Source organism: Muntiacus reevesi, chromosome 19 (genome assembly GCF_963930625.1).
Source record: "Muntiacus reevesi chromosome 19, mMunRee1.1, whole genome shotgun sequence".
In the NCBI taxonomy this organism is placed as follows: domain Eukaryota; kingdom Metazoa; phylum Chordata; class Mammalia; order Artiodactyla; family Cervidae; genus Muntiacus; species Muntiacus reevesi.
This window is the reverse complement of record NC_089267.1, coordinates 41,181,385-41,469,742: the sequence shown is the minus strand read 5'-3', so window position 1 is coordinate 41,469,742 and position 288,358 is coordinate 41,181,385. Positions and strand designations below refer to the sequence as shown.

The window sequence follows — 288,358 nt, the reverse complement described above, 5'->3', positions numbered from 1 at the left end:
AATATTGTCTGTGGGTCATGATAGTGAGCAGTTGAAAGCAAATTGAATATCAAAGCATAAGGGTTTGGTTAAATAAATCAATATGTTCATGTAATGGAATACTAAAACAGTACAGAAACATATGCATTTGTACAGAAATGTGTTCACATTGTATCATTAAGTTAAAAACAATATGTATGTTTGTTTTTCCACTTTATTGAGGTATAATTGAAGCAAACCAAACTACTCATATTTAAAGTGTACAATTTGATGAGTTTTGAAATATCTGCAGATACCTGCAAATTCATCACCACACTCAATATAATAAATATTCTATCCATTCCCCTCAAAAAAAAGTTTCCTTGTGCCTCTTTGTAATCTTATTAATCTATTCCTCCTTCTACCCCTGTCCACAGGCAAACACTGATCTGCTTCCTATCACTATAAATTAGATAGCATATTCTAGAATTTTATGTAAATGGAATTATGCAGTACATGCTCATTTTTTTTGTCTTCTTTCACTTAGCATAATGGTTTTGATATTCACCCATATTGTTGTGTGTAGAAAAGAGTTCATTCCTTTATGTTGTTGAATAATACCCCATGGTCTGTTCATCTCATGGTGGTGGTGGTTCTACTTATAGCTCCCTAGTAGTTTTTCTTTGTTTCTTGGCCTTATGGAATCTCACTTGAAGGATTCTAAGCCCATTCAGTCAGAGACTCAAGGTGACCCACTTGCAGATTTGTTAAACTTTTCTTCTGCAGAGCTCCCTTCTGTTTGGTTCTTTGCCATACAAATGCCAATCACCTCTGCTGCCTCTTTCCTTGGTATTTGGCACCTCAGGTTAATGAGATGGCAGTAGTCTTCTTGGGGTCCTTTCATTTGCTGTATCTTGTAGATGCTCAGGCAGAAATCTGGGAGGTGGGAGGGCTCATCTTGTTAGTTTTGCATCTCTCAGAGATCCCAGTTCTATGTTGTCTATTCTATATCTCAAAACATTTCATATTTTTGTCCTGTGCTCAAATTGGCTTTAGTTGGAGAGCTGATTTAGAACTAATTAACTCAGTTGTAATTGTCAACGTTAAGTTCACATGTATTGTTATAGTGATATCTAACATTCAGTGTGAAGATTTGTTATTAATAATCTTAACAATTTTCCAAAAGGGGAAGGTGACTCTTAGTAGGTATTGTTATCTTCTTACTTCTCAGGGCAAGTAAACCACTTTATTAAGATCCGGTGGGAGTGCAGAAGCATTTGTAGTATAGTTCATACTCCTATGACAGGAAGAAATCTTTTTTCATTAGGAGCTTTCTTCATTGACTGCTACTGCTACAGCTGCTAAGTCACTTCAGTCGTGTCTGACTCTATGCGACCCCATAGACGTCAGCCCACCAGGCTCCCCCGTCCCTGGAATTCTCCAGGCAAGAACACTGGAGTGGGTTGCCATTTCCTTCAAAGCATGAAAGTGAAAAGAGAACATGCAGTCGCTCAGTCATGTCCGACTTTCAGAGACCCCATGGACCGCAGCCTACCAGGCTCCTCCATCCATGGGATTTTCCAGGCAAGAGTACTGGAATGGGGTGCCATTGTCTTCTCCGTCTTCATTGACTAGAGTAAATGAAAGCTAACACAGAACAATTAAACTATTTCAAATGCCCATTTACCAGATGAAACCCATGTAACTTGTATAGGCCAAGAAAGTTTGGTTTAGGATGTGTGTCAGTCAGTTCAGTTCAGTTCAGTTCAGTCGCTCAATGTGTCCAACTCTTTGTGACCCCCATGAATCACAGCACGCCAGGCCTCTCTGTCCATCACCAACTCCTGGAGTTTACTCAAACTCATGTCCATCGAGTCGGTGATGCCATTCAGCCATCTCATCCTCTGTCGTTCTCTTCTCCTCCTGCCCCCAATCCCTCCCAGCATCAGGGTCTTTTCCAATGAGTCAGCTCTTCACATGAGGTGGCCAAAGTATTGGAGTTTCAGCTTCAGCATCAGTCCTTCCAATGAGCACCCAGGACTGATCTCCTTTAGGATGGACTGGTTGGATCTCCTTGCAGTCCAAGGAACTCTCAAGAGTCTTCTCCAACACCATAGTTCAAAAGCATCAATTTTTCAGCTCTCAGCTTTCTTCACAGTCCAACTCTCACATCCATACATGACCATTGGAAAAACCATAGCCTTGACTAGACATGTAGTATCTGCTTAATAAAATAGACAGAGTCCAGGCTACAACTTTCTGTTTCCCTTCAAACACATTCCCTAGCTGACAGATGCTATTGATAAAAAACAACTTGCTTCAAAATCAGAGGAAAAAACGAACAGCCTTTATTTTTGATGTTTCAGTAATATGTGCTATTACCACTCAAAGATTTAAGTAAAGGTTACAAAAAGGAAAATGCAAATATAACTTATGGAATAGACACACAGCTGATAAAAACCCTTGCCCTTTATTCCTTCATTGCTTTGGGAATCTACCAGTGTTGTATCTGGCTTGATTTTTGACTAGAAACATCTAGAAATTTTCTCACGTAAGTCTCAGCAAACCCTCACCAATTACTTGACTAGAACAATTCCCAGAGTTTGGTTTATTTAGTTTATATTTGCTTTGTGACTGTTTTTGTATTGTGGCAAAATACATATAAGACTTACTGTCTTACCCATATTTTAGAGTATAGTTAAATGATATTAAGGACATTCATATTGTTTTCCAACCATCACTACCGTCTATCTCCAGACCTCTTTTCATCTTGCACAACTAAAACTCAGCATAATGTCCTTAAGGTTCATTCATGATATAGCATATGTCAGAATTCTCTTCCTTTTTAAGGCTAAATAATATTCTATTATATATATGTACAATATCTGGCTTATCCACTCATCAGTCAATGTACAACTGAGTTGTTTCCAGGTTTTATCTATGATAAATAATGCTGCTGTGAACAGGAGTGTACAATATCTTCTTTATATTCCACTTTCAGTTCTTTTAGGTATATACCCAGAAGTGGATTTTTTGAACTATAGTTTTATTTTTAATTCTTTAAGGAATCACCATACTGTTGTCCACAGTGGCTGCAACATTTTGCAATCTAACCAACAGTGCACAAAGATTCATTTCATCCATAAGTGCTCCAACAACACTTGTTATTTTCTGGGTTTTTGATAATAGCATATTCTCTCATCATGGTTTTGATTTGCATTTCCTTGTTGATTAGTGATGCTGAGCATCTTTGCATGTGTTTATTCACCATTATATGTCTTCTTTGTCTATTATGTCTTATATATTTGTCTTATATGTCTATTCAAATCCTTCACCTACTTTTAAAAAATTTTCTCATGTATCATGCTGGCTTCTTTGTTTCAATATTTATTTATTTTTGGCTATATTGGGTCTCTGTTGCTGCAAGGGCTTTTCTCTAGTTGTGGCGAGTGAGGGCTACTCTCTAGTTGCAGTGCTCGGGCTTCTCATTGCAGTGGCTTCTCTTACTGTGGAGCACGGGCGTCAGTCGTTGTGGCGCTTGGGGTCAGTAGTCGCAGTTCCTGGGCTCTAGAGTCTAGGCTCGGTAGTTTTGGCACACTGGCTTAGTTGCTCCGTGGCCTGTGGGCTCTTCCCAGATCAGGGGTCCAACCTACGTTCCCTGCACTGGCAGGCAGGTTCTTCACCACTGACACGAGAGAAGCCCCTTTGCCTGCTTTTGAATTAGAATTGTTTTTTGTTGTTTTTGAGTTTTAGGAGTTCTTTATGTATATTCTGAATATTAATGCCTTTATATATAATTTGCAAATATTTTCTTCCATTTCATTTGTTACTTTTCACTCTTAATAGTATCCTTTGATACCCAGATTTTAATTTTCATGGTCTAATTTGTCTTTATTCTCTTTGTCTTTTGAAAGTTTGATAATAATATGTCTCAGTGCAGATCTCTTTAAGTTCATCTTACTTGAAGTTCGTTGGGCTTCCTGGTTGTTCACACTCATGTCTTTCTTTAAATTTAAGAAAACTTTCACCATTATTTCTTCAAATATTCTTTCTTCCTCTTTCCCTCTTTTCCTTCTGGGACTCCCATGGTGGGTGTTGGTCTACTTGACTTCCAAAATAATTGCATCAGACAGATTTTTCCAGTGGGATTGTTATTTAGGTGGGAGATGGATTCCTGATACTTCTTACTCCACCATCTTCCCAGAATCTCCTCCAGCTGCCATTTTGAACACATATGTTGTATCCTTCTGCATGTATTTTCAGAAATCTAATTCAAGTTTGCATAAAATTTGTCAATCCTAATGACCGATTGCTAGAGGGGAGCAAATGAGGTGACATAAAAGTATGAGTTTTTAAAATATTTGTAAAATAAGTAAGGTATCTTCTTTCTTTCTCACACTCTTTTAAGAAGCCTGTGAATTTGGAAAATGCAGAAGTAGCTATGGTATTAGAGTCCTTTCGATTTCTTGTGGTCATCTCTACCTTTTCTACTTGTATTGTTGGGATGGGAGAGACTAAGAGATTTTGTCAAAGGATAAGGACATTTCTTACAAAAGAGACCAGTAAGGAGAACTTCTGTGATGTAAATTGTTAGTACATCAAGAATAGAAAATTACATTTGGTCTATGTATTTAGAGAAGTCTTCTTAGGTTTTTCTTAAGAAACAAATGAACCAATTCCTGTTACAGTTGTATAACACTGTAGAACATTAATTACAGAGGGAGGAATTATCCTCTATAGCTACTATTTTGGTTATTCATAAATGTTTCTGAAACATTATGCCAACTTATCAGACAAGTCTACATTCCTAAGCCAACTCATTTCAGGAAACAACCACAGCTTTCTTTCTTTTTTTTTCTTTTTACTTAGTTTTTATTTTGTAAGGATTGAAATATAAGCCACCTGGAATTTGCTCCCTTCCATCTCTCCTATATAAATTCAAGTATATAATATTACCCTGATGTGTTCAATGAAACATGATTAAAATGTTACTTAAAAAGTTAAAACAAGCTAATTTGTAAAACAATAGTACTAAATGGATTAGTCACATGTGTATTGTCATATAATATTAGAATTAAGTATTTCTTGCTGATATCCCTGCCTTAATCAGTTAGCTAGTCCATAGAGGCTTAGTGAGATTGTATTTAGCCTATTTCCCAAATGTCAATTAAGAAATGGTTTCATTTCCTAGTAAAGGTTCACCCGTGAAATCTCTCTGGCTTGTCCACCTCTGTGAATTATCTATGTCTCATTTCCTAGTAAAGGTTCACCTGTGAAATCTCTCTGGCTTGTCTACCTCTGTGAATTCTGTGTGTCCCTCCCTCCTGCTCCCCTCCCCACACCTCTCTAGAAACTCTCTTCCTTTTCTCATCCCTAAGACCAGGGCTTTCCAAACATTCCCTGTCTTTGTACAATGCACAGTGAGGAAGAAATGATTAAGCAATGACATGTTTGAAAGTCAGCTAAATGCAAGGATTATCATCTATTTAACTCTTTCTTATCTTGTTCTGGGAGGGGCTTAATGCTGGACCTATTGTTCTCCTTTTATTGACATTAATGAAGAAATCATAGCATCCAGCTGATTTCCAGAGTTGGCTCAAAGTGACCTGCTGAAATGATTCATTTTTTCCCCTCCTTACAACTAGACTGGAGTAATGGAGAGCATGGTATTAGTAGAATAAATACACATGTGCCTACGTGCTTGCATACATAATACAAGCACACCACCTCTGTCCACACTCAAACCAGTGTGTTTAGCCTCTAATAAAAGGATTGAAAGGGCTTGCAGATAGTCTGCTTAAGAGATATACTGCTAGTTTCTGTTCTACTTTCTCAGTGATTAGGAATCCCATCAGTAGCAGTCAGCAGCTTCTCTGTATAAAGCAGACTTTCCAGTTCTAACCTGTATCTTGTAGGCTCAGGTGTTGTCAGAATACATACCTGTCTATAGTAGGTCAGAAGTTTACCTATTTCTTATTTTTCATAGTTAGAAGAATTATTATTAACTTGCATTTTATGAATTAAAAATAAAAACTTCATTTTTAATGTTAACATCATGATGTGTGTCCTTTATTGCCTTCTTCCATAATCATATAATTATAGAGGAACATAAAGTTATACAATGTTTCCTGTCATTGTTTTTGAAAAATCAGGTTATATTGTGTATCTTGCTGTTCTCATTACATGCATGAGGAAAATCCTTCTAAACCTATTACAGATCCAACTTTTATTTAATTTATGCCTGGCATTCATTGATATGACTACATCAATGTATTCCTCATTCTCTGTTAAAGGGCATTCATTAATTTCCTATTTTTTCCCACTACAAACCACACAATCTTCTAGGAGAGGTAATAGTAATATAGATGCTGAAATTGAACTGCTTGGATTAGAATCCTGTTAACACCACTTACCAACTTTTTGATTTTAGGCAAGTTACTCAATCACTGTCTGCCTCATTTTCCTCCTCTCAAAATGCAAAGACTGAAAGCACTTACCTCCTATATCTCTTGCACAGCGAAGCTGAGCACTTGCCTAGCTGTAGGGCAAAAATTATTCAGTTCACCTATTCAGCTCTGTTTGGAAGAAGAGGTCAATGTAAACCTTCAGGCTGTGTCCTTCTTGGGGAGGTGGGCGGGGGCGGGGTGGGGAGGTAGGATGTGCTTTCCAAGGATCCTCTGGAGGCTAAGAACTCACAGTTGTGTATGTTTGGCATCAAGTGGGGATACCATCCAGATTTCACCCTGTCTTTCCATCCAAGTCTTAACCTCCACATCAGTTCAGTTCAGCTCAGTCATGTCCGACTCTTTGTAACCATGTGAACTGCAGCACGCCAGGCCTCCCTGTCCATCACCAACTCCTGGAGTTTACTCTAACTCATGTCCATTGAGTCTGTGATGCCATCCAACCATCTCATCCTCTGTAGTCCCCTTCTCCTCCCACCTTCAATCTTTCCCAGTATCAGGGTCTTTTCAAATGAGTTCTTCACATCAGGTGGCCAAAGTATTGGAGTTTCAGCTTCAACATCAATCCTTCCAATGAATATTCAGGACTGATTTCCTTTAAGATGGAGCGGTTGGATCTCCTTGCAGTCCAAGGGACTCTCAAGAGTCTTCTCTGACACCACAGTTCAAAAGCATCAATTCTTTAGCGGTCAGCTTTCTTTATAGTCCAACTCTCCCATCCATACATGACCACTGGAAAAACCATAGCCTTGACTAGACGGACCTTTGTTGGCAAAGTGATGCCTCTGCTTTAAACCTCCATATGGATGAGTTGAAAGCCACCCTTCCCCCGTCCAGTCCTGCCCACCCCCAGCAGTTGCTCCCACTTGGATTTGGCTTGAGCACTGCAAGCCATCATCTTCCTGAAATCCCATCCAGAAGAAAACTATCTACTTAGACTTAGCCTCATAGAAATATATTTTTCTGCTTAACGAATTCAAAATAAAGTATATACTTTCAGTGCTGGATAATTCAATCAGAATAGACCATAATAGTTATAAAGTTATGTGACTAATTCTTATAATATTGTGCAAGACCTAGGATTACTTGTACATGTGCTCATATCACTGGAATAAATTCTTAGTTAAACAAGAAAAAGAACAGTAATGTTTCCTGTGTTGAATTCTGTCTCTTCTGCTCACAGGTCTTTGAGCTGGCATCACTATTAATGTTACTATATGTCTCTGCTACTTTTCACTGATGTTCATTTGAGAGAGTCTTCTGGATGACAAAAAGCCTGCCCCTGGCCCTGTTCCCAGTGATGATATATTTTCACATTGCTAAAAACTTAGTATTTCTGGTCAGGAGCAGAATGAGTTAGTTGAGGAAGGTTCTAAAGTTTAAAAAATACATGAATCGTTTTAGTCTCTCAGACATGTCCGACTGCCTGCAACCCATAGACTACAGCCCACCAAGCTCCTCTGTTCATGGGACTCTCCAAGTAAGAATACTGGAGTGGGTCGCCATTCCCTTCTCCAGGGGATCTTCCTGACCCAGGAATATGAACCTGGGTCTGCCGCACTGCAGGCAGATTCTTTACCATCTGAGCCACCAGGGAAGCCCACATTAAGCATATTAATCTTCCATAATGGTTAAGAAAAAAAGTCATTGTTTAGACAATTATTGTTTACGGTGTTGTTCTTTTATTTCTACTACTTCAAATTATGTGGCTTTTCCCCCCTGAAAATTAAAGTGAAAGTGAAAGTCGCTTAGTCATGTCTGACTCTCTGCGACCCCATGGACTATCCAGTTCATGGAATTCTCCAGACCAGAATACTGGAGTGGGTAGCCATTCCCTTCTCCAGGGGATCTTCCCAACCCAGGGATCAAACCCAGGTCTCCTGCATTGCGGATGGATTCTTTACCAGCTGAGCCACAAGGGAAACCCCCAAAAATTAAAGTAATGCACACTAATTGTAGAGAGTTTGGAAGCTACAAAAAGGTATCACAATTAAGCCATCAGGTGTGGTTATAAAGGAATAGCACAAGGGGGTTTTTTGGCATGATGGACTTACCCTGTAATTGACTGTTACAGGAATCTATACATGTGTAAAGATTCATAGAAGTCACTTTACTGTATGATAATTGGAAAACAAAGTTAAACAAAAGTCAATCACCTCTCAGTGTAATTCCTCCATTTAACTTTAATCATTTTTAACGTTTGAGTGTAGTTCCTTCTACTATTTTTACTATTACAACTACAGATACATTTCTCTTTTACAAAATTGCTCTTTTATGTTTATGTATATACTGATTTTAAATATCTTGCACATTTTTTGGTATCATTAAATATCATTTTGAAGCATTTTTACATGGTTGGATAATATTCTATCATGAGATGTACCTAATTTATTTAACTGTTCTCTTATTGTAGTATATTTCCACAATTGAGTGTGCAACAAAAGTTGTTAATTTAAGAATAAATGGTTAACTTTTGCTCCTATTAGAATGATCCTCAGAAGAAAATCCTTTTCTCACCAGGAGCTGCAAAGATCTATTGCTTCTGCAGCCTCAACTCACGTCACTTACACAGCCACAGCTGTGGTCCTTCCACCCCCAGAACTCACTGAGGGCTTCCTGGCCTGGGAGTGCTGAGATGCTTCCCTTCTTTCCATCCAACCTGGCCTCCGCCCCTGTCCTCCTCCTCTCTTTGCCGTCTACAAGGCTGACACCTTTAAGCTAGGCTTCCCTGGTGATCCAGTGGTTAAGACTCTGCCTTCCAATGCAGGGGATGTGGGTTCGATTACTTGTCTGGGAAATAAGGTCCGACAGGCTGTGGAGTATGGCCAAAATTTCTTTGAAAGCTTCAGCTTAAGAGTTCCCTCATAGAACGTTCTTCCTTAAACACCCTGTTCCCCGCCATTCCTCTCTTCTTTCACACAGCACCCTCTCTTTTTTTCCTTTTCTCTCACTTCCCACACGTGGTGGTTATGTTTTTACACTTACTTGTTTCACGTCAGTCTCTCCCTTAATAATTAGCTTCATGAAGGGTAAGGACCACGTCCATTTTGCTGAATACTGGGCACCCAGGGCGTATTACAGTGCCTGCTGGCCAGCGCGGACTCAGTAAATCATGGCTGGCTGCCCGACAGGCTGAGTGAACGAGTGGAGGACTGTCATGGTCTAGTAAGACACAGACCTCATAATGACGAAAATACTGTGGAGAGCTTACATTCAGACTTTAGTTCATCGAATTAACAGTGAGTGGCATTAAGATTAGTAAGTGACTGTCAGTGAAGTTAGTTTAACAAAATGGGTTGAGATCCCGTTACTGTACACTGGAGTGACTGTTTTATTTTTTATTTGTTTATTTTTTTGTAGTGACTATTTTAAAACCCGAGGAAAGGCTTTTTCTCACTTGCAGTACTTTTCTGTGTTAATTTTATGCCCTACTCCCTACCCCTACTCTCTCTCTCCCCACCTCCCCACACACTTTTTTGTCAATGTATATCTATATTTTTTAAACTACCATTTTAAGTTCTCACTTTTTAAAGAAAAGCTTTACATTTTTTTCTCCCATCAACCACTTTCTCCCTTTTTGTTCTTCTTTTTGTTGTTACTTGAAAAAAAAAAAACCTCTTTCTCCACCCCTGCACACACCCCAAATTATGTCAAAATTCTTAACTTCTTTGCTCTCCCTTTGAACTGTTAGAAGATTTGAAAGTTGTAATTGAGTAATTAAATTGAATACTAGGTGAAATTTGGCACAGTAATGTAACTGTGTGTGGGTTTGCTTCTTTTGTTTTTGTTGTTGTCTGTTAGTTTAATAAATCATTTAGTATTTTTTGCCAGGGGAAGCCAGAAAGCTACCATCATTGAAAAGCATAAAATATATTCTACCCAGGGCAAACATTTGACTGTGGAGGGAGAGTATCCGACATTAAATCACGTAGCCTGTTTCTACCCTTCAGTTCCCTCAATCTTTTACTAATGCTTCCCAGAAAATCTTAATTGTCTAATCCAAAGTGGATCAAAAACCTTAAGTTAAAGGTTTGGATTCCTGCTACTTCCCAAGTAGGTGAATGGGCCGTTCTCATTCTTGTGATTGTAGAGCCCAGAATAACCTTGGTATTCATCAAAGTGAGTTAATCAGGTTTCTTCTCAAAGGACATCCTATCCACCTAGATAAGACCAAGGAAAGGAGAAAAGATCACTGTGATTTCCAGTGAGGATCAGAAGATAACGAAAAAGACTATGAACATCATTTCTACTGAGGATTTTTCCCCCTCAAAATGAGAGGGGGAAAAAAAGGAGACACCTTTAGACATTTCACTTTCACTTCAAAGTGACTAGGAAACCAAATGGCTAGAAATGTTAAATCCCAGTTAACCCTTAAAGATAAGATAATTGAATACACTGCAAATGAAAAATATGGCATTGGGATATTTTTCAGATAATCAAAAAAACTTTTATCTTTCTGGTATATCATTGTGGCTAGAAAATGCAGTTTCTCAGCTGTCTTATCAATGTTCTAACTGATTCAGGCTCTATCCCAATAAAACAGCATCCTAATTAACATAGCTCAGGTGGGTGTGAATAGCAGCTTTAATCCTCAGAGCAGTAGCTGTTGCACAAGGGGCAGTGGGGAGAGAGCCATGTCAACAGGATTCAAAACTTGGATTAAGGGTCGCAAGTCCACTCTTTTACTGCTTTCCTTAAGACACGTGATTAAAAAAAAAAAATTAGTTTCGTATTAGACTGTTTTTAAAAGCAAATAAACTTTCCTGAGTTTGGTAGCTTTTCTTCCTGGTGTCTGGAACTATGCCGTCATTTATTATGATTTATTCTGGTGGCTCAGTGGTAAAGAAGCTACCTGCCAATGTAGGAGATACAGGTTCAATCCCTGGGTCGGGAAGATCCTCTGGAGAAGAAAATGCAACCCATTCCAGTATTCTTGTCTGGGAAGTCTCATGGACAGAAGAAACCTGGTGGGCTGCGGTCTGGAGGGTTGCAAAAGAGTCGGACACAATTTAGCAACTAAACAACAACAATTCAAAATAGCATATATTAAAGCAGTAATTAAAGTATAGATGATCAGTAAAGCTAAACATACGTGCTGTGCTAAACTTTGTGTCGTGTTCTGAGAAATCAGTCCTGTTGTTCTCTCTTATTAGTGGTTGGAAGTAGTTTAGAAATATTTTCCTTAAAATCTGGTTGACACTGACGATATTATTCTAAGAAACAATGGAGGGACAGAGGATAAATCTCCTTTAGCTTCTGTGTGATTTTCATTGGTTCTGTCTGAAATGTGATGGATTAAATCACACAGAGATCCAAATCTATTTCTATGTGCTTCAGTCTGATGCGGGTATGGGGCAAAATTTAGAAGACCTTGGATTTTTAAAACTGAGACTAAATATAGTATTTACTAAGCGTAAGGTTAAGCAAAATCAATGTTTGCATTCTAGACAAATGTTCTAATTAACAATCCCTTCTCCCCACTCCAGATCTTCATGGCTGATTTTATTATAAAATACATTCTCACACCCATTGCCACCAAATGTCTGATTTTTTCCCTTGAGCAAGACTAAAAACCCCACCACTGTTAGAGCAGAAGAAAGTATTAGTCCTGATCCTAACAGAGCTACTTTACGGAGGAAAACACACAAATACACTCACATACACAAACCCTTGGTAGGATGCTAATCAGGCCTATTCAGAAAAGCCCTAATTAATGTAATTAAAATCTGTCAGTTCAAACTGATTAGCCTGATTCTCAAGCCAGAGTAGAGGGAGTAGAGTTCCTGGCGGGGTGTGGAGGGGAGGCAGGCACCGCCAAGGTGGGGTTAGTTTTCAGTAGAAGGGGGTGGTTGGCCTCCAAGGTGATCAAAGCAACTTGTCTTTCATTTCCATGGAATAAGGACAGTGGGCTCCTGGCCGCAGATCTAGTTTCCTGCGTCTCTAGTTCCTGGCATGTCCTGAGCCTTTCAGGTGGGAGAAGCAGATCCTTTCTGAGCTGTGATGGAAGGCAGTGGAAAAGGCTGTTTGTTTTCTCTCTTTGACAGCTAGAATACAAACATGTGAAGCATTTTTCATCTCCTGGCAATCCCCTGTTGCAGTCTTTGGCCATGACCACTGACACTCCAGCAGGAAGGAGACAAAGGCCATGTCATGTGATCATCCCGATAGGCCTGTTGACTCAGGCCTCTTTTGCAAAGAGAGCCACATTCTAGGGAGAGAGCCGCTCTGCACTGCTCTGCTCCAAGCATCTCCTTCCAGGTCCGCAGGAGTGTTCCAGGCTGATTGAGTGGAAAAGTGAGTATTTCATCAGAAACAGGAGAGAGGGTGATTGTAGCCAAATTAAATTAAAGAAGAATGAAGGACAAGTAAATAGAGGGTTAGGAAATTCTGAGCTTCTAATTGTTTCCTGAGAATATATTCTTTCCTCTGGAGGGAAAATGGCATTCTTCTTAATAAGAGTTTTTCTGAAGCTTCAAGTAAGATCATCATAGGTATTTTTCAATTTTTTATTGATTAAGGAGTTTGAAAAGCAAGACACATTGAAAGATTCATGATCACATAGGAAGTGACCTATATGATCTTTCCTGGTTTCTCAAACTAGTAAGTACAGAGGACCAGATGTCTTGGGTCTTCATAATTCTTTAAACACATTGCATCTATTTTCATTTCTCTGCTAATACCAGTATCAGAAATACTAGGAAAGGAAAGAAGAATAACTAGTGGAAGTGAGGGAAGAATTTGGAGTCTTTATTCGTTTCCTTTATCATAAGTACTACTTGTAGTATACACTTCGTTTTTAGTCACAATTTATGCAGTTTCTTTAGTTTTGAGGACAGTTAGAGAAGTAGTTACTTTGGGTTTTATTAGCATGATACATTTTAAAAATAGTCTTTCGCTTCCACCAAAGAAATAGGTCTTTGGATAGTGCATATCTTCTAGTCATTGTGTGTGGCGTAGCTGATCACACAAGAGTAGGATATAAAGAGGTAAATCTTTATTATGAGACTTTCATTTGGACTTCCCAAGGGGAAAATGTGTCTTAGGGTGGCCACTTCTTTCATCCTTATCTTCAGAGTTGTGTTTCACTAGAACTTCTCATAATAGTTGCACCAAAGGAATAAGAATTACATGGACTTTCACTAAAATTGCTAAGACTAATAAAACTATTTATAGTAATGGAGAGAGTAGGGGCCAGGAGTTGAGAACCTGTATAGTTGTCAGTTTTTGTCATTGACTAGCCAAGTATGAGCAAATCCCATTCCTCTCTGATCCTTGGCTTCCTTGGAGCTAAAACTAGGAGTTGGCTAGGAGAACTGCACAGTTCTAAAAGTCCAGGACGAATAGTAGTGGTGAGCGTGGGCACCTTTGTCTTGTTCCTGATTTTAGGGGAAATGCTTTCAATTTTTCACCATTGAGGATAAACAAACTCAGAGGGAGAGTCTTTCTTTTTTTAGCTGTAAAACTTCAGATTTGACACTTCTTTTTTTTTTTTTAAGTCTTTATTGAATTTGTTACAATATTGCTTCTGTTTCATGTTCTGATTTTTTGGCAGTAAGGCATGGGGAATCTAGGGGATTGAACCCTCACCCCCTGCACTGGAAGGCGAAGTCTTAACCACTGTGCCACCAGGGGAGTTCAGATTTGGCACTTCTTAAACAGCTTATACCAGAAATTCTAAAATGTAGTGGCAAATAATAAATGGGTATTATGCCTTTGTTTATATTTTGTTTGGTCTGAAAAACTAGAATTTGGAAAATGCCTCTCCCTCTTCCAGACTTCTGATGGCACCGGGCTCTGCATCTCTCAAAAACAACATCTCTGGAAGAAGCAATGCGTGAGTGGACATGGGCAGGACTAGGGCACTCAGAACTGACCACACTGTGTTATCCTGATGTCAGCAGCTTAGCTCTCTGTCCATAGCCGTACTGATCAGGCTAGGCCAAGCCTACGTCTGACTTAGCCCTTCTTCTCGAAATTTCACAATTTTATGGCTCTTCTGGTTGCACTGATATCCTTGAAAGACAGCTCAGTTAGTTAGTGAACCTGCAGTAAAGTGTGGCTGCCCGGTCAGCACAGGGTCTTATCAGGAGGGAAATGCGTTTTATGGAATACTGAAGGGCAGATAGGCAAGGGAATGCTTTTCTCTCCTACCTTGGTGTTACTTTTGTCTTGCTTCAGAGTTAACCTTTTCCATGCCTTAGTATATTAGAGTTTTGTGGGGTTTTCCCCCCAAAAAACGTGAGAGAAAAGCTTTCTCCAACTCTATATTAGCACTTTTGGAGGCAGGCAGCAGAGTACAAGGAATGGGAAGTGGGGGCAGGGGTGAGTTGTAAAGACACCGATTGTAGAAAGCAAACAGGTTGCAGCCCCCAAAGCCCATTATGCTACTACTGTTTCTACAGACAAGAACCTGGGAACGACTGTTGAAATCTATAACCTCCTTCTACCAACAACCATTAGGTGACTGACCCAATTTTATGCATCTAATTTCCAGATGGGTTATCTTCCATGTTTCTGTTAGTAAATAAACACTTCCTTTACCCCCCAGCCCCCGGCGTCTGAAGCCCTGGCCTTGACTTTGTCTCCTGGCTACCTCTCTTCTCCCTACTCCCTGCCCCTTCAAGTTTTGGCCAAAGTAACTTTCCAGACACACTTCCCGCAATTCTGTAGGAGGCCTTCCTTTCAGTCAGAGTAGATGGGAGAAAGGCTTGTGTTCTTCCCTTCCTTTCTACCTCTGCACTCCAGCCGCGGCTACTGGGAGTTCACCCTGGTGCCACCATTCCCCATGATGATTTTTGAGGCTCAGCTCAGATGACACCTTCCCCTGGACACCCACACTTGATTGCTCTTTCCCCTCTGCATTTCCTGCATCACTTTCGTGGCATCTGTCACATCCCGCTTAGGACTGTATGCAAGTGTGCTCACACGCATGCGCAGCACCATGCCAAACAGGAAACACGCCTGGCAACAAGGTCCTAATTTATTTGAGCATCTTTCTCAGTACCTGGTGCAATGTCTGCGATAACTGTCTGCTGAGCGAATGAATATAGGAAAGGATGATGATGATGATGATGATGGTGATGATGATGATGGTGATGGTGATGATGATGATGATGCCGCCGCCTTTACCTTGAATTCAGTTAGGTCCCTTCTTTTCCTGATTCTGTTTCTTGTCTTTTTGGCTTTGATAACGGAAATTGAGGTGATTAGGAATTTCAAACACATACTTCCCTACAACCCCACCTCTACCCCCACTAAATTTTATGCTGCTTCTTTAGTTCTCCAAGTGCAAAATAATAAATTATTTGCAATTCCAAACTGTTAAGATTTGGTGGAGAGGAAGGTAGTGAATAAGGAGCACGGGTACTAGCCTCAGCTCTGAGGCTGGTGTGATGTGAATTTGGAGAAGTCACCTCATCTTATTGGGCCTCTGTTTCTGCTTCTATAAAATGAGGGGACTGGACTGACACAAAGTGATTCTCTGACATGGGCCTTGGACCCTCAGGTTGCATCCCCAATCAGATTTCTGCCTTTATCTAGAAGAAATTTGCTCAGAGCACGGTATGATTTCAATAGGCTTAATAAAAGAAAAAAAGCTAATTAGTGGTAGCTCCACTACTGGAAAAAAAGAAGTTTGGATATTGTTACACTATACTACATTATCTATAAGGTTCCATGCATGTGTGCGAGCTCAGTTGCTTCAGCTGTTTCCAGCTGTTTGCAACTTGATGGCCTGTAGCCAGCCAGGCTCCTCTGTCCATGGGATTCTTCTTCAGGCAAGAGTACTGGAGTGGATTACCATTTCCTTCTCCAGGGGATCTTCCCCACTCAGGGAATGAACCTGCATCTCCTGCATTGCAGGCAGATTCTTAACCCACTGGGCCACCTGGGGCGCCCACAAGGTTCCATACAGAATTCTAAAATTGTGTGATTTTAAGAGAGCATGAGGAAAGTTTTACTAAAATTAAAATGAAAGCCTAAAAGAGAATTATTACACATAGGAATTTTTAAACCAGAATTATTTATGGTACTTTAGTATATAAAATGTTGCAGTTCTTTCTAAATTAAAAACAATTATCAATATTTTGCCAAAACAGATGAGATTTTTTGAAAATAATGAGTTGTCTTCTTTCCAGACTTGCTAGGTTTTCTCCCTTCATCCATTTCACCTACCAAGACAAAACTTCCCTCCCTACGGAAGGCTCAGTATGGAATTGCTCGTTTTGTGTGATAAATTTCTTACAGAGTTAGACTTTCTACAATATATGAGTCAGTTCTTAGGTGGATTTTGGTCATTCATCCTTTCTCTTTTCTTGAGGTGTATATAAAGCAAAGCAGTTTAACTCATACCTAAGCCACTGAGAGAAATGTTACTCCAAATTTACGAGTAGTGGAAAACATTTTAAAAAGACGTGTATTTAAGGAAAAAATTGTATACTTTTCATTCTTATAATCCAATGATAAATTGTACTTAGGAAAAAAAATATAAATATATAGTTGGAAAAGGACACTCATAAAATCTTTACATCTGTTTGAATGGTTTTGCTGCTATATCTATAGTGTTGTATCGGTTTTCTAAAACAAAACAAAACTTTTTTCTGGAAAATGCAGACTTCATCTGTCAAAAGACCACAATGTTAACCATTCAGTTTGTATATTTTTTGCCTTTAAAACCTTTAGGCCCAACTGAAAAGAAACTTAAGAAAGGTCAGAAAGCAAAAATGTCTCCTTGATTTTACCTAGGAGTAAAAAGCATGGCAACAAGAAAATGTGACATGTAATATGGCCCTTGTTAATCGTTAACTCTTTGAGTTGAACCTAGCTCCTTAAACAAACATAGCCAGGGTGGGATGGGTCCTCTTTCCCCTGTAGACCCAGGCTTAGGGACTAAGCCGGAGGAGTGAGGAGGCCTCTTCCCCAAACTTAGAGAGTAGTCTCTCGGCAGGAGGGCTTTCACTGTCTCTTCAAACAGGAAGGGAAGGAGTCATGTTTCTTCAACTGCTATTTTCACATAAAGAAGACAGAGAAGGGGGACTGGTTTTGTAAATGTCTTTCAGATCAGAGGGTAGCTGACCTGGCTTTCTCAGCTGTTATTCTGCTTGCTTAAATGACCCGTTGTCTGAACAGGTGTGTGGTACACAGCAAAGGGTTGCTTAGGATAGCTGGCATAACTTTCTTTTCCAGGCCAGAAGTAGACCACAACACGGCTTGTCCAGGAAGATTCTGGAGTCTGAACTCTTGAAGGGGGAAATGATGCTGAAACCTGAATTTTCTTTATAGAAGGCAAAAATTGTTTCTGAAGAGGTGAGTGGATGGTCTGTGATGGTTATACTGTATTTGGGGAATGATATTGCCTTTAAGTTTTCTTTCCATATATAAATTGGATAATTAAGATTTACATTTTTTAAAAAAAATTAACATTATGCTAAGTGAAATAATCAGACACAAAAGGACAAATGTATGATTCCAGTTACGTGAGTTACCTGAAATAGTTCGATTTTTAGAGACATTAAGTAGAATACAGGTTACAAAGGACTGGAGGTGGGGAGAAATGCAGAGTTGGTGCTTAGTGGGTTTGGAGATCATGAAAAAGTTCTGGAGATGGAGAACAGTGAAGGCTGCATACCAGCGTCAAAGTGCCTAATACCACGGTACACTTACGGATGGTTAAAGTGGTAAATATTATGCATCTTTTGCCCAATTTTTAAAAAATAGGCAGTCATAAGTATTGTTCAAAGACATTTTTATTATAAGACTTACCAAAGGGAGTCTGGAGAAGTTTGGTTCAGGTGACATGGAGATTAACATGACTAAGACATAAGTTTCTTGGTTTTGTTTTTTAAGTGAACTGAGTCTTTGGGTAATTTTTTTTTTTCTGTTTTGTGGAAGCTTTTCCACATCCTATGTGTTAAAGGCATGGTCGCCTTGAATTTCTAGTTAATAGATGCCTTTTTATCTCTTTTAGGCTTTCTGTGCTTTACATTTAATTAACAGTTCTAAAAATAATTATCATCTTGATGTTAATATTTACCTCATCAGACTGTCACAGTAAAATACCCACATGTTAAATTCAGTAGTTACTTTGGATCCTTCGTTGTCTCCTGGTCATTAGCCATTGATGATGATTTGGTGGGATGGCAGATTTACATCCAGACATCTTAACTAGGTGTGTTTAAATCATATAACATTAAAAATTCATGGTGATCATCCAGAAGTTATTAAAACTTAAAGACTAGAACATATTATTATTTTCTACAACTTTACTCCTTAATTTAAAGTTATTGTTTAGAGTGAAATTTTTTTTTCTTTTCTTTTTTTTTTTTTTTTATTAGTTGGAGGCTAATTACTTCACAACATTTCAGTGGGTTTTGTCATACATTGACATGAATCAGCCATAGAGTTACACGTATTCCCCATCCCAATCCCCCCTCCCACCTCCCTCTCCACCCGACTCCTCTGGGTCCTCCCAGTGCACCAGGCCCGAGCACTTGTCTCATGCATCCCACCTGGGCTGGTGATCTGTTTCACCATAGATAATATACATGCTGTTCTTTCAAAACATCCCACCCTCACCTTCTCCCACAGAGTTCAAAAGTCTGTTCTGTAGAGTGAAATTTTATTTTAATTAAACTTGAGTTTTAGAATAAATGTATTCCTTATTTTCTTCAATTTAGGCAAACTGGACCCAATTTCACTTCCTGCCTCCCCTGGTGATTTTATTTCCACCAGTTTTAAGAGCATGGAGGCTCCCTTCTTCTCTCCTCTCCCTCTCTCCCCAAGAAGAAAAGACTTTCTGCAGTCTAGGATCAAATAATCTAATTAAATTTGTAGTCAAAACATCTTTGAACCTGAAAGAAGTAAGATCTCTTACTAAACACTAGAACAATCGAAAATTAAGGCAGCCAAATGAGATGAAGCAGAAATGCTAAGTCATAAGTAATTTCTTTTGAGTAGCAGTCTCCTCTTTACACGTGTTTTTTTTCCCCTGCACTTCATTTACAATTAAAAAAAAAAAAGAAAACACTGTTGTAATCCAGATTATAAATATATATTCTCTTCTATTGTGTCCTGATTCCTTTTTATATATACCTTTTATTAGCACCGAAGGATGCTGACAAAACTTTAAAAGTGCTCTAAAATTTTGCTCTAAAGAGACTTGCTTGTTTTCACTGAGGCCTAGCTCTTGAGTAAAAGGGTTGAAGTTAAAATTGGGTTCCCTGAACTGAGAGAGGCTTCTTGAATAAAAGTGTCTTGGCTAATGTCCTTTTTTATGGTTTATTTTAGCAGTAGCACTGGGCCTCCCCCAAATGTTTACAGTCCCCTGTTTGGGTAGAAAGTTCAAGCCTCGGAGCATCCTTAGCCCCTGGTTTACAGAGTGGTGGGATAGTTTGAATGAGTGTCTAGAGTACAAAGGTTATGAACTACTTGTAACAACTTCCAGAATAAAAGCCCCTCTGGGGTTTCACTGCAGAGCTTGATCATTGGGTTTGTCTCTTTTTTTTCATGGAGACTAAACTCTTGGATCATAGGTCACCTGCTGGAAGCATCAGTCTGCCTACTGCTTGTTGAAGCAGCCGACCCCAAGACTGATAGTGTCTGAGGTGGCTGTCATTATTCAATTGAAGCAGACAAATAGAGAACAAGATCATCTAAAGTTTTTGCACAAACAATTATGTATAGAGAAAACTGAAGGAAGATACACACTCAGATATTTTACAGAGAAGGGTTTTAAAATGCTTTTCTGCTTCAAGTAAAGGAATGCCTCTTAATTCTTCTCATAAATATTTTAAAATCTTTTGTGTGTATGCCTGGTCATAGTTTTGCTCTAGATTGAACATCAAATTGCCACTTGTTCCTTTCTGTCTGTCTTACTGTCTCTCAGTTAAAACTAAGTCTGAATTGTGGGAACGGGAGGGGAGTGTGTCTTTGGTAATATTTGGTTTCCTTTCAAGATACTCTTCCAAGAACCTGTCAAGTATTTAAAAGACTGTTAGGTGGGTAATAAGAATAGCTCTTCAACTTCTGTGCTTTGCAAACCAATATATGAAAGACTTGTACATTTCAGCCTAAGAAGATCAGTGTCAGATAAATATATAAGCTTTAAGAAGATAAGGACTATGTGCATTTTAACTTTTTCAGATAGAGCTAAGAATAGCTGCATGTGGCTTAATCAGTTATTTTATGGTAATTGTAATGAATCATAGCTGTACTTTCTGAAGAGAAAAGAGAGAGAAGCTTAATTTAATGCTTTTCAAACTTTTCTATGCCAAGAAAAGGTGTACATTTCTTTTGTCTTCATGGGATGAATGTATATGTGTTCCTTCATAAGCAAAGACACACTACTTCCTGATCTTTTGACAGAGAGGACATATATTTTAAATTTGTAGTAAAGATAGGGTTTTGACCTTTCTATTCACACCATTTTACTTAAGATATCACTACCATAAATATTGGCACATAGTTTACACCCTTGGAACAAAATATGTTGAAATGATCCATACTGCTATTGGATTTGTGACCTGGGTTTCATCAACTAATCAGCACTTCTCAGTGTGATCTGTCCTGGATGATCTGAGCCAAGAAAGGAAACCATTCATACCCAGCAAGTCTCCGCCAGGGGCTTCCCAACAATTAATGTGTTAGGACTTGGTTCACCACACCCAAACTGCTCACCCTCCCTTCTGTGTGGGTAACGTTGCAGAAGGGGTTGTCGTGAAGGATGACTCTTTCCACTCAACACTTCTTGGTTCAAAACACACCATGGAGTTTGGACCCAAGACTGTTCAACAGTTATAAATCACTGCCAGTTGAATTTTCCTAGTACTTTGGCTGGTAGGAGACTGGGTGGACAGCCTTAAATATATATCCAGTAATACCCTACTCTGCAGTTTGCTGAAACAACAAGAAGACCTAGTTTCAGAAGAATATTTCTTTTTCTTTCATTTAGTTATACTTGTGTGAACAAAATGCTGTCATTGTATTGAGAAGATACATACATACCCTGCATTACTATATATATGAGACATATTACTAATCTGGTTAGCAGTCTGATTCATAATTATACCTAGTTGTCTGTACATCTCTTACATTTTATTTACATTGTATTTACTTGTAAGTAATATTTAAGTGGAAAATATTTGTCATTTGAATGTCTGAAACTTTTTTTTAAAAAAGAAATATGTATCCCTGTGAAAAGCCTGCAGGTTAGATTATCAGCACAGCTAATACTTCAGAGATCTGTGTCTCCCTCATTTGCCAATATCTATTTGTTGAGTGTTGCAAGAGTTTGCTAATTAAACAATTCACAAGGTGTTTTGAGCAGTGCTTGTGGACATTTTGCCAATTAGACAATTTATTGCTGCAGTTGAAAAAAGTTAGTTGGTGTTTATTAACTAACTTTCTTGCCATGTTTATGGAGAGGCCATGAGTGCAACTTCTGGCCCCTGACTCAATTTTTAAAGGGCTCATAGTCATTATTGACACTTTAGTTGCCAAGGTGCTTGTTATTATTCCAAGACACAGTCATCACTTTGCTGAATTTGCAAATTTAAGTTAAGTAGTAAGACTCTAGGCCTAATAAAATGAAAGCTGTATATATGTGAAGAGAATTGGGTGAGAGTTTCATTCTTAAAACAAGCATCGCATTTTTCACTCAAGGGAAAAAACTCATTGTTATAAAAAGGTAGAAATTGAGGTGTTTAAGATAAAAAGAAAACCTTTTCAAGTTAAGAATTTCCATATCATAATTCTTAACAGATGAAGCTACAAAACACTTATCTTTTATTAGCTAAGTGCAAACTTTCATCACCAGCTCTTTGTTGTCACAGCCCAGCAGAATTTAGGGTGCTGACATCCTACTCTGATGCGCATTGAGCACTCAGCAGAAAAGTGGAGGAAGCACAGGGCATATGAACTGGGACCCACAGACCCCTAGGTAGGTAAGGAAAGGCAAGTTCTGGTGTCTCCACCTTCCTGCCACCTCTCCTGGGCAGGTGACTGAACTCTTAACTAATTTGACCATTCCTAAAATGCAGTTAGTAAGAATATTAATCCAGCCTTGACAAAAGTGGAAAAATTGTCTCACTCGCCAGATACTGTATCTAACCTCTAAGGTGTATACACTTGCTTAGGCTTGAATCCCTTAGACCCAATAGCCTGTTTCATCAGCCGTACATGAACCGCTCAGAAGCAGCAAGAGAGGCTCCTGCGAGGAAGTGGGCTTGAGTCTCTTTACCCTTTGTTGTGGTCAGTAGAGGAACTACTTGTGCTTTTTAATTACAAGGGTGGGACCAGAGTCTCCTTAATTGCAATTTGAGCTATAATGTAAAGCATTTAAAAGAAGAATTAAAAAAAAAAAAGAAATTCATTTATGTTCTCTCCTTCTTGCAATCCGTGGCCTTTTCTTTGAATGACTTCTCATTTTACATGTTTTACTTAACCCCTCCACCAGAATATATTCAGCTTTCTCATCTCTGAATATGTTTCTGAAGCTGCAACACTGCTTGTGTTGCTTATTAACTTGAGAAGGTGCCGAAATCGTGCAAAGCCCTGGCTGGTGAGGATGCAGAAGCGCTGGGTGTGCCCTTTGTTTTTGGACTGGAGACTCAAAAGTGCACACAAAATATGAATTCAGCCGTGCACGTTTAGAATAGCCAGAAAGGGTTCATCAAAAATTGCAGACAGCTGCTTGTGCTAAGTAGGATTTATCCTTAGAACTAGACAAGGAAATTTGTATTTCCTGTTTTAATTAGAAGGGACTTTCACAACATAAGAATAAAAGGCATGGTTTGCCCCAGAGACACACATCTGCTTTATATAAAAATAAATGCATTATAAGTGTGAGAAATTGCTTGAAGATGGCCATAATATTGAGAATATGCTGTGTATTTACTTTATAGCCATCTGAGGTTTTCTTTTCCAGTAAGGTTAAGAACCTCAAGAATTTTTATGAGTGGTGTAGAGAAAAGCATGTTCAAGTACTCTTGTTAAAGTTATATTTGCACAGAAAGGTGAAAAGAAGCTTTTTACCTCATACACCTGCCAAATATATTCACATAAATGCAGCTTTTTCCTGTAGTCATGAGAGGAGGCAATGTTCCTCAATTTTTCACCACAGTTGTTGGTTTGAGGTGCATACTGAATAGAGTATAAGTTGATAAGAATGTATGTGTGTGTGTGTGTTCTGAATTTGTAGGATAATTTACTGGTTTACTGCACAATGTTGATTTTTCTTTATAATAAATCAGCTCTACATATATCTATGCCAAATTCACTGTGTGTCAAAGAAAAACATGTCAAAGAGCCATTTAAAATCACTTGGAGTGATAAGGTTCCTACCAGAACCATAAATCATCTTTTAAAATGAAACAATAATCATTCGACCCTTGGTTCTTGTTTTATATAAAACCCAGTTTTTGTTTCCATGCTTCTCTTGCTTTAAGAACATGTGACATTTCTTAATTTGGTTTCTTCTTAAATAGACAAATAAATATAAAGGAGATGTGAAGCGCAGAGGTTGCTGACGCCCAGGATGACCCCAGTTTGGTGCCTGGGCGGGTTCTCGCAGTCCTCTGCCAGCTCCATCCTTTGAGTGGTGCAGCTGTGGTCAGTGCACAGGGTTGCAGGTGGCAGGAGCACTTGCGGTAAGCTCCTCCCATAGTCACCCATCAGCCATGGGCCGGAGTCTTCTTTCATGTGAGTCTCTTCCCCTTTATCTTGCTGCAGTTTTACCCCAGCCCCAATTCAAAACCAAACATACAGTGAAATATAGTTAAGTCAGAAAATAAGGAGAATTCATAGTTCAGCTATTGCTGTTAAAAGTCGGTAGACCATGAGGCAAATGAGCCTGTGATCTTCCTCTCTTGCCCCATGCTAGTTCCTCTTTGGGCAACAGCACGTCTGAGTTGTATAGGTTTACGTTCTTAAACTGCCTTGTGACTTTTCCTCACCTTGGCCCCTCCTTACATGACATACCATCCTGCAGCAATGTCTGGCAAAAGTTCTTTTCCACTCTCAGATGCTTCTTGGAACGGCCGCAGGGCAAGCGGTCCTGACCTCTGCTTCTGCTTCAGCATTCTCACATGAGTAGCTGGCATCTCTCTCTAACTTCACCTTCATCATGGCTGTGGCCCTGGTCAAGAGATCACTGTGCTTAACGATCACTTAATGAACCAAATTTAAATGTATAGCATTCAATTTCTCCATCCATTCATTCAGTAATCTTTGTCCAACAAATATTTGTTGAGGACATACCAGTAGTACCAAGCTTAATTCTGAGTGCTAAGGACTATAGGTAAAAAAGACAAAAAATGAAAACAAAAAATATATTCTGTAATCTTTTTTTTTATATTCTGTAATCTTAATGGGGATTACATTCTAGTGGGAGAGACAGATAAATCAATAAGCAAGCAAATTAATTAATGCAATTTCAGGTTTTGATGAGCAATAGTGATCATGATAGTAGAATTAAAACAAGGTAAAGCCCCAGAGGATGATGGGTTATGGTGCTATTTTATATAAAGGTAGATAAGAAAGGTCTCTCTGAAGAGGTGGCATTTGAGTATAGACTGTAATGAAATGAGTGAGCAAATCCATGTAAGATCTGGTGGGAAAATAGTACAGAATCAAGGTGAGGATGATTTTGTTTGTTAGAGAAACAGCAAAAAGACAGTGTGGCTAGAGCCTGGAGAACCAATGGGAGCATGAAAGGAGATTCGATTTGAGAACTGGAACCTGGAAGGTCTTGAATACCATGGTAAGTAAGTAGTTTAATTTCATTCTAAGGATGATGGAAAGCTCTTGGCAGGTTTTATCTTTGGAATGATGTGGTCTGATTTATGCTTTAACCGGCACTCTGAATGTTGGGTAAAGAATGGATGGTGGAGGACAAGCCAGAGAGACTACCAGCTAGTAGACTCTTTCACAGTCTAGGCAAGATATGATAGTGTCTGGGGCTAGAATAGTTCTGCTAGAGATGATGAGATGTGGTTGGAGGATTTGGGATATATATAGAACGTAGAGCTAGTAAGACTTGATGATGGACAGGATGTAGGGGAAGAAACAGAGAGAAATAGGGAAGTATAAACAATTGATTATTCCTAAGTTTGAAAGCTGAGTGGAGGTACCTTTCACTGAGATTGGAAGACAGACAGAGGAGTAATCTTGGGAGGAGAAATTCTATTCTATTTTGGATTGTTAAGATGGAGATTTCCATAAAACATCCAGATAAAGACATCAAGTAGGTTGCTGGTTACAGAGATCTAAAATTGGGCATTCTCAGCATATAGATAATTATTTAAATCTAAGCATTAGATGCTTCAGCTGAACCCTAGTTCACTCTACCTCTTGAAGGAGGAAGATGAGAATTCAACAAAGAAGGCTAGAAGCAGTGGCCAGTGAGATAGAATGGAAACAAGAGTGTGTAGTGCTTATAAATTAAATGAAGGATTTTCTCAAGAAGGACTGCACGATTGTGTCAAGTGCTGCTCAGAGATAAATATGATGAGAATAGAGAATTGCTGACTCATTTGGCAAGATGGAAGCCATTAGTGAACATGGTGATTTCAAGTGCAAATTCTGGGAGTGAAACCTTGATTGCAGTGGATTGGAGAGAAATTAGGATGAAAGAAAGTAGAGTTGGAAGATATAGACACTTCTCTTGGGTCCTGGAGTTTGGGGTAAGCATGACAGAAATGGGACTATGTAATTGAAAACAATATGCAAGGGAGACTAGATCACAGACTCAAAGCTGAGTAACAAGGGAAGTCAGACAGGAGGTGAATATCAGACAGTGAAAAGTAGGGCATCTGTCATTGGACTAAAAGATCTGATGTGATCTGAGACACTTCCAGAGTCAGGATAGTAAAGTGAATGTGCTGGGGAGACCAGAGAAGAGGAGATTGAGACAGAGGCTTAGAGGAAGGATGTTGCATGACGCTTTATGATGCGATGTCATTAAGTGAACTGGGAATGGTTGATTGGGGTGGAGTGAAGAGGAGAAAAGATCAGGGGGTCAGTCAGGAGGGTCTATGAATGATGGCAGCAAGCAGAGGTGTGGCATATGCATGTGGTGTCCTTCAAAAGGAGGAACTGAGGGTGAGGAGAAATGACTAGAAGCAGTCACAAGATGCAAAGAAAACCTTAACCTCAATGCCAGGCAACCCGCCGCCCCACCCCATTCCTTTTTTATGTTTTTCAGCCATTGTCTAGAGATTTAGCCAGAATAGTTAACTAGTTCCACTAACTCGGACCAAACGCCTTCCAGCAATTCATATCCACCTGTCCTTTAACACCTGGCTCAAGTGTTACTACCCCAGCCAGATGTCTGAATTCATCTGCCTTGGTCATGATAATTGTGTCCCTCAGGTCAGTGTTATTTCAAATCTATTTCCTACTATGCAGTTAGATTCTGAGTTCCTCTACTTCATTTCAGCCATCTCTGGCAACAAGCACTGTGGTATAAAGATACAATATTTCTTGTTTGAGTTGAGGGTCTTTAATAAGGAAATTGAGACTCAGAGACATTGAGTGATGGGCTTGAAGCTTTCAGCTAATTAGGGGCAGAGGTCTTCATACATTTCAGAGGCATTGGGAGACTTTAATGCTTTCTAACAGGGAAATTCAGGCCTGGTCCATCCATGATCAGTTTCTAGGTTTTAGAGAATGGACTTAGAATATACATCTGTCGAGGAAGAAGTGACATGGACAGGTTTTAAAGCACATTTACAGCATGTAGTCCAGAGAGGATCTATCCTGATGACAACTAACCCATTCCATGTCATTTTGCTTATCTGACTGGCAAAGACGATTGCTGAAAAAATGCTAATATAGGTAAGGGCAAGGGAAAAATAATGATTGGTGAAGTTATAAATGCATTCATCAGTATTGTAGAGTAGGTGGGACATATATATTACAATAATAATAGTAAAAAAAAAAAACCTCTTGGCTCCATCTCTACATATCTTGTTTTATAACTCGGGATATTTATAAAGAGATTCTTGATCATTTCAAATTTGGACCTAGCTATAGCATCTTAAAAACACATTTTTTTGCTTCATCTATTGGAACACACCTCTGAAGTGCAGTGTTACATTTTATTCTTAAGATCTAAGTATTGGGTAATTTTCCATGTCTTTTTTCTTACAGCATTCATTTTCAATCTATTTTTCTTGTCATAGGAAAGGAAAACGTGTAACTCCTTCTTTCATGAGGTTAATCCATAACACAAACGTTTGAATCTTAAAAGTGATTTTTCCATGAATTTATACTGCAAAACAGTTTGAGATGTATTTCCAGTGCTCCATACATCACTGCCAACACGGTTACTGTTGGGAGTACAAAAAGCAGAATCTCAACAAAGTACTTGTAATGTGATGTGTACCAAAAAATGTTGGCTACACCTGGCCATTTCTAAGAGTGGATTAGCTTTTATATGGAAATGTTCTAACAGAAGTTATTCCTGACAGAAAAAAGTTAGGAAGAGCTTTTCAAACCTTTTATACCTCCCAACCCCCAACATACACATCTCCTCTAATTATGGGTTTTGACTAAGTTGTGACTTGCTGTGGTTAATAGGATGGCTGCTAATGTGTTGGGCCATGTTGATTCTTTCCCAGTTGCCCTACAAGGGTTTGGTGGGGGGCGCTGGATGGAAATGAATAATCACTGCTGGCTTCTGTTTTTCAAAGCCAAAGGAAATGGCAGGCCCGCTCCTTCCACCGCCCCCCTCCTAGAAAGCCTAATGAAGATGGATGGATTCCCTCCCTCCCAAAGGGCACAGAGGATGCCCTCCATCTGCAATAAGAACGGTGGGGTGATTCTTGGGTCCCCGCAAATGCAGGGCTGTTTTCCTGGGGTTTCCTGACTGTGGCTGCTGCTCAGCTCTTAAAACCTCTACCTCCAGGTCAGGCTGAGGTTAATGTAAACTAACTCAACACCTCCTTTCCAGATCATTCTTCAAATGGGAAAAAAAAAAAAAAAAATTCCAGGGGAAGTAAAGTGCTTGGATTCTCAAAAACTGCCGTGTACACCAAGGATTTCACCTCTTGGTTACAGAGCAGGTAGTCTTGGCACCAACTAGAATGACCTAAAGTTGGTAGTGTTTACCTGATCTTAATCTATATTCTGCCTATAAATGTCCTGCAACCCCACCCCTGAGAAATGAGCAGTTACAGTTTAAAACAAGGACATTAACTGCATCTAGTGTGAGTTTTCTCCTCATTTTGGGGTATTTAAGTATCAGGTTTGATTGCCTGCTTTGTGTGACATTTTTTCTGTAAAGTATAACATGCTGCATAAGGATAATGAATCAATTTAGTAATTCCTGGTTCCCTGAAAAATAATTTCTAAAAAATATGAAAAATTGGCAATATGATCAACCCCCCCCCCCCAAAATACTTTTTGGTCAGTTCTGGAAATTTCATTTTAAGTGTACTGCATGTTGAATCAAGTTCTTGATCAAATCATTTGTTAGCCTGAGATTTAAAAAAATGGAGTGAGGATAGTGGTTGAGAAGGGTAGAAGGCAGAAATATGTCAAGAAGCTTTTGTTGTTATGTTGGTTAATTTCCCCTTGTGTGCTAGTCTTATTTAAAGTAAATGATCTTCATTATTGCATCAAGAGTGTAGCTTGTAGGAATTTAGCCTATATTCTGTTGACTTTCACAGTTTAAAAGAGTTCAGTATAGAGGGTGTAGCTTTGAATTGACAACTGAGAAAATTCTAAGCTCACTCACTTTGCAAAGGGTAATAAATGCCATCATATTAAAATTTTACCCCAAATCTAGCATCTGGGAAGGACCTGAATGCAAGAGGATGTGTACATGTCTCAAAGATGAAAGGGAGAATTCACTGTCCTGTCTAAAAATAGCATTGTGTCTTCCACCAGTTACTATCAGTTGGAGGAAGGGTTAAACAGTAGTTGTCTAGGAGAAAAAGACAATAATTGAGTGTGACTGATTCTTCTGCAAGGCGGGCACAGGTGGTGAAAGTTAAGTATTGTCATTCAGATAAGGCTCAAAAAAGTTTGCCTCCACATCTCTTTGGCTCTTCTGCAAAATGTCCTCTCTGGGCGTTGAGCCGTAGACAGACACAATCCAGACCCATTCCCAGGGGTCCCATGGCAATTGATCGCTCTCCTGGGTTCTCGGTGAGGAGCTGAGCTAGAAGGGAACTGCGGGACTGTTAAAACACATAGGCAGATGCTTTTGTGATGGATCCAAGTCCAGAGACTCGAAGAGTATTTGCCAGGTGACTTAAATCTGATATTCTGAGGGACATCTGAGTCATTTGAATCCTGAGTGAAGCTGGAGCAAGGAAGCTGTGCAAGAACCAGGGACTTGGCTTCTGAGAGCAGACAGGCAATGTCCATTTATCCTGACCTCTGAGAGCAGGAAAATTCTCTCTAGTTTTTATGGCAGTGGAAGCTTCAGTTGGATCCTGATGTTTCAGAGGTTCCCAGAGCTGGTTCTCCTTAGTGAGAAAGAAAGAAAGCACATTTAGCCAGAGTTCTCACAGACGCGGGATTAAAGCTGGCACTGATCAGGGAACTTTCCGCGGGGGTGGGGTGAGAGGGCCAGCAGAGGGAACTGGGTGCCTCACAAGTTCCAGTGGGTTCTCACTCAGGCCATTCTCTGAATGGGTCTTTGAACTTAGGACAGTCGCTTCTTTGAGTCAGTGTTTCCTCACCTGTGGAAGGGAGATGATGCTTCCTGCTGTTGGCCTATCTGGTCCTCGGGAGGACATCAGCTAGCCACAGCTGCTGTTACTGTGACAGATCTTGCACAGACTGCAGGGATGGCTCAGGAGGCCCATTGACTTTATTCTCACTTCCACGTGCCTGGAGGATGTCTATGGTTTAAAGGTTTCTGTCGCTCTTGTCTCTTATTTATCCAACAAGTATTTCCTGAGTATCTATGGTGACTAGACCTGTCCCTACACAGATCAGTCCACACGAGCTAGACCCTAGAAGACAATACATTTTCAGAGAACATCCTATAACTCAGCTCCTTTAACAATGATTTGTGTTGTTAATAAGTGGAAATGAACAGTGGCTAAAATTCTCAAAGGAGGTTATGGTAACCAACAGTTCATTTCCTGTGTGTGTGCATCATCCATAATGTTCAGGTTACTGTAATTATATACAAAGAGGGCTACACTTCTGCCATGCAAATAGTTTCAAAAGTCTGTTTTTAATTACTGCACAAATGTCCATTTGTGATTAGGCTGCCTGCCCAACAGTATTGTGTCAGTATGTATGGTAGAAAATGACTCTAATGTCATCTGTAGTTTATCAGTTTATTTTAAACAAAAACTGGGTCAACAGACCTTCAGATAAGAGGTTAGGATAAAAGAAGATTGAGACTTCATTGCTTCTATAGATTGAGTCTATGACTTCCAAAATTGGGGGCTGCCCGGTAATCCTAATGGATTGACTTCCAAAATTCCTTGGATTTGCCCTGCCGGACTTGTCTCTCTGGGGCTTAGCCAGATCCCTGCAGATAGATATTATGGTTTATATACAGTAATTCCACTTAGTCCAGCTGTAAATTTAAGTCTATTTTATTACTACAGCATTGAACAGCAACCTTGTTCATGCCTGTCTTGTAGACATGTTGAACAGAAAATCAAGGATTTTCAATTAGTTGGTTGGGAGGCTGTTGGAGAAACAGCCATCCTGCCTCACCACACATTGGCTATGGTTTCTGCCTGCTCCTTCTAAATAGGGACAAATGAAGAGATTCTGTGCATGGTCATTAATAGGCAAGCTTTGGTGGGAGCTTTGTTCTTAAATGGGGGCTTTATTTTATCCCTGCTGGCTAAGCCCCTCCGCGCACTCCTCACCTGTCATATCTGTCATACATTTAATTCATCACGCTGAGGACAGGAGCTAGCTGATCATGTCAAAAGGCAGGCGGGAGCTTGAGGAGAGTGGCTTGGTCAAGTGCGTCTTAAAACTTTACCGTCAAAGATGATTAACAGATTTTAATACAAATTTGTAAATAGAATGTTAATCATAGACAGTTTTGTAAAGGAGAATTTTCTGCTTCGTGATTCTTCTTCAAAGGGGAATCTAGAATTTCTGAAGCTAGGACAGCAAAATCTGTTTAATTTTAGGAATCCAAATAAAAAATGTGGTGGGTATTCAAAAAACAGCTCTCCTATCCAGTATTTTTAACTTTTCCCCCTAAGTATAAAAGTAATACTCATTTTTAAAGATTTTTAAAATCTTGAAAAATGCAGGGAAAAACAAATTGTATTTCCACCACTTAGCTATAATTATCAATATTTTGTGTATATATTTCCAATTTTTTGGACATACATACACATTTCCACCCAAAATCATTATTGTAATGCCATCTATAAATCCAAGTATTTCCTCCATTTTTACACATCTTCTGCAAAAGTTATTTATTATAAAATTAGGGCAAGCTTATTGTAACCTAACCATACATATGGACATGTATTAAGCATATTGTATGTGCCAGGCTCTCTTCTAAATGTTCTATGCACATTAACTGGTTTAGTCTTTACAACTGCTCAGTAAATATAGTACAGTTATTACTTCCATGTTGCATATGAAGAATATGAGAAGTAGAGAAGGTCATTGATGTGACCAGAGTCAGACAGCATGTAGATAGCGGAGACAAGAGCTTAACCCGGGCGGGACGCCCTCATGGTCGATTCTCTTAGCCACTACCCTGAACAGCCTCATGGACTTGGTCGATTCTCTTAGCCACTACCCTGAACAGCCTCATGGACTTTGCTCTTATAAATAATACATTTAATCTATCCTATGTGACTTAATCATTTGGCTTGTTTCTGACTTTTCAATTTTATAAACAGTGCTATGTTCAATAACCTAGTAGCAAATTACCTGGGAGCATCACAATTACTTCCCTAGAATAAATTCCTACAATTATAATTTCTGTGCTAAAATATACATACATGAGTTTGCTTCTTCAAATAGCTAAACAGAATTGCCATATGACACAGCAATTCTTCTCCTAGATATATACCCAAAAGAATTGAAAACAGGGTCTCAGATACTTGTATGTTGATGTTCAGTGTTATTCACAATAGTCCAAAGACAGAAACAACAGGTGTCAATCAACAAATGAATAACCAAAATGGTATATACAGATGGATAAACAAAATGTGGTAATATCATACAAGAGAATATTACTCAGTCATGAACAGGAATGAAGTTCCAACAGACACTACACAAGGATAAACCCTGAAAACATTATGGCAAGTAAAATAGTGAAAGAAGCTAGACATAGAAGGGCAAATACTATTGCTTTTTACTTATATGGGAAATTAGAATAGGCAAATTCATAGAGACAGAAAGTAGGATAGAGGTTACCAGAGGCTGGGAAGGAGAAGAGTGGGATGGGGGGTGGGGATTGGGAGTTGTTGTCTAATAGATAAAGAGTTTCTGTTTCAGGTGATGAAAATTTTTGGAAATAGGTAGCGGTGATGGTTGTACAACTGTGTGACTGTAATCAATGTCACTAAATTATACACTTAAATAAATTGTTTTATATACTTCACTGTAGTTTAAAATATGTGTAAGTTTGTCAAATGGCCCTGAATCAAGATTTAGCATATCTTCAGCAACATTATTTTTAAATATAAAGCTATATATACATACATATACTATTTGATCTATTTTGCATGAGTAAATACAGCCCCATGGTTCAGAATTCAAAAGGTGCCAAACATGTACAATGAAAACTCTACAAACACAGTCAGCCACCCTGTTCTCCGCAGAGGTAGAGCCTCTTGTGTAGGCTTCCCTGTGTATGTCCGTGTGCAGCGTGTATATTCTTCTCCCTTCCTTTTCATGTAAATTGCATTTCATAAAGCATTCATTTAAATTTGTATTTATGGAAATCTCACCCACTTAATTTACTTTTTAAATCCTGATTAAGTTTCCTCACTCCCATCCATAGTCAAACAATTGAATATTGTTATTTCCCAGATATGTTGAGTTGGGGGTTTGGGTCAAGAGATGGACCCTCTTGTCTGGAAACATCATGCAGTCTTGGGATAATCTTTCCAGCTCTAGATGCAGTGATAGCCTCATAGCACCTCCTGCAAAGAAAAGATAAACAGCCATTTTCTTTCCCTACAAAAAGATGAACATTATGCTCTCTAGCTTGTTTCCTGATGAGAACAGACAGGTTCTTGAGGAACTGGTGCTCGACAAATGTTCTCTGTTTGAGAACTGTGGGATGTCCCCCACTTTTGACTATTATGATGTCAGCATGGACAGAGCCTTCTTCAACTGCAAGGGACTTCCCGTCACTCACCGATCTCTGTGCTGTGTGGCACGGGGTGCAAAGAGCGCAGAGCACCTGGGAATAAATACTTCCGATCTGGCACCAGCTCTGCTGCCAGCAGCCACCTGTGGCAGGTCACCCAGCCTTCCTCCTGCAATGAGGGGGATGACAGTAGACTCACTGCTGGCAGCTAGAGTCTACTAAATGTTGAGTTGCTTGGCATAGGATCCAACCAATTAAAAAAAACTTAAATCAGTAAGTTGATTATATATAACTCCCAATAATGTCTATATTTAAAAGAAATAAAATCACAGTTCCTCAGAATGTATATATGAAGGTGCTAAAATTGCCTTATGATGCAGAGCTTTTTCTGAAATCATGGTTATCAAAAATTGTTTATAGACTCATACAACTCTAAAGTGATGTTAAGAAGAAAGAAATGGAAGCACCTTTAGAATTTAGGAAACTATTACAGGGTTATTCTTAAATGGTGATAGATAGCTATCTATCACAATAATAAAAGGCTAGCCTTTTATTATTTTATCAGTCACGGCTAGAAAAGCAAACTGGAAGCAGAGTAAAGTGCTCCACTTATAAATTCAGATGACGCTTTATCTTACTCTGTAAGAGTGACATTACTCTTCCGATGGTTTGGCAGTCCTCTCTACTGCTTGGATGCCACAGAGAAAGAGCGACCAGCTTCTCAGATATTCCAAATGACGCGTGCCAAACACGTGGAAGGTAAATCCCCTAATTCAGTCCGTTCTTCCAGCATTCTCTGGCAGACAGCCAAGCTAAATATTTCTGCTGGATAAAAAATACACTCTTGTGAGCTACACTCTTAACTGGTTGCCTGACTTCACTGGAAAGAGCTGCCTTAGTGAGGAGAGTAGGAAATAAGAAATTGGCTTCCAATGCCTGTGTATGTTTTTTCACCTTAAAAAATTTCTCTAAGCTATTTATGGGCTGTGATTGGATTAACTTATGCTTGAAGGAAGGAGGAAAATTGGAAAACAGATTTAATGCAATTCTTCCTCTTTCCCTCCCTCCACCTCCCCCTCAATTTGCTTTTAACGATTATCTTTTCAGATTTCCTAGGTGGCTGTCATTTTGTGTCTGTTGCCTATTTTTTAGCTAAATCAATTTTCAAAGGCTGTTACATTTGGTTGACTAAGAGGCCCAACATATGGACCAGCGAGTGCGTGTCAGATGGGGATTATAGTTAATTGTAATTTATGACAACACTACTGACTTCATTAAGACTAATTAGAGGAATAGAATTGGAAATCAACTTTCATATATCCCCTTCTAATTGTTTAGATGTTTTTGTTTTACATAAAAGACAGGACACTTTTAGTAGTTGTAAAAAAGAATACAAATGGAATCATATCATAGTAGTTTTGTAGCCTCCTTTTTTCATCCATTGGTATATCATGAGTATTTTCTCATGCCACATTTATTTAAAATCTGTTTCAATGGCTGCATAACACTCATCACGTGGCCATATTATAACATATTTGGCAATTTCTATAAATATGACTATTCGGGCTGTTTTCACTTTGTCATAATTCTAAATAATATTGAAACTAATATGTTTACATGAATCTGACTCTTCAAATTATTTTCTTGTCAGTATATCTCCATAAATATAATCATTTGACCAAAAGTTATAAATCTTTAAAGCTCTTCATATATATTGCTAAATTTCATTCCAGAAAAGTTATACCATTGAAATATAGTTTGCAAATAATTGGACATTTAGATTCAACTTAAAATGTCAAGAATCTCCATATTTTTTAATCTATGTAAATATTGATGGCATTACTGATATTTGAAAATTTGCCCTATGGCATACATATTTATCATTTGTTCATTTCACAAACATATTGGACTCTGTCTATGTTCTAGGCACCAGGCATATCCCAAGGAGTAAGGTTGGCTACTTTCAAATATTTATTCTGAAAACAATTTTCCAGACTGTTTTTTTGAACAATTTACATTGATAGGTTTGAACCTTCTACATTAAGAAGGTATCTTGCTATGACCATATAGTCATCTTTTCATTCAGACTATGACCAGAATACAGTTTGATAAGAACAGTAATATAAAGATAAAAAAAATTAATACAAGATCACAGCACTGACCCACTTTCAGTAGAATGCAGAGTTCTGAGTTTATTTCTGGTATTGGGCATTGCGTTGGAATTTTCGCATCCAGACTCTTGATGGTACTTTCCTTTCCCAGCCACACTATTCCTCCATAACTGAAATTAGGGACACAGTCTGTGGCCACAGACCCAAGCCAGCCTCAAGGACCCCCGTGAGTACAGAACTCATGTCCTTGGCCTCATGGCCCCAGTTCTTTGCTAATCTTAGCAACAGATTGTCTATTACCCGTGATCACCCCAAGCCATACATTCAGATGCCATTCCTGTGAATGTTCCACAACCGTGGTACATTTCCTTTGCCAGAGGAGGGTTGAGGAAGACAAGATTTTAAATGCAGATTTAATCTAAAAGGTGGGCATCTGATTAAGTAAAGCATTTGGTCCCCAAACTTGGCAGCATATTGGAATCACCTGTATGTATGTGTGTATGTCTGTGTGTATGTATGTCTGTGTGAGCACACTCACTCACGTCTGACTCTTTGTGGCCCCATGGACTGTAGCCCGCTGGGCTCCTCTGTCCATGGAACTTTCTAGGCAAGAATACTGGAGCAAGTTGCCATTTCCTTCTCCAGGGGATCTTCCTGACCCAGGGATCAAACCTGCATATCTTGCCTCTTCTGCATTGGGAGGCCGGTTCTTTAACCAGCTGAGCCACCAGGGAAGCCCTAAGGATCTTTAAAAACTAGTGCCAGCTCCAGTGCCAGTATTCTGATTTAATTGGTGTGAGCTGTGACCTGGTCATCAGAATTTTTTATTGCTCTCAACACCATTCTATGATGTGGAAAACTTGGAGTACCACTGAGAGAAGGCTTTTGTGGGCATTTTTTTTTTGCAGAGGGGGGTTGCTCCAGGTCTTAATGCCAGCATGCAGGGTCTTTGATCTTTGTTGGGGCATGAAGGATCTTTAGTTGCAGCATGGGAACTCTTAGTTGCAGAATGTGGGGTCTAGTTCCCTGACAAGAGGTCAAACCTGGGGCCCCTGCATTGGGAGTTCAGAGTCTTAGTCACAGAACCACCAAGAAGTCCTTGTGGAGTGTATTTTAGTGACCTACTATCAGTATGTTCCATTCACTGATTTCCTTGCCTGGGCCTTTTGCCTTTATGTCCACACCAAGTCATAGACATCCATCTTCTTTACCTACCACAATTAAAAGCTCTCCATTATACTTCAGAGAAGGCAATGGCACCCCACTCCAGTACACTTGCCTGGAAAATCCCATGGAGGGAGGAGCCTGGTGGGCTGCAGTCCATGGGGTGGCTAAGAGTCAGACATGACTGAGCGACTTCACGTTTACTTTTCTCTTTCATGCATTGGAGAAGGAAATGGCAACCCACTCTAGAGTTCTTGCCTGGAGAATCCCAGGGACGGGGGAGCCTGGTGGTCTGCCACCTGTGGGGTCGCACAGAGTCGGACACAACTGAAGTGATTTAGCAGCAGCAGCAGCATTATACTTCTTAGTTATTTCTTTGGGTTCAGGAAAAGAGGAGAGAAGTGAGGAGTAAATTCATCATCTAAAAGGAAGCAAAATACTGCAGGCATATTTTGGAGATGAATATATGAGTCTAAAGCAAGGTTTCAGATTCTAAAGGAGGCAGTTCTGGGAACTGTGACCTTCTTGGCTCTCTCTAGACTCAAGTACAGCACACAATTGGGGGCCTCCTCTGCAACTAAGGCATTCATATTCCCCACGCACAACTCTCCTATGCTTTGTCGTAGAGTTTGGGTATTGCTCCAATGCAGAGGGGAAGTAGAGAGAAGGAACAGTTCCCTCTTCTGTCCCACAAAGTTAGTCCCACTGTGAATCTTTTCTCTGTAGCCCAGTTCTAATAAAACTCAAGACTGGATAACCAGATTTCAGAGTGTTCTGTTTGGAAGCCTTTACCCAGATGTGTGAGTAGCTTCTCCTGCCGTCTGCGGTGCCGTCTGCGTGGGGGACCTCCGGGACAACCTTCTAACCATTTGTGTCAGGAGCCCTGAGTAAATGAGAACAGAAACATGGTGGGGCGGATTTAGCCCTTCCCTGGAAAGGGGATGGTTTCAATACTCTCATCCCACACAGACTTCCAGGGGGTGCTTTGAAGGGAGCCTTATGCCAGCAGGCCTTTGAGCTTCCCCGGAAGACGAGGATTGTGTTGTGTGCAGATTTGATTCCAGTGGGCCGAGGAAGGGGAAGTGGAGATGACATGAGGGCGAGGAGGAAGGATGAGAACTGACTGCTAGCTGTTCTCTTCACCACAAAGTAGTCAGGAGCAGGCATCTTAACTCCCAGTGGTCAATGAATTTGTAGGCCCGTGTGCAATGTATCATTCTAAACCCACCATATCTCTCTTTGATTTGCATATATTAAGAGCAGTATTATATCCTAGCATATCAGGATCTTTTTCAATCTAGAAAAAAAAAAAAAGACAAAGCCATTTTATTGTCCCTGTCTTCAAATCAGTTGAGGAGTATTAAAGAAGTATTGTTTTCATTTATTGTTCTGCCTAGATAATGTGTGGCTAAGTATCTTACTGTTTAAAAATTATTTGTGACTTTTAAGTTTACATAAGAAGAGAAAGGATTCCAACTTTGTAACTGACTTCAACTAGTATCTTTGTTGAGCCATGGTCAGTCATTTTATTAATATACATCCATTTAGTCAAAGCTATGGTTTTTCCAGTAGTCATGTATGGATGTGAGAGTTGGACTATAAAGAAAGCTGAGTGCCAAAGAATTGATGCTTTTGAACTGTGGTTTTGGAGAAGACTCTTGAGAGTCCCTTGGACTGCAAGGAGATCCAACCAATCCATCCTAAATGAGATCAGCCCTGAATATTCATTGGAAGGACTGATGCTGAAGCTGAACCTCCAATATTTTGGCCACCTGATATGAAGAACTGACTCATTTGAAAAGATCCTGATGCTGGGAAAGATTGAAGGTGGGAGGAGAAGGGGACGACAGAGGATGAGATGGTTGGATGGCATCACCGACTCAATGGACATGAGTTTGGGTGAACTCCAGGAGTTGGTGATGGACAGGGAGGCCTGGCATGCTGCAGTCTATGGGGTCGCAAAGAGTCAGCACAACTGAGCGACTGAATTGACTAACTGACAGAGTCACAGGCCCAGGGACCAACTGAGGAAAGTGATCTGGCTCTGGAATTGACCCTGATGTAGGTCCCACCCCTTTGTCTGCATCCCTCAGGGCCAGATGTGATTTGGACTTTGGGACTTCCGAGAATTTAGAGGGGTAATATTGATGCATATTCACCCAGTGAATTGTTCTGATTCAAACATTAGTGTTTCTGCAGCAGAAAACATCATGACATTTCAGTAATGAGGCAGAAACAACAGACAGCCTTAGGTCTGCAGCAGTGCAAGGGTTTACGCCAGGGAAGGGCCACAGGAAGGCTGTGATTCAGAGCACTAATTCCAGCGGCAGTGATGTTGATAAAAATTCTAGTGAAACTAGAAATGGAGAAAGCAATTAGAAGACCATTGTAGTGTCTTGCTGATGAGAGTAGATACATGGTAATGGGAGTACAAAAGTGAAACAGCTTTCAATTTTCAGAGCTTTTTGGATTGAAGACTGGCAGATAAGATATTGTGGACCTGGCACCCGTAGCTAGGATCAAAAGAAAATTACTCTGTCTGTGTCAGCTTTTTTCCCCTATAAAATTAGTAAGTTAGATAAGATTTCTAGGGATTGTAACTTTCCATGAACTGAATGCTCCTGAACTTTAGACTCAACTTGCTAATTGCGCACAGCATTTGGTATAATAGTTTTAAAATATTGTAAGTTTGATGATTAATAAAGCATGGTATGATATACTTTATGCTCTACACTTTAGAATACTCTATCTCAGCTGGCTCAATAGAATATTCTAAAGTGCATATTCATGCCTTATTAATCTTTAAATTTATGTCATTAATGTATTTTTTAACTATTATAAGAATGCTATGAACAATTAGCAATTTGAATGTGAAATTCAGGATATTCCATGGACAGAGGTACAATCATGGTGTCGCAAAGAGTCAGACACAACTGGGTGACTGAGCATACATCCAAGGTGGCTCAGGGGTAAAGAATCTGCCTGCCAGTGCAGAAGATACAAGAGTCATGGGTTCGATCCCTGGGTCAGGATGATCCCCTGGAGGAGGAAATGGCAACCCACTCCAGTATTCTTGCCTGGAGAATCCCATGGACGGAGGAGACTGGTGGGCCACAGTCCAAAGGGTCACAAAGAGTCGGACACGCTGAGCAACTGTACATACACAGAGCAATTAAACATGAAACAGACATGGGAAAATGTTTCCAGTAATAGTTGAAAAAAAGTGGGTTATAAGACTGTTTACAATAGGCTGTCATTTAAAAATGATACTTGGATGGACTCAAGAATCTACAGAGTAATGGTTAACAGTGATCATTTTGTTGGTGTTACTTGGTAGCTAGGAATAATAAACCCACCTAAACTGTCTCAGGTATAAAGCCATCTGTTGAAGATTTACGAACGGGGCACACCAGATAATCTCATGGCCATCTATCTGAAGAGCAATGCAGCAAAGCTGCTGTGATATTGTAAGCAATATTCATTTCTTTTTAATTTAACCATGAGCACCGATTCCTTGTGTATTAAAAGTGTAATTTATTTTTAAGTTTTTTTTTTAAGTTTTTAAAAACTATTTCCTTTATCAGCATCACTGTTGATTCAGTTCTCAGCTAGCACTTTAAGAAACATCTTGCTTCTGCCTTGAGTTCTGCTAGTAACTATTTGTTGTTAAAGCCAATGAAGGCATCTCATAACTCTACCTCTGACAGTAGAAACAAGGACATAATTTTTGTGTGATAACTCTCTTAACTAAGCATAGGCTTTATAGTTTTGTATTATATATACTCTTGCTTTTTAGATCAGGGTGTTTATTTTATGGAGTCAATATTTCCAGTTTACTAGTTATTAAAAATCATTTTTCATAGTTGAGAAGAAATGTGGACAATATGAAAAAATGAATAATATTTTAAAACCACAGCATCTTCTTGGTTATACTTTACATTATCAGTTGCTTCAAAACAATTTATTATCCCAAGTGGGGTGATTTAGAAAAATTCAATTATTGACTGACCACCTAGAAATGTTGTTAACTAACCTCACTCAATCAGCTTGCTGTGTGTCTTCATATTCTTCTTGTCCTCTGTAAACACACTGACTTTTTTATTCAAGAATAAAAGTCCAAAGATGTTTATTGCATTGTTTATAATAACTCCAAATTAGAAACTCATTATTCATCAAAAGGAGACTGCTTGAATAAACCATGGTTTATCCATAGCATTCTTTTTTAGAAATTTTTATTGGAGTATAGTTGCTGTAAACACACATTTTACTCCCATGCTTCTCTATTTGACCCTTCTCTGATATTCCTTGAGACTTTCTGCTTTTTATTTTTTGATTTTATGCTTACCAAGAGATGTTTGTATGTGTTCCCAAAGTTGATGGTGCTAGTTGGAATCATGTAATTTAATTAAATATTATATAAACCAATGAAATATAAGTATTAAGACTTGGTTCCATTAAAACCAAGTAGAAAATTTTGGTAAGACTTGATAAATACTAGTTGGAAAAAAATCCTATAATTGAAATAGATGTGGGTGAAGCAATTAAAAAATATTGAGGAAAGTGTAAGTCTAGGAGGATTTTGCCTTCACCTTTCTTGGACTGAAAAGCACTGCAATATGGGAGGATGTATGCAGGAAAGACACTGGAAACTTCAGAAGGAAGAGGTTCACTCTGAGACAAGAGGAGTTGGCCCTGTATCAAAAACAGAAATTGTCATTCACTGACATATCATCAAATACAACGCATAAGGTTAGTATTTATTGTTTTTTTGTGAGTCTCTGATTTAACTCTTTATATAATTTAAAAAATTGGGGAGGGACAAGATGGGGTAGGAGGTTAAGAAGAACAAGCTACTATATATAAAATAAATAGGCTACAGAATATATTGTACAGCACAGGGAATATAGTCTGTGTCTTACAGTAACCATGAATGGAGTATAATCTTTAAAAATTGTGAATCACTATGTCGCACACCTGAAACCTGTATGATGCTGTCAATGAGCCTTGTCTGTGCTCCTGCTCAGCCGTGGCCCTCTTTGCAACCCTTTGGACTGCAGCCCACTAGACTCTTCAGTCCATGGGGTTTTCCAGGCAAGAATACTGGACTGAGCTGCCATTTCATCCTCCAGGGGATCTTCCTGACCCAGGGATTGAACCCACGTCTCCTCTGTCTCCTGCATTGCAGGCAGATTCTTTACCTGCTGAGCCACTGGGGAATATTGTAAATCAACCATACCTCGGTTAAAAAAATGTGTAGAAAAAAATTTGATCCCAGTTGCATTGAATATGAAAACATCAACTGTATTGACTCTCAACTAAATTGAGAAAAAAAAGTAATTTTGACCATAACAGAACTTGGTTTGCATTATCAATTTCTCTTAATATATCAACAGATCTCATTTTAATTTTTTTTATAAAACCAAAGTTTTACAAAGTGAGCCATATTTTAAAAGCAGGGAAAATCTGCTATTTAGAAGAATCCTTCAGTGACTTCATTTCTCAAGCAAACTAATTTACCAAAAAAAAAAAAAAAAAAAAAATCATGATTTCCTATACTAGATTTCTAGAAGCCAAAGTAATATTTTAGTTATTTTTTAATCTCTAGCTCTTCACCAATTCTATATAATTTGAGGCAATTGGATTTTTATTTCCAGTAATCTGTGTCATTCAGAATAAAGACCTGCTATTTAGCTACAGTGGCTTCTTGGGAAATCTAAGAGATAAAAAAGCTTTACATAGCCTTATATTAACTGTTAAATGTCCCTGATTCTGATAAGTCTCTTCCCTGGCCCTCAGAAGCTATTGTGTTTGTTTTCCTGTAGGGTTATTCGAATTTTAACACACTGAGAATTCTATTACTGTCAGATTCTCATCCAAACTTCTAGTGGAAAGGAGAGTGTACTTAAAATGTAGACTTTTCCTTTCAGGTGTAGTTGCAGAAAGCTTCCTTCATTGTTATGCTCTTATTCTATAAGTCAAGAGAGTTGGTATAAGACTGTCATAAAGATCACTGCTGGTAACATCCAATTAAAGTATAAAGAACTCCAAATGTATGCTTGAAATCTTATATGGCACTAGTATTGAATAATAGGCAAAATGTTGGAATTATGCCACACTTTTGGTGTACAGGGAAAAGATTTTACGATGATAATGACTGAAAAAAAATTAGACTTGAAATCATAGTATTTTGTGTAATTTGAAAGTAATATGGATAGGACCTGGTGAGGCTGAATAGTGATGGAATGAAAGGTCCTAGGTGATAGTGATGTTTAATGGACCTAGCTTGGGTGACTAGGTCAAAACAAAATCATAACCACACTTGAATAGTGTGATCCCCTTACTGATCCCTTTTAAATTAATATGGCACACAAATAAAGTATTTTGTGTAGAAGCATTCAGGGAATTGTATCATGTTTATAATCAATCTTCCATTTAAAAAACACAAGAGCTATTTACTTATTAGAAAATATGAGGCATTTGTCTCAGAATCATTTAAAACTCTGTAACACTGAAAAAAATAATTTGATCTGAATATTAATTGAAGAAGCCATAATGCTTAGTAAAATGTAGCTAAAATGTAGTGATAATTTTAGACTTCATATTTAAAATATGGAATTGTGTTTCCTATACACAATGGATTATATGCAAAATGGTTGCATAACTTATTTATCTTTGTTTTAAACTGCTTTGTACATCCTAAAACAATTTTGCAATCAGAATTATCAGTCCACTAAGCAGCAAGGAGTTTGTTTTGTTAATTGCTCTTGTTAAAATTAATTACCATGGGGTGGAGTGGCTATGAAGGGGAGGAATGCCCAAGGACCAGCAAGGGAAGATTTTAGGGAGAGGTCCAGTGTGGCATGAGTGGGCAAAAGCAGACCTCAGAAGACTCCTTAAATCACTTAGGCTTGGGAAACTGTTACATTTGTTTTTAGCCAGTGAAGTTATTTTCAAGTGCTGTTGTCAGAGGTAGGTTCCTCCCTTCTTCCATAAATATGCACATTTTTATGTCTGTGGCTTCTGTCCAGGAACATTTTTTAATGTTCCATGAACTAGGGCTGAGCAACTTTCTCTAGACAAAGAGCCTGTGGCAGTGCTTCATTCACAGGTGGGATCCGAGAACCATTTTTTATCCATTCATGAAATGCACATTAATCAGCCATATACGCCCAGCACTGTGCTGAGCGGTAGGTGTTCTAAGATGCCTGGAATTGCTTGCAGGGCAGGAGGTAGCAGATCTTAGAGACAGGTCCTCCCTCAGTTCATGGGTACAGCATGAACCAAAAAGTGGTACACGTGAAGAAATGGAGCCCAGGGACACAGCCTGGCCTGGAAGCCAGATGTCCTAGCCATGCCTGGCACTACCACCCTCCCGCATCTCTTCAGCAAGGAGTACACTTGAGTAACCCAATACCCTGTATGGACTGTCGTGTTAGTCTTAGCTGGTCGGGGATTCTGAAATTAAAAATGTTTTGAAGAATGCCTTGAATCATATGAATGAATGTGTATATTTCGTACTCATCACAATTTGAAGCATAATGTCTCACACTGTGTTTTTATTTCTATTTTGGAAAAACTCCCCTCCTAAGGAAGAGAGAGACATTATCATTGGAGAAAACGTGAATCTGGCAGAAACTTTTTATATTAGTGTAAAGTAGAGGTCAATAAGGAGATAAACCTTTGATTTGTTTAAATATATTCTTAGTAGGACATCAAGACGAATTGGTGTCACTTGTCTGATGAGTGAAAAGCTTTAGGAGAACATTGAACTAAGCAGTGAGGTAGTCTCGATTAGTTCTTTCTCACTGGGTAAATGTGTTTACGTTTTTCCACTGGTATTTATACTACTTAATGTGTTGTACCAGATAAATCTACTTCCTGAGTCCATCTCTCAGCTTCTTCTCCTCTCTTTAGAGCTGACAAATGATTTGACTTTGACACAGTTTATCAGTTGAGCCCCTGTGGGGTGCTGCCAGCCGCTGGCTCAGAAGAAAAAGTGAGTTTTCTGCAATATTTTGTTCCCAGTTCCTCTACCTAGAAGTGCATAACTCAGGGACTGATTTTGAGGGCTGCGAACTGTTTTACCTCCTGTCGCATATTTATGTATTCAGCCCAAGACACGCTCTTGATCATTGCCTGGTGGGGTCACCGTAAAACTGCATCCAATGAGGCACAACTTTCAGTTTTACCAAAAGGGTGAAATTAACCAGTTTGGTGACTGTTATACCTCTGATGCTAAAGGGCACTGAAGATGCCTTACACGTGCCAAACAATTAAAAATAAAAACTCGTCCCCCAGAACAACTGCAATCCCAGAGGCTGCATCTCTTGACAGGACCAGGAGGGCAAGCAGATGCTTTTTGCATTTTGTGTCAGTGTTTCTTAATGTGCATTCACATTAAGAGCAAAAGGCAATAAACTTGAGTTCAACACCATGGGTCAGTCAGGCAGAACTTTGAAAGTTTTATTTTTTAAGCTTTATATTATAACATTTTGTTTACAATACTAAAGAACATATTATAATGTACCCTTGTGACCCAGTTCAATTCAAGACCTGGGTGGTTTCACCTGTACCCCAGCATGAGGGGTTTTGAAGCAAATCCCAGGAAGCACGATTGCACACATCAGGATTTCGGTGTGTGTATCTGAAATACAAGGATTTCTTTCAAAAACAGCCAAAAAAATTATTGTACTTACAAAAGACAGATTACGGTATATCCTCTTTAGGATACTGAGTAAGGCAAGAATACATGGTTCCAATAAAGATTTTCAGCATTCAGAGTAGAACCTAAGGGCCAAAACTGTATTGCAAAGGTAACTTTGCTCCCTTCCTAAGATCCTGAAAGGAGAGCACGCACACGCCAGCGGGCACCAAACTGGCATTTAAAGCTCTGTTGCTGAGATAGAATTATATGCTTTGCAGTGCTGGGTGAGAACGAATGCTTTCCTCTAAGTAGTTGGTGGTGGCAGCGTAATTAGTGAGATGTCAGCCACAAATAGAATCACCCAGGCAGATACTCCGCACGCATGAGCGCGTGCGGATTTGGCAGCCAGCGGTGATCTAACAGTTGGATCCTCTGTGGCACGGGTGCCACTTTCGGAGTCTGATGCCAAATGCAGTTTACTCACTGGTGTGTCCGAAAGCAAGATTAGCTGTTACTGATTAATAAACTGTCTGAGGCCCCAGAGGTATTGATTTGGAGGGAGCCTTCTGTTCCGACACCCCGCTCCCCGCCAACACCCTTCCTTCTCATCTTCTTGAGCTATGAGGAAGAGAGGGGAAAGAGAAGAGAAAAAGAGGTCCAGATGGGAAGAAAAGAATGCTGGAAAGATCCTGTAGGAAGTAGGTCAGGTACTTTGGAGATTAGAGTAGCGTGCTTCATCCTGAATGCTGGAGCCGGGGACAAGTAGCATACAATTAGAAGGAATTAGAACAGCAACAAGTAGCTTGGGTTTATCAGCTTTAATTGTCTATTGTCAGGACAGAGCTCTCCTCCCGAGGATCACGGTGGCGGCTACATCCTAATACTTCTAATGGACCTCCATTGTGGGATTATCTCTCCTAAAGACCAGTGCCTGTTTTAAAAGGAGCCGTTGGGAAGCCAGCCTGAAAAAACGCGAAGCCCTGGCTCTCCCTGTGATTGGTCCCATTCTAGGGTAATGCTGGGCTGCCCTTCTGTCCCCAGGGGAGCACCTTAAGGGGGAAGATGCCTAGTGAACATTAACCCCTCAGCCCCTGCTTCCCCTGCGTATTTGCAGGAAACAATGGGCTGTAGATGGAGATCAGATAAGCCAGGACTGCCGGCTGCGATCTCCACACTGTCTTCTTGTTAAAAGGTTTCCTTAGTCAATAACGGAGAGTTTTTCAAAAGATAAGATGTCTGTTAAATTAGGTTTGTCATTGTATTGCCTTCCCTTTCCTCCATCACCTCTCAACCCCTCAGGTGAAGAAAGCATTGAAGGGAGGGGTTGCCAGTCTCCAAATCCAGGCACTGAATTAGGCGGGTTTACTTTTATTCCGTGACCACCAGTTCAGAATGTAAAAGGCTCTACAATAGGTGAGTCTCCTCCCTCCCCCTTTCCCAGCCCACCTGGACTTGGTGTGTTGGTCCCCCAGTCACGTTTGACTGCGATTGCATGGACCGTAGCCCACCAGGTTCCTCTGTCCTTGGAATTCTCCAGGCAGGAATACTGGAATGGGTCGCCATTCCCTTCTCCAGGGAATCTCAACCCAGGAATAGAAACCAGGTCTCCCACATTGCAGGCAGATTCTTTACCATCTGAGCCACCAGGGAAGCCCTGTACTTTGGGCCCCACAGGTGCTTAAGAATCCAAGGATTTGACACTAAATGGAGAGCCTAGATCTGGTTTTGCTCACTGTCTGAGCAGAGGCTTGTCTGCCGGCTGGCATGAGCCAGCTCCACAGCTTATGGTAGAGCCAAGTATGGAAGAAGAGCCAGGAGAGATGAGCTTTCTGCCTCCTGACCTCTGCCCCTCAGCTTCCTCCGCAGGAAAATAAAGTGTTGGGCTAGGTCCGGAGTCCTCAAGGCTGGAGGATTATGAAATCCCCTTTGGAGCAGAACAGGGGGTGGGGACATCTTTCTGTCTTTAAACAAATTACAAGGGTCCTACCTTCCCCACTCCCACACCCCCACTCTGTTTGGCAGGGTGTTCAAAAGATTTCACTGTTAATTCTGTCTCTTCCTAACTCACACTAGCACATAAAAATTAAGCCTCCACAACCTCGAATCCTCGCTTAGAAAGGATGAGAAGAAACGTCAATCCCGTTTTTAATTAGAAATCATTCTTCCCTGATCTTTTGTTGAACACTCCGGGGCTTCAGAGAAGTGGAGTGTGGCAGGCCCAGCCGTGGGCATATTTTTCCATTCCTTGGAGACGGCTCTTGCCTGCGCGGGCTCTCCTGGGCTCAGGGCTGTTCTTCCAGTTACTGTGCTTCTCTTCAGCCCACCTTTGTTTTTAAAACAACTTGCCCCTCTTTCATCTCACTCTGCTGAAACATCCCACTCTGCTGAAACATCCTCTCTGCAACCCTCCTTTGTATGTAAGTCCACCTGGGATCTCCATTCCCCACCTTCAGTGTGATTTCTCCTCCCACTGGAAGGTGCCAGAAGTAAGCTTCCGCCCCAGGTCTTCCTCCCGCTGTGTGACTACTGCTCTTCCTCTTCCGTAAATGAAGAGAAGAGCTAAGAGGAAGCTGAGTTTCAGGATGGACACCTTTCCTGTTGCGCTCTTACTCCCTTATTTACAGTTCCTATTTTGTCTTCTGTTTGTTTGTTTTATGTCTTTGTCCCATCAAATGCAAGACTAGGAAATGTTTTCCTGATTCAGAAATGATCTTCCTTCCTGTGTCTTTCCTGCAGCCTTTCCAGACATTTAAATCCCCCTCTTGTCTGACTATTAGATAAAATAGATACATAATTAGAAAGAAACACCAATATTGGAAACCCACCTTGGTTGCCCCATAAATCTCATAGAAATGATTATAATTGCTGTTGTTGTTTATTAAGTGGCCGGATGTCAAACTCATGAATAATTTAAACATATGTAAGAACACAACTATATGTCTGAAGGCTGAAAGGACACTTAGGCAGGATGAGACACAAGTGATTCTGTCCATCCTGAAACCTCAGACATTGTGTGGGTTTTATAAAGTCCTCTGGATGGCACTTACCAGTTCTTTATTCCTAAGAAGGGGAGGGACCTCAGCTTTGGTTCTTCAATTTACTTAATTTGTGTTTCCCCTATTTAAGAAGTCAAAACACTGATCTCATTTCAAAACACCCACAGTCCCCTCGGATCACCATCCCAAGGTTTAGGCCCTGAATAGGTTTGTCCAGAGTCTTGGAGTTGTGAGCTGTGTCACCAGAAGGAAGCCTGGTACTATTTTTAAACTGATGCAACCCATCACTGAAACATATCATACACATATCATACCAATGACACATACACTGCATTGTAACATAGCATGTGTCATACATACATTCTCTCTCACTCACACACATCCTTGCCCTTCTTGTCCGGCTTTAAAAAAGGAAGGCAGCCAACACGCCGAGCCCAGTGATTTGAGTTGAAAAGGCTGTTAACGTGTAAAAACCAAGTGCCCCTTAGTGCTCAGCTTGGCTTTGAGACATGTGGGAGGGCTTCAAAGCTGCGGTGCCCCTCTTTTAGAGCTCAGACTTGCAGTTGGTCCCCAAATGTTTACCAGCAGGAAGATGCCTGACTTACAGGAAGTGGGAAGTGGGTGTGGGGGGTAAGGGTGGGTGGGTGGGTAGGGAGTGGGGAGAGGAGGGTGGGGGGTGTTCTCTTGATGTGGTTAGTCTGTCATTGACCTTGTTTGGGTAGAGCAGGAGTTGAATTAGAAAATGAAAACACGTTTCATCTTAGGCACATTTCATCCCATTTTTTACTTTCCTTAGGAAAAAAAAAATAATTTTTTTTCCCCCAAGTGGAGTCAGGTCTCCAAATTTGGTACTGAGTTTCTTTTCATTCTACAAGAGTCTTCGCTCACACTCATCTGGCCGCCTACATTGCAACTCCCAGACCACCAAGGATGGGCCAGGCCCAGTAGCTGAGACCGAATAGCAGAGACTTGTCAAGCCGTTGTGATGACACCATCAAAGGGAATAGATAGGGGTTTCTGAGAGCCCAGCTGTTCGGATCATTTATGATTTTGCTGCCATTGTGAACACTCTTAAGGAGAGAACTCTGCCTGAGAAATGCTGATTAATAAAGGTAACTGAGGTTGGCTTTTTTTTTTTTTTTTTTGGTGTTCTAACAGGGCGGGAAATAATATAGTGACTAAAAATGCACCAAGGTATTACTTAGAAATGAACATTTTGAGACTTAATATTCCAGACAGTGGCAGCCTCTGATAGCTTTCTCTGCACAGCAGTACCAGTGCTGACATCTGCCTGCTTGTCAGCTTTCTAAATGCTATGCTCGGGCCTTCTAGAAGCGGCAGAGTGAAGTTCAGAAGGCCACCCCCTCTTCTTCTCCTCCAGCACTTTTGTGCTGGACATAGGTGTGACTATATGAACCTACTTTTTCTTATGAGGGGGCATGCTTCCTTCATCTTTTCTTCCTTTTATTTATTTATTTTTTTTTTTGCAGCTTTCATTTTAAATTATATTATGGCTGACCTTTGACTGCTATGATTACAATAAAAATGGTTAGGTTTGTGCTTTTGGTATTATTGGAAGGATTTTCTAGTTCAGCACTCTGTGTGTCTTTTTTCTTGAAAGCTCCAATCGTGCCTTCTCCAGCTCAGCTGGAGCACCTGGAACTAATTTTAGGGTTGCCTGGCTAAGCCCCACACTGGTATTTGAAGTTTGCGTCCTCCCTAGACTCAAGCCCATTTCACCACCTCTGAAGGTGAGTGCAGGCTGATATTAATTAACAGTGAGTTGATTCACTGGCATCTTCAAGTCATTAAAGTAAATATTTGGTTTAAAATAGCCTCTTCCCATCTCAACTATCCAACTTTTTGCCCCTTTCCTTCCTCCACTGTGGTTGACTCACCAGCCCTTAGAGGGTGTATGTGGCCTAAGAACAGTTTGATTCTAAAAGGGAAGTGAAATACCCTAACATCTGCAGGCGAGACTGACTGAACAGCAGGCCGGCCTTCAGTGTGACTACGTCGGGGTTTTTTGCCCATTGTGGCGCTGACTCAGCATCAGTTAATAAACCCTCTCGAGAAGGCTGGATTTCTCTTGTTTAATTATCATCTCGGAGCTTTCTGAGAACTCTTTTAACAAATTGTTCATTCAGTTTTACACCCCCTAGCACATCTGCCAATTCAAAGTCCTATTTCCTCTGGGTGCTAGCGTCCCCTCTGGCCTAACATATAATCACAGGTCATCAGGCAGTGATGGGGACTGTGTTACTTATGTCCCCTAGTGGGAATTTAATTGTTCTGTACTACAGAGATTGAGGAAGGATTTTAGACACAAATAACATTTCCTGCCAGATAATCTTTTACCTCCCCTCTACCCGCCCACCCCCCCAAAAAAATTCTAGAAACGTTTCCTAAAAGAGAGAAAAGAAATTTTAAAGATAAATATTTTTATGGTTGAGTTGGGCTTTGTTTGGCTTTGTTTCTTCCTGTAAACAAATACTCACATGTCCACTTCATTGTATGACTAAGTTGGTATCATTAGGTTGGGACTGGGTGTGTGTACGTGGGGGTGTGCATGTCTGTCGGGACGTGGGTGTGTATCACACGTGTATTTAAATGTTAGAAAAGACGCTGCAGCCTAAGGTTGAAGGAGAGATGATTTTAAAAATCACCACGTATAGAAGATAAGCAGGAATAGTGGGAAACTTGTGCTACAAAGATCTAAACAGTCCTTGTAATGGGGTGTCTGCTCTAAATGGACCCTTTGCATGATTGTTTCTCTGAATTAGAGGATTCCTTGCTGAAGGCACAAGACCATTGAAGGAAGTAAAGCATCTGGTTTGTTTTGTAATGAGAAGCAGGAATGCAAGGTCCACGCTCTTAATAATAAACAAACAGGACATTGTATGCCATCATCACAGGATGTCCTTCCTTCAACAGAGGACTGACTGGGGCTGGAGGAAAAGCCGGACAGGGCTCCCGACGACGAGCCCCACTAATTACTGCCTCCGTCTGCCTTCCACTCGCAGTGATCAGTTCCACATTCTCTTTAAGAAACAGATTAATGCTCTACATTTTGCAAACACACTCCTCTGCCTGTGGGTTTTGGGGATGGGAGAAAAGCCAAAGAAATTTTAATCTGTAGGATTATAACTTTTTCCTATTTCCCTATTTACTAAATAATTGAAAGAGGGAAGTCAGTTTCACTATGTATGAGCTTTAATAATCAGGAGAAATAGACGCTTACAAATTTGGGGGCGGGGGGGGCAGGGGGGAGGAAGGAGTCCTTTATTTCCCAAGCAATAGCTTGAGGACTAGACAACTACATCTTATTTCATAACATGCAAATTAATTGCTCTTTTTCACGTGCTCTTTTCAAGTAAGTTTTGTAAGTTCTCTAACTGAATCTGGGCCGAGGAACTCCACAAGTTTAGATCCTTTTTAGGTTTCCCTGAATTTAAGGAATGTGCGCCCCCTCACAAAGCCGCAGCAGGAAGGAGGGCGGTCTGGAGTCTTTAGAATACAATACAGTCCGAGTCTACGCGGAGGTTAAGTGCCTTCAAAGGGAAGTCACGATTCCAAGTAAATGTTGAAATTCAGATACGGAGAGAGGAAGCTCTGGGCGCTCGCGGGTTGGGGGGAAAGCCCTCGGCTGAGCTCGCCGAGGCTTGGCCAGGTGCGGCCACGCCCCCTCTTCAGGCGACTGGTAGGAGTGAATCACGAATGGGAAATCTGCAGGCTGGGAGGGGGTAAGGGCCGAGCCGCCGGCCGGGTTAACAGAGACGCTGAGCGCAGCCGTGACACTCGGCCCTCCAGTGTTGCGGAGAGGCAGAGCAGCGCGGCACCTGTCCGCGCCGGGAGCCGGGACGCGGGCGCGGGCGGCCGAGCAGAAGGCACCGCCGCGGTGCGCGCCAGCCTTCGGCCGGGAGGGGACGCGGAGCACTGCGGACTGTTTAGGCATGAGCGACGTTTATCTCAGATGTTGGATATTTGCTTGGAAAAACGTGTGGGTACGACCTTGGTAAGGAACTTGATCTTGTTTTTCATTCTGAAATTGATCTGAAAACTACCCCCCTCCCCTCCTCTTTCGGCTAACGTAGTCGCAGTATAAGCCAGAAATGCTTCTGCTTTAGGGCGCTTAGCACTGTCAAACATTTATAAGACTTTTTCCTTATGAATCATTAACCCTTTCAGTTCTAGGCATAATTGTCAGTTCATTGAAATTTCAATAGTGACTCCCGCCCACCCCCGTCCAACAAAGTAACTATTCCGCGCTGGCTTAACTTAAAATTTTGGTTTTATTTTAACACTTATGTGGCATCGTGACTGTACATGTCACAGCTACGTAGACTTAAGCACGTTTGTTTAAATCGTGACTGAGGGAAGGACTACTTCGCATCTGATTTATAAAAAGGGGGGGGGGTCATCATATTCAGAAAAGAAACAGAAGAATGGAAAAGCCACCCTGAAGGACTTGGACAGTGTTGTGTTTACATTCTAACGAGGACACGTTCTTACATGGAAATAATACCCTACTCCTTTTTAATACGTCCCTACTTTTCCCCCCAACACGTCTGCATGGGAAAACACTGCAGACGTTGTTTACCTTTTTACCCCCTCTCTCTCTTTGGAAAGCAGTTTTCCTGCGTGTGAGGGGGGGATTTGCGGGAATACCCTTATCAGTTTACAAGTGGAAGCAGAGCTTGTCTTCTGAGCTTTCTATATTTGTTATAACTTTAGTTACAGTAAACTGTAGCCCATCAGTGACTTCTGGGAATTCGTACACTTTCAGATTTAAATGGAAAGTGCTATTTGTAGCTGAGGGCTCCTAAAGGAATTCTTTTTAGGGAATTCTATTGAACAGTTTTATGTTTTGTTTTTGCTTTTTCAATCTGGCGTGAGAATACCCACAGTCAAAAGAAGCTGTGGGGAGTTTGCCCCCTGCCCCCCACCCCCATCTTTCCTCCTCTTTTCCTATGGTCCAGATGATTTCTGAAAAGCTGCAGCTCAGTGATGCTGGCAGGATGCAGTCCTTTTCAGTCTTCCATGTGAGAGGATGAAAGAGATCGTGCTGCAGAGGGGGTGTGGGGGGGCGAGTTGTTTTGAAAGTTGTTTTGAGTTGGGAGCTGGTGGGAAAGTTCAGTCTTCCCCATTTGGAAAAGGCAGGCTGGGTTCCGCTCCTGCACCACACGCGCTTTCCATTTTTAGCTTCATTCAGAGGCAGACAGAGCTCCTTCCTCTTCCTCTCCTTGTTTGTGACACTTTTCTGAGGCAGCTTTTCCAGCGCTGAGGGTCTGGCGGCCATGACCCCAGGCGTCCTGGGACAGAAGACTGGGCGCCCACAACATTTCTCTGCTGTGAGAGGTAAAACCAGGGATTGTTCGGAGGTGGTTCTTTTCTTTTTTAAACTTTGTCCCCCAATGAGGTTGCCACACTCTTTGTTGTTGTTGTTGTTAAAGGATAGCATTTAAAAACCTTGCTTCTCCAAGGCAATCTTTATACGGCTTTTTGGCTCTTACTCAACTGTACCAAGCACTCTGCATCTGCTTTTAAAGTCTCCAGACGACTGTATTAGTCATAGCCTCTCAGAGGAGCCACGGGACAATGGGGATTAAAGGCCTTTCCCTTCTCTTCCAGGCTGCCCCCAAGTGTAGCTCCAGTGCTGTGAAGGTTCCAGGGTTGGCAGAAGGGACCGAAGGGACCATGAAAATGGACATGGAGGACGCAGATATGACTCTGTGGACAGAGGCTGAGTTTGAGGAGAAGTGTACATACATTGTGAATGACCACCCCTGGGATTCTGGTGTGGAAGGAGGCACTTCGGTTCAGGCGGAGGCTTCCTTACCAAGAAATCTGCTTTTCAAATATGCCACAAACAGCAAAGAGGTAAGCCTCTGGTTTCTTGCTGAAGAAGATTGGCACCTGACGCCAAATCTCCCTATTTGCCCTTGAGGCCTTGTATATCTGTGAGAATCTGTAAGTATCAGTAAATAATTGATCACTTAATTCACTTCTTTCATTGCTTTCTCCTGCCCTAAGTCTGTCCCTGCTTATTTTCTCCTGCTGTTGACTATTCCATATTAATTAGTAAACAGTTAAATCTTTTGGCAAGTTGACATGTCTTAGAAAAGCCGAATTGCAGCGTGGGTTGGGTGAAATTGTCAGCAGCTTCGAGAAAGTTTCCTGACCCCTCTGGACTCACTGGCTCTCATCACCCAGTACAATTGCTTTGGAGGGAGAAAACTTTTTCTTTGAAAAAAATGTTTTTCATGTTTCTTTTGTCTCCTTTTGGTCATGAGATGGCTTTAGTCTCTTTTTAACGAGCCAGCTTTATTAGCTGGGTTTCTAAAATTATTCTCAAAACCTTGCCGTGTTTATGAACTGAAGTGATGGTGTAAAGTGAGAAGGGGTTTGTGTAAAAGTGTCCTCTGTCCGGGTGACTTCAGAGCTAACCACTGTTTATCTGCGGCAGCTCCTCTGCTCTGGCAGGGCTGGCAGGCCGATTCCTTCTTGGCCTCTGAAGTGGGTACACTCTTTGTTGTTTCAAAGGGGTTGAAAACCCAAACTTGGAATGAGCAAAGGATTTGTGTTTACCCTTTTATATAATGATTATAGCAAGGCGTGATGTTTAGCTATGAAAAAACTTGCAGAACCACCTCTTGAGAATTCAGCTACTGCAGTTGCTCTCGTGGGTCAATTCAGGGCTGAGTTGAAGGAATCGACCCCACCACAGACTTACCACCACCGTCCCCGTGGCTCGCTGTCAATCCTATCACTGCCTTCAGAAAGTCGTGAAAAAAGGGGTCTTTTGCTGTGGGAGTTCAGAATTCCATCCTGAGACTATTCATTACAACCATGTCAAATCACTTTCCTCCTTCCCTAAGGAACAGTATTTGAAGGCGTTGAGAGCTGATTTGGGAAATACTTGGTCTCTTTCATGTTTGTGTGTCTGAGTTCAGTGTTGGTAGTGAGGGGGTGACACAGCTGTCTAAAATTAAATAGAGCAGCTCTGCTTTGGGTTTCATTAAAACTCAACTTTCCCCCCACCGCATTTTTCCTACTGGGAGAGAGGAGGCTGATTTCATAAAAAGCAAAATTTAAATTCTATTAGTATGTGAACATTACCAAAAACTTGACCCCAGAAGTCAGCCTTAATTACATCTTTTTTTGTGAAAGTAACACCCTTTTCTATAGAAAGTCTGTTAGTTTGTGGCCCATGGAATCAGTATAGGATTTGTTTGGGTCTGTAAGGTCTGTCTGTGGCTTTAAAAAGTGTAGCATTTTTTCCCAGATCAAATTTGACCAAATACTGGTCAGTTCCTAGATTTTAATGTATGTTGTATTGCCCTTCCAGCCGCTTGGGATTAAAATCAAGACCTCCACTCTGGTTCATCCTTGCCTTTTAGTTTTGTAGTATTGTCCTCATTTCAGCTCTTAGCTTGTCTTTCAGTTTTCATCATTCTATGTAAAATAATAGCTAAATAGGAAAAATGCCCTTAGATCATTAGTCCAAAGTTCAAAAGACTAGGCTCGTACTTAAGGTGTATACTTGGAGCCAGAGCCAGACTAGGAGCAAAGTTCTTCAGACTTTCCAACTAATGCTTCTGCATTGTGCTACACTGGCCCCTCTTGGTGTCACTGTGGTTTTATTTATCGTCTTAACATCCTTCAGACCAATCCTTTATTAAGCTTGTTTGCTGTTTTTGCATTGCATGTGTAACTCCCTGTTTCATATGTTCAGCACTGAAAAAGCATAGTGCCTGTATTCCTAAGGAGGGTCCTTCGGAACAAACCTAGTAAGAGGTCAGGGTTCTCTTACTGTTTTCTCCTATTTGATTTTACCGAAATGCTTGAAGAGAACAGTGTGTCTTTAGTCCTTCGTCATAAAAGTAACCAGGAAACCAGCTTAAATGTAATACTGGCTTAAGCTCCCTCTGTAATGTGTATCTGCTTTTCTGTTTCTCCTTCCTTCCTTTTTGCACTTTGGAAAAGGACAGCTCCCTCAAGATGGTGAAAGAGAACTGTGAAATTGAGCCATTGAGAGTATGATAGCTGCAAACCAGTTCTAGGACAGAAACATTCAGAATGGATGAAATGTTTACATTATCATTATTCAGTTAGTTCTTTCAGTCCCACAAGCCGTGGAAAGAGGAAAAAAGCCTTTGTACAAGTAGTTTTTATCTGACTGATGTATCTTGCCTTTCTTTAAATGTTTTCATTTAAGTAGCAGAAGATGTTACATTATGTACTGATGTGCTGACATCCTGGGGATTTTTTTTTTAACAAGACCATTTTTCATTATGAATTTGTGCTATGTGTCAGCACCTTTTTTTTTTTTTTTTTGGGTTTAAAAACAAAACATACAAACCATATTTCTGATCTTGACCCTCATTTTTAGATTTAGTTTAGAATCATTTTGCACCTTTAATGAGGCTGTTCTTACTTCCTATTTCCAGAACCCAAACCAAATATAGACATTCTATTCAAAAAACTTTTAAAACTTTTCAAACTGCTGGGTTATTCTTTTAGGGGGATTTTCCCCTTGATCTCCTGAAATAATCTACTGTGAATACTTGAACACAGAAAGATCGATTTAAACACTTCTGTTCTAGAAGCCGTAGCCTGAACTGAGGTTGCTTGCATTGAATTCAGAGGCTCTGTGGCTCTGAGCCTGAACTCCAGAGTTGTGTGGCAATTAAACATCAGGCCAATGATGGGGATTCAGTGTCCATTTTGATTGAAGTCCATTATTACCTCAAGTTATCTGTAAAAAGTATCTCGCCATAATATGCAATTCCCTCTTCATACAGCCTTTTATTGGGAGACCATGTAACCATGCATTTCCTTTAATATAAAGGTAATTAAGGAAACTTTCCAAAAACATCTCTATCCACTCCACCCCCTTTTAAAAACAATGGAGTAAAGTGCAGGCTGAAGTCTTGGTTCACTTCAGAGCACTAGCCATCTCAATGCAAATATGCTTGTATTCAAAATAGAATTTTAATCTAATGAGTCATTTTTTTGAGGGGGAAGGGAAGAGGTAGCTAGTAATTAAAATGATTTTAATATAATTTGGGGTGAGGATACTTATACCATCATTAGACCTGAATGATATTTCTGCTTGAAACTCAATGAGATGCATATGTATTCATATATTCCTAAAGAGGGAATTCGCTTTTAAAAAAAATTGTTCTCCTTACTGTCACACTTTCATTCTGCACTCCCAGTCCACCCATACTGTTGTGACATCTTCATTTTGTAAAATGGAAAACAAGCCCTATTTTTTGTCTCAGGGTATGTTGTGTAACTGAGGCTGTTGATAGATGTGTAGGGGTCAGCCCAGCACAGAGCACACAGCTGGGAAGAGCAGGCAGGCGGGGAAGCGGGAAGGCCAGCATCCTCTCGCTGGTAGGTTTACGGGAGGCACACAGGAGTCCGGGCCCAGCAATGATGCGTTAGGACCCTGGTCAGTTCCAGTGAAGTTTCCTTCCTGAGCTTAGGTGAACACGTTCTTCATTAGTCCTTCGAGTTCTGGGAAATTCAAGGCACACACCAGGTTTCCCTACGTTATGCGCTGGCTCCAAGGATAGAACGTTGTTGGTTGTTGGCTAAGGCTCACATGCAGATCCTTCCAGGGCCAGAGGGAGAAGTATGACTTAGCCTCTTGCTTCCCATTAAAAACCACCCTGGTTCTGATTCCCACTCCAGTTACCTGGCTGAGCTCAGGAGTCTTAGAGCTGGAATCTTAGAGCTATAGCTCTATGTCCTCTTTGAATAACTTCTCAGATAAGGATGAGATGAAGGTGCGGATTGTGAGATAGGGTGCTAAACTGAGAATGGATAGAGATAGTATATGAGCTAAACGGTTCCTTCTAGCCTCAAAACTCTGTGATTTGGTGTCTCTGTGCATGTGTGACTATATAAGTCCCCAAAGCTCTGTGGATTGCAGAACTTAAAATATTAGTGTTCTGTCTCACTTGTAAAGATAATATAGTATTGAGGCTCTCTTGTTTGGGGCTTGAGGATTTCCCTAAACCTCCCTTTGCAGACAAATGATTCTCCTGTCTTGTCTGGTGAGCTGCATTTGTATGGCCGTTGATGGCAGGAGCTCTTTAATGCCGCCTCATATCTTCCCCAGTGACTTGCCTGTGGCTGTGCTCAAAGACGTTTGGTGGCTATGTCTTCTGCAAATTCTTCTGTAGGAACAAGTTGCTGGTTGACTTCTTTCGAACCATAAGAAAGTGTTGTGCATTTTCTTAGTGTAAGACTGATAGCTGAATACGAGGCCCATTGGCTAAAAGAATGGCAATTCAGGAGAAAAACCCTGACCTCGATGTCACACTACTTGTTGGTAATCAAGCTCTGACTCCCAAGACACTGTCTCCAAGAGACTAATTTAAAACAAAGTTGATAAACCAGTTGAGTACCTTTTTTAAAATTACTGCTTTAAAGTGGATATGTTGAAAATATCAACTGCTAATTATTGGCTTACCAGTGAATGACATTATTTGTTTTTCCTGTTTGTCATTTTAATATTATGGAATAATCATTCAGATATGAATGCCAAATGATTTGTGTCATAAAAGCCGATTCCATGAATTTTTCAAATTCATTTCAATAATATATAATAAACAATGATCCTCTGAATAAGTCTACCTAAGCTTTAGGATGTATTTTTAATTCAAGACTGTCATAAAGTGCTCCTCAGAGCTATACTGCCAGCATATACCAATAATGATGAACTGTTATTGAAACGGCAGATAGATGTAAATGAGGCAGAGGAGTAGAATGAAATGAACATCTGCTTTTTTCAGCTCTTGCCAGAAATTCATAACGGACCAAAAATAACACTCTAGCTCACCAACCTTGTTTCAACTTGTGTTGGGTATAGGAAATTTTCTTTTTTTCTGTCTTTCCAGTCTGGGTATGCTCCATTGGCTTGTATATTGAATATTAAATTTTTAAAATTAATTTTTAAGTCATGTATATGAGAAAGATTGGTCTGTCACAAGCGTGTAGGTGTGTTCTATATCCTTTTAAACAAAGATTTCAGTTGATGAGATTTAATGAAGTATCAGTGTATATAAAAACCAAAACCTTAGATTCCACTGCAGGTATTTATTGATTCATCTATAAAGGCCTACCATTTCAGGTGCACAATTATAAACGAGCCACCAGGAATAATAAAAACTGGAAATAAATATGTTTTACCTCTCCTTTTGGTCCATATCAGTAAGGCGTTCAGTAAGTGATTTGTAGGCTGTTTTGGGTGAAAAGAAAATCGAAATGGGAACATGAGGGAATAAAAAACAAAATGTACTGCAAAATGTTGTAAGGGACTGTTACAGTGTTCTTTTAAATAATGATGAATTGCTTCCTGATTCGTGGACTTTTTTATACCCCCCCCCCCAAGAAATTTACCATCAAGGAGGAACTGGTATAGCTAACATGTTTCTTTTTAGCAAGGCCCTCCAGAATCAAATGTGTGATCCATCCAGTCTGAGAAAGTCATTTCCTCAGATCTGAGAACTCACAGCTCTCCTAGATATAAATTCTATTTCAGAGGAAGACTTTTGACCACCGTTGAGCAGAAAATGCTAGAGAAGAGCAAAGTTACTTGAAAGAATTTCCTTCTACTAAAGAGAACTTACAAGTTATAAAGAAAGGAAAAAAAAAAAAACACCTCATCTGGAATGAAAAAAAATATATTGTGTTTTGTTTTTGGTTCCTTAGGCCTTTGTGGAGCAACCAAAGAACATTACTTTGGTTTCTGAGGTTAAAACTATTTTATTCCCCTTAAGCACACTGTGTTTATGGTTTGAGGGAGAAGGAGAAATAGGAAACTAGGAGAGGGCTAAAATGGTCTAACCTTGACTGTCTAATTCTGCAGTATCTGAAACTCATTCTAAAATGGAATAGTTTTACCCATTCTGTTCTTGTAGCATAAAAAGTATTAATAAGCAATATTGGACCCTCAGTCACCAGAGAACTAGACTATTATACTTGGCTGAATATTTGCTTATCATCTGTGAGTTTAACAGATAGTCTTCCCCAAAAGTCAAGCTCGTTGTTAATTACGTAGGCACCGTTAATGTCTGCTCTCTATAGCACAATTTTGTTATCATTGGTGGCATTACTATTTGATAGTTCAATTCATTGAAATGAAAAGATCGATTCATATTTTACTGTTGAACTCACTGTTTCATATGTTTTACCCTCTTTAGGTTACTGGAGTGGTGAGTAAAGAATACATACCAAAGGGAACACGTTTTGGACCTCTAATAGGTGAAATCTACACCAGTGATACAGTTCCCAAAAACGCCAACAGGAAATATTTTTGGCGGGTAAGTAGGGAAATTTTTCCCGACTCATTAAGTATTAGGGGAAAAAATGAAACTAAAATTGCTGGGTCACTTCCTTTTTCAACTGTCCTGGGGCTCCCCGCAATATTCAGGGTCCCCATGGACACAGGGAATTCTGAGCAATTGTGACGAAACTGGTTAAAAGTTCAGCCTGGGAAACACAGCTTGAAGGTAGTTGGGGTGAAGAGGTGGTCTGTGTGAGTCTTAATTTTTGCGATTCATTAGGGTTTTGTGATGAAAGGAAACAGTTTGCTGCTTGCTTCAAGGGTAAGTTCATTTGCATTTCTGTGCAAGGAAGTAGTAATGAGTCACCAGGCCTTAGATTTCACCCCTTCTTGATTTCTTGCTGACTTAACTTTAATTGAATGGACGAGTGATCACAAGTGAATTACCTTGAAAATAAAGGCCATTTAGGGAGGATGAATAGAAGATGGTACTGGAGGAATGGAGATGGACTACAAGACTCATCCTGTAAAATGTATCTGTACCATGAAACTACTGGATTTGACAGTACATAAGGTATTCCATAGTGTAAGGGAGATGCTTGCAATCATTCAAGATGATAAACTTTCCTTTAACATCCCATCTAGTCAGTCTAGTTTCCTTTGGAATATCACAGTTAGAAAGAACCTCACAGGTGAACTAATTAGATGGAATCTTTAGGTAAAAGACCCTGGATGAGAATGAACAGAAAAAAATGGACTGTTTTCCATTTTCCCATCCATCTTTCTGGATATTCAGTTTCCTCAATTAGAAAATAAGTTTAAAAGCAATTATATATATGTATGTATATAGACTTTCATAAAATGCACATGATTACTGGGAAACCTTTATTGAAATTCTTTCAAGAAACAGTTGCATGGTAGCACCAAAAACTGTTTTATACTTGTTTAGTCGCTAAGTTGTGTCCTGTTCTTTTGTGACCCCATGGCCTGTAGCCCACCAGGCTCCTCCGTCCATGGGATTTCCCAGGGAAGAATACGGGAGTGGGTTGCCGTTCCCTTCTACAGGGGATCTTCCCAACCCAGGGATTGAATCTGTGTCTCCTGCATTGGTAGGCGGATTCTTGACCACTGAGCCACCAGGGAAGCCCATATTATACTTATTCTAGTCGGATTTACCTAGAATGCTTATATTTTGGGGGCAAGTATTTTTATAAAAGACCTATATTTGTTGATCACCCAGAAGCTGTTCCTAAGAAACAAGCTTTTTTTTTTTTAAACCCAGGAAGTTTTGTGTTTTAAAAAATGTATTTTACTATTTTCCGAACAAAAGAGATCACTGAGAGTTTTCCGCTGTGAATTGCATGCTCACAAATTTATTACTCATGCTTAAAATACATTTAATACCTGACTAATAATGGGTAAAATGTGAGTGCATTTTTGCCTTCATTGCCAGTAAGGTCTTCTGAGAAGTGACCCATAGATATTTGTAATTCATGGAGTCTAAGGTCTGAATTAAAACAGTCCAGCATAAGTCTGGTTAATGCATGGTCCTTTCAAAGAAAATGACAAGAAATATTTAAGAACCTCCTATCTCTGTCTCAGTTCCCTAGTTTACTGAAGATTCACTCTAAGTAGCTGAAATGCTTTCCCTGAGAGGATTTATTTGAATTGGTCCTTCACATGCAAAGGATACTGTAGGAGATAACTCCCCACATGTTGTTAAAAGCATCCTGATTTTGCTGGCAGGAATATGAACATCTGTTGTGAGGAAAGAAAAAGTTTCATGCAAATTACACAGTCAAAGAAGAGAAGGGATGTTCAAGTTGAGAAACCAGTGACATTTCTTGTAACTGTGCTATGAGTCAGCACGTTTTTAATCTTCTTGATAATATATGGAAATAGAGTGAGGGTGATAGGCAGCAGTGTTCATCTGACGTATCATTATTTTATTTTCTTGTGGGTGTGTATGTGTGTGTGTGTGTGTGTGTGACTTCATGGCATCGACATTTCTGTTTTTAAACGAGGATACAGTAAATTGTAGTCTGTGGAAGGCTGACTGGAATCAACATACCCGTAGCTTTAGAAAGCAGTTTCCGCCCAGCGAAGAGTGCAAGAGCGATGGAACCCCGTGTTCCTGGAAGTTTGCACATCAGAGTAAACAAACTTGAAAACCCCTCTTGATAGCAGAATTCACCCAGCCTTGTTCCATTTTCTCTTAACAAAACACACCGCAAAAGCTCTCACAAGCTGCTTTGATGAAGCCACATGTATTTCCCCCTTCACAATTTACAGGAAGTTACTCTTAAAAGAAAGTGATTCTGGTGTTTACTGCCTGTGTTAAAGGGACAGAGTTCCTTTTTGTCTCTGATAACGTTTGAGCGAAATACAGAAACAATTTAGAGATTAACACAGTCAGTATGTGACTAAGAACAAAGCAATGACCTGCTGTCCGGTTAGAGCAAAACTTCTGCTGTGAATCATGGCCTATGACTTGGAGCCTCCAAGTTGCAGAAAACCAGGTATTGCTTGTATATGTGTAAGGATCTTTCTTAAGTCTGGAGATGAGATGGGTTCATCTTAAAAAAAAGGGAAAGAGAAACTTTCTGGGGAAGGTAAAGGGTCTGTTTATAAAGTTCAGTAAGACTTTACCTTTTTACCGAGTGGCCTGAGGATATCTGCTAACCAGAGTAGTATTACTCTAGGACGAACTTTGAATTCCTCATTTTCTGTTGCTTTTAAAGAACAACATGGTTTTTTCCTCTTCTTCCAAAAACACAAACCCTATGGCTCTATGAGTGGTGTCTTAGCCAACCTCCTCACAGATAAGAGGGTTCCCTCTCCCTTCCTCAGCCTTGGAAGAAAAGCGCAAGGCCGAACGCATTAATCAAGAGGAAAAGTGACTTCTCAGTAGACTGTCAGATGCTGGCTTCTGTCCCAGTGTTCACTTTGTTATGGCAGGTGAAGTTCACCTTGGCCCCACCCAGCGTTTCCACAAAAAGGCAAAGTTCCAAGTATTCATATGAACAAGTGTTACTGCTGGAATAGGAGGCTTGGGGGTGGAGGATGTTTGCAGAGTTTAAGCCTTGGGCGGGGGTGTAGGAAACGGCAAGTACAGAGGCCATAGAAAAAGCTGAGACTCGGTTTGACGTACTCGGTCGGGTTGGTCTAATACCTAGTGACTCAAAGCATTAAAAGCCAGAATGATCGGAACTCAAGCCAGTAGTGTTGCCTCTGTGCCATTCACTGCGCTAGCAGACAGAACTAGGTGCGGCAGCTCCTTAAACGAAATCTTGTGTTTCCTTCTTCTGTAGCTTTTCCCCAAACATGAAAAGACCCTAAAACTGAAATGGAAAAGGTAACTGACAAAGCGTGCCTCCCCTGTTTCCGCCCTTATTTCTGCTGATTCAACACAACTCTGGCTAAACTGATTTCCTTTTCTAACGAGGCAGTCAGGGACCAGAAATCATACTTGCTATGTTTATTCTCAGGGGTGCTGGCAAGCTTTCCGTTGCATTGGGGGCTTTCTTTTCCACGTCTGTCTTCTCTTTTGCGCAGATCTATTCCAGAGGGGAGCTTCACCACTTCATTGATGGCTTTAATGAGGAGAAGAGCAACTGGCTGCGCTACGTGAACCCAGCATACTCTCCCTGGGAGCAGAACCTGGCCGCCTGTCAGAACGGCATGAACATCTACTTCTACACCATTAAGCCCATCCCTGCCAACCAGGAGCTTCTTGTGTGGTACTGCCGGGACTTTGCGGAAAGGCTTCACTCCCCTTATCCCGGAGAGCTGACAATGATGAATCTCAGTAAGTGGATTACAGAAAAAAAAATTAAAAATGCCAGTAATGTCAGTTCTGCCCCTTTGCACTAATAACATGTCTAGTTACATGGCTTCATTTGATGGGCCAAGTAGGTGACTTAAACTCAGCACTGGGAAGAGAAAAACTATTTTTTTCAGTCTCTCTTCCCTATAATGAAACTTGATCATTTGAAAAATACTAAGAGCAACTCTGAATGTACAGGAAGAAATAAAGGTCCAATGCTATTCTGCCCAAAAAGGGGCAGGTAGGATTATATTGTAACAGAGATTAGTTCTGACATGCCATGGATGAAAGGTATAGTTCCTTGTTTGTGGTAATTTGTCAGTGCTTAAAATATGCTTTGAAATGTAGATGCGCATTTGGTTATCAAGTTATGGTCTGATGTGAAACATAAATTGTTTAGAAAATCTTGGAGCTATAATTTTTCAAATCTTATTCGAAATGGATAACCCTGAAGATTTTATATCTTCGCTTCCTTCCTTATGGTAAAAACCTAATTATCTGATCTCCTGATCAGTATTACAGTAACCACCTATCACTTCATCTTAACAAATTTTCAGTTCCTTAGGTTTATAAGCTTTTACTTTTCTATTGGTTAAAGTTGCTGTCATGACCTCTCTGCAAAGGGCTACTTTGTTTTAGTCATTCTCAAGTGATCTCTAGGAATGATGTAAGATTTACCATAAAATTCCAACCTGTTGTAACTATAGTTGTATATTCTCAGACTGCTTTTAAAGCAGATTTTTAAAATCAGCTCCTTTTGGTTTCAAAGTTTGGCATCTAAATGCTGAAATTTTTGTAACCTTTTGTTTTGATCTCATTTCCAACATAAGGAGAAGTTGGAAGAACAGTACAAAGAATTCCCAGAAACACTTTACCCAGATTCATCAATCATCCATATGCTGTCCCATTTGCTTTATCTGGAGTCTAAATTGTTTTAGTTCACATTTTGGCCTTTGAGACCTTTGGGATGAATGTTAATATTAACATAAATTAAAATTTGACTTAAATTTTTAGCCAATTAACAAACCAATTACTTATCCTAGTCAGGTATAATCCAACTCTACAGCTATTTGGTACTTATCCCACACTGTCTAGTTGACTGCTTTCCCAATGATCTCAAGACTATATTTGTAGTTTTCTGAAAAGCTGAGGCTATAAAGGCTTAAAGACCTCTACCATAATGTATTTAAATTTGTGTTTGTGGTGCTTATATACACACATATAGCGCTCCGTTGAGGTTTGGGAAAAAATCCCTGAAATGTTTGGAGACAGGTTGGCTTCCAGCTTGACCATAGTAGGTACAATCAGGTCCTGGCCAGTGGGCAGGTCTTTTCCCTCATCCCTCTTTAGCACTCCCAAGAGTCCCCATTATATCACTAGTACCAAGTATCCCAGGAGCCCTTCGCCCTTTTACCATCTGTAGGTGCCAGGCCCAGTGGTAAAAGGCATCTTACACTCCAGCAGGCCATCTCCCAGGAAAATGAGCTGCTTCTTCCTGACTTTCTCAGCACAGCTGCAGCTTCCTCTTGAGGGTCTCCTCACATTCCTTGAGCTTCATCATTCATGGATTCAGAAAAAAAGACTTTGATTTGTTATTTTCTTTGAACTGTGACTCCATTTTAAATGACCCACCTTGGTGACTTTGCAGTAACCACAAAGAAGTTTTTTCACATACATCCCTCACCTTCTTCCAGACAAAGAAAGGTCCTAAAGGCCTTGCATTTTTATTCCCCAACAAAAGGCCCAGCACAGAATTTTAAGGTTCAATTGCTTATTCTTTGAGCTCTGAAGGAACTGCCATGTTCTCTATGAAATGACACCTTTGTTCCCTCAAATATCTGTTGTTGTTTATGCAGAGTTTTTTCTAAATGGTGGTTGAACATTTTCAGGTACCCATTCACTGTCCAGTATTCGTAGTACAGAATGAAAGTTAACAATAACCAGTCACAGTAAGCCAAGACTCCTGCTGCCTGTTGTGCAACCAGTTGTCTTAGGTGTGGTAACTGATGACTGAGATGCTGATCAGGAAAATTTCCACTATTTCATCAGGCCTAAGAGGTGGATTGTGTCTTCAACTGAGTTGTGTTGGGTTCCATGTTTCATGCACAGTAGAGGCCTGTGTCAGAATCTCTGTGAGGGCTTTAAAATGGCAGTGATGGCTCAGTTGGTAGAGTTTTGAGAAGAGATTTGAAGAACACTGAGGTCAAGAAAAATCATAAATAGCCAGAAATCACAAATAGTTATTTAAAAAAAAAAAAAAAGAAAAGGAGTAGGAATTGTTAGGTTTAAGTCCTACCTTCCCAAGGTTTTTTTTTTTTTTTGGTATTTTTTTTTTCAGTCTATCTAACTAACCCATCTAGAAAACAGTTGACCAAATTATAGACTTCTAAATGTTAATCTGCTTTCTCAGTTTCAGTTGAAAACAGACTTTGTTTTGCCTACTGCAGAACTTCTAGGTTCTTTCTTATAGTCTTGGGGGTTCTTATTATAGATCGAAAATGTGAGTCGGCATAATTAAGCCATTCAGAGCCTTCAGAAGCAGTTCACTCTTGAAATGACTCCGTCCGCCTACAGCCATTAAAGAATTAAGAACAAAAACAGATCTTGATTTTCTTTTTCAAGTTAACTCAAGCTGCTGCTGAGTGGGAGAGTCAGAAATGACACCAGCTCCACTGATTACTCAGCTACTGAAGGATGGTTTTTTTTAATGTACCTTCATATAGACTCCATGAGGGCTTCCCAGGTGGCACCAGTGGTAAAGAACCCATTTGCCAATGCTGGTGGATAGAAGAGATGTGGGTTCGATCCCTGGATCAGGAAGATCCCCTGGAGGAGGGCACAGCAATCCATTCTAGTATTCTTGCCAGGAGAATCCCATGGACAGAGGAGCCTGGCAGGCTGCAGTCCATAGGGTCGCACAGAGTCAAACACGAGTGAAGTGACTTAGCACACACATGCATAGATTCCGTGATTGGCACATTAGAACACCTGAGCAGGGCTGACATTGTTCTCCGGATATTGTTTTTTTTCTAATAAGAAATAGATGTATTTTTATGAAGGTGTAAGAGATGCTGAACGTTTATCATGGAGCTACGATATGCTAGGCACACTCTGCTCAGTATTTTGCATAGAAAATAATAAATTCCAACTTTTCTTGTTGGCTCGATTGTTAGCTTTTTGACAGTTCAATAACTGGATTATGGAGGTGCTCAGCAATAACACCTGACTAAATAGGAGGGCAGTGCTATGGACAGAATAAAACTTTCTGCTTATAACTTTAATTTATTGAATTTTAGAACCCAGAGAGTGTTGAAGCTACTAGAAAAAATTAGGAGACTTAGATGTAATTTGCCACATAAAAATGGCGGAAAGTTGTGATGGTGAAGTTTCTGTGTTTTCTTTATTTTTAGGGTTATATCTTTCTTTTTTTTTTTAACCTGAGCCTATATGGTTACCTCCAAATCATTCTTTTTTTGCCTCAAAATCCCCTCCTGTGGCTGTGAGATGCCTTGCCTATCAGCTTTCCAACTCAGTTGCCTCTCTTCTTTTACCATTTCAGCTTTAAAAAACAAAAGTGACAATTTGAACTTCCTGCCTGCTGAGCCTCACTGAAAGACTGATATTGGCCTGATAAGGGGGTATTTATTTTGGTTTAGTGGCTTCAGAAATCCCTCTCCCTCAACAAGCTTTCCATCACTGCCCCCATCAGCATCTTCCCTGATAGTGTCTGGGCTGTGTTTATTCTGGGGCTTCAGGCTCAGCCGGGAGTAACTGATAACAGCTAGCAGAGATAACGTTCTGAGGGGGCTCTCAAACTGGAATCGAATCCCTCAAGCCTGTCAGCCTGGAGAATGGATTTGAAGAGTTCAGACTCTGGAGTCCACAGAGTTCATTTCTAGACCTATCAGGTATCAGCCTAGAGTTCTTCCTCCATTAAGTCAAGCAGGGACAACAAAATGATGCTTTTACGGAGGCTTCGCAAGGTCCCCCGAGCCAGTCCTCTTCTAAGGCTGAGACCAAGAGCTCTCCTACCTCTCATGGCATCTATACAAACCCACAGCTGATCCTGCATCTCTCCCTACGCTGAGGGCAAGTGTGCAGGCTGGAGTGCTTACCCGCCAACAACCAGAGCTCCAACCAAGCAGCTTGTATTTTACCTTTGGTTTCCAGGGAAGGCTGAGCAGGGAGTGGTCGGTTTTCCCAGCTCTGGCTGGTTGGTGTCTCGAAAGCATCTCTCGTTCTGCATGTTTGGAGGGAGCAACGCTGACCATGGCCTGGAGAACCTGTCGTAAACAGGCTCTGTTTAAGAGCATTGCTGCTGTTCCTAAACAGTCTATTTACAGAGTAGTAATATGCCATCTTTTGGAATACGTGTTTTCATCTTCACTGCCTGTTTTCTTTGGTGCTCTAAGTAATTGAACTGGCTTGGAAAGTGCCATTTGTGGTTTGGCAGAGATGACTATGTCATGCCTTGTGATTCCGGGGGGACAGCATTACTGGGAGCCTGGTGAAACCCAGAGCCTCAGTGAAATTCTGATGTTGTCAGCAAATCCAGAGGAAGGGGTCGCATCACCTTGCTAATCTGTTTGACAGAGGCAGTTTGAACAGGATTTTATCAAATTCGTATTAAACAAGAATGGAGGTGAAAATTGATGACTGCTTATTACTTGAAATGAGTCTTCATCTTTCACATCTAGTTCACAGGGTGTGCTGATTTCCTTTAGGTAAACTGTGACTTTTATTAACCTGTGACACCCCACACCCAGTATTTCGTGGATGCACGCTCCTATTCTCGGTTGAACCAGACTGTTCTATCGTGAGGTTTTTACCAGTGGAAACAGTCATCCGAACGATGTTACTCATTTGACTGATGCCACCAGTGACCCGGTTTTGCTGAGGAGCAACTGGAGTGGCATGAGCCTTCCAGAATGAGTGGGCGCTGAGAAGCCAGGTGGCCCTCTGGGGGCAGCTGGGGCTCAGGTTTGCTCAAGGAAAGGGCGGCCTGGGCAGTGTCGCTTCAATTTTCTGTCTCCTTCTGAGTAATAATCACCCTTCCTTTATTTCAGCACAAACCCAGAGCCGTCCAAAGCAGCTGAGCACTGAGAAACACGAACTGTGCCCAAAGAGTGTCCCGAAGAGAGAGTATAGCGTGAAAGAGATCCTCAAATTGGACTCCCACCCTTCCAAAGGGAAGGACATGTACCGAGCCAACATTTCACCCCTAACTTCAGAGAAGGACGCGGATGACTTCAGGAAAAACGGGAGCCCGGAGATGCCCTTCTACCCGCGCGTGGTGTACCCGATTCGGGCCCCGCTCCCGGAAGACTTTCTGAAAGCACCCCTGGGATGCTACGGGATGGAGCGGCCGCCCTACATCACTCACTCCCCCATCCCGTCCTCCACGACCCCCAGCCCCTCGGCGCGCAGCAGCCCGGACCGGAGCCTGCAGAGCTGCAGCCCTCACAGCAGCCCCGGGAACACGGTGTCGCCGCTGGCCCCCGGCCCCCAGGAGGCCCGCGACTCCTACGCCTACTTGAACGCCCCCTACGGGGCCGCCGCCGAGGGGCTGGGCTCCTTGGCCGGCTACGGGCCGCCCACCCACCTGCCGCCCGCCTTCATCCCCTCCTACAACGCACACTACCCCAAGTTCCTGCTGCCCTCTTACGGCGTGAGCTGCAACGGCCTGGGCGCCGCCGTGGGCAACATCAACGGCCTCGGCGGCCTCGGCCTCTTCCCCAGGCTGTACCCGCTGTACGGCGGCCTCTTGGGCGGGGGCGGCCTGCCTCCCCCGATGCTGGCGCCCGCCTCGCTCCCCAGCTCGCTGCCCTCGGAGGGGGCGCGCCGCCTGCTGCAGCCCGAGCACCCCCGGGAGGTGCTGGTGCCCGCGCCGCACAGTGCCTTCTCCCTCCCCGGGGCGGCCGCCAGCCTGAAGGACAAGGCCGGCACCCCCACCAGCGGCTCCCCGACGGCCGGGACCGCCGCCACGGCCGAGCACGTGGTGCAGCCCAAAGCTACCTCAGCGGCCGCTGCGGCCCCCGCAGGCGAGGAGGCGGTGAATCTCATCAAGAACAAAAGGAGCATGACTGGCTACAAGACGCTCCCCTACCCGCTGAAAAAGCAGAACGGCAAGATCAAGTACGAGTGCAACGTCTGCGCCAAGACTTTCGGGCAGCTCTCAAATCTGAAGGTAGGCCTGGCGTAGTCACCCCCGGCCCCCGACCCCGATGCGCGCGGTTTGTCCCCGGGAGGGCACACAGCGCGCCTGGCTCCTCAAACCTCCCGCAGGCTGTAGATTGCGGTTTCCCCCGTGAGACCCAGGTATGGCATCGGCGGCCACGCCGTTTGAGACCCGTTACTTCCCCTCCCCCGAGTGTCTTCTGATTAATAAACACCTGGGGTTTGCGCTCGAGGATCCATGTGGAGTCCCTGCTTAGCCTGTGACTTTTCTTTAGCTCAGACACAACAGAGTGTTCTGAAACCCACATGGGGGTTTGATTTGTTCTAAGACTTCACCTTGATGCTTGTCTTAAGAGGTTTGCATCCTAAATGCCCTGAGTCCTGGAGCCGGGACGTTCACTCTCACAGCCTGCTGTGGGAGCCAAGCTAAGGTGTCCTGGCTTCTTTGCAGGTCCACCTCAGAGTGCACAGTGGAGAACGACCTTTCAAATGCCAGACGTGCAACAAGGGCTTCACTCAGCTCGCCCACCTGCAGAAACACTACCTGGTACACACGGGAGAGAAGCCGCATGAATGCCAGGTGGGCAGTGTTTTCTGGGTAGAACTTGCGACCTTTGTAGACAGTGTCTTAGCAGTCACCCTCTTGGTGTCCTAAGCCAACACAAGAATTCTGCCTGCCCTAGGCTGCTGATGAGATGACACAGCCAGCTTCCACCGGGTGGCCAGTGGTCGGGGAGGGAAACTCCACCCTGAGGGAGCGTCCCCACATTGCCCTATTTGCCTAACGCTGCGGTGAGGGGCCGCAGGGAGTCTTCTCTGCCCTCCCAGGTTGTCCTGCGTGGGTGGGCAGCTGGCACCTCCCCTTGGCAGCTCTTAACCTTCTGGTCTCCACCCTCCCTTCCCTGCCTCCCTCCCCACACTGCAGGTCTGCCACAAGCGATTTAGCAGCACCAGCAATCTGAAGACCCACCTGCGACTCCACTCGGGAGAGAAACCTTACCAGTGCAAGGTGTGTCCCGCCAAGTTCACCCAGTTTGTGCACCTGAAACTCCACAAGCGCCTACACACCCGGGAGCGGCCCCACAAGTGCGCCCACTGCCACAAGAGCTACATCCATCTCTGCAGCCTCAAGATCCACCTGAAGGGCCACTGCCCCGTGGCCCCGGCCGCCGGGCTGCCCCTGGAGGACCTGACCAGAATCAACCAAGAAATTGAGAAGTTTGACATCAGCGACAACGCTGACCGGCTGGAGGACATGGAGGACAACATCGACATGACCTCTGTGGTGGAGAAGGAGATTCTGGCCGTGGTCAGAAAAGAGAAGGAAGAAACTGGCCTGAAAGTGTCTTTGCAAAGAAACATGGGAAGTGGACTGCTCTCAGGGTGTAGCCTCTATGAGTCAACAGAGTCGTCCCTCCTGAAGTTGCCTCACTGCGACCCACTACCTCTGGGACCTGTAAAGGTCAAACAAGAAACAGTGGAACCTATGGATCCTTAAGGTTTTCAGAAAACAAAAGGTGTTTTGTTTCTTAACTTATGACTTGGCATGTCAGGGTGCCTGTCACAAGTGCTTGTACATAATTCCAGTTCTGCAGAGCTCTCCCTGACGGCAGATGGTTTCTCTCACCTCTCTGGAATTAAAGAAGGAACCCCAAAGTTACTGAAATCTCAGGGCATAAATGAGGCAAAGACAATATATATACCTATTATATATACCTATTTACACCCCATCTATATATTTGAACCTGTTGTATTTTGAATATTTGTGTGAATATGTTTGCATAGCCTCCCCATTGCTAAGACTATTGCCTAGCCATAATTATTTTTTCAATGATAATCCTTCATAATTTATTATACAGTTTATCATTCAAAAAGCAATAATTAAAAAAGTTTACAATGACTGGAAGAATTCCTTGTAATTTGAGTTAAGTGTTATATTTTTGTCTGGTGGCCATTCTTTGTAGATAATTTCTGCACATCTGTTTTAAGTACCTAAGATTTAGTAAACAGATACATTACTTCAGTCAACCTCTGTCTATAATAATGGTTTGAAAGTGAGGTTTGAGTATTGCCAAAGTTAGGCAGTTGATGTGTTCGTTCATAGGAGTATATTATTTAAACAACCTTGTATCATTTGAACATAGTTTGGGGGTATGTTTGCAGAATTACCCAGTAATAGGCAGAAGAAATAAAAGTCTTGTATGTTTCTGTAGAGAGCAGCATTCCTGCCCCCAATCACCGATTTCCCAGAAAGGTGATAAGAAGGCTTTGCCAATCTGTCTCCCTCTTCAAAAAACAGGGTTGTCCCACCCCCAAAGTCATGTGACCATTTGGAGTGGCCATGAGACTTTAGCATCCCAATGTATTATCTGAAAATGTGAAGAAGACAAAATGCCATGTTTAAAACCACTGCAAAATATTTCCAAAGCACAGGTGGTTTTGTATTGGTGAGGTCTGGGGGCATGAGTCCAGGTGTTTTTGTTGTTGGTCTTTTTTGTTATTATGTCAAAATTGCACAAGCATGGTGCTCTACCAGGAAGGATTCGAGTTAGACAGGCTCAGGCCACACTTTAAAAACCAAAAACCAGAAAACGGGTATTCTCGTTGTCTTAGGGTCAAAGCGGGTAATGAACATTCCTGTCCCCAACACATCAGTTGTATTTGTTCTGTCTGTGCAACTCAGACTTTCCTCAGTATTTGTGTTTTTACATTTTATGGTTAATTTAATTGAAGAAGAAAGGGCATTGCAAAGTTGTTCAACAACAATTACCTCATTGAGTGTGTCCAGTAGTGCAGGAAGTGATAACATCTCTAATGATTTGCTACTCGAGAGGAGAGAGCACGCGTGCGCCAGAAAGATGGAATGCGTCCCCTTCTGCCTCGTCCTCTGCTAAGCCCAAAGATGACACGTTGGCATTCAAGGTGTAGCGGACAATGATGTATATTTATAAGTCTATTTATACCACTATACCAATGTATATATAATATATTTATAACCACTTAAAATTGTGAGCCAAAACATGTAAAAGATCCTTCTCTTCCTAATGGCAAAAAAAAAAAAAAAAATCAAACCCTTTTTGACTCTTTGCTTAATTAGCACTCGATGACCTCACAATTACATTGGTGAGCTTGGGCACCCCCTCGGTATTGTAAGAGATCCTAAAATATTTGTGCAAAGGTGGGGACCGCATAACAACCAGGGAGAGAGAGACAGACTTTTTTAACTATTAAGGACAATCTAAGATGGCTTTTTTTTTTTTTGTCACATTTTGATGTGGTCACACCCAAGTCCCAGAAATAGAAATCTCATCAACCACTGTAACTTTTCTCTCTCTTCCTCTCCTTCCTTCTTAAATAACTGATGGATCACTAATCAATTTGGTTTATATATTCAGCATTTTGGTCTGTGGCAACTAATGTCAGCCTACAGAAGAGAACAACGAATTTAGGATAATCCAGGGAAACCTAAGAGCCTTACTGATCTAATCCTTTAAATAATGAAACTGACAGTTGAGTATGAAATTTTTTTTTAACAGTGTTTGACAAACACAGTCCTTGATTATAGGTAAACCAAAGCATCACACTCTGACATTGACATCAAATACTTTCTATTCCCCATCACTCATTTGTTCTCTTTTTGCCCTCTCTTGCTTTCTCATTAGTGGAAATTTTTACTGAGACCTGCACAGTGGCTTGAGACTTCATAATTCTCTGTACCATCTGACTTTCTCTCTGAGGCCTCTTACATGTGAATGTTGAGCCCACAATCAACAGTGGTTTTTTTTTCTTTCTTCTACTCAAAAGTTAAAACTGACCAAAGTTATTGGCTTTTTACTTTGCTAGAACAAACTATCTTATGTTTACGTACTGGTTTACATTGTTATTTATGTGCAAATTGTCAAAATGTAAATTAAATATAAATGTTCATGCTTTACCAATGCTTGTCTAGTGTCTTGAGTGAAGGGTGAGGGAGCGACACCTTAACCGTACCGTAAGGGTGGCCTTAGAATGAATTCTGGACGTGACACAGTTTGCTTCCATCCTGCTCCTGTCCTCACCCCCATCCTCCGTCCCCCATAGAGATGACTCCCTAGTTTTCCCACCTCCATTGGTGACTGCCTTTGTCAGGGATCTGACAGGGTTGATCACTTGCCTCTCATAAATCAACAGTGTAAGATTTTTGTCTTTAATTATGGGCCATAAAAACGTCTTCTAAGAAAAGCATTTCAAGCATGAGCCAGCTATTGTTTGCTTTTGTTGGACTTTTTTGTTTGTTTTACTTAGTTGATGGGCAGTGGGGTGGTAGTGAGGTGAGGAAGACTTGGATTAAGTCCAGAAATGCCATCCTAGCCTTGATTCAGGATGTATGTGTGTGGACCCAGCCAGTTCATGGGTGAGGGGCTCTGGGGAGCCCTGGGAACCTGAGGAGCATCTTGCCCATTGGTGGCATTATTTTTGCTTCAGTAGTCAACACCGAACACTCCACAGGGAATCATAGGGAATACTTCAGCATCGTTTTCCTGCCTTATGTGCTACAGTATTTTTTTTCCCTTCAGATTTTAACTCAGGAAGTAGATTTGCCACTTGTGCAATTTAAAACAAATTTCAAGAAAACCGACAGGCCTCTGGGCATTTTATGAAGCCCAGGGATCACAGTAGCCTGGCCACGTGGTCCCAAGGGTCATGTGTTGGGAATGGATCTACTTGCTTGTCCACTGACACTCCAGACACTAACCTTTCTCCAGTCACAAACCAAAAGCAAAATTTGAGTTTCGCTCGGTAGACATGAATAGGAGAGATACTTAAGAAGAGTGTTAGTGCCCTCAATGAAAAAAAAAACCTAAAAGCCCTTCACAAATGGTTTTCATGTTCGCCACTTCATCCATTACCAAGTTCATGGTACCATGCATGATAAGAAAATAATGTTGCTTATATTTAGACACTCAAAACTGCCCAGTGTTTTTTTTTTTTTTTTTTAATGTTTCTTCTTTATATTCACTTAAACATCTGTGCCAAGAATTTGAAATGCTGCCAGCATTTAACTGTGGAGTTAAGAAAACCAGAACCCTATTGTCATAAATGTGCCAAATGGGGCTGGTTGCAGTACTAAATTCTACAAAACCATAGTGGTAATAAGTTTTCAAAACAAAGCCCAATCAGATCCGGGGTGTAACAGTTACTGCCATAAATCATTGTTCTTTACTTGGGAAAAGATACCTTTTTTTCTTGAGAGTTATGTATCTTGAGCACACTTGTGGACTTAGCTGTTTAATGAAACGTTACATGAGAAGATGATCTTCACTAGGAGCTCAAGTCTCCCCGGCCATCATCCACCCTGCTGAATGCAGACTTCAGGCAGCTGTTTGTACAGCACGGCAAAACCAAAGAAGCCACCTTTTAAGTCTTTCTTTAAAAGCCCTGTTCAGAAATGACATTCAGTTCTCTACCATGAGAAAATATATACAATATAGAGTTCCATGGGAGTTTATAACTGACACTTCTAAATTTTTTTCCCTTGGGGAACAGAAAACCAATTTAGGACCTTTAAATTTGTGTAAGTGAACTTATTCCTCTGTGTGTGTGTGTGTGTGTGTGTGTGTGTGTGTGTGTAGCTTTCTTTAAAAGAAGATAATGGGAAAAGGCCAGAGCAGAGAAATGAAAGTAATTAGAGGCACATGGTGGAGGATTTCTAATGTTTCTGGGATAATCTGGTCCACAAAGGAAGGCTGCACCACAGAGGGTGGCAGCTAAAAACATTAATGAATAGAAGAGAAGTTACATAGAATGGGATCATTGAACCAACTGAAAAGACACTTCTATTTCCTTTATGAGACCATAGAGTTCTTTGTCCATAACATGTCTGTTTCATTATCAGTGTCTGACCAGAAGAAATCAGACCATTCTGAGCACTTCTGGGTATCCAGCAGCTGCAAGAAATTTTTCAGTACACAGGAATAAGCCTCCCATCACATCCATTTCTAAGTTTCATGTCCTTAGGACTCCCAAGTCCGTTTGCTAAAGTGCTGCTGACAGCTGCTCCTTCAATAAGTGAGAAGTGATTTTAATCTCAATATAGCTTTAATCATGTAATTTAGGCCAAAAACACAGCAAGATTCCAACAAGTTATTTTTAAGCTGATTTACACAAATACTCCTCATGCTCAGTTTCACAGAATACTATAACAAACCCTCTCCTGGTTTTTTCGAATCCTTCCCGGTTTGATAAATTATGAACCAGAGTTAGTCATGTACACATTTCCTTCTCTGAATTTGAGATAGAAGCTTTTGTTTAGCATAAATGTGAACACAACCACCTTGTAGTTTTCTCCTAGCCTCATCAAGAAAGAAAGAGGAAGTGACAGGTAAATGCCAGTGGGTGGTTTTGGTAAGAAATTCTTCAGTGTGTTAACAGAAGGAAATTGTTCTCATGGAACTGTGGCACGACTTCCCATCTTTAGGTGACCTGAAGGATTCGTATGTGGGTTATGGCAAGCAATGTTCCTCCCTGGATGAGGGGCAGAGCAAAAGAAACAAAATTAAACCATTAATTAACAGGAGGGACTTTGGTTTATATAATAAAGGTGAACAGCCACCTTTAGGGATAGTAACACAGTGGGTCCTTTTTGGGGGAGGGAGGAAGTAGTCTCCTTCCTGGGATGGCCTAGAGAAGAAGAGCCAGCTTGTCTAAAAGCACAGGATAGGCAAGATGCCTGGCAAGCCCTTCCCAAGCTTATAATTCAAAGATTTCCATAACCATGTAAGTGATGGTGCACCTGGGGACAAGACAGAGCTAAGGCTCTGGTGGAGAACTTAAGTTTCCTTAATGTTCCTGAGGCCTCCAAGGAAACTGCTAGCCTGGATGTAAAATATCCACATCAATGGATATGCTAGCCTGGATGTAAAATTACATATCAATATGTAAAACTCTGTATAGAAGACTGATCTGGAGAGCTTGACTCATCCAGAGGAAGAGTCCATGATACCAAGAAATGAACTGTGCTGTAATGTTTTGTAAAATATTTGAAAATGTATTCCCCATGTGAGTCCCTCCCAGGGATTCTGAGAGGGGATGGAAAAGGAGACAAGTTACCACTATGACCTGACATCCGATGCTCTGCAGAGGAGCACCCAGGCTAGCAGCCTGTCAAGTGCAGTCCTGTCTTGGGCGGAGAGGGACTGTCTCCATCCTCCCTTCTTCCACAGCAAGGCGGCCCTGGACTACTATGTCCCATCCATGCAGGCAAAGGAAGTAGGATGAAGCCTCATCCCTTTCCATGGAACATTTTCTTGCCTCCTCAGTTTTAGAACGATTAACCTGACAGTGATCTGGAGTGAGACTCACCATCTAAAGATCACGAACTGGGTGATTCAAGTCCTTTTTCTGTGCTACCCAGGCCAGATAATGGGGTAAATATACCCCCAAGGCGGGAACTGAAATTATGAGCTCCTAGTCTTCTGAAAAGAGTGAAACAGGGATTTAGATTCCTAGTTCTAGTCCTGGTTCAGCCCCTAATACCTGGGTGCTCTCAAGAAAGCCCTAGAATTTCCCTGGACCTCAGTTTCCTGATCCATAAAATGAAAGTCATTCTTGGGCTTTCTTTGTGCTCTTTCAGAAGTATTACATCTCTTAATATGCTAAGATTCCATCATTGTCTCTTATTTCCTTTTGGTTTGTTTCCCTTGGAAGTCTGATTGTTGCTATAGGCAGATATTTGTAATTTAGAGAACAGATGTCAGAGGAAAATGGAAATGAGGGACAGGCTTGTATGGAAAAAACTATTGTGGCTTCTTTTGGCAAAACAGATTCGGCTTGCAAAGGTCCTGCTAATTTGTGAGAATCATGAACTTTCCCCAGGAATTAATATGCTCATCTGAAAGGAATCAAGATTCTTTTAATGGAAATAATGGCTTGTGCTTAAATCAACCCTCTGCTCAAGTGAAGTACCATGAATTCTAGGATGTTTAGTTTAGTGGCTTTTTGGTTTTTTCTTCCACATCTTTTTTTTTTTTTTTTTTTAATGCCAGGCCTTACTTGCATGAAGAGTAAGAAAGATTTAAGTTTGTTGCTGCAAAAAGGAAAGAAGATAAAAAATACAGGAGCTAAAGAAGAGAAGGCAAAGCCAACCAAGAGAATCCAAAAAGACGTTGAAAGGAAACATTCTGTTAGCAAAGCAATAGAGGCCTCGATACTGTTCTAACGGTTCAAGGTTTAAAAAAGGGAATAAAGACAAATGACGCAGTCAGAGGGAGGAGAGGGAAAGGTTAAGCCAAGACAGAAACTGTGAGTAGATAGATGTGAAAGGGGCTGAAAATAAGTGAAAAGTGAAAAATTGCTTTATGAATAAACCGTTAAAAAATAGTGAGTGAAAAAGCAATCGTGCTTCCAGTTATTACTGAATCACCCGCTGGCGGCAGCCAGAGGCTGACCTGAGCTGCGACTCCACGCTTAGCCTACAAGCAGCAGTTGGTGCTGGCTGCTCCTGTGGGCGGACACCGTTTTCTACTTGAGTGTCAGTTTCATTGTGATTACTTGCCGTCACAGACGCATGTGGCCCATTTTACCGCCTTGAACACCAAAAAACATGACTTGGTCATCTCTCCAACCTGCTGACATTACAAGGCAGGAGATAGAGCCTCTTGGTACATTCAGAACACCGGCAAGGCAAGGAGCGAGGACAGAGGGACGTTGAGGGCAAGCAGATCTTCTACGGGAAGTTGATGGGGCGTGAAGGCCCAGCCTGCTTCTGTGTTTTTCTGAAAATGAGGCCGTGAGTTTATACTCAGTGATCCTTGTCATTCCTGATGGTGTGTCTGTCAGGGCAAGGATACAGCAACCATCCCACAATCTCTTCTGTGCACCGAGTCCACAGAATACTCTGCTCCCGAGCACATTCAGGCCAGCAAACACAATGCCAATCATAGCAGACCCGCCCCGCCCCTGCCTACTTGGGGAAGCTCTGGAGCCCTAGGAAGTGAACCGGTTCCACCAGTTGACTCCGCCCTCCCAGCCTCCGGGAAGAGCGAGGACCGGAAGTGCTCGCGCCCACCGGAAGACTGGTCAAGCATCACAAGGAAGGGCTAGTGCAGATGGTACAGGCAATTTCCGAGGCTGCGGGGTCGCCCTCCTGCTCATTCCAAGTGGAGAGCACACTTCTCTTTCGGAGCTGCCTGCATGCACAGCTAACTTTAGATTCTCTGTTTCAACCGAAAGGAGGTGGGAGATGGGTGGGCACAAATTCGAAGATAATTTTGCATGCCAGGGCTTCACTGGTTGTCCCTGGTGGATTGCAGGGAGGCAGGTGACCCTCCGGGGTTCTAGGGCCCCGGGGAAGTCAGTCCTGGGGAACATTTGACCCATGTGACCCATGGAGCAGTGAGCCCATGCACACAGATGGCATGGCTGTGAAATCAAAAGAATGAGGCCCAATTTTAATGAATCTGTTTCATTTTTAAGAACCAGGATAAGACTGTAGTTCTGTACATCTGGCCAGTTGGGGCTAAGATTTCTTTAAGACTCACACAGTTCTTGGTATCTGTTCTTGCTGTCGCGGCAAGTACCACCTAGCATTGTACTGGTGGAAGGTTTAAGGTTTTCATCCTTGAGTTTTTTCATGGAGACTGGTAAGGATGGGCTTTGAGCATCTCCATCTTATAAATGGGACTGTCAAAGCATAGAAGGTCAGGAGAGAGGCTGAAGCCACCTGACAAGTCCCTGCTGGACCTGGAAGCCGAATCCCAGCTTCCTGACTCTACTTCCACTTCTCACTTCCCAAGTCAGCACTTGAGAAGACGCTGCTACTGCGCAGCAGGCAGGGCCCACAGGAGTCACTGATGCTGTTTGTATTTAGGGCGGACTTGCCAGAACGGCAGGGTTTCACAGCATTAAATGCAGTCTTTTGCCTTGCCGGGAACTTGACTCTTAACAAGTTCTGCAGACATTTCATAAAAGCAAGGTGGAGATGGCTAGCCTTGGAGAACCTTGGCCTGCTACGGCCCAGTATTATTCTGAATTCATCCCAGTTCAACACAATCATTTACATCTGTGAAACCAAGCTTCTTCTAGATGCCCCTTTACTGAAAGGCTTTCATCACTCTAGGGTGGCCAGTTCCCCTTCAAAGCGCCAGATTGAGCTGGCATTTCCGCGTGCATTCACAGAGGCAGGGTGTGTGTGCCAGGCTTCAGTGGTTCCGGGTCAGCCTCAGGTCAGCGGTGCTCCAAAGAGGAAACTGAGGCAGAGAGCTCCCAGCCCCCTATCAGGATATGCCTTGGGGGCCTGGCAGCTGTAGCTGAGGAGCACATTGATGCCCAGAGAGAAGGCACTGGGCACGTGCAGACATTCAGATGCTCTTTTGGATAAAGTGGGTAAGTTCATTCCACTTTAAAAGCATGGGGGCGGGGGGCGTGTGTTTTCTACAAAGGAGAGGAAACGCATAAATGGACATCTTTTCTGCTTCAAGTGCACATAAAATTTTTTTGTTGCTTCGAGTTTAAGGGGGTATGTTCTCTGTTTTAAATATTGCCCATTCATAGTTAACCAGCATACCTGGACACAGAGATGAAAGTTGAGAAAAAGCAGTCTGTTGTACCTTTTTGTTCCCAGGCAATGTAATCCCAAAAGGCATGATTCCTCTAAGAATTATCTGAAGACTTCCAGTTTACCCACCTGTTAGACAGCTTTTGCAACCAACAGAAACCTTACAGATTTATAGTCATATTGCTTCAAATTGGTAGTTTTTGTCTTCTCTAGTTCTGACCTGCACGTGGATTCCAGACTGAAAATTACATCTATCTGAAGCAAACCATTCAGCCCATCTTAGATAGGTTACAGCTGTTTCATCCATCCTTCCAACTTTAGTGTAATAACCTCATATATTACGGTTCATCTATAGCCTAAAGAATTATATGCTCTTAAGAGGCTTGGCTGGGGAAAAAAATAAGAAAGAAAAGGAAGGAAGAAGGGAACCTTTTAAGACTAGCTATATAACTCAGACATGAGAGAAGCATCTCTTAAATTCAGGTTCCAGTCTTGCTCCCATCAGAGTAAGGAGTTAGAATGTGATCAGGTGGAGATGAACACCGGCTGGCAGGGATGCTGAACCCCAGCTGTCCGTGAGTTCTGACTGAGGGCCACTGGGCAGCTGGTGGACTGCTCCAAAAGAGAGGCATGTATTTCTTATAAACCAAAAAAAGAGAGAGGCAGGGCAAAGTCTGTGCTGAAGGTGCACAGACTTCCTTCCTTCCGTACTTGGGTTTTTCTCCCTTCTAAGGGGTGTTTGAAAGTTTTTCCTGTGCTTCTAACTGAGCAGAAACCACATCACGTCTTTGTCACCGTCTCTGCTCACCACTGGAGACCCTGGTGGTTAGGGAGGGAAAGTCCCTTCCGATGGGGGTAGAAGGTGTTGGGGGCCTGGGGGGGGATGGTGGGGAGAGGGGAGAGGAGAGGTCACTAGGGTGTCCTCCTGGCCCAGACAGTGTGCCCACCCTGCCTGGACCCTCCAGTCCTCCGAGCAGCAAAGCATGTCCTTTAATGCCCCAAGCACCTTAGGGTGATGGAGGAAGAGATCGTTCAGTGCAGGAAAGAATATCCGCTTCCAGAGCTCCGTGGCTATGGGAAGTCAGAAGAGGGGCCACAGGGACCTATGTGTAGCCTGAGGATAGCTTCCACCTGACTCCTCAGCGCCGGTCTGGGAGGACAAGGAGGGACGCTGGGAGGCTGGGGCAGAACTGTATATTTGGTTTGAGCTGTTACAGGGCTGTCTTTGTAGTAACCGTTCTTCTCTCTTTTTATAAATCATGGTAAAAAAAAAAAAATACACACAACATGAAATTCATCACCTTCACCATTTTTAAGTGTACAACTCAGTGGTGTTCACTCTGCTCACATGCTTGTGCACAGATCTCTAAACATTTCATCTTGCAAAGCTGAAACTCTAGCCCACAAAACAACAGCTCTCTTTTGGTCTCTCTCCCCTAAGTCCCTGCACAACAACATTTCTTGATCATAAGTGCTTTTCTTGGGTTAAATCTATAAACTTGATTTCCGTACCAAAACCAGTGCCAAGTTCACGCACCAGCTACCCTGTCTGGGGAGCAGTTCAGATTCACTTGGCCATGAATATTCATCACTCGCTGGGGATCGGGTTCCCAAATGCCTGTCCTCAGCACTTTGACTGGGCTTTAGCAGCTTATAGAGTTGTTACTGGCACCACCAAACTGGTCGGGAATGAAAATAACAATCAACTCCTTAAATGTTTACAAGCCTGCTGGGCTGTTGCACATGTAATTTTGGGCTGCCATCTTGTCTCCTCGTGCTCAGTGGAATGGAATGTCTTCTCCAGCAGTCTGATGACTGCCGGACCGTGGGGGAGGACAGGACACTTGGCCCGATTTTCTGATGGAACCTGGGTGCAGCCCTCTCTGCTGGCAGGTGTTTGGGCTCTTGTTGCTGGGCACCGCTTCCTCATCCAAGTCACTTCTAAACAGGTCCTCCCAGTAGGCTGTCCTCCAAGCCGGAGCCGGAGGCAGGTGAGTACTCTCCCCCAATCAGCACAATCAATTTGTCATTCCCTGAAAATAGAGTCGTCTCTCCAGTCGGTCCAGTTTCCCGCCCCCAGCGCTTGGTGGTGCAGATGGGGAGGAGGCCATAGGGAGGAGGAGATGGGGAGGAGGGCTGGCCTTGGAGCAAAGCCACATTCCAGGGGGCAGGGCTCCTCCCAGCCACCACACTGGGCGGGCGTGTTGTGCCTTGTGCTTGCAGCCACCCTTGAAGTGTTGTTGTTACACAACAGTCATGAACTCTGGAATGTCTCTGGTCATTTACAGCATGACTATGTCACTCCATAAATGACATGGTCAAGCTTCAAGGACCAGAATGAGGTTGGCTTGTTTTTCAATAGATCATTTTCTCCCGCCCAGAACAAAGCTTCCAGGCTTTTACGATGTCCTTCTTACCCTGAGACTCCTGAGAGTGGAAATTCAGGGGAAAGAAAATACAGGAATAGATTACAAGTCACACGCCAATAGTTCTACGGATGTTTTAAAAACATACTGAACAATTTGACCATACTATCTGCAGATAAGAAGCTTTCTAGAAATTAGCTGGGCACTTCTTAGAGAAACTTTTCATCTTCTCTCACTCTTGCCTTGACTTTTTCCTTCTTTGGTTCATTTCCTTCATGAGATAAATGAAGATAGCAACAGATTAAGGTTCCAAAGAACATATGATTCATGAGTCATGTCTATTTTTTTCTCTACTGTATTCACTTTAAATGGCATTGGTCCAGTAGAAGAAACAGAAAGTAAAATTTTACTTTGGTGCTTCTGTAGTGCAATAATCATTATGAAAATAATGCCTCAATTTGATTTATACTGTATAAGTTACTGGGGTCTGTAGCTACCATTTTCTCATTTTATCTTTTGAGATGGGTTCTATTATACATACAAGGAAACAGAGGTCCAGAGAGATCAATTTGATATTGAGATATAAATTGGATAATGCTGGGAATAAAACCTGTTAACCCAGTGTGCATAGATAGTACTCTGAAACAGTAATTGTTCTTAAGTAAATTGCTTAATATCACCCGACTAATAACTATGATCAGAACCTCCTAAACCATGGCCACTAACTTCTCTCTCCACCTCAGCATAATAATCTTAGACCATAGACTACAAGAAATTTAGTTTTAAACATTTTCTAGAATCTCCACTTTGTTTATATAGAATTAGAGAGTTTGTTGAAGACTCACTAAATGTAATTCATACAGCCCTGTGGTTTTTGGACCCATTTCCCCCAAGAAAAAAAATTGGTTTTTAAAATCATTTTATCAGAATGATTGAGCTTTGGTTGGGGGGGAGGGGTTGTTTTAAACTGTGGGGCTTTCAACGCAATAATGAAAGGTAAATCCAGCATTTTGACCCATGCATTCAATCATTTGTTCATTCAACAATATTTATTGCCTGCCTATTATACTTTAAATATTGGGCCAGGCTAAAGCAGCGCAGCTGGCCAAACCAGGAATAAACCCAGGATCAGGTATGAATAAGACCAGACCCTGAGACCCCTCCAGAGACAGACAGGGCATGCGATGTACAATTTGGTTAATGCTGTTGACCTCTTTCAAATAAATTAGTTCTATTAATAACTGTTAAGAGGGATCAGATTGAATTAGAAACATGAATTCCTAGGTTTCCTTTGAGGCATTTAGTTTTATAGGTATTTTGGGTATCTTCTGCATATAATTCATCTTTGGCTCAAAAATGATACTTTAAGTAAGAACAGTATACATCCTGACTATATCTGGGTTTGGATGAATAACAGAGAATTCCATGTTCTACTCGTTATATTTGTACTAGCCTCCATGGGGCAATACCAGAACTGAATTTCAACAAAACACATCGTTAAACCTGGCTATGCCTGTAAGGAATTTTTTAATTTCAAAATTTTTGTTATAAATCAGTGATAATTTATGAGTAGGTGGTCATAGGACTACAGTATCATTTCTACATTAGATCTTCAGAAACATGAGTTTCTGGATGAGACCATAAACAAAAAGAGCTCTAAGTTATTTGTTTGTAATATTATATAAAACACACTATGCTGAGATGTCCTAGGTTTAACTTTTAAATATCCAAGCACCTCATAAGGATTCATAAAATTATGTCAGGTCATTATTTCCTTTCAAAAAGATGTATTCCCATTATAGCAATAATGATGGGAGGTCTTGAAACAAAATGAGCACTATGGGGTGGGGGAGGGAGTTGTGGGAGGTGGGGCAGGTCATCAAGAGACCTGGGTTTATTCCTGGTGTGGCCAGCTGGGCCACTTTCACGAGAGGTATAGCCTCTCCAAGTCTGTTTCTCCATCTGTAAAACGCAGTAGTAAAGCCTCTAAGTCCGTTTCTACAATTCAGTGGATGTAAAAGCTCGGTGCTCATTTTCATAAAGCTGTATTAACGTTAATAGTTCTCGGGGACACCTCAGCGGGTGGCCTCCGTTCTACTCACTCTGTGTTCAGCCAACACAGTGTTTTGGTCGGGCGGCAAAGGGAAACAGGGTGGCGCTGCCCTGCAGCTCTTGGCTCGGAGCCTGGGGAAGCATTGATGATTCAGCGCATGGCGCTCTGCCCTGTGGGCAGCGCTGCAGGTGCCCAGGCGGGCCTCGTCAGGGGGAAGCTGCCGGCACTTTGGGGTGAGGCAGGCGCTTGAAATGGGGACCATTTATAAGCATTCAGATTCCAGGACACTTGACTCAAGCTTAGAAGTGTCAGCCTCCATCCCTTCATCAAACTGCCACCTTGGATAATTATGCTCCTCAAATTACCCTTGCATCTCAGGGCCATGCGGCATCCATACTTACTATTCCCTATTGTGCAGTTTTCTTGTTGTCATCAAATCCATAAACCTGATGACAGGGCTTTTACATTGCTCGAGGGTGGGAATAAGGGTGAATTGGGATGATCTTCCTAGACCCAAAGACTCTGCTCTTTCAGGTCACTAAAGAGAAAAGAGAGGAAGAGCAAAGAAAATAAGCAACCCAACACTTCTCAATCTGAGGGCAAAGGAAACTTACCTCAAAAACATTGGTGTCAATACCAGAGTCACCCTTGGCAGGCAGGGGTCTTGGAAATCCTAGAAACGCTTTGTAATAAAGAATACAACACTTTATTTGTATGGAAAACTTTTTTTAAGGGGGTAATAAGTTGTGAAACTACAAGGCTGTATATATAATCTTTAAGCTATGAGATGTCGACATAATTGTTTTGAGATCAACCAATCAGACCACACATTTTGTGCTACGAGGTTATAATGAGTGTTCATTAAATACCATGATAACAACACCCTCCTTGTTTGCTAACAAAGGGGCATTCTCTTCATGTATCACTAATGACAGGTGATGTGGCACAATTAAAGTCATCTACTCACTCCCTTTTTTCCTGATTTCTTCCAGAGCTGTCAGGTGGTCAGAGAGCATTTCTTCTTCCTCCTGATTTTTCTCCTTCCTCTCCCCTTCCTTCTTTATTTTTTTTTTACACCTTCCTCTGGGCTGAACTAGAGCTCCTCATGTGAGGCAACATCTCCCTCCTGACCAGTCAGGCACTCTGGGAAATACTTGACTTTTCCAGGTCACTGGGACACCGTTGGGTGGACTGGAGCCAACATTTATGGAGTGAAATTCCAGCAGCTGGAGACACCTGCCCGCCTCCCAGGATGACCAGGGTTGCCAGAGGAGTTGTTTACTCCCCTTGTGGAGCTGGCCAATGGAGCCAACTCTTCCATGTGTGCATGTAAATCTGGAAAAATAGTCTACTTTTGGAACACATTTTAAATAGCTGCTTTTATTTGCATCTATTTTAATTTATTCATGTGTCCTGTGCCTGACTGGTTCTCTGTGATGTTAGGCAAGTCACTGAACCTTTGATTTACCATTTACTTATCTCTGAAGTATCGTTGGTACAAACAAGGAACTTTAATTCATTCTTCCAAAGTTTATGAAACCCAACTTTCTGCATGATGCTGCATTTTGAGTTTTCAGAGGCACAGGACAGCACAATCTCTGCTGTTCTTCCCTAGGATTTATGATCTAATTGAAAAGATGAATGTTTACACATAAAAACAGCACTAACCATATGTGATTATGTCCAGTAAGACAAATGTATGTACAAGGATATTCACTGCAGCACTGTTTACTATAAGAACATTTTGGGGATTGTCTAAATGTCCACTAATATAGAAGACTGGTTAAATGAAGTATGATCATCTATACAACAGAATACTATGCAGCTAGTAAAAAGAATGCGCTGGCTCTCCATGTACTAAACTGGAAGTGCTAGAAAATACAGCTTTAAGAGAAAAAAGGAAGTGTAATAGTGTGTCTTGTGCTATGATTTGTGAAAAGAAAAAAATAGGCATTTAATGCCAAGCGTTATGTATACATTGGATATCTTTGAATAGATATACAGGAATCTGAAAAAAGCAAATGACTTTTGGGAAGAGATGGGAGGTTAAGGAATGGGGAAGGCGGACAGTCCACCTCACCTTTAACATCCTCTTATCGCTTGTGAATTTCCCAACCAGGTACATATATTATCAAATTTTATACAATTTGTATAATATTATTAAATTAAAAATAATAATTAACATGAACAATATTATCAACTTGTCCAATTTGTACAATATTATCAAATTAAAAAATAATAATTAAAATGTGCTCTGGGACTTCCCTGGTGGTCCAGTGGTTGGAACTTTGCCAATCAATACAGGAGCTGCGGGCTCCCTCCCTAGTCAGGAGTTAAGATCCCACATGACTCATGGCCAAAAAACCAAAATGTAAAACAGAAACAACATAGTAATAAATTCAATAAAGACTTTAAAAATGGTCACATCAAATCTTTGGCTTCCCTGATGGCTGAGTGGTAAAAAATCTGCCTATAATGCAGGAGACACAGGAGATTCGGGTTCGATCCCTGGGTCAAGAAGATCCCCTGGAGGAGGAAATGGCAACCCACTCGTATTCTTGCCTGAAAAATCCCATGAAGAGAGGAGGCTGGTGGGCTACATCCCAAAGGATCGCAAGGAGTCAAACACGACTGACCATAGTACAGCAAATCTTAAAATAAAAATTGCCCTAGTCCCTCACTAGAAGATCTATTTCTCTGTCCTCTTCAAGTCAGTTCCCATCTGATACTTCTAACACGTAGAGTGGGCTTGAAGGGATTTCTATAACCTAATACTCCATGAAACATGGAGTTATAGGGAACTGACTCAACACGTGATGCAAAAGGATGTGGGCCAAGGTTGAGGGCAGAGATTTGGGGGATGCAAGAGAGCAAGCCGGGTGTGCCCTGAGGGGAAGGTTCCTTCTCTCTGAGAACGTCCGCTGACCCTGCCACACTCCTGGGTGTCCTTTGTCACACTTGTGGGTGACACCTCTTGTCAAGGAGGGAACTGGCAGCCTGACTTCTGTCATAATGGGGGTCACGTCTTCTTGCTTCTAAGTTCTCCCTGGCACATCCTGGAGGGTATGGCAGTTTATCAGGCCTTTGTTCCCATCGGCAATAACATCTAGACCAGCAGAATCTCAGCGTCAGGAGAGACTCTAGAAACTCTCCCCATCTCCCTTGACTTCCCATCCATGGGGAAGACTGACCCGCCCGTGGACACCTCAGGCCTCAGGGGCAGAGCTGGGACTCTGCTCTAGCTCCTCTGAGTCCAGTGCTCTTTTTATGACACTACATACAGTCACGGTCCCCTTGGGTGTTCAGTTAAGGCAAGTCTAGGCCCATGACAGATGTTCCTCCAAAAGCACTGAACACTAATCAGGGCAAATTCAGCAAGTCAAGTCAGAGCTTCTCTCTGGCCAGGCTGCTCAGGCAAGTTTCAGGGTGGGAGTAAGGGGACCAGGCGATTCCCTCTTGCTGCTGGAGAGAAGGTGGGTGATCACACAGACTCCCGACCAATAGCCACAGGTACTCTTCAGAATATATACCACCCCTCACCCCCCAGGACCAAGTCCAACCTGGAAGCTGCAGCATCAAAAATCTTCACTCCAAAATGTAACATATCAGTTTTTGTCAGTGATTGTGTATCTAACACCTCCCACAGTCTCAGATCTAAAATGCATACTACAGGAGCAAAACTAAGAAAAATAGACAAGTTTGTCCTTTTTCTTTTGTTTTCTATAGGAAAACAAAAAGAAAGTCTCTGTCCTTGGATAACTTTAAAAAAATCTAATAAGGGCTGTTTGATACCACTTCTATTTTTGCTATCTGTGTGAGTCCCCTCTGTCTACGGGATTGAGCTGAGTTTCTGGGCATCGGAGCCCACGGGGCTGGGTTGGCAAATGCCTCATCAGCCCTGGACACTGACCTCTAACCCCACTCAGAGCCTCACCTGTGCTGTTCTGATGCCTTTTACTTTCTATTTACTAAAATAAATTTCCTCCTTTATGATGACTTCAGAAAATGGACTCCAGACTTGAGTTTATAAGGACAAGAACCAGCTTATCTCTGTCCTGGCCATGAATCACTGCCTCTTCCCACCCATTTCCACAGACACCTGAGTTAATTTAGTCTCATCTAATTCCGCCTGCTGTTCTCAGAGGGATTTCCGCCACCTCGGCAGCATGAGTCAAAACGGATCATCCGACTGCTTAACGAATGGAGCTATTTGTTTGGAGCTGAATGTTTACAACGAAAACCACCAACCATCTTGTTTTTTTTCATGTTGTGACAGGCCCGGAAGCTGAGCCCTAGGGAAAGGGCCTCTCCTTTCCTGCTTAGAAGACGGGGTCTTCTGATTTCTTGGCTTGCTTGGCTTTCACTGAAGCTTGGAAAGTTCTACCCAACATCCAGTGTCCCAGGTCTTGATGAATAAAAACGTGTCAACACCTAAGCTAATCTTCAGTCTTCATTTCCAGCCACAGCTCAGGGGTTTTGGTGTCTGTCTTTGGATATGACTCAACTAACAGATTGTGGGGTAAGGGGGGTGGACTGCACCACTGATTAATTATGTTGCAACTTCAGGCTCTGTCCTTTCATTTACTGAATCGAATCGGTGTTGAACAACTGAAGACTGCACTTCCTTGAAGATGAGTTTGAGCTTCATGAGATCATAAAGTTAAAGAAAAGTCTGCCATGCTCATTGCTCACCAGTCCTTGACCGCGGTCTGATCCCAACCGCTTTCATTCCCGAGTCCTCCTCGGCACTTCCCAGTCTAAAGAGGAAAGTCTCCCAGAGGGGACAGTGGGCCACTCCAGAGTGACCTTCGGAGCACTGTCCTTGTCACTTCTGTCCCCGTGACTCTTCACTCTCCTGTTCCTTTGTCTTCTCTGCATTTTTATTTGCCAGATACTGGCGGATGGTTGGGCTGCCTTCAGTATTTACATACAGTTCTGTTTTAGCTACTGGTCATTTTACAAAGACATAGTTACAGAGTACGTCCATGGCTTCTCTCCTTGGCTTCCTTTTTTACCATCCCCTTTTCTCTCTCTCTTTTTTTTTTTCCTTTGCCTGAAACAAGAAGAATGTTGGGGTTGGGGGCAGAATTTACTCTTGTTCTGATCTAGAACCAGTCTTCAGCCTTGGCTCATTTTTCTCCCTGCCTAAAAATAAAAGCTCACGTTTACTAAATGCTTTACAAATACCTACTCACGTAACATCCAGCAACTGGGGGCTTGTCTCCATTTTACCACAGAGGTAGTCTGGCCCTTCACACTGTGCTGCCCAGTCACCTCTTGACCAATTACAGTTCACACACATACATACACACCCTTAAATTTAAAAAGGGTGTAAAATCTAATGTAACATGGACCCAAATTTCAGTAAGTTAACATCTTTGAGTTAGGGTGTTGTCTACAGAGATGAAGTCTGCAGTGGAAAACACATTTAAAATGTTGATAAAGGGGGGAAGGAAAGCAACATAATGCTCAAAATATGACAAATATATTTACCAAAACCATATAAATTATTTTGATGATAAGACCTCATACATTCAAATTACTGGCCTCAGATCCACCAAAAAAGGTTTCAAAAAAGTTCATGGCTAAAATCCAGCCCTTGGCTTATTAATTGAGCCCCCATTTAAAGTCTCTTAGATTCTTCTTACTCTTTCTACACAATTCTAAAGGGGCCAGTGATCTTTCCAATCTATAGTAAAAGACTAGAGACCACAAATCAAAAGACAAAACCAGAGAGAAAGATGCTGGGAACCTGCCTCCTAGAGTGAACAGGAGGAAGAGGAGCTTTACAAAGGAGCAAGGGTAAGATCATTTAGTATAAGAGATGATAGCCCCATCCACAGCTACTCTGACAATGAGAAACAGAGTAACTGTGTTCATCATCACATCTCTAAATCACCAAGACAAAGCAGACCATGACTGACTATAACATGGTAAAGTTCACAACTTTTTCAAGGAATTCATGTATGGATGTGAGAGTTGGACTATAAAGAAAGCTGAGCACCAAAGAATTGATGTTTTTGAACTGTGGTGTTGGAAAAGACTCATGAGAGTCCTTTGGACTGCAAGGAGATCCAACCAGTCCTGGGTGTTCATTGGAAGGACTGATGTTGAAGCTGAAACTCCAATACTTTGGCCACCTGATGCGAAGAACTGACTCATTGGAAAAGACCCTGATGCTGGGAAAGATTGAGGGCAGGAGGAAAAGGGGGCGACAGAGGATGAGATGGTTGGATGGCATCATTGACTCAGTGAATATGGGTTTGGGTGGACTCCGGGAGTTGGTGATAGACAGGGAGGCCTGGAGTGCTGCGGTTCATGGGGTCGCAAAGAGTCGGACATGACTGAGCAACTGAACTAAACTGAACTATACATAATGACTAGAGTTTTACTGCCTGAAGGATATCAGTAACACCAAGAGAGTAAAAATGACTCACTCCCCAAGATTTCTGGTTGCCCAAGTTTTACTTGGTGTGTTTACATGCACGTTATCCCAGAGATAAGCCACACTGTCACTCTTGAACTAGTTTCTGATGACCATAATTTTATATCATCCAGTGACAAGTTCTCAGATTATGAAACAATCATTAGCCTGAACACCATGAGTCTCTAAAGCAAGCCTGACTATTTCAAGAGACCCTGCATTTCTGCTAGTACAGGTTTCATGAATGATTCTGGAGTCAGCTCGGCACTGTGGTTATTTTGCATACGTGAAAAGTCAGGTCATTGCTTTGAAGGGCCTGGACTGTGTCCAAAGATCCCTTCCTTTTTGCATAATGGGGCTTTACTTCCTGGATTACAAAAATATTATTTTACTAAAGAGAACGGAACTGAACTTGTGGCGTATTTTTGTGCAATGATTTAACTTAATTCCCCATGTTCAAAACACCTGTCAGTTACGAAGCGACTAAATGAAATAATGCATTTCAAAATCAACAGAATTTTTTTGTTCACTCTTCCAACCTACACAGGGTCAAAAGCCCAATATCATTGCTACCCCAGTTTCTGGTTAAAGAGCATTCTAAGCCTTTCTATTATGGAAATTTTCAAGCATCTGTAGGAATAGAGACAAAAGTATAATGAACCTCCATGTATCCATCATCTAGTTTTAACTTTCGTCAGTCTTAAATAGTACACTTTAGTGGGCTGATGTGAAACTCCCTCTATTTTAATTTTCTAGCAGGCTGGAAAGATTTGGGGTTGGCCTCCAGTGAAGAAGAGCAGCTAGGCATCCAAGGACAAGGTGTGACTGGGAACGTGTCAAAGGCTCTTTACCCCCCACCTCCCATGACGGCTGCTATCACTGGCGCCAACCATTCCTCGTGCTAACCATTGTGTGCCCTCTCTCTCAAGTTCTGTTCTAAAATGCTCTCCTGCTAGGAAATTCCTAAAATCTTAATAATCAGTTTTTATCAAAATAAGTTGGGTTTTATCAAATGAGTTTTGTTTTTTTTTTTTTAAGAAGAGAAGACTTGGGAGAGATAGTCTATCATCTCTGTAGTCTGGAGATAGACAGGGCCCCGAAACAGAGAAAGGAAATAGAATGATGTGAGGTAAGGAAGACCAATTCACAGCACTGTACAAGATTAGTCCTGGTAGTATTTCCTTTAAGAGAATGCCCTGGAAAAATTCATAATCTAAACATTCATATGACCAATAATCAGGGTTTGGGAGTGGTAGAAAGGATAGTCCTTTTATCACTTTAAAAATACTTTGAATCCACACTATTTAAAAACACTTTTCAGTTAATGCGAAATGATATTAAAAAATTTCCAACCACCTCTATTGTGAGCAGCAGGAATGACTGGCCTGTTCCCTTAGCAAGAATCACTTCGGGGGTCCTTTTCGCTGATGTACAGTGAGAAACGGTTAGTAGGACTGTGTGTATATGTGTGCATGCACGCACGCGTGTGTCTTTACAAAAGTGGTCCCTCTTTAGAGACTCCCCGGCAGTCCAGTGGTTAGGACTCAGCCCTTGCACTGCTGAGGGCCTGGTTCGATCCCTGATTAGGGAACTAAGATCCCACAAGCCACGTGGGGTGGGCAAAGGAAAAGAAAATAGTGGTCCCCCTTTATACATGTTTTAGGACATCTCTGCAGCAGGGAGCGGACACACTGGCAGAATTGCCAGAGGAGAGAGACCAGGTTCTCGGCTGTTGATCTTTGGGGTTCAATATTGTAAGAACATTGCAAAAAAAAAAAAAGAACATTGCAGACGGACTGATGTAGCCCTGACTGAGGTCAGCTGGCGAAAAAGGAACGGGGCATCTGCCCTGTGTCCAGACTACTCCTGGGCATGAAAACTCAGCAGGTGAGGAGTCTGAACTGGTGATCCAGGCGTGGGTCTGTCCTGCTCAGGAGAAAGTGGGACTGGCAGCAGACACGTGTCCCCACAGCTCTGTATCCAGCAGCAACACCAGGAAGCCTCTTGGTTCTAAAAATTATCACAGGAAGAGACAGACTCACAGGCAAGAAGGGAAGAGTCATAGACAGGACAGGGGCTCAGGTCTATTCATTTTAAAGTTAAAAGAGTTGTGATTACTTTGTACTTAAACTGATAAAGCACAGCAGAGGTTTCCAGGGAAAAGATTCTAGGGAAGCTTATTCATGGGTGAATTATTGTATCTATAGTGTGAGTTTGTGGTACATTTTTGTTTTCCTTATTCTTTTTTGGTTCTTTTAAAACCCACTTTTCTTTCCGTAATAAAAAGGCATTGTTTTCTATTTGGGAAATATAGGGACAATAGAGTTTTAGTTTTTGACCCAATTCTCCTGCTGGAGTGTAACCCACCTCTCCTACCAGGACCCCGTCGGCTCCCTCCTCTCTCTCCGGGGTCTGTCACACCAAGAGCACGCTCCCCTTCCCCCAGCTCACCAGAGGCGGGCACCCCTGCAGCAAGCAGCTCTAGAAGGTTTCAGAGGGCAGCAGGACGGGCAGCTTTGATGGCCGACAGTAAAGCGCTGAGAAACAGGGAAAGCAGAGCACCACCTCGGGGCAGAGCAGGGGGCCGGACTGACACCCGGCCGGCGAGAGGCAGGGGTAGACTGGAGGGTTCGCGGACGCCCCCGGCCGCTCAGGCCGAGTGCAGATTTCTGGCCTCACCCCTGAGCTGGTTTGTGAAACTTGTGGCGAGGCCCCGGAATCCCCAGATGATTCTCTCTGTAAGAAGTGTGACAAGGCTGGATGAGTGCGTGAAGAGGAAAACGCAAGTTGGGATTTCGTAACACGACGTTCACTGTAACTCGGGAGCCGCCGCAGGCAGCAAGCAAGAAAAGCGCTCCTCGTTCTGGTTCCACAGAAACTGCCCCGTGCACTTGGGTGACGTGATGCGGCGATGACAAAGGTGTCACACTGGTTCCTGCTCTACACGCTCCTGCCTCGCTACCTGAGGGCCTGACGTGGTGACTTGGACAGGCCTCACCCACCAGACTGCCCTGGTGAGACGCTCACTTTCCCGACGCCTTCCAGGTGGGGCTTGACCACGCAAAGGGAAGGAGCCGCCACTTCCCCTTGGGTGATCATCACCTTTCCCTTGGCAGGGAGGCAGGGTATTGCTGGAAGATCTAAAGTATGTATTTTTTAAGTGGAGCATCTCAACGTGCTCTAGTGAGTACAATCACCTCCGCAGGACTGAGTGAACTCACAGGAGGGGTCCTGCCATTGATGCTTTGCAGAGCCTGGCAGGGGTCCCTGGACTCTCTCCTGCTGCTCTGCCAGGCGTTTCTGAATCCCGAACCACTGAGGACAGATGCAGAGAACCACCGGGTCCCTGACTGGAGAGATAAGCTCTGCCTGGAATTCCCGGAGCACTCACTCCCGCTCAGCCATGCGGCTGGGGGCGGGAGGGCGAGGTGTCCTTCTGGAGAGGTAACCAGGTGACCGTCCTCCAAGAGCAGTCCGCTGGAGGTGGCGAGCACAGGCTTAAGGAGAGCTGAGATGCATGCTTCGCTAGCCTTTGTACTTGACCTTCACAGTTTCCAGGAAAATCATGATTTGTGTAATTATTTCCTCCCTAGACAGTAGACTCCAGGGGGTATGAATGGAGTCTGTCTGTAACTTCAAAGCCTAGTTGAATGCAAGGTACATCCTTGCCTTCAGTCCTGGGCTGAGGAATGAACGAAATGACCCAGCAGCTGGCTGAACCCTCTGCAGAGTGCTGGGCAGGGAAGTGAGAGGCACAACCAGGGGCCAGAGGTGGGGACTTAAGAAGGCAGAAGCTCATGGAAAGTTTCTGAGCAAGGGGTCACATGGAGCCTTCCACCTTTCGGGAGATGAACATAGGGTGAGGCTTGATGAACAGCAGAAGGGAGGGTGTGCAGTGCAGGAGGCCACCCCAGGAGGAAAGCCTTGCCCCGGACCTCCTGCCTCCCCCTCCCCAGGAACCGTCACAGAGTCATGAGTCCCATAAGTGGGTTTCCAACCACTTCTGCATTAAAAGGGAAAACATCACAGGAGCAGTTTTTGATACACCAAAGAAATGGGGTTGTGTGACCGCATCTGTGGTGATTTTGATATCCGTACCAGTGTGCTCATGCCTGTCCACCCTGGAGTTAACGAACCGTGGCTTGATGGTTCCTTCCTTCACCATGAACTCTGTCAGAACTTAAAGACTTCAAGTATCCTTTAGTTCCTAGAAGAGCTCATTTTCCAAACACATGCTCTGTGCCCTGAGTTACTGGGTGCACTTCTCACTCTCGTGGAATATTTTACTCACTCTGGCTGAACAGATGATTATTATTGTTATTATTAATATTGAGCCTAATAACAGTCACAGTAATAAACATGTTTCTCAGGGGCCACTGCATGGATAGCAATTAGTCCCCAGGGACCCACAATACAAGCTAATCAGGCAGTTAAGGAGGATTTCTTTTCTTTTTTTACTTTCCCCCTTAATCCCATCTTCACTCTGTGGGTGGAAATCATCCCTTGAGGGATCTGCCTTAAGGCCACATTCTGGAGTTATTTCAAAAAGCCTAAGGAGGAAAGAAAGGGGGAAAGAAAAGGTTAAGGGGCGGCGTTGTGGGCCCAGGAGCCCCGTGAAGTAATGGCTGGTGCCTCACCCCAGATCAGTGCTGCCCAATAGAAATGCAGTGCGAGCCACAAGTGTTAATTTTAAATTTTCTAATAGTCACCTCAGAGAAGGTTAAAAAGAAACAGGCTAAGAGGTTTAGTATTTTCTTTAACCTAAAGTATCCAAAATATCATCTCAACATATAATCCATCCATTAATGATACTTGAGTTTTTCTGTTGTTGCTGTTGCTCGAAGTCTTAGAAGTCTGGTGTCTGTTTTACCCATATAGCATATTTCTCTTCAAAGCAGCCACACTGCCAGAGCAGCTACTGGCCACCGTGGTGAAGAGCGCAAACCAAGCCCCTCTGGGAAGATGCTGGTGTCACTCTGCTGGGGACACTGTGGGTAGCACACGAGGAGGCCCCTCCAGGGCATTAACCACGAGAATTCAGTCCTGGGCACCCAAGCCAGGGAAAGCACCCAGTGAGCGACCCGTCCAGCGCCAGCTGAGCAGAAAAAACACTCTTCTAGGAGAGAAGGGTCAGCGATGAAAGAAGTGTTGGGGCGTAGAGAGGTGAAAGCCTCTCTGAGAGTCTGAACTTCTGTGAATCCAAGTTGCGCTCCTAGGAGGCTGGGCATTCAGAGACAGGCCCAGGCAGCCCCAAGAAAAGAAGAGGAAATGAGGGCGGCGGGAGGGGATTTGCTCCACCAGAATCTGGCGGGGAGGGATTACCGACTTTGGGGCTTCCTTAGAGATGATCCCGTCTACCTTGGACTGGAGAGCTTGCCAGGGGAGGAAGGAGCCACCAACTGCACCAGAGAGACTTATCCTGAGGGACGAAAGGAATGTCACCCCACCACCAAGAGGAGGAGCGGACTCGTGGGCCTCCTTCAGCACAAAGACACGGCCTGGCCAAATGGACAGCGCCCTGTTTCGAGCCATGAGGCCTTGGGGGGCAGTGGGGGGTGGGGGGAGGGCGTGTCCACTCTCCCTTCCAGCTTTCTCCCTAAGTAGGATCTGAAGAAACATGCTGTAAAACGATCATCTGAATTATTATCAGATGATTCTAAGTCATTAAATGCAATGTGACAGAGAGGTGTGTAACAGGCAGTGGCCGCCAGGCTCCCCCACTGCCTGTATCACTGAAATGCATCAACCTGGAGACCTAGTAATGCAGGGCAGGGCTGCCCCATCGGGGCTGCTGCTTCCTAAAGAGAACTGGGATCTTCCCCAGATTCCACAGGGTTCAGCCCGGGGATCTTGTCACAGGTAGAAGCGCTACTTCATGCCCGGCAGCCACAGGACTTGCCTTCTGGGGCTTGGGATGAATTTTCCTGTCAAAGGCTACATGTGTGAAGTGATGCTTTCGAGTTAGGCTTTTTCAAAGTGGAGTTCTGGGGTCACGATGGACCACGGGGACAGACAGACACTGTGTGGGCCTGGCAGGGCGTGACCCGCTGGGTTCTTCCAGAGCCAGGGGTCCATTCGCACATTTGGACAGCTGGAATGTTTAGGCGGCGGTTGGGTTTCAAGGCGATTTCTAAAGAAATAATACATTTTTAGGGTTTGGGATTGGAAAATGACCACATGACTGACTTCCTGCAACCCCAAGGGAGACTGTGAAGTCTTGAAAGCGTGGGGGGTCCCACCCAGGGGTCCACCCTGGCCGTGCAAGCGATGCACCCATTCCAGGCCGGCTTGCTTGGAAACCACACATCTGACAAACAAGCAGGAAGAAAACGTATTTCTCCTGGGTCGGCCCCATTCTCTTCTCTCCCACAGAGGAAGTGGCCTGCTCCCGGAGTTCAAAGCATCAGCCTGCTTGGAAACTGAGACAATGTGTACTGACTTCCTGGGTTCCTTCTGCCCCATTCTGAAAGTCTGGACGCCAGGGGACAGGGAGCTGCTCGGTAATGGTGAAGAAGAAAGTCTGAACTGATAATGAAGGAGCCAGGCAGAGGAAGGCTAGCTCCAGGGAGCCTGGCCGACCCGGCAATTATTTTTTATGACATGGCAGATATTATGTTGATGGTTTCATTTCTGGTTATTACCTTCTATTAAAAAGCATCTTGAGGAAGATGATTATGGGGGCATCTTCTTCCCGCCTCAGGAATCTACTCTCAAATTTTCAGTGAACTGTTGTTTTTCCTGGACTTATTATTATGATTGTTCTTGTTATGGTTGTGATTATGCAAACTGCTAGTTGTCAAAGGGCTCTTTTTATTAGCCATTGCTCACAACCCTATTGCTTTGAGGTAAACAGAGGTGGAGTGATGTCCACACAGGGCACAGAGAGGTCAAGCACCCCCAGGAAGTCGTCTCCTGGTGAGGGCCTCCCTCCTAGAATGCCAGCATTTTGCCAGGGGCCAGGGATGCCAGAGGGCTCCCTCTCCTCCCCTCCTCAACCTCCCGGCCAGCAGCACCCTTGGGACCTGTGAACAAATGAAGAATATGCCCAGGGTGGTGTCAGCACTTCCCAGTTCTGAGTCCAGCCCTGGTCCCATCCACTGGGCCACGCCGGTGCTGGAGATCTGCCATGAATCTCCAGGGTTTTTGATTGGCTGCATCCCAAAACAAAGAGTCAGATCTTGGAACCACAGATGTCCCTGAATCCCGAATTGGAACTAAAATGCCACTGTCACATGGCTGTCCCAGCAGCAACTCAACAGGTCTATATCAGATGTATTATCTTACCCCCCCAAGCCAAAACTTAGCACCTACTGAATTCTGTCAGTGGCATCTCCCAGTTACCCAGGAAAAAAAAACTTAGATTTTTAAATAATCTAATTTTTAAAATTACACACTTATTGCAAAAAAATGCAGAAGTTTATAAAACAACTAAAAATATACCCCCCACCCCCAACTCTCCATCCCTTCCTTCCAATATTAGTGTGCATATTTCAAGACTTTGTTCTCTGCAACCAAGACCTGTTTTCTTTTGTTGTGGTTATTATCTTTGACCCTACCCTTGCCTGCCTTCTAACAGCCATTAGTCATCAACTCCCACTAATTTTTCCTTTATGTTTCTCACATCTGTCCAGTCTTTCCATCTAAATTCCTACTGCCTTATGTTCAGAATATCACTGTTCCACAGTGAAACAAGAGAGGGTGTTGGAACCGAATGACATAGGTCTTGGTTTTTTCACTTGAGCAAATGACGTCCCTTTTTTGAGTCTCAGTTTATCTCCTGAAAGGGAATAACCATATCTGCCTTTTTAGGTGACCAAAATGAATAAAGTTGTAAAATGCTAGGTACTTAATAAATGTCCACTATTAATAGTCTCTTTTAAGTGACCTCAAGAACACACTCCAAGTTAGAATGCATACAGTAGTTAGATTAATCTTTCTTAAAACACTCCTTTTATTTTGAAAGTCACTTGCTCATAACCTTTAAAAGGCTTCCTACTGTTTATAGGGCGGGTGGCAAACAGTCTTTAACTCACACCTCAGTTCTAATTGATTGGTAGCGTCTGCTTACGAGGTTGCCCCCGGCTTGGTGGGAGAGTGCTGGGCTAGATTAGCAATGTCTGCTCTGACAGCAGAGGTAGGGAGGAGCAGGCAGCCCTGCCCTACAGAATAAAGTCCTACATTACGTCACGTCCTCTACCCCTTGGAGAGTCCCCCCTTACAGGTGTCTTTCCTCCCTCTGGACTGGTCTCCTGATCTGCCATACATACCACAGATCCTCAGCCAACAGAAATCTCCCCCCAGATGTGGATGCAGCTGGCTGACTTCCCATCACCTGAGATCATGTCTATCTCCCTAAAGTGGACAAGCACTCTTTACGACACTGCCATTGGTTTTCTTCGGAGCACTTCATCTGTGTCTGAAGCAGTTCGGTTGATTCCTTTTCATGTTTATTGTCTGTCTCCCCCACAAGAATCTGAACACCTGAAGACAGGAACTTTCTCTTCTTCACTGTGTCCCAAAAGTCTAGACCTGGCCTGGCAGCAGCAGAAGCTCAGCATTGGACAACCATGGAAACCAGGGCTCCTTGGATGAACGAATCCTGTCTTCCCAAGCAGACTGTGACTTGAGCCCAAGGACTGGGTCTGACTTTTCTTGGTGCCCTCCACATGTACTCCAGCGAGGCATATTAACTTGCCCAATAAACCCTGGATTAGCTGATTGCTGTGGCCTTCAGGGGGGATTTTACTAAGGCATATTTGCCTCTGAATTGCATCAGATTCTACGCTCAAAAGCTGTAGGTCGCGCCTGGTCCAACCTGCCTTACACAGGCCACTTTGCACACCTGCTCATGATTTCTCTCTGGACTTTCTCCTTGGTAGTTTTCACAAAAATCACTTGCTGCTGAGTTTCCTGTTTCCCAGAGACACCTGATAATGTGCTGGTTACCTGTGCCATGTACATTTTGAATATTCTGGTTTTCTTCTGTCTTAACATCATGTGTCTACAGGAATCAAAGCATCTAAAGGGCTTAGAATATTAAAATCCATCCTGCAAAGAATAGCATGGCCCTTAGGGAATGCTGCAGAACAGAAATGATGCGTAATACGGAATGTGCAATCTTTTTTTTTTTTTTTTTTGCCAATGTGAGCAAACTTCCAAAGAACAGATGATGAAAGATTATTAAGTCCCCTGTGTTTAAATATATTTTCATTGGTCATTTTTCTACTCCCAGACATCTTGTTTTAATTGAAGTTTTTTCTTCAGTTTATTTATGTCTGAGATCACATAACATCAACACTGAAGAGCACATTATGGAGGAAAAATGTTTTCACATTCTACCACTCTAACAATTGTTTTTATTTTTTGTTTCCTCCCAATCTTTCTACATATGCATATTTTTTACATAGTTATAATCAGACAAGGGCTTCCCAGGTTGTGCTAGTGGTAAAGAACCCACCTGCCAATGCAGGAGACATAAGAGACATGGGTTCAATCTCTGGGTCAGGAAGATCCCCTGGAGAAGGAAATGGCAATCCATTCCAGTATTCTTGCCTGGGAAATCCCATGGACTGAGGAGCTTGGCAGGCTACAGTCTATAGGGTTGGAAAGAATTGGACATGACTGAAGTGACAGAGCATGCACGCAATCAGACATGTTTGAGAAAGATAAAATGTTTTCTGCTAAAGCCAATAATAATAAATGTAAGAAAGTACAAAATAGTTTTACTTTCTATAATAAAATGTTCATTTTCCCCCCAAAGTCTAGGTTTTTAATTGTTGACCTTGAGCAAAGTCCAGAGGTATAAAAGATCAAGGAAGAAAATGATGGAAATGCCTAGTAAAGGATGCCCATACCTATACAGAAAGATATTTTACTTGTTCCTGTCCTAGACACATTTCTTCAAGTTGCAAAAATAAAATGCTTCACTCTGCCTCAGTTACCATAGAATTGGCTTCCTTGAGTTTTAAATGCCTGGAAATGATGTAAGTCAACCCTTATTATTTACAGATTCTGTATATGCAAATTCATCCACTTCTTAATGTCTATTTGTAATCCCAGGATCAATGCTGGTGGTGCTTTTGTAGACATTTTCAGGGACACACATGTGCAGAGCAACAAAAATTTTGAGTCACCTGATATTTGTTTTTCAGCTGAAGTTGAACAAGGCAATGGTGTCCTCTCATTTTGGCTCTGAGGCTGTAAACAAGTGACTTTTTGCAGTCTATTTCATTACACATTATGTGCCTCTTTGTGCTTTTTGTTAGTAATTTCCCTGTTTAAAACGGCCCCAGACACAGTGCTGAAGAGCTGCCTCGTGTTTCTAAGTGCAAGAGGGGTGTGATGTTCCTTACAGAGGAAATATGTGTGTTAGAGAAGTTTTACTCAGGCATGAGTTATAGTGCTACTGGCTGTGAGTTCAGTTTTAAGGAATCAATTTCTATTAAGTTAGGTGTCTTTAAAAAGAACCACACATAACCCAAAGTTGTGTGTTGATCAGCTGATGAAAATGTGACCAGAGGCTGGCAGGATCCTAACAGTCGTGTCTGACACTTTGTGACCTTATGGACTGTAGTCCAGGGTTCTTTGTCCATGGGGATTCTCCAGGCAAGAATACCAGAGTGGGTTGCCATGCCCTCCTCCAGGGGATCTTTCCAACCCAGGGATCGAACCCAGGTATCCTGCATTACAGGCAGATTCTTTACCATCTGAGGGAAGCCTAGAAGAGAAATAATGCTGATCCTCTTGAAAAACCATGGGAGTGTTTTCAGATGACTGGATGGATCAGGCCTGGACGGTCCTGGCTGTCATTCTGGTCCATGTTAGTCCCAAGGGAAAGAAAATCCAGGGTGTTCTAGGCCAAGCAAAATCAGTCATGGTTCGTAGACTTGGAATGTGGAGGCACTCTGAACCAGTTAAGAATGGTATCTTTCAGTAACCCTATAGAAACAGTGCTCTCGTTTGTTCCTGTCATGTACAGGAGGTGTCCTCTTAGTAAAGAAAAACCAGTATATACAAGCTAAGAACATAACAACTGCTGTTCATCGAACATGTATTAGGAACTAGTATTGTTGCAGATAACTCTTCAAACCATCCCAGGAGGGAGGGCATGACTAGTCCCAATTAACAGATGAGAAAACTGAGGCTAAAGAGATCAGACCACTTACCCAGGTGACCCAGCTCTAGCGGGAGGTGAGGATGGGAATGGAGCTCAGCTCAGCAGGACTAAAATGCCCACATTCCTAACCCCTGCTCAGGAGGGTCATGACTTGCTTGCTCCGATCCTTTCCACCAAGTTCTGTAACCACGAGGAGCCCCAGTGTGCTGAAGGTGTGATCACTTTATTAACATCTGTTCTGATCACTTCTCAGAAGCCCATTAGCCATGGTGGAGAGAATTGTGACTCTGCACTCCAGAGCGATGAACTGTAACTCTGGTTCCTCTCATACTACATTGTGGTGGCAAATTCTAGGAGTTTCTAAAAATAGGTGGCAAATTCTAGGAGCTTCTAAAAATAGCATTGGGACTTGTGCTTTGCTAGAGAAGGGATTATTCTGACCTTTCGCCTAACAAGGCCCCCCTCCTGAGGGTGACAATTTCACTGCTTCGCATGACATTTGGTTTCCCTCACATGTGGCCTGTCGGATTATACTTACAGGAAGTCAGAGAGAACCTCTAACCCCCTCCTGCTCTATTTTTGCTTTTCATTCTCTTTCTCTTCTACTCCTCACCCTGCCTTTGGTTTCTTGACTCTTTGAGAATCTTCTTGAGACCCCCTCCCCCACCCCGCTCACAGCCACAGTGTGAGCTGCGGAACGTAATGTCCTGGGGAGGGAAGGTGGCCAAGTGACGAGGGCCTGGCTTCCACTCACTCTCTCTGTCTCTCACCCACTTCAGAGGCAGGACGGCCCCCAGCCCGCTCCCAGCTTCACCAGCGAGGTGCCGCCTGAAGAAAGTCCTTTAGCGAACGTCACCATGTGCCTCCTGGCCCCAGTCTATAAAAACTGGGTGGTCACACCCGCCGTCAAGCGCAGGTGTTGTGGGGATTAATTACTGTCTGCTGGTGCTTTGAGATGGTCGGATGAAAGCCTTTTCTGTAGGTGAGCCTTGTGCTTCTGAGACTCCCTGCTCTCCACGCTCCACCAACGTGACTCTTCCGTGGGGAGGAATCATGTTGATGAGGTACAGGTGAAGTAGAACCCGTGTTCAGGGCAGAGGCCCAAATTCCTAACAGGTTATGCACAGATGCCTTTTCTGGTGAGAGAACATGCCTGTTAAATATCGCTGGTGGCGGGATGGGGGAGTCAGCCAGGTCCAGCTGAACATGACACAACAGCCTGCACATAACCTTTTAAATATGTGGTGACATTTCAGAAATCCCCTTTCTCCAGCATCTGTGCCTTGATGCTTGTCAACACCAACTGATTAAAACAGAGGATTTTGATGGAAGTGGAAATGGTGTTCAAATCATGGGCAGCTAACACCATTCTCCAGGAGTCGTTCTCCGGGCTGAGCCAGCCTGGCTTGCCGTGGCCTGAGGACAGGGGCCCCACAGAGACACTCTGCTCCTCAGTAGTAAAGCTCCTCTCTGTACTTCCTCCTCTCACCAGGAGCACCACCCCTGGTAAGAAGCCCGCATCAGGCGACTCAACCAGCCCCGTGGCCTTTCTAGCATCTCTTGGGCAATTCTTTTAGACCAAGAGTTTCCCAAATATTTTCTACTTCCATTGAAACTTCAGACTGAGAGGGCTGCCTTAATTACAGAGGAGTTGATGAGATTGTGGTCTGTAAATACCAGAGATGAAAAGTCTGGGCTCTGGAGAGAGGATGACACAGTTCAAATCCCAGTTCTAGCACAGGCCATCTGTGCATCCTTGGGCAGGCCTCTTAACTTCTCTGTGCCTTAGCTTCCACATCTGTAAAAGTGTGCTCCTTGCTCAACGTGAGGGTTAAATGGAAGACTATACATAATCGTGCCTGACACACTATAAATGTGTGCCGAGAAGGGAAGAGAGGGATGGTGCTGGGTGATGATTCTGGTTTTCAGAAGCTCATTTTTCCTTTGTGTCACTTGGCCATGTGAATTATGCTACAGCTCATTCCAGAAAACTCCAAGGGGCAGGTTGATTTTTCTGGGATGTGCCTGCCTTACTTTAACCCTCAGCAGTGGGTCTGATGCCTCTTCCTGAGACAGACTCACCTCTGGCAGTTCTTCTCTGGATGCTGTCTCTCCTCTGCTTCTTCCAGATGCTCCCGAATTCTTTGGGATAAAGCATCTGCCCAGAAGTGCAAGAGGAGAATGGAATCTACCAGCGGTGCCCACATCACCCACCCCTGTGCCCAGGGCTGTGGGCCCGCTCGCGGGGCTGCTGTAAGTTGAGTTGGGGCAGAGAGTGTGGAACCTGAGGCTTTGCCGGCTTCTCTGCTTTCTAGCTCCACTCTAGGCCAGGCCTGCATTCTTCGTGCACGCCTGACCTTCGATGTATCTTGAAGCTGCAGTTTTTAAACATGGAGCTACGTAATAAACTTACTGAAAAAAAGAAATCCCACAGCACCTCAGGCCACAGTGCTAGGCCACAGATCTTGGTTAGAAGCATGCACAGCGTGTGGTGGTAGTTGGATCTCAGTCATCGAAGGGCCCTTCAAAGGCTTTCTGAGGCTGTCATCACAGCAGCAGTGGCCCTCTCTGGAGAGGCTGTGCCCCAGTTGTAGGTTCAGATCAACTGTCCCTCCCACCCCCAGGCCACATGGCCCCACCTTTGAGGGAGTAGACCTAGAAACAAGTACCAGGTCTGCTGAGATGCCTCCTTTGGCGAACTAAGCTGGGAGAAGACAGCTAGTGCCATGGTTTGAAGGTGTGTGTGCCCCCAAATTTGTATGTTGAAACCTTAATGCCCAGTGTGATTTGTTAGGTTTGGGAGGTGTGTAGGTTGTGAAGGTGGAGTCCTCATGAATGGGATTAGTGCTTTTTAAAAAGAGGCCTCCAAAACCAGAAATAAAAGAGACACATGTACCCCAATGTTCACCACAGCACTGTTTACAATAGCCAGGACATGGAACCAACCTAGATGTCCATCAGCAGACGAATGGATAAGGAAGCTGTGGTACATATACACCATGGAATATTACTCAGCTCTAAAGAAGAATGCATTTGAGTCAGTTCTAATGAGGTGGATGAAACTGGAGCCTAATATACAGAGTGAAGTAAGTCAGAAAGAGAAGCACCAATACAGTATATTAATGCATATATACGGAACTTAGAAAGACCGTAATGATGACCCTATATGCAAGACAGCAAGAGAAACACAGATGTTAAGAACAGACTTTTGGACTCTGTGGGAGAAGGTGAGGGTGGGATGATTTGAGAGAATAGCATTGAAACAGGTATATTACCATATATGAAACAGATGACCAGGACAAGTTCGATGCATGAAGCAGGGCACTCAAAGTCGGTGCTCTGGGACAACCCAGAGGGATGGTGTGGGGAGGGAGATGGGAGGGGGTTCAGGATGGGGGGACACATGTGAACCCGTGGCTGATTCATGTCGATGTATGGAAAAAAACCACCATAATATTGTAAAGTAATTATCCTCCAATTAAAATAAATACAATTTTTTTAAAAAGGGGAGCCTCCACAGCCCCCAGCCCTTCTACCATGAGGCCACAAGTCTGCAGACTGGAGGACAGCCCTCATCAGACCATGGGGGTACCCTGATTGCAGACTTCCAACCTACAGAACTGGGAGCTGTACATTCCTGGTGTTTATAAGCCACCTAGACTGTGGTGTTTCCTTATGACAGTTCAAAGCACTAAGAAAACCAGCAATGCCTGCCCCCTCTGAGCCTCCGCTGAAAGATCATCTATTCATCCAAGAAGAGTTCTGCGCTTGGGGAGAGGAAGGCAGTACTCCATACCCGTGGTTGTTCACTTAGAGCAATCATTTGCTTTCAGATTGTGTCTATTGTTTCAGAAGGAAAATATGGAAAACACAGAAAAGTACAAAGAATATGAAGCCACCTGAAGCCTCACCACTCTGAATTATAAATGGCTACTGAAGAAGGAAGAAGCCCAGCCAAAGGCTGGCCTCAAGCCTCACTCCTTCACTGGCACTGTCATCTTAGACCAGTAATTTGACTTCTGGGGACCTCAGTTTTGTCATCTTTGAAGGGAGGCCATTACATGGATGAATTCTAAGGTCTTGTGTTTTGGAGGCTCTTCACCGTCTCATGGAACATCCTGCCAGATGTCTGGGGTCTGTTGCTGGCAGAGGGCACTGCTGAGTGTGGGGTGCAAGAGAGCTGGGTGCACCTTGATCCCGTCATCAGGATCCAGAGGCCCCTGGCTCTTATGTCTATGAAATGGAGAAAGCATCACCTGCCTTCTCCAGCACACAGAGTTGTTCTGTCAAATGAGCACATGTCCTTAGGGGCATCTAGAGAAGAGTGCAGCCCTTAAAAACACGCAAACAAGAGAACGGTCAGATCATGTGAACAAGCGAGTCGGGCCGCTAACGCAAAGTAGGGCTTGACTCTGGTATCCATCCTGTGTGCACACAGAGATGCCCTAATCACCATAATCAAGAACTCAAACAGGTGAATGGGAAACAAGAGAGGCAGTTTCAGAGCCTGGCTTTCGGTAAATGTTAGCATGACAGCCGCAAAGCAGGCAGTGCTTCGAGAGCAGGTGGGAGACGAGGAGAGGTTTCCTGGCCCCTGCCCTTCACCTTGGTCACTGACTCAGTGTGAAACAGCGCCTGCGAGGAGGAGGAGGGTTCTCATCCTAGTTCACAGATCAGCCTGCGGCCACAGTGGGGGCAGTGAGTTGAGTTCAAGGCCAAGGATGACTAAACAGCCTCCTCAGCATTAATAACAATAATACTTGGCATTTATCTAGTTCTTTATGCTTTCAAAGTGCTTTATAATCATTAATTAGCTAACTAGCACTCACCAGTACCCCTGCTGTCTGCCTGCTGTGCTGAGCAGACAAAAGAGCTGGGCGGGACCTGCTGGTTCGAAGTAGGGATTGCAGAGGCAGGGAAAGTGAGGGCTGGGGCTTGTGGGGTGAATGGGGGCTGCTGGTATCAGCATCAAGAACTAAATCTGGAAGGAGACGGTTATGAATCAGTGTGAACAGATGTGGGCACGTTCCTTGACAAGGATGTCAAGCACACAGGCAGGGATGTGACCTGCATTTGGACAATGGGATTCAGTCCTCGGTAGGTTAAGCACGGTGCTTTACTGGGGGCTTAGGATTTCCCTAAAATCAGATTGTTCCAGCCCCTGCCGAGTGAGGTGATACCGGATATGGGATGCATCTGTGCCCTTCTGTTCTTCCAGGCACTCATGGATTGGGGCACTGTTGCCCCAATCGGTTCTAGGGTTCTGCACGTGGCCAAGATCCAAACCTGCTGGAACTGTTTATCCAACTTGCCCTGGATATGAGATTAGCCTTCCTGCAAAGGGTTAAAAGCAGGGTGCCTCCTGGAGGCTCAACAGTGATCCTGTTGCTGATGGGGATGGAAATGGCAGAAGGTGGGGTGAGGTGAGCTTTCTCTCCTTCACCCACATCCTGAACTTTAAATGGTGGCGGGGAAAATCACTACGAGGCATCCGGGACTAGATAAAGCAGCAGAACCCGGAGGTGTAGTCAAGGGAGCTGTATGTACCAATTGTCAGCTCCCTACTTACATGGAAATCTGATAACTGTTGTACTTAGAGAGTAGAAACCAAAGTCATAAGCCAAATAAGTGACCAGAAGAAAGCGATTAGTCATCTTTCTTCATGAGTGATCACAATACTTCTGAAGCTTCTCCACCTGTAACTTGCAATTTAGGGCCTTGTGTAATGACAGGGTAAGCATCTCTTATTGATCTCCAGACTCCTTAGTGAATTAAATGTCAGGTACACAAGGAGGTGAGGGACAGGAGTGTGGCAGCAGCCTCACAACACCTGCTCTGTTAGAACAATGTCCTGGTAAAGCCTGTGGGTCTCTGGGCTGCGCTGGAACCCCAGGACCGAAGCCTGTGGCTGGCAGAGCCTCCTGGGGCCAGTCCCTTGTGGTGAGATATGCATAAATCTGCCGATTAGCCTTGATTTATGGTCCTCCTCCCCGCCTGGGGCTGTACCTTGTCAGATCTCAGGAACTAAAAGCGAGGCAAGGGCTTGGCTTCAACTTGGCTGGAAGACCCAGAAATGATAATAATAATTAACACAGCCCAACTTCCACTTGCACAATAAACAGTAATTAATGCACACAGCAGCCCAGGGAGGTATCTAGATTTGGATTATGAGCCTTAGTTTTCAGACAGGGAAACTGAGGCCACGAGGTTAAATGGCTTTTTCAAGGCCACACGAGGACTCTCTATCATACCAGAAATAAAATTTGGGCTTCCCTGTCTCCTAGTCTGAGGCCTGGATCATACCTGTCTGTCAACAAAGGCTTAAGAAAATCAAACTTACACACACACACACACACACACACACACACACACACACACACTGCAAAAAAAGGCATTTTCCCAGAAGTTTAGGAAAAAATGATACATGAAGTGTGGCACTGACAATATCTAAGCCAGATGACTACTGGAGGTGCCGTGTTCACTCTGTGAGGAAAGGCAATATTTCCTATATTTAACTGCATTTGAATGCATTTGACTGCATTTAATGTAAAGTACCCTGGAGGAGGCCATGGCTACCCACCCCAGTATTCTTGCCTGGAGAATCCCATGGACAGAGGAGCCTGGCAGGCTACAGTCCATAGGGAATGCACAGAATCACAGACACAACTGAAGTGCCTTCGCACACACGCGCACACAGTTAGTCTGATATACTTCCTTTCTTTGTTGCAGTTTGAACTAAGGAGTTGATACTCTCAGGTGACTCAAATGCTCCCAGACACTGCCTCCCAAAGGCTCAAGCCTCTGGGTCTTCTCGATCAGTGTGTGTCCCCACTGTAGCGCCTGCATGCTCAGTCGTGTCCGACTCTTTGAGACCCCATGGACTGCAAGCCACTGGGTTCCTCTGTCCATGCGTGGGATTTCCCAGGCGAGAGTACTGGAGTGGGTTGCCATTTTCTCCTCCAGGGGATCTTCCCTGCCCAGGGATCAAACCTGCAGCTTCTGCATTGGCAGACAGTTTGTTTATCACTTAAACTATCTGGGAGTTGACAGGGATAGTTAATATAATTGTCATAAACTAAAGAACTGAATGTTTTCCCAATAATTTGGACACTGCATGGGAATCACCTTTCCTTATGTTTACCTTGCCCTATTGTTGCCTGAGTATAAAATTTATATGAACTTAAAAACCCCAAATGTCACTTGTACAATCATTCAAAATGGCCTCATTTGATCTCTTCTACTCATTATACCTAATAATTGATAAATTCAGCAAGGAATAAACAAAATACAACTACAAAGCCAGTGATTTTCTCAAGGAAGATATTTTTTAGTGCAGTTGTCAAAAGAATAACCTTATTCTAGCATCTTAGTTGTCAGTGATAGAAACTCCATTCAAACTGGTTTGGATGGAGAATTCCAGGGATGGCTTCAGGTACGGTGGGATTCCTATAAGCAGTGTCACTGGCACCTGAGTTTCTCCATCTCCCAGCCTGACACAGGGCTCCTCTGTGGGGGCGAAGGTGGGCACTTGGATTCAGGCTGACTTCTCCCGGTGGAGCAGTCCTACAGGTAAAGTCCCTTCTTTACTGATAACACAGGCAAAAAGCCTGGGACTGACCATGGCTGGACCACTGACCCGCCTGACCCTCTCTGACATCACTGTGATAGGAGGGCATGTCACTCTTGTCTAAGTTACACGCTCACTCAAAGAGCCAGGGCATAGGGGTGGCCCATCACATACCACTGGGGTCAAGGATGTGGGAGAAGTGGTTCCCCAAAAGAGAAGTGGGGCACTGTCTGCAGAAGAGGAAAGGATGTAAGGAAGTTGAAAGCAACAGGTCTCAGGAAGTCCCTGGCAGTCCAGTGGTTAGGACTCTGTTCTCACTGCCGAGGGCCCAAGTTCAGCACCTGGTGGGAGAACTAAGACCCACAAGCCATGCAGCGCAGCAACCCGCCCCACCCCCCACCAGCCCCCAAAAAGCAACAGATCTCTACTACCTCCAGTGTAGAAATTTAAAAGTCTACATTTTCCCATACACAGTAACAGAGTATTCTTCTAGATGCGATATCCATTCCCACTCATAAAACCCTGGCTGCGACCTCCAACACTATTGCTAAGGGACACCACCACCTGGAGGAACTTATAGGCAAAACACTCTCTGACATAAATCTCAGCAGGATCCTCTATGACCCACCTCCCAGAATATTGGAAATAAAAGCAAAACTAAACAAATGGGACCTAATGAAACTTAAAAGCTTTTGCACTACAAAGGAAACTATAAGTAAGGTGAAAAGACAGCCCTCAGATTGGGAGAAAATAATAGCAAATGAAGAAACAGACAAAGGATTAATATCAAAAATATACAAGCAACTCCTCAAGCTCAATTCCAGAAAAATAAATGACCCAATCAAAAAATGAGCCAAAGAACTAAACAGACATTTCTCCAAAGAAGACATACAGATGGCTAACAAACACACGAAAAGATGCTCAACATCACTCATTATTAGAGAAATGCAAATCAAAACCACAATGAGATACCATTACACGCCAGTCAGGATGGCTGCTATCCAAAAGTCTACAAGCAATAAATGCTGGAGAGGGTGTGGAGAAAAGGGAACCCTCTTACACTGTTGGTGGGAATGCAAACTAGTACAGCCACTATGGAAAACAGTGTGGAGATTTCTTAAAAAACTGGAAATAGAACTGCCATATGACCCAGCAATACCACTTCTGGGCATACACACCGAGGAAACCAGATCTGAAAAAGACACGTGCACCCCAATGTTCATCGCAGCACTGTTTATAATAGCCAGGACATGGAAGCAGCCTAGATGCCCATCCGCAGATGAATGGATAAGGAAGCTGTGGTACATATACACCATGGAATATTACTCAGCCGTTAAAAAGAATTCATTTGAATCAGTTCTAATGAGATGGACGAAACTGGAGCCCATTATACAGAGTGAAGTAAGCCAGAAAGATAAAGAACATTACAGCATACTAACACATATATACGGAATTTAGAAAGATGGTAACGATAACCCTATATGCAAAACAGAAAAAGAAACACAGAAGTACAGAACAGACTTTTGAACTCCGTGGGAGAAGGTGAGGGTGGGATGTTTCAAAAGAACAGCATGTATATTATCTATGGTGAATCAGATCACTAGCCCAGGTGGGATGCAGGAGACGAGTGCTCGGGCCTGGTGCACTGGGAGGACCCAGAGGAGTCGGGTGGAGAGGGAGGTGGGAGGGGGGATCGGGATGGGGAATACGTGTAACTCAATGGCTGATTCGTGTCAATGTATGACAAAACCCACTGAAATGTTGTGAAGTAATTGGCCTCCAACTAATAAAATAAAATTAAAAAAAAAAAAAAAGCAAACGGGATTCTTCTGCTAGTTCAAGTGTCTGCTCACATCCTGTTCATTCAGGATGCTTAAGGTCATGGCCTTCAGGACCACACTCCAGAGTTGGGACAGGGAGCCAGTGCTGACAAGAAGGCAGAGAGCCTGCCAAGCCAACAGGCGCCTCCTTGCCAAAGAGAGCTGGCAGATAACATAGGCCTGGTGCATCTTGATTTTAATATAACATTGGATAAAATATTTTCCAGTTGGCTTCTGGATCATTTGGATTTTCATGAGGAATACAGATAACTTTTGTGATCAAAAAGAAACCCCCCAAATCTACAGAACATAAAGATGAAGGGAAGTGGGTAGGATGAGAACAAGACAGCTAGAGTGGTGTGGGGCTAGTTGAATCCTGCAGGTGTGAGTCTCCACCCAGAGCATGTTACTTACACGCCAATACTGAATGTTAAATTGACATTTAACTGAAAGACGTCCTGCTGTGGCTGAGCTTGTGTAACCTGGACATCCCACATTCTCCTGCCCTTGTGGGCCACCCTCCCCTGAATAACCCATGTCAGAAACCCAGCTGTGTCCTCACTCCACCTCTTGACTTCTGAGGACTCCCGAGGACTGTGTCCTGGTGCCCAGATTCGTCTGGTCATTTATTATTGTCTCTCACTCTCGGTCAGCACCAGCTGCCTCTGTTACCCACCAAGGACCCTCAAGGTTCTCCAAAACACAGTGAAAACCACAACAGCTTAACAGCATCTACTGAGAACTCTGGCCTAACATGAAGGAATTACAGAGCAGAAGAAGAGACTTCAAGTGGATATCAGCTGCCCCACGTGGCACTGGCCTTCCTCATCATCACTACCTTTCTCAGCCTCCTCTCACTAAAGCACTGCTCCACCACACGTGACCAGGATAGATCATCTCTCCTGGAAGGTTGTCCCATAACATCTAGCCCTATACCTGATATCTTTTTTTAAAAAAGAATATCATCATCAAAGTGTTCCTTCCAGAACAAAGGACAGATTGACTCCAAGAGCTACTTTCCTAGAATGCAAAAGTCACTCACAAAACCAAAATGAAAATGTCTTTGTTTCAGCCATTTCAGAGTCCAGACTCAACCTTCAGTAACAGGAAAACAATGGCAAATTTGAAAATAGAAGTGTTGGACCCTTCCATGTTGGGTTTAAGACCAAGAAAGCATACTTGTCAAATCTGTGGAGAGCCGAACATGGAAAGGATGGCCTCTGTCCCAGAATAAAGATCTTGACAGATCATAATGAACCAAGTCAAAGACGACACACCACGTCTCCAAGCTGAAGAGATGAATGGCTTGAGTAGAGACTGGGAGAGACTGGGTTAATTTCAGCTTGAGTTGCTAAATTGTGTCTGACTCTTTGCAATCCCATGGACTGTAGCCCTCCAGGCTCATCTGTCCATGGGGTTTCCTGGGCAAGAATACTGGATTGGATTGCCATTTCCTTCTCCAGGGGATCTTCTTGACCCAGGGATCAAACCTGTGTCTCCTGCATTGGTAGGCAAATTCTTTACCACTGAGTCACCGGTGAAGCCTCCCAGTGAAGCCCAACTTCAGTTTGGGACGGAACAAAGAACCATGAGGTGTAACTGATCACAGCTTAGTATATGCCAACCATGTGGTCTATTACTAATAAGTGACAAGATGACACTGTAGCAGAGCGAACAGGTGTGGTCAGATCAGACCACATCTGAGGTGCATCAGTATTTGTCCAAAGGAGGGTGCTCAGCAGATGAGGGTTTATAGATCCTGTCACGCAAGGTCTCAGGGTGCTTAACCTGGAGCAGAGAACTTGGGTTGCACGGTAGAGATGACACATGGGAGTCGTGTCAGATCTTTAAAGGACTTAAAACTTGCTCTGTGCTGACCCAGTTGAGTGCCATGAGAAGCAGCTGGTGAAAGTTACAGGGATGAAGGCTTTTGCTCAAGGGCTCAATATTAAGAACTTGCTTATACTTAGAGGGGCTGCTTGGATCCCATGGCTGGAGGCAGAGACTGCATGATCCCCCTGAAGGCTGCCTTAGTGGGACTCCTGCCTGCACGGGAGGTGACAGAGATGACCTCAAAGTCTCTTCCTACATCAGAAGAATGACCCCGAGAGGAAGAAAGTCAAGAAGGTGTGCTCCAGGCCCTCTCAGGCTACACACAGGAAGCACAGTGCTAGGGCAGAGATACGTGTAGGCGGCCTATGAAACTTTGAATTTTTTTCTCACATTAAAAAAAAAGAAATTTTTCGGGCCCACAAAAGTCAATTAAATTTGGTCTAAAAGAGGAAAAAACATTGCAGAATGTAAAGTTACATTTAAAATATTTTAATATTGATATGATGATGATGGGAGGGGCTGACAAAGGCCCCAGGGCCCAGGGCCCTTGGAGGTCACAGCGTGGCCTGGGCCCCTGGTACGAGGCCCCAGCTCCCTCCAGGGGTCCCCTTTTGGCACAGGCCCCTCCAGCTGTATGTTATTACTTACAGCCCAACTCCTGACCCACCCACCATTCTGTGGATCTGGGGATGATCTCTGCTGTTTAAACAAAGAAGGACATTCTCTGTGTCAGAGGCAACCACTTGGTCCCAGCAAACTAAAAGAAAACAGAAGATGGGTCTTAACCACATACATCTTTCCTTCTCTTCCTCCAAAACACTGAACACCAACCAGCTGCCAAACGTAGCGTTGACGAATTGGGAACACAGAGCTGTGTTAAGTCCTCTCCCTGGCCCACCTCTACTGTCCAGGTGGGAGGAAGTTGGGGACTTAGCACTGGCCCTGTGGACTTGCTTCCTCCACAGAGGGGACTCCGTGATATCACATGCCCTGAGGCATCACATGTGTTCTCATTTTGCCGCACTGAGAATGTTGGAAATGATGGTCCCAGGCTGCAGGACTGGACTGGAGGTAAAGTGATGTCTCAATACTCTGTGTGGACCTAGCACAGAAAAAAAAAAAATGCTGTGTACTTATCTACCTTCCCCTGCCCTGTAGCATTTTCCTCTATCCAAATGTATGTCTTTCCCAGTGCTCTGGAATTGTGGTTTTTAAAAACTGTGGTAAAATACACATAATATTTAACAACAAAAGTCCATATTGTCAAAGCTAGGGTTTTTCCAGTAGTCATGTAGAGAATTGAGAGTTGGACCATAAAGAAGGCTGAGCACCAAAGAATGGATGCTTTTGGAACTGTGGTGCTGGAGAAGACTCTTGAGAGTCCCACGGTCTGCAAGGCGATCAAACCAGTCCATCCTAAAGGAAATCAACCCTGAATATTCATTGGAAGGACTGATGCTGAAGCTGAAGCTCCAATACTTTGGCCACCTGATGCGAACAGCTGACTCACTGGAAAGTACCCTGATGCTGGGAAAGATGGAGGGCGGAGGAGAAGGGGACAACAGAGGATGAGATGGTTGGATGGTATCACCGACTCAATAGACATGAGTTTGAGCAAACTCCAGGAGATGGTGAAGGACAGGGAAGCCTGGCATGCTGCAGTCCACGGGGTCACAAAGAGTCAGACATGACTGAGCCACTGAACAACAACAACAATTTATCATCTTAACACGTGCAAGTGTACAATTCAGTGGTACTAAAAGTATTTATAATGTGGTGTAACCACCATGCTATCTACACCCAAACCTTTTCATCATCCCCAACAAATATTGTGGATATTATTCTGTACCCGTCGAATAACAACTTCCTCTTCCCTATTCTCCCAGCCCTTGGTAACTACCATTCTATTTTCTGTCTATGAATTTGCCCATGCTGGTTTATCTTGTATAAATGGCATCACACAATATTTATCCTTCTGTGTCTGACTTACTTCACTGAGTATAATGTTTTCAGGGTTCATCCACATGTAGCATGTGTCAAAACTCCATTCCTTTTCATGGCTGAATAATATTCCATTCTATGGATGCACCATCTCTCTTCATCCATTCACCTGTTCAGGGACACTGGGGTTGTTTCCATTTTTTGACTCTTGTGAGTAATGATGCTATGTTTATGGGTGTGCAATCTCTGTGCAAGTCTCTGTTCTCAATTCTGTGGGATATGTACCAGGAACAGAACTGCTGGGCTGTATGGCAGTTCTATGTCTAACCTTGTAAGAAACTGTCAGTTTGTAATCGTGGTTTTGTTTTTCACAAGTAAGATCTTTTATTTCTTGTCATTAAAAGGCTGCACTTTAAACATTCTTGGACTTGTTCACCTTTGGCACCGGTCTCATGCCCAGTCACTTTTCCAGAACTACTACCTTCACCATGTTAGTCTATGAGTTTTCCCAATTCACACTTGGCATTCTTCAGCACTTTCACTTTTCTAAAGAAGACATCATGGAGGAGATAAATAGACTGGCAAGTCTTTTCTATGTCTTTCCCAATGCTGTTTGGAATCAATTTACCAACCACCTCTTTGAGGTCATTTGCACCTCTTAGGTCGTGATTTCCATCACCTTTGTGTGCATCTGATGCACCTACTGGTGCTGGGCATAAGTGGTCTTCCAAATCTGACTGTTGCATTTTTCAGTAAAACCTACACAGAACAGATGAAGCAGGTAACCACTGGTCGTCTTGACATCAATGTGAGCTTCAATCATGGTCTGACATTTTTTGACCACGGAGCACATTTTGTCTTGGGTAAGATCCATGTCATGGAAATTAATGTTTTCTTCCCCTGAACATCCTCAGTAATTGGCTTGAATTTCCTAAATGCAACTTCATCATTCTGCAGATCAGCAAAACTCACTTCAAAAATATAACCCTTGAGGCCATCAGATGCAATTTTGGTTCCTTGAGTTCCAGTGGCCTGTGTTTTCCCAATATTTCTTATATTGAACATAGCTGGTGCTCTCACATCATCCTAATCTTTCCTAGAGAATGGGTCAACCATTTTCTTCTTGGCTCCCTTTTTGCCTCCTTTCGTATGGTGCTTGTTCTTAACAACTGCCATGGTGCCCCTAAGAGAGCCAAAAGGGTGCAAGTACAGCTCAAGTGGGAACTTAGGCCCTGTAATCATGTTTTGATGGGAATGCTCACAGGTAGATAGCTTTCTTGGGTAGAGATGGTTGGGACGTTTGACCTGGGAGGAGAGGTGAATAATTGCTTTGACATCCGGGACAAAGGACCCAAGAAAAGCTTGGCTATACCTTAGGCACTCTCTGGGCCACAGTGCTGACAGGCCACCCCAGATACGTTCCTTGTCAGGGTGGTTGTCACAAGGATAGAAACTGGAAAACCATTTGACAAATGGAATTACTCACCACTGTCCCACGATCAGGCAAGCACAATACCACTGGCCATTACCCAGGACAGGGAAATGGCCTCCTCAGAATTTTGCATAAGGGCATTCATATATATATATATATATATATATAATTATAAAATATATGAACATAAAGAGTACATAAGTACATATTAAATCATAACAAAATTATTGCCATCACATCTACCACTCAGCTTAACAAACAGAACATTACTGAAGAACATTTTGAAGTTCTGCATTTATCTGTTCCCAAGCACATTTTCATTCTCCACCTCACAGGTGACCTGAATTTAGTCTATAACTTTCTTTTCTTTCTTTCTTTATAGTTTACCATGCACACACAGAAGACTATAATACATTGTCCAATTTTGCATGTTTCTGAACCTCACATAAGTAAAAACATCTGGATTTATTTTTCTGTGACTTGCTTTTTTCATGCATCATTATACTTTCAAGACTCTTCCATATTGAAATGTGTAGCTGTAGCTCATTAATTTTCACCGCTGTGTTGTGGGCTCCATTTTATGCCCATCCTTAATGTATTTATCTATTCAACTGGAGATGGGCTGTTTTAGTTATTTCCTAAGGGCTCATTCTAATCAGGGTTTTTATCATCATAGTAATTAGCACTAAAAGATTTTAATTGTCTGTCTTCCTACATGTGTAGGTTTTCCTCTAGATTGTTTAAATATGAGGAAAACAGGTACAATGGCCCTTTTTTGTTGTTGCTGGGTTAATAAATGTTGAGTGGTCCTACCCCATCACCCCGCACTTTTTCTGAGCACTGGCTCTCTCTGAACCAGCAGCCATATATATAACCACAACCCCATCTTCCCATCAGAGCTGATTGGGCCAAAGGTAGATACTTCTCTCACGCTGGGCCAATCAAATGCTCTTTGTTCTGTTACCAGGAGAGAGTGGTCTTTGTTTCTTTGCTGGTTAGCCCTGTGAAAGTGGAAATTTGGGAGCTTGGATCAGCTCTGCTTTCCCCTGCATGTGGAGGGGAAGGGGTAGGACAAGGGGAAGGGTTAAGGTATAAATGAGATGTCTGAAGAGGATGGATAGTTTCTTTAAGGAGGGGATGCGAGGTGGACCGAGAGACCTAGAGCCTTCCAGGCCTCAGCCTCAGCACTTTGCCGAGGCTTGGCCCTTGGGTCCCTTGAGGTCCTCTGCTATGTCTTTACAATAAATTGATCTTTTTGACTTAAATTAGTTTCAGTTGTTTTCTATTACTTGTAATCAAAGACCTCAACTTTTCTGTTCAATTTGCTTCTTCCGAGCCATTCAAAGGAACTGGCAGGGCTGTCACGGACCTCTATTAACCCAAGTGAGTTAAATTCTTTCTCTGCTTAACAAGAGATAGGAAATTCTCCACTTCCAGTCAGTCAGCTTCAGGGAGCTAAACAGTGGAGTGGATAGTTAGCTGCTTGCTAGTTTTATGTCAACATGGTATAAAGTAGCTATGATAGTTTTATCTCAAGTTATTTTGGCCAGCTCTTAGAAATGACTGAAGAATCTTGCTCTTAACTTCCTAAAAACAGGTGCTTGATAAACATACCCCACCCTTCCCCCCATTATCCTCAGGTGCTCAGGAGGGTAACCTCGAATAAATGAAATTCTACAGATAATCCCCAAACCTTATCTAAACTCTTATCTCGGCCAATAGCTTCCTCTTCTGCCTTTTAGCAGAGCTGTTGACAAGAAGCAAATGGACTGTGACAAGCTGGAGTTTTTATCTTTTTATTTCCCTCGAACGCCTCCAGTGGAGCTGTTGAAGAACAATGAGGAGGACGAAGAGACGGGCGGCAGGTGGGCAAAGGGGAGGAACAAAGCCTGGACGGTTTGAGCACTGGCAAGCCCAGGAGTTGTCCTAAAGGGGCCGGGGGACACAGATGACTGAGCAGGGGGAAGAGAAGTGGAGGCGAGGGGACTGCACTCCAAGTTTCACACAACGCCTTTCCCAAGTCGGCACAGACAATGCGCTCCCAGCAGTCTTCACTGAGATTTTGAAGATGTGGGCCTCGCTGAATGGAAGGGAAGCTCACTTGCCTCCCAAGCTTGGCTTTGCTGAAAATCTTCTGTCAGTTGGTAGAGCCCCTGAAAACGCATCGGAGTTTTTACTCTAGCCTCTGCCAAGTGGTGAAGCCGAGGGCGCACACCCCCACCCCCACCCCCGTCTCACTCTAGAGGTAGCCATTAGGCTTTGATGTGTAATTTGAGGCAAGCGATCTTCTGCCGCCCCTTTCTTTTTTCACTGAAAACCACCGTACCGCCACAAAGCTCAAGTTCAGACGGGGTAGGATGACTCCTCAGCAGCGCCATCTTAGAACCCAGGGGAAAAGAGACTGTCGCTTAAACCTCAGCCCATTGAATCAGATCAGCCTTCGCTGTGATGTTTCAACTGTAACACTTCAAACTTGCTCGCGGCAGCTGTTAGGTATTCCTTGCTGAGACCTTGAATTTGGAGGGCACATAAGATCACCAGCAGAGGAGGACAATGGTGTTTCATTATTCATGGAAACATGCTGCTCGTGTGCTTCGGTTTGAGCTTTTGATGAACAGAAAACGCTCTGAACTTATTTTCCTTTTTGTGAAATCCTGACACAGCATTTCTGGTTTCAAAGGAAGCTGTATAAAAAAGACCAACAGAAAACCCCACAAAATGGGACCACCTTAAAATCAACTTTACTGGCTAAATGGGATTAAACTAGAGTTGTGTTTTAAAAAAGAATAAACCAGAAAAAAAAAAAAACAAAACCCAAGTCTTTGCTGAATGGTGCCCACTTCTATCTAAACAGCTCTGAAGTCCAGATGCACGCTGTCACTGGAGCATCTCTGGAGAGAGCGTGGGAAGTTAAAAGTCAGTGTTTTTGATTAATTAATAATCATCCTCAGCTGTGTTGGCAAATGATAAAAACAAATTGTCTGCCTTTAAAGTAAGGGTGGAAGATGTGTGCTTACCCAGAACCGAGGGGGAAGGAGGAAGAGCCCTGTTGGCCTAGTTGGCCCTTGGCTGGTCTGGTGGTGGCTGAACAAAAACGATGCTGTGTGCTCACGAAAACAGTCACAGCTCGGGTGGTCAGTCAGGGAGGTGAGTGAAGGAAGCCAGCGTCTCAGGGCTGCCCAGTTGTCTTCTGCAACAACCCAACTGAGCATTTGCAGGAATAACTATTTCTCCATGTTTGTCATTGTGGGGTTCAAGTCAGCCGGCTCCAGCTGACTGTGTGTGTGTGGTGGGTAGATGTGTGGGTGAGGGTGGGGGTGTGTATGTACTGGGATGAGATGAAGTTTCATTGGTAGTTAGAGACGCAAAGACTCCTCTCCTTTTAAATTTGCCACCTACAAGTTAAAGTGACCCCACGTCATTTTTTCTCGAAGGCTCTGTGGCTGCGGCTGGGTGCCATCTTCCTCCCTCCTGAGCCTGGAGTTCTTCAGCCATGCTTCTCTTACAGGACTTAACATTTGCCTCTTGGTTAACACAGTCATCTTTCCTCAAATGTCGTGATGCGTGCCTTTGGGGCAGCACCTGGGACAGATTATTGACTACAGGAGACATACAACACATCTTAAATACTGGAATGAGTGGAGGAAGGTGGGACTGATGGATGGACCCACGGGATGCTATGTTTATTTTGTGGCTCCACTGGTGGAATTTCTATCTTCTCCCATGACTAGGACATTCTATCCTTCCGCTGTCCCAATTGCCAGAGTCATGATGCAGGCTCTGATTAACTTTTACCTCTTCTTCTCCCATGGTCTGCAAACAATCCTCATTTCCTACCCGCCTCTACTTTAATCCATCCTACATACTCAGTTAACCTTGATATCCCACCCCAGCCTCTATACTTTTTATGGCCCCCAATTTCTCACCAAGTCACCCAAACACACTACTCCCAACGCTTCAAGAGCCTTCACACACTGTGGATCCAGAATACTGTTTCATTTCTAACTCACATGACCCCCGATGTGTCAAATATCCGACACGCTATTTCTTTAAAAATTCACTCCATTTCCTACTTTCATCCCTAAAGTAAAAGCCCCACTCAGCTTTCAGGGTTCAGCTCTGATGTCACTTCCTCTAAGAAGTTTTTGATTTCACATACTGGATATAACTTCCCTTGTCTTGATGTATTTTGTATTAGACTCTTTATGGGATTGTTCAGGTACTAGATTAGAAGCCCCTGAGGGCAGAAAGGCCAAGTTCATCTTTCTCTTGGAGCTGGCAGCAGAGTGCTGGAAACCAAGAATCCCTCTTGTTGCTGAATTGTATTCAGAGAGAAGCAGGTGGCCAAGCTCTTGTGCTGGGAGTCTGCAATCTAAAACGGACAGTCAATAAAGTGTGGCTGCAGCTGCTGGCCTGAGAGGCGGGTGCCAGGATAAATGTGGAGAATCCACAGTTCCAACACAATTCTGTATTCCCTTATATTGGTTTTCTACAGCATCACAAAAATCACTACCAGTTTACGTGCTTGGAACAATACCCATTTATGAGTTCACAGTTAAGTTCTATAAATCAGAAGGCTTAGCACAGCATGCCTGGGCTCTAGGCACAGGGTGACACCACGCTGAAATCAAGGTGTTGACTCTGCTGAGCTCTTGCCTGGAGGTTCTGGGGAAACAGGGCACTTTTAGCGCTTTCTTGTTGGTGCTAGAATTTGGTCACAGGACTGAGGTCCCTGTTATGATTAAGTCAGGGCCACTGGGATAATAATCTCAAGGTCAGTGAAAGTGAAAGTTGCTCAGTCTTGTCTGACTCTTCGCCACCCCATGGACTATACAGTCCATGGAATTCTCCAGGCCAGAATACTGGAGTTGGGTAGCCTTTCCCTTCTCCAGAGGATCTTCCCAACCCAGGTATTGAACCCAGGTCTCCTGCATTGCAGGCAGATTCTTTACCAGCTAAGCCACAGGGAAGCTGCCCTTAAGGTCAACTGTGCTAAAAAACATAACCTAATCACTGAGTAAAATCCAATAAATACAAATGGTGTGCACACAAGAGGGGAGACAGGAAATCCTTGGGTAATTTTAGAATCTGGCCTATCACATTACCTTAAATGTAAATTTGAGCTACTAGTGAGAGTTGGGGCCAAATAAAGTTTGGAGGCAAACGGCAGCTGGAGAGACCCCAGTGTTATCTTCTGGGGGTACAAGAGGCCATCGCAGAGAAGGGGACACAGGAGCTCTTGAAGACCTGGGAGGGGCCTCGAACTCCTGAAAGAGCCGTGAAGAGGAGGGCTTTCCAGGCAGAGAAGCAGACCAGGACGAGGGTGCAGGGAGTGGGCCAGGGAACCAGAGAGACCAGTGTGGGCGGCCAAAGCCATCAGGCAAGGAAGCAGGTCGGGACGCCCCGGGCAGGGCTGCATTTCCGAGCCCCTCTGTGTGCACACGCCGCTGGCACAGCCAAGGGCACAGGGACCACCTGGTGCATGTGCTGGAGTGAGTGAGGAGGCCAGCTGGGGCGAGCGTGTCAGACGCCAGCTGGAGCTGACACCCCACAAGACGGCCACGGGAGGCGGGAAGGGCGGCTAGGGAAGGCAGGGCCTCTGGCTGTTGAGCAAGCCTCAGGAGAACTGACGGCGTTAGGGCAGGAATCACAGAATGAGGGTCGCAAAGAACTCTGCTATGGATAAAGCAGGAAACGTCTTGAGACCACAGAAGCAGAGCCAAATGCTGGCCTAGGAGGCACAGAGTCTGTGTCCTGGGCCCAGTCTTCGGCTGACTCACCCCGTGGCCGTGGGTGTCTCACTTGCTCTTTCAACACCTTTGTTTCCTGATCTATAAAGTGGAGACTAACAACAGCCCTGTGCTGTTCACTCTAATTAGTGCACAGAGATCACTTTCCTGGCACGGGCCACCAGGAATGTGCCTTTCCCACTCCAGGGCTCTGCATTCAGCCTCTTCTCACGAACTGAGTGGACAATTCTGTGCTGGGGGAAGCACAGCACAGGTTCAGCTTGGCTGGGGACATCCACCCCTGGGTCAGGATGTTCCAGGCCACCTCCAGGCTGGGTCCTGAGCCCAGGGAGGTATTGTTGTGTGGTCTCTAAATCATGTCTGACCCTTGTGACCCCATGGACTGCATCCCGCTAGGCTCCTCTGTCCATGGGATTTCACAGGCAAGAATACTGGAGTGGGTTGCCACCTCCTTCTCAGGGGATCTTCCCGACCCGGGGATTGAAGCCATGTCTCCTGCACTGGCAGGCGGATTCCTTGCCACAGAGCCATCAGGGAAGCCAGAGGAGATTCACATCCAAATCCGGTTTAAGCCAGATGACAAGTCTTGCTTAGGAGACTTGTTTTAAAATGGACCATCATCTCCTGTTAGAATCCATTTTAGAGGCATTCTCCCCGTCTAGAGATTCCAGGGCGGAGAAGTCTGTGTAAGTCTCATTTAAACCACCATTCACTTTCAAACTGTCTTTCTCTTTGTCAGGTGAAGCCCAAATGTCACTGTTGAAAATTCTGTCCAACTGTGAGGCTACCAAAAAGTCTTCAAAACAAGTCAAGCACCCCGTATGCCCCACAGACGTACTCCAGATGGTAGGAGAGGTGGCAGGGGGCATCCATGGGCAAAGTCCATTCCTACGGTGGGTGCAGATCAAGTCTTAAAACACTCAAGGCGACAGCAGGCAGTCATTGACATGTCCTAGAATTTTCTGGCCCCCAAAAAAGCACTTTGAAAGAGCTAGGCTGCCTTTTCAAGGACTTTGGAAAGCAGGCAGAAGTTTGAACTGAGGAGAAACCTGAAGTGAAAGAGTTCATCCACAGTGGTCACTTCCCAGGAGAAACCAGGACAAACCCCAGCAGAGAAGCGAGGCCGCTGAGGCTGCCTGACTGTGCACCCATCGCCGAGAGCAGGCAAAGCCACGGGGTGGGGAGGGCAGGGGTCACTCCTGCCTGCTGGGTGCATCAGGGGCTCCTTCAGTCCAGGGCAGGGAGATCCTCCTGTGATACACACGTCATGTGATCTGAAGGTCTCCAACACTGACAGATGTCCCCTCAGGACTGGATCTTCTTCATGTGGGGCCCCGGCCAAGCCAGGCAGCTGGGCAAGTTGGGTTCCAACACGAGACTGCTCGCTGGGTCGCACCCCCCGCCCCCACTCCTAGGACAGACCCAGGCCTGCAGGTTATCCTCAGAAACAGGGCTCGGTCTGGATCAGGTGCAGAATTATCTGGAGTTTTCAGGTAGATAGATCTGTTTTGATCCAGTCTCCTGCAGAGTCTTGAGGAGTCTTTGGTGACAACCACAGCTTAGCAGGGATCTTCCTCTAGTCTCTGTCCAACCTGGAAGTTTTGGCATTTTTCTAAAACTGCACAATGTCTGGCCATTTCTTCAATTTCAAGTGGCTGTGTTTGCCATAATTCTTGGTGCCTAATTTAGTTTCCGAACACACTACGTTAACACACTGAACTCCATCCTGTCTCTGATCTGTGAATAGCAGGAAGGAAATGGCAACCCACTCCACTACTCTTGCCTGGAAAATCCCATGCACAGAGAAGCCTGGTAGGCTACAGTCCATGGGGTCCCAAAGAGTCGGACACGACTGAGCGACTTCACTCACAGCCCTTTAAGAAAGGTCCTTCTACAGCTTCTGGTTTATTGTCTTGCTTGCTTGACTTGCTTGACTCAAGGACTGGTTTGTAGGAAAGAATATTCCCAGTAACTCCACCACTAGGGGCTGAGGGACTTTGGAGAAGTTACTGTGTGGTTTTGGACTTCACTTTCCTCATCTAGATAGTGAGGAAACTGGACTATATCAGATCTAAGGTGCACTGGGGCCCTAACACTTTGTGATCTGTGATCTAACCATCCCGGGCTTCCCTGGAGGGCTTCAGTTATTCATTCAACTCATTTTCATTCAATGAATATCATGTGACAACTTCTATGCTAGACCTGTTTTTTTGTGGGGGCTGTTTCAGACTGAAGAGTAAATTTGGTTTCTATCATTCCATACTGGTCAGAAGCAGAAGTCTCAGCAAATGTGTTTTTTTGGGTTTTTTTGCCACACCATTCAGCATGATGGATCCTAGTTCCTTAACCAGGGATCAAACCCTTGCCTTCCTACTATGGAAGCACAGAGTCTTAACTGCTGGACCGCTAAGCAAGTCCCCCAGCAAACATTTTTTAATCATATAATCCAATCCCCCTAGCCAAAAGTAGAACCTGCATCCCCATCAGATTTATATTTGTAAATGTTACACACATGTACTTGGGAATATGTATAGCAAATATTAGTCATATTATTACTAGTAGTAAGAACAAAGCTTAATTTCTTTCCTCATTTCTACATTAAAACATAGATTAAACAGAAGTTAAAATATTTCCTTTTTGCCATTCAGGGCATTATCTGTGTACTCTACAGGTCCAGAGCAGAAGGTCTCAGAAGTCCAGCTCTGTAGACTTTCAAGACTGATTGAAACAGATATCCAAGATACTTGGTATGGGTAACATTATATATTTAGTTCTAAAATAAGAGTCAGAAATAGGAGATTGACAATCTGTGGCTGATATTAACTGAGGTTCTATAAAAATAGTTATTTAAAAATAAAGCTATATTATCCAGCAAAGCCACTCCTGTACAAATATCTGGAGAAAACTATAATTAAAAAAGATATATGCACCCAATATTCATAGCAGCACTAGTCACAATAGCCAAGACACAGAAACAACCCTACTGTCTCTTAAAGGATGATGGGTTTAACAAGATGCAGCGTGTGTGTGTGTGTGTGTGTGTGTGTGTGTGTGTGTGTGTGTACATATATATATATATGGTGGAATACTACTCAGCCATAAAAACAAATGAAATTTTGCCACTTGCAGCAACACGGATGGACGTAGAGTTTATCATACTAAGTGAAGTAAGTCAGAAAAAGAAAGACAAATACCATAGGATGTCACTTATATGTGGAATCTAAAATATGACACAAATGAACTTATGTGCAGAAACAGACTCACAGACATAAGACAACAAACTCACGGTTACAAAGGGGAAAGGAGGAGGAGGGATAAATTAGGAGTTTGGGATTAGTAGATACAAACGACTCTATATAAAATAGATAAACCACAAGGACCTACTGTAAGCACAGGGAACTATATTCAGTATCCTATAATAAACCATAATGGAAGAGAAAAAAATTAAGAGTTCAAAAAATTGCGTTCCTTGGTCCTGTTTGGCAAAACTCCTATTATCTTTTCCCTTTCCCTTGGCCAGGCCTTATTTAAATGTCAAAAGGGTCCCATAAATATTAAAAGCATTCTCAGCACCATACCAGGCAATGTGGGTGAACATAAACGATCTCTGAATACAAATGTCCCTCTTGAGTTTAGCTGTATCGCTTTCCTGCCTGTGTCATGGGTGAGATGCATGGGCGGGCTTTAACCCCTGGCACCAGGATTCAGCCCACATTGCCTGAGACTTGAGACCTGACTCACGCCTTTCTTCAGCCAGCCCGTTCAGCCCGGCTTTCGTGCCTGGCTCCCACGGCAGCAGCAGAGAGGCAGCACGGGCAGGTCAGGCTGGAGAAAGGTGCTGCAGAGGCCGAGGCAGCTGTGGAGGTTGGGGTGTTAGTCACTTTCACTCGGGCCCTGCTGCGCCGGCTGCTGCAGGCTCCCCCTATGCTGCCGGCAGAGGGTCCATGCAGAAAACCAGCAGGAAATAGAATGGTCAGCAGAGAGCGTAAGAAAGAAACCTATCCTTTCTCAGACAGGAGCTTTTATTTCCACCCTGGTCCACAGCTTCAAAGGGCAGCTGCCTCACAGGGAGAGCGTTTGCATGTTTGAAGTAAGAAGACCGTTTCTTGGTCTCTGAAACCGAGTTCGAGAAGGCGCAGTTCCCAGCAGCCGTGGCGCCCCTCTCCCCGCTCCCCGCTCCGCGGTACAGCTCGCTTCAGCTATGCTGGTCGACCCTCTGGGAAGGGAGATGTGGGCAAGAAACAGCAGACCTGGCCTCCACTTGGATAATTCTGCAAACCTTTGTATGAGGACAGATTGCACAAGGCTGCATGGGTGAGGTGGAAGGAAGAAAAAGGGAAGAGTGTTTTCTGCTTATGACTGGGACCCTGTTATTCATTGGCTTGAGTGTTTCAGCTGAGTTCTGTGGATTAGGAGCCGAGTCATGTCAGCACTAGAAACCTCCCGGGTCTCAGTCATATGTGCTACCCCACCTCTTCCCCGCAGCCCAGACCATTCCTTTCAGAGAACCCTCCCTGTTTCGCGCTTTCACAGAGCGAAGCTGTTCTGAGTCTTGGGGTCACACCCAGCTCACACGTCCCAACAGAAGCTGAGGAAAGTTCTGGGGTCCTTCTCTGTGGCCTCCATCTTCAGCCCTGCCCTGCTTCCGGAGGTGGGCAGGAAAGAGGCCTCCCGGTGGGAGCTGCCCTGGGTCCGGCCATTGTGCAGCGTCTGTCCTGCTGGTTTGGCTCAGCAGAGGGCTGTTGGGCATCCAAAAAGCCAGCGAGGCTGTGTAATGTGGGAGACGGTGAGGGCCATGTTCCCACACTGTAAGCCATGATGACACCGGTAAAACAGGCTGGTGGGCGGGGGAAAGTGAAAGAAAAAGAATAGGGGGAACAGAAACCAAAGTGAGGCACACAGAAGGATCGAGCAAGAGTAAAGGCCAAGGCGCAGAGGCCGGGAAACGGGACAGGCCTGCAAGAGAATCTGGGAGAGGCAGGGTGAGAGTGTGGGTGGGAGCAGAGAGGCTGGACCAAGGAAAACACGATGAGACATGAAGGGAAGATGTGGTCATTTGTTTGAGGAAATGGCAGGTGATCTGCTAACACGTATACCAACAGAGGGGGTTGGAGGCCTGGTCCAAGGATGCCCCTGGGTGTATCACCTTCAAAGCCCCAAATATAGGACAGATCAGCCCTGGCAAGGCAGTCTACGGCTCTGCTTGCTCAAGGCCTACCTCCCGCCAGGCAGAAAGGGCCTGTGAGACACTCAGGAGAAAGGAAAGAGGATGTAAGCTGAGGGAAAGGATGGGGGAGATCCATCTGTGGGAGATCCACAGAGATGCAGTCACAGCCCTTCCGTGAGTTCATCCCCAGGCAGACCTGCCCCCAGGCTTGCGGGCGATGCAAAGAAAGAGAAGCAATGGCTTTCAGCCTCAAGAAATTCACAGTCTGAGAGAAGGAACAAGATGTACATATGCAAAGCAATGAACAGCAGCATTATTATTGGGACGGGAGCTCAGATGAACACAGTAAAGAATACTGGTTGAAAGGAACAAAGAATAAGATAATCAAAGAAATGAACTACAGAAAGGCTTTCTTGACAGTGTTCCCAACGTGGAAACTTTTTTCAATGCAGGAATTAAGTGAAATGATGTTGGCTGAACTGGATGGAACATTTTAAACTGGGCCAAGAAGGTGACCTGGGCTTGACTATAGCATAGCACAGGCGCCGAGTCAAAGCAAAGAGCAGGAGGCACAACTGCTCAATCCGGTCTTCCAGGTGAGCTGGATCTACCTGACCTGACAGTCAACTCAACAGTCAACATTTCAAAACACTGGTGCCCTAGGAGTCATGCTGTTGCTCAGTCACTAAGTCATGTCAGATTCTTTGCGACCCCATGGCCTGGAGCCTGCCCAGCTCCTCTGTCCATGGCGTTCTGCCGGCAAGAATACTGGAGTGGGTGGCCATTTTCTTCTCCAGGGGATCTTCCTGAATCAGGGACCAAACCCGTGTCTCTTGTGTCTCCTGCGTTGGCAGGCAGATGCTTTACCATTGAGCTGCCAGGGAAGCCCATCCTAGGAGTCATATTTAGCATTAAAAGACATTAAGGAAAGATTGTTGAGATGACCCCAGAGGAAGCCATCTTTCCAGCATGGAAGCAAGACATGCCCTAGTCTGAGACAGATGTTGGAAGACAACTTGAGATCAAGTGTATAATTGAGACTAGGGGGAGACCCAGTAGGTGGGTTGTACATGTGTGAGTTAAAGACGCAAGGGCATTTAATTTGTGACTGAGAAAAAAGGATAGTGAAGGTAGTGAAGATTACAACGAACATTTACTGAGTGCAAACTACGTGTGAGGTGCTGATCTAAACACTGTACATGCATGAAGTTTACATGATCCTCACTACCACCAATGAGGGGTTTTTAACTATTATTATTATTTACATTTTATACGTGAGGAAACTCATACACAGAGAGTAATTACACAACAGAGGTTAGCCCAGGACTCTAAATTCCACAACCTTCTCTCTCTGCAGCCATGGAAAATTCAGTGTCTCTGTTTCCTCATCTGTAAGCATCTGCTATCTAACCTGCTTGTAGAGACATCGTAGATGATGAAGCCTCAATCAGGACACTGGCTGTGGTGTCACTCTGAGACTGTTAGCATTATTAGGAAGGCCATGCTTTTTCCAAGAATGCTAAATGTATGCTCACTTTCTCATGTTAATACCACAAAGCCTTGAAGAAGTTTATAGAGACTCGTCAAATAAAAAAACCTCCTCTGTGTTCACAATGGACAATAATGCCAAGTGAATCCTGTCTAAAGAGGTGAAAGGTCTCTTTCTGATACCCCTTCACCATTCTTACAATGCTTGGGGGCTGTGACTTTTTTTTTTTTAATTAATTTTTATTCAAGTATGGTTGCCTTACAGTGTTACGTTAGTTTTCACTGTACAGCAAAAGTGAATCAGCAATATGTATACATACATCCCCTCTTTTCTGGATTTCCTTCCCCTTTAGGTCACCACGGAGCACTGAGCAGGGTTTCCTGAGTAAGGTCCCCTTAGTCGTCTGTTTTACACATAGGATCAATAGGGGATGGGACTCCTGTTTCTCATGAAAAATTTCACACTGAGAGGAACAGCCAGGCTTTTGTCCTGGGCAAGACTGTCTCCCACGAGGCCCAACCAGAGGACCACGCCATCTTAGAAATCAGGTTTTGAGTCTGAGAGGCAGCAGATAGAGAAGCAGATAGCAAATACATCTGTTTTTACAAGAGCCTGTTGTTCTCTGTACTAACTGCTATAAAAACGACTTGAAACTAGCCACATATTAGTTTTGGTTCTCGTGACTAAATCAAGGAATGGCATGATGGTGCTGTGTCATTAGAAATGAAACCAGTTCTTAAACAAGAGAACAGGGCCGACATTTTAATAACCTGAACAATTTCATAGAAAAATCAGAGCTGAAACTTCTACACCCCAGCTCTGAACACCTGCTGCTTAAGTTTGGTTCTGAACCAGTGAAACTTCTTTCTTGCGATGAAGACACGAGATGGGCCCTGACTTGCCCGACACTTGACGGTCAGGGAAGCCTTCCTTCCATCTACTATTCTAGGCTCAAACGTGGACTCGATCTTGGCTTCTACAGGAGGGACTGTATTTGGCACTTTGAGAAAATGCAAAAAGTACCTCATAGTTTATTTTTTTAAATATGTGACCTTATATGTTTTGATATATATGTATATATGTGTGTGTGTGTATATATATATATTTAGCTATGTGAATTTTACCTTCCCTGAGGTATTGTCATCCATATCTTCTCAGATAAAAAACTGCGACTTGAAGAAGTTAAGTCACTCACCAAGAAGCAGGCAGAACTGGGGTTCTGAACACAAGTTTTCTTATCTATATCTGCATCACCTCCAGTTGGGCCTTTATCACAATAACGACACTGATACAGGCTGCCTCCCTAGAGTCCTTTCCCCCTTTCCCTGCCACAGCACTCACCCTTTGCCTCGAGGGAACCACTCTCCTCACTGTCTCTCCGACTCTTAACAGCTGGACTGATCCAGCTCCCAGGGGTAGCCAGAGTACCCATCACCTGGCCATGGTGACTGGCTCAGAGGTGGGCATACAGCCTGATTCAGGCCAGTGGAATTTGAGGAAACGTTTCCCAGGGCTTCTGGGAACAAGTTTCCTCAGCCCTCTGTGGGTTTACCAGAGGGGACAATCCCCCTTCTCCTGGACGGTATGTTAGGGAATACAAAGTTCAGAACTCTCTCAGCCATTTGTGTCACCAAGAGAAGGGTCAGCCTGAGGAGGAAGCCAACACAGAGAAGAAGCAGGGCTATACACAAGACTGGCATGGGGCTGGTATCGTGAGGAGGATGTCAATTCTGGACCGCATGCTCAAGTTTTTAGGCTATAAGCTAACGCAATCCCTTTGTTTGCTTAAGCCAGTTTGAGTTTCTTATTCTGTCATATGAAAATTCTTAACCAATGCAAACACCACTGGCATCATTCCCAGTAACATTTGATGGTTGCTTTGGTTTCTCAGTCAAGAGCATGAAACCCGTTTGACCAAAAGGACCAATCCTTCAAAATTCATCAGCATCTCTGGAGCATGCCCATCTCTGGTGCCCGACTTGCCAGAGAGGACTCACGTGTTTCTGTTCCTGGGGTCTGGTTCCTTCTGTTTTCTGCTCCCTGTTGGCTCAGACTAGGCCCATCCTCTTCCCAGTCCCTTCACAGTGATGGGAGGTGGCTGCCCTCTGCTGAGGAAGGCAGCAGCCAAGTGGGCAGCCAGCTGCAGACCTCAGGCATTGGCACTGTCAAGAAAAGTGTCAAGAAAGGATTCTGCCACAATGTACTTTTAATATAACATAAAATCAGGTGGGAGAAGGGTCTTTGGCATATAGCTAAACACACAATTACCACCACCTCCCAGCCACGACCCAAGTTCCCTGTCAGAATATTAAAACCCAAGCAATTCTGGCACCCCTCTGAGGATCTTGATTTGTTAGTGATTGATGTTCCCAGGGCATCAGAGCATCCAAGATTATAAAGTCTCGTGGGACTGACAATCTGTGATAAGAACTGGTTTTTGTGATTCTACAACAATCTGTTTCTCTTGAAAAATTCTGTTATTTCCACTTCTGGCCACTATGACTAAGCACAGGGGTAGAAACACAGTCTAAACAGTTAGACTCTTGTAACTGCCCGACGCACTCCGACAGCAGAGGAAGTAAGCATACATGAGCACCGGCAGGTGCAACGTGTGAGGGAGGGCGCTTACCCTCCCCAGGCCGTGTCCCCCAGACCCAATCCGTCAGCAAAACTTTCCATTTCCCAAACACGTCTTGACTCAGCCATTTCTCTCCATCTTTACTACAACCGTGTAATTTCCCCACTCAACACATATACGCCACAGGAACATTACTGTGTTCCAGGCACTGTTCCAGCGGCTGGGAGAGCTAGACTGACTCTTCTTGCTGTCTTCTCTCTGGACGACCCTTCTCACTCACTGGCCCCATTTCCTCATTTGCTCTCTCCTTCCATTCTCCACAAAACAGGAGCCTAGACGTTTTTCTTAAATATCCACACTTCCCTGTTTGAAACCCTCCAATGACTCCCCACTGCTTCTTCATTAAAATACCAAGGCCTCCTCAGCCCTGCTGGTGGCCTGCGTGCCTCCCTATGTTTTCGGCCTCTTCTCACATGCTAGGTTCATTCCCCACGGGCACACCTACTTCCTTTCAGATCCTCAAGTATATTATGGCTTTTTCTCTTTTCAGAGCTTTCATCTGCCTTTATTTCCTCCTAAAACAGTGGCTTCCAAACTTTCTTCTGACAATCATCCCCAGTAAGAAATATTCTATTTTATTAACTAGTGAACACATCAACCTACACATAAAGGGAAGATGAGTTCCACATAATACTTCTAGTATGTTCTGTTCCTTTTTTAAAAAATCTAGCTGTGCCCCACTAACCTGCAGTTTGAAAACACTCCTCCCTCTGCTCTGTGAATGGCTGAATAGTTCTTATCCTTTAGCTTTCCACCTGGATGTTAGCTGCTCACAGGGGCCTTCTCCAGCAACCTGATATACCCCAGGCCCCTGACACAGATTATTTTTCATCTGAGTCTCCTGTCCCTTCCTTTTGAAGCATGTATCAAAGTTATGTATTTCTCAGCTGAGATTTGCTCACTGTCTGTCTTTCAGGCCACACCACTAATAGTTGAAGGTGTGGACCTGTCTGCGGGGTTCCCCACTGTATATTCCACATCTGGGTCAATGATCAGCATGATAGAATATACATCCATATTCCTTGAATGGCTGACTGAGTGGGTGTGTAAGTGATGCTGAGGTCTGGATTGAAAAACAGGCCTCCCCAGTGGAAGGAACCAGGGCTCCTTGGAGAAATGATGGATTCTAGGGCTGGGACAGGAAATCCACAGGAGTGCCGCCAGAAAGTATAGAGACACTCAAAAAACCAAAGGACGGGGTATGTTGAAGGGATAGAGGAGTCAACCTAAAAAGAACACCCAATGCCCAAAATTGAAACAATCTGAGCCTAATTATCAGATGATAAACCAAATCTTTAAATATACATGAGAGTCCATACTGATATAAGTGGTTGACTAAATAAGTAAGTTCTTTCTTACAGAAGAACTTAAATGATTAATATAAATACTACCCTCCAGGAGGTGGAGTCTAATTCTCCCCACTCCCTTCCTCCGTGAGGGGTGGAGGTACTGAACTTAGTGACTTGCTTCCAAACAACAGAGTAGGTAAAAGGAGAACAGGGTCACTTTCAGTGGGGAAACCTGGCAAACAGTACTTCGGCCAGGTGTTCAAGATTGATTTCACCGTCCTGTCATGTGGGAGGCACATCCCCCCCGATACAATGTGAGGAGGGCACTTCTGCTCTGCCGGCTTCCTCCAAGAGCCCACAGCCCTGATGTAACTGTGAAAAATGCATCAGACAAAGCCAACCAGCAGGGCATTCTACACAGCACCTAACTAAAATTTCAAATCTGTCAAAACTTCATGACAAACATGACAAGAGACCATCAGACGATCAAAGGAGTTAAGGAGACATGACAACCACCCGTGGTGCGGCAACCTAGGTGATACCCTGCAACAGAAAAAGGAAATCACTGCAAAAGCTAGGGAAATCTGAATCAAATACGGACTTAATAAGAAGGTATCAATATTGGTTCCTTAACTGTAACAAACATACCACTGTGATGTCAGATGCTGACAGTAGGAGCACGCTGAAGGGTATGTGGGAATTCTGTACATTATCTTTACAACTTTTCTGTGAATAAAAAACTGTTCTAAAATTTAAAAACTTAATTAAAAAAAAAAAAGTTCAGCCTTCATGCCAAGAGCCAGGCCTTCATTTAGTTGATTTTATGGAGGGTCCACAAAGTACTTCTAACCATGTTAGGCACAAAGACGACATGTAGACACATTGGAGATGAAGAGATGCTTATACATAAGGCAAGGCATCCAGGGTGATAAAACCACAAGCAGAGCATGCAGTTTTGCAGGCTGACTAGAGAGGGGAGGAATGTGTGTGTGGTGGGGGGGCGGGGCAGGCAAAGTAGGGCTGGTAATGAAGGCAATGATGAGAATGAGGAAGGAAGACAAGGACCGGTTGGCTTTGGAGAGGTGAAGTTGGCTCTTCCCTACTGGAATGTCAGCTCCCTGAAGGCAGGAACCTTGTCTGTCTACCCATCACTATACTCCTATGGTCAGAACTGTGCCTAGAACACAGTAAATGCTCAAAAATGTGTATTGAGTAGATGAGAGCCTGGACAAACAGATGAAGTCCTACTGAAACCTCACTTGTGCTCCAGAACCACTACTGTCATGGGAGGTCTGCCAGGCGTCCACCGGATGTGCATTTTTGGACATGGTGATGATTGTGTTTGCATTCTCAGAGGTCTTCCATGAAGCATGCAGATGTTAGCATTGGTTTGGAATGGCTCTAATGTTCACCCACAGGCATGGAAGTGCCTTGGAACATTTCTTGATGGTATTAACAGATAGGTCTGCTGATACCCAATGCTTCCCAGGTGGCTCAGTGATAATAGAATCCACCTACCAAACAGGAGACGTGGGTCGGGAAGATCCCCTGGAGAAGGAAATGTCAACCCATTCCAGTATCCTTGCCTGGAAAATCCCATGGACAGAGGAGCCTGATGGACTTCAGTCCATGGGGTTGAGAAAGAGTTGGACATGATTGAAGAATAGCTGCTGACACCTAGGAGTGAATGGCATCTCCTCTTTGCTCTAGCATCTTGTTAAACCCACAAAGGGCTCTGAGCATTGTAAGAATGGAGAGAGTTAGCAAAGGGCTTCAAACTTCAATAGTCTCTACAAATATAAGGAAACAGTTTAGAGGGATGTTGAATTTCCCTGTAGGCATCTATTGACATTCCTCCTTAAAGGTCCTAAATACTCAATGTATTATATTCACTTGCATATAACATCTTTTTATGAAGAAAAATTTAAATTGTGGGAAAATGATGGAAAAATCATACCCAATTATGAAGCTATTAAGAATAGGGCAGACTATATGTATTAATATGAAACAGTCTCCAAAACACACAAAGTAAAGCTGCTGTCTGAAACAAACATAAGACTTCAGTTAACAGGCGGGAGTTCTGGGAAGACAGCACCGGAGGGATGGGAGAGATTTTCATCAAGTGTATACTTTTGGAATATTCTGAATTTTGCACATGTACAAAGTATCATGAATGAAAAAAACTTTAAAAAGTGATTCCAGAGGAAGAAACTTTTGAATTTTGTCTGCAGGTTATAATAATCTCCTTTTTTTGATTAAAAAAAAAAATAACCTCCTTTTTTGTTCTATCCTGATTATCTTGGAACCTCTGCTTTCTACAGGATCTGACCCATGTCAGGTGATAGTCCTGGCTTTTCACATCATCTCAAATAAGCTTTTACATGAAGTGACAAAGGTATATAGATGAGATTGAAAGAGGAAGGCATTCATCATAGTTTATAAATTCAAAATTAGGAATTAATTTAAATACCAAGTTGTATAGTTATTTTGTAAACAGCATATTGAAAACTACAATATAAGTAGTTTGGGCTTTTGGCTCTCTGGGCAGCACCGTGGTGGTCAGCAAAAACACCACCTTACAAAAATGGCAAAAAGGGAGCCAAGAACAAAGGGTTTGACTCACTTTCCAAGAAAGATTTGTATGCTGTGAAAGCTCTGGCTGTACGTCAATGTAAGAAATACTGGGAAAACACTAGTCACAAGAACTAAAGGAACCAAAATCACATCTGATGACTTTACAGGTCATGTTTTTGAAGTGAGCCTTGCTGATCTGCAGAATGATGAAACTGAATTTAGAAAATTCAAGCTAATTACTGAAGACGTTGAGGGCAAAAACTGCCTGACTAATTTCCATGGTATGGGTCTCACCCATGACCAAACATACTTCATCATAAAAAAAATTGGCAGATCATGGCTGAAGGTCACGTGCACGTCAAGACTCCCTATGGTTATTTCCTTCATCTGCTCTGCGTGGGTTTTACTACAGAATGTAACAGTCAGATTCAGAAGACCTCTATGCCCAGCCAAATCTGCCAAATCTGGAAGAAGACAATGGAAACCATGACCCAAGAGGTGAAGACAAATGACTTGAAAGAAGTGGTCAATAAACTGATCCCAGAAAGTATTGGAAAGGACATATAAAAGGCTTGCTAACCTACTTATCTGCTCTATGATGTCTTTGTTAGAAAAGTAAATATACTGAAGAAGCCCAAGTTTGAACTGGGAAACCTCATGCATCATGGTGAAGGTAGTAGTTCTGGAACCTGCTGGGGATGAGACAAGTTGTAAAGCTGAATGGGTCATGGATATGAGCCAGCAGTCCAAGAATCTGTTTAGAATTCAGACTTTGAGTGATGAAAAATAAAAGATCTTATTTGTGGAGGGGGGGGGAAGCACATTACTTTGTTAAATATTAACATTTAAAAAGTATCTCTAGGCCATTAATAATGAATCACACTAATACCCTAAAAACATTTGAAGAAAAGACTTGAGAAGTCCCTTTGAATCAATAAACAATAGATCCCTCAAAAATAACTGATCAATAATTCACCTCAGATAAGTACTTTCATCAAGAGCACATTCTGCTTTTAAGCAATTTTCTGTTTTCTTATATTCCAAAACAATACGGTTTCAAATTCTGAAGTCAATTCGTTTCTGAGTATGGAGGACACTGATGTTTGTGGTACACATGAGCATTCAGAGTTCTTTAAAACTAGAACACGTTTGTGAGAAGATGTATTTCAATCTTATTTCAGCTAATTTCAGAAGAGAGTTCAGTATCTCTCAAACATAAATTTCATTACAAGGTTAAGCCAATGTAAACTATTTACATTCAGCTGCCATTACATGAAGGGCTACCCTGGTAGCTAAGATGTTAAAGAATCCACCTGCAATGTGGGAGACCTGGGTTCACTTCCTGGGTTGGGAAGATCCCCTGGAGGAGGGCATGGCAACCCACCCCAGGACTCTCGCCTGGAGGATTCCATGGACAGAGGAGCCTGGCGGGCCACAATCCATGGGGTCACAAAGAGGACACGACTGACTGACTAAGCACAGCACGCAGCACAGCCGTTACATTAAAAAAAAAAAGGCCTCCTGGAAGCAAGGATGGGAGGTCCAAGACAGCAGCAAGCACATCCGCAGTGTGTTTGCTGGAAATGCAGACTCTCAGGCTCTGTCCCATCTCCTCTTCACAAGACACATCTAAATGGGCAGTGATTCCCATACTTCTTACAGTTGGACAAGCTGCCGGGCTAAGAAACCTTAATTATGTTCAATTCAGGTTATACTCTTTAGTGAATACTGGATAAATAATGAGGACAATGTCTATTTTTTTGAGACCAGACAGTAACACTTATCAGAAATTACTGTGATTAATAATCACTATTCCTACTCTCCTCCTCCTACCTGTGAAACATTCTTTCTCTTTTCAGAGTCCATCCTCTCCACCCGCTCCAAGACCATCTACCACTCCTTCCCCAGGATGACCACTTTCTCCACTGATTTCTCCCCTTTCACCAATGAACACACTGAAGTCTCCCTTAGACGTAATGCACACACACATTTTCTCTCCACCACGCTAACAGCTCAGCTACAGTCTTTTTTTTTCCTTCCCATCACTTAAGTTCTCAAGAGGAGTCTGCAAGCAACCTGACAGCTATCAGGCCCAAATTAGCTCTCTTGGAGGTGTCAAGTATTTAACTGCCAAATCCGAAGGCCTGGTCCCTGTTACTCCTCTAGATCTCTCTGCAATTTAGGAATTCTTTCTCCAGCACTACCACCTCTGGCATCTGCCCTTCTTCCTCTTTTTGCTCTCCACGCCCTGGAGGCACTCCCCTCAGCTCAGCCCAGGGGCTTCTCTTCTCCTTCCACTCTATATACCTTTGCTGTATTCTTCCTTTCCTCTACCCACTCCTGCTTCAAAGGTCACCTCCATGCAGAAAACTTCCCAGACACTATCCTCAGCTCTGGTCTCTCCTCAGAACTCCAACAGCCTCGTACGGTTTTCATCCATTTAATATTTATGTGTATGTACACAGCCTCTGATATACTGCTGCACTATGCTAGGCATCAGTGGACCAAGAAGACCCATCCCTGCCCTCATGGCCCTTATGGGCTGTTAGGTAACACAGATGTGGAGCCATGGATACAAGTGCGATAAACACTGAGGAAATGTGAAGAGCGATTATTCAGGAGAGGAATAACCAAATCTAGCTGGGAAGTAGAATTTCCAGCTAAATTGTAAGATGTCCAGTTAAAGTTGAATTTCAGTGAAACAAATAAAATATTTTAGTATAAGTATGCCCCATAAATAACATGGGATATACTAAAAAATTATTTCTTCTACTTCTACTAAAAAATTATTTCTTATTTACCTGATAGTCAGCTTTAACTGGACATCTTATATTTTAATTCACTATATCTAGCAACCCTACCAGGAAGGGACTGACTGGAGAGTCAGGAGAGGAAAGTCCTGAGGAACTGAGAGAAAGGATGAGTAGGAATTAGCAAAGAGGGTGGTGGGAGAGGACATCCCAGGGAGAAGGGATAGCTGCAGTAAGTGTTTATAGTGACAGAGAGTTTCATGCTTTTGAGAACCTGAAAGAGGTGCAGCACAGTTGGATCATGAAGAAAAGGAAGAGAAAAAAGCTTGAAAAGCCTGTATACGGTTAGGATTTTGCAGTCCCCTAAAGATAACAGGAAGTCATTTCAAGATCTCAAGCAGAGGAGAAAATGGAGCTAAAATGCTTCTGTACCAATGTCAACCTCAGGGGGAGGGGGTGTCCCCACAAAACCAATAAGCACTTCTCTGGATACCAGCAGAGTGCCCTACAGTTTAACTCCATTCTGACCGCATCTGCCCAGAGGCGGCATCGTTTTCCACAGCTTCAGGGTTTAGTTCCACAAGACTGCTTCCCTCCCCGCCGCCACACTTCAGACGCCAACTCCAGGCCCAGGTTGCTGCTGGTTTCTGGCCAACTAGCAGTACATCAGGGGGTCTCATGACTCCCTCTTCTTTTAATTCACTGCAACAGCTCACAAAATTCAAAAGAGTAACATTTTCGTCTTCTACATTACCACTTTATTATAAAATGATATAACCAAGGAACAGTCAAATAAAAGAGATACATGGGACGAGGTATGTGGGAAGGGGTACCATTCTCCCCAAATGTCCATGAATGCACCCCACCAGGAAGCTCTCAGAAGCTTTTGGTTTTTTATGAAGCCTTCATTAACTACACATAACTGATTAAGTCACTGACCAATGGTGACTGATTCAATCTCCAGCCTCTCTTCCCCTCCCTGGAGGTCAAGGCCAGGTAAGATTGAGAGTTTCAAACCTCTAATCACATGACTGGTTCTCCCGGCAACCAACCCCCCATCCTTAGATGTGGTTCAAACGTCAACCATAACATGAGGAAAGACATTTTGATTGTGCTCATCACTAGGAAATTCTCAGTTTTAGGAGCTCTGGGCTGGAAAGGGGACAAAGACCAAGTATATAGTTCTTATTATAAATCACAGTATCACAGGACCTGAGCTGAAGCTTTAAATGATCTTTCTGGCTGCCAGATGGAGAAAGGAATTGCAGAGGCTGGAGTGGATGCAGGAACTTTATTTCTGAGGTTACTGTGATAGTCAAAGAGCTGTTAGTAACTCAGTCATTGCAGCCTTTCTCTCACTGGTCTCCTAGACTAAGACTGTACTAAACCTCTACAAGATGGTTGACCTGAGTCTTCATCTCAAAAGGTTGCTTTACACATACCATCTAACTGCTAATGCTATCTAATGGTTCTTAGTGCACACCAAATAAAATCTCATCTCCTTAGCCAGGTGCTCGGGGCTCTCTATAATCTCGCCAGAATAGATCTTTTCTATCTTATCTTTCCTTCTCCCCTGCAAGTGATTAAGTCCTGGGCTTTTTATTCATATGGCTCTATTTGGCTGTAACTCACTTCCCTTCCCTTCCATCCCCAATTGCTTGAAGATAGAATTTGCCTTTCTTCAAGTTCCAGCTCAAAAGCCTTCAATGAGGCTTTTCCTAACTTACTCAGAAGCTGTAGAAACTTACACATTCAATAAATATTTAATAAGGCCCTGCCATGTGTCAAAGGCATGGCTCTGACATAAAGTTGGTTCCAGTTGATACTTTCACAGGTTATCAGTATCACTGGTAACTTTCTCTGTTACACTCAAATGTTAGTATCATTATGGTACATCAGAGACACTAGGATAAGCTAACAATTCGTATTACATGATACTTAATTTCAAAACCATGACAAAAGGAGCTATAGAAATATGGGCACTAAGATGACCAACCTCTTAAGGGAGGCGTGGTTGAGATGGCCTCGTCAGAGAAAGGCCAGTAGTCAGGGCGTGGAAGTTTTCCCTAGGCCTGCATACAATAGATCAAATACAGGTTATAGAGGTATGACCTGCTAGAGGTATGAGGATGAACAGAAGAATGTCCCTGCCCTCATGGAACTTACATTCTGTTGTGCAACCAAAAGTGAGCCAAGGCACCTGCAGGAAGTGGGTGAGAGTGTGGCCTTGGCCCATTCTGCCTGGGTTTAAATCCTGGCTCAACCACCCACCTCATGATGCTAGTAGAGAATTGTCTGGTGCCTCAGTTTCCCTGCAGGGATAGTATCAGTAACTATCTCATATAGCTCTAAAATGAAATGAGTTAACACTTGAAAAGCACTTAGAATAGGGCCTGGGACACTGTAATAAATACTCAATAACTGTTAGCTATATAGCTAACATGTACAGCAGGGAATCCCCAGAGAGAGAATGATCTTGGCGTATTTAAAGGAAATGGTGGGGAAGAAGATCAGTGCAGAAATAAAAAAGTAGTGGAGGCAGAGAGTGATGAGGCCAGAAGTAGGGACTAGATTGAGCAGAACTTGGTGAATTTAGACCTATTTTGATGGGCTAAAAAGACACTGGCATGTTTTGATCCAAGGACTGTCATGATGTCACGTGCTTTAAGGAGAGACTAGAGGAAAGGCTACAGTTAAGTAGTCCAGTGAGACAATGGTTGCTCAGACCTAGGCAGAAACAGTGGAAGTGGTAAAATATACATACATACATACATATATATATATATATTCTGGGCATATTTTAAGGTAGAATCATTATGACTTGTTGACAGACTTAGGGATGTGAAGAAAGGAATTAAAGATTACTAGGTTAGGAGTAAAAGATACTAGGCTTTGGGGCTGGGGAGCATTTACTAAGATGGGAAAGAGTGAGTACAGGTATGAGCAGAAAATCAAGAGTTCTACTTTGAATAAACTTTGAACTATTAGACATCTAAGATAGTTGACAAGTAGGTGGTTGGGTGTAAGTCTGGTACTCAGGAAAAGCTAAGACTGGAGAAAAACACATGATGCTATAAGATGAGCTCACACAGAGTGTAGCTAGAGGAGAGGACATCAAAGCCTGAGCCCTGGAGCAATGCAACATCTAGGAGTGAAGAAAAGAATCATGAAAGAAAACCAAGAAAGGGGCTGAGGGAGGAGAGAAACCAGGAGGGTGTGGTGTCCAGTGAAGAAAGTGTTTCAAGAATGAAGGTGTGATCAACTGTCAAATGCTTCTGAGAGGTCAAGCAAGATACCATCTAGTTCACTCAAAGAAAATCATTTTCTCAGCTCCATTTCCCCACAGAGGTTTGTTTGTACTTTGCTCATTGCAATATCCAACTGTCATGTTAGTTACTCTTGTCTTCTCTCCTCTTACAGAGCTTTCTTAAGGTCAGAGACCATGTCTTCTTCCCCTCAAAACACCCACTATCCTCCTTGCTCAATGTTTGAATAAATGAATCATGTAGGATTCTATAAAATCTGGGAGAATATGCCTAGCACACAGTCAGCAATCAGAGTTGGCTTTACTAAGATATCCTAAATGCTCTAAGACTATGGGTTTTGTTCTGCCTAGAAAATGAAGAGGTCTGTCATGCATCCGAGTTGATCTATAGCCAACTATAGAAGGAAAAGAGGGCACCAGAGGATGAGATGGCTGGATGGCATCACCGATGCAATGGACATGAACTTGGGCAAACTTTGGGAGATGGTGAGGGACAGAGAGGCCTGGCGTGCTGCGGTCCATGGGGTCACATAGAGTTGGACACAACTGGGCGACTGAACAACACAGAGATCACAACTTATCTGGCATTTCTACTTTTTTACTTGAATGTTTCATGCATGGTACTATCCAAAAGGGACTTAACATTTACCTGATTTGCTTAAATATATTTCTCCTCAACCCATGCCCCAACCTGGCTAGACCTTATCTAAAGCTGGCTCCAGTTGATACCTTCGCAGTATCAGCGTCATCAGTAACTTTCTCTGTCACATGTGAATGTCCGATCATTATGGTACATCAGAGACATCAGGATACGCTGACACTGTGTGTGTGTGTGTGCGCGCGCTTAGTTGCTCAGTCATATCCGACTCTTTGCGACCCCATGAGCTGTAGCCCGCCAGGCTCCTCTGTCCATGGGGATTCTCCAGGCAAGAATACTAGAGAGGGTTGCCATGCCCTCCTCCAGGAGATCTTCCCAACCCAGGGATCGAACCCAGGCCTCCTGTACTGCAAGCAGATTCTTTACTATCTGAGCCACCAGGGATTACATGATAATTAACTTCAAAACCATGACAGAAGGAGCTAGGAATGAATGAATGTTTAAGGAAGGCATGGTTGAGATGGTCTACCCAGAAAAAGGCCAGTAGTCAGGGCATGATAGTTTTCTTTAGGCCTGCACACAACAGATCAGATACAGGTCACAAGTTACTGAGTTACTGTCTCTGTAAAAGAAAGCTAAAATCCAACAGCTGTGAGTAACAAGAATATCAATACCCAAATTACAGATTTAAGCTTTCAGCAACATAACTTACTTGGAAAATGTGCACTAGACAACACACAAAAACACTCACCACATCCCAAACAGGTAAGGTAACCCCCCAGAGACAGGAAATGCTTGCCACAGGCGCCAGTGCCACAGAGAACCATGCACCCACGAAGCTGGCCTCTCCACCTCCAGTTCTAGTGATTATCTTCCTAGAATGCCACATTTCAGCCCCATGGCTCTTCTGGCTACCTTCACGGGGGCTCCCAGAGAGCAGTTATTCACCCCTGATTCCTGCTTACTCTCATACCTAAGCGTTTACCATTTGCTTAGTTTTAATATTTGGATGGAAATCTCGTAAAGAGAGCTTATGGTTCCCAGCCCTTTCACTAAATCTTACTCTGAATGTGCTGTCAAAATATGGCACTGTTGAGCACCCAGTCTGTCCGCCCAGTATTACCATGAAAAATTCTAACCTATTGTATTTCTTGCACATAGCTTGGCATATATTACTCATTACACAATCGGTGAATAAATTTCAAGGAGGAAGCTGACAAAAATGGACACAGCTAGAGGATGGAATGAACAGGCTCAAGATATTTTGCTTGGAGTCAGAAGCTAAGACCTATTTTCAAACAGAGTGTCAGAACAGCAGGGATAAGCCTTATGCTCTAAACTCTAGGTGATTAGAATCTAACAATTTAACGGAGTCTTTTCCAAACTAGAGTTCAATGTAATGTGGTACTAGGGGGAAGGGCTTCCCTGGTGGCTCAGCGGCAAAGAATCTACTTGCTAATGCAGCAGATGTGGGTTCAATCCCTGGGCTGGGAGCATTCCCTGGAGTAGGAAATGACAACCCACTCCACTCTTCTGGCCTGGGAAATCCCATGGACAGAGAACCCTGGCAGGCTACAGTCCATGGGGTTGCAAAGAGTTGAACATGACTTAGTTATTAAACAACAACAAAACTGGGGGGTGGGGGGGGTGGAATCCCTATAATTAAGAAAATTTCGGAAATGCCGGCTCAAATAGGTCTCTTAACTTTAGAACTTCTCAAAGCTTAATGTATTAATATGCTTTGGGCTCCAAAGGAGAGGTATACTACACAGCCTTTTCCAAACTTTTATTCAACAAGTATGTAGTACAGTCCACTAAGTTCCAGGCACAGTAGTAGGTCCTAGAATACAATCCTGAGCCAAAGAGATCCACTCTCTGCTCTCACGGAGTCTATGCTCAGCATGAGATTGTTTGTTACACTACACAAATATTGACTGTAGAGCACAGTAAACGTTATGAAGGAAGAGTTCATCAGTATTTTCTAGTACATGAAGAAGACACCTCTTCTACTTGAGCAACAAATATTTCTCTTAAAGTTCTTCCATAAACATGGTTCTAAGAGTCTAGCCCAGTGTGAAGAACCCTGCTCACAGATCTAACATGTTTCCCTTGCTAAAAATGTATTACATTTTCAGAAGTAAGGTCTACAGGCAAAAGCAAGACACAAACCACTCATTTATGAAAAGGCCAGAATTAATAAATACCTCCAGATGCTTGATGAGAATAGCTCCAACTTTAGGGGCTGCTTAAATTAGAGTGATGTTGAAACAGAAGATCTGTGCTGCGGTCTACACTACGACTAAAATGAATGTGGACTGACGCAAGGATCTGATCCACAGTGGTTCCTACTGAAAGTAGCCAATTTGAGTAAGCAAGTCTTCACCAGTACTGCAAACCTGCACCCACTGTACTTTATACTGATTTCTAAACAACAAGGGCCTTTCTATTTTTACAGCTGGTATTTTTAACAGAAAAATATAACACCAATTTTAAAGTATCATTAAATAATCCTGTTAATTTTTTCCCTTTCTTTATACATAGCTGCAAAGCACTAACCATGTGCAAGACAGTCCACTAACAATCATGGAAAGCAAAGAGGAAAAAGCCTGGTTGTGCTTTATTTACTCTCCTGATGTGGGGGTGGAGAAGTTACAGAGGGAAAGCCAAATTCATCACTTTCAGAAGAATCAACTGGTATGTCAAAAACATGCTGACATTTTTAAATCTTCAAATTTATCTTTATCTCATTGGTGATCATTCCAACATACTGTCAGTAAACAGGAATAGTTAAGCATTTAAAATGTTTAATACTTAATGAACCACCTCAAGAGTCTAAAAACAGAGTCCTTTTTCACTCTATGCTTCCTATATTCCTATATTGCGACTACCAGATTCCACAGTAGTATTACATTTGCCATAATGAGTGTGGAGAATCAAATCTGTAATTCACACAAGAGAATGTAAAGGATTCTTTCATCAAATAAATCTATCTGGTAAATGAATTTTTATTACAAAAGTATCATTTCATCCCAAATTACCTGAAAAGAAGCATAACTCCCTTCTCTCCAACAGCCACGCAGGTAATTTTTAATACTTTCAGACCAAGAGACAATTATATTTAAAAATAATACTTCAGTGGATGACGGAACTCAAGAGATAGGTAAGTATTTTGACTGATTACACTCCAGCGACTGACCATGTATTGAATGGACTATAAATATTGTCATACTTGATTTTTTTCCTATCAAATCCCAAGGTTCTATACTTCTATTTCAACTGTGTTGGCACATCTAAAAGGAAAGTCGACTTACCTTAGACCTGAATATCAACAGTATGATAAGTAAATCATGAGAACATTACTCTTTGGCATGACCCATGTAAACCACACTTCTGAAAATTCAAAGAAAATAAAATGTTATACCTTATATAGCCTACAATATAAAGATATCCTAGAAAGATAACCATTATAAGTTAATGTCACCCAATATCAAATCTTTTATACTGTTTTCTTAGCAAACCATCAATTTCCACCTAGTTTCCAGTGAATGGGGAGATAAACATAACAGGAATAGTTCACTCCTGGGTTCATGTCAGACTGACCGGAATTATGTCTAAACATCACCATTCTATAAAGACAGGTAGGCCAGTTTTAACTCTAAGCAGGCTATTTTGGGACTCCAGATACATAAAAGTCCTTATCAATCCACTCTATCCATGAACTTGGATCATCCAAGTGAAAAGCAATATTATGAAGGATGAGATCATTTTTTTAGGCTAAATTTAGTCCTTCCTAGTTAAACAATGACAGTGACTTAATAACATATTTTCATTTTCTTAGGATGCTCGCTACCAAGGATGAGTTAACCAAGTATATTGAGATTTGTGCCCCTCTCCAGTTTTTGAGCATATGTCCTCCTTTATCCCTCCTATCTTTTATTTCTTTAAGAAACTTTTAAAACAGGAACAAGGAAAAGGAAACTTTAATGATTTCCTTAACAGGTAATTTGATTTATATAAATTCCATTTCCAACTTCTAGAAATAAAGGCAGACACAAAATTAATTTAATTTTTTAATAAACCATAAAATTTAAATATTCAAATAAAAAGAAACAAAAATAGATATTTAAGCCCAGCACTAGATTCTGTTTTTATTCTTTCTCTGGCTATCATGGGGGCTTGACTTACCTGGGACTAGAGTACAGTAATACAGTTATGATGCTGGTGTAATGATGAACAAGTAAGTAAAAACAATGAGAAACGGCTTGGTAAAATTTACTTTCAGATCTGGAAGTGAAGATCAGTGGTTCACTTGAACCCCCTGCAGAGACTTTATGTGGGTCTTGCCTGTGGAAAACTACTATGGCTTACTGCTTGCTCTTACCACACTTATCTTCGTCACAGCTTAGCACTCCTGGCATTTTGATCCTTTTGCTCACTGAAGCCCACATCAGTCTGTCAAAACATCAAGGGGGAAAATCCCCAAACTGAATAGATGAATAAACACTTTTAATGTGAACAATCATATTCAGACCAACTTCTTCTGAAAAAATACAAGTCAGTGGGTTTTTTTTAATCCTTAAGTAACTCAAATATTACTATTTTTTCTGCCTTACTAAAATGGCACTTTTCATTTTATTGACATTAGCCAATTATTTGCTACTCACTTCTATTTTTCTCTGATCACAATGCTACCCTGTGTTTTTCTTTTTGATTGAGACCTATACTTTCCATTCCAGAATATTTGATCTTTGACTAACTTTGTCTCATTCTGTGAATAAGTCTGCTTCTGATTAGTGAAAAAATGTCACAAAAGGAAAAAGGAAGCAGTGAGCACTAGTAGGATCTCACTGCAACATTTGTATAATTTTTTTTATGAGAAAAACATTTATTTTTATTTTGGAATCTAAAACCATTATTGTATGATACCGTCTTTTAGAATACTTAGGCTGACATTCAATTTGAACAGCAAGTTAGCTCACAAGAAACAAAGTGTAATGCACAAGTTATGTTCAGCTGGTAGAGACCCAGCAGCATGGTAATAAAGTGCAGCAAAACTTCCTTGTTTGAATTAACAACTCCAGTAACCTCTGAATATTTTTGGTAACATTAAGGAAAAGCTACCGCAGTCTGGAGATTGGTAATCTTGATACTTCAAAGACAGGCTACCAGGGACCACAGTGAAATATTAGACCTGAGGTCAATGAAAAACACTAACTTGAAAAGGAATGGGTTTTCCCAAAAAAATGCAAAATTATACAGATGCTTAAGATACTATGATTTGACAGATTTACAATGATAAACAGCAATGATAAACTGTAACATTATTTCAGTACTTTTAGTGTAAAGAACACATATTTAAAAATCGGCAGCAAGAAATTCTGACAGCTCCTGAGACAAGTTATCCTATGCCCAACACCCATTTCATGCCAATGATGACCAGTCTGAAGGGTAACACACAGAATAAAAACAGTGATCTACTATAGGTGAGTGAGAAAGTACTGGAAAAGTGACAAAATTGTATGTTATTAAATGACAAAACATATTTTGAGGCTTTATTTAAAAATCTCTCACTGTTCATTATCAAAGTTACAAGATTGCATACCAGTAGACAGACTGTAAACATAGGAAATTTTCATTAAGGAAAGATGGGTTTACTGTAATTTGATCTTTTACAAAAAATTACTGAACGTTATTGATAACAGAATTTCTCTTTTACTTTCTTAAGTCTAATTCTCTTGAAAATTAAACCAATGTTTCCACTCCCTCGAGCTAAAGTTCAACCATGGTCACCTTAGGAAATACCCTTGTTTATTTGTTAATCAGAAATACAAATTGAGTGGCACATATTTCCATTTTCTTCTTAGGCCGAAGGTTTCGGCTTCATTATATTTTACAAGAAAACAGAAGACTTGCAGTGGTCCTGTAGTCTTTCATGTCGCAGCTGAGGTTTAATGACGGCAGTGGAGGGAAGCAGTGGTGATGCACAGTAAGACCAGCCCTAGTGCCCTTATCTGACATGGAATCTTTTTCCTGTTTGGCTTGCAGCAGTGTTTCTGGTCAGGGTGCCTTCACCAAACCTGATTGAAGCAGAAGGGTGACATGCTCTGGTAAATCCTATTTAAGGGTGATTCCATTCAGGAAAATGGTTGATCCTTCAATCTGTTGGTTGCGGGATGATGCTAATATGAAGAAAATTATCCGGGTAGCTCAGATGTTCACTCAGCCACTGCAAAGGTGTTTCCAACATTGGTTCAATTCCATGAATCATTACTTGGTTCTTTTTTTCCCCATCTATTCCAAGAAAGAAATCCAACAATAATCGATGAGTCAAAACAGTTGAAGAAAAAATAATCTGCTGCCTTTGAGAATCCTCAGTGAATCAAATGGATTTTACTGCTTTAACAGGTTAAACCTGGTCTGTTTCCTGCGCAGGAAATGTGGACATGGAGAAAGTTCAAATGTTGCAATATGTATCACCCAAAACAGAAACCTGAGGGTTACAATGAATTCTGATAAAAATTCTGTTGCTATATGTGAAAGTATTCATTCTTTCTTAATTACTGTGCTTACCTAAGATTGACGTTAATGAAACCATAGTGGAGAAAACAGCCCATTGTACCCACTGATCAAAATTTATTTTAGCTATACATAAAAAACTGTACTATTAAAAATGGCAGGTGTATGAAGTAGGTCAATACATATTTAAAACATACAAAACAGAAATGTGTCTAGAAGTCATAAAAAATAAGATCAGGTTTTTTTTTTTTTTTTTAAGATCAGTGTTTAAGAAGATGTTTAATGAAACAGTTGGGAGCTTTAAGTTAATTTTCAGTAAAGTTGTTCAAAAATGCATGAGAAAATTTTATAGAAACTATTAGAAGAAGAGTTAAAATTTTAATGAGAAGGAACTAGGAGTCTGACTCAGGGATTTCTGTTTCAGAATCATGAAATTTGATTGATTTTTGTTGATGTCCATTCATTAATTAAAAGGTTGCTGCAATTTATGCTTTTTTCCTAAGTTCAAATTTTGTTAAAAATTAAAGATTAGCTTTGTGTCTTTTATGATTTTGGTATAAATCACTGACAATCCTGAAATAAAACAAAGCATGCTTGGTTGCTACAGAATAACACCAAAAGTTAAAAAAAAAAAAAAAACCTTTTTTTTTTTAAAAAACAAAACACAGAACCTTCAAGAAACTGTATCACTCCTTTAGCACAATTCTTGGTCTGTCTCTTAAGTCTCTTCAATCTGCAACATCTAAATCTCTCAGCTTCCTGGACACAGAAGGCAACAAGGAAAACAGGGAATTCATGGAACCGCATGAGAGGGAAATACCCCATTTTTCCCCTTTCTTCTCTGTTGAAAATGACGTTTGCATCCCTAGTGCTCTAATGTCTAGGCAGAATGGGCTGATGATGTATGGTGATCATGGTGTGGCTGGCACCTGAGACAAGAGACCCTTTTAAAGAAATATTTAAACTTCCTGCTAGAGGCAGCACAGTCCTGGGAGGTGACAGTCAACAGACTGACAATGAGAAGATATAAAACCACTGGAGCATTGCTAAAAGAATGCCAAAAATAAAGTCGTAACAAACATACTATCAGCCCCAAAGATTCCCAAATAAATGTCTCCAGAAAATGTCATAGCTTAAAACAATTCTGGAAAAGGCTTATAATACTATTAACCTAAAAAAAATGCTTTCATTGTTTTGATTTGTCCACCGATCTCTGCTGCATCTATACATACTTCTTACACAGTTGTGATCACAGTATTAATACAATGATTGGTTTTCATAATGATGTGAATCATTTATAACCAAAAGATTAAGCTATATACAGAATACTATAGAAAGCACGGTATTAGTACTTTGAGAAGATTTTAAAATGTTGATACTCAAATCGGACAAACCCTCAGCTATCTGGAATGATTCATTCTTTGTAAGTTCTAGATTGCCAAGGTTTTACTGTATTAAATCTTTCTTAGAATATTTAAAAACATTTCCGGTGCAGTTCTCTTTATAGCCTTATTATATATTTCTTTGAAATATCTTAATATTCTCAGAATCTTCCTCCTACTTAGCACTGAGTCAAAAAAATGAAAGAGCAGTGGTGTAAGAGTAAAAGTGCTTTATCTATAAAGTTCTTCCTTAAGCAGTGTCACCTTTGGATAGTATGGAATAAAGCTGAATATCCAGAATTCTGTGCCTGCACCAGCATGTAAATGTGCGAGCAAATACGACATGACGCACAGCATGTCTGAAAGGGAATAGACTGACCCGCGGAGCCACAGAAGAGGACCCACGGAGTCTAAGAGTGGTACAGCAGAAGCTGGGGAACGTAAGCACAATTCACTCTGTAGAACAAACCCAACAAATCACATTATCAGAAACCTGAATAGGCAGCACTGATTCTCTGGTTTAAACTAAGACCACGTTTAATCTGGAACATAAAAGTATCACTAAACATGGACAACTAAGGAAGTGGTCCAGGACTGTCATATCCTTCAACACAACAGCTTAAGATTTTACATATGTAATTTGGTCATTGCCTATATTTGTCCAAATATTTCACCTGTGTATATTTACCTTTCTGGTTTTCTGACTTCCTCTGATAACATAACTGTCACCAGAAACATCAGAATGGGACAGCAGTGCCCTTGGAACTATGAAGTAAAGTTTCTCTTATATATCACAGCAGCCTAGCATGGTGCCTGACAATAAATGTCTTCATGGCTTGAATCGTTTTGCTGCTGGTTAAACACACTATCAGAAATAATGCTTTGAAAGTCATGTCTAGCGGCTGCCACTGCTATGGAGAATAAGAGCTCGACTGAAAAAGACTGCTTTGGTTATTAAAACAACAAAAAGTCAGAATGCTTTTGAAAGAGCCCAGATGTATATATGCCATCACCAAAATTCATGTTACCATAAATAACAACAAGCACAACAGCATATTTTGGCAATACCAGAACTAACAGAACGAAGCAGTGAAAAATTAGCAGATTCTTTTTCCCCTAACAGAAAGGAAACGCTTGATGATACTGCTACTAAAGTAAATCATGTTTTTGGTAAATATATCTTTGTGTTTCAAAATGGGAATCTAGAATTTAATACTTGGGAATAAAAAATATGTCACTACAAAGTAAATGACTCAGGAGAAAAATGTTACTCCACATCTCACCCACTCAGATTTTTAAAAACGTTAGTCTGATGTTTTAAAGTAGGCAAACGTTTGACACAGTAATCAAGTGAACTCGTTCTATACGAAATTCTCTCATACAGGGCACTTTTGGGGGGTAACTTTTGATTTGGATATGATTTCAAACTTAGACAAAAGTTGTAAGAACAGCATAAGGACCTTCTCTTCACCCAGAGTCATCAATTGTTTACATTTTGCCCCATTTGCTTTATCATCTTATGTATATACAATTAATTTCTGAATCATTTGAGAGTAAATTAGAAACACTGAGTCTTTTACCTTTGATATTTCAATGTACACTTTCTAATAAAAATATTCTTTTATATAATCATAGAACAGTTACCAAAATAAAACATTAACACTGACACTATACTATTATGTAATCACTTCAGAAGTTATTAATTATCCTAGTTATCTTTTCTCCAGTCTAGGGATCTAGTACAGGAATCACACATTGCATTTAATTTTCAGGTCTCTATACTCTCCTTTAACTTGGACAGCTCTTGGCCTTTCTTTGCACTTCCTAACCTTGACAATTTTGAAGAATACATGTCGTTATTCTATAGAATGTCCACACAGTAATTTAAAAAACTACCTCTTTTAATTCATGTTGTAAATATAAGAACAGTCATCCCTAAATACTTTGAGTTTGTGAATTAAGGAAAAGGACAAATAAATGTCAGAGACAAGCATTTTCTTTGGAGAGAATAGTAATTAAATTCACTTTAAGAGTTAGATGTTAAATCTAAAGGGAGCATATATCTATAAAGAGACTACCACAATAAAATTTCATTTCTTATACTCATCTTACTCATAAGTCCAAGTATTATAAGACTCAACACCATAGGTCAGTCTGTAGACCACTGTTCTAAAACAGAGAACTGGTAACATGTCTTCCAGTTCTAGTACATGAGTCTTTTAAGGCTAAGAAGCAAAATATTTCTTTTTGAGTTTAAATCAGCATAATACACTAGTTTTGAATTCTCAGGCAAATCACTCAACCTTCCGAGTCCCAGTTTCCTCCTCCGACAGTGTAGATAAAGAATTCTCATCTCTGGGGTTGCGTAGAGGATCAAAGGGGATATCCAAATAAAGCACTCAGCACAGGGCTTGGACACAACATGTATTCAATAAAGTGAGTGATATATCAAAAGGTATATAAAAACTGCGGATTCAATTAAGTGACTGGCATGCACAGGGCTGTGAGAATGAGGCCTCATGTTAATATACACTCTGCATTACTCAGCCTCATTATTATGCAGTGTGGCACAGATTTTATGAATGTGTTAAGGAAAAAAAGGAAGAGATGGCAACAACAAAAACCCAAAGACTCAATCATTATGCAAGCAACAAAATGAAATTTAAAAAATTCCTTAAGCACTCTAAGCACTCTGGATTAATCTAGTAGTGCTCTCTACGTGTTATATTCAGCAAAGCACAGCCTCGATAAATCAAAAGGGCCCTACTGTACTCTGGTAAAGTTACTTACTAAACTTCAGGTATGGGTCTCAGTTTATTTTAAAGAGGAAAAATTCAAGGAGGGGAAATAAATAACCTTCGAAAATCTTTGCTACACAAGTTAAAGTATACCATTATTAGAGAACTTGAGAGTATGTGATGAATCTGCCTTTTAAAGATTTCTGTTAGCAATGGCTTGGGCTTCCCAGGTGGCACAGTGGTAAAGAATCTGCCTGCTAATGCAGGAGATTCAAGAGCCAGGGGTTCAATCCCTGGGTCAGGAAGATCCCCTGGAGAAGGAAATGGCCACCCACTCCAGTATTCTTGCCTGGAAAATTCCATGGACAAAGAAGTCTGGTGGGCTATGGTCCACAGGGTCACAGACACAACTGAGCACACATGCAAAGCAAATCAGCAACGGCTCACAGCCTTCCCCATCCAAATCTGGCTTTTAGTCATTACTTTTAAGCCAATTATCAACAAGGAATATGACCTAAATGTCTTTAAAAACAGGTTATGTGAGATTCTAGAAAGATGCATGAGTTTCACTCTTACTGTTAATATGTGTAACTAAATATGTGAAACTTCTGAATTTAAAGGAAGCTAGAGAAATGGATGATGTATCTCTTAAGGGAAAGTGCTTTTAATCAGAAAATTTCAGATTAGTAACTTGTTTTTTAGTTCACACTTATGAATATTACTTATGGAGTAATAGAAATTTAAGGCCAGAGATTGTAACCACTGTGTTTAGATCTGTGGCTTCATATATATATTTTATAGTTCAGCAGAAAATGCCTCAATTTGCTATCTTGGAATGTATGTGATGCTGAAAGGTAAAACTTCTGAAAAATACTTGATCATTCTGAAAAACAAAGAGATGAGCTTTTTTAACTACCACTATTCTGAACAATTTTGTTCTGTCTGACAAATTCTTTAACCTCTGATATGTTCATTAGTAAAACGCCAACTAATTGAATCCATCGACATGAAAAACCACAGGCTGAAATCTGAAATGCATACATCATGCTGAAGGATTCTGACTCAGCCTCAGCGGTAATAGTCAGTGAGGTCAGGTCAAAGAGGGTTAAACCAAGCCAGGATATAGCCAAAGGAATACATCAAACGCTGATTTTAAAAGGGCAATTAATCTTAGACAGAAATGCTTCCTGGGGAATGAGATCTCAATCTTAAGAGCACACTACATGATGTAGCAGTAAAAATGAACATATACAAGCTTACGGAGCTTTTATCCTATGATCACAAACAGAAGGAAAGTGCTGTTTATCAGAGAAGTACAAACCCATTTAAAAATACTTACATTAACTTCTTCCGGATCTACACTCACTTAGTAGTACAGGTTTTAATGAATATATCAGTTAATATAGATCACATATCTTTTTCCATGCATAAATTTATAAATATATGTTAATTATTTCTGTCCAAAATATTGCCAGAGCTTTGACTCTTAACATATTGTATAAGATTTTCAAAACATGTCTATGTCAATTCTTTCATTGCCCTGCTTATAACCTTTATATTTCTGAGGAAGTAATAAACCCAAATCTAAACTTAACCGCCCCCCAAATCAGCTATTATTATAAAAAGAACATTGTATCAAGTGATTGTAAGACCATTTAAATAAACTGATTAAATGTCTCTTAATAAAAGTGTGGTATAAGTTACAAACTTAAACTTGTTCATTTCAACCCCCCCAAAAAAACCAAAATACAACTTTGAAAATATAGCTCAAATATTTTTGATCTGCTTTCATAAAAGGATCCAGTAATTCTAGTTGGGCATAACAAGGTCTATTAATATATGTCAGGTATGAACTGCAGAACAGTTCAGAACTAACTATTTTATTTAAAAGACAGGCAATAGTCACGCTGTTCATGGATGGTCAGAGTACAGTCTCACAGGACTTGCTTTAGCAAAGAGAAGACTTGCTTTTAATCTCCTGCATGTGCTACTATTTTGTTAAAGAAATTCTGTTTTCTAGTGCTAAAGATGAAATGTTAACTGTGCAAGTATCGGTTCCCATTTTTTTAAAAAGTCAGGTTAATTCATTTAACGTCTCAGGAACTAGATAAAGGAAATCAGAAGTCTCTCCTGACAGGCCCAGTAATCCTATCTTTGCCAATGGAGAATAATGAAAATAAGCAGTTAATTATTTCTTTGATTTTAGAAAAGACATATGTCAACAGATTGAGTCACTAAGAGATTTTATACAGCCAAAATTAGTTCGTGGTGCCCACGTATCGGGACAAACCACAGCGACAGAGGGACAATGACACAACAAGGCAGAGAGTCTGATTCAGTGTAGAATTTGATGGCATAAGGATGAATTCAAGAAAATTACCAAGTTTAAAATAAGTCTCATAAGTTTCTTCTGTCCAAAATTAAATATAGTACATCTTTGTTAATGAGGGCTACGTTTGAAGAACTTCTTGTATTACCATTGTGTGTGACACTGTATCATTTCTTTTATATCCGGAGAGAGAAAACAGTGAAGAGCAGAGAGTGTTAGGCTGAGACTGCGGTCCAGTGACCATTCCCACACGGCAGGCTCACGGTACCTTAGCAAGGTTACAAATGTGCCTTCCACAGTTCACTACTAATTCTGTCTTCACTCATTTAAAATCTGTTTTCATTCCAGTATCCTCTTGTACCTTCACACTGTCTAATTTAGAAGATCATTTAGTAGTGGGTTTGTTTTTTTTTAATGGTTTTTACTCTATAAAATAGAGTTACTGAAACTGAAAAATGATTATTATTCTCACTTCGAACCCCTCATCCTGATGAAGTCTGAAGGTTTTACGTTTCTGTGGCATGAACTGGCAAGTCTGAAATGCCATGTCTTTGGGCAGTCAATGTCATCATGCCGACAAAAGCGCCAATTTGAAGTTCAAACTTCAAACTGAAGGATCTGCCTCAGGTGAACAGTGAGACTTGAATGTTTCTTTTTTCTAATTGCTTTATGTATGAAAAAAGTGATTATAAGCAAAGAGTTAATTCACTTTATAAACAATCTAATCATATGCTACAGAGCTAAGGAGAAAAAACATGAATACACCATCTTTTCTTAATTTTATAGAAACTATTCTGTGGTTTATCATAAAGCATGTCAAAAATAAAACTGTAATTTTCAAGTTAGATGACCTAGATGGTGTATTGTGACACCCTAGCCTCAGTTGTTAAAATTATCTTCTAATGTCCTAACCAAGCAAATAAAAGATCAATCTTAGTCACTTAGTTCCTCAACGCTTTCTCCTACATCTCTGACTTCACTAAAAATCTGTACTTTTACAGGAGAGAAGTACAAAAATAAAGTGAGTCTTTCAGCAAAATAAAGTAGGGACATTTTAAATCAGCATTTCAGAGTAGACACTACCCCTCAGCAGCCTGCCCCTGGGTGAAGGAGTCTACTTCAGTGGTCATGTGATACGTGTGGCCTGGTCCCTCCTTTGCAACAATTTCTGCTCATCTTTTAAGGCCTGGCTTGGTCTTTACTATCCACTCCAGAATGGATAAGATAATATTCCTAAAATCCTTTGCATATCTCCATTCCTACACAGATCACTTTCAGTCCACTCCAGCTGGACTAGTTTCTTAAAAGCAGGGATGCTATCGTACACATCTGAGTAACCCCAGTGTCAGAAGACAATATGATGTGAAGAAACTGACTGATGAATAATGAAAGCTACAACATCAAAGGGAACCCGAAAGTTCAATGGAAGTTGGGAAGGGGCTCAAAGAGTAAATAAAATCCCAGGAAGCAAGGCAGAAATGGAAAGAGGCAAGCAGCAAGAAGACTGCACTTGCTGGTAAGAGCGATGCTGGGGGCCTTGACTCATTTCCCGTAAAATGTAAGCCTTTGCCTTAACATACACTCCAGTTGTACAATGGCAAATATAAATTCAGGATCACGACAGCCCAACTGCTACAGAGGACTAAGAGAGACAGCAAATGAGAATCTGCAGTGTGACTCAGGAAGCTCAAACCAGGGTTCCGAAACAACCCAGAGGCATGGAAGGGGAGGGAGGGGAGGGATGTTCAAGCGGGAGGGGATGTGGGTAATCTATGACTGATTCATGTCGATGTTTGGTGGAAACCAATACAACACTGTAAAGCAATACTCCTTCCATCAAAAATAAATAAATAAATAAAAATACAACAACAACAAAAAAGCAAGAATGGACACTTTAATTTTTATAATCCTAACTTACTAGGTTTTATGCATTACATTAGACAACTGGGAAATAAAATATGTTTTGGCAAAGCTTGTAAGTTTTTTGTATTCTCCAAAGTAAAAGAATAAAAGTTGTGATTTTTAGATTTTAAAAAATTTTGGTTACATTGTTTCTAATGGACAAAGAAATACTTCACTTCAAGCCTGCTACAGAAGCTTAGCTCTCTGAGTCATTTTAACTATTGCTGATATCACAGAAAAAAATTTACCTGAGTTCACCTTTGGTTATTTCCTGTTACCTTGGCTAACTTCTCAAGCCACTTGAAAAACAACAAAAAAAGAATCACATAAAGCAGCTCATCATTAATTATAAGAAAAAAGACCTAAAGCATGTCTTCATGAATATTAGTACATTCTACCTTCATATGATGAAACAAGGCAAAATTCCTTCATGCATGAATCACCTGTCATAAGGAGCAACAGACAATGGTGCCACATAACTTTTATGAAGCACTTTCTCTTTTAATCATGTGACGACAGCGAGTTCTTATCCACACACACCCAATCTTACAGTCTTTCGCTTTCAATTTAAGTTGGGTGCAGGTGTTTCAAAATGCTTCATGGCTGACAATATTACAGGTGTGCTGAACCAGACAGTAAACAGTTCTTTACTGAAAGAATGACTTGATGTTTTGAATACTTCCCATAGATCTTGAAATGACAGTTATCTTCTAAAGAGGTGACAAATGGAAGAGGCACATAAAACGTTTTTCTAAAGATAAGGTATTGGTGTGAGAAACGTGGCCTCCTCTGGGCATGAAAGGTACCATCAAGAGGACCTCAAAAGCAGAGGTAGAGTGCTATTTATAGCATTTCAGTGAAGTGTGTGTATGGTCCCTGATTGACACAAGCATGTGAGAGTCTGGGAAGAAGTCTGTCATACAAAGATACTCACCTAAGAGGCAAGTTTGTGGATTAAAGTTGTGAGTGTCTACCTCACTGCCCTCTCTTTAAAAAAAGGGGGGGGGGGTCATCTTGTGTATTCTTTAAGAATGGATGGGCAGGTAGACCAGGTTAGAAATTTAGGAGGGAACAGTGTTTAAAAGAATAAAAAAGCCTCACAAATGTGTGTGCCGTTCTGGTGCGGGATGACAATAACTTGTCTGTGCTGTGATCTGGGTGTGGGAATGAACAAAAAACACAAAGGTGTGTTCTGACAGAACGTGTTGGCTCAAAGCATATGACTGCTTTCATGTACATGCTGAATGTCATAGACATCATTTTCATATCCATCAAAAAGAATAGCCAGAATTACACACAGGAACACTACAATAGCAACAGAAGTTCAAGTCTCTAAGATCATACCAGGGGTAAAACAGACGACGGGGTCATGCATGTAGGCCAGATTAGGTACTAAACATAAACCAAAAAGACGTTAAGAGAAAGTAAACATTTCAGAATGTTATTTTAAAGTATACAAAAAAGTGAAAAGATGAAAATGAAAATAAATGGCAGCAAAGTAAGGTGGAAAAACCAATGGACCAGAAGATGGAGACTTGACTTCCAAACCTAGTTCTACAATGAAGCAGCTAAGAAACCTTGGACCTTTTCATCTAAAAAACTAGGAGAATGAACTAAAATAACTTTAAGTTCCAACATTTACACAATTCTTCAAAGATGTCAAATACAAAATTAACATCCAACCAATCTCTTCCTGCTCTCCCTCCACGAAGTCTCTTTCCTCTTTCTGTGGATTTGCTGATGCGTGTGCTGCCCACTGAGCATCTTACAGTGCAGCAGTCTTAAGATCTCGAGGCTCATTGTGATGTTCTCGCTCAACAGTCAAAGAGCTTATGAAGAAATATGTTTACATGACACAATGTTTTGGAAAGCAGATTGTCAAAAAAACATCTAAGGAAAGTACAATAAGGTAGTCACTTCAATACTAAGCTTTCTATGGCTGATTCATATCAATGTATGACAAAACCCACTGAAAAATAAAAAAATAAATATATAAAAAAAATGCTAAGCTTTAGCTTAAATTTCATTTTTTCAAAAATTTTAAATTTATTTTTTAATTGAAGGATAATTGCTTTATAGAATTGTGTTGTTTCTGCCAAACCTCAGTGTGAATCAGCCATAGGTGTACATACGTCCCCTCCCTCTTGAGCCTCCCTCCCATCTCGCTCCCCGTCCCTCCCCTCTAGGTTGTTACAGAGGGTCTGAGTTCCCTGAGTCACAAAGCAAATGACCATTGGCTGTCTACTTTACATGTGGTCATGCAAGTCATCCAGTCCCATCACTTCATAGCAAATAGATGGGAAAACGGTGGAAACAGTGGCTGACTTTATTTTGGGGGGCTCCAAAATCACTGCAGATGGTGACTGCAGCCATGAAATCAAAAGACACTTACTTCTTAGAAGGAAAGTTATGATCAACCTAGATAGCATACTAAAAACAGAGACATTACTTTGCCAACAAAGGTCTGTCTGGTCAAGGCTATGGTTTTTCCAGTGGTCATGTATGGATGTGAGAGTTGGGCTATAAAGAAAGCTGAGCACAGAAGAATTAATGCTTTTGAACTGTGGTGTTGGAGAAGACTCCTGAGAGTCCCTTGGACTGCAAGGAGATCCAACCAGTCCATCCTAAAGGAGATCAGTCCTGGGTGTTCATTGGAAGGACTGATGCTGAAGCTGAAACTCCAATACTTTGGCCATCTGATGCAAAGAGCTGACTCATTGGAAAAGACCCTGATGTTGGGAAAGATTGAGGGCAGGAGAAGGGGACGACAGAGGATGAGATGGTTGGATGGCATCACCAACTCAATGGAAATGGGTTTAAGTGGATTCTGGGAGTTGGTGATGGACAGGGAGGCCTGGAGTGCTGCAGTTCATGGGGTCACAAAGAGTTAGACATGACTGAGCAACTGAACTGAACTGAATATAAGTCTGTATGTTACTTTTGCCATATATCCCACCTTCTCCTTCCTCCCCCACCCCTGTGGCTATAAGTCTGTTCTCTGTGTCTCCACTGCTGTCCTGCAAATAATTTCATCAGTACCATCTTTAAATTCCATATATATGGATAGTATACAATATTTGTTTTTCTCTTTCTGGCTTACTTTACTCTGTATAATAGGCTCTAGGTTCATCCACCACAGCAGAACTGACTCAAATGCATTCCTTTTTACAGCTGAGTAATATTCCATCGTATATATGTACCACAGCTTGTCTATCCATTCATCTGTTGATGGCCACCTAGGTTGCTTCCATGTTCTAGCTATCATAAATAGTGCTGCAATGAACACTGGGGTACATGTGTCTTTTTCGATTTTCTTCAGGGCATATGCCTAGTAGTGGGATTGCTGGGTCATCTGGTGGTTTTATTCCTAGTTTTTAAAGGAATTTCCATACTGTCTTCCACAGTGGCTATATGAATTTACATTCCCACCAACAGTGCAAAAGGGTTCCCTTTTCTCCACACCCTCTCCAGCATTTATTGTTTGTAGACTTTTAAGGGATGGCCATTCTGACTGGTGTGATTTCAATTTACTCTTAATTGATAAAAGCATTTTTAAATTAAAATACTATAAAGTACTCAAAAAGAGAAAAATATAGTGCAGAGAAGTGAATAACTGAAGGCAAATGCTTGCAATGGGGGCAGCCTATGGGTCCCATCTCTATCAGCAATAAAAATGATTAATCTCTTAACTTCAAATGGGAAAACTAGTCTATATGCCCAAATCTTTAGGAATTTGGCAAAAACAGACATTAAACAGATTAAAACACACACACACACACACACACACACACACACACACACTTTTACAGTATGGGGAAAACGAACTGCAATGGTAAGATTATTCCTAAAGTTACTGGGACTATCCCAGTCCAAATTTCTACAACTTGAGTTCAAAAATAAAAACTTTCACTATCCCTGTGAGGATTTACTGGGAGATGGCAACACTGGTTGTGTCTGGAGAGGGGAACTGAATCAGGGTTTTATGTATAGGAGCTGAGATACAGACTTTTCACTAAATTATTTTATAAACTTTTGGATTTTGGAACTATATAAATGTATCATCTACTAGAAAAAAAATTTTGATTATTTAACTGAACACAATATATAAAAAACCTCAATAGGGTTTCATCAAAATAAAATATTTTTTACTCTTCAAAAGAAAATGAAAAGATAATTCCCAGACTAGGAGAAAATAATCATATATCATGTCTGGTAAAGGACTTAACAAGCAGAATAAATAAATAACTCTCAGAAGTCAGTAATAAGTTACAACGAAAAATAAGAAAAGGATTTACATGAGACATTTCATCAAATATATCCATGAATAACAAAAAGCACATGAAAATACTCAACATCATTAGTTACCAGGGAAATTTTAAAAAACATGAGCTACCACTATACACAAACACTAGAATGGCTATAATAAGACAAAAAAATATATACAATGGTGAGAATGTGAAGAAACTAGAATCTCCATTCACTGTGGGTAGAACTGTAAAATGACTCAGCCACTTTGGAAAAGCTTAGCAGTTTCTTTTAAAAATTAGCCATAAATCTACCATACAACCCAGCCATTCCACTCCTAGGGATCTACTCAAGAAAAATGAAAATATATGCCAGAATAAGGATGTTTAGAGTAGCATTATTCATCAAAGTGAAAAGGTGGAAACTCAAACATCTATCAATTGGTGAATAAACAAAATGTGTCACCCAACTGGAATACTGTTCAGTAATAAAAAGGAACAAACTACAAATTTATAGAATATGAATGAAACCGAACAACATCAAGTAAAAGAGAAAAACAATTGCAATTTTGTGTAACTCCCTTTATGTGAAATATCCAAAGGAGGTAACCTCTAGACAGAAAGCTGATCAATAGTTGTCTATAATTGGCAGCAGGAGCAGAAATTAGCTACAAACACACACGGAAACTTTTGAGATGATAGAAGTATTCTAAAACTAGATTGTAGTGATGGCTTATAAATTAAATAAAAATCACTGCATGGCAGAACAATTACTTGATGCAAACTCTTACTGAAAATGAAAACTAGGTAGCAATAAAGATAGATTAAGATTCTAAGATAGTATTAAAATCAACTTACTGTTAATTATGTCATGATTCAAAGACCATAAATAATGTTTCAAGTAATGACACAAAGAACGCAGGGATTGAAATACTGAGCATTAGAGACATGAGGACATGTGTGACAGTAACAGAAGCTCGGCTAGGACAGCACTGCTGCGCTCAGTCGCTCAGGCGTGTCTGACTCTGTGACCCCATCGACTGCAGCCCGCCAGGCTCCTCTGTCCATGGGGATTCTCCAGGCAAGAACACTGGAGTGGGGTGCCATGCCCTCCTCCAAGGGATCTTCCCAACCCAGGGATCGAACCCAGATCACCCACACTGCAGGTGGATTCTTTACTGACTGAGCCATGAGGGAAGCCCAAGACGTGGAGTGGGAGATACCCTTCTCCAGAGGATCTTCCCGACCCAGGAATCGAACCGGGATCTCCTGCATTACAGGCAGATTCTTTACCAGCTGAGCTACCAGGGAAGCTGACAAATGACATTAGTAAGGCCTTATAAACTCTCTCTCTCTCTCTCTCTCTATATATATATATATGTATATAGATATATATTTATAAATATACATATACATTTCATACATACATACATATATATGTGTGTGTGTGTATATATATATATATGAAACATGTTGCTTTTTGGTTGCACCACATGGCTTGTAAGACCTTAGTTCCTTGACCAGGGACTGAAAGCAAGTCCCCTGCAGTGGAAGTGCAGTCTTAACCACTGGATCGCCAGAGAAGTTAACTCAATTTTCATAGCTCTGGGTAGTAGTCAATGATCTTTTTTATCAGTCCCTTCTGGAACTGGTTCTGGTGGTATTTAGATGTCCCTCTTCTTCCCTCCTATTGAGCCTCTGTGTATTTTCAAAGTGCTAGATACACACAGAAATGCCAGGGAAAGGAAGCATATTTGATTAACAGGCCAAACGGCACATTTTCTGAGCTCAATATTCTTTGTTTAGTCTTTTAGACTGGAATGTGAATATTCCTCCCAATCCTATTTCTTCTAATTGTACTGAGTAGGCAAACCATTTCCACAAATACTAAACGCTTCTTGAACTATGTGATATAGTTACAAGTCATGTAAATAATACTGCCATCATCCCAACATAGGATATGTTAATAAGAAATACAGCATGATCTACTGAAGTATTTACCTTTGCATTTATTACTGCCTTACCTCTTACCATAAAAGATTTAAAGTGGTAAGTTTTTAATATTTTTCTATATAACATATACAAGTCTAGGCAACATATTAACAAACACAGCAATATGCCACTGAAATTTCTCCTACAGCACAGTAACCAACAATAAGACAAGTCATTTAGAGATAGAGTGATGGTCAAATTATGGTACATAGATACCAAGGGTCATGGCATTTTAAAAAATGGCTTTAAAGAATTTTTAAGAACTATCATATTGTATCAGGTGAAAAAAGGAGGACAGATAAATTTACGCACATACACCCTCTCAAATATTCAAGTATATATCTGTATGTGTGTGTCAATAGTAGTCTCTATGAGTTAGGGGTTTACAGCATTTTCCCCCTAGTTTTCTGCATTTTCCTTGTGTTTCTTATGCTGCAATTAAGCGATTTTTCTATTTTTCCTCTGCTTACAGGAAAACAATTTTAACATAAATTACAAAATAAGGACTATAAAACAGGGCAAGTTTTTGACTAGCCTTGTGAAATGTTAGATCCTAAGAGAATAATGTTCAGTAAAACATTAAAGAGTAGCAAAAACTCCAAATAAAATATGTATCCATTACTCAGTATTTTGAACTTTAAAATATCAACCAAACCTAAGACTTTTTTTTAAAAAAAAACTATCTCTTATTTCTTTAGAATGATGAAACACAATGCAAGATTAAAAATACAACATTTACCAAAACTGAACTCACAAATGAAAAACCCGGGCCCCAAAATATAAGAGAGTGACTTTAAAACCATATTTCGGTTTGCTAAAGAGAATGAGTTTCTTATTCTGTTAGTGTCAATAACTTATGAAATAGTTAGTTAAGTATTAAGTGCTTCTGTTTCAAAAGATTTTTCCTTGTAAGATAATGAAAATATCTTACTGAAGTAACTAATACATGTTATTTATAAATATAGAATTCTTTTTTTTTTTAAATTTTATTTAGTTATTTTTTTTTTCCCAGTGGGTTTTGTCATACATTGATATGAACCAGTCATAGAGTTACACGTTAAATACAGAATTCTTATGTTACTTCGGTAATGAAAAGGAATGAAAGACATGTTTTAATGTTGTCAATTATATTACCTTCAGGAGTAACTGCAGAAGGACAGACTTCTTTAAGGAGATCTCCTAGTGTATGCAATTGTCCATCTGTAGACACAGGTCGAAAAAGCTTCTGAATGAAAGGCCGTTCAGTTGTTGTCTATTTGAGAAATGAAAAAAGGGTCCAAACAATTATGTCTCTATTGCTACAAGCTATGAATTAATACATTAGAAATTTAAAGGTGGCATGAGATGCCTTCTGATACAGATACAGTGTAATCAGAAGCATACATCACACATGTGGTATTATGGCTAAAAATGCTTAACACAAACCTAAGTAAATCTAACCACAGGAGGCAATAAGGCAAATTCAGAACATGTAGCACTTTAAACGCAGCTGACCTGGACACTTAAAAAAAAGTCAGAGGCAGAAAAAAAAAAACAAAAAAGGATTAAAAGGGACCGACAAGACATCACAACTAAATACAAAACATAAACTCTGACTGAATACTGGATTGGAGAAAGGAATTTAAAAAGATCAATTATAAAAGACATTTTTGAAATAACTGGGGAAATACCAGATGAACATTAGATAATATTAGATTAATGATACATTTCTTAGGTGTGATAATGTTTATAAGGACAGTATCCTTACTGCTAAGAAATTCATGATCAGATGTTCAGGAATTAGGTACCATGATGTCTGAAACCTACAATCAAATGGTTAGGGGAGAGGAGAGAGAGCATGTGTATAGAAAAAGAGACAACAAATGCGAAAAAAAGTTAATTACTGGTGAATCCAGGTGAAGGGTCTTAGATGGTCTTAGCAGTTTTACTATTTTAAAACTTTTCTATAGGTTCAAAAATTTCAAAATAATAGGTACATTTCCTCTGACAATTCTTATTATTAGCACTGTCATAATTGACTGCTAACAACTTCAACATCTTACTCCTTCAAAAAATTAAGGTTTAATTTTCTCAAATTCCCTCTCTAGAAGCACAGCAACGATGACGGAAGCCTTCCCGTGACAGAGTGCAGAGGCTCTGCAATCAGCCAATCTATGAGTAACAGCACTGTCGTTATGAGTTCTATGATCTCGCACCCAGTTTCTTTGGAAATTTGGGACATTCCCCATCTCTGAAGTTTGTTCTAGGAATAACGGGAGACCTGTGCCAAGTACTGAATAAATGATAAAGAGAATAACACCCACCACAACTCTTAACTGTTTTTTCATTTTAAGATGCTAAGTTTTTGTTTTAAGCTTCTTGGAATGAAAAATCATGAAATCTACAGGAACAGAGTAATACCTTATAAGAAAATGATTTCAAATACCTAGCCATTAAAGGTAATCTTTTTTGGGGGGACTTGTTTATTTTAAAATCACAGAGGCACACCTCAACTTCTTCAAGATAACTTTTACCAGATTTGGTTAAAAAAAAAAAAGAAGAAGAAGAAAACCTGATTTTAAGTATAGACATGAACTAAAATGTAAGAAAAGCTAAATGTGGTGCAAGTATGTGACTACTTCTCCTGGTTTTATACTGTGAGTTCAGTGAATACATAATAAATATCAAAATAGTATTAAAATAATACAGTTGAATGTATATGGAAAGCATGAGAAAAACTAAAATTTAATAAATATGCATTAAATATAATGCAGTTCACTTCACTAATTGAATTTTTTAGAAGTATTCTAAAAAATACTTCATTTTTTAGAAGTATAACTGAACAGGGAACTCCACTCAATACACAATAACGGCCTATATAGGAAAAGAATCTAAAAAACAGTGGATTTATGTACATGTACAACTGATTCACTTTACTGTACACAGGAAAATAACAGAAGAATATTATGAACAACCAAGGATTCACTATGTGAAGATGACACAGGTTTGAGGAGTTCAGAGGAGAAAGAAATGAATAGGGGACAGCAGTCATCATTTACAGTAGCCATCACCCGCTTAGGGCTTTCTATCTCCCAGGCAATGAAGAGGCTTTTAAGACTCTTGAGCAAAGGAAGTGACGTGATGAAAGAGGCTTTCTTCTGAAGGCTAATGGGAAGCAGCATTGTGTGCACTGACTTCAGGGGGACCGGTGAGAGGCTGTCTGAGTGATGCAAGCCTACGCGATGGCAACTGGGACTCGGGCAGGAGAAAAGGAGGGGCAGGACTGTGCCTCCGATACAAAAACCGTTCAAATGGATCATCCAACTCTGGTCTGATGAGGCTAAGGTTTTCAGCAAAGTCAAATCTTTCCAAGACTCACTTGCTCCTTATTAAGTGACAGAATCATGAGGTGGCTTAGCTATACTAATACACATTATAGCAATTTGAAAACAATATGCTAAACAGTAAAGGCCAAGTGGTCTTAGATACGTATTAAAAAAACAGCAATTCTCCTCTACTCACATTCCTAGAAAAAATGGCCTGCAATTTCTCTGTACTTCTTTTTTTTTCAACTCTTTCCCAAAATGGAGCAGTTATAATAAAGGTATAACTTCAACAGTCTTTATAATATTTACTTGGGGGGGGGAGGGTGAAGTTCCAGAACTATTAACATATACTCCAAGTAAATCCTATAGACTGGTAACCAAGAAAACTTTCATCAAAGTAAATTTCTGTTTCATCATGTAACAAAAAAACCTTATTAAAAGGCAAAGACCTAAAATACCCCAAACAAAAAATCTAACAAATATTTTTTGTTTAAATTTTGTCCAAATGCCTTTAAACACTTATATTCTCATTCTTAAAAAACACTCAACTTTGAGAGCTATTTATCTTGAAAACAGAAGCTGGTCACAGACAGACTACGAATTCAAGTACTGTATAGAGGTTCTGAAGGGCAATGGGAATGTAGGGTAAATTCATGCAAACTTCTTAAAGATCTCATTAAACCTAAATTGGCTTTCAGCAGAGAAGACTAAATTATGCTAGGATATATTTAAAAGCTATCTTCATTTTGAACACAGCAATATTTTTAAAATACAAAAACTCCATGAACACGAATTCTTTAAACTATGATTTAGTATACATGAAACCAGACAATGCTAACAATATCCACGGTAATCTGAATCCTTGTCTGATAGATAAGAAAGCCACTATAATAGAACTACACCACAACACTTAATCTAGCCATATATCTGTAAATCTGCAAACTATTTTAGGGACTTCCAAGAAACAGAATAACTTTCTCATGAGAAATGACTTGGTAAAGTCATCTTTGAAACTGCCCCTGTTCGTTTTTCAGCTAGTACGTTAGTCCTTTCTTAAAACATCAAATGGAATATAAGCCTGGAGTGCTATTGGCTGGCTGTGTGTCACCCTTTCTCTACTCAGGCACTGGCACTACTGTGATAACAATTTCCCTTACATGCAAAAGTTATGCAGCTGATTTACCTGGAAGATAAACTGAACAGAAGCAGCAAGAATCAAATTTGTAAAAAACTTTAAGTTAAATTTATAAAATTTTAGTGAATCAAGTTTGAAAACATGCATGAGTATAAATGGAGGTAATATCTACACTGCACAGTTTTCAAATGAATAAAATATGTACACAGTACAATCATGCTGAGCCACGAGGGAAGCCCAAGAATACTGGAGTGGGTAGCCTATCCCTTCTCCAGAGGATCTTCTCGACCCAGGAATCAAACCAGGGTCTCCTGCATTGCAGGTGGATTCTTTACTAACTGACTCTCAGGGACGCCCTCACGGTACACGACTGAGCGACGTGGTACACACACCCATCTAAACGTACACTGAAACACAGGTCACTACCACCACACCACCACCGCCACGATCAACAGTCTTAGAGCACCGTATGAGTATTGTAACTTAATACTATCCCAATTTAGCGAACTCGTTTAATTTCTTTTTAATCTATTTTCTCTAAGTTCACTTGTCTAGTTACTAAAAGGTCCAGAATCATGACATTCAGCTTTTATATAGCAAAGTAAAAAAGGCAAAGTCACTTGAGGACTAAATTCGGAACTAATCTAGAACTTAATATCAAAAGCAAGATCCATAAAAGGAAATATTGATAAATTGGATCTTTATCAACAAAACACAACTTTTGTTCTGAAGGTAAAAAGACAAGACTGAAAGAGACTATCTGCAAGGCTACATATCCAACAAAGTTCTTATATGCAGAATAAGTAAGAACTCTAAAAGTCCAACAGTAAGAAACACAAAGAATTCAATCAGAAAATAAGCAAAAGATACCAATAGACATTTCACCAAAGAGGATACACAGATGGCAAATAAGCACATAAAAAGATGTTTGACACGTCATTAGTCATTAGGGAAATGCAAATTAAAACCACAATACAACATGACTACATATCTACCAAAATGTCTAAAATAAAATATAGTAATAATACCAAACGCTGGTGAGCATGTGGAGAAACTAGATCTTTCATACCATTGCTGGTAGAAATGTAAAGTGGTTCAGTTCTTATGGAAAAAGAGTAAGGCAGTTTCTTACAAGATTAGACACACATTTACCATATGACCGAGCAATTGTACTCTTGAGTACTCTCAGAGAAATGCAGACTCATGTTCTCAAAAAGACTGTACACAAATGTACAGTTCGTACAGTTCCAATGTCATTGAACAGGTGAATGGATAAACTGTCTGTGGTATGCCTATGCCACAGACTACCACTCAGTAATAATGCAAAAACCTAGTAATAACACATGCAACAAACTGCAGGGAGCTCAAGGAACTCACACTGCACACTAAAAGCCAACCTCAGATCACACACTATGTGATCCCCTGGATATAATATGGAGCTTGTTACAACCCCACGTGAAGATTACACGTGTTAATTCATGTAACGCATTTAGAAGAGTGCCTAGTGCACAGCAGCTGCTCAGTAAGTGCTGTGACTGTTCTTATCAAATGTAACGACACTCAACAGAAGTTTATTAAATACTAATATGTGTTTTATATTCAGTTGTAATATAAAATATGGATTATAATAAGAAGACATACTACTCTTGTTGTCTCCCTGTTACTACATAACATTAGGGCTTATTTTGCTGTTTGGGTCATAAATAGTATATCAATATGAGTTAGAAATGTTGGTTTGTTAAAAATGGCAAATTACAGCTGGAAGGATACACATCTGATTCAATGATCATGGAGTCAGTGACTGTAAAGAGGAGGAAGAATCATATCCACAGTAAAAGGAGATTCTATTTACTGAAATGAAGCAATCAAAAGCTATGAAAGAGAAAAACATAAAAATTCAGAAAGCATACAACTTAAAAAGACGCCCAACAGATGCACAATGGTTCACTTGTTTGTGAAACTTATAAATGCCCTTAACTAAAAGGCCAGCGGGGGGGAGGGGGGGACGGGGGCGGGGGGGTTTGGTCTCTTACTGATACATCAGGTAGTACTTGATGATTAAATGGACCCCATTTGTTAGAATAGGTGGGACAGAATCATCCCAGTAGTAGTATCCAGGTTCAGGATTTTGATCTGAAATACCGAGGATATGAATTTGCATGATGACAGAAAAGATGGACAGAGTGGATATAAGGGATGTGGATAAACTATGTGATCTGCAGATAGATTTGTTTCATTAATTCATTCATTTATTCTTACTTTAACTGTAAGAACTTACTTTAACTCATCTCTTTTATTATATCAGGCAGTTATTAAAGGTACTCAGCAGAAAATGAGCGGAGCTTCTGTGATCACAAAAATCTCTGACAAGCCCTAAGTAGCAACTTTAATCCAGCAACTCAAAAATTAGTCCCACCCCCAGTGAGTGCTCACAGCCTCCATCCAGAACCATTTACCCTACATCCTTTCAAATTCTGCTTTCTAGCTGGTTGACAAATCTCCCAATTTCTGATCACATCTTCTTTTCCTGACTGTGATTCCACTTCAGCCCCTTGTCAGTTCTCATCTCTGACTTTACGTCTTAGATTCACTTCCTACTGCCTATTTTGAGAGAGTTAGGCTGATTTCATTATGCTTTGGGTAAATTCTTGCCTATTCCAGTCAAGCCCAGTTATCTTGGCAACTAGGCACAATCCTCATGGCTGCCTTCCTCCCCCCACATAACCCAGACTCAGACAGTAGAGAATCCAGCCATAACAAAACAGAACAAACATAAAAGAACTATCCCAACAGTAGTACACAGGTCCAGGATCTCTTAACAACCAGGGGGCAGGGGCACATCTACCAGAAATAATCACTCATTAAACATCCACTGAATTTATAAAAGGTATCACTTGTGCTGATGGGTACAAAGATGAACAATGCACACATAAACAAATAACTGTAACACAGTGTTACAGATATATGTATAAGTGATAACAGAAATATGTACAAAGTGCTAAGAGAAAATGTAAAAGCCCAGCATAAACTCGGCGGTTAGGGCAAAAACAAAAGTTTTTGCTAAAACTGGTGACAGAATTTCATTTTATAAGAGTGGAAGACGTATCAGTAGGTACAAAGTAAAATATGCTAAGTGTGGTAGAATGTAATGTACTAAAGTAAAATCGTGGGGAGTTTCCAAAGAAGATGAAAACAAAGTAGAAAACACAGGTCTTCAAGCTTTCATCTTAAAATACAGAGTAGTTTTTCTTAAAACAGAAAAAGATAAGGTCATTTCAGGCGGAGCACAGAAACAACCCTTTCCCTTCATATGCCCTCTTCCCACTAACGCACACAGAGGCAGATGAAATACAACGGCACCTCTCAGATATCAGTGGGTAAGGGGAGAAAAGTGGGCTACAAATTTAGCACGTAAAGTGTAGAACGTCAAATGCAATGGAATTAGCAAAGGCTTGGCTGGAATTCTAACTCACAACACAACTGACTGGGAACCTAAGGCAAATTACATCAGTCTTGGAAGTATGTTTCTAAATCTGAAAAACAGGAATAATATACAAATTTGAATGACTGCTCTAACAATTACATGAGATATACAAAACACCTAGTGCAACAGGTGTTTAACAGTGATTAATTCCTTTCATTCCTCTCTTTAAAACCATGGTTAAATGTGGAGCCAGAGAAAGGTAACACTAGTTAGTCCTCACAGAACCCAAAACAGAGAGAATAAAAAATAATTGGTATTCAGCCATCAGTTGTTCCCTTTGAAGTCTTGTTAATCAGAATAAATATGGGGCACAAAGAAAAAGAAAATAGGGGTTTACACAGGATATGCTGCCAGACTTTACCAACAATGACACATGATACGTGCTTCAAACTGTCACATGCATATCTGGCCTGAGATATATTCATGCATGTCAAATTTTGCATCACATGCTTTTCAAAAGAAGCCTCATGTTAAAATTAGCTTAAGAATATACATGATTACAATACCTCATTAAGTAAAAAGAACAAACCATTTTCAAATGAATGCCTTTAGACCTTTACAGTAAACAGTCCTTTCGATGGTGGGAAGGAGGGGGACAGGGAGACAGCGAGAGGGGAGTCAGTGCCACTTAATCAGACCACTTTTATCCTTTATGTAGGGAAATAGGAGACTTGAAAATAAGCACTTTCTGTAGTTATGCTACCAGAGTCTGAAGTCCACTTTTAATATTCCCGACAACTCTAAAAAATAATAATTAACATTTGAAAAGCTGTCATTATTACAGTCAGGGACACTTAATCCTCAAAGCAGCAGTGTCTTAATTGAGACTATGATTAAATGAAAGCACCCATCAGAATTATATCCACACATCTGGTTTGAAGTTTACATCTTGTCTTCTTTAAACTGTTATATTTATTATAATTCTGTCTAGACAATGCCAAATATATTTTGCTGCACAAATAATTAAGGCAAATTGTCTTCAAACACAGGCAACAGTGTGTGTTTTCCTCATATCCTTTCATTGAATAAAAAGTGTTACAGGGAAGTACTATTTCCCTCTTGCTAAGGCTGAGAACAATCTGGGGCTGTTTACGAGCCAATTTATAAAATAAGTTCTATTGCTTTAAAATGTTTTATTTGAAATTATTAGTAGAGTGGCCAAATGAGAGGCTTCCTATAAAAGTGCTAGGATTGATGTGCTTAGTAATAATTATATTACTGCTAAGGTCTCCCCTGAAAAATTTCAAAACCATACCTAGGCAATCATAGTTTAAATTTCAGTATCTATAAAAATGTCTTTGCTCATTTTATCCAAAGCCATCTAAAAAGGTAAGCTACTGTAAGAGTAATGGAACAAACTGTTTTTGACTGACAATTCAAAGGACATATTTATATACAGATTATTTCTATCTTTATGGTATACTTACATAAAATAACTATGCAGCGTTTTTAATTTGTACAAATATAGAAATCAGAGTAGCAAGAAGCAGCATCTGGGTAAAAGAGGTTGTGTCGACCTCAGAATTGAAATTCTGTCCTCCTGATGATCAATCAGTTGTCTTATCCACTAGAATATTGTTTCTAAACCTGGGCCAGGAGTGAGTAAAACACTACAAGATCCTCAGCCCTTTGTGTGGGGTCTGTAGGCTTTATAGTGAAAACTAAATAAAGTTTATAATATGGGGATGTTGGTATTTTTGTTTCTGATACTAATCATTTAAAACATTTATTCACTGAAGTATCATTGAAAGTAGATTTCATAAATTCCTGAGTTTTTTAGAAGTAGCAAATAAAAACAAATGATAAATATTTTACAGATCTCACTGTTGTGAAGTCATATGTTCATTAAGAAATTTAAAAAAAAAATAGCACTTGACTACCCTAAAAAATACATGAAGAAAAACAATGTAGTAAAACTATACAACTCTTAGAAGAAAACATAGAAGGAAATCTTTATGGCCTTGGATTTGGCAAGACAACCTGAAAACACAAGCAACCAAAGAGAAAATAAACTGAACTTAACTAAAATTTAAAATCTTTGTATTTCAAAGGGCACTATGAAAATGAAAATAAAACCAAATATAGGAGAAAATAAATGCAGATCACGTATCCAGTAAAGAATTAGTGACCAGAAGATATACAGAGCTCTTACAACTCAATAATAAAAAGAAAACCCAGTTTAAAAAGAGCAAAGGATTTGAAGATATCCTGCCTAAGATGATATCCAAATGGTCAGTAAACATATGAAAAGATGTTTAACATCATTAGTAATTAGGGAGGGACAAACTAAAACCAAAATACATACACCACTTCATACCTCCTAAGATGGCTATAATTAAAATGATAGAAAATAACAAATGTTGGCAAGGATGTAGACAAATTGGAACACTTATACTTGGTGAGTGAAATGTAAAATGGCATATATACTTTGCAAAATAATCTGGCAGTTCCTCAAAAGATTAAACACAGAATTACCACATAACCCAGCAATTCCATTCCTAAGTATCTACCCAAGAGAACTAAAAGCATATGTTCATCAAAACCTTGTACATTAATGCTCACAGCAGCATTTATTCATAACAGGCAAAAGGCAGAAACAATCCAAATAACCACCAATCAGTGAATAGATAAACAAAATGTGGTATCTCCAAGCAGTGGAATATTACTTGGCCATAAAAAAGAAAGAACAGAAATGTGCCATCACAATGATGAACCATGGAAATATAATTCAAGTGAAAGAAGCCAGACACAAAAGGCCATATACTTTAAAATTCCATTTAAAACGAAACGTTCAGAATATAGAAATCTGGGGGGTGAGGGAGGAGGGGGAAGATCAGTAGTCGCCATGAATTGGAGGGGAGGGGGAATTTGTCACAGGCTGGAAGGAAGAATGAGGTGTGACTACTAATTAGGAATAGGGTCTTTTTGGGGTGATAAAAATGTTCTGAAATTACATAAGAGTGATGGCTGCACCAACTCTGTGAATATCCTAAAAAATCAATAGTATACCTAAAAGGGTGAACTTTAGGACTTCCATGATGGTCCAGGGGTTAAGACTCTGTACTTCCACCACAGGGAGCATGGGTGCAATCCCTGGGTGGGGAACTAAGATCCTGCTTGCCTTGCACAGAACCAAAAAGACAAAAGGATGAATTCTGATATCAAGGTTATACTTCAATGAAGCTGTTAGTAAAATGTCCTCAAATGGGTGGAAGTAGGAAGAGGCCTTCTGGAGTGATAACTCAGATTCATCATAGTCTAATTTATAACTATTCATTATTCTATGTTTATTTCATGAGTTCTTAAGAAACACTAATTATACCCCACCAATTTAAAATTTCCAAATGAGGTCAAGAACCTCCAAATAATGTTAGAGAAATATCCCTGTCCTCATCAATTCAGAAAAATTATAGATTTTTCTTTAAAAAGTTATATAGCAGCATGGCAATCTTAAAGCTGTCTGTGGGAATTTAAATAAGTTTGCCTTAATATGCTTAACTCATTTAAAATTCATGTTCTGATACTTAAAATGGAGTCTCAAGTTTTGAAATTATAAAACCTAGTTTATTTATTTATTTTTCCATTTAGTTTTATTAGTTGGAGGCTAATTACTTTACAATATTGTAGTGGTTTTTGCCATACATTGACATGAATCAGCCATGGATTTACATGTGTTCCCCATCCCGATCCCCCCTCCCGCCTCCCTCCCCATCCCATCCCTCTGGGTCTTCCCAGTGCACCAGCCCTGAGCACTTGTCTCATGCATCCAACCTGAGCTGGTGATCTGTTTCACCCTTGATAGTATACTTGTTTCAATGTTGTTCTCTCAGAACATCCCACCTTCACCTTCTCCCACAGAATCTAAAAGTCTGTTCTGTACATCTGTGTCTCTTTTTCTGTTTTGCATATAGGGTTATCATTACCATCTTTCTAAATTCCATATATATGCGTTAGTATACTGTATTGTTCTTTATCTTTCTGGCTTACTTCACTCTATAATGAGCTCCAGTTTCATCCATCTCAATAGAACTGATTCAAATGAATTCTTTTTAATGGCTGAGTAATATTCCATGGTGTATATGTACCACAGCTTCCTTATCCATTCGTCTGCTGATGGGCATCTAGGGTGCTTTCATGTCCTGGCTATTATGAACACCGCTGCGATGAACATTGGGGTACATGTGCCTCTTTCAGATCTGGCTTCCTCGGTGTGTATGCCCAGGAGTGGTATTGCTGGGTCATATGGCAGTTCTATTTCCAGTAAAACCTAGTTTAAAGTGGATGGCAGTTTACTAAAATGGACTCAGAATTTAACAATAAGGTGTTATATAAAACAGAACTAATGTATCATACCAAATACAGAGTCTGGATTATTAAAAAAAATATCCTTACTGATCAAAGACAACTGCCCAGCTTGTAGATTCCTTATGTCTACTATTTCTGAGCTTTCCCAGAACCCTCTCCACCAGTCAGGGCAGCAGAGAAACAGCCTCTCCTTCCTTGGAGAGGAACGTCTGATTCCAACTCACATTACCATGACCTGAACAGAGAAAAGGAGCTCTTCCTCTCACAGTTTCTTGACTTAAGACTTTATTAGAATGATAAGGAAGGATATTCTAAAATGCAGGTCAGGGTTTACCGTACCAATATCATAGTCCAATTTCATTACTAATTACATGGCCTATCCTAAAATTTTTTTTTTTACTTATAAAAACAAGTCCTATCTCCTTCACAAATTCAAATTTTTATTTTTTTTATTTTTTTTTTCCACAAATTCAAATTTTTAGAACACAATATGTGAAGAGAGTACTGTCTACAGAATCCAAAACAGGCTAATATATTCCAACACAATTTTAGTTTGAGATAATTTTTCAATACCACCAATACAGCAAGTCAAAATTACAGGTTTCTTTCCACAATGGAGGTTTTAAAATCGCATAAACATTTTCTTATTTAGTAGTACAATAAAGTGGTGATTTTTAAAGTAAGGTTCTAAGAGGGCCACAGACAGTAAAGATTAATTCTTGTGTAACTTAGCGACAGCTTATCCATCTGAGAAATGGAAGACTGTGATGAGGCAAAAGAGGATACACTGTGGCTAAAAACTATTGTCACTACACATATGAACAGTTATCAGCCAAACTACAGCATGAGTGCATTTCAACTTAAAATACAGCTCTCTTATGTAAGGAATTTTATCTTTCATTCCAAAAGCAGATCATTATTCTCCAGGATTAACTACAATGAAAGGAAACCTTCTTTGCACCGAACATGAAATAGGATGACATTTAATGTGGATATTGTTAAAACATTCCGAAATAATAAAACTATCCAATTGTATGTGCTATGGCTTCAGAGGGCATGGAAGAAAAAAGGTTTTAAAGCTTTAAAACGATAATGTGTTAGCGGGAAGAACAAATTTGTTAGTTCTACTCCATTAAGGATTCCTTAAGCAACGTAAAAACCAGAGTTCAAGTTACACTTTGATGTGTAGTCCTTTTGAAAGCTACTCTACCCTGTTTTATATGAAGCATCTGTAGCTAAAGTGAACACCTAGTGAAGAGTATGAATGCTGCGTTACATAAGCAGACGTCAGAACTGTCCCCAGCTGATTCTAAGTCACTTTAAACGTGGATGCAGAGTCAGAAATTAGCTATGGCTTACTCCTTAGAAGTAACAGATAATTACCCCATCATGATGAAAAGGAGTTTAAATGTAAGCTAATAGAGGTATTTTTCCTTTAGTAAAGCTCTGCTTTTAAAAGTAAACGTCAACACTTTAATTGAAATAGGAAATGCTTTATAACATAGTAAAAACTTTTCAGATTAGTGAGGTAGAGAAAAGGGAGGGCTCTGTATAAGAATAAGGTGGGACAGAAAGATGAAGAAAAAGAGAGGAGGAAAAGAAAAGAGAGAAAGGAAGGGAAGACTAAAAGGACAGAAGTACCTACTGAAATACATTATTTCTTTCAAATTTTTTTTTTTTTTTTTTTTTTTTTTAATTTTTTTATTTTTCAGTGGGTTTTGTTATACATTGATGTGAATCAGCCATAGAGTTACACGAATTCCCCATCCCGGTCTCCCATCCCACCTCCCTCTCCACCCGATTCCTCTGGGTCTTCCCAGCCCAACAGGCCCGAGCACTTGACTCATGCCTCCCACCTGGGCTGGTGGTCTGTTTCACCACAGAAAATATACATGCTGTTCTTTCGAAACATCCCACCCTCCCCTTCTCCCACAGAGTTCAAAAGTCTGTTCTGTACTTCTGCGTCTCTTCTTCTGCCCTGCATATAGGGCCATTGTATACACCATGGAATATTTCTTTCAAATTTTAAATGAGCAGAACAGACTCTTCTCATCCATGTGAAATGTTTCTCTTATCCATGTTTTGAAAAATCTAGACAAAATGTTAAGAATACTACATTGGATTTCTGAGTCTTTAGTTCTAAAGACATGTTATTTCTTAGTATGTTAATCTTCTACATTTCAAATGTAATAATCATTTACAATGTTTTGAAGACAGATTTAATATGGTGTAACACACGGTTAATGAAGTTCAATAATAAGTAACATTAGCTTGATTTCTCAGAGTTTCGTGCCCGTGAACTCAGCCACACATCTAATATACAAATCATTCCTCAGTGAATTCAACAGTCATTTGAAATCCTCACCTTGCTAATTCATACAATTTCACAACTAGCATAATTTTAATTAATTTATGCCATGTACATAACTGTGTCACAACATAGCAGACAGGTGACTTTCATGAAAAGATCACACCCAACGTAGACACATGGTCTACTCATATACAGTTTCCAAACGTAGACCCAATTCTGTGGAACCTAACTGCGATCAAGACTCGTCATTCCACCGATAGAGACCTCTCACTACCCACTACATGCTCCAAGCAACACACTCAAACAGTAGCTCTTTGAACCAGCACTGACATTCCTTTACCTTTATAGGGTTTTTTCTGAAACAGACCTTTGAGAGATAACATCTTGAGACAAGATATATTCTGTAAAATGCTCCCAAGGCATCAAAAGACAATGTAACTGACTGTTTATATCAGACTATATTTCTTAACTGAGAATTAACATTTTAATATACACAATCCTCTGCAAAAGCAGTAACTTGCCTAGCTAATGATTTAAGAAATTTCAAACATGTACATATCAAGATCTGCTGTACACACATCAATATATCTACATAAATCTCTGTATTTATATCATCTGCTTAGTACTTGTCTTATTATAAACAACCTGCAAGGCTCATGAAGCAAATATATAACTTCCTGCAAAACCTTGAAAATTAAAAACAAAATTAAAAAAAAAAATGGGTATGATCCAACAACTAAGACACAAACTTCATCAAAGAGTAAGACATCGGGATATAAAATGCCAAAACAAAATCTTCCAGGCTCAGGCCAGAAATAATAGGATTATTAGCCTTTGTGTTTTTAAATTGGTATTTCCTTCTAATATTCCTAAACAATCACCCATACATTACCTATTTGAAATTATTAGTAAGTAGTTATTTTAGAAGTATGAGTAATTAGACCAAAAGCAATTCTCATATTTACTCCAAAGAAGGAACCACTACTAAGAATCAAGGCCTAGTAATTCTGTTCTTAACAGACAGGTGTTGTGTGTTTTGGCCTGTTACATGAAAATCATTTATGAGAAGAACAGAAAAAAAATCAGAAGGTAGTTTTCACTATTGGAATAGATAAGTGATTAAGCAAATTTTCTTACACCATGAAATTGTCAACAGATTAAATGATCACCCTACAGAGCATCATTTCTGGATGGTGGCATTCTCTTGAGATGGAAACAGACTGAAAGAAAAATGTGATAATGACACACACAGAGACGATTTGGGTCTTGGAAATCTTTTTGAAAAGTAAGGCTGAAGAAATAAACTTTCTTTAGATAGGGACTATGGGGAAGGCAATGGCACCCCACTCTAGGACTCTTGCCTGGAAAATCCCATGGACCAAGGAGCTTTATGGGCTGCAGTCCGTGGGGTCACTAAGAGTTGGACACAACTGAGCGACTTCACTTTCACTATTCACTTTAATGCACTGGAGAAGGAAATGGCAACCCACTCCAGTGTTCTTGCCTGGAAAATCCCAGGGACAGGGGAGCCTGGTGGGCTGCCGTCTATGGGGTCGCACAGAGTCGGACACGACTGAAGCGACTTAGCAGCAGCAGCAGCAGACAGGGACTGAGCTTAGCACCTACCAAGACTTCACTAGGCCAGAAGTAAATCAGGAAACTAAAATCCAGGTCAGTTAGAGAAAGGTGGGAAGGCTACATACATCTACTCATTAAAGCAGCTGATGGCCATCCTAAGGTGTAGCTTAACCATGGAATGGGGTGACAATTCTTCCAAGAAACTCAAATATTAACTGCAATATGAGGTGCCTTAATAAACCAAGGAGTAAATAATTTGATAATATTTTCTTAAAAAAAATTACACACTAAGATCTTATTTTGTGATATAAGTGCCACTGAACACTTAGGTATGAAACAGCTCTATTTTCATTTTAGCTAAACTATAATTTTTTATGTCTCTCAGTTAACCTAAGCTTTTTTCAAATTGACCAGTTGGAGTCTAATTTATTTTTACCATATCTACTTATATTCTCAGAGTGTTTAAGGAAAGTTGAAACTATGGAAAGGAAAGAATGAGAAAGAAAATATACACCAATAACTGGAAGTATGGTTAATTTTTACATATATTAGAGTACCATAATAAAATATAAGGATCTTATCACAACTAAGAATTTTTTTTGCAAAGGGATCTAAAAAAATCATTTTTAGTGAAATAACTAAGACCATTTTATCACAATCTATCTTTTAAAAATAAGATATTTAATATTTCAGTTCTCAAAATTATCCCATAGTACTACATGCTTAAGCAGGAAGAGAGAAGTTCATTCCATCCCTAAATTTGAGAATTCATGTTTTAATGTGCTCACTAAAAACTGCTTAATTGGTAATTCGAAAAAGAACATTCTGTAAATAAAAGAGAAAGAAAACCACACAACTTTAACTATCTGTTTCAATCTCTTCACACTAAAGGGAGGATGTCATGTTTTTACTTTCTGTCCATGTATTTTCTCTACTAGAAGAAGAAGAAAAAAAGCAGGAAACAACAGAAAGGGTGGAGTAATAAGAGGTCTGATGTGTGTAAAAACTGGAAAACAGTCTCAAATGGAAAGTTGTGATAGAAAGGAGTAAGAAAATAAAAGTAATGAGCTTAACAAAGTATCAAAGGGACAGTGATAAAGGGTGAGAGCTTTGGAGCCAGACTGCCTGGGTTCAGATCCCAGCTCTTCCACTTACTGAGTAACCATGGGCAATTTTCAATAATCAATCAACTACTTCATCCACACAGGGGGGACAGTACCAGCATGTGTCCCAGAAGACAGTAATGAGGAGTAAACGAATGAATACAGGTAAAACAGTATGTCAAACACTACCTGCACACAAAGGACTCAATAAATGTTAGGTATTGTTGTTATTTGTCTATAGCTTACTTTAATTACCAGCAATGTTTTTTATTCTTGAAAATAGTAAATGAAACAATGACCTAGCTAAGTGTAACAAATTAATAGGAAAATGCAGACTCCATTTTATAATAACTAGCAGTCTGTGATACTACTATTAATTTGCATGCTTTAACTTCTCTAACAGTAAATTAGGGACAACATTTGCCATTATATTATCTCTGCTATTGTGGAATTAAAGGACTTCCCTGGTGGCTCAGATGGTAAAGAATCTGCCTGCAATGTAGGATTTGATCCCTGGGTCAGGAGGATCCCCTGAAGAAGGAAATGGCAACCCACTCCAATATTCTTGCCTGGGAAATCCCATAGGACAAAGGAGCCTGGCAGCAACAGCCCACGGGGTCGCAAAAGAGTTGGACACAACTCAGTGACTAAACAAAACAAAAACACAAATGCTTTAAAAACAAAACAGCATATCATCTGCATCAAAAAGTTTCCATTCCTATATAAGACAAGTAAAAAAAAACCCACCAAATAAGTTTGTCATTAATAGTTGCTTTCATTTTTCAAAAATCCACATAAGAAGCAATTTAAGTCGAAAACGATCTCAGAGAGTAGTGGGTAGCTTACTAAGGGCAATCAAAACTTGCTGTGTCGGGCTGCCCCCTACAGGCCTCAACGTATCAATTGCTTTCAAAAGGTATCTAAGGGGGTATCATTGGAATCTTATATTAAAAATATTAATTCTAAACCAAAGCATTATTCATTTATTGATTCTAGCAGGAAAAAGTCTCTGAGAAATATCTACAAAGATACAGAGAGAAATGAAACAATTCCTTGACCTCCAGGAATTCACAGGTTACATCTTACAGAGAAATTGTACACAGACTTTAACAGATCCATGGTGAAATACTGCAAAGGAGCTTAAGCAATGACTATATTACAAATTATGTGTGTAGAAAAATAATCAGGCTGGAAATGCAAGACTCAAGTTCTACTTCTGTCTCTGCCATTAAATATCCAACTGAACATTTGGGTTGGAGCTCTGTGTAAGGTATCTGTCATAGTTCTAAAATTAGGGGGTTAAATGAGATGATTCTTAAGGTTTCTTCCTAATGTACACACTTGCCATAATAAAAAAGTAGAAAGGAATGCTTTAAAACAAAATTCAGAGAAAGAGAAAATAATTTATACATGGTATAAAGGATTAGGGCACATATGGGGAAATCAAGGAAGACTTCTTGGGGGAAATGACATTTGAGCTGAATTATGAAGCATTTTGGAAGTAGAGGCTATTCCTAAGAGGAATAAACAGAGCAAGAAAATTTTAAAAACAGGCAAGTTTTGGGGATCAAAGACCTAAATGAAAGAAACAAAACTACAAAACTTTAAAAGGAAATGCACTTTGTATTAGGCAGAGTTTTCTTAGATATGATAATATGAAAGCATAAGAACAACAACAAAAAGACCTGGAATTCATCAGAATGAAAAACTTCTGTGTTCAAAGGACATGACCAAGAAATTAAAAAGACAGTCCAAAGAATGGGAGTAACTATTTATAAAGCAAATATCTAGTGAAGGTCTAGTATTCAGAATATATAAAATATATTCACAACTCTACATATATATATATATATATATATATATACACATATTCATAACTCAATAGTGAAAAGGCAACCCAATTTAAAAATAAGCAAAGAAAAGCTATTTCTCCTAAAGAAATATACAAATGGTCAGTAAGTACATGAAAAGATGCTCAGTATCATAAAGAGTAGCAGTTTAGTCACTAAGTTGTGTCTGATTCTTGCGACCCCACAGACTGCAGCCTGCCAGGCTTGAATTCTCCAGGCAAGAATACTGGAGTGGGTTGCCTTTTCCTTCTCCAGCTCAGTATCATTAGGGAAATGCAAATCAAAATCATAATGAAATATCCCTTCATATCCACTCAGGATGACTAATCAAAAAGGCATATAACAACAAGTGTTGGCAGAGACATAGAGGAACTGAAATTCTCATTCATGGCTGATAGGAACATAAAATGGTGCAACTGATTTGGAAAACAGTACAGCAGTTCCCCAAGAGGCTCGACATGGACCTATATGACCCACCACTTCCATTCCTAGGTATACTCTCAGGAAAACTGAAAACATATGCCCACTGTCAAAATTTGCACATGAATGTTCATAGAAAATAACAGCCCTAAAGTGGAAACCAGTCAAATATTTATCAACCAATGAATGGATAAACAAAATGTGGTATATCCAGACAAAGGAATGTTAGTCATAAAAAGGAATGAGGTACTACATGCTACAAGATAGATGAAACTTATACCACATGAAAGAAGGCAAACACAAAAAGACACATGTTACATGATTTCATTTATATGTGCACACAGCACATTCACAGAGACAGAAAGTACACTGGTGGTTGCCAGGGGTCGGGGGAGGAGCAAAGAGAAGTGACTGCTAATGGGTATGGAGCTTCTTTTAGAGGTGATGGAAATGTTTAGAAACTAGACAGTGGGGATGACTGCACAACTCTGTAAAGTGCTAAAACTGTCACTTTAAAAGGGTGAATTTTAAGGTCTGTGATTTATATCTCAAAAAAATAACCCATTAGACTATTTGATCATAAAATTTTGTGGTGTGGAACCACAAAAGACCCTGAATAGCCAAAGCAATCGTAAGCTGAACAAAACTGGAGGTATCACACTCCCTGACTTCAAACTGTATTACAGGTCTACAGTAATCAAAAGAGTATGGTACTGGCATAAAGACAGACACACAGAACAACAGAATAGAATAGAGAATCCAGAAATAAACCCACAGACATGTATATGGTCAATTAGTTTATGACAAAAGATCAAAGAATATACAATGGGGAAAGGACGGTCTTTTCAATAAATGGTGCTGGGAAAACTGAACAGTCATATCCAAAAGAAAGAAATTGGACCACTTTTTTATACCATTCACAAAATTTACTCAAAATAGATTAAAGACTTGGAAGGATGTAAGACCTGAAACCATAAAGCTCTTAGAAGAAAACTGAGCTCATAGATACCAGTAAACGGTAAGAAAAGTGGTAAGCTGCTTGACAGGGTCATGCAAATTATTTCTGTGGATCTGACACCAAAAGCAAAGGCAGCAAAGAGCAAAAAGAAAAGATTGTTGGACTCTTATTTTTTTTAATCCCTTAAAACACAAATCAACACCCCCAATTAATTCTTCATTAATTGAACTAACCTATGTCTGCAAAACATTCATCTGATACTCAACTGCTAAAGTCTCAATCATATTCATGTTCTTGCAAAAAAGAGATTCTTTTAGAATATGTGCGCATGTATATACCACATAGAGCTAGATCTGCAGTCTAGTCCTTGCTCCACTGCTTACTAGCTTTGTGCCCTTTATGTGGTCATTAAAAGACAATAATATTTGCTCTGTCCACACAAAGGTGCTGTGAAGATCAAAGTATTCCACAAAATATAAAGTGCTGCACAAAAATAACTTATTACTATATTTTCATATAGCTCTGTTCTACTTCATTTTTTTTAATATGCAACTTGTCTTTTGCTACCTTTTTTTTTTTTTTTTTTTTTTTGGTTTGTGTTTGCAAGGCTCATCTTTTTCTTCCTTTTTTTTCCCATTATTTTTATTAGTTGGAAGCTAATTACAATATTGTAGTGGTTTTTGCCATACATTGACATCAATCAGCCATGGATTTACATGTGTTCCCCATCCCGATCCCCCCTCCCGCCTCCCTCTCCATCCCATCCCTCTGGGTCTTCCCAGTGCACCAGCCCTGAGCACTTGTCTCATGCATCCAACCTGGGCTGGTGATCTGTTTCACCCTTGATAGTATACTTGTTTCAATGCTGTTCTCTCTGAACATCCCACCCTCGCCTTCTCCCACAGAGTCCAAAAGTCTGTTCTGTACATCTGTGTCTCTTTTTCTGTTTTGTATATAGGGTTATCATTACCATCTTTTTAAATTTCATATATATGTGTGAGTATACTGTATTGCTCTGTTCTACTTTAGAGCAACAGTAGAGAATGATAGTTTGCCCCGAAAGAATGCCCCGAGAATGATATCACTTCAGCCATGTTTAACTCCTAGCAACCCTACAGACTGTAGCCTGCCAGGCTCCTCTGTCCATGGGATTCTCCAGGCAAGAATACTGGAGTGGGTTGCCATTTCCTTCTCCAGGGATCTTCCTGACCCAGGGACCAAACCTATGTCTCTTAGGTCTCCTGCATTGGCAGGCAGGTTCTTTACACCAGCGCCTCCTGGGAAGCTCAATGATAGTTTACTCAACAGAAAATCCGCCCAGAATTCTACAGTAAAATGTATGGCATGAATGTTACAGTCTACCTGATGATGAGACCAGGGTGACCACCACCTCCATAGCTAACGAGAACTTCCTTGCTTGTTACATACAGTGGGTGTATTTTGTGAGTACCTATTGTGTACGGCATTGCGAGGGGCACAAAGACACGAGCACAGTACAGAGGCTCGGCTTCGTCTCTGCATTTACTAAAGAAGAAAGTCCCTTCAGCTGTTTAATAAATGTTTAAAATACTCTGTAAAGGAATTAACTTCATAAGCTGTATCTCTACAGAAAGGTGAAAATGAATAACATGCCTTCAACTTCCAGGTTATTTATCATTTTTTAACTGTTATCTTCACTTGGATCAGAAGTGAAGTTACTTTGAGAACTGGTCATCCATCCTCTACTTTCTTGTCTTTACATGTGAGACACAAATCCTGTTTTTAAGCATAGATGTTTCATTGTAGTATGCTACCATCACAGCTAGGGCATGAATTTAGCATTATACCTTGCCCCGAGAATTACTGCTATAAATTCTTTATATGCAAAAATAGCATAATAACAATTACATGTGGAGAGGATTCTGGGAGCATGCAAGCTTAATGCTTCCCTCTCTTTCTTCCATTCCCAAATCTCTCTCCTACCCACAAAGTGGTTCTCTGAGCTAAAGTAACTACGGGAGAGAGCAGGCAGGCAAGATCTACATGGGGGAACTACAAACCTCTACAGTATTTCCCCTCTGGGTGGACATGAGCCTAAGGACCAGCGAGTGTACAGATCCCAGAGGCGAAGGGAAAAGCTGGGAGGAAAGGCTGATTACTGCTAGTAACATTATTTAACACAGTCTTGGCAACACAATGCTAACAATGTAATGAAGCAAGAACAAGAAATGGCTGACAAAAATGGTGGGAAGAGGGGTTTTGGTTTTTTTTCTTTTTTTGGTGGATGCCATAAATAAATATCTAGAAATGGAAATGAAATAAAGAAAAACAAAATCTAAAAAACACCTAGAAATAAATTTTAAAGAAAGACAAAGGGCCTACAACATAAAACCAAATCTGAATAAGAAAAATGCACTGTGTTCTTATGTGGGAAGATTTAATGACATAAAAAGGTGAATTTCACCAAAATTAAAACAGAAATGTATTTCCACTTATTAACCATGAAAAGACTGGGAAAAAAGGTTAAGTGGTGAATTGCCCCAGCAAATATCAGAACATTAAAATCAAATAAAAATAATACTGCCATAAAAATAAACAAATAAACCAATGGAATGGAAGAGGAAATTCAAAACCAGATCCCTGCAGTCAAGCTATTTTAATATAAAGCAGAAGTGGCACTTTTATCTAATAGGAAAAGAATAGTTTATATCAGGAATCAATATACTACAGCCTGCAAGCCAGACTGTGCGTTTGTCCTGATTTTGGAGATAAGAGATTTAATTGGAACACAGCCATGCCCATCAACTGCATGTTGTCTATGGTTGCTTCCAAGCTACAGGACCGTACAACGGCAACAGACACCATCTGCTTTACAAAGCTGAGAATATTTATTTTCTGATTCTCTAAAGAAAAAAGTTTGGCCACCCTTATTTATATAATAAATAAACCCACTACAGCTAGCTATTGCCTGGAAGAAAATAAAGCTGTATGCCTGTATCTCATACAGCACATAAAAATAAGTTCCAGATGAGCTAAAGAGTTACATATTAAAAACCAATCTTATAAGAAAAGCTAAGAAAACTATGTATAACCTGCAGGTGTATGGGGAGGGGCCTTCTTAACAAAGAAAGAAATCCATATATGACTAAGAAAAAGATATATTAATAATTGGGCATATAAAGCATTAAAAACTTTTTTTTTTACAGAAAGATACTATAAAAATAAAGACAAATTTTAAAGTTGTGATTATATTTTACAGTGTTTGCTAGAAAATGGTTAATATCTATAAAAAATAATCTTTTGTAAAATAACAAGATAAATAACCCAAAAGAAAAATAAGCAATGTATTTATTTTGCCCCCAACTCTGTGCTCAAGACCAACAGGCTGTCGTACTTATATCCCCTCTGCCTACAAAAGTCCTCTCATTACTCTTTGCCTACCTAATTCCATCCTCAAGACAGGACATTTCATCAAAGTCTCCTCTGCCCTACTAAAACAGATCAAACTCCCCTCTCCGGAACTAGCCTTTATTACACTAAATACCTCTCCTTCGCAGCACCAATCACAGTTGTGATTTAAAATCTGATTGTGCACTTATTTCTTTTATTATTTTATTATAAATCCTTAAAGGGTGATGTACCATATTAATCACCATTTGTATCCTCTGTGCACAGTACAAGCATGGTATGCAAATACTTGTGAACAAATGAATGTGGTGAATAATTAGAAGAATGAGAAACTTTTTCTTACATGCATCATACTGGCAGATAACACTTATAAACCCACTACTTCTTGAAAAATAGAAATTATGTGCCTAATTTTTACACTACAACCTAAATATCAGTGCCTGAGCACATCACAGTCAGTTTGCAAGTCTTTTTCACAGATACCCTCATTAATGACACCTGTTTATGTGCTAGGCTAAATAACATTTTAGTTACATTTCTGAGGCACTTCCTGCCATTAACCTCATCTCTAGAATACTAGTTAATATGAAGCACCTGGATTTCAGGAACACAGACCTGAAATACACACACCAAACCAAACTGTTATGTAAATGACAGAAATGACACATTCTGGTCAATAATGGATCTCCAAACCACTTTTGGTCCTTTTTTACTTTTACCACTAAAATTCTGTCATTGGATTACAGTCATTCTGAGCCCACTGATAATCAAATTACAGATGAAAAAGAACTAAAGTTTTCCAACAATCTGCACAAAAGTCAACCTTTAAAGAATACTGATAGAGATTTTCTAGGTTTGGTCAAAGTGGACTTCATGGACTCCACTTTCTGTGATAATTATGTCTTGAAAATTCTGTAAACTTAATTGTTAGGAAGAAAATAATATTTTGTTTGTAAGTCTCACTTAGGTCTGAATTTTAGTCTTCACACTTTTTAGATGTGTGCCCCTCAGCAAGTCATTTAGAATTCCTCAACTTCAGCTTCCTCATGTGGGAAATTAGATAAAGATCCCTACCTCTTAAGACAGTTGTGAGGCCTCCAAAGATGAAATGAACCTCACTCAAGCATACTCACTGTCCTTCTCTTTTTATCCCCTGCTATACAGGAATTCTGTTAGAAATCTACAAAGAAAAAAAGTTTAGTGAAATTATGCCCTTCATTTGTCTTATTAATAAACCTGGATTTCCAGGTTTTATTTAAATTTTCTCACTAATTTAAGGTCTCAAATTAGTACAGAGATCTATTAGTATATTAAACAAATGAAAGGTGCAAATTAATCAAAATGCCACATAAGTAAAAGCTACACTTAATCAATGGACTATCTCAACCATACAAATTAAAGAGCTACATATAAGGGAGTCAATAGGAGATATCTGGTATTATCTTTAGATCATATAATCTAGGAAAACAGCAGATCCCATCTTCCTTTGGTCAAGGCGTGTACAAAGACCCAAAAATACAAAATAGGGAAATGGAAAGAGCCAGCAAACAGACAGTGGGCAAAAACTGAGACTCCTAAATTTTTATATTCACTTATGCATCTCATGTCTAAAATTTTAATCAAGTTCAAAACCAAACCAGATAGAGGTAAAGCCAACAGCAAAGTTACATAGGTCAATAAAGATTTCCAATAAAACCCTGAGGCTCTGTCGCCACCTGTTTGAAGAAAATGTGCCACTGTCTTGACTAAGTAAAGAGCAGGCAGCAAGCTCCGCCCTAACAGAGTCCCCACCTGGCAACCAGGTTTTGTCAATCAAATTTTGAGAATTCTCCAGCTTCCCACTTTCTATCTAATTATAGAAGTTTATGAAAACCATTCTCTCCCACACGTACACATTCTCTTTCTCTTTCCCTCTCTCTCACATACATTCTAAGTATCATTGTGCTTATGATATAGCAGTAAAAGGACAGGACGCATCTGATAATTTTCCCCAGAAAAGAATGGTAAATGTGAAAGAGAAGATCGACATTCTGTACATCTGCACTATTATTCTAGCAACAGTAATTCTACAATTCCTACGTTAGGTAATAGTAATACCCGCCTTCCCTAAAGGAGCTTCAAGCATTTGCAATCTATAGTTAAATACACATGCTGGAACCGAACCATCCAATAGTGCTGGGAGGTATATATCTCAAATTAGTTTTGCAGCTCCTGTTTTTTTGGAAATGTCTTTAGAATCTCTATTTTATTCAACTAAATTCCACAAATAAGGTATCTTGCTAGGCTCTAGGTATGCCTTATGTTACTATGGAGCTCACGGTACAATAGTCCCAAACAACTATTAATGACTGCTGAATGATTTAATGAATTTTCAAGATGAATCATTTTAAGAAATTATTTTAAAGTCATACAAACAGTGTCATAAAGGAAAGAACTATGTTTATTAAAAAACTGATAAATTTGCTCTGAAACCAGGAGTATAAAACATTTTAAAAAGAACGTCACTGATACAATTAGATAAACCTGTAATATGGCTTCCTTAAAGAACAATTCCAACCAGATGTATAAGTTCACTCAGTTACGCCCTTTTCATTTTGTTGATGAGGAAACTAAGGCCCAGCAAGACTGAGAAAGCACCTGTGGACACACAGCGAGTCAGTGTCACATCTCCCACGGAGCCTTCGGGGCCTCCCTTCCAGGGCCGTGCTGGAATACAGGGGTGCATACAATGCATTGTTTTTCCCATGCATCCCTTCCAACAGCTCTTTTCCACTTGCTCCTACTAGTCTTCAACCATTTTATTTAATTCTAAAAGTGTTTTTTCTTCAGCTATTCCACAGCATTATCCTTATTAAAGGCAGCTAGCTTTTTCAGTTTGGGATTATTTGAACTGTAAATTTTTTTTTCAGCGTTAGAATTATGAAATCTTTGGTGCTTTAATACTCTTTCAATTAAGTACCTATGAAGCACTTACAGTGTACATAATAACACTGTGCTAAATCCTACTACACAGAATCAAAAAGAAAAAAAAAAATTTAACCTTGCCTTCGAAGATATCACTAGCATGTTGATGGTATCAGTGTATCCAGAGTGCTAACGAGATCAAGAACTGGGCAAATCACTGAACCTGTCTTGGTCTAGATAAAGAGTAGTTCTTCACACTATGCTTTAGAATTCCCATAAATATGTGACACTACAACTACTGACCCTAGGAGACAGAGTCAGGCCAACTAAGTCAACCTCACTTGTCCCCACCCATCCACACCACCCAAGTTCAACCCCAAAGTGGGTTCCTGCATTAAAAAAGAAAGAAAGAAAGAAGAAGAAAGCCATTCAGAAAACATAAGGACCACTCTTAAAATTCTGTAATAGCCCGTTACTGCTTTTAATCTGTATTTTTATCACCAATATCTATGTCTGTGATGGTAAAGACACAGCCTCTTCCTATGAGATTTACAGACCACATAACACATCCTACCCACTCGAAGTACTACTGCTGCTGTGCTGTGCTGAGTCGCTCAGTCGTGTCCAACTCTTTGCGACCCCGTGGACTGTAGCCCGCTAGGCTCCTCTGTCCATGGGGATTCTCCAGGCAAGAATACTGGAATGGGTTGCCATGCCTTCCTCCAGGGGATATTCCCAACCCAGGGATTGAACCCAGGTCTCCCACACATACTTAGTCCATAAAATCTTACTCAATTCTGGCTTTTCTCTGTGGGATAACTAAAGCATATCATTACTGACTCTAGTTCTATAAAACCACTCTGGAAGTTTCTCTTAGGGAATATCTAAGCGATCAGTACCAATTCGTGTAATAAGAAACAGTTTTTCTCTTAATACAAACACGCAGACTTCCTGCCGCCTTTCCCCACATTATTTTATGCAAACACGGGAACTGTCCTGTTTGCCCACTGTTGAATGTAACAGGTGCAGAACTGTTCTACCTCTCCTGTGCCATACAGAGGACAAGGAGATTCTCCCACGCCAGCGGCAACATTGCTTCCTGTCCCTTTCCTTAAGAGGTCTCTGCAAACCTCTTCCTCCACTGGGTTAACCTTTACTGATTTATCCCAACCCTCAATTGCCTTGCTCCATCAGTGACTTTTCTTCTTATTTGATAAACAGCATTCTTCCATAAATAACCTAAAATTTGCCTTCCAATTACTTCACCAATTCTTTATTATACTGTGGATGATCCATGGCTTATGATATACACTGTCTTTAGTTTTCACTAAGTGACACATTAGGAAGCAATTTTACTGAAACTATTATTGTGTTTCTAACTATAGGTGAGGTATAAAGGATATTGCCCTGTCCCCTCTAAATGTGGTCATGTGAGAAATTTCTTTCCTATTGGTACCCAAGAAAAGTTAGTTTTCTCTGATACCCTAGTAAATTTTCATCATATATAAAAATGAAAAAAATTTATATCTCATCACATTTCTTTCCCCCTTGCTCTGGCTGTAAAGAAGCTTTGGGTCAAATTTACAAGTCAATTTCAGTAAATTTAAAAATTTTAATAAATTTGAAGGTCTCACTTATTCATAGTTTAGGTAATTTCATGCTGAGTTTCCATTTTATATCTTCAGTGGCTCTGATTTTAATTCTATTTTGCTTCTGTAAAAAATATATTCTTGAAGATTGCCTCAGATTCTTCATGATATAAGATACGGTATAAATAAATAAGGTATGGCATTTCCAAATCCACTGTGTAATATCTGTGCTTAACAAAGACTAATAGAATTAAAATTTTATTTTTCTGAAAAAAGGAAGCAGAAGAGTGTCGCTAATTACATTATCTGATTTCATTCCATCAGTCATTTTTCTCATGTTATTTATGTTGTACATATTATTAATCTATGATCTAAACAGTCTATTTGCCATTATCTTCATTAATAATTGAGAAGCAATCTTATTAAAGTCATAAAAACTTTTCATGAAGTATATTGGGATTTTTGGTTTTTACTTGTTTTCAGTTGGATGGTTTACTTTCCTTTTTGAACACACATTTATATAATGGCTCTATAAAAGATTAAAAAATAACTGTAGAAGCGACTGTAAGTAAAGACTATGAGATAGTAAAAATGTCTACAAAGGGAAGTTATGATACAATCTCTTTGAATTTGAATGGAGGTCCTGCTAGATGAGTGTCTATGTCTGTGATACTATTTCTATTAATAGTTTCTATTCTTAACTGCTTTTTCCGTGATAGTAGGCAACTTGCTTTCTGGTTACCATTCATTCAATAAAAATTCACTCAGTATTGCTATATAGGAAACATATGGTAGTTTTCAAGTACTCTACAGAAACATGGAGTTTTTTTAACCCCATGAAAGGGTATGGTAATGAGAAGCTACCATTTATTTTGTTGTACAGCACTGAAGACCCATCATCTAAAACAAATACAGTCAATTCTCATCTGCAGTACTCATGTTCTATAAAGTCACTGCAAACACTGAATTAACAAATACTGAACCACTGGAATATAAGTGTTACTGCAAGTCTCTGCTCCTGTGTTCTTCAACTCAACAATACATAATCTTGTTTTATGTACATTTCTGAATAAAGACAACATTTCAGCACTATGCCCGGGAATCATTTTTAACATCAAAATTACCAATAAAAAGCACAAAAACATGTAGAATGTGGCACTAAATAGACTGGGAAGTCACTTGTTTATGGTATGAGAGCACATTTTATGGTTTAAGAAGGCTGAAATGAGCACGTGGGGCATATCAAATTTTTCATCACTCTGCACATGTCCAGGGTAGTACTGTTGAGCAGTGAGACTCTGAGATTACACATAAATATCAGCAAGCAGGCTAATCTGCCAATACAGAATCTGCAAATAAAAAGGACTGACTATATGAGTGAGGACTGACTATATGAGTCACATACTTCACAGTGCAATCTCAGATATGACTGCCACCAAAAGAAAGAGATCTGGAAAGTCCTAATAAGTATTATTCGGCTACTATGTAAACATAAAAGGCACTGGACAAGAGTGTTTTAAGAAGTAAGATGTTTAGATGGAGAAACATACCGTGTTCATGGATTGGAAGAATCAATATTGTCAAAATGGCTATTCTACCCAAAGCAATCTATAGATTCAATGCAATCCCTATTAAGCTACCAACGGTATTTTTCACAGAACTAGAACAAATAATTTCTCAATTTGTATGGAAATACAAAAAACCTCGAATAGCCAAAGCAATCTGAGAAAGAAGAATGGAACTGGAGGAATCAACCTGCCTGACTTCAGACTCTACTACAAAGCCACAGTCATCAAGACAGTATGGTACTGGCACAAAGACAGAAATATAGATCAATGGAACAGAATAGAAAGCCCAGAGATAAATCCACGAACCTATGGACACCTTATCTTTGACAAAGGAGGCAAGGATATACAATGGAAAAAAGACAACCTCTTTAACAAGTGGTGCTGGGAAAACTGGTCAACCACTTGTAAAAAGAATGAAACTAGAACACTTTCTAACACCATACACAAAAATAAACTCAAAATGGATTAAAGATCTAAATGTAAGACCAGAAACTACAAAACTCCTATAGGAGAACATGGGCAAAACACTCTCTGACATAAATCACAGCAGGGTCCTCTATGACCCACCTTCCAGAATATTGGAAATAAAAGCAAAAATAAACAAATGGGACCTAATGAAACTTAAAAGCTTTTGCACAACAAAGGAAACTATAAGTAAGGTGAAAAGACAGCCCTCAAATTGGGAGAAATTAATAGCAAATGAAGCAACAGACAAAGGATTAATCTCAAAAATATACAAGCAATGCCTGCAGCTCAATTCCAGAAAAATAAATGCCCCAATCAAAAAATGGGCCAAAGAACTAAACAGATTTCTCCAAAGAAGACATACAGATGGCTAACAAACACATGAAAAGATGCTCAACATCACTCATCATCAGAGAAATGCAAATCAAAACCACAATGAGGTACCATTACACGCCAGTCAGGATGGCTGCTATCTAAAAGTCTATAAGCAATAAATGCTGGAGGGGGTGTGGAGAAAAGGGAACCCTCTTACACTGTTGGTGGGAAGGCAAACTAGTACAGCTGCTATGGAGAACAGTGTAGAGATTTCTTAAAAAACTGGAAATAGAACTGCCATATGACCCAGCAATACCACTGCTGGGCATACACACCAAGGAAACCAGATCTGAAAGAGACACGTGCACCCCAATGTTCATCGCAGTACTGTTTATAATAGCCAGGACATGGAAGCAACCTAGATGCCCATCAGCAAACGAATGGATAAGGAAGCTGTGGTACATATACACCATGGATTATTACTCAGCCATTAAAAAGAATTCATTTGAATCAGTTCTAATGAGATGGATGAAACTGGAGCCCATTATACAGAGTGAAGTAAGCCAGAAAGATAAAGAACATTACATCATACAAACATATATGTATGGAATTTAGAAAGATGGTAATGATAACCCTATATGCAAAATAGAAAAAGAGACACAGATGTACAGAACAGACTTTTGGACTCTATGGAAGAAGGCAAGGGTGGGATGTTTCGAGAGAATAGCATGTATATTATCTATAGTGAAACAGATCACCAGCCCAGGTTGGATGCATGAGACAAGTGCTCGGGCCTGGTGCACTGGGAGGACCCAGAGGGATTGGGTAGAGAGGGAGGTGGGAGGGGGGATCGGGATGGGGAATACATGTAAATCCATGGCTGATTCATGTCAAAGTATGACAAGACCCACTGCGGTATTGTAAAGTGATTAGCCTCCAACTAATAAAAATAAATGAAAAAAAAAAATATATATATATATAATGGCAACAAAAATAAAAAAAAAAAAGAAGTAAGATGTTCAAGGCTTTCATAAGTTGGTATTGTTCAAGATGTTACTTCCTACCTGGTATATTCTGAAAGGGATATAACGAAATCCATTTTCTTCTGCAGGATATTCCATGAGTTTCCGATTGATGGCCCAAAACTGGTCAAATCTGTCTGTAACGACAAATTATTTATTAAAGGTGTATATTATAATTTAATATCTCATACGAAGAGATGAAAACTGTTAAACATCCATTCTCATAGAAATTTCTGAAAGGGCATTATTTATATATTATTTCTTCTTAAACTTACCTTGCCATAACTAAACATGAAGCAAGATATAAAATTAATTTTTTCTACATTATTGTTGCTGCTTCTTCCTAGATATTTTTATTAGACCTTTTTTCTCATAAGAGAAACCCTAAACAGATTATGACTACTTGGGGTATCATGGCAAAAACATCAGGGATTGATGAATGTCTTGATTCTCTTGATCTTATTCCTACTGTCTAAACTATAAAGGCACAGCTTCCAGTGACCTAAAGTTTAACCAGAACTTATTTAAGGAAATAAAGTAAAAAACACCAAATATAGTACATGTTAAACAGCAAAAACATAAGATTATAGGACAGGCTTTGAAAGAAATGTGAAACTGACACTTGAGAAATAACTGTCAGTTGCACTTTTAATCTCAGACTGATTAAACAATTCCTTTTTAAAATGTCAGGCTTGATTTTTAAAAAACAAACTTTACTGATATATAATTCATACACTATATAAAATTCACTCTTCTGAAATATATAACTGAGTGTTTTTAAATACAATGAGTTGCTAACATGTAACTTTAGAACATTTTCATCATTCCCAAAAGAAACCCATATCCATTAATAATTATCCCCTCCCCTCATCTGCTGGAAATCACTAATCTCTATTCTACTCCAAACATTTCATATAAATGGAATCATATAATATGTGGTCTTTTTTGTTTCTTCTCTTACTATGTTTTCAAGGTTTATTCATGTTGTAGCATGTATCATAACTTCATTCATTTTCATGACCAAATGATATTTCGTTGTATGGCGATACCACCTTTTGTTTACCCATTATCAGTTTGTGGACATTTGCACTGTTTTCACTTTCTCGCTATTATGAATAATGCTACCATGAATATTCACATAAAAGTTTTTGTGTGGATGCATATTTTCAATTTTCTTGCGTACACTACTGTAAGAATGGAATTGCTGAGTTATAAAGTAACTGTTTATGTGCCGCATGGTAACTACGCTTGGAGGAATTACCAAACTGTTTTTCAAAGAGGCCACACCATTTTGCATTTCTACCAACAACGTATGAAGGTTCTGATTTGTCCACAAACTTGCCAATACGTTACTGTTCACCTTCATTACTGTCATTCTAGTGAGTGTGAAGTGGTATCCCCTTATGGTTTTGATTTCCATTTCCCTAATTATGAGCTTTCCAGGTGATTCAGTGGTTAAAAATCCACCTGCCAATGCAGGAGATACAGGTTTGATCCCTGGGCCTGGAAGATCCCCTAGAGAAGGAAACAGCAACCCACTCAAGTATTCTTGCCTGGGAAATCCCATGGACAGAGGAGTCTGACGGGCTACAATTCATGGGGCCCACAAAAAAGTCAGACAGAACTTGGTGACTAAACAACAATAAACACTAATTATGCTAAGTATACTTTCATTTGTTTACCAGCCATTTACATATTTTCTTTAGAGAAATATCTATCAAATCCTTCATCCTCTTTTTAATTGGGTTATCTCTTTGTTGTAGAATATTATAAGAGTTCTCTATGAATTCTGGATATAAGCCCCTTATCTGGTAAATAATATACAGCTATTTTTTCCCATTCTCTGTGTTGTTTTTTTAACACCTTGAACTCACCCAGAATTCTACCTTAAGATATTTTTTATATATAGAAATTCATCTCAGAATTAAGTCTCTTTAAAGTACATGAATACTCCAGAATTTCAGATGAACCTGTATTAAAGCATATTCTCTACTACTAGACTCACCTCAACCCAATTTACTGGCTATCTATTCATACTGCTTGAGCCATCACAGTTATACGTAAAGAACAAAATTTATTTGTTTCTTCTTATAGCCCTGTCCTAGATGACTGTGACAGCCTCTAGGCCTTCTCTAGTCTCATTTTTAATCCCAATCTGAGGAAAGACTCATACTACAATAGAACTGGTAGCATAGGGAATTTAGAACCCAGTCGGTCCAGGGCAATTTCACAGATGACAACTAAGGTCCAGCCTGTTAGGAGTTTCGTTAAGAACCAAAACCAGACTCTTGGTCTTCTGATTCAAAGCCCACAACCGTTTCAATAGTTGGAACCACAAAACTGTATCTTAATGCTAAGAGTAGCTCCTTTAACCACAGTCCTTTCATATATGAATCAATCATTCATTCAATATCTTTTAAAAATTATCTTTCTACTATCAAGTATCAAACAAGAATGTGATAACTAAAGTGATTCTTAATGCATTGCTGAAATTTTACTACTGCCTCATTAAATCTCTAGCACCTACTACAGTGCATGCATAACATATGTTCTTGAATGAATAGCAGAACTAAATACATGACTATTCATTAAAATTTTTTGGATTCTAATCCTAGGCCTCCAACAAAATAGCTAGGTGACTCAGTTCAGTTCAGTCGCTCAGTCGTGTCCGATTCTTTGCAACCCCATGGACTGCAACACACCAGGCCTCCCTGTCCATCACCAACTCCCAGAGTTTACTCAAACTCATGTCCACTGAGTTGGTGATGCCATCCATCTCATCCTCTGTCGTTCCCTTCTCCTCCTGCCTTCAATCTTTCCCAGCATAACGGTCTTTTCAAATGAGTCAATTCTTCGCATTAGGTAGCCAAAGTACTGGAGTTTCAGCTTCAGCATCAGTCCTTCCAATGAATATTCAGGACGGATCTCCTTTAGGATGGACTGGTTGGGTCTCCTTGCAGTCCAAGGGACTCTCAAGAGTCTTCTCCAACACCTCAGTTCAAAAGCATTAATTCTTCAGTGCTCAGCTTTCTTTATAGTCCAACTCTCACATCCACACATGACTACTGGAAAAACCATAGCTCTGACTAGACGGACTTTTGTTGGCAAAGTAATGTCTCTGTTTTTTAATAAACTGTCTAGGTTGGTCGTAACTTTTCTTCCAAGGAGCAAGTGTCTTTTAATTTCCTGGCTGCAGTCACCACGTGCAGTGATTTGGGAGCCCAAAAAAATAGTCTGATACTGTTCCCACTGTTTCCCATCTATTCGCATGAAGTGATGGGACCAGATACCATGATCTTAGTCTTCTGAATGTTGAGCTTTAAGCCAACTTTTTCACTCTCCTCTTTCACTTTTATCAAGAGGCTCTTCAGTTCTTCTCTTTCCGCCATTCGGGTGGTGTCATCTGCATATCTGAGATTATTTCTCCTGGCAACCTTGATTCCACCTTGTGCTTCATCCAGCCTAGCGTTTCTCATGATGTACTCTGCACAGAAGTTAAATAAGCAGGGTGACAATATATAGCCCTGACATACTCCTTTTCCTATTTGGAACTAGTCTGTTGTCCCATGTCCAGTTCTAACTGTTGCTTCCTGACCTACATACAGGTTTCTCAGGAGGCAGGTCAGGTGCTCTGGTATTCCCATCTCTTTCAGAATTTTCCACAGTGTATTGTGATCCACACAGTCAAAGGCTTTGCCATAGTCAATAAAGCAGAAATAGATGTTTTTCTGGAACTCTCTTGTTTTTTCAATGATCCAACAGATGTTGGCAATTTGATCTCTGGTTCCTCTGCCTTTTCTAACTCCAGCTTGAACATCTGGAAGTTGATGGTTTACATACTGCTGAAGCCTGGCTTGGAGAATTTTAAGCATTACTTTACTAGCGTGTGAGAAGAGTGCAATTGTGTGGTAGTTTGAGCATTGTTTGGCATTGCCTTTTTTTTGGGACTGGGATGAAAACTGACCTTTTCCATCGAGGTGACTAGAAATAAACCAACTGAAAACTCTGCCATAATTCACTTACAGATGAAATAAAGACAGTCAAGGTGAAAACAGACCACCAGCCCAGGTGGGATGCATGAGTCAAGTGCTCGGGCCTGGTGGGCTGGGAAGACCCAGAGGAATCGGGTGGAGAGGGAGGTGGGATGGGGGACCGGTATGGGGAATACGTGTAACTCTATGGCTGATTCATATCAATGTATGACAAAACCCACTGAAAAATAAAAAAATTTAAAAAAATAAAGAAAAAAAAAAAAGAAATAAAGACAGTCAGACTAAATAGTTCTAATAGCTTTTCTAAAAATAAAATTTTGTAATTACTTAAGACAACTTCCTTATTAAAATAAAACATTTAAGAACCACAAGCAAACCTTTACTAATGAAAGATATATACTGTTTCTAATAGAGAGGGGGAAATGAGCTAAAGGAGGGATCCTTAAGCAGGGAAGATTTTGCCTCCCTTGGGTCTGGGGATATTTTTGGATGTCACCAATATATGTGTGTGTTACTAACATCTAGTGGGTGAAGGACACGGATGCTGCTAAACATACTATAATGCATAGGACAGCTTCCACAGCCAAGAGTTATCTGACTCATAATGTCAACAGGAGGAAAGCAAACACAAATAAAAAGTACAGAAAAATAGTAAAAAGCTTTCACATACCTATATCGCAAAACCGGAAAAAGAGACATTACTATGCACATTATCAATTTACTGACTCTCAGCTCCAAATCTGGCTTTCAATATATACATGGCATAATGAACACAATTTCTTTAAGTATCTCTAGGTTCAAACCATGGGTCAGGAAGATCCCCTGGAGAAGGGCATGGAGTATTCTTACCTGGAGAATTCCATGAACAGAGGAGCCTGGTGGGCTATAGTCCACGGAGTCGCATAGAGTTGGACATGACCAAGTGACACACACACACACTACCTTGCCAACCACATTAAACTTTCTCAGTAGAGTACTGGAAGGACACTGCAGGAGAAAGCGGCTCCTGCCTGCATCTGCACACCGCAGTCCCCTAACAGTGCCCTGCTTTCCTCTGCAGGCCCATGTGGGTGCCTGACCTACAGCTTCCCAGAGCTGCCATTCCCTCTGCTTGCCCGTGCCACTTGCTGCTGGTGGCCCACACTCCAGGTTTTCCTGATTTCCCAGCAACTGCAGGCCTGCTCCAGCCTGGCAAAACAGAGACTTTCTCTACTAATCCAATGTGCTGGAATATACCTTCTTCAATGATATCGAAACCCAGCCCTGGGAAGGGGCTCCTGGGAAGTGTGAACTTCCTCTTTAGCCCTAGGGTACCAGGTCTGATTTTCTTATATATCCTGTCACTCTTTTATCAGAGTGTAATAATTCTACAAATAAAACAATCTATTCAACCCTTTGTGTGGTTTCTATCTCCTGACTGAACCTAGTCTGATATAACTATGTTTAAAAGGAATAAAGACATAATAAAGGATCTGTATTAATTTATATTAGATTACTTGTCTTATAAACATAATATGTTCTTACATAAGACTAGCATTTCCTCAATAACATCAAAAACATTCTAACCAAAAATAATCTAACTTTTCTAAGTCAAAGTTATTAACAGGAAAGACACAAATAGAAAGAAATTAAAAGAAAATCAGTGCTGAGTTTAAGTGTATAACCAAATGTCTTTCACACTGGGTTTTGTAATAGTAGGATCTCTTCTAACCCCTAGCCAATAATTAAATAAAGTTGGAGCAAGGATGTACTGTTAATTTCCTACATGTTAATGAATCAAGTGCATATTAATTTGTTACCAAGCAGTACTTTAAATACTGGAACTGAGTTATTGCCATGAAAACAGAACCTACAAGTGAAAGAGGCTCCGTGGTCTTCAGCTACTCATGTTTTAAACTGTAAATTTAGGTAAACATGCATCTATTTCAAGAGTTTTCAAATGAGTTCTAATTCTAAAACAAAACAAACAACTAAGTATTGACAGAAGAAAATTAAAACTAGCAGTCACTTAGCTTATCCAAAGAAAAACGGAAAAGAAGGTAACTTATACACTTCTCACCCTGCACACCGCATCTGCACACAGATTAATTCTATTTGAATTAATTTCTTCACGTGTGTGTGTGTTAGTTGCCTAGTCGTATCTGAGCAGTTGTATCTTTGTGACCCCATGGACTACAGCCCGCCAGGATCCTCTGTCCACGGGGATTTTCCAGGCAAGAATATTGGAATGGGTTGCCATTCCATTCTCCAGGAAAGAAAAATTATTTTCTTTTAATTTCTTTCTTTCTTTCGAGTTATTACGAATATGACTGCTAAGTTGGTTTCTGTATTTTTAATTTAACAATCCTTTAGGATAGTTACCCAATCGACAATCACAAAATTGAAGGCCTGTGCTCGAGAAAGTCAATCCACTTTTTTTAAAAGATATTAAAAATAGGATTTCTCAGAACGCTGGTGGCAACCAAAATTTTTTTTCACTCGCTAATGAATTAAGCTTTTATTTTGGTCTTGGAAATTTTTAAAAATCCAGAGAAACAATTTTAAACCAAGATCTTCCTAAGCAGCACAGAAATAAATTGATTAATTTGTGTTCTTCATTCCTTACAGTGAAAAGGCTGCAGAAAAAAGTGGCAATTTTAAAGGATGTATCTGTTTTTCCACTTAAGCTTTATTAAGAACTCAAGGCAAATAATTTTTTAATATTCAAATGGTACAAATAACCTATTTGTTTACAAGATCCCATGGCAGACATGGAGGTCCTCTAAAGGATGGCACCCCAGCCTCATTTCAGCACTGTGGTATTGCTGGCTTGGACAGAACCATAGGGAAGGGCTGAAATGGCCCCCACATGCATACCATTCCACTTCCTGCAAGTCTGTGATGTCAAAAAGAATAGATTTATAGCACCCTAACTAAGTGTCAGATCTTGACGGCTCATGAAACACAGGCTTTGAGCTTTTCTTGGAAGAGAAAAGCAAATGGCTGAAAATTACTGCTGAAGGGAACCCATTCCTCAGAAAATTATGGATTTATCAACAGTATTATTCAAATCAATACTACAAGCGGCCATGTGATAGATGCAGAGTTTTGACCAGAGGCTTTCAAGCTTTGCAACAGAAAGCATATCCAAGTATAGATCTATTTGAATTAATTTCTTCACGTGTGTGTGTGTTAGTTGCCTAGTCGTATCTGAGCAGTTGTATCTTTGTGACCCCATGGACTACAGCCCGCCAGGATCCTCTGTCCACGGGGATTTTCCAGGCAAGAATATTGGAATGGGTTGCCATTCCATTCTCCAGGGGATTTTCCTGACCCAGGGATCAAACTCAGGTCTCCTGCATTGCCAGGTACATTCTTTACCGTCTGAGCCACCAGGGAAGCCCAGTTCCTTCACACTGTAATACAGTAAACATCTTTGTGAAAAAAAATCAGAGGGCAAAAAAACCCATCTGTGTTAAATGAGTGACCTGTATCCTCAAACTCATTTGTCCTCTGAGTCACATACTAACAGGACAGTCAGCTGACCAACTGATGGCATCAATGCCTCAATGGACGTGAGTCTGAGCAGGCTCCGGGAGCTGGTGATGGACAGGGAGGCCTGGCGTGCTGCAGTCCACGGGGTTGCAGAGTCAGATATGACTGAGCTATTGAACTGAACTGACAGGCTGATCCAGGGAGGGAGCATCTACACACCGCAGCACGTCCACTGGGGCTCAGATGCTGCTCAACAGAGCCACACCCACACATTTCCATGAGCCCTTCTGTTTGAGGCTTTGTTACTGAGATATATCTGGTGGGGAGGTCCTAATCAAAACAAAGAAGCCTTGAAAACTTCGAGGACCCCTGAAAATTCATCCTGAAGACAGAAGTAGGCTGGCCTCTGTAATAAGGCTGAGAGGAGAAACAATCCTTAAGGCCAGCACTTAATTCTGTTCATAAACACTCATCTTGGAAGCAGGATTGTACTCTGGGGAATCTGTTGTTGGAGCTAATCAAAAGAGCAATAGAATCTGAATCTGAGAAAATTTTTGACCTGGCCTCTCACTGTCTCAGAGTAAACTGAGAGAAGACATTTATAGTAGTCTCCCCTTCTCCACTGGGGATATGTCCCAAGACCCTCAGTGGACACCTGAAACGGTGGACATCACTACGTATCCATGAGTCCCATACGTACTATGCTTTTTTCCTGTACATACACTCATAATAAAGATTAATTTATAAATTAGGCACAGTAAGAGACCATCTAGTTGCCAGCATCACTAACAATTTGGGACCACCATTAAGTGAAAAAAGAGTTACCTGAACAGAAGTACTGGAATCCCAATGCTGATGTGATAACTGTGACAGATACTATGAGACTCATGGGAGGGTAAAACATAGTGTGGATACGCTGCAACCATCCCTTATACTTCACATGCTGAAGTCAGACAGAGTGAGACTTCATCATGCTGCTCAGGACAGCATACAACTTAAAACTGATGAATATTATATTTCTGGAATTTTTCATTTAATATTTTCAGACCATGTATGCCCACAGGAAAGTGAAACTGTGAAAACAAAACCATGAATAAGGAGGGACTACCATATCCTTTTGCCCTAAAAGAGAAGTGCTATTTTAAAAAAGCCAATTCCTGGGACTGACTCTTGGAATAAAGATGCTGTAACTCGCAGTCTAGAAAACTGGCATCAGGAGAGGCATCAATATATATTTTGACAGTGTAATCCTCTCTATATTCATTGCGACAACTTTCACCTAAACCACTATCGTCTCTCATCTGAACCATTGTGACAGTCTCCTATCTGGTCTCCGCTCTTCTACCTGCATCCCCAAAACAGATCCAGAAGGCGCTTTTTATACAAATCAAATCATGTCATGAATGAATAAATTTCCAAACATTTTTCTAAGGGACCATAAGGAATAATGCTTTGTAATATACTTCAACAATATGGTTATTTGAAGCTAAGTACTAGAATCGTCATTAAAAACAAAAAATCCATTGCATCTCCTTACTGGTTATGAATGGGGCAGACAGCACCCCACTCAGAACTGCATACAAGCAACCAACCCGTCGCTGTGGATAAAATACTTCCTGCCCAGGAAGCAGGTTCCTTTCAGCCCCCTCCCACCCCCTTGGAATACAACGGTTTCTGCATCTCTCTGAGACCTCACTGTCTACCAATCTGCTTACTTACTAAAGCCCGAGATCATGCTACCTTCCTGTCTCTGGAAAGCACCAAGCTTCTTCCCATGTCACAGTTAGAGGCTTGGAATCCTCACTTTTCTCATCTTCACAGAGCTGCTTCTTTCTCACCATTCAAGTCTCCATGGAAGTGTCGCCCCCTCAGGGAAGGCTTTCCTTATAATTCTAGCTGAAGTATTTTTTTTATTTTCTTCTAAACATGTCTCTGTCTCCCAACTAAAATATAAGTTCTATGAGGGCAAGGCCTTTGTCTTCAGCCCTAGAAAACGCCTGGCACAAAGTACATGCTCGATGAATGTTTGTTCAATGATTAAACAACTAAACACATGACTGACTTCAATAATGTGGAGCAACAAAAAGGCATCACAAACGCAGCAGAGCACAATGGGAAAGCAGACACTGCGGAGCCACACTGCCTGGGTCTGCTTTCTGGCTCTGCCACTTAATAGCTGGGTGAGTTGAGCAACACTTTAAAACTTGTGTATCAATGTCTTCATTTGTAAAATCAAGATATTATTAATAGTATTTGTAGAGTCACTGGAAGGAATAATGATTTCATATGTACCAAATACCGAGAACGGTACTTGGCACAAAGTCAGTGCTACACTAAGCATTTTGTCTCTTAGGCTTCTCAACAAGAGAAGACGCCAAGCCTCTACACACAGATTCAGTAACAAGGTAAGTGAAGGGTCAAAATCAGTATGAAAAAGTGGTTCTGCCAAAACCCCATCATCACAAGATTGTTGGAGTGTTCAGCCTGGCTCACAACCACGGAGTCTGCAATATTCACATGAAATTCTATGTGAATGTTGCCTCCCGTAAGTTATGCAACTGAGGGCCTTTGCTAGTCACGGTGGGGAGAGTCAGCGCCATAATGCAATCCAGCTGTAACCCTTTACAACACTGGATTCCTTTTATAGCCCCTTGGCTCCCTCCAACCCTTTCAACTACCCTGTAAGGCCCTATCTTTTCACTCTGTGGGAACAACTTAATTGCCATTTACCTGCCATCAACTTTCAATGCATCAATCTCCAGCCATATCATGAAACAGTGGTGGGAGCAGGAAAGGTGGTCCAAGAACATCCAAGTGGTCCTCCAGTCTTGGCAGGCTGGCATGAATTCCACCTCTCCTAACTTAACCATCTAATAACCATTCCTTCTCAATCCTTCTCTCTCCTAACAAGTCTTAAAATGTTAGGGGAGAGGAGATAAGCATGATGGGAAAAAAAAAAGAGGTTTCTTGTTAATCTAGGTAGATGAGAGGCTCACAGTTATATACTTTATAGCAAAGGTCTACAAATGGAGCCAGTACAAACTAGTTACTTTATAAATGGTTTAAAAAATATTGCTGGAAACTTAAAAAAAAAAAAAGGAACTAATCTTACTAAGTATTGAAAAAGTCAGAGTTGTAAATTTTAATTTCAACATCATCAATCAGTAAACCATAACTGCAAGTTACATCATCTTAAATGTCTTCCAAAACAATCCCAGTAACTATTTTTAACGGACATAATTCAGTTACTGTATTCTAACTTATTAAGAAACATTTACTTCAAACTTATTTCCAAACAGGGCCAGTAACAACATAAAAAGGATTCAAAATTAAAAAATGGAAGAAGGACCTTCAATTATATTCAAGTCTTCACTGACTCTAAATGACAATTTTTAAAGTAGCTTGTTTTCCAAAAAGAGATTTACAGAGCTATAGCACAGTGGTAGGCCAAGACTAATTAATGAAATGTACACCTGCATAAATCACCTATAGATTTTTAAACAGATTACCTTTCAAAATGACTATAAACTGAGAAAGTATTTTTTCTCTCAGGTTGAATCACAGTTTATCACTTTCCCAAGTTGAGACAGCCAGAAACAACTTTAACTTGTTACCAAGCCCATTTTCACTTCATTAGAGCACTCCAAAATCTTAAGACAAAAATAAAAATCTATTTTGATTTTTGAAAGACCAACAGAGTAAAGATACTACATTATACTCACTATATCTTTGTAAAGTTTATTATGCAGGATATTCTGTCTTTATGCTAACACAAATTCCTCATGCTTCTGATAAGAAACTGTAAATGAGAAAATTTTATTAATGATTACTCACAGACAAATACGGAAAGATTGAAAAGGGGGGGGGGGCACCAGTGGTCACTGGGGATGCAATATACAATGCAACACCTCTCATTTTTAGTGGCCCACTTGAATCACTTGAGGAGCTTTTGAAAAAATACTAAGGTCTCACTCCAGAATCCCTGGAACTGTACTTATTGTAAACTCCCAGATGATTCTAATATGCAGCCAGAGTTAACAGCCTCCAGATGTAACAGGAAATACATTGACTTCTGGAATGAAAGATCTAGGATCAAATCCTGGTCCCATTCCTTACTAGCTCTGTAAGCTCATTTTCTCATTTCAAAAGTTGATCATGTTTATCTAATTCTTGTGAAGAATCACTAAGAATGCATATCCAGGCCTGGGACATCACAGAAATTTGGTAAATGTAATATAATTCCAGGTAAATTCTGTTCTATTTCAAATCCATTGCATCTGTCCAAGGCAGCAATACGAAAAATCTCTTTTTAAAAGAAGTCCCGGGACTTTCCTGGTGGTACAGTGGATAAGAATCCGCCCCTCAATGCAGGAGACACGGGAAGATTCCACATGCGGTGAGGCAACTAAGCCCAGGGCCCCCAGCTACTGAGCTCTGTGCTGCAATTACTGAAGCCCACAGGCCTGGAGCCCACGCTCTGCAACAGAAGTCACCGCAGTAACAAACCCATGCACCTCAAAGAACACCAGAACTAAAGAAAGCCCCAACAGCAAGGAAGATCCACAGCAAAAAATACTAGTTAAAAAAGAAAAAAAAAAAAAGCCCCCAGCTTGCAAGTAGTTCATATTATGAATCTCTAGTTTAACTCTAGGCAAGAAAGAGAGAAGGAAAAGGAAAACAACTGATAGAAGTAACAGTGTACTCAATCAAGTTTTTACTGTGTAGGATGTGTGTTGAGTTATAAATCTATCAAAGTGTTTGTTTACTCCTATTATGTACCTAATTGAGTACTGGGAGATGTAGAGAATAAAAACAAAAGATAAAACAAGTACGCAGAATCTTCCCTTCACTTAATATGTAGGGGGGACGTCATTAACGTACATAAAGTTATCACAATTTCTAATAGGTCTGACTGTCTGACTGGTCTTTTATCGTGTATTAGTACTGCTTGATGGTTCAAATCCTCCCCACCCTCTTCTTTTCTAATTTAGATGACCAAGTGAGAGATGCTTAAGTAAAAAGCATGTCAGAAGTTCGGCTGTTAAAGAAGTGGAAAACAACTCAAGTGATGCTAGAGTGAAAAGTCACAGGTTCTTATTACAGCAGAACTTCAGAGATCATATTTATTAATAACATACCTGAACAGAATTTAACTGTTCTTTTAAAACCCTAAATGGATTTTATGCTTTCAAAGCAACTTACTGAGGGAAACTGGGGCTCAAAGCAGGCAAAGGAAAGGCTTGAGGTCACTGGGCCAGTAGACCCAGAGATGCTACCATATCACAGAAAACGTTCAGTTACACTTCTATAAATAAAAGCACTGCTTGTTTGTTAAAACTCAAGGTTGAGTCAATCCAATGACACATGATTAACAGGAATCTGTGAAACTATTAATGAACAGAATGTTCATATTATCAAAAACTCCTGAGTCCTATACTTCAAAATTCATGGGTAGTGCCAGGTATAATAGTTAGCCAAATTTCATCTTTGATAGTTACAGATTACAAACTGAACTTAGCAGCAGCTGCTGCAGAAATAAATATTTAATATTTACTTCAACATGTACGAGGGGCTTCCCTCATAGCTCAGTTGGTAAAGAATCCATCTGCAATGCAGGAGACCCCGGTTCGATTCCTGGCTCAGGAAGATCTGCTGGAGAAGGAATAGGCTATCCACTCCAGTGTTCTTGGGTTTCCCTTGTAGCTCAGTTGGTAAAGAATCTGCCTGCAATGTGGGAGACCTGGGTTTGATCCCTGGGAGAAGGGAAAGGCTGCCCGCTGCAGTATTCCTGGCTTGGAGAATTCCATGGACTGTAGTCCATGGGGTCTCAGAGAGTCGAATGCAACTTCCACTTAACATGTACATTAAGGCATTATTTTTCAATGAGAACGAGGAAAAAAAATTCAACATGATAAAATTGAAAGCATCACTCAATTAGGAACTACCTCTTAAAAGCAGGCAAGGATAATAATGAGTAAAACTGGAAAATTCAAGCATGGTTTAAGTTCAGCTACTAGGATTATTCAGGTGGCATTTACTGCCAAATTTATTTATTGTAACAACTCATTCATTGTCAAAACAAAGTTCATTTGTAAAATTATACACATACCTCAAAAAATAGGGCCCACCCAATATTTTATAAACTACATTATTACTTCCTATAGTGAATTTATTTTAGACTAAATACTATTATTTTAAATGTATTCAATAGCTTTTAGTAATAAGTGATATAGACAATGTATTCTAAAAGCTCATCAAGATGTCTAAGAATTCCAGTAGAAACAAGAATAAAGTTATTAACGTTTGAAATGATTCTATGAGTGTTTCTCAATTCATTCATTTACAATTCAAATATCTGAATCCCACAGAGTATTATTCTGAGAGTAATATAACATCTCAAAACAAATGATTAAAATTTTAGGGCAAAGCTTCTGTATGTAAAGTCTTTCTCCTTTACTCAAGGAGTCTATGCAAATTGCTCCTGTCTCTCCCTCCCTTCCAGATATTAGATCTCCACTAACAGTCTTTTCTCCCTTGCTCCTGCTACGCTATTTATATAGTCTGAGTGAATAAACAGCAATAAATTTTTTTCTTGCAAAAATGTTTTCATAGGGTTTAAAAAACCCACATAAAAATAATTTCACCTTAAGTGAAAAGTGCAGGTTAATATACGTGTAGGAAAAAAATCTGAATTTATTAACAAAAATAAGAAGCTAGTTTAAGAAAAAGAGGCATATATCATGTAGTTTAGTTCTGAGTGTGGCTTATAGTAATTTGAAGTAAAGTGAAATCTTTCTGGTTAAATCCTTTATGGAAATTAACTCCAATCAAAAATAGCATTTGGGATATTTTATCAATACTCCTCTACTGAGAAAGACAGAAATAAGCTAGATGTAGAAAAGCCAGGGAATCAAAGATACTATGGATCATAAAGGGACCTTGTTGGAAGAAATGCTGCTTAAATAGGAAGCCACTTTGAACTTCCCTGGAGTGGGAAGATTCCCTGGAAAAGGGAAAGGCTACCTACTCCATATTCTGACCTAGAGATTTCCACAAACTGTATAGTCCATGGGGTCGCAAAGAGTTGGACACGACTGAGTGATTTTCACTTTCACTTTTTGAAGATAATGATCAGAACCTGACTGAATACTATGTATCTTACATATACAAGTTCATTTATTTAGCTCTCATTTTTTATGGGCTGCTTCTTTTCTAGTTTTCTAGCTTTTGGGTTAAAATCTTGCAACTCTCTGAATGCTAATTAAAACACTGGAATAGTTTAATATTTAAATGCGTAAAAGATTCAGAAATCCTGAACCAAAGAAGTAACTGCAGTTCTCTAACAGTGCTAATTTCTTATTATTCATTGTATGTCTTTTTTATTGCTTTAGAAACTGTAAAAGATTCAGATTGGCATAAAAGGATTTCTGAATCTTTTACAGTTTCTAAAGCAATAAAAAAGACATACAATGAATAATAAGAAATTAGCACTGTTAGAGAACTGCAGTTACTTCTTTGGTTCAGAAAAAACATCTTAAATACAGAGAACTGTGAGAGCTAGAGCTCATTATCACAGCCATTAGTCAGAACAGGCCTGCACAGGCAGATGGGGTAAGCAAAGTCACAGGGATAGGACTGGGAGAGTGGAAAAGGAGAGGCTTGAAATTCTAAAATTCTCAATAAAGTAATTTCTAGATCTTTGTTTTAAAGTGCAGGAAATAGGTACCTAGGAATAGGTAACACACTGGGCAGCATTAATTACAGACTATTGAGCTAAAATGTTTATCTGGCCATTCAGGCCCTGGAAAGATAATAAAGAATTGGTCAGAGAGTAGGCAAAAGTTTATATTAAGAGTGGGAAGAGAGGGAAAGAAGTGTTTATCAACATATGCAGTACCAGGTCAAGTACCATAGAGAAAACAGGAGAGGGAGATGAAAGGCAACAGCAGAAGAAAAAGGGAAAATACAGAAGACTCATGTTACCTCCAAAAATGTTAACAGTCTTACTGAAATGACAGCATACTGTTGATTCATTTGTCATTTAACAGTCATGTCAGCAAAAATAACCCTCAGCATCCAGAAACAACTAAGTTTACAATAAGAAGTTCACATGGTTATGTTTACATACAAGAAGAGTTAACAGATTAAAATAACTTTTTAATTTGTTTATAAGTCAAAGTCCTTTTGTTTAAAGAATATAGTTCCAAATACAGCCTACATGAGTCACTGTAACAAATGAACACACTAGTCCTCAGAGCTGAGCTGGTGGAACAGATGAGAACCTTCATACATAAACTGGCCCCGGCTTTCAACTTTCAAACATATCTTACAAGGCTGCTGTAAGTCCCCAGGACAGAACTTGGGGATTCAGGAAACAGTCACTGCTACTCTAATGGAGAAACAGTTTTACCCATTAATTCTGCATCACCCCTCCCAGCAGGCGTACTCAAATGGAGTGATTTTGCCGCTGAGGGGGTATCTGGCAGTGTCTGGAGACATTTTTTAATGTCATGACTGAGAATGGGGAGAAGTGTGTTACCGGCCTCTCATGAGTGGGCAGAGACCAGGAAAGCTACCAAACATCCTGTACCCCTCCACCACCCCAGCATCAGAGAATTATCCAGTCCAAAATACCTAACAGTGGAGAGGCTGAGAAATCCTGCTCAGGAGCAGAGGCTCTCACACAGCAGAGCATTGCAGTCGCCTGGAAGGGTCCCGATCCAAGAATTGCGGGGATCTACCCTAGAATTTCTAATTCAGCTGGTTTAGGATGCACTTCTATTTAGTTCCTGGGAAATACTGATGCTTCCCACTGTCTACACTTTGAGAAACACTGCTCGAGAGAAAAGCAATCAGGAGACAACTGACGAAGCAACTGGGGTTTTCTGTTCTCTGAAGGAGAAATACAATATTAAGTTTCAAAACAAAAGATTCACTCAAAAACAATACAATATTAAGCTTCAAAACAAAAAATTCACTCAAAAACAAGTTAAACTACATATGCACATATACCGTGACCTAGGTCTTGGCAATCTTTTTCAATCTGACAACAAAAGCAACAAAGGTAAACAAGTGGAACTACATCAAACCAAAAAACTTCTGCATAGCAAAAGAAATCCTCAACAAATGAAAAGACAACCTACTGAATGGGAGAAAATGTTTGCAAATCATGTTATCTGACAAGAGGTTAATATCCAAAAAATAAACAAAAAACTCATGCAACTCAACAGCAACACCCCTCCCCAAACAATCCAATTTAAAAATGGGCAGAATAGACATTTTCAACAGGTTGATAAAAAGTGCTCAACATTGCTAATAATGAGGAGAATGCAAATCAAAACCACAATAAGGTATCACCTCACACCTGTCAGAATGGCTGTTGTCAACAGGTAACAAATGCTGGCAAAGTATTAAGTCTCAAACCACAATAAGGTATCACCTCACACCTGTCAGAATGGCTATTGTCAACAGGTAACAAATGCTGGCAAAGTATTAAGTCTCTCAGTCGTGTCCAACTCTTTGTGACCCCATGGATTGTAGCCCACCAGGCTCTTCTGTCCATGGGATTCTCCAGGCAAGAATACTGGAGTGTTTGACAGAAAACAACAAATTCTGTAAAGCAATTATCCTTCAATTAAAAGATAAGTAAATTTAAAAAGAAAAGAATACTGGAGTGAGTTGCCATTCCCTTCTCCAGGGGATCTTCCCAACCCAGGGATTGAACCTGGGTTTTCTGCATTGGCAGGCAGACTCATTAACAGCTGAGCCACCAGGAAAAAGGGAACCCATGTGTGCTGTTGGTGGGAATGGAAGCTGACTCAACCAGTATTGTAAATATTTTTAGTTCTTTTACAACTGGTAACATACAGAATGGTGACTATGGTTCATAATACTGTATTGCATATTTGAAAGTTGCTAACAGAGTGGATCTTGAACACTCTCATCACAAGAAAAAAATTTTATAACTGTAAAATGACAGATGTTAACTAGACTTACTGTGGCGGTGCTCACTTTGCTATGTATACAAATATTACAGAGTGAAGTAAGCCAGAAAGATAAAGAACATTACAGTATACTAACACATATATACGGAATTTAGATAGATGGTGGCGATAACCCTATATGCAAAACAGAAAAAGAGACACAGAAGTACAGAACAGACTTTTGAACTCTGGGGGAGAACGTGAGGGTGGGATGTTTTGAAAGAACAGCATGTATACTATCTATGGTGAAACGGACCACCAGCCCAGGTGGGATACATGAGTCAGGTGCTCGGGCCTGGTGCACTGGGAGGACCCTGAGGAGTCGGGTGGGGAGGGAGGTGGGAGGGGGGATCGGGATGGGGAATACGTGTAACTCTATGGCTGATTCATGTCAATGTATGACAAAACCCACTGAAATGTTGTAAAGTGATTGGCCTCCAACTAATAAAATAATATTTAAAAAAAAAAAATAAAAAAAAAAAAATAAATAAATAAAAAAGAAAAAAAAAAAAAAAAAGAAAACCTGAAACTAACATTTCACACCAATTACACCTAAATCTAAGAAACTGAAAGTTAAAATAAAAAGATAAAAACAAAATAAGTTAAACTTTATACACATATATGTGTCCGTGTGTACATATGGGGTGTGTGTGTGTGTATATATATATATATATATATATATATTTTTTTTTTTTTTTAAGAAGAGGAATCATGCTGTAAATTCAAATAATAATTACAGGTCATGACTCCAAGAGTGAAAATCATTGATCCAACATATGTTTCTCTGCATTTTCTTATATAGTGTACCAACATTCATAAGAAAAAAACTTTGCGAACCTTGCCAAACTTGGCTTACAAAAAAATAACAGTAGATTAGAAAGCATACATTATTTTTAAAGTTTTTTAACTGGACCAGAGATAAATAAAAGATATGATAAGGAGATGATTTGAAATTTTATTTAAAATAACATTGCAAACTAAACCTTTGTATTCCTGCAACACTAAAGAGTTCACTAAAAATATTTTCAAGTACTGGTCAGAGTTTGTGTGTGTGTGCTCAGTTGTGTCCGATTCTTTTGTGACCCCATGGATTGTTGCCCACCAAGTATAAATCTAATCTTATAGATTTGTACATTTATTGACTGCATCTCATATACAAAAATGTATTCTCTCTACCACTGATTACAATACATGACCATTCCGTTATTAATGAGTATTCACTGCTATCAATACACTTATGCTAGTATAATTTGTAGTGTATGATGAAATAACTGTCTAAACGTTTTCACCAAGTTTTATTATTGATTATCTTTACTGCCAAGTATACTCAAAGAACTATAACAGGCTATGATCCAAATTATTACCAAATTTATTTATTCATTCAAATCATGTAACTCCCAAGAGCAACCTTTCTCTGAAAGCCAAGTAAAGCATCTTTACGGTTTTATATTAAAACACAAATGCATAAACTTTTTAGATTTCCATCATTATTTCTAATTGCAGAAAGCGGAATACCAAAAGATTGATGTAAAACACGTAATATAGTAAAATGCTTGTTTGTTCCACAGTAAAACTTAATTGAATGCTCAAGCAGGTTATAAATTTTCTCTAAGCAAATTCTTGAAGCCACACACACAGTTTCAGACTGAACTTATTATTAACCTTACTGTATTGCAGACAAAACAATAATGGAAATGACTAACTCAGCCATATGCAGAAAAAAAAGCAAAACACAGTTAGTGGCTAGAAAGAATTGTCACACACGGGACTGCTCTGTACTCAATGCCTTGTATCACTGGGACATTAACTGCCCTATCCTTCACAATGAAATAATAAAGAGGGTACTCTTTATTATTATCAAATGGTGAAAGTAAATAAGAATGAAATTAGAAGCTGCTGCATTTGATCCAAATCTAACAATAGTAAGCCTTCTTCATCTACTGACACACACTCACAATACTATCAACAATTCTATCAACATTTAACTCAACGCATCTTGACATGAATGTCTCAGAGACATTTCAAACGTTTTGTCTTCAAAGCTGACCTTCTCAATTTGGCTTTGCTCCTCATCCCAAACCTATTCTTTAACCAGTTATTTCATATCATGGTATAAAGTACCACTACCCATCCAGCTGCCCAGGTCGGAACTCAGGAATGATTCCTTTCTTTCAACCTAACCCTGAAACCATAGACAAGCCCCTGTGTCCCCATCCTTTGAAGTAAAAGGCTTTGGTTTTAGTCTTCCAGGCCTCTTCAGTCTCTAAAGCCTAACTCAAGAGTTAATGATTAGGAAATGTGAAGATGTGGAAACAGAATAATAGCTGTTGGTCTGGGAAACTGTTTAGACCATAAATCCACCACATAGGAGAATCACCCAACTCAGAGTTCCCTGAAAGATGGAAACACTCCTATGTTGTTTTTATAGGAAGAAACCCCACCAGATTAAAACTGCTGACTGCAAGAATATAGATCCTGGACTGGTTAGAAACAGAAGGCTGACAGTGCTTGCAGCTTCACCTCGATGCCAACCAATTCAAGAACTGTGCACAGGCTAATCGCACTCCTTGCAGCTCCCTCCCTCACACTGCCTTAAAAACCTCCCCCGTGAAAGTCACAGGGAATCTGGGTCTCTGAGCATGAGCTGCTCATTCTCCTTGCTCTGCTGCCCTGCAGTAAATGCTGTACTTTCCTGCACCACGACCTGGCTGTCTGCAGACTGGCTTATACTGAGTGCAGAGGAGCAGACCCAAGGTTGGTTTGGTAACAACCTTACTATCCAGTCTAACAACAGATTCTGTCAAGCCTTGCTCCAAAATAAACCCCAGATTTATTGACACTTCTCCATCTCGATCATCATGACCCTAAAGACCACCATCGCCTTTTACCTGGACCTACTACTACAGACTCTCCCCTTCCACTCCTGGCTCCCTCTTATTTCACTCACCATTTAGTAGCTAGAATGCTGTTCATCATATTCTGTATCTCATCACTCTCCTGCTTAAAAATCCTCCTATGGCTTCCCACTGCACTTAGTACAGAAATTCTTTTCCCTGGCTTAAAAGGCCCTATATCATCTAGCTTTTTCCCATCTCTCTAACCTCATTTCATGTCACTAGCCAAGACACAGTGGTCTTCTTTCTATTCCTTAAGATGTACCAAATTCAATATGCCATTCCCCAATTTGACTAGTTCCCTCTCATCTTTAAGACTTGAGCTTAACCATCATCTCCTCAAACAGGTCTTCTATAACTATCTTAATAAAAACAGGCCCAATTCCTAATTATCTCTATTCTCAGCACTTTGTTTATTGCTTTCAAAACAGTATAAGACGACTGCAAAAAGGATGCCTTCTGTCACACAAGACTCATGGAAAGAACTAGATAATAGAAAAGTGATATTTTTCCTACATAGAATTTTAATGATGAGACTACATGATAGATTTGTCTCACAAGTAAGAGGAGAAATCTGACAAGCACACTAGAGGAGAAGGGTATCCTGGGGGGAAACACTTAAGTTACCTCTCACTTTTGGTGAAAGCTACAAATAGGATTGTTCTTCAACAGTACCTAGCACTTTTCCCCACCTGAGGGCCCTGCTGTTCCTTCTGCCTGCTGCTGCTGCTGCTAAGTCGCTTCAGTCGTGTCTGACTCTGTGCGACCCCATAGACGGCAGCCCGCCAGGCTCCCCGTCCCTGGGATTCTCCAGGCAAAACGCTGGAGTGGGTTACCATTTCCTTCTCCAATGCATGAAAGTGAAAAGTGAAAGTGAAGTTGCTCAGTCGTGTCCGACTCTTCGCAACCCCATGGACTGCAGGCTACCAGGCTCCTCTGTCCATGGGATTTTCCAGGCAAGAGTACTGGAGTGGGCTGCCATTGCCTTCTCCTCCTTCTGCCTAGGAAGGTATTATTCACTCCAGACAAAAGCATGGTCCTGCTTCAGATCTTCATTTAATGTCATCCAACCAGTGATATCTTCTGTGACCACCTGATTAAAAAGAGCAATGCCCTCTCCCAACACAGAACAGTTCTCTATTTGCATGCTTTTTCTCCCATAGCTCTCATCATCAAAAGGTGTATAATGCATTTTACTTTTATATATACTTATTGTCTACCTCCCCCACAAGGGCAGGAAATTCAGTCTATTTTGTTCACTACTTTATCTTTAGTATAGATTCAATGAATTAATATTAAAATGGCACCCATAAAAGATGAACCAAGTTATAGCATGTGATGGTATTTTTTTATGTGTCAATTTGACCAGCCATGGATGCCCAGACTAGACATTTCTGAGTGTGCCTGTGAGGGTGTTTTGTGCTGAGATCAGCATATGTGAGTATGTGGCATTTCAGTAGATGGCCCACAGCAATGTGGACATCATCCCATCAGTTGAGAACGTGAACAGAACAAAAGGTAAGGCAGAGGAAACAGGAATCTGCCCCCCCCCCCCTTTCTGCCCCATATTTTGAACTGAGACATCTCATATTTTCCTACCATTAGACTAGGATTTATAGCAGAAGGATCCTTGATTCTCAGGCTTCGGACTTGGACTGAATTACACCACTGACTTTTTTGAGTATTCAGCTTGCAGAAGGCAGACTGTGGGGCTTCTAAGCCTCCAAAATCACATAAGTCAATTCCTCATAATAAACCTCCGTGTGTGTGTTCATTCTGTTTCTCTGCAGAATCCTAATAAAAGGGCTATGTAAAAAGAGTGGGAGGGTGCTTCCCTGGTGCCTCAGTGGTGAAGAATCCGTCTGCCGAGGCAGGAGACACGAGTTTGGTTCCTAATCCGGGAAGATCCCTGTTGTGGAACAGCTAAGCCCCTGCACAACTGCTGAGCCTGCGCTCTAGAGTCCAGGAGCCACAACTACTGATCCCAGGTGCTGCAACTACTGAAGCCCACGCATCCGCCCGCCCGTGCTCCACAACAAGAGAAGCCACCACAATAAGCCTGAGCATCGCAACCAAAGAGCAGCGCCCCCCCCCCCCCACCATCACCAAAACTAGAGAAAAGCGCACACGGCGTCAAGAGCCAGCAAAGCCAAAAATAAAATAAATGAAGTGGAGGCTAAATACCAACAACAGACGAGATTCTGTATGAGAATAATGTCCGTGACACCTAAGGCCCATTGAAAAAAGAAGAGTGTAGCAACAAGGACGAGATGAGGCTTATTCAAAAAAAAAAAAAGAGGAAAAACAAAACAAGCTTCGTAAACCATGCATGGCAAAGGAATGCAAGAACATTATTGGGAAAGACAGTATCATATTAAGAGATGACAGAGAGCTCAACTATCCAGCTTCTCTTTAGTTTCCATTTTCTTCAACAACAGAGTGATTTTCAAAGAAGAAATGTGTGAAAACATAGTTAAAATTAAAATGATGCTTCAAAAAACTCACACCTAACAGCAGGTACTCTGCTTTAAAAATTAATGCAAGCCTTCAGATAAAGGAAAATTACTTCAGTGGACACGAAAAGAACTTACAGATAGGATTACAAAACCAATGCCAATAATCTTATGAAACAATGGAAAGTGAGAGAGGTGCCTGAGGTCAGCAGACAGACAAATGTTTCAACCTAAAAACATGAATGGATTTTATCAACTGGTAAGCCTGACATCAATCTTTAGCAAAGTTTTATAATGTTTTTGAGCATTCAGAAAATAGTAATTAGCAGAAACCAGCATAAATTTTAAAATATGAGTAGCATCAAAGTGACTTATGCTTCTTTTTATGGTGGTATTACAGGGACTGGGTATCAAAAAACTGACTTATCTTGATCACCATGCTCTGGTCAGAACAGCCTTCTTAAGTGCTTCCAGAATGTATTAATTTATTTAGGCTCCTCAGCCTAACCCATGTCACTCCCGGTGCCAGGAACACTTTCATCACAACCACCCTGCTCCCTATCCTTTCCTCTGCAGCCCAAACCATTAATGTAATAATTATTTACAGGCTGTCTGTTTAATGTCTGCTTCCCCCACCAGGCTGCAAACTCTTGAGGGGAGGAATCAAGGCTGTTGTACTTAGCCCAGTGGCCCCGATGCCCAGCACAGTGCCTGGCACATGGTGGATTCTTGCAATGGGCTAATCCATACTAACCAGCATCTGGACATAACTCTCCTGTACAAAAAGCTGTTTCCATGACTTGATTAAATATCAGAGTATAAAGTCTGTGAAGAATATAGATCTGTGAGCAGTCTTAGCGGCACTAATCCAATTTCTATAAACTCAAAAGTGGAGGAGGGGTGAGAACAGATGAAATAAGACTGACCATACACTAATAACTGCTGAGTCTGGGTGATGGATATGTGGACACTCATCACGCTATTTTCTCTGCTCTTATTTATACAAAATGATCCCAGTGTTCTCATGACTGATTAAAAAAAAAAAAAAATCTGAGTTTTTCTAAAGAAAGGAAGCTTACCAAACAGTCCTTTCATTATAAGACAAAAGGTTCAAGAAGAGTACTTATGCTTCCTATTGACAGTTCAACTTAGGAATCTCCTTCCACACCACTTACACATTGGAACAGCACCGACACTGAGATAACAGCACAGAAAGGAAGCTTCAAGATAGAGATTTAAGTCCAAAAATCTCTTGTCTTTCTGCCTTAGTAGTCTTTCTATGATACCCCATTTATTTCTAGAAAATTATCTACTACCTTTTACCTAAGTCCTGCTGGAAAGGGCCAAGGAGGAAAGGAGAGGTAAAGAGAGAAAGAGGGAGAGAGAAATGATAAACAATAATTACTCTTCCAGGAAATCCTCTGGAAATATCTAACCATCAGAATTCAAGTGTAAGTGATTACCACTGGACAGTCATGAGTTTGAGTCTCGTGTGGTATCACCACCTTGACATTTATAAGGAAGCTCCAGTTCAGAGAGAAGAGTGATCTGCTATGGCACATAGCTAGTAGTAGATAAGCAAATAAAGACCAGGCCCAACATTCCTTCGTGGACCAACAAATTCTCAGTCCAATACTTCATCTCAGCCCAGCTGCCAAAAACCAAGCAATGCAAACACAACCCAACTGTCTCTATCATATAAGCCTGCTAGAATCATCACCTAACAAGCAAAAGTATTTTCAAAATGCTACAACTTATCATAAAATTCACCTTTGGTTAATCACTATTTTCTCTTAAAAATCAGTTTTAAGTTAAAATGGTACATTACTAAATAATTCCTCTAAAACATAACTTAGCTTAAAGGATTAACCATAGTTTACAAACAATGTACATTTTCAATAATTAGCAGGCAAAACTTGCATTTATTTGAAGGTCTATGGAACTTATTTGGTGTCATCTTTTCTTTTTTAGTATACCCAGAAAAATCAAAGCTAAAAACTGTCATATATTATGCTAAAATATTTTTTAGAGATTTCCTCAAATCTCTAGCTTATAAGAAGAACCTCCTGACACTTAATAGAAAATAGCCTGCAAACATAGTGACAAACGCCTCATAAATAATAAAAATGCTACTTTCTTTTCTTTTTTTGTGGTCATTACCTTTGTTTCAAGGAGAGGTTAGATACTCTTGTAACTAAAATGAAAACCTGTAAAAAACACTGAAAGGCACAGTATGTCTTAAATGAGTTTTCTTGGTTTCAAAAGCTTTTCTTATTTCTCTTTCACAGAGACCTGAAAAATTAAAATTAGCATTTGAAAGTATTCAAACATTGTTTAAATTGTTTAGTTGCTATGTTCTACAGGTGCAGTTCTGAATGAAATAAATTTACCATCTGCTTTGTCTCAGTTCTGCCAATTTACAATTACACTAATGAACAGGTGAAACATCTTTGCCCTAACAAATTTATAAGATTTCCTTTTGGATGGAAAAATTCTTAAATATAAAAATCCACTTCCATATTAAAATTGTTAAAGGCACTTCCTCTTTTTTACACTAATATTAATCTATTTATGAAAAGCTGTTAATATTTCCTTGCTGTACTAGATAGGATTAAAATAAAGGAGTCAGTCAGTCAATATTTATTTTGTCCATTCTGTGCCTAAAGGTATACTTGGTATTGGGGATACAGAAAATGCATGATATACTCTAACCAAGAGAAAGTTATATTCTAGCAGAAAACATAAACCATATCTATACCAGAGTGTGAAACATGCGAGCAAAAATGCAGATGAGTGAACAAGGAGCCGTGACAGTATGAAAATATAACTGGTTCTGCCTCCACCTGGCTGTAATTTTCATGAAAACAGGATCCTAGTTTGTCCTATCACTGCTAGGTGATCACTAGCTCCTAGCACAGTGTCAGGTACATGATAGATGTGCAAAAGATACTTTGTTTGGCTAAAAAAATAATGAAAGAGGCAAGATTTCATGGAGAGGGTGATAACAGAGAGGAGCATTAAAACATTAAATAAAAAATTAAACAGACTAAAAGGAAGAAAGGTTATTCCAGGCAGAAGGAACAGAATGAACTACTATACCCACCTTTCACCAATTTACCTTAATGCAGGCAACCGTCAACATTTTACCCCAAAGCATATTTTCTATAAACAACCTTTACCCAGCTGAAGATTTCCTAAATGTATATTTCAACTTTAAAAAATTGAGTTTCCACAGGACTCCAACATGTAGGATTTGGAGTGTGTAAACTCAACCATTACCAGTACCAATAAAACCAAACATAATAGATACAAAAATAATTTATAGCTAAAAAAGGAATAAAGTATAATTTAACCATATACCATTTTAAGTTGGAGTTTATGAAACTCAATTTGAAAAGTACTTCAATAAAAGTGAAATGAATAAAAATAACTTTGAAACAGTCACACAACCAAGAAAGACTATATAAGCTAAGACAAAAACAGGAAAAAAGGAATTTCACGCCAAAAAATTGCAATGAAGGCAGTTATCAGACTAAATCGGATACGTTTATACCCAGTTCTGAAAGTGTGACATGATGAGTCATGCTTTGCATGCGTGCGTGCTAAGTCACTTCAGTCGTGTCCAACTCTTCGTGACCCTGTGGACTGTAGCACGCCAGGCTCCTCTGTCCATGGGGCTCTCCAGGCAAGAGTACTGGAATACTGGAGGGGCTGCCATGCCCTCCTCCAGCGGATCTTCCTGACCCAGGGACCAAACCCACATCTCTAATGTCTTCTGCACTGGCAGGGGAGTCCTTTACCACCAGTCCAACCGGGAAGTCATGCTTTAGGTCAATGATAAATAAAAGCTATTGGTTTAATAACCTGTAGGCTCACAAATGTTGTCTAAAAGGGTTAGAGAGTAAATATTGTACGTTGTGGGCCACACGGTCTCTTGCAAACTATTAACTCAGCAGCTGTAGCATGAAAGTAGCTATAAACAATACTTAAATGAACTGGGGTGGCAGGGGTCTAATAAAGCTTTATTTACAAAAACAGGTAGGTGGCTCATGACCACAGTTTGCCAACCCCTATTCTAGAGTTTCCAAAGTGACTTCTCAGTATTTCATCAAGACAGCTTTACTTCCTTTCAAACTCTTTCACATAAACTATGAATGTTTCATAAAATCTTCTAAAGACACATAAGAAAACAAAGCAGATATTTTTTTGTTTTACAGATAAAAGAAACTGAAGCTAAAGGGATTGAGTGACTTGCCCTAAGGAGCTGTCAGAAGAACTGAGACTCAAAACCACACCTTTGTTGTTTTCACAACTCTTACCCATCACCTTCTGTACCCAATTCTGCAGTGCCCCAAATGAAACAGTTCAATCATTTTTAGAAATCTCTGCAGAATCCCCTGGCTCTCTATAGCTGACTCATCATCCTCATGATAGATTTCATGAACATCTATTTAAAAGTCTATCTAAATTATTTACTTAAATTCCGAAGCCAAATTACTCTCAGATCCCTTCTCTCTTTAGAATATTTCTGTCTTATTCCATTTAAGTATACTCACAAGCCTCTTGAAATGCCACTTCATCTGCAAATGGCCAGTCAGGAAAAAGAAAAAGTACTCCTTCTTAAGGGGTTGTAAACTCTTTTGATCACTTAATAATATTATGTGTACTAAGTAATACAAATGAGGTGAAAGGCCTGGTGCCTTCCTTTTGCAAAGCTTACAACCTAACTGATACATATGAGAGGCACAAATACAAAACTAAGGAGCAACTCCATGTAACTTGGATCAAATATAAGAAACTTGAAATAAATGAGTTATAGGACACATCATAAAATATATACTTTTTGTACTACAGAAGTCAAAGACAATGCCCTGTATTTTTCATAATGAAAGTTTAATAAATACTAAATAACTACAGACATCTCTTTGACATGGTAACTATGCAGTACAAAAGATAAAACTGTATCATATTTTTTAAATTATTTTTGTTTTAGGGGAGTAAGAGGGCTTTCTCTTATTCTAGTTGTTGCCATGAAAGAGCAGCTTTCTTATTGTACCAACTCCTTTTCCAAAAATAACTATCAAAGATGGGAAAAATATAGACAGTCCTTGCTTTGCACAGTAGTACAGAACTGGAAAAGTGATCATGCAAGATGAAACCACACAAAGTGGTCCTAATAGTTAATGAGAAAATTTACGACTGTCTATGACCTTTTAGAAAACTGTCAAAACATTAAAAACTCTGATGGTTACAAAGGCACAGGAAATGAAAAAAGTAAATAAAACTAATATTTTTTTAGTATGCTGTGTTATTTATAGTGCACCAGTTAAAACATTAGGAACATGGAGAATCAAAGGACTTTATCTGTAAAACTCTTAAGCACAATTTAAACAGTGCTTGCTTTCTTGACATATAACTTACAAGCAAGCATTTTTCCTGAACCTTGGCAAACTGTCATACTCCTTTCTAAGTCAGGATCAACTTCAAATATGTTACTTGCACTTTCAAGGTCAGAAATATCCCCGTTCCTTTAATGAGATATTTTTGCCAGCGTCATTCCCTCTGGGATAACTTCATCCTTTCCATCACAACCAGTTCACTCACGTGTGTGGAAGAGTTTGCCTTTACCAAGTTCCTATGGCTGCATTTCTGAAGTCCCTCAATCTAGTCTCACCGTTACATCTTCTATAATTCCACTGCATTTTATTCAAATTTCACTTTCAGCACTATCACTTTTTGTTCCTTTGCTACACTTTTTTCATCTTTCTTGGCTAATTCCCCCTTTCAATAATCCAGTTTTACAAATGTTACATGGGTTTATCAATGGATACAAGGAGGCAACGCCGCTTTGCTGTCTGTGACTGAACAACATAACAGCTGCGTAAGGACAATGCACTGACGAGACGCTGAAAGCAGTGACATGACTGGTCACTGGTTTATGATGTGTATCTGCCGTCACATAATTACTGAAGAACTTGCGTTATTTAACTAAAGCACGTTAACTGAAACTCATGCAGATTTGACCCATGCGAAGTGAGAACTGCCTGGACACAGAACTGTGTGAAGACACTGGAGGGCAATCAACGTAGGCAAGGTTAAGGAACTCTGATCTCTAAGAGACAGAGAACACAGCAGTAGGGTGCAGAGTGCCCCCAGCTTTTCCCTTGCGTGTATTTTCTAAACCCCAGCCAGGAGAGGGAGGATCTGAGCACAAAGCAAGGCTTACTGTTCTGATAAAGCAGAGACTAGAGTCTGGGCCCCTACAGTGGAGGTATTCCGGTACATGCAGAGGGTATTCAGTTGCAGCTCCAGAAAACCATGACTCTCAGTAAGGGCACTTTGTCCAGAAGCGAAAGACAGGAAGTTTATCCTGTCTGATGTCATGGGCAAAGCGATCTGTCTAACGCTAGGAAATTCAGGAGGAGAGGACGCTAGAACAGTACAAGGTAAGTGACGGATTACCAAAGGAAGCTTCTTTGTGAAATTCTGTGCACAGAGGCTGCGATTTAAACTTGTACCACCAACCCTTCGATGTACCAACTACTCATAGGATACAGTTACTTCATACTTCAAAAAGTGGTATTATGAAATTAAACACTGCTATATTTACCATTTTGTAAACCCATCCAGAGTTGCTTGTGATCTTTTTTCTGCATTTCATTGATTACTTGACTTTTGTGCTTTAAAGCATCAGCTTCTTTCACACAAGACATAAAATGAGCTTCAATCACATCCTTAGATGGACAGTGTAGAAGGTCCTTTTCTGGAAAACTCTACCAAAAGAAAAAAATACACATATTAAACAGGTATGCACATTACAAAATTAGCACCTCAAAGAACTGTTATCTCCCATAATTTTTCAATATTTTAAGCAAACCACTTCATACCTTCACAATGGAGATTTTGACATAACTCCAAATATTTTAAAAGTTAACTTAAAAATCTTTAGCTATCTGGCATATTCTGACTTTTTCTAATCCCGTTGTGTGATATGGTATGAATTTATACAACTTGAAAAAAAGATATGAAAGAGCAATCCTAAAAATATTGGGATGGCCAAAGAGTTGGTTCAGTTTCCCTGCCCTGAACCAACTTTTTGGCCAACCCAATAACTTTTTGACTGACCTTACCAAGTACTGGCAAGAACGAGGATGGAAAAGTAAAATGCTACAACCACTTTGGAAAACAGTCTGGCAGCTTCTTTAAAAAAGCAAACGTACGTTTATCATCTGATATTCTACAACTAGTATTTACTTAAGAGCAACAAAAGCGTGTGTCCACACAAAGAACTGTACATGAATGTTCACAGCGACTTTGTCTGTAGCAGTAGGAACACAGGAAGCAACCTAAATGTCAACAGGTAAACAAATATATAAACTGCGGCATAAACTTGTCAAAGTGTGCGCTTCTAATGTGTAATTTGCTTTACGTCAATCAGAGCTTAACAAAGCTGTTAAAAATGTAAGGTCAAATAGCTAAACTTACATTCTTTACCTTCACTGAATCTTTTAGGCAGTTGAGGCAACAATCACTGGACAAATAAGCATTTATGTAAACGAGATGATTAATGCACTTTTCACCAAAAAAAGAAAGATATTAGTAACAGCTAACTCTAATACAGAACACTTAGTATGTGACACTGTACTAAGAGTTTTAATATGGATTATATAATTTTCATAACTCTTGAGGTAAACATTACTGTTACTGCTATTTTACAGATTAAAAATATATATAAATAAAGCTCTGGGAGTAAATACAATTGCACAGCTTGCAAGTGGTGGCGCTAGGATTAGTCTGACTCAACAGTCCCAGTTTTTAAACCACTATGCAATACCACTTCCTCCCTAAGACCTAAATATGTATTTAGTGATTATATTCAAACATTATCTTACCAAAAAAAGATATTGTTCTATAAGTCCTTTAATAAAAATTGAGTCAAATATTAATGGTAGAAAACAGCCTTTAGTTACAGCCTACTCATGCTATTGTAGTAACAGATAACACTCAATTACCCAAGTCACAGATAGCTCCTAAATGACAAGGAAATTTAACACAGATGCCTTCCTACCAAAAGAAAAGGCACTTGATTACCTACAGCGATCTCCTAAATCACATTTATAAAATACAAACAATCAGTCCATCTCCCTCTTCTTACAGAGTTCAGGCCCACAGCTTCTGCTGAGTAAAACATGAGCCACTATATAACTACCCACTAGAGCAGAAGGAAACAGCTGAGACCACCACATTGTCCTTCTTAGGTACAAAGGGATTCCAGATTCACGGTGCTCCTGAACTAGAAGCCCATGAAGAATTAAGATGGATGCTTTCAGACACAGGCACACAAAGGCAAAGAAGAGGAGAAAATATAAAATTTCCTAACAATGAGAACGCAAAAGAATATGAGTGACAGACAAAACTAAAAGATGAGAGAGATATGGGCAACAGAGAGAGTGTCCATGCCTTAATCAACTTTACAGTCAGCTATATTTGCTTTCTATCAGCTAGACTGAAGGGATTTACCCTGGCTTCTGGACCAGGACAAAGAATTGAGTGCACATCATATTAATTCTATTACAGTCAAATGAACAAGCATTATGATAATTATTGCTATTTAAAAAAAAATTTAGTTTGTTATACTTGACCTATAAAATTAGATGGGCTTTATTCAGATATTATACAGTTCACTGTACTAATTATCCACTCTGGTTATGAATGTGTGGCAGAAAACATAAAAGTTCATATTCCAAAAAAAGACTGTTTTCATGTAGTTTGAATTATGACCTGAAAAGTTCAAGTGTTAGTCACTCAGTTGTATCCAACTCTTTGCGACCCCATGGGCTATAGCTTGCCAGGCTCCTCTGTCCATGAAATTCTCCAAGCAAGAATACTGGAGTGGGTTGTCATTTCCTCCTCCAGCAAAACTTCCCAACCCAGGGATTGAACCCGGGTCTCCTGCATTACTGGCAGATTCTTTACCATTTGAGCCACCAGGGGAAGACCTAGTCAAGCTCAAAAACTGTTAGAATTTCTTAAAATTGTATGCAAGCTGATTGAGAAAAAAAAAAAAAAAAGGAGTTAGGATCTCTCATACCACCAGTTTGAGAAATCAGGAGGAACAAAAAATTTCACCATTTTTTATTGCTGCATCAGCATAGGCAGCTGATTCCTTCAAATGGCTCTTATAGGTTTGCTTTTCCCAGACTCCCATTGCTTTGCAGGTTTCTAAACTTCTAATGCTGACGCCTATAACTGATAGCTGACAATTCCAAATAATCAGTCCTTATAGTAAAAGAGGAGGTCCATCAAGAGAGTGCGTATTTGTACACCTACCCTTCCGCAGAGAATGCCCTACATCTCTATGTAGGAGAAAGGTGAACTCTAATGAACTCAGGGGAAGCTTGAGGGCAGAAACAGCCTGCAATGCTTAGGCAGCCATAGCAGCTGAATTAATAGTTGCCACGAATACAGTGTCAAAGGTCTCGGCCAAACTCCCCTCAGATCCTACTTATGAAATGCTCTTCTTCCCATGATGAGCTTGGGCTGGGGTGGGAAATCTTTTGAAAGCTTCACAACAAAATTACAAGCAGAGTCTCAATTTGTTACATTACGTTTCTAAATCTCTTCTTACATACATTATCTTGTCAGTCCAAACAAATTCTTGCAAATAAAGGCAGCAACTTCAACACCATGTTTTACTTGCTTTCATTAATCTTCCAAGTCAGAATCCTGATAAACTATATCTAATTTCACTTTTTCCCTGAAAGGTTCCATTTACTTATGTAATATTACTTGTGTCCTTTAGATAAAACATTAATCCAGGCAGCCTGGAATATGTCCAGACACATTAGAAATAACCAAATACTACTAAACGAAACACTGAATTGAAACTACTTACAAAGTAAGTGGCAGGGGGGTGGGGGGGGGGGGAGTCCAGTCAATCTATTAATAATAATATTATAAGCCCTTTATTACAATAGAGCAAAACAAAAAATCAGTTTCCACGTACTGCTGATTTCCTCCTTCTCCCTGTTTCCCACCATCCATCAAGTTCTGTTCAATTTACACCCTAAATAAATCTGAGAGTTTTGATGAAAATGGGTACTCAATTTTGTCAAAAGCTTTTTTTGCATCTGTTCATCACATCATGATTTCTCTACTTCTTCTGCTGTGTTGAATTTACAACAACTCATTGACAATGAAAGTTGAGTCACTCTTGTTATTTGTGGGAAATTGTAACATGGTCACGGTATATTATCCTTTTTCAAGTTGTTGGATTTGATTTGCTTGTATTTTTCTGAGTGTCTGCATCTAAGCTCATCAGAAATGTTGGTCTGCAATTTTCTTTTAATATCTTTACTATAGTCTGTAAAACAAGTTGGGAATTGTTCTCTCCTCTTCTATTTCTGGAAAAAGTCTAAAGATTGATATTGTTTAATTCCTTAAATATTTGCTAGAATTTACCAAGCATGAAACTAGGCAAGGAATTTTACTTTGTGAGAACGTTTCTTTTAAATTACAAATTCAACTTCTCTCTATATATATATTTAGGGGCTATTTATATCTGCTACTTCTTTTTACTGAATTTATTCGTTTATCAAATTTACTGGCGTAAAGTTGTTCATAATATTTCTTACTAGCCTATTAATACTTAATAGGATGTAGTATTTTTCATTCCTGATATCAGAAATTGTGTTTTTGTACTATAGAAAGTTTTTCAATTCCCTCTAAGCACTGCTTTAGGTGACTCTCATCAACTTTAATATGTTGTGTTTCCACTATCGTTCAGCTTGAAATACTTTAAAACCTCCCTTGCGATTTCTTTGCTGCTGTTGTTCAGTTGTTAAGTTGGGTCAGACACTCTGCAACCCCATGGACTGTTACCATGCCAGGTTTCCCTGTCCTTCACTATCTCTCAGAGTTTGCTCAAATTCATGTATATTGAGTCAGTGATGCCATCTAACTATCTCATCCTCTGCTGCCCTTTTCTCCTTTGCCTTCAATCTTTCCCAGCATCAGGGTCTTTTGCAATGAGTCGGCTCTTCATATCAGGTGGCCAAAGTATTGGAACTTCGGCTTCCGCATCAGTTCTTCCAATGAATATTCAGGAAGGATTTCCTTTAGGATTGACTGGTTTGATCTCCTTGCTTCCAAGAGATTCTCAAGAGTCTTCTCTAGCACCACAGTTCAAAAGCATCCATTATTTGGTGCTCAGCCTTCTTTATGGTCCAGCATTCACATCCATACCTGACTACTGGAAAAACCATAGCTTTGACTATATGGACCTTCGTTGGCAAAGTAATGTCTCTGCTTTTGAATATGCTGTAAAGGTTTGTCATAGCTTTCCTTCCAAGGAGCAAGTGTCCTTTAATTTCATGATTGCAGTCACCATCATAAGTGATTTTGGAGCCCAAGAAAACAAAATCTGTCACTGCTTCCACTTTTTCTCTTTCTATTTGCCATGAAATGATGGCATAGGATGTCATGATCTTAAGTCAGCTGTTCCATGTGAAGTTTTAACTGTTGCTTCTTAACTTGCATACAGGTTTCTCAGGTGACAGGTATGGTGGTCTGGTACTCCCATCTCTTTAAGAATTTTCCAGTTTGTTGTCATCCATACAGTCAAAGGTTTTAGCATAGTCAATGAAGCAGACTTTTTCTGGAATCCCCTTGCTTTCTCTATGATCCAATGAACACTGGCAATCTCTGGTTCCTATAACTTTTCTAAACCCAGCTTGTACATCTGGAAGTTCTTGGTTCACGTACTGTTGAAATTTAATTTAAAGGATTTTGAGCATAATCTTACTAGCATGAGAAATGAGCGCAACTGTATGGTAGCCTGAACATTCTTTGACACTGCTCTTCTTCGGGACTGAAATAAAACTGAATTTTTCCAGTCCCATGGCCACTGCTGAGTTTTCCAAATTTGCTGACATATTGAGTGTAGCACTTCAATAGCATCATCTTTTATGATTTTAAATAGCTCAGCTGAAATTCCATTACTTTCACTAACTTTGTTAGTACCTAATGCTTCCTAAGGCCCACTTGACTTCACACTCCAGGATGTCTCGTTCTAGGTGAGTGACCACACCATCATGGTTATCTGGGTCATTAAGACCTTTTTTGTCTGGTTCTTCTATGTATTCTTGCTACTACTTCCTAATATCTTCTGCTTCTATTAGGTCCTTACTGTTTCTGTCCTTTATCATGCCAATCTTTGCATGAAATATTCCCTTGATCTCTTCAACTTTCTTGACGAGATCTCTAGACTTTCCCATTCTATTGCTTTCCTCTACTTCTTTGCATTGTTCATTTAAGAAAGTCTTATCTCCTAGCAATTCTCTGGAACTCTGCATTCAGTTTAGTATATCCTCCCTTTTTCCCTTGTTTTCTGCTTCTCTTCTTTCCTCAGCTATTTGTAAAGACTCCTTAGACAACCATTTTGTCTCTTGCATTTCTTTTTATTTGGAACCCACAGTAAGTAATTGAGGATTTAGCAGACTCATCCTTTAGACAAATGCGGTCACCTATTTTACTTACAGATATTATTAACCCTTCCTTAAAATTATATTGGTAGTGGTGATTTAGTCACTAAGTCCTGTCTGGCTCTTTGCGACCCCATGGACTGTAGCCCACCAGGCTCCTCTGTCCATGGGATTTCCCAGGCAAGAATATTGGAGTGGGTTGCCATTTCCTTCCCCAGGGGATCTTCCTGACCCAGGGACTGAACCCACATTTCCTGCACCACAGGCAGATTCTTTACTGCTGAACCACCAGTGAAGCACAAAATATATTATTATCACCTTAAACTGTCATTTCTCTTTTAAAGAAGAGGTCATCTTTTCTATTCATCATTTATTTACCATTTCCAATGCTCTTCATTCTTGCCCATAGCTTCTTTCAGCGCTTTAACATATCATTCCATTTTCTTTCATTCTCCACTATCTGATGAAAAGTCAGCTATCGTTTACCTACTGTTCTCTTTTATGTGTCATTTTTGGTGGCTACTTTTAAGATTTTCTGTTTATAACTGGTTTTCAAAAGATTATAATGTGCCTAGGTATAGTTTTCTGTATAGTTATTTGCTATACATTTGCTGAGCTTCTCTGACACACAGACTTGTGTTTTCTCCTCCAAATTTGGAAAATTACTAACCATTATGTCTTTAAAAAAAAAAACTGAGATATAATTCATATACAACTCACTTAAAATTGACCATTTTGAAGACTAGAACCCAGTAGTTTTTAGTATGCAATTTACTAAAACATTAATGTGGTATCTGAAACCACATCAATAAACATTCGACCTCTGTTACATTAAAATTACTGATGCTAATCATGTACTTTGAATGAATCTTTCACACATGTGTAATTTTACAACATCATGTACTGGTTATTTGGAATATGTTGTTTACTGAGTTAAGGTTAAATGTTTTCCAACTGTTTTCCAACTGTTATATTACTCTATATAAAATCTCTTACATAAAATCTCTTAAAATCTGACATGACAGTAAACCAATCATAAAGATTCTAAGCCTTTCCTTTCATTATTACAATCCATCAACTAATTCAATCAATAATTATAGAGGGCCTAGCATCCAATGCCAGCTAGGTAACATAAAATGTGTGTGAGTCTCTTTTGTGTCTTTCACTCATATATCCCGGGCTCCTAGAACCACAGTAGACTGAATATTTGTTGAATGAATAAATAAACAGGTAGATATGATGTATCTTAACCTAGATTTCAAAGTTTTTTAGTGTATCACACACACACACACACACACACACACACACACACACACACACATAATCTAACTACCAAAATTACTTTGCAATATAATGGACAAGACCTGCTAGGCAACATGGAACTTCTACACTTATTATGATTGAAGTAGTTTTACCTTCATACTATCCTAAACATAAATTATTACACATACAGGCAGACTTGGCTTTTCATAGTAACTGAAACTCATGCAAATCAGAAACATGTCCTCCCTCTGTATGGTTTTGTAGTAACTAATGTCTGTGAGAAGGAACATGGTGCTATGTAAAGCATTATTTTAGTCCAAATAATAAGGAAATAAATGCCAACGAACCACAAATTCAATTTTAGAAAAATAGGAAAGGAAAGCAACTTAGAAAGATATGGCAAGCTTCTGGGCACTCACTTTGAATAAGTGTCCCTAATGCAAAAGCAAATCAGACACCTAAATGACTTTTCAAACTCTTAACATGTTTCCCTTCCCACTACATCTCACCATTTGAGAATCACTGCCAAGTAATCAACTAATAGAAGGGGTCCAGTACTTCAGCAGTACCTGTGAATTGCTTATGCAGTGGAGCATGGAGAATCAGGGTGGTTAGAGAGAAAGAGAGATGAGATTTTTATAAAATATTGAGACAAAATTAGGTTACAATAAAACTAGCTTGGACTCATGAAAAACTACAGGAATTAATATTTCTCAAAATAGAACTTACATCAAGTCTTTGGCTTTCTGTCTCCTAACACTTCTTTTCATTCCATCAAAATAGCCTTAGAGTTACTCAGTGTTAGGTTGCCTCCTTCCCCATTTCCATGCCCACATGCACTCTGAATTTTGCTCTCCCTATTTGAGATTTTTTAAATGAAAAAAAAGAAAAGAATGCAAAAATATTTAATTTCAAACATGGTGTGTCTAGCTCCAATAAAGAAGAGGCACTCATACATTAAATGTTTAAATGGTTGTGCCAAAAGTTAAGAAGAAATCGAAGGGCATCTTACACATAAACACAAATGGCAGTTTAGCAAATAAAAGTATCATGGGAAAGCGTAACAACTTAAAATTCTACTCGAAGGCTATTTACTAAGTTGTACCACAAATGAGACAAATGGAATATGCTATACAGACTATACCTTAAAATGTACTGTGATGTTCCAAGGAAGAGCTGAACTTGATGCAAGGAGATCAAACAGCAAACCAATTGGATAATGCCTAAAAATAAAAGAGTCCATTATAAGAAAAAATAAACATTTAAACTACAAATGTAAAATAAACTTCAAGTACATTTTAACATCAAGTATTAGGGGACTTTAACCACAAATCACAGGAAGGTTATATTTTACAATTACTTGCCTGGGCTATTATGGCAAATTTTCAGGTATCAGGGTTTTATTCCCCCCTAATCATTTCATTCCCTAAGGAATTTTCAACATACATAATGAAATTGCACTAAGGAACCCTTTATCAGCCATGAGCACTGTTATGTCACAGTATTGCAACACTTAATTATCATATCAGTATTCATTTTCGATGATGAGCTTTTTTTAAAACAACTTAAATTTTACAATTTTAAGACCTGAGAAGAGCACCTAAAGGAGCATGAAATCACTTATTTTGTACTTATACTATTAACGTTACAGCATATAAATTTCTAATCTTCTCTTTATGCATACAATTCTAAATACAGTTTAGGCTTATCCTTTACAAACTGTTATAACCTGTTTTTTTTACATAACAATACGTCAATATTTTCTAAAGTCACTGAATATTCTTCTATAACCGAAATCTAAAGTTTTTTTAAAAAATAATAAATTAAGGACTTCTAACTAAGAGAACATTTCCTAATATAATCATTACTCACAGGGAAGCAAATTACTTAGTAACAAACAAGTTAACAATACAGATCTTGCAGACTTCACAGAACAAATCTTATTTTTTATACCCTTTAAAAGAATCTAAAGTAACTTAATTAGTGAATCAAAATTAAATAATCCTCCCAACAAAGGCTAATAGAGAACTGCTTGGTTTTATGCACAGTCTTGTTCTTTTCTCCTTAATATATTAGTGGATTACTCCTAGGATTAAGAGTGGAAAACTTTGAAAATACATCAATTTATTTCAAAATGAGTGATCCAAATACATTACCTGACCAAAATTCAAATATTAGCTAACAGTATTTATGTTTGCCTAATATAATATACAAACAAAATTATAATCTACATAATTGTGGGAAAATCATCAGTCATTAGAGATCATATTTTTATTTAAAATGAATTCAGGATGAATGCCTTGCTAGTAAGATAAAACAGTGAGGAGTTTTAGTCATGTATGTGTTATATCTCTTAATAAAACCCTCAAACTTTTAATTGAATATCAGTAACTAACACAAATCTTTCAAAACTAGAAATGAATATAATTTTGGATCAACTAAATTACAGAATGCTTTCTTTAGTAAATTCTGAAATTAGGAAAAACTCCAGCCTCAGTTAAAAACTGAAATAAAAACAGTAATTTAAAAAATACTGCACTATAAACAAGTTACAGATCCTATACACTTCTTATCCTTCTCTATGACCTCTTAAAATTGTACAAGCTCTATGTAACACCATGCATTTCATAAAATAGACCTTTTTTAAGTCTTCACACCCTTCTGAGGTATCTGCAAACCGATTAAAAATGAATGTGGGTACTTAAACTAATAGAGTATACTGTCTTCCAAACCACATGGGCTTTCCCAGTGGCTCAACTGTAAAGAATCCGCCTGCAACACAGTAGACACAGGGGAGGTTTGATCCCTAGGCCGGTAAGATCCCTTGGAGAAGAGCATGGCAACCCACTCTAGTATTCTTGCCAGGAAAATCTGATGGACAGAGGAGCCTGGCGGGCTATGGTCCATGAGGTCACAAAGCACTGGACATGACTGAAGCAGGTGAGTGTGCACACATGCACGTAGTTGACCTATTGGATAGATTCATCAGTAATCCCATAAAATGACTAGCAATTCAGTGTTTACACATTTTCTACTGTTCAAAAATGGAACTATACACAAATTCTTAAGTTAAATCAAATATTATTTTAAAGCAACCTATACTATCATAAAAAAATCAAGTACAATTTTAAAAATAAGTATTTGAGTCAGAATACAAGTTAAATGTAGTAAGATTCAATAATCAATTATTTTTTACTCTCAATATTAAAGAAAAAAAACTGTAAGTGCACAGAATCTCATACAGGGTAGATAAGAGCTGCTGAATGCATAAATCAAGAGCCATAAAATAGTTAACCCTTGGTATACCAATAAAAATCCAATGGGCCCAATATTAGATTGTGAACTTTTCTGTACAGTTATAACTATTTTAAAATTAACATTTTGTAACTTTAATTCTTTCTTAAAAGTCTTCCAAAAATCCCAAGAAAAACTCACTTAAAAAAAAAAGAATAAGATTAGCAATTGCCATATAAATTCACTGGAACTTTTTATAAATCTAAGATATACTGTGACATCTTAGTGATCTTATTTTTTTCCTCCATCTTGCAACATTTTGCTACTTCATTCCAGGAATTACTTCATCATTACTTATCAATTATTCCTAACTAAAAAAAAAGATTGACAAGATTAGTAAGAATGGAAGAACAATGTTATACCTAGAAGAAAGATACAATAATGTATCCTTCTTCCATTTTCTTACTTTGTCACCTAAAACATTATATCGTATTTCAACAAAGTATAAAATAAGGATGCAGACCTCATCTTTGGAGTCTACTTTCAGCTCTCATTAACACAGGTGAAAATTCAAAATGTCTTATTTTCCACCTATATTGACAGAGAAAGACTACACAACTAGATAAACCAGAAGATTTTTGCAAAGAGACACAAACCAGTACTTTAGAGTTTAATGACATTGGTAAAATGATCATTTAAGTGAAATCTCACACTATGAGTCTTTAGATGATGATACCCTGTCAATAAATTTTATAAAACTCAAGAACTAATGAATGAACAGCATATTTCTAAGAACATATGGCATTCTTATCCACATAATCAAAGAAAGTATTTCTTCATATAGTATTTTATGAGTAGAACCTAAACTATTTCATTTTGCTAAAAGCATGAGTGTCAGTATTCTTATCTTTAATACTATATGCACACTGCAATTTTCTTGACAGTAAGTGGGCAAATGTTAAAGGCAGATTTGTACACAAAGATGACTGGAAGGAATTAGATGATCTAGAAATTAAAAAGAATTGGACTGGATGCTTAATCATATAAAAAAGAAATTATTTTAAAATAAAATCATGATGTAAGGCTTTAATAATTTTGCAAAGCACTGATGTTAAGCGCACAAAGAGTCAGAGTAATGATAAGCTAGAACCTCACAGAGGTCTATTTGAATGTTGATAACTAATGAGCAGTTATTTGCATTGAGGACACTTCCCATTTTTGGTATATATACATTCAAAACCAGTGAAAACATGGAACAAAAATTTGAATTTCTGCATTTAAATACTTAGTAAAATTTCTAATAAAGTTATTATACACCATTCCTTTATTCCTCTCTAAGCTATTTATAAAGTGACTTAAATATACATATATACACACATATATATTTTAAAATTTATTGGTCTCAGTAAATGATGATTCTTCCTGATATACTAAGGATTAGGATGGAAATTTAAGTATGATAATTTCTAAAACATATTAAAATTTAAAACATGTAAAATATTACCATAAAAGCATTCTAAATAAAATAATATCTAATAGCTAACCTGGAACAAACATTAAAAATAAAACTAAGCCAGAAAAATACAGGAGTAAAATAACTATTTACTTATATGTATTGTCAAAGTATACAGATCATATGTGGATCATCAATGCAGTTGTTTATGTCAGAATGATTTTGATGCAAGTATACAAACTCCAAACAAATACACCACCTGAATTAACTAGTTCCAAGATTCCTTATTTCTGGTGAATCTATTAATATAAAAGAAAATCTAGAAAATAGAACTGGCAAACAGTTAAAGTATTGACTTTTTCTTACACTATACTCTGATTTATGTCAAAAATTTCAAAAGTAATAATTTGCACAATTCTTCTAAATGGATATTCTACATAGTTTTGTTAGGAAGCTCCTAACCTATAATACAGAAACCACATAAGCCATAACTATGAGTAAATCGTAATGTAGCCTTTTGGCTGTTACATAGCTACTCCTGCCAATGTAACCTAAATTTAAAAGAAAAGGAAGTAGTGAGGACTTGAATCTGAATATAACCAGAAGAAGACACAACCAGGAAAGGTTCAACCTACTGTGCTGTAAAAACTGACTGCACCAGGATAACGTTACACCTACTTTGACATTTTATTCCTTTTTTTCTTCCTTAAATTGCTCTAGCCTTTTCTAAATTCAATCCTCAAAATGAATTAACAATTTTTCTGCATAAGCTGTTGCTTCTTTACTCCTTCATTACTGGTAAAATACATGGACATACAGTACATGGTATAGCAGTAACAGGTACACTTTAAGTTCAGCCAAGGGTGCTCATTCTAGCCTAAACATCTGAGTTAGATAGCAAACCAGTATTTTAAGACTAGCATCGAAAGGAATCTTCCCTATATTCTAGAGAACTATTGTCCCACTCCATTTCATTTAAATAAATGCATTCTATTCATAAGTTTGCTACATTAGTGATTCACTGAAAACAGGATTACATTTTAATAAATACAAAAAGGTATAACTCAAATGCAAACCAAAGTAATTTAATGATTACAATCTATTTTGCCTTTCTCTATGGTACAAACAATTACAGGCTAGTACTGTGTGTCTCAGCTTTCTAAGTCTATTCTTTTGCATGAAAAAGTACAGAAATAACCAACTAAAGGGATATGGCATGTATAAAATGCTAATAAGTAAGCCACATTTCAAAAATCTAGTTAACAGAATAATTTATAAAATTCTAAAAATTCACCACCTTATAAAAATGACTAGATATAAGAGCAGAGCCTGTACAGTATATACAATTAAGATGTAAAAGTTATTTTGTTAAAATTCACTTTTGAAATCACATAGGTACAGTATTAAATTCTGGGTCAATGGATATAGTATGTCTACAACTTCAGACCTATACAAGTATTTGTTGCTTTTCTTTAAATCCAAAAGGTAGTTTCAACAACTTATTTCCAATAGTCAGTCTTGAAAATAAGTCAGTTTATACAAAACAATAATATCCCAGTAGACATGTTTTACAGTTGACAGAGAACTTTTTCTAAATTTTGTACCTAGAGGTCTAAGATCTAACTAGCATTAGGATATACTAACAAAGTATTCTTTAAAAAACCAAGGTCTTTTCTCTTAAAATAAGCCTAATATAAAAGTAACAAATTTGAACACTTGAGTTAGGGTAACAAGAAGTGAAGTGAAAGTCACTCAGTCATGTCTGACTCTTATAACAAGAAACTATCCCTTAAAGTGTAATGTTAGAGCACCCTCTGCTGACTATATCAACTCAAATACTCTTAAGAAAGAGATCCTTAATTTAAGATCAGCTTTTTTCATTTCCCATATAATTTTTAAACATTAAAGACATAAAGAATGTAGAAGATAAAGCACTAAACAGATAAAGTCTCCTTGGCACCTCTTTACAAATCGACAATATACTAAGTATTCATTATATACATACCACTGTTCTTAAATAATTTTCTATTCTAATATGGACAATTTAGCATGTAATTAGAACATACAGAATCAGAGAAAACAACAACTAACAAAAAGAATTATCAGCACATATACAAAAAAGATCCCTGAACTGAGAGCCTGAATATATGGTCCTACTTGCTCATTTGAGTAAGTTATTTTATTTGAGTCTCAGTTTTATCAATAAAAAAACTTAGTTAGATTCATTAATTCATTCAACAAACATTTACTTATCACCTCCTCTGAGTCACTGCTTAAGCTACAAAGCACCTGCTCAAGCCCCTCACATAGATGATTAAATATCTGCAAAATAATTAATATAAATAGAAAGGGTTATTATAGAAAGGATATCAATTTATATTTTCTTACTTCTTTTAGGAATTGTCTAAACTGTTATTCGATTTTCTTTCTCACTTGAATTTACTTAAAACTCCAAAGAATTAAGCATAAGGCAGATATCATCATCCTACTCAAATAAATGTTCCTCTATTCTTTTTTTTATAATTTTCAATAATTTACTTATTTTTGGCTGTCCTGGTTCTTCATTGCTGCAGGCTTTTCTCTAGTTGTGACAAGAGAGGGCTACTCTTCATTGTAGTACTCGGGATTTTCATTGCGGTGGCTTCTCTCATTGCAGAGCATAGGGTCTAGGATGTGCAGGCTCACATGTGCAGGCTGGGAGCAGTTGAGGCTCCTCGGCGCTAGATCACAGGATCAAGAGTTGTGAAGCACAGGCTTAGCTGCTCTGCACCATGTGGTATCTTCCAGATCAGGGATTGAACCTGTGTCTCCTGCACTGGCAGGCCAACTCTCCACCACTGAGCCACCAGGGAAGTCCTCCGCTACTCTTTAGACATCTTTATGGTCTCAAAAGTCCAAGTCTTACAAAGCTTCAGTGGTAGCTGCTTCTCTGCGATGATTATCCTGTCCTATGAAGCCCACTGCTTAAATGCTAGGTAGATATTGACAGCCTATTTCCAGGAAAATAACTTATCACACAGGAGAAAACTGCTATAGTTGGGAGCAAGGAGAGAAAAGGTCAGAACTTAGTCTAGAGGCTTTGGATTACACTCATGCCCCAGTAAATTATTCACTCCTCAAATATACAAAGTACCTAACAATACTAAAGGAAACGCTATATCAAAAGCAGTTAAAGGGCTTCCCTGGTGGCTCAGGGGTAAAGAATCCAGCTGCCAATGCAGGAGACATGGGTGTGATCCCTGATCTGGGAAGATCCTACATGCTGCGGGGCAACTAAGCCCACAGGGCACAACTACTGAGCCTGTGCTCTTGAACCCAGAAGCTGCAACTACTGGGCCCACGTGCTGCAATTACTGAAGCCCACACACCCTAGAGACACTGCTCAGCAACAACAACAAAAAGCCACAGCAGTAAGACTGCACACAGCGACGAGAGGGCAGCCCCGGATCTTACGACGACAGAGAAGCCCACAAAGCAACGAAGACCCAGCACAGCCAAAATAAATAAATAGCACTATAAAAAACTTTTAATAGTCACTAAATGAGTGCACAAGACATAGCTATGAAACTGATGCCATACATAAAAAGCTAACACCCCAAAAACTAAAATGAAGACAATGTGAACACAACTGCTTTCACATAAGCTCTCTAAAAGGAAAAACAACTTCGCTCTTTAATAAAAGATTTTCAGAAGGGATAAATAATGATAAAGTAGGAACACATATCTTGAAGACAACGTAACAGGGAGAAATGGGACCAAATGTCATTTACTGATATCATATATAGAATACAAACCTATAGAAGACAAATCACATCAAATACAAAAATAATCACCACACAAGATGAATTAAAATAGCAGCTGAAAGATGAAGACTTAATAACCATTTACTATAAAAGCTAAATTGAGGTTTCTCACCTCTTCCAAAGTTTCTCAGTTGGAGGTGGTTTTGCATCCCGTGCCCTGCAACATTTTTATTATCTCAACTGGCAAGAGTGGGTAGTGGCCAGGGCTGCTGCTAAAAATACTGCAACATACACAGTAGCCCTTCCACAGCAAAGAATCATCTGGCTTCAAACATCAGTACAGCCCTTGTTGAGAAACCAATCTTTACAACAATAAAACTAAAAAGCCCACTGGCAATCACATCAGTTCTTCTTATGGTAATCGGTAACTGTAGCCCGCCAGGCTCCTCTGGCCATGGGATTTCTCAGGCAAGAATACTGGAGTGGGTTGCCATTTCCTTCTCCAAATCGACAACTAATGCACATAAAGCAATACAATTTCAATATCCAACTATAATATAGATACAACTGTCAAGAACATAGATATATCCTATTGCTACTCACCCACAATCTTTCCCCCTCTTTCCTTTCCCTCTACTCTCCTGATCCTTGCTGCTCTTATACTTCTTTTAAGCCACCTTCCCATTCCAAAACCTCCAATTCTTCTGAGAAATAAAAAGAAAACAGAAAACATTGACTTATCTATGCTGCCTGAGGTCTAGAATTATTCAAGAGTCATAATGAGTCTGATAATGTGATTATGAAGATCCATATTCTGTTTTGATTAGAAAATGAACATTATACCAAAAAAAAAGGTTAGTGACATGACCCATGACTCAATATAAGATGTTACCTTGTATGCTTCTGAATCATTAAGAGAAATCTAACTATTCTTGGAAATTAATCAGCACAAGGTGAGTTCCAAAAGTTCACTCCTTATTTCTAAATAATCCTTGGGTTCAAGACAGTTGTACTTATCACATACCTACTAGCTCTCTTTTATTTGCTTTAAGCCTCTTTTAAAACTCTTCATTTTTTACTATTCCCAGATTCAGAGAGCAAGTCCATTACTAAACTATTTATATTCGTCATATTTCACTTAAAGCTTGACTCAGTCTGTAACTTTTTTCATTTAACTACACCTACATGGCAGCATTTCAACACCTATATCTCAGCATATCTTGGGTCATTTTATTTTTCTCCCTGAAACTTCTTCAATTTCCTTAAATATTTTTGGAAGCACAATGACCAAAGCTCCTGGTAACAGAGGAAACACAAAATTACATCATCTGTGGATATAGATAAGCCTAGATTTGGGATTTATTTTCAGTATGTTTCTGAAAAAGGATATTTATTTTAAATGTTTCTGAAAAAAATAGTACTCTGATATATCGTCAAAATTATTTTTCACATAAAAAGGAAATCAATATACTTTTAACTACTAGACCAAAGCTAAACAACATGTGCTTACAGCACAGTGGTCCACTGTATGTGGCAATCAGTCTGAAAGATGCCCCTGCAGGTAGTCATGTGTATATAAAGATCTGTTTATAAAGATTTCAGAGACAGAAACAAAACTGAATAGTATCACAGAGTGACTTATTCATATTTTTAATATGTTTAAAAAAAAAAAACCCATAACCAAATATACTATTATCATGTCATATTAAAAAAAAATCTATTGATGAAAATATGTAAATCTGTCCTATGCATCCAAACGGAAGGCAGAAATATTTCCAATAAAATATTTTAGCATTGATTTAAAATCCACTTTATTATAGAGCTAGACTAGTGATTTCTTGCACAGGACTTTTAAAAAACTGCTTCAAGGCACTATATCTTCTTAAAGCTATCATATACTCAGTGCTTAACAATGCAGAAAAATTCACTCACCATTTCAGTGGTGTGCCTTCATATTCAAACCATATCTCACTAATGTCTTCTTGTCTCATAACCTTCTGAAAGTGCTTTTTCACTTTGTCAGTTACCAACGTCAAATAACTTACTCTTGGCAAAAGCAACTGAAATGAAAATTTATAAAACCATATTTATTTACTATTTTTTCAAAAAGAAATACACTAAATAGGCTTTTAAACTATATTTTGAATATTCTGAAAAACAGTCATGTTTTTTCCATTATTTTGAATATTATACACAAAGCAAACTGTTTTTTATAGGAAATCAAAGGCTAAAGGTTAAGATGACTTAAAATTTCTTATGAGGTCATTACTTGATGTATAGCTTATAGGGTAAATGCCTAGAATAAACAAGTCTATGTGTAATCCTTCTGTAAGAGTTTTTTCCAAATAAAAATACAATGCAATCAGAAGCCATACTATTTAGGATACTTGTTAGTTCTATCAAATTTAACTTGAAAATTAATATGATTCACCTGAGGTAATTCAACTTCTGGGAAGATAATCATTAACTCAATGTTATGTACACTTTGACTTATTAATCAAGACTTCACAGTTGATCCATCATATTTTCATAATCTATTGTGTGCTAGGGGCTTCCCTGGTGGCTCAGATGGTAAAGCGTCTGCCTGCAAAGCGGGAGACCCGGGTTAGATCCCTCGGTTGGGAAGATCCCCTGGCGAAGGAAATGGCAACCCACTCCATTTCTCTTGCCTGGAAAATTCCATGGACTGAGGAGCCTGGTGGGCTACAGCCCACGGGGGTCACAAAGAGTCAGACACGACTGAGCAACTTCACAATCACAATCACTGTGTACTGACTCAGTTGTGTGAAGAACACCAAGGCAAGGACATAATCTATCCTCATCTACAAGGCTAAAATAAAGTGGAGGTTAAAAAAAACAAAAACTCCTAAAAAGTACTTACAAAAATACTTCATGGCACCAACAGAAAGGCCTTTAAAGGTCAACTGGAAGATTTCATTTGATAAACAATGAAGCCCACTATGATACGACAAATAAAATGATATGATGAGAAACAGTGAAAAAAGTGAAAGTGTCAGTTGCTTAGTCATGTCTGACTCTGCAACCCCATAGACTGTAGCCCACCAGGCTTCTCCGTCCATGGAATTCTTCAGGCAAGAATACTGGAGTGGATAGCCATTCCCTTCTCCAGGGGATTTTCCTGACCCAGGGATCAAATCCATGCTGCCCACATGCAGGCAGATTCTTAACCATCTGAGCCACCAGGGAAATCCCAAAGAGAAACAGTACTCAAGGGTTATTCTAACCATTGTATATAAAAGACTGCAATAAGATTCTAGACAGGAAATCTGTTAAGGAAATACTACGAGATGAGAAAGAAGGAATGGAAAAGTAGGGGAGGCCTGGAAATTAGAAAAAATTTTGGTGATAACTAATGTAACACCTAGAGCCAGACATCCTGGAATGTGAAGTCAAGTGGGCCTTAGAAAGCATCACTACGAACAAAGCTAGTGGATGTGATGGAATTCCAGTTGAGCTATTTATTTCAAATCCTGAAAGATGATGCTGTGAAAATGCTGCACTCAATATGCCAGCAAATTTGGAAAACTCAGCAGTAGCCACAGGACTGGAAAAGGTCAGTTTTCATTCCAATCTCAAAGAAAGGCAATCCCAAAGAATGCTCAAACTACTGCACAATTGCACTCATCTCACATGCTAGTAAAGTAATGCTCAAAATTCTCCAAGCCAGGCTTCAGCAATATGTAAACCGAGAACTTGCAGATGTTCAAGCTGGTTTTAGAAAAGGCAGAGGAACCAGAGATCAAATTGCCAATATCCGCTGGATTATCGGAAAAGCAAGAGAGTTCCAGAAAAACATCTATTTCTGCTTTATTGACTACACCAAAGTCTTCGACTGTGTGGATCACAATAAACTGTGGAAAATTCTGAAGGAGATGGGAATACCAAACCACCTGACCTGCCTCTTGAGAAACCTTTATGCAGGTCAAGAAGCAACAGGAAGAACTGGACATGGAACAACAGATTGGTTCCAAATAGGAAAAGGATACGTCAAGGCTGTATATTGTCACCCTGCTTATTTAACTTATATGCAGAGTACATCATGAGAAACGCTGGGCTGGAAGAAGCACAAGCTGGAATCAAGATTGCCGGGAGAAATATCAATAACCTCAGATATGCACATGACACCACCCTTATGGCAGAAAGTGAAGAGGAACTAAAAAGCCTCTTGATGAAAGTGAAAGAAGAGAGTGAAAAAGTTGGCTTAAAGCTTAACATTCAGAAAACTAAGATCATGGCATCTGGTCCCATTACCTCATGGGAAATAGATGCGGAGACAGTGGAAACAGTGTCAGAATTTTATTTTTGGGGGCTCCAAAATCACTGGAGATGGTGATTGTAGCCATGAAATTAAAAGACGCTTACTCCTTGGAATGAAAGTTATGACCAACCTAGACAGCATATTAAAAAGTAGAGACATTACTTTGCCAACAAAGGTCCGTCTGGTCAAGGCTATGGTTTTTCCAGTGGTCATGTATGGATGTGCGAGTTGGACTGTGAAGAAAGCTGAGCACCGAAGAATTGATTCTTTTGAACTGTGGTGTTGGAGAAGACTCTTGAGAGTCCCTTGGACTGCAAGGAGATCCAACCAGTCCATCCTAAAGGAGATCAGTCCTGGGTGTTCATTGGAAGGACTGATGCTGAAGCTGAAACTTCAGTACTTTGGCCATCTCATGCGAAGAGTTGACTCATTGGAAAAGACCCTGATGCTGGGAGGGATTGGGGGCAGGAGGAGAAGGGGATGACAGAGGATGAGATGGCTGGATGGCATCACTGACTCGATGGGCATGAGTTTGAGTAAACTCCGGGAGTTTGTGATGGACAGGGAGGCCTGGCATGCTGCAAATCATGGGGTCGCAAAGAGTCGGTCACGACTGAGTGACTGAACTGAACTGAACTAATGAAGAAATCTGAAGGAGGTAAGAGATGTTAGATGACTAACTTTTGAGCTACACATTCACATCTTCAAATGCAATAAAGCACAAGCTTAGAATATAATGCTGATGAACTGGGGTCCTGCTAGTGTCAGTCAACACTAATCTGTCCTTATGGAGGCTGGACCTACTTGGGCTTTGGAGAGAGAGAAGTCTGGAAAGGAACATTGAGGATGGTATAGTAAGAACTGGAATAGTATGAAGGCCATCAGTGTTATTCCCCCCAGGAAAGGAGCCCGGAAAGAAAACAGGAGAGAGCAATGATTTATTTAAAGAACCTACAAGTAGATAGAAGGAGGAACTTGGCAAAAATTCATGTATTCTCCTCCTTTGCAGGAGAAGCTCCAGCCATTTCTTGCTTTCATAAGGTTCTGTTTTCTTTTGCTGGTAAAATGGTTCGTTACTCTCTTTCAGCTGCTTCTGTGAATGGAACTCTGCATCACTTTTCATGTTGCTTATTCAAAGTTATGTTTGTTTGATCAGTGAATCAAATAGAATTATATACTGGGCTGGGGACTATATACACAGAGAAATATTCTGGTTCCGGGATTGACACTTAATCAATGAAGATAGAGGCAACAGGCTCCAGTTAGATAAGAGAACATTACAGTAGTCCTAGGGGCTACAAGGTAAAGGGTTGTGAGTGGTAGCCGGAATGTTCCAGTATGGAAAAAAGGTGCCCATACTAGGAATAAGCTGCAGGATAGGAGTGTGAACTGAACAGAACATAAGTTCCTCTTTTTAAAAAATTTTTAAATTTCTTGGCCATGTCACACAGCAAGTGCAATCTTAGTTACCTGACCAGGGAGGGATCAAACCCACAACCTGCTTTGGAAGCATGGAGTCTTAACCCCTGAACCAAAAGGGAAGTCCCCAGAAGCTCTTCTTTTGTTATATAATGAAACAACTAAAATGTGATTAGAGAAGAAAAGAAAAAAGAAACTAAAAGTTACTAAGTATAAGGAAAAGCATTAGTTGTTTTACAGGAAGTATTATTATCACTTCTGTTTTACATACAGCTTAAATATTAGTAACTTGTCAAAACCATATTCTATTAAAGAAATCACAAAGAAAAATTCATTAGCATCACAAATGACAGAATCAAGTACAGATGAAACATGGACAGTCTCTAAGAAATTAAAATAGCATGGTAAGTTAACCATTTTTAAAAAATAAATAAATATAATCTATTCATCTAAATATAATCTGTTTGTCTGTATTATTAAGTCCAGGACTTTAACCAGTTTGTTGGGCATTACATAGTTATCTACTCTTTAGAGAATGATATTCACCTATGGAGATCATAAGAAGGAAGATAAATCAGGAATAAATGAGTGTGGGTATCAGCTCTTGATTTTGGAAAGACCTATACTACATACTGGAAAAGGAAATGGAAACCCACTCCAGTACTCTTGCCTAGAAAATTCCATGGATGGAGGAGCCTGGTGGGCTACAGTCCATGGGGTCGCAAAAGAGTTGGACACGACTGAGTGACTTCACTTTCACTTTCATACTACATGTACAAGGTTCAACTAGAATTGCTGAAAAATTCACAAATGATTTTCATGATAAAAAATTTCTTTCCAATAAGGAATGAGTAACATTAAAATGTAAGCGCTATTAAGACAAGGGTTTTTCTCTGTTTTGTTCACGGTTAACATTTCCAACGGCCAAAACAGTGTCTGCTTTATAAGAGGCGTATAATAAATATTTGATAAAGAATCAGAGATGCCAAAGGTTAAAGTGTGACAAAAGGCCAAAAGTGATAAATTTTAAAAGAATGCTCATTTTTTTTTTTAAAGTCTTATTTTATTAGTTGGAGGCCAATCACTTCACAACATTCCAGTAGGTTTTGTCATACATTGACACGAATCAGCCATAGAGTTACACGTATTCCCCATCCCGATCCCCCCTCCCACCTCCCTCTCCACCCGACTCCTCAGGGTCCTCCCAGTGCACCAGGCCCAAGCACTTGACTCATGCATCCCACCTGGGCTGGTGGTCTGTTTCACCATAGATAATATACATGCTGTTCTTTCAAAACATCCCACCCTCACGTTCTCCCACAGAGTTCAAAAGTCTGTTCTGTACTTCTGTGTCTCTTTTTCTGTTTTGCATATAGGGTTATCGCTACCATCTATCTAAATTCCATATATATGTGTTAGTATACTGTAATGTTCTTTATCTTTCTGGCTTACTTCACTCTGTATAATGGGCTCCAGTTTCATCCATCTCATTAGAACTGATTCAAATGAATATAAAAAAATAAATAAATAAATAAATAAAATAAAAGAATGCTCATTCATAAGACAGACTACATACTGACACTAAAATGTAGCTGGAATCTTCTGTTCTCTATTGGTCTGTGGGAGTAATCTGTAACTAACATAAATATAGTAGCACTAAGAAAAAACTAGAATAGGTACAGATAGTTTATCCAGTAAATATTTAAATAGGTAAAATGGAAAGAGAGTAACAACAAAAGCATCGCCCTGCCTTCTACATTAGGATTGTATCACACAAGAATTTTCCTTGGTATATCTCACTGGTTTACTTCAAGCTCATTTTGTAAAACTATGTTAAAATATACCTAGCATAAAGTTTACCATGTTAACCATTTTAAGTAAACAGTTCAGTGGCATTAAATACATTGACACTGCTGTGGCACCCGTGTGACACCCATGACTATCCATCTCCAGAACTTTCCATCAAATTCTGTACCTATTAAACAATAATTCCCTCATTCTCTTCTAGTTACATCTAAATGGAATCATAAAATATTTGTCCTTTTGTGTCTGGCTTATTTCACTTCAATTAATGTTTTCAAGGTTCAAGTTCTTTTAATACAAAAAGGATTAACCCCTCCAGGGATACACTCCACTATACGGACTCTTATTCTCTTATTTCTCATTCAGCACTCAGTATGACACATGTGATACATTTTTTTTTCTCTGTATAGCCAATAAGGAATACATGTTTCACATAGTTGTTAACTTGGCTTCTGAGGTGGCTTAGCAATAAAGAATCCACCTGCAACGCAGGAGATGCTGGCTTGATCTCTGTGTCGGGAAGATCCCCTGGAGAAGGGAATGGCAATCTACTCCAGTATTCTTGCCTGGGAAGTCCCATGGACAGAGGAGCCCAGTGGGCTACAGGCCACCGGGTCACAAGAGTTCGACATAACTTAGCAACTAAACAAAAACAACAGATTACTTATGTTTCAGTAAGTGCCTGTAATATTATTTGTTTACACCAAATCCTATTTTGTCCAAGAATTTTCAGTTATAAAATTAGAGATTCATTTAATAAACATAGAATTAAAATACACTAGAATCCTCTAGTAAACAGAATCCAACAACATATTAAAAAGATCATACATCATGACCAAATGGGGTTTATCCCAGGGACTGCAAGGATTCTTCAGTATTCGCACAACAATCAATGTGATACACCACATTAACAAATTGAAATATAAAAACCATATGTTTATCTCAATAGATGCCTTTGACAAAATTCAACATCCATTTAGGATAAAAACCTTCCAGAAAGCAGGCTTAGAAGGATCTTACCTCAGCATAATAAAAGGCATATATGATAAACCCACAGCAAACATTATTATCAATTTTGAAAAACTGAAAGCATTTCCCCTAAAGTCAGGAACAAGACAAAGGTGCCCACTCTCACCACTACTATTCAACATAGTTTTGGAAGTTTTAGCCACAGCAGTTAGAGAAGAAAAAGAAATAAAAGGAATCCAGATTGGAAAAGAAGACGTAAAACTGTTTGCAGATGACATGATCCTCTACATAGAAACCCGTAAAGACACAACCACAGAATTACTAGAGCTAATCAATGAATATAGTAAAGCTGCAGGATATAAAATTAATACACAGAACTTCCTTGCATTCCTATATACTAACAATGAGAATACAGAAAGAGAAATTAAGGAAAGAATTTCATTCACCATTGTGATGAAAAGAATAAAATACTTAGGAATAAATCTACCTAAGAAACAAAAGACCTATATACAGAAAACTATAAAACACTCATGAAAGAAATCAAAGATGATACAAATAGATGGAGAAATATACCATGTTCATGGATGGAAAGAATCAATAAAGTGAAAATGAGTATACAACCCAAAGCAATCTATAGATTCAATGCAATCCCCCATCAAGCTACCAATGGTATTTTTCACAGAATCAGAACAAATAATTTCAAAATTTCTATGGAAATACAAAAAAACCTCAAATAGCCAAAGCAAGCTTGAGAAAGAAGAATGGAACCGGAGGAATCAACCTGCCTGACTTCAGACTATACTACAAAGCTACAATCATCAAGACAGCATAGTACTGGCACAAAGACAGAAATATAGATCAATGGAACAGAATAGAAAGCCCAGAGATAAATCCACACACCTATGGATACCTTATCTTTGACAAAGGAGGCAAGAATAAACAATGGAGAAAAGACAATCTCCTTAACAAGCAGTGCTGGGAAAACTGGTAAACCACCTGTAAGAGAATGAAACTAGAACTTTTTCTAACACCACAAACAAAAATAAACTCAAAATGGATTAAAGATCTAAATGTAAGACCAGAAACTATAAAACTCCTAGAGGAAAACATAGGTAAAACATTCTGTCATAAATCACAGCAGTATCCTCTATGACACACCTCCCAGAATATTGGAAATAAAAGCAAAAATAAACAAATGGGACCTAATGAAACTTAAAAGCTTTTGCACAACGAAGGAAACTATAAGCAAGGTGAAAAGACAGCCTTCAGAATGAGAGAAAATAATAGCAAATGAAGCAACTGACAAAGAATTAATCACAAAAATATACAAGCGGCTCATGCAGCTTAATACCAGAAAAATAAATGACCAAATCCAAAAAATGGGTCAAAGAACTAAACAGACATTTCTCCCAAGAAGACATACAGATGGCTAACACACACATGAAAAGATGCTCAACATCACTCATTATCAGAGAAATGCAAATCAAAACCACAATGAGCTACCTACCATCTCATGCTCATCAGAATGGCTGATATCAAAAAGCCTACAAATAATAAATGCTGAAGAGGGTGTGGAGAAAAGGGAACCCTCTTTCTTTAGGAATAAATCCCACTGTTGGTGGGAATGCAAACTAGTACAGCCACTATGGAGAACAGTGTGGAGATTCCTTAAAAAACTGGAAATAGAACTGTCGTACTACCCAGCAATCCCACTGCGGGGCATACACACTGAGGAAACCAGAACTGAAAGAGACACAGGTACCCCAGTGTTCACTGTAGCACTGTTTACAATAGCTAGGACACGGAAGCAACCTAGATGTCCCTCGGAAGATGAACGGATAAGAAAGCTGTGGTACACATTACACGCCAGTCAGGATGGCTGCTATCCAAAAGTCTACAAGCAATAAATGCTGGAGAGGGTGTGGAGAAAAGGGAACCCTCTTACACTGTTGGTGGGAATGCAAACTAGTACAGCCACTATGGAAAACAGTGTGGAGATTTCTTAAAAAACTGGAAATAGAACTGCCATATGACCCAGCAATCTCACTCCTGGGCATACACACTGAGGAATCCAGATCTGAAAGAGACACGTGCACCCCAGTGTTCATCACAGCACTGTTTATAATAGCCAGGACATGGAAGCAGCCTAAATGCCCATCAGCAGACGAACGGATAAGGAAGCTGTGGTACATATACACCATGGAATATTACTCAGCCGTTAAAAAGAATTCATTTGAATCAGTTCTAATGAGATGGATGAAACTGGAGCCCATTATACAGAGTGAAGTAAGCCAGAAAGATAAAGAACATTACAGTATACTAACACACATATACGGAATTTAGAAAGATGGTAACGATGGCCCTATATGCAGGGCAGAAGAAGAGACGCAGAAGTACAGAACAGACTTTTGAACTCTGTGGGAGAAGGTGAGGGTGGGATGTTTCGAAAGAACAGCATGTATATTATCTGTGGTGAAACAGACCACCAGCCCATGTGGGAGGCATGAGTCAAGTGCTCAGGCCTGGTGGGCTGGGAGGACCCAGAGGAATCGGGTGGAGAGGGAGGTGGGATGGGGGACCGGGATGGGGAATACGTGTAACTCTATGGCTGATTCATATCAATGTATGACAAAACCCACTGAAAAATTAAAAAAAATTAAAAAAAAAAAGAAAGCTGTGGTACATGTACACAATGGAATAGTACTGAACTGTTAAAAAGAATGCATTTGAATCAGTTCTGATGACGTGGATGAAGCTGGAGCCTATTATACAGAGTGAAGTAACTCAGAAAGAAAAACACCAATACAGTATATTGACATATATATATGGAATTTAGAAAGATGGTAACGATGACCCTATAGGCAAGACAGCAAAAGAGACACAGATATAAAGAACAAACTTTTGGACTCTGCAGGAGAAGGCAAAGGTGGCATGATTTAAGAGAACAGCATTAAAACATGTATATTACCATATGTGGAACAGATACCCAGTCCAAGCTCAATGCATGAACAGGGCACTCAACGCCGGAGCCCTGGGACAACCCTGAGGGATGGGATGGTGAGGGAGGTGGGAGGAGGGCTCAGGATGGGGGACACACGTACACTCATGGCTGATTCATGTCAATGTATGGCAAAAACCACTACAATAAAGTGATTAGCCTCCAATTAAAATGAATAAATTAAAAAATACACTAGAATTGTTCCATTTCAATGTGTGAGGTATCACACTAGGTGATGAGGACAGAGCAGTGAATGAGACAGAAAGAGTTCTTCTTCTCATGAAGCTTACAGGCTTAAGAGGAAGACAGTAAAAACAAAACTAGAAATATGACGAATGTAAAGAAGTAAAGGATGTTATAGGAGCAGACAGCAAAGAAATTTACAGGAAAGCTCAAGGAAGGCCTTTACAGGAAGTCAATTTTAAGGCAAGAGTCAAAAGGGAAACAGAATGAACCAAACATCGGTGGATTTGGATGTCTGGGTGTGAGTAGGGGTGGGAGATACTTCTGTTCATTCTAGCAGAGGGAACTGCAAAGGCATGGTGTGAATACAGAAAGACAAAGACTGGCACATGAGGAATTATAAGAATTTGAATATGACAGGACTGTAGAGGTTTAGGACAGAATAGTACTGAAGAAGCAAAGGACCAGATCATGAAGAACCTTGTAAACTACATTAAGGATCCTAAAGGCAATGAAAAGCCACTAAAGGTTTTAAGCTGGCAGGTGAAAAGATTAGATATATGTTTTTAAAAAATTACTCTAACTGTGCAAACTGGAAAATGGAAAGAGGGCAAAACTGAAACCAGGGAAATCAGTTAATATTATAAAATCCCTTAGTTTTTAAATGGTGGTCTGAACTAGGCTGTATCACGGCATATGAAAGGTATAAGAAAAGTGCGAAATATCTGAGATGTAAAATCAGTTTCAATTATGGCTGAATGTCATGGATATAGGATAAGGCAGTATCAAAGGATGAGTCCCATGTTAATTGCTGCAAGAGTAATTAACTAGCTGGATGATAAAACAAGAATAGAAGATGGCAGACGACCAGGTTTTCTGGAGTAAAGATGATGAGTCCAGCTTCAAACACATTCAGTTTGGGTTCCTTCGAGATGTCTAAGTGACGTTATCAGCAGAAAGACATACAGGTCTGTAGCTCAGGAGAAAAATCCTGGGGAGCTGTTAAGATAAAAATGCTCAACAAAGACATAAAAATGGAGTGAGAGCTCTAGTGGGGGAAAAAATAGAGAAAGTGAAAGTCACTCACTCATGTTCGACTCTTTGCAACCCCATGGACTATACAATCCATGTAATTCTCTAGGCCAGAATACTGGAGTGGGTAGCCTTTCCTTTCTCCAGGGGATCCTCCCAACCCAGGGATTGAACCCAGGTCTCCCGCATTCCAGGCAGATTCTTTATCAGCTGAGCCACAAGAGGAATCCAAGAATGCTGGAGTGGGTAGCCTATCCCCTCTCTAGCAATTCTTCCAGAACCAGGAATTGAACCGGGGTCTCCTGCACTGCAGGTGAATTCTTTACCAACTGAGCTATCAGGGAAGCTCCCCCTCACCCCCCAAAAAACTAGAGACATGGACCAAAAAAAAAAAGCAAAGCAAAGGGGACCACAGGAGTAAAACCAGGGATGAGGCACTACAGAGCGAGAGGACAGTGTAATAAAACCGAGGAAACAGCCAACAACATCAAATAGGGCTGAGAGATCAAGCAAATCAAAGTTCAAAAGCAAACTCAAGGTCTGGTTAAAAAATAAAAAAATAAAAATTTTTAAAGAGATGTCATTAAAGACTTCAACTAGAACAGTTCTTTTGGAGCAGTGTGAGAATATGATTACAGTGAAGGAAGTGGTGGGAGGTAGGAAGGAGACAATGAGTATAGACAATCCTTCTGCTAAGTCTGGCTGTGAAGGAAAAGCAAGAGGCTGAAAGAAAGACGGGGTCAAAGAGGTCTGTTACAGTATAGGAAGGATCTGAGACCATATAAATGCTGCAAAGAAGTTGTCAAGAGACAGGAAAAGTTGAAAGTAAAATAAATAGAGAAGGCAGAAGATGGGATCCAGAACACAGATGGAAGGTTGAACCTTGCCCGAAAAGAAAGGGCACCTCTTCCATTAAAACAGGAAAGAAGAAGTGAATATTATCTGTGCAGATACGCTTTACAGAGTTGGTGGCAGAAAGTTAAGGAAGGTCCTGTCACGTGGTTTCTATTTTCTTTGTGAAGTAGGAAGAGAGGTGAGGGCTCAGAGAAGGATTCCTAGCAGAGGACAGACACAGTTGATTATGGGAACATAAACGGACTGCTGGGAAAAGTTTAGGGTCTACTCAGATCAATTACCACACATCTGTGTGATTATCTCTGGTAACAAGTCACAAAATATGAATGCAATTTAGCGTGTATGTTTTATATTGGATAATCTAAAGGAAAAGTTAACAGTTCAAATGAATATAACAGAAACAACAAAAACTGAAAAGTTGCTTTGTTTCTAGGAAAGTTCTTTCTTGATACTCCCTGTAATATATGATATAATTCTCAATGATATATGACATATAGAATTGGCTAAAAGATTTATATAGAGCCAACAAATCAAAACGCAGAAATAAACAGAAATATATCTTAACATTAATAAGCTTTTCCAACTGAAACAGAAAATCTCGGAAGACTCTTTGAATAAAAATTATTTAATTTACAAATTTGGTACAGAGTGGATATGTTAAAATCTAGTTTCTAAGAAAGAAGCTATAAACATTAATAAAAGGAAACTACATTTCCATTCACCTATCCTTCCTGCACCTCTACCTGAACACGAATGGACGCTTCAGGCCATAATGACAACCCTGTTATATCACCTCACCTGAACTCTAAGAATGTCTGGGAAAGAGGTCTACTAGCTCTCAGGCCAAATTTTCATCTCATTTCATCTAGCTCTTTAAAACAGTATCATTATTATAACTCAAAGCAATTAAAAATACTTTCAAGCTTAATTTATAACAAAGAGACATATGAACTAAAATCATACTGGCACTAAAATGTTTACTGATAATAATTCTAATAGTAACCACCACTAGTGGTTTTGTACACAGCATTTTCTTTCTTCAGTTCAGTTCAGTGGCTCAGTTGCGTCTGACTCTTTGCGACCCCATGGACTGCAACACACCAGGCTTCCCTGTCCATCATGAACTCCCAGAGTTTACTCAAACTCACGTCTATTGAGTCAGTGATGCCATCCAACCATCTCATCCTCTGTCGTCCCCTTCTCCTCTTGCCGTCAATCTTTCCCAGCATCAGGGTCTTTTCAAACGAGTCAGCTCTTCGCATCAGATGGCCAAAGTACTGGAGTTTCAGCTTCAACATCAGTCCTTCCAATGAACATTCAGGACTGATTTCCTTTAGGATGGACTGGTTGGATCTCCTTGCAGTCCAAGGGACTCTCGAGAGTCTTCTCCAACACCACAGTTCAAAAGCATCAATTCTTCGGTGGTCAGCTTTCTTTATAGTCCAACTCTCACATCCATACATGACTACTGGAAAAACCACAGCCTTGACTAGATGGACCTTTGTTGGCAAAGTAATGTCTCTGCTTTTTAATATGCTGTTTAGGTTGGTCAAAACTCTTCTTCCAAGGAGTAAGCGTCTTTTGATTTCATGGCTGCAGTCACCATCTGCAGTGGTTTGGGAGCCAAAAAAATAAAGTCAGTCACTGTTTCCACTGTTTCTTTATCTACTTGCCAAGAAGTGATGGGACCTGATACCATGATCTTTGTTTTCTGAATGTTGAGCTTTAAGCCAACTTTTTCACTCTCCTCTTTCAGTTTCAAGAGGCTCTTTAGTTCTTCTTCACTTTCTGCCATAAGGGTGGTGTCATCCGCACATCTGAGGTTATTGATATTTCTCCCAGCAATCTTGATTCCAGCTCATGCTTCATCCAGCCCAGCGTTTCTCATGATGTACTCTGAACAGAAATTAAATAAGCAGGGTGACATTATTCCGTCTTATTATACTCCTTTTCCTATTTGGAACCAGTCTGTTGTTCCATGTCCAGTTCTAACTGTTGCTTCCTGACCTGCATACAGATTTCTCAAGAGGCAGGTCAGGTGGTCTGGTATTCCCATCTCTTTCAGAATTTTCCACAGTGTATTGTGATCCACACAGTCAAAGGCTTTTGCATAGTCAATAAAGCAGAAATAGATGTTTTTCTGGAACTCCATTGCTTTTTCAATGATCCAGTGGATGTTGGCAATTTGATCTCTGGTTCCTCTGCCTTTTCTAAAACTAAAACATCTTGAAACTCATGGTTCACGTATTATTAAAGCCTGGCTTGGAGAATTTTGAGCATTACTTTACTAATGTGAGATGAGTGCAATAGTGCCGTAGTTTGAGCATTCTTTGGCATTGCCTTTCTTAGGGATTGGAATGAAAACTGACCTTTTCCAGTCCTGTGGCCACTGCTGAGTTTTCCAAATTTGCTGGCATATTGAGTGCAGCACTTTCATAGCATCATCTTTTAGGGTTTGAAATAGTTCAACTGGAATTCCATCACCTCCACTAGCTTTGTTCGTAGTGATGCTTCCTAAGGTACACTTGACTTCACATTCCAGTATGTCTGGCTCTAGGTGAGTGTTCACACCATCACTTTTTCTTTCTTACACTTCAGTATTTATCTGACTCTTTGTGACCCCATGAATTGTAGCCTGCCAGGCTCCTCTGCCCATGGGATTTCCCAGGTAAGAACACTGGAGTGAGTTGCCATTTCCTTCTCTACACTTAAGCATGCATGCATTTAAAGAGCAAAATCTGAATTATGCTGCATGGATTTAAAGTTCAATTCTTTGTTTAATATTTATTATATACCTGTCACCCAATAATCTGCAAAAACATGATCACAATGACTACAGAGAGTTTCTTTTGGGTGAAGAATTAGGAAGAATTCAAGAAAAAAAAAATCAATTAATATTAAAAACAATCTTCTTCCTCCAACAGTTAATCCCATTACTCTACCATTTTTAATTCGATTAGAAACAAAAAAATAACTTACCCTCTAGTTCTCAGAATGGTCTTTTCATATTTAAACAGATTTATATGTAAGGAAGCTAAAATATTATATTCTTTACTTGCTTTTTTTAAGTGCAGAAAATGTGTCAAACATCATGTTCTGATTTAAAAGTAAACAGTCTTAAATCATATATCTCTTAGCTTTCACTACTTTGACCAACTGGACACAAATACACTCCTTCATGTAAGTACTATTAGAAAGCTGCCCAAGGTTAAAAGTTTTCATTAAAATAGCAAAAGCTAGTTTGGAAACAAACTTAAATGATATCCTAACCCAAACTACAGAGGGAGAAGAGTGAAAATACATCTAACAAATGAAATTTGTCTAAAAATAAACTACGATCACTCTTCATTTTTAACCATGGAAGTTTTTCTAAAGGTGGAAAATTGTTGTGTTTCCAAAGTAAAAATGATTCAAATTTATATAATCAGTTATGATTATCTGAAAAAGTACAAAAGACTACCCAATTTCTCTGAAATTATCATTCAGTTAGAAAACCCAGAAAATTTAAACAAACCCGCAACATGGGGGTGGAGAGACTTTCATGCACTGAGTATCTACCATTTGTGTGACATATTCCAGATTCAAGGACGCACAGAGAAAAACGAAACAGTTCCTATACCCAACAAGTTAGAGGACGGGTCCCTAAAGGCGCTTCCTCTAGCCATCTGACTATCCCCAGCGGGGCAGGTAGGGGACGAGTGCTGCCTTGCCAGCACACAGGGGAGAGAGCCAAGGGCAAGCTCTACTAGAGTGAAACAAGAGACAGCCCCGCACCACAGATGTACTTCCACTTCTCCAGATCTTCCTGAGTAAATAATACTGTATGTGCGTGCATACTGTCGTTTCAGCTGTATCTGACTCTGTGCAACCCCACGGACTGCAGCCCATCAGGATCCTCTGTCCATGGGGTTCTCCAGGCAAGAATACTGGAGTGGGTGGCCATGTCCTTCTCCAGGGGAGCTTGCCGACCCAGGAGGCAAACCCATGTCTCATGTCTCCTGCACTGGCAGGCAGGTTCTTTACCACTAGCGCCACCTGGGAAGACTGTACCTGAGACACAAAGGAAAAGCTAAAATGACAGTAAATGAGAATGTCTTTGCCTACTGGGGACTATTTAGTGAAAAAGCAAGATACTATTATCTCTGACTGACAGATGCTTAAGTTTGGATCATATCAGCAGTTAGAAAAGGAAAAAGAAAAAGACGACTAAAATCAGAAGATAACTGATATTCTCTTTTTAGAACAGATAATACACTAACTCAAACCCACAAGCCTACATGCGACAATTTATGTTATTAAACAGTGTATTTCATATTCTCTGTATTAACTCATGAACGTATGAATACACACTCGCGTTCATATGTTCACTCAGCTATCAAAAAGAATTTAAATAGTTGCTTTGAATACAAAAGAATCAAATCTGAACCTATCATTTTCAAAATAGCTTCCTGTTAAAAAACCGCACATAACTTATGATTCAGTATCATATACTATAGATGTGTAAGAAAAAAAAGTCAAGAAGGTCCCGTATCAACATGTCAGCAGTGCTTTTATCCTCTGAGCAGTAGGATTAGAGGCGATTCTTACTTCCTTCTTTTCACAGATCTGTGTCTCCTAATTTTTTTCCCATAATAAGCACATATTAATTGTGTACAATGTGTTGAAAACCAGCCGCCTGGTTCTTAACAGCTTTCTTTACAGAAATGGACAAAGTTCTGACATCCCATTTGCCACCACCAGCATACTTACATAATATGGTTCTGCCTCACGTTCAGTTATCTCATCCTGATATAGGGTGAAGCAAGTTGGAATTCGTCCAAACCACACATCTCGAAGCACATCTTTGTCATCTGTCATTCTTCCAGTGGTGAAAGCAGTACATATAGGCTAAATTATTTTCAGCCAAAGTCAAACTGAAAATAAAATGAAGAATATTAGTCTGATCCTTGTAAGAATAAATGAACCTGCCCCAAAACAAAGATTATGGGAAATCAAGAATGCCATAAAGATTTACTTCAAAAAACTACATGGGGCATTCTTTGGAATGAATGCAAAAATCAGTACAACAAATTCCAAATGTAAAGCTATTATTTATTTAAAGAGATCACGGAAGTAACCATTTCAAAATTACATATACAACTAACAAACCACAGCCAAAGTGAAACTATACTTGCAACATCCACTCAAGCCCCAAAAAAGTATACTGCTTATCTAAAGTGAACTCTTCACCTCTAACTTCTGTCTCAGTTTTCTCATCTGTAAAATGGGACTAACAGCACTGACCATGTAAGAGAGATACGAAAATTAAATTCATACATGTAGAATACTTACAATAATGCCTGTAACACAGTACTAGTACTATAAGATGCATCTGTCATCATAATTTACAGAACCAACAAGAGTGTCTCAAAAAAATGTTTAAAAGTCAAAAACTTTAAGAACTTAGAATAATCAAAGGTATTATCTAGTGTAAACTGGAATTATAAGAGTAAAGGAAAATATAACCAAAAATTATGCACTGAGCATTGCTAGTAACACTCACTATAGAGTCACAATTTGATCATTTGATATGCCCAGCTCTGTGGCAGATGCTGAGGGCTTCACGATGACAATGACAATGACGATGGTGGTGATCATTTTTTAAAAACCTCAGGCATATCTGACTCTGCAACCCAATGGATGGTAGCCTGCCAGGCTCCTCTGTCCATGGGGATTCTCCAGGCAAGAACACTGGATTGGGGGGCCATTCCCTCCTCCAAAGGATCTTCCAGACCCAGGGAGTGGACCCGAGTCTCCTGCATTGCAGGCAGATTACTGTCTGAGCACCAGGGAAGCCCCTACAGGCACTGCCCAGAAGGTACTGATTACAAATCTGCTAACACACCATGCACTTCTATGTCCTCTCCATAGCTGTGCAGGCTGGTGGTTCCTCACCTAAAGCAGCCTTCCCCACCTTGTCTTCCACCTTGAACAGCCTTCAGGATCCTGCTCAAAACAGCCTTTCTTCCATGCATGAACCAGGCAGAACCTCACTGCACCTTTACTTTTCCTCTACTGCAGCAGGATTTTCAATCTCATATTCTTTCCACCATACCATATTAATTGCCAAACATTCCTTTCAACTCCAAAATGTCCATGGTTGTAATTAAATGTTACTTTGTGAGTGGTTTCATAAGGGAGGAGGGGAAGAATTTAAATATTAACAGAACTGACAGTGTTCAGGGAAGAATTTTAAAAGATACTGAACTTGAAGAATAGGTAAAATATGGACAGAAGAAAAGACATATAACCCAAGCAGGGCAATACAGCATCAGCAAAGACAGGAAGTGGCAGGAGCAATACATGAGCCAACTTTTTAGGAAACATATTGGGAACAGTAGTAGACAACGAAAGAGCTGACACCGTGACATATTCTACTACCACACATGATTTTAAGCAAGTCACTTTACTTCACTAAGTCTCAAATTTCCTTAACTGTAAAAGTTACCAGGGTTGTTGTAGAAAAAAAAATCTTATAAAGTATGCGACATGGTACTGGACGCAGTAAGTGCTGAGACATAAAAGCAATTATTATTCCTTTAATGTCAAATTTGTAAATATATAATGTAACTAGATCATGAAGTATACCAAATAGATAACTGTAGGTTTTCAATTTTATCCAACAAGCTGTGAGGTTCTATAATGGTGAAATAAAAACAATTATCTGGTATAGTCAGAACTATGGCTTTTCCAGTAGTCATGTAAGGATGTGACAGTTGGACCATAAAAAAGGTTGAGAGCTGAAGAACTGATGCTTTCGAACTGCGGTGCTAGAAAAGACTCATGAGAGTCCCCTGGACTACAAGCAGAGCAAACCAGTCAATCCTAAAGGAAATCAATCCTGAGTATTCATTGGAAAAACTGATGCTGAAGCTGAAGCTCCAATACTTTGACCACCTGATGGAAAGAAAAGACCCTGATGCTGGGAAAGATGGAGGTCGAGAGGAGAAGGAAGCGACAGAGGACGAGATGGTTGGATGACATCACTGACTCAACGGATGTGAGTTTGAACAAACTCAGGGAAATAGTGAAAGACAGGGAAGCCTGGCATGCTGCAGTTCATGGGCTTGCAAAGAGTAGGACATGACTTAGCAAATGAACAACAACAACAAATATGGTGGCAGGGCACAAAAGGAGATCTGAGTCAGAGAAAGGATAGCCAGGAAGCAATGTCAGCAACTAAGGCATAAAATAATGAGTGCCTGACCTAGACTGCTAGCAGTGGATTGGAAACAGACAGGTAGGAGGCTTTTCCAATGAAGAATAGAAGTTGGTAGAAAGATTGGCTGAGGGATAAAGACAAGGACTGAAAAGATTTAATGCTTACAGCAGGCAATAGAGTAAGGCAGTGAAGAGGTTTCGAAACTGGACTGACATGGGTTTCAATGCTGACTTCCTCATATAAGCTGTGAGTCCTTGGACAACAAACCTGACATCTCCAAACCTCGTATCTGTAAACTGAAGATAATTCTAATGTCACAGGTTGCTCTGTGTTTAGCACCTAGTAACCAACAACTGGAAAAATGGAATATGTATTTAATTCCATGGCCCCTCTGCTTGCATACCCTTTGCCCCTTCTCTTGGCCAATGCTTAATCTTCTTTTAAGAGTGAACCTAACATCAGTTTCTTGGGAAGCCTTCCACTAAGCAAATACAATCTAATTACTTATTATTTATCTTTACCGTCATACGGTTTAACAATGCACTGCAGTCATGTTTATCTTATCTTACTCTTGCCTCTCCCAAAACTGACCTGTGAGTTCCTTGACAGCAGAAATTGAGTCATATATACCTTTGTATCTGGGAGGGTAGCACAATTAGCACATAGTAGGTTCTGGAATTTTTGTTAAACACTGGAAAATATATAAATAAATAAAATACATAAACCCCAAATTTACACCAGCTACTTAAGAAACTTCTCCACCTAAACTCTTTCCTAAATTGGTACAATCACATTTTAAATCCAGTGAATTTTATTATTTTATAAAAGTATTTTTCCCTCTCATACATACACAATGATCTCAAACCATGCATCCAACTTGAAGGGGACATTTCAAAAGAACAGACATCTCAAATAGAAATGAGCTTCTTTAGGGTAATGACTACTACCTGACTACTGTATTTTCTACATCTAATTCACAGCCTGGAAAAACGGCAGGTGTGTCCAACCAAGAACACTTAGCAAACAGTATAGTGAGGATAAGAATGTAATGCACAATTAACAGTCCTTTACGCTACAAACCAAGAACAGCTAACCTACTACCTGAGGCTGTTTGTTTGCTGACAAATCCCCAACTATCCAGAAATTACTTAAAATATCAAATACCTACTACTAGTAAATTTGTAAACATCTAAAAATATGCTGGCTGGTCTCCCTTTAAACTCAAAAGTGGGCTCTGAGTACTGCCCAGTGTTCTCATATTTCCCTAGTCCATTTATTCTTCCACTGTCCTAGATCAACTCTCTCTTCTCAGATTTTCACATCTCCTTCCTTACTCTCTCTCAGCTAATGACTTGGCTTTTTAACTATTTCCTTCTATCTGGTTACTAAGGATCACCCGTTTTGAACAGGGGTTTTAAGGAACAGGCGCACCCCCATCCTGGGGGTAGTCTGTAACTTGCCCCAACCTCCAAATGCTGAAATGTCCTGCGGTCCCTGAACCCGACCTTTGGAAATCTCTTAGGGTTTTAAATATCATTCACACAGTAACAATTCCCACATTCATATCTTCAACCGAGACTTTTCTGAACTCTAGTTCCACATATACTACTGTATACTGACATTTCATTTGGAAATTTAGCAAGTGCAAAACTGAAAATGATTTCAGATCTCCCTCTCTCCTTTTCCCCAAACCACTAAGTGGTAACTCCATTCTTTAGTTGCTCAGGCATTAAATTTGGGAGTCAACCATGACCCCTCTTCACAGCTGACCAGCTCTAGTTTAGACACCAGTCTAGAACCTGGCTATTTCTCACCACCTCCACTATTACTACACTGATCCAAGTCACTGTGACCTTTAACTCAGATAAATGCCATAGTCTACCAACAGAGGTCTCAACATTTCCGCAACTTGCTGCAGAGAGATAACAACGTAATCAGGAAAAAAAAGTTTTTAAACACAAGTCAGATGATTTCACTCCTTTATTCAAAACTCTTGTTGTTTAGTCCCTTAGTCATATCTGACTCTTTCGCAACCCCGTGGACTGTAGCCCTCCAGGTTCCTCTGTCCTTGGAATTCTTCAGGCAACAATACCGGAGTGGGTAGACATTCCCTTGTCCAGGGGATCTTCCTGACCCAGAGATCCGCACTGCAGGTGGATTTTTTACCACTGAGTCACCTGGAAAGCCACTCAAAACCAGACCATCTCATTCAAAGTAAAAACTAAAAGTGTTTTTTAAAAAAAAATGTCTTACCAGGCCCTTATATGACCTGGGGCTTCCCTGGTAGCTCAGAAGGTAAAGAATCTGCCTAGAGTTCAGGAGACCTGGGTTCGATTTCTGGATCAGGAAGATGCCCTGGAGAAGGGAATGGCAACCACTCCAGTATTCTTGCCTGGAGAAAAAGGAGCCTGGTGGGCTATAGTTCATGGGGTCGCAAAGAATCGGACACAAGACTGAGCAACTAACATTAACCACCTACTCTGACCTGCTTATCTACTTCTCTCTCCAACTCGCTCCCCCGGTTCAGCCAAACTAGCTGAGATGCTGCTGCCTCAAGGACTCTGGCCGTTCTCATGGCCTTTTCCACGACATCCACATGGCACCTTTCCTTATCATTACTAGGATTCTGCTCAAATGTCATGTTCTCTTAGGCCATCACTATAACTTCCATGACACCAGCATGTCCTATTCCCCTTCATTATTTTTCCTCCACAGCACTTCACATATACTTTAATTAATTTTTAAATTAATGTCTCCCCACCCCAAACCTCAAAGTGAACTTCATGATGGCAGCAATTTTTATTGTCTTCTTCACTGCTTACTGTTTCGTTTATTTTTTGTTCAGTGCCTGGCACATAGCTGGCACTTGGTATCTGTTAAATTAATAAAGTGAACCTACACATGAAGCTTGTATATTATTCTAGACTCTCTTATCCATATAGTATCATTTTGTTTGTTTTTCCCCAATTTTAATCAGCATACCATGGTGGATCAAAGAACATGCTCAAATCCAATATAAAATTCTAAAATTTCCCTCAACTGCTACCCTCAGCCCAGTAAAAATTTGAATTTTACTTTCAAATTCAAAATTCAGTCAACTCCCTTTATGGAAATCACAAAATAATTCGGTTCAGACCCAAGTACACACAGTCCCCAAAATTCCGAAATTTATCAAGTAAATTCTAAAAGGCTTTAAAAGTTCAGTGCCGTTTGACAGCCTCTGGGTTCTGATTCTTGCTAAAAACATGTTGTGCCTCCACACCCTTCAGAAAAATCTAGAACCAATCCAGTTTCCCTAAGCTCCTCAACTTCAGATGTGACTTGAAAATAATCCAAAGTATAAATAAAGTATAGGAAAGTGCTTTGCCAACGGGAAATGGATTTTTTGGCACTAAATATTATTAAAATGAGACTTAATGAATGCTTTGAGAAGATAAACTGGGGAAAACTCCACAGATTTCGGATAGAATCGAACTGCCTATGAAATAACTGTGATCTAAATAACTACTCCACGAAAAATGCAGGTCCTGAACTAAACTCTAGAGCCTGCAATGAGACCCAGGCTTCCTACCTTAGAAAGGAAAGGACGTATTCCCTCCAGAGATCACACAGGCTACACCCTCCAGCCGGCGCTAGAGCGCCGGGGGCGGCGCCTGGGCAACGCCACCTTCCTCGGAGGAACCACCTTCACCCGCCACCACCGCCCGGGGGAGCGCTCCTCTCGCCGCACACGCCCCTCCTTTTCACCACACCTACCTGGCACTTCCCCAACCCTCTTCCTGCGGGCATTTCCTCACACTGGGGTGACAGACACACACGTACCCTACAAGAAGCGCCGGCTTCTCCTCCGGCTTCCTGCACAGGTGGAGAGTGCCCAACACACTATTCCGCCGAGATGCACCAGCCCGGAGTCCCGATGGCTCGCGCAGCCGCAGAAGGCACCTGCCCGGAGGTCGGAGTCGAGCCCAGCTGCACTTCCGCCCTCCGGTATCCAGCAAAGACGGCCCGCAGCGCCGCGGAGCCCTGGAAGCCCACCGCAAGTCCAGTCACCCTCGGCGCCCGGAGATGACGTCATGAGACCCCACGTGGCCCGCACTCCGCCCTCCGAGTTCGGCCCAACCCCGCACGGAGGCTGGAGTCAGGCTTGAGCATGCGCGGACCGAGCGGTCAAACCTCTGGCAAGTTCACAGATGCTCTGCCCTCTTGTCTGTGTTTTTGGCAGTCATTGGTATTTAAGGAGGTTATACCAGTTCTGTGAGAGCAGAGACTTTTACAAATACGGAGATACTACCTCACTGGAGCTTGCTCGCGGCGTCTCTCTCCTGGCTTCCCACAGAAAAATTAATAAAACGTTGGTCTTCAAAGTGTTTTCATATCTATTTTCTCATCTTCACTTTGTCAGAGCCACAGCATGAATTAACAGGCATTTAACAATAAAATACCTGAATACTGAAGCCCTCCCATCCATCCAATTGTATATACCTTTGTCTTCCTGTTGGTTAAAATAACAAGCAATTAGTAAATTCACTTTTAAAAGCTGTTGGCATTGGGTCTATCTAGAAGCCTTATCAGACATTTAAGGTTAGTCTTTTAATTACACATTTCATCAAAATATTATACTATGCATACCGAGCAAATACTACTTTATCGTTCCTGATAATTGGGAAGATTAGGAAAAGCCTAGTATTAGCCACAGGATACTTCTAAAAAGAAGAATCTTCTTAGGGGTTGTTGTCTAGTCTAATGATTTATTAGTGGTGAATCACACCTTATTGGTGGGTCATCAGATCAACTTTGTGGGTCCTGACTAGCATTTTTTAAGTGGAAAAAAAAAATAGAAAATATTGGTAGGGTTCACACAGGTATGCAGGTCAAGAAGCGACAGTTAGAACTAGATATGGGACAACTGACTGGTTCAAAATTGGGAAAGGAGTGTGACAAGCCTATATATTGTCACCCAGCTTATTAAACTTCTATGCAGAGTACATCACGAGAAGTGCTGGGCTGGATGAATCACTAACTGGAATCAAGTTTGCCTGGAGAAATATCAACAACTTCAAATATGCAGATGATGCCTCTCTAATAGCAGAAAGTGAAGAGGAACTAAAGGGCCTCTTGATGAAGGTGGAAAAGGAGAGTGGAAAAGCTGGCTTAAAACTCAACATTCAAAAAACTAAGATCATGGCATCTGGTTCAATCACTTTATGGCAAATAGAAGGGGGAAAAGTGGCAGCAGTGACAGATTTTGTTTTCTTGGGCTCCCAAATCACTGCAAATGGTGATTGCAACCATGAAATTAAAAGACTCTTGCTCCTTGGAAGGAAAACTGACAAACCTAGAGAGCATATTTAAAAGCTGAGACATCACTTTGCCAACAGAGGTCCACATAGTCAAAGCTATGGTTTTTTTCAGTAGTCATGTACGGATGTGAGACTTGGACCATAAAGAAGGTTGAGCACCAAAGAATAGATGCTTTCAAATTGTGGTGCTGAAGAAGACTCTTGAGAGTCCCTTGGACATCAAGGAGATCAAACCAGTCAATCCTAAAGGAAATCAACCCTGAATATTCATTGGAAGGACTGATGCTGAAGCTCCAATGCTGTGGCCACCTGAAGTGAAGAACCAACTCACTGCAAAAGACCCTGATGCTGGGAAAGACTGAAGGCAAAAGGAGAAGGGGATGGCAGAGGATGAGATGGTTAGATAGTATCATCAATTCAATGGATATGAGTCCATTTGGTGGACTCATGAATTTGAGCAAACTCAGGGAGATGGGGAAGGACAGGGGAGCCTGGAAGGCTGCAGTTCATGGAGTCGCAGAGTCAGACACAACATCGACTAAACAACAACACATGTTAAGGTAAATATTGTTTCCTGAAACTTTTATTGTAATATGTATGTGGTATACACTGGATAGGAATATGAAATACATTTCTTGATATGGGCAGCAGTCAAAAAAATTTGAAAGTCACAGTCCAGTCCACTCCACATAATCAATGCAGAAATCCTCTCTATGCATCCTCAACAGACAACCATTAGCCTCTATAAAAGAGTTCTTGGGATAAAGTTGCCCTTCCTTTCCAATGGTAGCCAAAACTAAATGGAATTTACTCTGAATTGTATCCAAAAAATTAGGTGAATTAGTGAATGGATAGAGGGATGGATAGATGGATAAAAATTTGATAACGCAGGTATAGTAAAATGTTAATGGTAGAATCTATGTAGTAGAATGGTAGAATCTAGTATTTGGGTGTTCACTGTAAAATCCTTTCAACTTCGCTGTTATACTTGAAATTTTTCCTGGTAAAATGTTGAGGGGGAGGGGAGAAACTGTGTTTGGCGAACCCTAATAGGTGGAGAGTTACTATTGAACTAAAATCCAGCTTCTTGTACATTTAAGAATTGACCCTGTTTACTTCCTCCCTCTCCTTGCGCCTCCTCTACTCCACTTACAGCCTACGGCATACATAGCTAATCTTTGTCCTGACAGCATTTCAGTTATGTAGAGGTAGCTCTCACACCTCATAACCCACTCAGTATAAACACTGTCAGTTCTTTCAGCTGCTCTTCACATGACATATCTCCCTTCTAGATGGCTCCAGTTGTTGGACTCTTTCCCATCTCATGATTATGCTCCTTGAGCAAAACTTTGGATGTAAGAAGAATTCTATATTTGTTCTTTGTCATTTCCATTTGTTAACATTATGTCTTCCCTCTTGGTCAGTGGCCCTGTGTCTTTTTAATTTTTTTTTCAATGAACATGACTTTTAAGGAGCTCTTTGTAGTTGGCCTTACTACAAGCTTCAGTGCATTCTGAGTGACTCTCAGGCAAACGTGTGAATTTACTTATCAACCTCCATTCACCAAAGGGGAATACACAAGTCCTCTAAAATTCTGGGTTCAAAGAAGAGACTCACAAAAGTCTGTCAACAATATGATTTATTTTCTTCTCACTATAATAGTTTTCAGTTGTAAAATCTTTTATTTTTGCATGCATTACAACTTGTAGGACTCGAAGTTGTGGGATCACAACTTTCTTTGCTCTAAATTTACTTACATCTGCCTTCCTGAATTCTAAGGTGTCTCTACTAACCCCATGAACTCTAACATGCCATTACATCCTGACCTCAAGACCCTCTTTCCTCTCCAGCCTACTAGTTTTATAAGTGGTTGTTGTGCAGTCACTAAATCGTGTCCAGCTCTTTGTGACCCCAGGGACTGCCACACACCAGGCTTCCCGGTCCTTCACTATCTCCCAGAGTTAGCTCAAACTTATGTGCATTGAGTTGATGATGACATCTAACCATCTCATCCTCTGTCGAGTTAGTTAACCCAAATGTGATTCTTCTACTACAGTTCTAATGCCTCTGATTGCATGCCGACCAATTAACCTGTCTTCCAATTTCCCTCACTACTGATTTCTTCCTTCTGCCTATAAATATGCTTCAACCATTCTCCCATCCTACTGAAATCCTTCCTTCAACCATCATCACTTCTTACCTACACTATTGGGCTAGCCTGCTAACTGGTCTCCATGCTGCCAGTCTTGCTCCGTTTGCCCCAGGAGCCAACTATTATTGATTTAGAATTCAACCAGAGTGGATTCTCTGAAATGAATTCTTACCATGTAACTCAGATGCCTCAGTCATTCCTTCTGAACAGATTTCTGGTTTCTCAGCATGACCAACAAGGCCCTCTATGCCTAGCTTTCCCTTTTTTCTAGCCTTATTTCCTAATGTTCCCTGCCAAGCACTTTAAATTACAATGGTATCAAAGTCTTGCAGCTCTTTGCACTCAGGGTAACATGTTTGTGTTCCCACTGTGCCTACTGCCTAAAGTGCTATCCCCACCAGACCCATTGTTGTATCCCTTTTCCCCACTTCAAATATACCACTCATTGCCCAAGACAGTTCAGATGATAGAAAGTTTTCTTTGATCCATTCAGTCTAGGTTAGGTGTGCTTCAACATTTCCTCAATCATTTTTTTTTAATCCCTAATGTCAGCACAATGCCTGGCATTCAGTAAATGTGGAAATAAAATAAGCTGAACATGAGCTTTCTTCTGTGATTCCCATCACTTTCCCCTTAGGAATTAAATTCTTTCTCATAGCCTAGAGTTTAGGTAGAAAGTGATTTCCTTTATTACTTCGTCAATTTCCAAATGACCAACAAGGAAAGCTGAAAGTGATTGAGATACTCTGTTGTTAGTGGAGTGGGAGTCCCACAGTGGCCTGTGAGTCAGGGTCTCCGTCACTGCTTCTCCTGTCTCGTTGCCAGTTGTGTAGTCTGCGTGCAGAAGGCGCTGTTGCTTCTTCTGTACAGACTCCAGCGCTGCACTGTATCCCCAGAACACAATCAGATGTCTGTTCTTCCAGCCTTTAATCCTTACTCAAGCAATACCCCTCAGCTGATGCTACAATGAAAACTCCTAGAAAGTAGGGATGAATATGAGTCTGCATCTATGAACAGCTGCAAATGAGTCCCACAGGTGGGAACTGGACCACTAATTTAACATCATGATGTACTCTAACCTTCTTTGGGATACGCACTGTGATGCTATGCATATGCTAGTTTAAGCTTCATTTATTGTTGCCCAAACTGAGAATGCCATACCCGAGAGGTGTCAAGGTACCAACACATCAGAAAGACCACACTCCAGAAGCAGTTGTTGCCAAGAACACCTGTCATCCCTCCACTCTCCTGATCCATACCACATGGCTTGCTAGTTAGCATGTGAAGTCAGAAACAGGTTTTTACTTTTGCTTCTCAAAAGTAGGATAAATGTTAGAAATGAGATCTCATTTATGAAATTAGCAATATTTAAGATATGTGGATTGACTAAAACATTTTAGAGATTCTTGCCACCCTTGAAGGAACAAAGTGTGGGAATCCATGAAGCCTGCATCTTCATCCCTAAATTGTCTTTTGTCTTCTATAGAGATTATAGAATTCGGCCACAGGAAAGATGTTAAAGCTGCCTCAAGATAAGATTTTTCGGAGCAAAATACTGAGAGCACCGTAAAGAGCAGAGAGTTTGGCTCTTACGTAGCTTGTGCAGCAGGTTGTATTAATAAGTCTCTGTGGGTGCCCTGGAATCTGATCTAAAACTGACTTTCATTATAATCCCATATCCAGATTATGGAAAATAATTAATCCTCACCAGCCTCAATTTCTTTAGTAGCTATGTTTATCTGTGGGGAAAAGACCTAAGAGTTATACATGATCAAATTAATCTTGGTCAGTAAGGAAGAGTGGCAGATATCCACTCTGTCCCTGATAATGTTTCTTTATTTTTTTTTTAAAAAGTCATTTATTTATATGGTCTTAGTTTCAGCATGTGGGGTCTAGTCCCCTGACCAGGGATCCAAACCAGGCCCCCTTCACTGGGAGCATAGTGTCTTAGCCACCAGACCACCAAGGAGGCCCCTAAAATGTTTCTTAAATTCTAAAAAACAAAAACAATGGTAATGGTTTCAAAAATTTGGATTTCTGGCTTCTCCTGGAATCGGACAGCCCTGGCCCACTTTCTCACAGGGCACCCGAGTGCTAGAGTGGAGCTATACTTGCCCCCTTTCAGGCTGGGAGTGACCTCTCCAATGGTCCACTGTCCCCATGCTACCACTTATTTAGACTTTGGATTACCTACCTAGATGCTGAAGGCAGTGGAGCTTAACACTCCTCTGTAACTCGTCGTGTTTCTAAGGCCCTACCTACCTCAGTCGCACATAAATATTCATGTTGAACAAAAGACCGAAACAACCAGGCCAGAATGCATTAGATTGAATAATTTAACACACATTTTGTTTTAATTGTGATCATATTTATGGTTCTAAGTTTTTGTTGTTGCTCACTTGCTAAATTGTGTCCAACTCTTTGTGACCCCATGGACTGCAGCACACCAGGCTTTCCTGTCTTTCACTATTTCCCACAGTTTTCTCAAATTCATGTCCATTGAGTGAGTGATGCTATCTAACCATCTCATCCTCTGCTTCCCTCTTCTCCTTGCTTCAGGGTCTTTTTCAATGAGTTGGCTCTACACATCAGGTGGCCAATGTGTTGGAGCTTCAGCTTCAGCTTCAGCATCTAAGTTTTTACCTTTAGAAAATTCTAAGGACACATGCTTGGAAGTTGGGAAAGTATCACTATACAATATTTGCTCCTATGAGGTGAGAAATTTGGAGGATTCAAATATTACTGTGAGACTTTCAGAGCTCAACAATCATAGGCAGTCCATTTGTGTCCATTCAGCTGGCATTCTAAAATGAATCCAGGAACTGGACAGATAGACTCCTTTAACTTTAGTGATAGCTTTTCCTTCACTGTGACAAGTTTTCATTCAGTCATTTAAACATTTCTTGAGTTCACATAATTAGGTGCTTGGTAAAGTGAAAATAACTCTTAAGCAACAGCAAAGGAACCCCTCAAATTTCAATACATGAATATATTATTATACTTTAAAATCGCAATTGGATCAGTTTTCCTATGACTACCATGTCAACTGTTTAGTACCAGATGTAATTCTAACACTGCTGCAGATAAAATGTGGGTTTCTGTTGAAAATATTATAAGACTATGATTCTAGTTAGTACTCTCTATCTACTCGCCTACACAGATTCTGTACGAGTGAATAAAAACAACATGCCAAATATTATTTGGAAACATATATACATTTGTAACTAGTATGCATTTGTATTTTAATTTTTGGTCCCCCTAATTAACATTATTCTTAAAAAATATTTGAATTAAATTATGTGATGGTTCATATATGAATATTTTTCTGTGGACAACTCTTATTAAAAACTGGGGAAAGTTTTTAGTCAGGCAGGCAGTTTTTCAGTTTGTTTTTTCAAAAACAGGAAAATAGTCTGGGAAGTGTAAAACTTAAGGAGAAGTCTTAAAAAAACAAAACCGGACTGAACAACCCGATTCCTGGAACAGGAAAAGAAATCCTTGCACTAACACGTTGCTGTCACCAGGCGTCACAATCAACCTGATACAAAGCTCAGAGCGTCCCTACCAGCAAGGCTAGTCAACAGCGCCCTCAGTGATGTAATAGTCTGTTTCCCAATGGGGAACTTCTGGTTATCTCAAGAGATTTTGTGAAATCCTTAAAAAGTTTTCACAACAAAATTATTTTAATTAAAAAAAAAAAACACTTTCTAAACTTTGTCAGTATTGACAAAATTCCTTCAAATCCATTCCTTTTGTTCTTGGATGGGAAGCTAATGCAGTATAGCATAGCTGAGGACGTGCATGCATGCCCAGTAGTGCCTGATTCTTTCTGACCCCACAGACTTTAGCCCTCTAGGCTCCTCTGTCCATGGAATTTTCCAGGCAAGAATACTGGAGTGGGTTGTCATTTCCTACTCCAAGGGATCAAAACTGCATCTCTTGCATCTGCTGCATTGGCAGGTGGATGCTTTACCACTATGCCCCCTGGGAACCTCTATAGCTGAGGACATGCGCTCTTAAATCCCATGTCTGACATCTGTTACCTGTATAGCCCTAGACAAAATTATTTAATAATGGCTACACAATTCCACAGGGCTAGTGCAAAATGAAAATGAGGGCCGTTTGTTAAGAAAAGGAATTTCAAGATAGTGACAGCAGGCCCTGTATGGTACAACAGGTCACACACCCAAGAATTTGACTCTTATGTAACTTCTCCAATCCTCCACTTCTCCATTTTCCTCATGGTTGAATGAGAAAAATGGTAGCACCTACTTCATAGACTTGTTATGAAGATTAGGTAGGATAATGCACATAAAGCATTCATCACAGTGCTTGGTACATAGTGAGCTCAAAATAAACAGGAGCCGGTGCTTTTATGTCCATCAGACGCTGTGCCTCCCCTCCTCTGCACCAGCCCTTTTTACAATCTGCTGCCAAAATAATCCTCTTTAGCACAGTTCTAATGTGTCACTGCCCTGTTTTTTACGAAAACCAAGTCCTCACTGCCTACAGAATAAAATCCAAATCTCTTGGACTAACCTTATCCAGTTTTCAGCTTTATCACCCATCACCTGTCTGACTCCCTGGTCTCTGACCTCTGCCTCACATTCTGTGTCTTTCCTGACCCTGTTCCTTCTGCTGAAAACACCCTCTCCCCCGAACTATAAGGAAAACACAGGAATCACAGTCACAATTCTGCTTCTGTCTTAGAACTACTTACTGTGTAGTCTGGGAAACAATATTACAGAGAGATTCAGCAAGAATGCAAGACAAGGTGAAAAGAATAGTTAAGGGGGAAAAAAATATCTTAAAAGTTTAGAATTAGAAGTCATGACTCCAGTGGCACTTTTTAAAGCATTTTGTTTCATAGTTTATTAGTGGTTACTATATTATACATAGACTCTATGTTATGTGTATCAAAATGATGGATACTTTTTCAAAAATATAATGCATATACTTAAGTTAGTAAATGCTAAACTTAAAATCAGGGAAAACATGTACTTTTAATTCATATGTTTTAGAACAGTTTCAGGTTTACCCCGAGTTGAACAGAAAATCCAGGAAGTTCCCCAATACCCTGTCTCCACACACACACAACTTCTTCCACCATATCCTGCAACAGTGCATTTGTTACCATTGATGAAACTACCTTTGCACATCTTTTTCACCCAAAATCCAGGTTTACATTACGGCTCACTCTTGATATAGTCAGAGAGGCTAAACATGAGTTTATTCAAATGCATAATGGCAGGTATTTGCCATTATAGTTTCATACAGAGTCGTTTCACTGTCCTGAAAATCCTCTTCACTCTGTCTGTTCATCCCTCCCTCCTCCAAACCCCTGGAACCACTGGTTATTTTATGTCTCCATAGTTTTAAGTTTTTGAAAATGTTGTATAGTTGAAATAATAAAGTGTGAGGCCTTTTAGATTGGCTTCTTTCAGTTAGTAATATCTATTTAAATTTTCTTCATGTCTTTGCAGGTTGCAGTGTTTTTTAAATACAATTTCAAATGAACGTCACACTTAATTACACTGAGTAAAATATTTAGAGGAGTTGTCTTTTTTACTTTAAAAGGTACTAATTTTTTTTTAAGATGCACATTTATTGACAACTCTTGGGACTTTCCCAGTAGTCCAGTGGTTAAGACTCCACTTCCAGTGTGGGGTGTGAAGGTTCCCTGGTCAGAGAGCTAAGATCCCACATGCCTCTTAGCCAAAAAACCAAAGCATAAAACAAGTAAGACTGTAACAATTCAGTAAAGACTTTTAAAAAATTGTTGATGGTCCACATCAATAACTCTTGTGTTGGGGTCTTTCTGTGGGATAATTTGTTCACATACATTATATATTGGAATTGTCATCCCAGAGATACTGTATTCCTAAAGGCTCTCTCAATTTTAGGGACAAGTGGGAAGGTTTAAAACACTGATTTCTTTTTTTTTTTTTAAGTATTCAGTTTGCCTCGAAATAAAGTCGTGGAATAACTGCTAAATTTTTTTAAAGCCCATTTTATAACCATTACCTTTTCACATTCACCTCCTAAATCTGATGGCATGGTCAGCCCATATCTTTCTCCTTTATCTTTCTTCTTAAGTGGTATCACTACCACACACATGCCATGGTTTATTTTTCATGTTTTTCTAAACACTACCACTGAAATGCTCTATAGCCATCACGGTGTTCTATGATCCACTTATTACCTGGGGCTTTACAGGAATGTCATGACTTAGGGGAATGAGAGAGAAAGGTATTTCAGGAAAGGAATAAAGAGCGATCGAAAGCAGGGATGAAACATGTTCATGCCTGAGTGCTGTGAGTGTATTTTATTCTGCAAATGTAAGAGACCCTATGACAGGAGGTTAGACAATTCATCATATACATTAGTTAGCTGGTTAATGTTTACAGAGCATACTATGTGCTGGACACAATTCTATAACATTTTTCTAAAAAAAAAATAATATATAACATTTTTCTAATACTGTAACCAGACTTTTAATGCTTATACAATTTGGGAAGTCCTCTTTGGAAAATACACATATTCACAAAGAAATTACAAATAACAAAATTAAGTGACCCTAGAAAGGGCCCATGTAAATGAAGAGACCTGAAAATTTAGCCTCACGGTAAACTCACCTTCGTTTCTAATGACTGAGAAACTGAAGTGAAGGAGCAAGCTTCAGGCAGCCCAGTTCTTCACCTCTCACAGGTCTCCAAGACTGCTTCTTGTTCCATGATTCCAATTTCTCCCTAGAAAAGCAGTTCATCTCGACTGTGTTGCCATTAGAGCAAAGGGGAAAATTAAACAAGAAGCTTTCATGTTCTGCGTGCCACACACACATTTCTACCCACCATTTATGCACCCTGATTTTATTCACTGCCTGTTCTAGGCAGGTTTTCTAACATTCTTTTCATTGAACCATAACAACCATAACATGAAATTTCTGTATCCCTGAAAGACACATACAAATAAAGCATCATCTTCTCCCCCATCTCCACACTTTCCCAGCAGTATATGAAGTGATTAGTGTTCTCACGGAACAGTGTGCTCATTCACTTAATAGGCTTTTATGTGCATGGCTGTACAAGGTACTCTTGATGCTAAGATGTATCAGAAGTCATTTCTTCCCTCAAGGGACTCACATTCCAGTTTGGTAGAGAACTGATAAGTAAACACATGATAACAACAGTTCCTCACAGGCTGTAATAAAGCTATGTACAACTGTTATGGGAACCTAGCTTTGAGAACACATAGTAACATATAAAATAAATCTTAGAGGATAGATACAACTCATGGACAAGGTAAGAAAGGGCTTTAAGCAAGGGGCGCTACCAAGGGGTCCATGGTTCTAATTAAGGGCCTTGAAGAATTGGGAAAAGAAAATGAGTATGTCTTTATTTTCACTAACCTCCAGTTTGAAATTTAACATTTTTTTTCCATTATAAATATAGGTCACAAACCGGTAGTGTGAGCAATAATTGTAACTTTTTACCAATAGAAACGTAGATATATTCATATTGCAGTTGACTCAGATTCTTTAAACATTAATTTGCACACATTGCTACTTTGAAATTACTATAGGAATTAGACTCACTGTAAGAATTTGTGATTTATTGCATACTATATAACACAAATTTGTTTTCCTAATATTCTGATAAGTGTAGGGATTATACAATTATCTCTTCATAGTAACATGTATGTCTATGTAATAATATGTACATTTATGCATTTAAATATACTATTCTGAGAAAAGTCCATAGGCTTCACCAGATTGTCCAAGGGATTGACTGTGAAAGAATAAATAAGTAAGCTTAAGAACTCCTGTTCCAAGCAAAGGGAGCAGAAGACAGAGTGAGTTTAAAGATGAGGACTTGTTCAAGAATTCAATCCCCTGTGCCGTCTTTTCCTTCTCTTGACCCTGCATTGCACCGACTCTTCTTTCTGCCACACCCTTAGTTTGGAACACCTGTTCATTTGGCCCTTCTCAGATCCGTTTTCCACACTATCCAGGTTTGGGAATTCGTATTCCCAGTGCCGATACTATGTCATTGCTACTCTGGTTGAAAGGGATCAGGAAGAGCCCAGCTTGCTTGGCCTTGACCTTGCCTCTCTCTGCAGTGCCAAGGACCTCTCTGGAGCCCTCGGGATACCTGGGCTAGATCTGGAAAGTGAAAGTGAAGTCGCTCAGTCGTGTCTGACTCTTTGCGACCCCGTGGACTGTATGTAGCCCACCAGTTTCCATGGGATTCTCCAGGCAAGAATACTGGAGTGGGTTGCCATTTCCTTCTCCAGGGATCTTCCTGACCCAGGGATCGAAGTCAGGTCTCCCGCATTGCGGGCAGACGCTTTAACCTCTGAGCCACCAGGGAAGCCGAACCCTGGCCTAAAAGAGCAAGTGTGGCTTTCAACACACTCCATGGGGCATTTCACGCTCCTCCATCCTTATCTTCTCTCACATGTCCCTGAGCTCCGTCCAGCCTCACAGAAATGCTTTACTCTTCAAAAAGGTCCTGCCACTCTCACCTCAGTGGTATACAAACCGTTCTTCTGCTTGGGACTCTACCTCTCACCACTTCCTTTTTCTGGTTAATGTCTATTTTTCTGTTAGGTGTCAGTTTAGAGGTGTGTTTCTCGGGGAAGTCTTTCTACTCCCCCCCAGCAATGCCCCAAATGTCTCCACTATGTGCTGCCTTAACGGTCTGTGTTTACAGTTTTTTCTTCTTTATGTGGCACAAATATTTTGCTACACAGGCCACAAAAATACTTTCACTTTTGGTTGGTTTTGAAATTTGAAAAGAAGGATGAGCCATGGCAGGGGTGGGGTGTGTGGGTGGAGAGAGTGGTAAGCAAAAGGGCAGAGAAAGGGTTTTCTTAACTGGCTGTTGGCCCCTCTGAGGAGGAGGAAGCAAAGGACCTCGATTACTGAGATGACCAAGAAAACGTTCTTCCTTGGCTAGGTGGTCCTTTCTATTCAGCCAGGAAGTGGGTGGGGTGGTGAGGGGCGCTGGCTGAAGGGCGCTGGATGGAGCTAGCTGCGGGACTTGGTCCTCACTGAGGTGGGCTGGGTGCAGGGGAAGGGTGTGGGGAGAAGGGCAGGGGATGATGACCCCTTAGTGGTCGGGACCTGTTGCTATGGTGACATAATGTGAGAACAAACAGTGCGCTCACATCCACAAGTTTAAGTGTCTTAATTCATGCTGGAAAACACGCAGGATTAAACGCTTGGTGTCTTCGAGGTGGGGCTGTGGAAGCAACTTTGGACTGGAGGTCAGGTGTCTGAGTTGGGTCTGGATGTCTTCACAGGTGGCCCTAAAGAATATGCCTACCAATACAGGAGACTTAAGAGACACGAGTTCAATCCCTGGGTTGGGAAGATCCCCTGGGGGAGGGCATGGCAACCCACTCCAGTATTCTTGCCTGGAAAATCCCAAGGACAGAGGAGCCTGGTAGGTTATGGTCCATAGGATTGGCACGGCAGGGTGCTGCACGATCCTGGTGAGAAGACTGTGAATCCTACCATGAGGCCTTGGAGAGGGACTTGGGGGGCAGGCAGGGCTGAGGAAGAGGAGAGAAAGGAAGAAGGAAACAGCCCACTGAATCAGGCTTGAGACTCAGCCTCCAGAAGAAAGCTGCAGCTCTGCCAGGGCCCGCGCCTGGGGGCAGGGGAAGCTCAGGGCAGCTTCCTCCCGGTGGGGCCGGGGCTTCGCGCTGCGGCGCCAAGACTGAAGAACTAACAACTGGCCAGATTTCCATTCTCGCAGGCGATGTCAGGGGAAGTGTGCCAGCCCCGCCCTGGGCATCAGTTTCTTCGTCCTGAAAGTGGGAGAGCGCCGCCTGACTGTCTTCTCTGAGCAGTGACAGCGGGGCAGGTGAGCGCAGCAGGTGAGCGCAGCACGTGAGCCGGTGGGGGTCAGCTCCGTGGTGGGCAGAAGGCAGGGGGCCTGCCCGGCGGAGGATGCGCGCACTGGGGCGTCAGGTCTTAGGCGTCCCAGACGCTGAAGGGCGCTCTAGGGCGGAGCGGGCGTTGGTGGGATTTGGTGTGGCCATCAGCTTGTTCTTGGCCGTCTTGGTGTTGGCTTTGGCAAACTTGAGCCTCAGGGTCTGCGGGTTCTCAGGATCAAAGCGAATACGGTTCACTGCGTTCTGACGGCGTCTGCTCCGGCCCGGCTGTTGGGATCACAACACCCGCGGGCCGCTCGATGAGAGCTTGGTCAGGGACCCTTCGTAACCCTTGAACGCCCCGAAGGGCGGTAGAGTTCTCTGGGTTTAAAGTCCGCAGGGAGGCCCCTGGCAAGCTGCGTCCGGACCTCCTCCTCCAGGGTGCGGGGCTTCAGGGTGCTGGGCTGGGAGGGAGCGGGTGGCGAGGGGAAGGGAACGCGGCGCGGGGCGGCGGGGCGGCGGGAATGAGCGGTGCGCTCCCGGGGTACGGAGCGGGGTGGTGGCGGGGGGCAGCTCTGGTTGGAGTCGCAGCGAGTTTGGCGGGTGTGGGAGGCGGGGAGGGGATACGGCGGGGAGGCCCTGGGAGCCCGAGTCGAGCCAGAGCGCCTGCCGGCGAGTCGTCTTCTTTTTTTGAACTTAAAACCAAAATGTTTATTGGAGTGTTGTACAGAAAAGTTTCCAATCATAAAACGCATATTACAAATCACTAGAGGAAACAAAAGCCCATAACGTTGGCGTGCCTCTTAAAAATCACCGACAGATCTCTGAAATGTTTTTATAGACAGCCGGGTGCTTGAAGCTGAGTCCGCTAGCCTGTTGTGCTGATGATCCCTTTGGGGTCGGAATTAATTGAGTTGGCTGAGTCTTTATTTCATCACTGAATGGTAATGGCCTTTGTGCTGATCTGTGTTCCACAAAATACTGAACTCCTCTGGTCAGCACTGAGCCTTTACTCACTAGGGCCTAGGGCCGGACAGGTAGTGAGTAAGTAAGCTTTGGTCAGCTATTTATTGGTGAGATAAAGAATGAATGAACCCAGAATTGTCATCCAGATCTATATCAGAAGAAGGCTTGGAAACAGTGGTAAATAGTTTAAACTTCATCCTCCAGACCAGCATTTTTCAAACTGTACCTTATGATCTATTAGTGGTTTGCGAGATCAATTTGTTGTTGTTTTTCAATCACTAAGTTGTGTCCAACTCTTTGTGACCCCAGGAACTGCAGCACACCAGGCTTTCCTGTCCTTCACTCTCTCCCTGAGTTTGCTTAAACTCATGTCCATTGAGTTGGTGATGCCATCCAACCATCTCATCTTCTGTCATCCCCTTCTCCTGCCTTCAATCTTTCCCAGCATCAGGGTCTTTTCCAATGAGTCAGCTCTTCGCATCAGGTAGCCAAAGGATTGGAGCTTCAGCATCAGTCTTTCCAATGAATATTCAGGGTTGATTTCCTTTAGGATTGACTGGTTTGATCTCCTTGCTGTTCGAGGGACTATCAAGAGTCTTCTTCAGCACTACAGTTTGGAATCAATAATTTCTGTGTGTGTGAAATTGAATTTTAAGGAACAGAAGAATCGAATAGAATAGGAAATATCAGAGTGCATCACAAGAATTAAGGGTAAGTTTGCTCCATAAAACTCTTATTTCAGTCATGCATATATAGGCACATCATGAATTAGTATGTGTGCCTTGTGCTGTGAGTATTGCTTCCAATTGGTTATGTAAAGAAGGTTCTAAAGTTCCTGCTGTAACCACAGGGGAGGCATTTTGAAGGGTTTCAATTAAGGATGTGATATGATCAGATTTGTGGTTTGGGAAACTTTCTCAGACCATGGCATGAAGCGGTTTTTTTTTTTTTTTTTTTGCATGAAGCGGTTTTTGACCAGTATTGGTGACGGGAGCATCTGAAAAGCTACTGCAGCAATTGAGAAATTACAAGAAAGATGATGATATGGGATGGAAAGGAGTGGGTGAGAAGGAGAAATAGTGACTGATTGGAGGGAAGGCGTTGGTCAGTGGGGGTTGAGGTTTAAGATCTGTTACTATGGGCTTGATCTGGAATGCCATAATCTAGATAATGGGTACATCACAGAGACAATGTCAATTCAGTGGGACGGAAATCAAAATACTAACTTTTGAGTTGAATTGACAGATCCATTTAGTCAGAATAATTAGCCCACATTGAAATGAATTGCTCTGGATGCTATATATATAGTAACTGATGGGCTAGATTGTCCCATGTATGCATTACCATGTATAAACTAGCAAGCTCAGTGGGCCTTCCCTGGTAGCTCAGTGGGCCTTCCCTGGTGGCTCAGAGGAAAGAATCTGCCTGCTATGCAGGAGACATGAGTTTAGTCCCTGGGTTGGGAGGATCCCCTGGCGAAGGAAATGGCAACCCACTCCAGTATTCTTGCCTGGGAAAGTCCATGGACAGAGGAGCCTGGCAAACTACAGTTCATGGGATCACAAAAGGGTCAGACACAACTTGGCAACTAAAGAACAGCAAGCCAGGTCAGTAGTGTTTGAATCTGGTTGCTTAAATATCTAAGCTACTTTTATTATGCTTTCACAGTATATGAAATTATATTTTTGAGTGGGAAAATCAACCTACACAGCCCATTGCTTATGAGTAGTAATATAGTTTACTCACCTACCTTAAATCCTTTTCTGGAATCATATAAATATGAAGAAAAAAATCCAGTACTCTATAATGCATACAATTCAATAAGTATTGCATATGAGAAGAAATATTTTTTCTGTTTCTTCATGTAATAATTATGTCTTCTCTTGCCAAGTCTTTATTCAGCTGGATAAATTATATAATATTCTCAATTCACTACAATGGGCAGTGCTTAACTTGGGTGGTATGTGGATCACCATATTTTAGTTGCAGGACAGGACTGTCTCCAAGCAGTTTGAATGTAAATCAGGCATTCATGTTGTCCTGATTAGTTATTTAGGCCAAGATTCAGGATTAAGGAACAGAGGAATAATGCTGGACTAAGGCATAGCCAAGAAAGGAGACAAAAATGAAATGTATTCATTTTTATGCATTAGATTAGTCAGCTAATAAAATAATTATTAAAGGCCCACATTAAAGCAGCAACTTTTAAATTTTGACCCCAATCATTTAATATTTATTAGTTTTATGTGTTGCACTCCTCAAGCATGTTTCAGGTCCCATGTAGCCCTGAGACCTGCTTATTAACTGAATGAAGGATGTATTTATTAATAATAACAGTGTTGCCCATCAATAAACAATTGGCTTAAGAAGATGTGATGATATGTGTGTGTGTGTAATGGAATATTACTCAGCCATAAGAAGAATTAAATATTGCCATTTGGAACGACATGGATAGACTTAAAGAACATTATGGTTAGTGAAATGTCAGACAGAGAGAGATACTTTGTGATATCACTTATATGTGGAATCTAAAAAATAATAATAATAATGAACCTGTAAACAAACAGATTCAGACATAGGAAACAAATTTATGGTATCAAAGGTGGGGAGGAGGGACAAATTAGGAGCATGGGATTAACTCATACAATCTACTAAACATAAAACAGATAAGCAACAAAGATTTACTTTATAGCACAGGGGATTATGGTCAATATCTTATAATAATCTATAATGGAATATAATCTGCAAAAAATATGAATCACTGTACTGTACCCCTGAAACTTACATGATATTGTAAATCAACTATACTTCAATAACGATAAATAAAATATATTTTCGAGCTCTTGAAAAAAATTCCATTGTTAACTTCCAATTACCACTAAATACTTTTTATAACTAGAATTAAGGCCATTAGCTAAAAGGTACAACTGTAAAGTTAGGTGAGTTCTAAAAAAGGATAATGAAATGTAAATTATGTTGTTCCTCAAAGTTGAAACTCCAGAAGGCTACACATTTGTTAAATAATAATGTAATTACTTGAAGCATCAATAAAACTCTTTGGCATTTGTCTTTAAAACCAGTTTAAAAAGCATAGAAGAAAACTAATTCACGTTACTTTATAATTATAGCTAATTTCTATTACCCCTTCTACTGGAAAAAATATGTATTTGGATCATTTAGTTTATTATATTTGCTTTTGAATAACTCATGGTTTTATTTTTTTAAAAAGTCCTTGAAGAATAAATTTGTAGCCATTAAAGGTAATGTCATGAAATAAACATGACATAGGATCATTGTAATAAACTAAATCTCCATATTGAGAAATCTTTTCAAAAAATTTTATTGACGTATGGTTGATTTACAATGTTGTTTTAATTTCTGATGTACAGCAAAGTGACTGAGTTATATGTATGTATATTCTTTTCAATTATTATTTATCACAGAACTAAATATAGTTATCTGTGCTGTATAGTAGGACTTTCTCATTTATCCATCATATATATAATAGCTTGCATCTGCTAATCCCAAACTCCTAACCTGTCTGTCCCTCACTTACTTTCCCCTTGACAAACACAAGTCTGTTCTTCATCTTTGAGTCTGTTTCTGTCTCATAGATAGGTTCATTTGTATTGTATTTTAGATTTCACTCATAAGTGTTGTCATATGGTATTTGTCTTTCTTCTTCTGACTTACTTTTTCTTACTTTTCTCTTCCTGCCTTCAATCTTTCTCAACATCAGGGCCTTTTTCAATGAGTCAGTTCTTCGCATCAGGTGGCCAAAGGATTGGAGCTTCAACTTCAGCATCCATCCTTTCAAGAATATTCAGGATTCTTTTCCTTTAGGATTGACTGGTTTGATCTCCTTGCAGTCCAAGGCACTCTCAGAGTCTTCTCCAGTTGCACAGTTCAAAAGCATCAATTCTTCAGCACTCAGCCTTCTTTATGGTCCAACTCTCACATCCATACATGACTACTGGAAAAACCATAGCTTTGACTATACAGACCTTTATTAGCTACTAAAGTAATGTCTTTGCTTTTTAATACACTGTCTAGATTTGTCATTGCTTTTTGTCCAAGGAGCAAGCGTCTTTTAATTTCATGGCTGCAGTCACCATCTGCAGTGATCTGCACAACAGAGGATGAGATGGTTGAATGGTTGGAGCCCAAGAAAATAAAGTCTCTCACTGTTTCCATTTTTTTCACCATCTATTTGCTATGAAGTGATGGGACTGGATGCCATTATCTTTGTTTTTTGAATATTGAGTTTTAAGCCAACTTTTTCACTCTTTTCTTTCACTTTCATCAGGAGGCTCTTTAGTTCCTCTTCACTTTCTGCTATAAAGGTGGTGTCATCTGCATATCTGAGATTATTGATATTTCTCCCAGTAATCTTGATTCCAGCTTGTGTTTCCTCCAACCTGAGATTTCACATGATGTACTCTGCATGTAAGTTAAATAAGCAGGTTGACAGTATTCAGTCTTATTATACTCCTTTCCCAATTTGGAACCAGTCCGTTGTTTCATGTCCAGTTCTAACTGTTGCTTCTTGACCTGCACACAGATTTCTCAGGAGGCAGGTAATGTGGTCTGGTATTCCCATCTCTTCAAAGGCTTTAGCGTAGTCAATGAAGCAGAAGTAGGTGTTCTGGAATTCTCTTGCTTTCTCTATGATCCAGGGCAGTTTGATCTCTGGTTCCTTCGCCTTTTCTAAATCCAGCTTGAACATCTGGAAGTTCTCAGTCCATGTACTGATGAAGCCTAACTTGGAGAATTTTGAGCATTACTTTGCTAGCATGTGAAATGAGTGCAATTGTGCAGTAGTTTGAACATTCTTTGGCATTGGCTTTCTTTGGGATTGGAATGAAAACTGACCTTTTCCAGTCCTGTTGCCACTGTTGAGTTTTCCAAATTTGCTGGCATATTGAGTGCAGAACTTTCACAGCATCATCTTTTAGAATTTTAAATAGCTCAGCTGGAATTCCATCACCTCCACTAGCTTTGTTCATAGTGATGCTACCTAAGGCCCACTTGATTTTGCACTCTAAAATGTCTGGCTCTAGGACAGTGATCTTACCATCATGGTTATCTAGGTCATTAAGATCTTTTTTGTATAGTTCTTCTGTGTATTCTTGCCACCTCTTCTTAATATTTTCTGCTTCTCTTAGGCCCATACTGTTTCTGTCCTTTATTGTGCCCATCTTTGCATGAAATGTTCCCTTGGTATCTCAAATTTTCTTGAAGAGTTCTCTAGTCTTTCCCATTCTATTGTTTTCCTCTATTTCTTTACATTGTTCATTTAGGAAGGCTTTCTCATCTCTCCTTGCTGTTTTTTGGAACTCTGCATTCAATGGATATGTCTTTCCTTTTCTCCTTTGTCTTTAGCTTCTCTTCTTTTCTCAGCTATTTGTAAGGCCTCCTCGGACAACCATTTTGCCTTTTGCATTTCTTTTCTTGGGGATGGTTTTGATCACCTCCTTCTGTATAATGTTATGAACCTCCTTCCATAGTCCTTCAGGCACTCTGTCTATCAGATCTAATCCTTTGAATCTATTTGTCATTTCCACTGTATAATCATAAGGGATTTGATTTAGGTCATATCTGAATGGCCTATGGTTTTCCCTACTTTCTTCAATTTAAGTCTGAATTTGGCAATAAGGAGTTCATGATCTGAGCCACAGCTCCTGATCTTGTTTTGACTGACTCTATAGATTTTCCATCTTCGATTGAAAAGAGTATAATCAATCTGATTTCTGTATTGACCTACTGGTTATGTCTCTTGTATTGTTGGAAGAGAGTGTTTGCTATGACCAGTGCATTCTCTTGGCAAAACTCTGTTGGCCTTTGACTTGCTTCATTTTGTACTTCAAGGCCAAACTTGCCTGTTACTCTAGGTATCTCTTGACTTATTACTTTGCATTCCAGTCCCCTGTGATGAAAAGGACTTTTTTTTTTTTTTTTTTTTTTTTTTTGGTGTTAGTTCTAGAAGGTCTTGAAGGTCTTCATAGAACCGTTCAACTTCAGCTTCTTCAGCATTACTGGTCAGGGCAGATACTTGGATTACTGTGATACTGAATGGTTTGCCTTGGAAAGAAGCAGAGATCATTCTGTCATTTTTGAGATTGCAACCAAATACTGCATTTTTGACTCTTTTGTTGGTTATGAGGGCTACTCCATTCCTTTTAAGGGGTTCTTGTCCACAGTAGTAGATATAATGGTCATGTGAATTAAATTTGCCCATTCCTGTCCATTTTGGTTCACTGATTCCTCAAATGTCGATGTTCACTCTTGCCATGTCCTGTTTGACCACTTCCCATTTACCTTGATTCTTGATCCTAACATTCCAAGTTCCTATGCAATGTTGTTCTTTACAGCATCGGACTTGACTCTCACTACTAGACACATCCACAACTGGGCGTTTTTTCCGCTTTGGCTCAGCCCCTTCATTCTTTCTGGAGCTATTTCTCCACTCTTCTCCAGTAGTATATTGGGCACCTATCGACCTGGGGACTTTATCTTTCACTGTCATATCTTTTTGCCTTTTTGTACTGTTCATGAGGCTGTCAAGGCAAGAATGCTGAAGTGGTCTGCCACTGCCTTCTCCAGTGGACCACGTTTCGTCAGAACTCTCCACCATGACCCCCTCATCTTGGGTGGCCCTACATGGCGTGGCTCATAGTTTCATTGGATTAGACGAGGTTGTGTTTCATGTGGTCAGTTTGGTTAGTTTTTTGTGATTGTGGTTTTAAACTAACCAAATAAAATCATAATTCAGGTAATTGTTTCACCTGTGAAATTTGATGGTAAGCTACCTAAGGATAGGAACTGTCAGTCTGACTTGTAAGGCAGTGATGAACTCCTAAATCTTACTCTAGAATAAAAATTTTTTAAAGATAATTTATTATTTAAAGAAGAACAATAGAAATGGAATGAGAGGTTTATGACATATTTTAAAGTAAAATATGTGACAATAGCATAAAGGAAAAGAGATGGGAAATGGAAGGAGAGAAAGGATAGTACAATAAACAACAATATACTCTTCACTCTGATTCATCAAACTGTAAAAATTTGCCACTTTTATATCTGTTTATCTATCATCTTTATTCAACATTATTTTTGTTGAATTATTTGAAAATATTGTGCTGTCAAGACACTTTTACCTATAAATACTTCAACATGTCTCCTAAGCAAAAGAATAATCTCCTACATAACCACAGTAAAATTACAACACTCCAAAAATTCAGCATTGATATGATGTCATTATCTAACATAAATCCATATTCAAACATCCCCAATTGTCCATAGATCACGTTTTTTTTAAACTTTATTTATTTTTAATTGAAGGATAATTGCTTCACAATATTGTACTGGCTTTTGCCATACATAAACATGAACCAGCCACAGGTATACACATGTCTCCCCCCTTCTGAACTCCCCTCCCACCTCCCTCCCCATCCCACCCCTCTAGATTGTCACAGAACTCCAGTTTGAGTTCCCTGAGTCATACGGCAAATTCCCACTGGCTGTCTATTTTGCATATGGTAGCATATATGTTTCCATGCTGCTCTCTCCTTTCATCCCACCTTCTCCTTCCCCCAACCCCCGTATCCGTAAGTCTGTCCGCTACGTGTGCATAGACCACATGTTTTAAATCCAAAGTTGAGAACCCCTTCTAGAAAGAATTTCTCTACCACTAGAATTCTTTCACCTTCTTATCTGCCATATTCCTGCACCACACACACAGAGAAAACAAACTCTTGGTTTGCTCTCATCTCTGCTGAATTTCAGGTCAGCTGTCTTTTCTGTGATATTTCCAAGCCAGCTGATCATTTGTATCTATTTTTGAGACTTTTAATATGTACTTGGGTAACTCTTGGGTGAAAGTCCACTTCTCCCACGAGACTGATTCATAAGGATAGTAATTATCTCCCCCAGTTCCAAATATATTTCCAAGTACAAATGTTCAGCCCATAATTGACATTCAAAAGACAGTTTTGGAATGAATGAACATAAATTAAGTGTTTAAGATGGATGAACACTTGT

At 40.4% G+C, this 288,358-nt stretch overlaps 2 protein-coding genes and 1 pseudogene across 7 annotated transcripts; 1 reads left to right on the top strand and 2 right to left on the bottom strand.

Annotated features, from left to right (window-relative positions):
- Positions 1–52,221: 52,221 nt before the first annotated feature.
- On the top strand, positions 52,222–74,841 carry PRDM1 (PR/SET domain 1). 3 transcript variants are annotated; one of them, XM_065911580.1, is made up of 7 exons: positions 52,348–52,614; positions 54,231–54,479; positions 60,818–60,937; positions 64,456–64,708; positions 69,793–70,913; positions 71,355–71,483; positions 71,829–74,841. In XM_065911580.1, exons 1-7 carry the CDS (start codon positions 52,573–52,575, stop codon positions 72,399–72,401), a joined length of 2,487 nt encoding a protein of 828 aa, XP_065767652.1. In that variant the 5' UTR covers positions 52,348–52,572; the 3' UTR covers positions 72,402–74,841. The 3 variants fall into 3 exon arrangements, with proteins under 3 accessions (XP_065767654.1, XP_065767652.1, XP_065767655.1); XM_065911583.1 differs by lacking the exon at positions 52,348–52,614 and adding an exon at positions 53,814–53,957; XM_065911582.1 differs by lacking the exon at positions 54,231–54,479 and having other exon boundaries at positions 52,222–52,614.
- A 42,416-nt stretch (positions 74,842–117,257) lies between these two features.
- On the bottom strand, positions 117,258–117,733 carry LOC136150837 (small ribosomal subunit protein eS1-like; annotated as a pseudogene).
- A 27,656-nt stretch (positions 117,734–145,389) lies between these two features.
- ATG5 (autophagy related 5) lies at positions 145,390–266,072 on the bottom strand. 4 transcript variants are annotated; one of them, XM_065911558.1, is made up of 8 exons: positions 265,844–266,072; positions 259,570–259,733; positions 243,215–243,342; positions 233,997–234,075; positions 225,718–225,880; positions 196,354–196,448; positions 165,747–165,864; positions 145,392–149,800 (listed from the first exon to the last, which is right to left on the bottom strand). In XM_065911558.1, exons 2-8 carry the CDS (start codon positions 259,675–259,677, stop codon positions 149,664–149,666), a joined length of 828 nt encoding a protein of 275 aa, XP_065767630.1. In that variant the 5' UTR covers positions 259,678–259,733; positions 265,844–266,072; the 3' UTR covers positions 145,392–149,663. The 4 variants fall into 4 exon arrangements, with proteins under 4 accessions (XP_065767631.1, XP_065767628.1, XP_065767630.1 ...); XM_065911556.1 differs by lacking the exons at positions 259,570–259,733; positions 265,844–266,072 and adding an exon at positions 255,969–256,668 and having other exon boundaries at positions 145,391–149,800; XM_065911557.1 differs by lacking the exons at positions 145,392–149,800; positions 259,570–259,733; positions 265,844–266,072 and adding exons at positions 149,842–149,933; positions 255,969–256,674.
- Between the last annotated feature and the right edge of the window lie 22,286 nt (positions 266,073–288,358).

What these genes read in the sequence shown, in the direction of transcription:
- PRDM1 (XM_065911580.1), top strand. Translation starts at nt 52,573, where the DNA reads ATGTTGGATATTTGCTTGGAAAAACGTGTGGGTACGACCTTG. An exon ending in AACGTGTGGGTACGACCTTG is followed by an intron (nt 52,615 to 54,230) that starts GTAAGGAACTTG and finishes CTTCTCTTCCAG; the next exon opens with GCTGCCCCCAAGTGTAGCTC. An exon ending in AGAAGCCGCATGAATGCCAG is followed by an intron (nt 71,484 to 71,828) that starts GTGGGCAGTGTT and finishes CCCACACTGCAG; the next exon opens with GTCTGCCACAAGCGATTTAG.
- ATG5 (XM_065911556.1), bottom strand. Translation starts at nt 256,283, where the DNA reads ATGTATGGATGTGAGAGTTGGACTATAAAGAAAGCTGACCACCGAAGA. An exon ending in GCATCACTGACTCAATAGAC is followed by an intron (nt 243,343 to 255,968) that starts GTGAGTTTGAGT and finishes TTTTCATTTCAG; the next exon opens with TTGCTTTTGCCAAGAGTAAG. An exon ending in GAAGGCACACCACTGAAATG is followed by an intron (nt 234,076 to 243,214) that starts GTGAGTGAATTT and finishes TTTTATTTTTAG; the next exon opens with GCATTATCCAATTGGTTTGC.